Genomic DNA, 229,510 nt, shown 5'->3' with positions numbered 1-229,510 from the left:
CCTCGCTCCATTCCCTCCAGATTGGTTCCAGGTCCAGTGATCTGCTACCAAACTCAGTATGGGTATCATTCCTGGTACTAAAAGATGCTGGGATGATGGGCTCTCCATCCTCCCCATCCACTCGCTCCCCCCCCCACTCCATCCCATACTGCTCCAGCAAACAAAAGGTCGCACCCTACTAACTGCAGTCAAATTGGACGCCCCGCGCGACTGCTACGGTCGCAGGTTCGAATCCTGCCTCGGGCATGGATGTGTGTGATATCCTTAGGTTAGTTAGGTTTAAGTAGTTCTAAGTTCTAGGGGACTGATGACCACAGAAGTTAAGTCCCATAGTGCTCAAAGCCGTTTGAAATTGGACGCCCATTCATGGGTTGAGCGCCACATACTTTACTTTCACCACTCTAACTGCAAATCATTACGATTGCATATCTATGTGTCACTGTGAATGTGGACAAAATTTCAAGCTTCTTCGTAGGCAACAAAAGTTGTTCCATGATGTATTCACTTTACTTTCCCTATACATTGCTTGTGTAGTCCACATTGCATGACAGAAGTAGTCTTGGCAGTATCGGTGCTTTAAATGTTTGTATTGAAGCTGTGTGGTTTGGCCCCCTCCCTCCACTAATATTCAATGCAACCCTGCACAGTGGTCTCGACTGCAGCTGGCATGTCGAGCTCACAGTCGCATACTACATGAGATGTGTGACTCTATCCAAGGGCCAGCCATATGTGTGGGGGCTTAACATGTACAGGGGTAACTCATGACCACAACCTAACCTCTTCCATGGATTGTTGTCCTATTGGCTTAATCATCAATGTTCCTTTGCCAGCGGAGTAAACAGTCCCACTGGGCAAAGGTCCCAGTACTGCATATATGGCTCAAAAACTGTTCATAGACAACTTAAGTCTTACCTCTTCTTCTAGTCATCTCGCCTCCTTCATAAAATTCTCTTTTAATCCCTTTGTATCACAATGGCTGTCTTGACGATGTACACTCCTGGAAATGAAAAAAAGAACACAGTGACACCGGTGTGTCAGACCCACCATACTTGCTCCGGACACTGCGAGAGGGCTGTACAAGCAATGATCACACGCACGGGACAGCGGACACACCAGGAACCGCGGCGTTGGCCGTCGAATGGCGCTAGCTGCGCAGCATTTGTGCACCGCCGCCGTCAGTGTCAGCCAGTTTGCCGTGGCATACGGAGCTCCATCGCAGTCTTTAACACTGGTAGCATGCCGCGACAGCGTGGACGTGAACCGTATGTGCAGTTGACGGACTTTGAGCGAGGGCGTATAGTGGGCATGCGGGAGGCCGGGTGGACGTACCGCCGAATTGCTCAACACGTGGGGCGTGAGGTCTCCACAGTACATCGATGTTGTCGCCAGTGGTCGGCGGAAGGTGCACGTGCCCGTCGACCTGGGACCTGACCGCGGATGCACGCCAAGACCGTAGGATCCTACGCAGTGCCGTAGGGGACCGCACCACCACTTCCCAGCAAATTAGGGACACTGTTGCTCCTGGGGTATCGGCGAGGACCATTCGCAACCGTCTCCATGAAGCTGGGCTACGGTCCCGCACACCGTTAGGCCGTCTTCCGCTCACGCCCCAACATCGTGCAGCCCGCCTCCAGTGGTGTCACGACAGGCGTGAATGGAGGGACGAATGGAGACGTGTCGTCTTCAGCAATGAGAGTCGCTTCTGCCTTGGTGCCAATGATGGTCGTATGCGTGTTTGGCGCCGTGCAGGTGAGCGCCACAATCAGGACTGCATACCACCGAGGCACACAGGGCCAACACCCGGCATCATGGTGTGGGGAGCGATCTCCTACACTGGCCGTACACCACTGGTGATCGTCGAGGGGACACTGAATAGTGCACGGTACATCCAAACCGTCATCGAACCCATCGTTCTACCATTCCTAGACCGGCAAGGGAACTTGCTGTTCCAACAGGACAATGCACGTCCGCATGTATCCCGTGCCACCCAACGTGCTCTAGAAGGTGTAAGTCAACTACCCTGGCCAGCAAGATCTCCGGATCTGTCCCCCATTGAGCATGTTTGGGACTGGATGAAGCGTCGTCTCACGCGGTCTGCACGTCCAGCACGGACTCTGGTCCAACTGAGGCGCCAGGTGGAAATGGCATGGCAAGCCGTTCCACAGGACTACATCCAGCATCTCTACGATCGTCTCCATGGGAGAATAGCAGCCTGCATTGCTGCGAAAGGTGGATATACACTGTACTAGTGCCGACATTGTGCATGCTCTGTTGCCTGTGTCTATGTGCCTGTGGTTCTGTCAGTGTGATCATGTGATGTATCTGACCCCAGGAATGTGTCAATAAAGTTTCCCCTTCCTGGGACAATGAATTCACGGTGTTCTTATTTCCAGGAGTGTATTTCAATAAAGAAATGGGATGAGACGCGACAGCTGCCAGGAACTGGAATGGAGCTACACAAAAACAATAATTTTCTTTTTGATAGCTATTTCCTGGTCTTCTTCCTGCGCCGGATTAGTTTGTATACTCAAGATTTCAACGATTTATTCTACCATCATTGTCAGGAGTCAACAGTCGCTATACCAGTTGGTTAAAATTAAAGTGCAGCTATTCATGGAGGTCCGGTGTGTGCTGTAATTATCGCGTAGCATCGATATTTTGTAGATATAGTAACACGTTAATGCGGAAATGGTTCGCGCTGGAAAAAAATTAGTTCGACCTTTGGCCCCCCAGGTGCAAATCTGGCACTGTACGACATCGCATCAACGTCTCTGGTGCTCATATTGAGCAAATTATGTAAGCAGCAATTAATAATAAAGTCAATATTATGCCTTCTCCCTTTGTTTGACCTCATCTGCCCACATGCTGTTCTTAATCTATTACATATGGAAACATTACTATACGTATTTCTTGCATTCACAGCGACAGATTTGCACCTGGTGGACAAACCTGTAACGAATTTTTTTTCCAGCACATATCGGTTCCGCATTAACGCATTAGAATACCTGCCAAGTTTCACTGTCATACGATAATTACAGCTAAAATTGGACAGCTGTGAATAGCTGCACTCGAATTGATTATAACCGCCTGATAGTGGGTCCTGTCGTTATAAAGTTGTCTGAGCATACGGACTAATTTGACGGAGTAAGAGAAGAGAGAAACATTTATCCAAGAATGTCACCATATAAAACTACATTCTCAGACAGTTTTCCTGTCACACTGACTATATCTGTTTCTGATATGTGTAATAAATTTTACCATCAGAGATCCAATTGTAAATCAATGTGTCTGTACATTTAAATAGTGGGGTGTATATAAAAAATTGAGATTTTTTTACAGTGTTAAGTAACATGTTCACACAACTTTCGTAACATATTCCTCACATAACGCCCCTGAGTGCCGGTGGTGTTCTCAATGTCGATGATGGTGACTACGGCGCCATGGAAGCGTTTGTCGCAAAGGTTGTGTCACTCAACATGCAACACGCTGACTTCATCTCCCCAGTGCTGCTGAATGCTGAGAAACAATCCGACTTGTGCATATGGCGCATGTGCGTCAATGTGGTACACACGACTGCAGTGCGCTCCAGTGTAAATTCACGGAGCGAACTACACAGCACATGAGAGTTCTCGAAATGGACAAAGAACTGCAGCGTTCTCCTGCACAGGATGTCGGCTGCATCTGGCTCTCAAATGAAGCAGTTTTTGTACGAAAATCGAAGGGAATAAAATTCCTCTGTTATCTCTATTGAAACGCAAATTTTCTTTCTTGTCCATACGTTGGTCATTTCGTTCTGTCAGTAGTATACATAAATAAAAACATCGATATCCATAAACGTATTACCAGGCAAAAACAATGTTCCATGACCAGCCACTAAGGACATAATCTTACACAAGTTCCATTACAAATAGTACGACACAAATTTATAATAGTATTCCACATAGGGTAAATATTATTTCATCATTCTCACTTTTTAGTGGAAAGCTAAGGTCATTCTGACTTCATCACTATTTTTATTCAGGAACAGAATCCTTAGGCTTGAAACAAGAAAGTGAAAAATATCTTATTGTAACTTGTGCAAGACCTCTTGTAGATAAAGCCTATCGAAGAAAACTTACTCGTTCACATAACAACGAATATTACTCAGCATACTTCTGTTGAATTAATAAGGTCCCAGAAACCTTTAGAAAACATGGAGGTGAATAAAAAAATTAGAATTAGCAAGTATAATAAATCAATATAATAATATATGGAATTACAAAGAAAAAAATTATATGTGTAACTGTTATTAGGTAGTACTTTTAACGTAACAGTCCAAGGCTATGTTGAGTTGTCCATCTTGCGATGTTGCACTCACACAGTCCGCTATCCGTAAATAATGTAAAGTTCGGGTTTTTACCTTTTATTCTTCTGGTGATTTCTTATAAGGTCTATTATACCGCCACTCCTTTCAATTGTTATTCCCGTGTTAGCAGTAAAGGAGACGAATACTTTTGCTAAGTCTTATTGGTTCACAACTGACATTTATTACAGTAATTGGTGATGAGTTAATTCATAAACCTGGGCATATTCCACACTGTGTACTTTACACGTAGATTACACAAAATACAGCTTCATCTTCTTATAGAAATCAAAAGGTGTGAACCACTCACATCCTTAACGTTAAAACACGAGGAGAGATCACCTCGAAAAGGTAACAAAAAAGGAGCTTAAAGCTTCATTTTCTATTTTTCAGTCATGATTGTGTGATAATATTGTGTCATATACGTTATTTCACTAACAACCTTCCGCTACTTTCATTTTCTATTTTTCAGTCATGATTCTCTGACGACTTGTGTGATAATATTGTGTTATATACGTTATTTCCCTAACAACCTTCCGCTACTCACGCAGGTTTTGAGGACACAATATACAAATGTACTCCACCACTTTTTTCGTTGAAAATACGTTTCTTCTCTATTTAATTACTTTATTTGTTTTTTACGTTCTCTTAGATGCATGAGTAAGTTCGTTAGTAATACTTTTGAAACGAGGGAGGGAATCAAACATTTAATTTTTTAAACGCAAAATGAGTTTTTGTGACTACACCCATTTATTACTCGCAACATGCTACATTACACAAGAAGTAATTAAACTATTCAAAATAACTTTAATGAAGAAGCTCACAATACACTAAAAAGTAATCACAGTAGATATGTCTAATAAGAAATCACTTACAATTCTTACAAACAACGCTAGTTTCGAATGTTCAATACACACCCTTACGTTACATTTTGCACACACTCTTCGTTTTGATTTATTTCTTGATCTGCCACATATTTTACAACGTCCTTTGCCCTCTTCTTTTAGTTTAGCTATTTCCATTTTTTTCTTCTGAGTCCTTTCCTAACAACACCAGTCCTCGAATTTTTAGTTGTCTGGGTACCAAGGACTGTTTCATGCGTTCGTGAATCTGCGGTTTCACCATTTGACAACTAATTTCCTCAAGGAAATAAGCTCGTTTCACTTTGACATAGTTTTTGTTTGCTGAATAAATGCATAAAGCATTGATAGAGGCGATATTTAAAATATTGTAAAAAATTGCTGTTAGCTATCTTTTAGTAGTTCTTGCTGTATCATAATTTGAACAAAGTTGATCGAGTACGTCAGTTCCAATTTTTGTGCGATTGTAGAATGTAACAATCTCTGGTTTGTTTTTTGAACCGGTGGACTCGTCAATCGCTGCATAATTGTGCATACTTGAAAATAAAATTACTGCTTTATTTTTCTTTTCGCAGTAGGATACAAGTGTTGCGTCATGTCTAAAGCCGAAACCAGAAGTGTTTATTTCTCAAGATTTGCTGGGGAAAAATTTCTAAGGTATTTCTTTTTTTGTTAAGCCTGACTGTTTCAACATAAGTTATATTTTTCTGAAGCAGTTCTTGATGAAGAGGATAGCTAGTAAACCAATTATCGCCTGTGATGTTACGTCCTATGCATAAAATTGGTTTCACAATTCTCATGACGAACTCCTTTCCTGCGTTGCTTACATCAAAAGCCCCCGCCGGCTGTTTTCCACAGTAAATTTCCATATTCGCAGTGTACATTCTACAATCCACTAACACAAACAAAATGGTTCAAATGGCTCTGAGCACTATGGGACATAACATCTATGGTCATCAGTCCCCTAGAACTTAGAACTACTTAAACCTAACTAACCTAAGGACATCACACAACACCCAGTCATCACGAGGCAGAGAAAATCCCTGACCCCGCCGGGAATCGAACCCGGGAACCCGGGCGCGGGAAGCGAGAACGCTACCGCACGACCACGAGCTGCGGACTAACACAAACATCTGTGGGTCATAACGAGCAGGTTTACTAGGTACAAACTGTCTGAGTGGACATCGTCCACGAAAACCAACCAGCTGCTCATCAATTGTGACGTTCTCTCCAGGAGTATAGTACTTCTGAAAGTTTTCTAACACCAAATCCATAAGTTCTCTTATTGATGACAATTTGTCGTGCTTTTTTCTCTCATTTCTAGCGCTTGCGTTATCAGATCTGAGGCAACGAGGCAAGAAATGAAATCTATTCTTCGAAATAGTCAGATAGACTCTTTCAATACCACTGCCTTTCTCATTGTCCCATATTCTGCAAGTATTCAACTTGGAAAACTTTAGCATACCAGTGAAAAAAAGTATACCAAAAAGGGCACGCATTTCACATTGATCTGTTAATTTTGCATCTCGTTCTCTAGAAAATATGTGCCTGATTGGTTCTGTATAAATGCTGGTACTTTTCACGATCAGCTCTATTATTCTGTCATCAATGATCAAGTTAATGCAAACGAATTTCAGACTTTGATTTTTTTGTCTCTCCTTTTGGACCAGGAGCATGGAGAAAGATATTGCTGGACTTTGTTTCAACATTAGGACGAGGCGGTAATTTATTCCGTTTTATTTTAGCTTTTCCAAAATAAAAATCAGATTCTTCACTTTCCTTGTTGAATTTCTCTTCCATGTCGACATTATCTTCTTCCGGTTTTTCTTCACTTGCCTTGTTGAAGCTCTCTTCCATGTCCACATTGTCTTCTTCCGAATCTTCCACGAAAATGTTTCCAGTTTGCTCGTCTGGTCGTCACCATCCTCGCTTGTATATCCATCGTACAGATTAGAATCACAGTCGGATGGCTCATCAGTATGCAGTTCTTCCTTCAGCCTTTGCATCCAAATCCTTTCATCAGAAGTGCGATCTGCCATTATACCTAAATAATAAACATTAATTAATACAATAGCAATCCAAACATATTTCAAAATAATGGAAACTAAAACTTTTACTTACTATATAAAATATGTGCTGGCACTTCGATACTCGCGTGGAGCACACGTGTGCGCCAAACACGACAGGAAACACTCAGGACTTTCCTACGAGAAGATCCGTGCAGGACGGCGCACGCCACTTACTGTAGGTACAGGTTAGAAGAAGAATGCCACACTCTGAGAATTTTAGCCCCGCCACTCTGGCCAACAATAAGAAAATAACGTTTAGAACGACGATGGTGTACATTTGTACTCCACGCGACTAACCGAGGGATAAATACAGTGTGTTTCAAAAATTACCGGTATATTTGAAACGGCAATAAAAACTAAACGAGCAGCGATAGAAATACACCGTTTGTTGCAATATGCTTGGGACAACAGTACATTTTCAGGCGGACAAACTTTCGAAATTAGAGTAGTTACAATTTTCAACAATAGATGGCGCTAAGTGATGTGAAAGATATAGAAGACAACGCAGTCTGTGGGTGCGCCATTCTGTACGTCGTCTTTCTGCTGTAAGCGTGTGCTGTTCACAACGTGCAAGTGTGCTGTAGACAACATGGTTTATTCCTTAGAACAGAGGATTTTTCTGGTGTTGGAATTCCACCGCCTAGAACACAGTGTTGTTGCAACAAGACGAAGTTTTCAACGGAGGTTTAATGTAACCAAAGGACCGAAAAGCGATACAATAAAGGATCTGTTTGAAAAATTTCAACGGACTGGGAACGTGACGGATGAACGTGCTGGAAAGGTAGGGCGACCGCGTACAGCAACCACAGAGGGCAATGCGCAGCTAGTGCAGCAGGTGATGCAACAGCGGCCTCGGGTTTCCGTTCGCTGTGTTGCAGCTGCGGTCCAAATGACGCCAACGTCCACGTATCGTCTCATGCGCCAGAGTTTACACCTCTATCCATACAAAATTCAAACGCGGCAACCCCTCAGCGCCGCTACCATTGCTGCACGAGAGACATTCGCTAACGATATAGTGCACAGGATTGATGATGGCAATATGCATGTGGGCAGCATTTGGTTTACTGACGAAGCTTATTTTTACCTGGACGGCTTCGTCAATAAACAGAACTGGCGCATATGGGGAACCGAAAAGCCCCATGTTGCAGTCCCATCGTCCCTGCATCCTCAAAAAGTACTGGTGTGGGCCGCCATTTCTTCCAAAGGAATCATTGGCCCATTTTTCAGATCCGAAACGATTACTGCATCACGCTATCTGGACATTCTTCGTGAATTTGTGGCGGTACAAACTGCCTTAGACGACACTGCGAACACCTCGTGGTTTATGCAAGATGGTGCCCGGCCACATCGCACGGCCGACGTCTTTAATTTCCTGAATGAATATTTCGATGATCGTGTGATTGCTTTGGGCTATCCGAAACATACAGGAGGCGGCGTGGATTGGCCACCCTATTCGCCAGACATGAACCCCTGTGACTTCTTTCTGTGGGGACACTTGAAAGACCAGGTGTACCGCCAGAATCCAGAAACAATTGAACAGCTGAAGCAGTACATCTCATCTGCATGTGAAGCCATTCCGCCAGACACGTTGTCAAAGGTTTCGGGTAATTTCATTAAGAGAGTACGCCATATTATTGCTACGCATGGTGGATATGTGTAAAATATCGTACTATAGAGTTTCCCAGACCGCAGCGCCATCTGTTGTTGAAAATTGTAACTACTGTAATTTCGAAAGTTTGTCTGCCTGAAAATGTACTGTTGTCCCAAGCATATTGCAACAAACGGTGGATTTCTATCGCTGCTCGTTTAGTTTTTATTGCCGTTTCAAATATACCGGTCATTTTTGAAACACCCTGTATGTACTTTTTCTTACAAACTTTTAGAATGACCCTTTTTCCTTTAACAAAATTTTAATCACCTACTAAGTAACATCACGTCTGCCCCCACTGTCTGCTGGGAGGCCATATTTCTTGCTTATGGCAGCAGACAGTAGTAGTTACTACAGTGATTATAAAATATGCTTACATGATTTTGAAAATCACAGGTTTTTATGGGATGGGCTGAGGACGTACCTTATATTATGGTACCAGAGGATAGGAAAGAGTGTAAGGGGTGTATTATATTTTTCTTCGCATCAGAACAACGTGTTTGTTCAGTTGAAAACTGGAACTTAGTTTCTGTACAAATAAAATTATACTAATAATTACATACAGTGAAATAAACTACTTAGGACTACGTACTCGTTATTGTTTTTACACCTCTTTTAGCATATACCAAGCACTGTTTTTGTTATAAAATTTTGTTTGTCATAAATGATGAAACTGACTCGTTTTGGTTGGCTTATGTCATCTAAACACTTCAGTTACTTTTAGTGGCATTGTTCTCAACTCTCATCGTTGTTGATTCAAAGTCTAGCATGAGTGAATGTGTGCAGCAGTCTTGTCCGAACGAACACCGTATTTTGCCTCGTCTTTTCAAGTCGCATCCCCAGAATACTATGTCGGTTCATTTGCGGCGCAGTGAAAACCGAAGATGACACTAGGCAGGGTGTTTTGGACAAGACATTAGTTCGGCAAGTTTGCCACACGCATGTAATACGCTTTCAAGTAGTTCACCATATAGCGTTAGCCGTCGTCCTTTTGATGCACCGACTACACACGGTCTCACGCTTTCCATCTCATAACTCCTCAGAATATCGCCCCGTTACACAAATTAACTATCTTTAAACGTATTAATAAACATTTGTCATAATCATAGCACTTTCCCTTTCTTATGTATTCTGTTGTGCGGTAAACATGTCCATCTCGTTTTAATATAGGTAACAAGTCTGTTACGGATGCAGAAGGTTACATTGCGTTTTACACATACATACATACATTAATTAATTTTTGACATTCAAGTTACAATTAGATCTTATCGTTCATTAAACACACCTTGAGAAAAATTTTATTTTGTTTGCTGCTGAGCTAATACACTGAACCGCCAAAGGAACTTGTATTGGCGTGCATATTCAAATACAGAGACATGTAAACAGAAGACGGCGCTGCGGTCGGCAACGCCTATATAAGAAAACAAGTCTCTAGCGCAGTTGTTAGATCGGTTACTGCTGCTAAATTGGCAAGTTATCAAGCTTTAAGTGAGTTTGAACGTGGTGTCATATAGCGCACGAGCAATGGGAAACAGCATCTCCAAGGTAGCGATGAAGTGGAGATTTTCCCTAACGACCATTTCACGAGTGTAGCGTGACTATCAGGAATCCGGCAAAATATAAAATCTCCGACAGTGTTGCGACCTTAAAAAAATTCTGCAAAGACGTCATAAGAGAATCGTTCGACCTGAAGGAAGTGCAACCCTTTCGAAAATTACTGCAAATTTCAGTGTTGCACCATCGACAAGTGTCGGCGTGCGAACCATTCAACGAAATATCATCGATTTGAGCTTTCGGAACCGAATGTCCAATCAAGTAGCCTTGATGACTGAACGACATAAAGCTTTACGCCTCGCATTGGCCCATCAACATCGACATTGGACTGTTCATGACTCGTTTCAAATTGTATCGAGCGGGTGGACGTGTACAGGTATGGAGACGTCCTCATGAATCCATGGACCCTGCATGGCAGCAGGGAACTGTTCAAGCTGGTGGAGGCTCTGTAATGGTGTGGGGCTTGTGCAGGTGGACTGAGATGGGACCCCTGATACTTCTAGATACGACCCTGACTGGTGACATGTATGTAAGCATCCTGTCTGATCACCTGAATCCATCATTGTCCGCCGCTCGTGGTCTCGCGGTAGCGTTCTCGCTTCCCGAGCACGGGGTCCCGGGTTCGATTCCCGGCGGGGTCAGGGATTTTCACCTGCCTCGAGATGACTGGGTGTTTGTGTTGTCCTCATCATTTCATCATCATCCAGGAAAGTGGCGAAATTGGACTGAGCAAAGATTGGGTAATTGTACGGGCGCTGATAACCACGCAGTTGAGCGCCCCACAAACCAAACATCATCATCACCTGAATCCATCCATGTGCATTGTACATTCTGAGGGACTTAGGCAATTGCAGCAGGAGGATGCAACACCCCACACGTCCAGAATCGCTGAAGAGTAGGTACAGGAACTTTTTTCTGAGTTCAAACATTTCCGCTGGGCACCAAACTCCCCAGATATGAACATTATTGATCACATCTGGGATGCCTTGCAACGTGTTGTTCAGAAGAGATCTCCTCCCCCTTGTACCCTTACGGATTTATGGACAACCCAGGTCTTCAGGATTCATGGCGTCAGTTCCCTCCAGCACTACTTCAGACATTAGTCGAGTCCACGCCAGATGGTGTTGTGGAACTTCTGTGTGCTCGCAGGGCCCCCACACGTTATTAGGAAGTGTCTATCAACATTCCTGGGGTATCAGGAGTCGTTGTTCCAATGAACAAGTTATGAAAACAACTGCCATTACATGCTTGTCCCACTTCATATCGCTCAGCAATGTTACGCCGAAATATTTAATCGACGTGACTGTGTCAAGCGCTACACTACTAATGGAGTATTCAAACATTACAGGAGTCTTTTTCCTATTCATCTGCATTAATTTACATTTATCTACATCTAGAGTTAGCTGCCATTCGTTACACCAATCACAAATCCTGTTCAAGTCGTCTTGTATCCTCCTACAGTCACTCAACGGCGACACCTTCCCGTACACCACAGCATCATCAGCAAACAGCCGCACATTGATATCCACCCTATCCATAAGATCATTTATGTAGATAGAAAACAACAGTGGACCTACCACACTTCCCTGAGTCACTCGAGATGATACCCTCACCTCCAATGAACACAAAGATCATTTATGTAGATAGAAAACAACAGTGGACCTACCACACTTCCCTGAGTCACTCCAGATGATACCCTCACCTCCAATGAACACTCACCATCGAGGACAACGTACTGGGTTCTATTAGTTAAGAAGTCAAAAGCAGTCATCACCCGCATTAAGACATTAATACCAGTTGGAGATGAGACGATCAGTTCCTGTTTTGCAGAGCATGGTCGGCCGCTGATGGATCCACAACAGTACACACTCTTGCGTTCCCTGATCCAACTGAAACCGTTGTCTACGCATGTCTTTCTGTAGGTCACCAACCATGTGAAAATCAAATGGCGAAAGATCCAGGCTGTATAGAGGATACTGCAAGGCTTCTTTCAAGGTGGGCATTATCGCGCAACACGGTGCTTCTGTCCACGAGATTACAGCAGCCCGAAGGCAAACTGCAAAGCCAGCTGTGTAAACATCCCACAACTCCCTCGCCGAAGAAATCCAAATCTGTTTACACGAGTTCCGGTAAGGTCATTATGTCCTTCCTCATCGACTGCAGGGGCCCTCTGCTCGTCAAGTGATCGAGTATGGAACCACAATCAATCCACAGTGCTGTGAAGACACAGTGAAGAAACTGTGACGTGTCATAAAGTGAAAAAGCCCAGCAATTCTGTAGGACAGAGTCATCCTGTTGCACGCTAACGCCCGCCTCCACACTGCCAATCGGACAAAGCCATTGTTGGGAAACAATGGAACATCCTCCACACAGCCCAATTCATTCATCATGTGATTTTCAGTTCATTCGTAACTTGGAGAAGGACGTGCGTGGACATCGGTTTCAGTCATATAAGGAAGTACATGAATGAGTGCAGTTGATCCACCGATGGTAACCATGTTCTATGAAACAGAAATTGATCGTCTCATCTCGCAGTGTGATAATTGTCTTAACGCATGTGGTGATTATTTTTGAATCAAAAACTTCCATGGTCCCACTATGGCTGGTGTTCCGTTTTCATTTAACTGTCACTTGTAGATTTGATCAGTATGCGTTTAGACTACTGGTGATAAAAGTTGTAGATGCGAAACAACGTTTTCGACAGTCTGAGAGCGAACGCCAAAGTCAACTGTGGAAACATCCCACATCTCCCCCGCCAAAGAAGTCCAAACCTGGTCACACAAGTTCTGGCAAGGTCATGATGTCCTTCTTCTTCAACTGCTGGGTCCCTCTGCTTGCCATGTTCTCGAGCTTGGAGTCACAATCAATGCACAGTGCTACGAAGGCACTTTGAAGAAACTGACGTCCCTCCAAGTCAAAACCCCCAGGAATGCCGTCGGACGGTCATCCTGTCGCACGATAATATTCGCCGCCACACTGCAAACCAGACAAAGGCTACACTTCAGCGATTTGGTTGGGGAAAATTACAACATCTTCCGAACAGTCCGAATCTTTCACTGTGTGATTTTCACTTCATTAGTGACATGAAGAAGGACATGCGTGGTTATCGGTTTCAGTCAGACGAGGAAGTGCATGAGTGAGCTGCCGTCAACTGCCGACTGCGTTGTATGAAACAGGGAATGATGGTTTTGTCTCCCAGTGGGATACATATCTTAATGCGTGTGGAGATTATTTTTGAATCAAACCCTACCATGGTCTCATTTGGCTGGTGTTCGGTTTTCCTTTGACTGTCTCTTATAGATTTGATCAGTACCGTGTTTAGAATACCGTTGATAAAAGTTGTAAAGGTGAACCAACGACTGGCTGCAGGAGGCAAGATCAAATGAACACGGGGTGCGATATTTATGCAGAGAATAGAGTGGAGAGCTATATCAAAGCAATCTTTGTACTGAAGACCACAATAACAACAACATAAAGCACACTTGTACATATGAATGGCTTAAGAAGCTAGCGGTCCCCGGTATTTGGAACACTTGCGATCAAAGATTGCAGAAGGGATAATAAACAATCCTTCAGGATTTCTAAAATCATTGGCGAACGTGGCAGCCAGGCGACTATTCAAGTTGGTGTGTAAAATCTATGAGTCTAGAGACATAGCACCAGTCTTTCAGAAAAATACCATCCACACAATCCCGAAGGTGGCACGAGCAGATATATAGGAAAATTGTCGTTTCAGCTTACCGGCTCAAGTATCCAAGCTGATGATAAGAATATGAAAAACTGCAAAAGGTTTGTTCGTTGACGATCGGCTTGGCTTAAGTAGAGATGAAGGTACCAGAGAGGTAGTTCTGACGTTGTGGTTGATGATGGATGCAAGACTGAAGAAAAATCGAGACACGTTCATTGGATCTGTCGACCTGGAAAAAGCGTTCGAAGATGTGAAATGGTGCAAGATGTTCAAAATTCCGAGAAAATTTGGGGTAAGCTGTAGGGAAAGACCGGTAATATAGAAAATGTACGAGAAACAAGGGGGAACAATAAGAGTGGGAGACCAAGAAAGAAGTGCTCGAATTATAAATTGTGTAAGACAGGGATGTAGTCTTTCGCCCCGATTGTTCAGTCTCTACATCGAAGAAGCATAAAAGAAGGGTTCAAAACTGGGATTAAAATTCATGGTGAAATGATATCAGTGATAAGATTCGCTGATGATATTGCTATTCTCACTGAAAATTAAGAAGAATTATAGGAGGTGTTGAATAGAATGAACAGTCTAATGACTACAAGATATGGATTAACAGTAAATCGAAGAAAGACTGAAGTAATTGGAAGTAGCAAAAATGAGATCAGTGAGAAACTAAACATCAGGATTGGTGGTGACGAAGTGGATGAAGTTAAGGAAATCTGCTAACTTGGAAGCAACACATGATGGACGAAGCAAGGAGGACATTAAAAGCAGGTTAGCTTAGATGGAGAGGACATTCATGACCAAGAGAAGTCTTATAACGTCAAACATCAATCTTAATTTGAGGAAGAAATTTCTGAGAATGTACTTTTGGAGTGCAGCATTGTATGCTAGTGAAACATGGACTTTGTGAAAACTGGGAACGAAAAGAGTTGAAGCGTTAGAGGTGAGGTGTTACAGAAGAATGTGCAAAATTAGGTAGACATGAGGAGGTTTTCCGCGAAATCGGCGAGGAAAGGAACAAAACGGAGAGCACTGGAAAGAAGAAGGAACAGGACAATAGGAGATGTGGTAAGATGGTACTAAAGGGAACAGTAGAGGGTAAAAACAGTGGGGAAAAGCAGAGATTGCAATATATCCAAGAAATAATTGAGGGCACAAGTGCTACTCTGGGAGGTAGAGGTTGGCGCAGGAGAGGAAAAAGCCGAATACCAGTCCAAGGTTTTAACCACTGTGCCATTTATCTGTTCTTTATACAGTCTCATCATGACAACGTATAAAAATAAGTAAGAATCACATTTTTTTCGTGCTTGAGTCAACAGCTACAATAAATTTCTTGAAAGAAGACTTTCAGCTTGAAGCTGTTATTTATTTGAAAATAATACGTTATTTGTTGGGAGATTAGCTGAATTTTGAGCCCTTGAGTATTATCAAGCAAGCGAAAAGTTTTGTGTGTTATGTTGACTCCTACCCAATCTATTATGTACATGTAGAATATTGTAAGGTGTTTACGAGTGGCTTGTTGATGCACACACGTCAATGAAGAGCCCACCACAACTCTTAAAATCTTCTTTCACACTTTTGATCATTTTGCCAGCAAGCCATGATGCGCGCAGCAGTGTGGCAGGTTAGCATGTAATTTTGTCACATATTTCTGTCGACTGGTGAAATATAATACAATTATAGATGACTGGTTCTTATACTTGTAACGAAAAAAGTACAACCTATATTTGAATTTTTTCACCGTACAAGTACACGAAGTTCAGTAACATACATCAGCATGAGTCATGGATTAATAACACACAACTCGCATTACTCGGTTAGCAGCTTACAAATTAAAATAAAAATAAAATCAGCTGCTGACAAATGGAAGTATACAAGATAATTCGACAAACCCAGGCTGGGGGATATCTAATCTCTAATAAAATATAATATTTGTTTCTTGGAACCAACAGTACATTATATGAAATTACTTCTTTCAAATAATAATAATAATAATAATAATAATAATAATAATAATACAATTTTGAAAACTTCATTAATATCATATTCTACTCCCATTTTGTAATTTAATATTGTTCTATCTGTTGCCACAAAAAAAGCTCAGTTCGCATCTGTTTAACTTAAATCATTATTTTCATGGATTTTTATGTGATTCATAGTTAAAAAATCCACAGTTTCACATTTCATAAGTATGTGGTCTAGGGGTGCCAGAGGGTTAGCTGCCCTCTGTAATAAAAAAACTGAGTTAATCGATCAACAACGAACTTTAATGGATGTCTTACGACGTCCGCCCTGAGCAGATGCAACGAACGAAACCAAACAAAATGAGATTAAAAAAAAATAGGGGGAGCGTCTTTGATTCATAATTAAAACGTTTTCGGTCCCGGGTTCGATCCCCACCACTGCCTAAATTTTGATAAATAATCAGCATTGGCGGCCGAAGACTTCCGGCATAAGAAGTCAGCCTTGTCAAAGAGGGCGGAGGAGCGGATAGAGGTTCAGGGCACTCTCTTGTCCTAGGAGTGGGAAATTGCCCCTAAAGGCGGAAGAATCAGCAATGATCAACGACATGAGGATGCAGAAGGCAATGGAAACCACTGCATTAAAGACACGTAACGTGTATCCACAGGACATGTGGCCAGTAATTGAAGAAGTGTCATGATGATCTCTCCATTGGCAAAAGATTCTGGAATAGTCCCCCATTCGGATCTCCGGGAGAGGACTGCCAAGGGGGAGGTTACCATGAGAAAAAGATTGATTAATCAACGAAAGGATAACGTTCTACGAGTCGGGGCGTGGAATGTCAGAGGCTTGAACGTGGTAGGGAAACTAGAAAATCTGAAAAGGGAAATGCAAAGGCTCAATCTAGATATAGTAGGGGTCAGTGAAGTGAAGTGGAAGGAAGACAAGGATTTCTGGTCAGATGAGTATGGGGTAATATCAACAGCAGCAGAAAATGGTATAACAGGTGTAGGATTCGTTATGAATAGGAAGGTAGGGCAGAGGGTGTGTTACTGTGAACAGTTCAGTGACTGGGTTGTTCTAATCAGAATCGACAGCAGACCAACACCGGCAACGATAGTTCAGGTATACATGCCGACGTCGCAAGCTGCAGATGAACAGATAGAGAAAGTGTATGAGGATATCGAAAGGGTAATGCAGTATGTAAAGGGGAACGAAAATCTAATAGCCATGGGCGACTGGAATGCAGTTGTAGGGGAAAGAGTAGAAGAAAAGGTTACAGGAGAATATGGGCTTGGGACGAGGAGTGAAAGAGGAGAAAGACTAATTGAGTTCTGTAACAAGTTTCAGCTAGTAATAGCGAATACCCTGTTCAAGAATCACAAGAGGAGGAGGTATACTTGGAAAAGGCCGGGAGATACAGGAAGACTTCAATTAGATTACATCATGGTCAGACAGAGATTCCGAAATCAGATACTGGATTGTAAGGCGTACCCAGGAGCAGATATAGACTCAGATCACAATATAGTAGTGATGAAGAGTAGGCTGAAGTTAAAGGCATTAGTCAGGAAGAATCAACACGCAAAGAAGTGGGATACGGAAGTACTAAGGAATGACGAGATACGTTTGAAGTTCTCTAACGCTATAGATACAGCAATAAGGAATAGCGCAGTAGGCAGTACAGTTGAAGAGGAATGGACATCTCTAAAAAGGGCCATCACAGAAGTTGGGAAGAAAAACATAGGTACAAAGAAGGTAGCTGCGAAGAAACCATGGGTAACAGAAGAAATACTTCAGTTGATTGATGAAAGGAGGAAGTACAAACATGTTCTGGGAAAATCAGGAATACAGAAATACAAGTCCCTGAGGAATGAAATAATTAGGAAGTGCAGGGAAGCTAAGACGAAATGGCTGCAGGAAAAATGTGAAGACATCGAAAAAGATATGATTGTCAGAAGGACAGACTCAGCATACAGGAAAGTCAAAACAACCTTTGGTGACATTAAAAGCAACGGTGGTAACATTAAGAGTGCAACGGGAATTCCACTGTTAAATGCAGAGGAGAGAGCAGATAAGTGGAAACAATACATTGAAAGCCTCTATGAGGGTGAAGATTTGTCTGATGTGATAGAAGAAGAAACAGGAGTCGATTTAGAAGAGATAGGGGATCCAGTATTAGAATCGGAATTTAAAAGAGCTTTGGAGGACTTACGGTCAAATAAGACAGAAGGGATAGATAATATTCCATCAGAATTTCTAAAATCATTGGGGGAAGTGGCAACAAAACGACTATTCACGTTGGTGTGTAGAATATATGAGTCTGGCGACATACCATCTGACTTTCGGAAAAGCATCATCCACACAATTCCGAAGACGGCAAGAGCTGACAAGTGCAGAATTATCGCACAATCAGCTTAACAGCTCATGCATCGAAGCTGCTTACAAGAATAATATACAGAAGAATGGAAAACAATATTGAGAATGCGCTAGGTGACGATCAGTTTGGCTTTAGGAAAAGTAAAGGGACGAGAGAGGCAATTCTGACGTTACGGCTAATAATGGAAGCAAGGCTAAAGAAAAATCAAAACACCTTCATAGGATTTGTCGACCTGGAAAAAGCGTTCGACAATAGAAAATGGTGCAAGCTGTTCGAAATTCTGAAAAAAGTAGGGGTAAGCTATAGGGAGAGACGGGTCATATACAATATGTACAACAACCAAGAGGGAATAATAAGAGTGGACGATCAAGAACGAAGTGCTCGTATTAAGAAGGGAGTAAGACAAGGCTGTAGCCTTTCGCCCCTACTCTTCAATCTGTACATCGAGGAAGCAATGATGGAAATAAAAGAAAGTTTCAGGAGTGGAATTAAAATACAAGGTGAAAGGATATCAATGATGATCTGCTGAACGGAATGATCAGTCTAATGAGTACACAGTATGGTTTGAGAGTAAATCGGAGAAAGACGAAGGTAATAAGAAGTAGTAGAAATGAGAACAGCGAGAAACTTAACATCAGGATTGATGGTCACGAAGTCAAAGAAGTTAAGGAATTCTGCTACCTAGGCAGTAAAATAACCAATGACAGACGAAGCAAGGAGGACATCAAAAGCAGACTCGCTATGGCAAAAAAGGCATTTCTGGCCAAGAGAAGTCTACTAATATCAAATACCGGCCTTAATTTGAGGAAGAAATTTCTGAGGATGTACGTCTGGAGCACAGCATTGTATGGTAGTGAAACATGGACTGTAGGAAAACCGGAACAGAAGAGAATCGAAGCATTTGAGATGTGGTGCTATAGACGAATGTTGAAAATTAGGTGGACTGATAAGGTAAGGAATGAGGAGGTTCTACGCAGAATCGGAGAGGAAAGGAATATGTGGAAAACACTGATAAGGAGAAGGGACAGGATGATAGGACATCTGCTAAGACATGAGGGAATGACTTCCATGGTACTAGAGGGAGCTGTAGAGGGCAAAAACTGTAGAGGAAGACAGAGATTGGAATACGTCAAGCAAATAATTGAGGATGTAGGTTGCAAGTGCTACTCTGAGATGAAGAGGTTAGCACAGGAAAGGAATTCGTGGTGGGCCACATCAAACCAGTCAGCAGACTGATGACAAAAAAAAAAATGATTGTAGTTAATACTACTACAATCAAAATGTTGATAAATAGGTTGGAAGTGATAGCTTACTGACCTGGGACTGAACATGTCCATGACCAACTGAAACGATTTATGCATGTGAAGAAAAAAATAGTCAGTTAAAGCAAGACTCACACAATGTATTACACTGGACGTCAACGGTAGCTGCCTTCTACGTCCGTTCTTATATGGCAACTCGAAAAACATAGCAGTTATGCTACCTTCAAATGGACCTTTGCCAAAAAAAAACGTTTTTTTTTTCAAATCAGCCTGTTGGCCTATGACTGCTTTATTTTAGTATTTGTCACAAAGATCAGTGCACAAAATGGGTTTTCCAATGTTTTATTTTGATGGGTACTTGCATGAGAAACAAATTACATGGGAAACCATATGTACACATATCCTATGGTTCCAATGCTTTTGCCCTTTAAATCAGCTGTTTTCTTATTACACATGTATTACAGTAATTCTGTTCACTCCCTGAAACATGTAGTCATGCTAAGAGACATGTGAGATTTGTGAACTTGAAGAACTACGATATTTGTGACTATGAGAACGTAATGCCACAGTTGCAGTCGGAGAATGTAGTGGTCGACTCATGGTATGCGCTAATTATAGTATCTTAAACTGCAGTTGAGTGCAGAGTTTGCATATTACATAGAAGGATTGGGAGCCACAAGAATATATGAAGGTTAATATAAAGCATCTATTTTTATAAACACATTTCTATTGGACCACGGATTCTTCGTTGTCTTTGGCAGTACTGCCCTTGATGGGCCTTGGCCTTCTCAACAATGATTCGCCATAAATCTCTGTTCTCTACTTTTCTCTTCCATCCTCAGCTCCCCATCTTGGTAAGGTCAGCCAACACATTGTCTAGCCATCTAGTTCTTGGTCAGCTCTTCGTTCTGGTGGACCACAATGTGCCTTTCGTTATTCGTTTGGACATTCTCTTACCTGTTATCCACTCCATATGACCTAACCAACGTATTCTTTTAGGTTTAACAAGTTTTAATACATCTTTCCCTTGTATAAGCTCTCATATTTCATGGTTGTACCTTACTATCCAAACCTATTCCTCTCTCACTGGCCTGTAACTTTTTCGCGGGGTTGTCCCTTCAAATACACTTAGGTTTTTCACATTTTCTTCTGAAATTGTCCACATTTCTGAGCCGTATGTAACAAATGGTTGCGCGAGGGAATGGTAAAATATTAAGTTGATCAATAGTGTAATTTGAGAATTCTTGAATACCTGTAAGTTTGCATAATGAGCTCTGTTTCCTGCTTGTATCCTTTTTCTAATACAGTGTCTCATATTATTATTGCTAGTTAAGTGGATACCCTTGAAACCTTTATTAGCGGCCTTCTGACCATGTGGTGTTCTTCCTGCTATAGAAATGAACATTTATATGTATTTGGTCTTGTTTCCTTTCACCGTAGGTCCAATATTTGCTCCTTCTGGCAGGCGGACACTAATGAGCGAGAGATGCAGTGCAGTTCATCTGCTGATTGCTGGCCAAACTGTTGGCGGAATGCGCGCTGGCGTCGGCTGACCCCGTCTTCACCTTCCCATGCTCTGCCTCGTTTGCCGTCTGGTCAACAAGCGTCCCTCCAGCACTATCTAGTGGACATACTGGATAACATCGGAAGTTCCAACAGGTTTTGTTGTTTATCGAGAAGTTGCACCGTTAGAAAGTTGCGGAGAAATACTGGAAGACATGCACAGGATCGACACTTGGTGCCCAGATTGGGAACTGAAATTCATGATCAACAAAATTTAACATATCGCACACAAATTGGCAGAAATGCCTATTATTGTATGATTTTACGATATTGCAGAACAATCACAGAAGCAGTCACAACCATTAAATATCATGCATATGGACTGATATAAAGTGGAACAAGCACATAAAACTAATCAGAGGTAAGGCAGATGCCAGGCAGAGATTCATTGGACGAATCCTCAAATATGGCCTATCTGGTACAAGTACAATTGAGATAGCTTACACAACCCTCATCCTCTCAGTACTTGAATATTACTGAAGTCTGGAATCTATACCAGATAGGATTGATAGAGGAAACAGGAAAAAATCCAAAGAAAAGTAGCACCTTTTGTTACAGGTCTATTGAGCAAGCGCGAAAGCGTCACAGAAATGTGCAACCAACTCTAGTGGCAGTCACTGGAAGACAGGTGTTCTGCATCATGCTGCTGTTCACTGTTAAGGCTCTGAGATCACACATCCCTAGAAGAGTCAATCACTATATTGCTTCCTCCTACGTATGCCTCGCGAAAAGGCAAAGAAATTAAAATTAGAGTGACTACAGCTCACATGGAGTCTTACCAGCAATCGATCTTCCCTCTAACCATTCGTGACTGGAACAGAAAAAGGGTAAAGTCACATTGGTACACGAATTACCCTCCACCAGATACGAGGAGGTGACTTGCGGAGTATAGATGTGGAAGTAGATGTATCGCAGGGTACCTAAAACCATCTCCATTACAGAAGGCACACTCTCTTACCGGAATTTCCCCTCCAAAATGTCAGTGGCGAAGTTCTGAACAGAACGGACAGCTCAAGATTCGATTGTGTCTAAACTACATACCAATGAAGAAATCTTCTCCGGTGATCAGCCAAATGGTGGCGTCGTCTTATCGCAACGTTTCGGTGAGTTTCATACCCATCATTTTCAAGCTAAGGTGACGGGTGCGAAGATGATGGGTATGAAACTCATCCGAACACTGCGACAAGTCGACGACACGACTCGGTTGATCACCCGAGAATGTTTTACCATTGGAATATGCCGAGAAAGCCTACATCACATATACGAAGGGGCACCCAAACAAAACCGGGATACCATTGCCGTAGGAGGAGCTTGTGTAGTACGCATTTCTGCCTCTAGGCGTGTATAACGCAAGTCAATGCCAGTTCAGTGCCACCCGTGTTGTCGACCTGGCTTGATCTGTTTATCTGCAGTGATTGTTTCTACTAGCGCTGTTTTGATCTTGTTTCGTTTACGATGACAAATTTAAGTGAAAAACGTGCAGCTGTGAAATTTTGTTTTCTGCTCGGTAAAAATGCTGCTGAAACTGTTTTAGTGTTGAAAACAAGTTTCCAAGATGACGTTACGGCAAAAACTCAAGTGTACGGGTGATTTGCTCGATTTAAAACTGACAGCATGTCGACTGATGATAAATCTCGTCCCGAACGTCAATCAGCTGCGGGAATAGAAGAAAATATTGAAAAAATTCGAGAGCTTGTGCTCACAGACCATCGACAGACAATTGATCTATTATCAGAGATTAGTGGGTTATATTGGAGCTCGGTTGAGCGAATTTTAACGAAAGATCTGGGAATGGAAAGGATTGCTGCCAAGATGTTCCTCAGGTTCTGACTGTCAATAAAAAGGAAAGTCGAGTTGAAACATCTCATGCATTAGAGCAACAGACTGAAACTGATCCACGTTTTCAGACTAAGGTAATTACTGGTTATGAGTCAGGGTGTTATGGTTCGACAAAGAAACAAAGCAAGGATCAAGCCAATGGAAGATATGATTGTCAATCTGTAAAAAAAAAAAAAAAAAAAAAAAAAAAAAAAAACGCCAAGTCAAATAAAACGTCAAAACAACGCTGATTTTCTCTTTTTGATGCCAAAAGCATATTTCATTCAGAGTTTATTACCCCAGGTCAGACCATCAATCAGACCTTTTTATTAGGAAGTTTTAAGAAGATTGTGCAACAGTGTTAATCAGAAAAGATCCGATTTGCGGCAGACAGGAGACTGGATCTTCCATGACTATTACTCACCTGCACACAAAGCTATGCCTGTTACAAGGTTTTTGGGTAAACTTGGGATGGTTCCGCTGCCGTATGCCCCTTACTCGTCTTAACTGTCCTTTGTGAATTTTCTTATTTCCACGTATGAAAAGAGGCATAAAGCGACACCGATTTTACAACACTGAAAGAGTCAAGGAAAAAAAAGAGGGAGGAGCTGTCAGCCATTTCTAAAGATGACTACAAAAATATTCCAAAAAGCAAGATAACTGGGATCCCATGGTCACGTTTAAAAATAAACCATGCTGAAAATATCTCTGTGGTGCACCAGTATTATTCTCCAGTCACTAAACTGTCGTCAGCCAACCATGCATTTGACGATGCTTAAAAACATGTATTATAATGGCAGGTGCCATGGAGCTACAAAGATATTAATAGAGATAAAAATTTGCACATGGGCTCCAGCTTACACGTTTCCTAGACAATCACCGATGAAGGACATCATTGTCAACTGCTCTCACTTTCATCAACTACCAGAAGTGTGTTTACACCTCGCTACTAGTCCATTCGTTTATATTTGGTGAAGTGGAAAACAAAAGAAGAAGTCCAGATTTTTTTAGTACAAGGTACATATATTTCTAAAATAAATCAAGGAAATTACATCAGTTACTGAAAGTAAAAGAACTGACTGCTGGAGTATAAAAGAAGGTATCGCACACAGCCAAGAAAAGTGGCATAACTCAACATTGCAATACTTGAGTAAACTCGACTTTATTTTATTAATTCTATAGAAATTACATTAAAGTAGTACAAGCTTACTTTCAATTTCAGCTAAATGTATCTGGCAGTAAATTCAGTTATAATTTTCGTGTATGTTAGGACACTTAACATGTATTTTTCAATTAAATAAACTAAAGATGCCGTTTTTCGATTGTGCCACTTATTTGCCAGGGTGTGATATGTACAGTGTCTCGTTTCAGTCCTTGCTTTTTCAGTTTTCTTCCATTCAATTCGCATAAACAAGACATTTAAGTGTAAAATTCGTCAAATATATGCTAATTACATATCTCATTACCACTTTTATGGAAAATGCACTTCTAATTTCTAATTATGTACTGTATGTAAAAATCCAGTTTTCATAGCAAACAAAAATTCTTAATTATTGATCTTTTATAAAAATTATTAATTACGATTGTACAGTTAAGAAACTGCTAATGATTTTTTCCTATCTTTTTGTACTTTACACTTCACATAAATGTTCATAGAACATGCAGCTTTGTTTAAAAATAGGAATCTAGCTGTAATCGAACCCATGAGCAAGCACATTCCACAGAGCCACACTGCTTGTGGGGGGAAAAAAGCTTTTTTATCGTAGACTTGATCACAGAAATTTTTCTTGATAATTTTCTTGATAATTTGCGAGAGTTCCATCTAACTGCTTTCTGAGAGATAGATTTGAGTTTTGAACTTTGTGTACAATAAATATTAAAAATTACAAAAATCTGATTGTCACGTGATCCCCTTGTTACAGGAAAACATCAGACATGGAGGCTGAATTTAATTCTACTCATAGTACGTCTGATTCACAAATTAATAAACTTTCTGGGTTCATCTTATGTATAGTGCTCAGTATATGTTGCCTTGAGTCTGTCTTAGTACATCAAAGGATACTATCCTCTTAATACTGGACACTTCTAAAACTGTGGTCATCTTGCAAAAACCAGAAGTGAACCATGATCCAAAATAAATGTGGTCAACTCCCTCATTTAGCTTTGATCAATGTTGGTGCACCAGAATATTGCACTGAACAGGGTTAAAGACCGACTTTGTGGAATTAACATTTAATCAAGGCTGGTGCACTCCTGATGTTTTGGTTCATCAGTACATATAATGCAATCATTACAAATAATAAGTAATCATCCTCGTGGAGGATCCCTGCAATAGTAGTGAAATCATTGTAGTTTAATTATATTCAAACATGATACAGATGCAGTTTTATTTAAATGCTTCAACACTCTTTGTTTTTCTTAATACTTTATTTTTATATTTCTGTAGTTCATTCTAATATGTTTGCTGCTGATTACGATTACACATGTCAACAATGGAAAAACTTTTTGCCTGAAAATATCTTAGTCTTATGCTTTTTAGGGTGGGGAATCCAAATATAATACTTAAAAAACTGTATCACCTATCATTTCTTCACATTTTACAGTTAAATTTATTAAATTAAGCGGTTTTTAAAGAATTTAACAGCCTTTATATAGTTAAAACAATTTAAAAAAACGAGGTGTAATGAATGTAGATGACGTTGGTAGCACTGCTGAAAAACATTTGATGGAAAAAAGGTCGATTCCATTTTTGTATTGTTTACTGTCAATATAACCTCACTTTCCCATTTCCTGTACAGTACAATGTCTAATTGTGGTTGTAAAAACACTGCCATCAGTTTTTGTTATATTTACAGTCAATTTGTGATTATAAAACAGCAAAGGAACGTTACAGACTTTGTGAAAACTTTAGATATAAACTTGATGATCAAGGTAAATCTTGGGCGCTGCATAAGGTATGTTATGTGTGTTGAAGATCTGAGAAAATGGTCCAAAAAGGAGAAAAAAGCCCTTTTGATTTGCTGTTCCTATGATATGGAGGGAGCCAAGAAATAATTCTGATGAGTGTTACTTTTTCATTGTTGATATTACTGGGCATAATTCGAAAAACAAGAAGATAATAAACTACCCTAACCTTCCATCAGACATCTGACCAGTGTAGAAGGTGAAGATTTGCTGGTTCCTGAGCCACCAGATGACTTAAATTCTATTCCAACAGAATATTTTCTGATGTACAATGTCACTTAGATGAACCAGCTGATGACGAATTCCATTGTAATGTAGAAAGTCTAGAGCCCAAGTTGTTTACTGAGACCGAGCTTAACGATTTAGTTAGGGATCTGGGCTTAACAAAAGAAAAAAACTGAATTGCTTGGCTCCGGATTAAAACAAAGGAACTTACTGGCAGTTGGAACAAGCATATACATGTATAGAAAGAGAGAGCAGCAATTTTCCACGGTTTTTTAACAAGAAAGTGGTTTAGTGTACTGTCCAGACATTCCCAGTCTGAAGAATGAGTTTGGTATTGAATACAAAAAGGAAGACTGGAGGCTATTTATTGATTCATCCAAAACTAGTTTAAAGGTTTTCTCGTTACACAATGGTAAGATGTAAGCTTCTATACCTGTTCGACATTCTGTACATATGAAAGAAAGCTATGAAAACCTAGAAATAGTGCTAAATAAAATACGCTAGTCTGCACATGATTGGATGATATGTGGCGATCTAAAAGTAACATGCTTGCTCCTTGGTCAACAAGGTGGCTTTACCAAATTTCCATGTTTCTTTTGTGAGTGGGACAGTAGGGATAGGGATGAACACTGGCGCAGAAAGAACTGGCCTGTGAGGGAGTCTTTAAGACCTGGTACCTGGTGAGAAGAACATTCTATGCAAAAACCTTGTAGCTCCAAAAAACGTACTCCTACCACTTCTACATATAAAGTTTGGCCTGATGAAAGACTTTGTAAAGGCTTTGCCTAACGATGGACCATGTTTTAAGTATTTCTCCCAAAACTTTCCACACTTTTCAGAAACTGCACTAAAAGAAGGCGCCTTTGTCAGAGCTGTCATTCGTAAATTGATGTTTGATGTTAATTTTGAATCCGCAACGACCTTAAATGAGAAATCGCAAGTCATTACAAAGTTCTTAGGACATGAAAAAGACGCAGAATATGTTTCTATTATAGCTACAATGTTAAAGGCGCTTAAAACTTTAGGATGTTTATTGAGCTTGAAAGTTCAGTTTTGGAACAGTCACCTTGATTACTTCCTAGACAATATGGGAGATGTTAGTGAGGAACAAGGAGAGCGTTTTCAGCAGGACATTAAAGTGATGGAAAAATGCTACCAAGGCCGCTGGAACACCAACATGATGGGGGACTATTGTTGGTCACTTCACTGAGAAGTTCAGCAAGCGACTCATCATAGAAAAAGCTACACAAGAAGCTTAAAAAAATACAAAGCATTTCCAGGTGGCAAGTGAGACCTCTATTAACACGTATCATTGTTTTAAGTAGCTTACTGTAAATACAAACCATTCTTATGTTGGAACAAAGCATTTCATTAATTTCCCCATTTACTGTATAGCATATGATTTTTATACTATATAGTAAAAAGCATATTGCTCGAAAAGTATGGGTGATACAAAAGAACTAAAACTAGATTTGGATTCAGCTCATAAAAATCTATAAAGATTAGATATCAAAGTAAGCCTTGGGCCTTTTTGTGTGTTTCACTGTAACAAACACTAAACCTGATTTATACTGATGAGCCTAAACATTGTGACCACCTGCTTAACAGCTTGTTTATCCAGCTTTGGAATGAAATCCATCAGTGATTCTGCATATCACGGTTCCAACAGTTTGTTGGTAGGTTTGTGGAGGTATGTGTGATTAGAAGTCTACACACACATCATGTTAATCACGTAAATAACAGGCCCCTGATTAGCATATGTGGTGATGGCGCCTGATATTGATCCAGATGCGTTCCATAGAATTTATGTGTGATGAATTTGGTTACTGGGATATCAACATGGGTTTACTATAATGCTCCTCAAACCACAGTAGCACAGTTCTGGCTTCGAGACATGGACAGTTATACTGTTAAAAGATGACATTGCTTCTGGGGAAGACATCAAGCATGAATGGTTACAGGTGGCTCATAGCTGTCAGTGTGTCTTCGATCACTACCATAGGTCCCATGCCAGTGCAGGAGAATGTCTCCCACACTATATTACTCCTCCCACCAGCCTGCATCTGTGGCATGCTTAACGTTTCGAGCCGCCTTCACCTTAGTGACGACATTTGTGTAGATGACCATTGTCACCCGAAGAGCCGACATGTTTCCATTGATTGACAGTCGAATCCCGATTGTCATGTGTCCACTGCAGTAGTTATTGACGACGTCGTTGGCTTATAACATGGATAAGCAGAGGTCAGATTTGAATCAGACAAATAAGAAATCCTAAAAAGATTAAGTTACAAATTATTAAAATGTTTATGTAAAGTAAACTGACGTGAATAGCTAAGAGTCATAAAAATAACATACTTTCGTTAGTGAACCATTATGACGTTACATATCACAAGATGTACAAGGTGTATGTGATAATTATAACCACAGACGCATAACTTGGAGTGAATTACTCTCCCTCATATACCATAGAGGGTCAAGTAGATGCACCACCAGAAAAGGACATACGTATAAAAAATTGTAACTGTGGTATGGAAAAAGAAAGCTACACATTAGAAAAAAGGCTGAACTGTCAATATAAATTTTGTGTTAAAATATCTCAAAAAAGACAAGTAGAAAATTTTATTTATTGGAATTTGCTTGTAGTGCCATAGGTCAATGGTGTAGTGGCAGTCCATTGTATTTTCGAATATCCTAGAGATAGGACTGGCAGCTGGAAGCGAGTTTGCACTATCGCCAGTTCCTCAGTGCCAGAGAGTGATGTTCACCATCTTGGAAGAGTGTGAAGCGATAGAGTGCATGTTTTCAAGTTGTTTCTTATGGGGAAAGCATGCCTACGGCTCATGAGAATATTAATTAAAAGCTAACCCATATTTTTCTATGTAATTCAGAAAACATACCACAGAGTTCTGTATATAATATTAATATCTACATGAAATGGGCTAATTTTCATGATTTTGTAAGAGATGCTATATGATCAAAATCGTGTCTTAGTTATTGTGAACTCTATATCATAAAATTCATTATTTCTATTTTTAAGTTTCTTCAATCCTTTATACCTCAATTTCATTTGTCCTTTTTTAATTATTTCAAAATCCCAATCATCAATTAATTTAGAAACCTTAAAATCATTATTGAGCTCTAGACAAAGTTGCTCTCCATATCTAGTATTTAAATATTCACAGTTCGTAATATCACATAAAACATTTATCTCTAGCTCACCTACTTTTTAAATTTATTTAGAGACACATTGTTAAGCTTCTTGATTAAAGTTATTTCCTTATATAGAAAATTTTTTATTAGTTTTACAAAAACATATTTTTAGTTTGTATTCAACATATTTTTAATAAAATTTTCTTTTGAACTTATAGCTAAATGATTCAATGAAAAGTATTCTTTCTCTATTTCTTATAAATCTAATAAAAATTATTTCTTATCAATGGAGAATCTAAACAAAGTCCAAGCTAAAGCTAAAGATACTTATGTACTAACTGAGCTATCTGAAGAAGACATTGATTGTCCTATTTATGTAAGTAATGACAATAATAATCAATATGTCAAAACAAGCTGCAATCATATTTTTCATACATAATGTAGTAAAAAAATCGTTAAAGCAAAAAGAAAATTGACCACTTTGTAGCAGTATTATTAAAAATGAAGAACCACAAACAACTGATATTTATGCTATCTTTGATGATCAAGATGAAGCAGAAATTACGATGATAATATTTTAAATCATTTATAAGAATAATTTAAAATTAAAATTTAAAAAATTTTAAAAATTTAGAAACATTTACTTTTTCACAAATCTAATAAATTTTTTTGTTTATAAATGGAGCAAGTTCAACAAGAATCTACTGTGAAATCTAAATTTTGTAAATATTGTAATACAGAGAAATCAATTGATAATTTTACTTTATAGAAACAGAAAAAAGATCGTTATAGAACTATACGTAGAACTTGTATAAATAAATATCATGTAAAATATTACAATAAAAATCGAATTCCTTGTGTATGTGGAAAAAGTGTTGCTAACTATTATTTCAAGGAACATTTACGTCGAAATCCAAGTGAAGAACATTCAAAAACATAATTAACAATGAATAACGAAGAAACATGCACATCTACAATCAATAACAAAGAAGTTGTAACTGAAGAAACATCTAAAGCTACAAAGATATGTAAAAGTTGTCAAGAGATCAAAAATTTAAATTGTTTTTACATAAATCCTCCACATAAAGATAAACATAATAATAAATGTAAGAAGTGTACTTTAGATTATATTAAGAATAAGAATGCTTTAAGTTAATGATTTATTAAATAATAGTCCTTTATGATTAATTATATAAATTATCAAAGCTGATTGATTGTTAATTGAATAATAATCTAATTGATTGTTAAACTAAATAGTAAACTAATTGATCGTTAAACTAAATAGTAATTCTTTTATATTTTTAACTATGATTCAACAATGTTTTAAAACTAATTGTTGAACTAAATAATAAACTAATTCTCTTTTTGATTAATTAGCAATTAAATAATAATTCTCATCCATCTATTAATTAATTACCATTTGGTAAAAAATATTTTTTAAAATTTTAGTGATTTTTTTAATAAATAAAAGGGCAAAATGTAAAGATACGTCTCTACTGAAATATAGCAATTCACTGTTGCTAGACTTCATGAATTTTGTCAAATAAATAATTTACAAGGATATTCAAGTTTACGTAAAAATGATTTATTTACATTTATCATTAGAAAAAGTCCAATTATTGTTAGAAATTATACACCTGAACGGAGTTCTAAGACTGCTACACCTACAAGTCAAATCACCAAACATGAAAAAGCAAAATTTATTTTTGATTAATGTTTCCTACATAAATTAAATATTCATAGACCAAATTAATTAACTAAAAAAACCATTAAAAGTTGAAATGCCATGTGAAGGAATATATGTATATTTTCAAAATTATTGGTATACACAAAAGGTACCATTTGTAATTTGTGCTGATTTTGAAAGTTTTCTTTTAAACATGGACAATTGTCAACCAAGTACAGAAACATCATATACAATGAAATGCCAAAGACATAAACCAAGTAGATTTTGCTACTACATCAAATACATATATGGAAATTATATCGATCCTGTTGCTTATAGAGGACCAAATTCCCATAAAAAATTTATTGAATGTATAAAACAAGAAGCTGAAGAAATTGGAAGAATCTATTATGAAATTGAAGAAATGAAACCACTTACACCTGAAGAATACAGAATACATTATAATTCTAATGTTTGTACATTGTTACATGTAGTTATACAAAAAGTAATAGAAAGGTTCATCATCATGATCATCTAACTGGTAAATACATTGCTCCATTGTGCAATAATTGTAATTTAAAATTACAACAACAAGAATCTGTACTTATTTATTAACATAATTTATGTGGATACGACTCTCATCGTTAAGTAAAAGAACTTGGTTAAGATAATAAAGAAATAGAGCTAATACCACAGAATGAAAATAAATACATTAGTTTTTTAAATATACAAAAAATTTTAAAATGAAATTTTTTGATACATTTAAATTCATGGCTACTTAAGTTGACAACAACAACTTTCAACAAATTTAAAGAAAAATCAATTTAAAAATTTTCTCCAGTATTATTTAATCTAGTACTTAGAAAAGGTGTTTATCCATATGATTACATTGATTCTTGGAAAAAATTTGGAGAATCACAGTTACCCCTAAATGAAAAATTTTTTCGATAAATTAAATCATTTTATCATAAGTAATGAAGATTATGAATATGCTAAATTAGTTTGGGAAAATTTCATATGAAAAATCTTTGTGAATATCATGATTTGTATCTTAAAACTGATGTATTACTGTTAAGTGATGGTTTTGAAAATTTTAGAAAAACCAGTGTACAAGCATATGATCTAGATCCTTCTTGGTATTTTCAGCACCAGATTTATCTTGGGATGCAATGTTGAAGATGACTGAACAACAACTTGAATTATTATATGATTACACTATGCCTCTAATGGTAGAATAAGATATATAAAAGAAAATAATAAATATTTAAAAGATTTTAATAATAAACAAATACCAAATTATATAACGTATCTAAATGCAAACAGTTTATATGGTTATGATGTGAGCCAATATTTAAATAATGGTGGATTTCAGTGGTATGAACCTAATAACTTTAATTGTTCAAAAATAAGTGGGATGTCCAACAATGTGAAAATGGTTAGATATTTGAAGTAGATCTAGAATATCTATAAGAATTTCATGATGTACACAAAGATTTGCCATTAGCTCCCAAAGAAAAACTTGTTCCAGGTACAAATGAAAGTAAATTATTAACTACTTTCGATTAATTATGTGGTACATTATAGAAATCTTAATCAATACCTATCTCTTGGAATGACACTTACAAAAATACATAAAGTTTTAAAATTTAAACAAACTAATTAGTTAAAGAAGTATATGGATCTAAACACACAGTTTAGAACTAAATCTTGAAAAAGATTTCTATCAGTTAACGAATAATTCTGTATTTGGTAAAACAATGGAGAATATAAGATCCAAAAATAAAATTAGTTTCAGATAGTAAAGTATGTGATAAACTTGTAGCTAAACCAAAGTTTAAATGTAGAATTGTATTTAATGAAAATCTTGCAGCTATCCATATGTAAAAAACTGCAATTACACTTGATATACCTTTTTATGTTGGATTGAGTATACTTGATATATCTAAAGGATTAATGTATGATTTTCTCTATAGAGTTATGAAACCTAAATATGGAGACAATATTGAACTATGTTATGAAGATACATATAGTTATATTTACAATATTAAAACTGACGATTTCTATAAAGATATAAAGTAAATGATTGATTATTGTGATACAAGTGATTATCCAACAGATAATGTATATGGTGTTCCACAAGTAAACAAGAAAGTTGTTGGTAAAATGAAAGATGACTGCAATGGAAAAGTAATTGAAGAATTTTGTCGTTTAAAAGCAAATATATATGCTTATAAAGTTGGTGACAATATAGAAAAAGAATGTAAAGGAGTAAAGTAATGTGTTATTAAATACAAAATAACCTTTGAAGATTACAAAGACTATTTGTATCACAATATATACCAATACAGAAAAGTTAATTTAATGAAAAATCAGAGACATGAAATTTATACAATTGAAGTAAACAAAAAAAGCACTAAGTCCCCATCACAATAAAAGGTATGTCTTGGATAATAAAATAGATACATCCATCTCTAATGACCTCGTTGTCGACAGGACGTTAAACACTAATATCCTCCTCCTCCAAAATAGATACATTACCATTTGGTCACTATCAGTTATTAAAAATGTAATAAAATATAAAATTAATAAAATTATTTCTATATAAAATTACTAAAATCTTCAATAATAAATTTTTTCTATATAAATGGAAACTTCTTACAAAGATTAAATAAAACACAACGATTTTTGCATACAAAAGCTACAAACATTGAAGAAATTAAACAGAGAAATTATTAAAATAAAAGATTATAGAATTCAAATGAAAGATGAAAGCATTAAAGTAAAAGATGAAATGATTAAAGTAAATGATATTCAAAGTCAAAATTTGAGGGAAGTAGTTCATACCTTTTCAGAAACAATAAATAAAAAATAAAAAATTCGAAATATAAGACTTATTTAAAAACTAATTGATGGTTAATCTTAATACTAAAATAATTCTTTTAAAAACGAATTGTTTAAAAACTAATTGATTGTTAAACTAAATCGTAAACTAATTCTTGTAAAAAACTAATTCTTTAAAAATTAATTGAACATTAAACTAAATAGTAAACAAATTCTCATAAAAACTAATTGTTTAAAAACGAATTGGTAGTAAACTAAATAGTAAACTAAACCTTTCAAAAAATAATTGTTTAAATATAACTGATTGTTAAACTGAATAGTAAACCAATTATTTATAAAATATCTTTATCTTTATTTATCCTACTGTTGTGTGACCATTTAACATAAACTTCGTTACCTTTCTTTCTCAAAACTTTTTTCATTTAAGTATACATCTGGATATATAGTTTTCTGAAGTCCTAGTTCAGAAAAATTTCCTTTTATATCTTTTAATTTATATGTAATACGATTAACATGAAAAACATCTTCAATTTCAAATAATTCTATTCACCAATTAGCTGTATATCCTTTCTCAAAAAACCTTTAAGTTTACTAATTCTCACTTTATCACATTTTTTTTAATTTAGCTATTTTGATGCAGTCAAAAGCCTGCTTTAGCTGTCGCTGATTAGATGCAATGTTACTTATTTTTAATTTCTTTTCAGTTACTTCTATCGGTTTCATTCTTATTGTAGAATATCTAGTGTTTTTGTATTCATCAATTAGATCTTTAACTAAATTTAACCTCATATAATTTCCTTGTTAAGCAAATTTCTTCCACATCTTTTCTTTAAGTGTTCTCTTAAATCGATCAACAACAGATGCATTCAATTCTGAAAAAGTTGAATATTGATTGCTTTATTTCTTCGTTAATTCTTGAATATCTTTGTGATAGAATGCTTTACTAAGATCTGTTTGTAAATTATTTGGCTTTCTAACTATTAAAATTTTTTGAAAAGCATAAACTATATTTTTATATGTTTTATCGTTAATAGGAGAGCAAATGCATATTTTTAAAAAAATATAATTATTGTTAATAAAAATTTATAACCGTTATTTGTCGTTGAAATTCCTTTTAAATTACCTGGAGACATATCTAATTGATCAGCTTGCCATAAATCATCTATACCAAGTAAAAAAACATATCTTCTTTTAAAATTATATTATAATATTTTCGCCAATATTATTTAAACCTTCACCATCCACAGATTTTTTTAATGAATTTGGTTTTTTTAGATTTAAAAATTGTACAAATATCTTCAATTCTTAGTCTTCCATTTTTAGTTGTTAATCTATGTATTATTTCAGTAATCTTTTACACTTTAAACACTAAATGGGATCCTTTTTAAGAACTAAATGTGAATTATGATGGGTCTGAAGAGCTGAGTGCAAAACACGATTTATATACGTAAAAATTGATATAGATAAAAAAATTATATCGATAAAAATTTATACAGTTTTAATCATTTCACCAAATTCAATTATATTTACATCTACAGGAACAGACTCTTTCAATGTGACAGTTGTAAAATTTGAATGTGTACCATTATTTATTGAGTATTATTATCAATTTGACATAGCTTATCAGCCACACTTATTCTAATATTAAAACCATCAAAGTTGAAATGTCTATTTATAATTGTACCAACCACAATAATCCTTTTAAGCATGAACGATATTCAAAAATGTGCATTTTTGTTATAAAACAGATTCAATTATTTGTTTTATCATATACTTTTTCTTTAAGATTATTTATCTCATCAGAGTTTTGGACTATATATTTCGCGCTATCTTTAAAAAGTGTTTCTATTTGTTTTTTAGTAATTATTGAATTATGTCATAATGCTTGATAAATTTTGTTTAAAACTTTCATTATTCTACTTTATTTGTTCATCAAAGTCTTTTTTAGTAACATAATTACTTAACCCTTTGTTTTCTGAAATAAGAATAAATTTACTTTTTAACATTTTCTTTCCAGAATTTATCCTATTGTGGCCTGAAATGATAGTAGGATTTTTTGTAAAATTTTATTTTATTTTTCACAATTTTTTTCTCTCCTGGAACTCAGAAGTACCGTCAGACGCCATGGACAGAATCACAACATGCGCAGAAAAATGCTCCAATTTTTATAACTTGTACTTTATTCCACATAAATATTAAATATTTATACATTAGAAAATTAATTAAAAGAAATATGATATTTCTGAATTTTTTAAAAAAATTCGCATAAATTTATTCTAGAGCAACTTCACAATACATAGTAACTTAGCTATACATTTTTGACAGTCTATACATATCAAATATTTAGTGATACCTCATGAAATTGTAGGAAACAGTTCTTTTTCTCATTGCAGCACAAATACACTTTACATGTACTACATTGTGAATGTGGTCTCAACTGAATTTTATTTTTCACACACATTTCGCATCATTCTCTTTAACAACTTAACACTACAAAATGGTTTCCTCAGTTGCCAAGACGTACATCCTTAGGAACAGAAAAGTTATCTTTCCTTGTCTTTGGGGGAGTGATTTCATCTTTACCAGAGTTTCTCTTTTTGAGATTTGGCACATGCTGATCATTCATTAGCCCTAGTGCCACAGCACACCTGAATTCCAGCAGTGGCAGTGCCCCATGTAGATCACTGAAAATGACGTAAGCATTGATAAAAGCACTTTGTATTGCTGCCCAGAAGAGACGGTGCCACCATTTCTTTGATCGCTTGTCAAGACCACAAGTTGAACGTAATCTGTCTGCATGATCCACACCACCCATGTTTTTATTGTAATCACATACAATAACTGGACATGGTATAGTTATACTAGTTCCATCTTTGTGTTTTCTTGTCACTACGCTCTGTTCAGTGCCATGGGAGTTTGACGCAAAATACATTACTTTATTTTCCTTCCATTGAAATACTGTTAGGTCTAAAGATGACTCTCTGTGATTTGATTTAGACATTTTTCTTTAGGTAAATTCCCTGTCAAACCTTTCCTGTTTGTTCTAATTGTTCCACAGGCAAATGTATTTACCGATTTCTGTGTGAGAAAAAGTGGACAGAACAACTAGTGAGAGGTAACGCATTGTTGCTACAATAAAGTGTTCGCACATCCTGACGGTACTAATAAGTCATCCTTATATTTTCCATTTTATCTCATTCACTTGTAACGTAATGCTTCAAACTATTATGAAAAAAACAAAGAAGGTATGTACGTACAATGGAAAACTCAACGGAAGTTTGAGTAAATTGCGCACAAATTCAGGCAACACCTTGGAAACAAGCAATACAATCTTCTGTTTTCACAGCAGCGCGCGAAAAACAATTTCAAGCTCTGACTGCCAGAGAGGTCTATGTATTGCACAATAACATCTATGAAACAGTAGAGCAGAGTTAGTGTTACTTACCGACAGGCTCTAGATCACAAAACTGCACCACGAGAAAATAATGAGAGTCAAAACTTACTGGTAATTTTAAGTACCGTCAGGCAACAAAGGGTTAATTGTGTTGTGTATTCAGGTTTTCTAACATATTCCATTTCTAAGTATTGTTTAGTAACAGCATCTGTTGCATCAATTGGATCATTAACATTAGCAAGTCTTCTATTTTTAAAACCCATATAACCTTTAGTTGTTTTAAAAATAGCATTAAATTATTTTTGAAATTGTCTAATTGCATTGGTTATCTTTGGATCTATTGATGATTGAAGTTGTTTAACTATATTTTCTATTTTCTCTAGATTAAATGTAGGTGTACCAAGTACTTCAGTGACAGATGTAGCAGGCACAGTACTGCGTTCAGTAGTTTGTTTAGTTAGATGTATCTTATTTCCAAAAATGTCCATTAATTAAATTTAAAATATCATTAAAAATATAATTCTCACAAAGCAATTTTAAAACAAATAAACATAAATGACCAAAAATTAATTCATCAAAGTTTGTATTCTTTATGTATTGTAGTATAGTTCATTTTTTTTAATAGTTAATTAGTTGTTTTGGTATATTACCACCAAATGAATCACAAACAACATTTTTATATTTGTGTTTCTAGTAACAAATCCAATGAGTACCAGGATTAACAATACCACATTCAATTTTTAAGTTTTTTTTACAAATTCATCAATCATGTATACACCACAAAAGTGTTTACTCTTTTAATTGTTTAGTAAGTTCTTCTTAATCAAAATTACTTATTACAATAGGATATTTATCAATTACTTTTTGAAGTTTTTTGTTTTCTTTATTCAATTACCAGCTTTTTTCTAAATTTCCAGGTTGTGTCTTTTTTGTTCTTCTAATTCGTTATTATTTTCTTTTTGTTTAATACTGCATTTGCAATTGCTGCAGATCCTTCAGCTAGTGAACGAATTGTTGCTAAATAAGGTAATGCAGCTAATAGCAATTGAAGAAATCCTCCTTCATGTTGTGTTAGTCCTTTACCTTCTTTCTTTCTTGTTAAATATTCATTATTTTTTTGCGACAGGAATACCTAACCAAATAAGCAAATTTCCACCAACTTTCCTTTCCTTCTTTCTTTTTTAGACGTGTGTTAAAAATTGTGCAATTGCATTTAATTGATCATTATTTAACATTAATTGATTTTGGTTTATTTTTGTCACTAGGCAGCAAAAAATAGTCAATTGTAAAGATATTCATTTATATACTTAAAAATTTTATATTGATTTTCATATAGATTAAAAATTTATAATGATTTTTATACAGTTTAAAAATGTATAAACATTTTTAAATAGTTTAACAATTTATAAAGATTTTTATAATCCCCAACCATTTTCAATTTTCGTTTTCCATACATTATTTCCCTAAGCATCACTTGCATTCATTCTTTCTTTTGCAGCTAACTGAAGTTGTTTTAAAGTTATATGTCTTTCTTATAAATCTTAGTTACATCTGTAAGCAATATCATGTTGTTTATAAGTTTCATCTAATGGATTTATACCTTTATCTCCTTTAGCTAATCATTCTTCTAATTTTGTACCTGGACCAGAAAATCTATAACCTGGAAGATGCATTCCAAATGGCATTTTCTTAATTAAAGTGTTTACTTATCCTTTTCCATATTTGTCACTTTTCCAAAATGTATGCAGAAGATTATTCAAAAATCTAATTAAATATGGAATTCCTTTTGGTTTATCAATTATGAAATCACAAAATTTATTTGTTAACATTTGTTCAATTCTAACTTTTTCATTATGAAAATTTTTTATTTCCAGCTAGTTCTTAATCATGAATTACTGCTGATCTATTAATTAATTGTCTAACATCATTCATCCAAACATATTCAGTTGCTTTATCTGTATATTTTTTAATAAATCTTCACCTTTTCTTTCACTAGAACTTAGTTCTGAATCATCTACAGTTGGTCTTCTTAAATAATCATCAACAATTGATTTTATTAAACATTTTTACTTATTACCTTTCCTTGATCTTATTTTATTTGGGTTATTATCAGAATACAATGCTCCTGAATTAAATAATATATCTGCATAATTTGATAAATCTTCACCATTGATCTTTTCATTTAAATCATCTACAGTAATTTGTTTTCCAGTTAAAAGTCTCATTAATCCATCTGTACCTTCATATGTTTTTTTACCAACTGTTAAATTATGGCTATTGAATTTAACAGGTAAATTACCAACATACTGAAAGATAACAACAGGTTTTAAGCCAAATACTTTATCTTTACTATGATTTATATACTTTAACATTCTTTAACTAACATTTATCTTTTTAGTTTCATTTGATGACTACTTGATTCTCTTTCTTCTTGGTATTTGTTTAATATAGCTTGAATTTCTGTTTCACTTAATATATAATCATATTTCCCAGGAATATCATCTGAACAATCTTTAAATGATTTGATTGGTGTTATATCTCCAAAATGTTCTATATGATAACTATATGGAATCATTTGCTTTTCAATGTCCCTATTTATTCGAATTGCTTTCAGACTATTATCACCTAAACATTCAAAACCATGTTTTACTTTTTCAATAGCATCAATTACAGGTTGATCTTCCATTTTATATTTCTCATATTCTCTTCTTGGTTGCTTTTTCCAAATCTTAAATAGTTCTTTTAATTCTTCGGCTTTCTTTCTATTTTGATTAGTATGTATAACAACTTCTTCATCATAGTTTCCAAGCATTTATTAATGAAAATAAACATTAGTTATGTTTATGTTTATGTTAATATTAATATTCCTGTTTAATCTTAATAGTAATTTTAATGTAAATGTTTAATGTTTTTGTATTAATGTTTAATGTTTTTAAAACTTCCTGGCAAATTTAAACTGTGTGCTGGACTGAGACTTGAACTTGGGACCTTTGCTTCTCGGGGACAGGTGCTCTACCAACTGATGTTTTTGTTTTAATGTTTCATGTTTATGCTATTATTTAATGTTTATGTTGCTAAGAAATGGTGTATTTTATTTCTAAACTTACCTTCATTTGGTTTTCTAGACATATCCATTGTCAAAAAACCAAATTCATCATTCCAGCATTTACTACACACTTCTCTAATATTATCAAACTTTAAATCTCCATCAACAACCACAGAATAAGTATGATTTAGATTTGTATAATCTTGTCTAAAAATATTTGAAAAATTTAGATTGTCTCTAACTAACTGTTTTGCTGTTTTTGAATTAGTTTGAGCTAAGTGAAAGCAATCTATACCTTTGTGTCTACCTCTGGTAAAATAATTTTTAACAATATCTTGGTTTTCTAGAATGAAGTCATCAAATACAACAACTGAATTATCTTTACATTCATCTAATGGAATAATTTCTTCATGATTTTCAATAATAGTAATAATTTGTTTATTAATTATATGTTCAATTTTTTACATTGTTTTATAAATTCTTGATACTTTGGTTGTTCTAAACTTTTTGAATAAATATACAAATGTTTAATTTTATTCCAATTCAACAATCCTGCAGCTAAAATATAATTATCAATCATTAATGTCGTTTTACCACAACCACTTTGTCCAATTATTGCACATCTTATAGAATTTGGTTGATGTTTATCATGTTAGCTTTTAACTTATTTTCAGGAACTCTTACTTTAGATTCCCAATATGTTTCTTTCATTTATTAATAATGTTTTCATTTATTAATTATTTTTTCAGTAATAAATGACCCACCCATTTCAACTTGCTGATAAATCATCTGTACTTAGAAAACGATTAATTGTTTCAATATGTGATAGTTATAGTAATGTTTCATTAGCTGGTTTTTAATCAACATTCCTAACACCAAATGTTAAACAAAAAATAATACATTTTGTTGTCATGGAGAAACAATAGATGTACCTGCAGGTCAATATAGTTTTAAAAACTTTAAAAATACATTTGAAAAATCCCAATTTACACATTAAAGCAGATTAAATTTTAATCAGAGTAAGTATTGAAAGTGATGTAATACTGTATATGGATACAGCAGATAGTATCAGAAGTTTACTTGGTTTTAGTAATCAAGTTGTGCAAGCTAATGAAAAAACTGCACCTAAAGATGTTCTTAAAATAATTGCTTTTGAATTAATCAATATAATTTTCAATCTTGCTGGTGGAATGTGTGTAAAACATAATGATCATTTTCATAAAGAAAATAATATTATTGCTTCTTTCAAACATAATGCAGAGTTTTGTGGACCAAACAATTCATGAACCAAATTATAATGGACATATTCCTGTTTTTAATACAATTCAAGATTTAGAACTTACTATACCTGATGAAAATGATAAGTAATTACCATACAATCATAAATAAAATTAAAAGTAATCAGTTTTGTTCATTCCCTGTTTATAAAAAACTAAAAATAATTTAAATGTTACTAAAAAAGATACAGAAATTGAAATAAATATTGGTTTTGGTTGGCCTTATCCAAATCATGCACAATTGTACATGAATTTTAGTATTATTGAAAATGATGGAACAGATTATCCAACTTATGATGGAAAATCAAACAAAAAATTAATTGATGATTATCTAATGAAACTGTTTGACTTTGTAACAATAAAAAAGGAAATAATATATTTTCTAGAATTATATATCCTTGTATTTCATCAACAGTTTTACTACATCTAACTTCATCTGTAACTGAGAAAATAAGATTAGAAGGACATATTCTTAATACAGGAAAAATAAATAGTTAAAGAAATGATGTACTTTATTCATTGTCGAGGCTTAGTGGATTTTTTAAAGATTATAAAGAAATTATGTTTGAAAGAGACTTAACTATGATTTTTACACATAGTTCATCTTCTGTAGATGTAATTCTTTGTTGGTTTGATACAAATGATGCTGGTGTTGAACTAAAAGATACACTTTCTAAAGAAGGTAAAATAGTTGTAGAATCTAAGGAAATACATGTACCAGTTGTTAAATATGAAGCAAATTACGAACTTGAACAACATGAAAATATTTTAAAAAATCCTAAAATTCCTATTCGTTTTTATGAACTTCAAACAAAAGAAGTTACTGGTTTTTCTAGTAAAAAAGGTTTTGAACTAGATATAACCAATTACTCTTCAGAATTTGGTATTTTGTTTCTGTTGTATCTCAGACAAGTCGTAAAAATAATCAATTTGCTGATTCGTAATTATTTAATCTTTTTAAACTATAGAATATATATTTAAAAAATGGTAGAAATGAAGTGTTTCCTCAAGAAATGTGGAATATTAATCCACCAAATAATTTTCTTAAAGAATATGATGCATTTCTAGATTTTAAAAGAATTACTCTACTAGAATCAGGTCCTGATGTCAGTCCCTTTAGTTTCATAACTAATTATCCAATTTATGTAATCAGCATGACATGTGGAAAGAATGTTGTAACTACATAAAAAAACAACTATGAAACTTTGTGCAACTTTAAATGATAAAATTCCAAATGATACACTTCCTTATGTAATTATGTATGGCAAGAAGAATCTTACATATGATGCACAACATAGATTACTTACTGAAAATTTTTAATTACTATCATTTGCTTCTATATAAATGAATGAAAAAGTTAAAAAAGTTATAAAAGTGTTAACTTCATGCTTATATACATTTCTGAAACATTTTAAGAAAAAATAGATAAAATAAAAAATTGAAAATTTTAATATAATTTACTTTTGTTAACTTATACATTTTAATTAATTTACCTATTTTCACATTGTAAAATGTTTAAAACAATTTAACTTAGTTAACTAATTCATTTTAATTATTTACTTACGTTCACAATGTGATTTTTTAAAAAAATAATTTACTTTTGTTAGTTAATATATTTTAATTATATACTTACATTCACAATGTGATTTTTTAAAATGATTTATTTTTGTTTTTAATACATTTTATTATCTTACAATCATGTAAAATTTTTATAATTTACTTTTGTTAACTAATATATTTTTATTTATTTTTCTTATGTTCACAATGTAAAACTTTTAAAATAACTTACTTTTGATAACTAATGCATGTTATTATCTTACTATCACATTGTAAATGAAATAATGAAGTTAGAAATCAGTTGGTTATCTAGTACAATGATGTAATTAGTTGAGTTATTGAAAAAATTAGGTATTTAGTTAACATTCTAAAATCAGTTGAGTTAATTAAAATATAGTGATTTTTAAAAAATCGGTCGTGTAACTTATAAAATACAGAATTTAGTTTAACATTGCGTTAGTGCACCATTACCTAAAATTACATTCTACTGACAAAATTATGCATACAAAAGCTATTGGAAGGACATGTTACATGTGCTACAGTCAAAACCCATTTTTAGTCACAATGCGTTCTTACCAGTTAAAACTAGTTTATGCTGAGTCACTTTGTCAAAAGGCATTTTGCCTAGTTAAAACTAGTTTTAACTGACTTTCGCTTTTGACCAGCAGTTATTTGTAGTTGTAACTAGGGACTAGAACCCAAGACCCCCAGGAAAAAACTGCCTCAGATTTAAGGGGACATGCAGACCCCCCACAACATCAAAGACACGTAGTAAGCAGATAAGGGAGGAATCAAAGACACCCACCTCTCTCGATAAGAAAGTCCAGAAAAAACCGAGGCAAGAAATAGGAAGACAGATCTATAGTATTGCAGTTATCCAGGTAGGTTATCCACTGGTGGCCATCACCTTGCAGCAGGAGGAACTGGTACATATGGCCCTCTTTGAAAAGATTTGGAGGGGGGGACGCTGACCCAGGTCACAACTTCAGGAGGGTCTATCTAGATCGTGGTGCACTCATTTTTGTCTGTGAGGGGGTGCTCACAGTAGAATGGCTCAAGGACAAGGTGCCCATGATATCCCCATGGCAAGATGTAAAGCTGCTGGTCAAAATGGCAGCGAAGCTTCTTAAGAGCGCAAAGGTATCATCGGGGGTACCCAAGATCCTTAAGGAAGTCTCTCTCAAGATTCTGTTCGAGAAAATATGGGGCCCAGAACACAAAAGTCCCGACAGAAGACTGGAGAGTGATTAACCAGAAGGTTGCTCTGGAAAGATGAACCCTGGTGGTGGAGGTTGCTGAGAAGTCCCTGAAGGCGATGCGGGAGCAGGACCTGAAACTGCTTTTAGGTTTCTCGCAGGTCACCATCAGGATTCTCAAAGACCTCAAATATGGCAGTAAGACAGAGCCTCGAGGTGCTGCAGACTAATTTGCAGCATAGTAAAGGGGCCTCTGCTGCTCTGAGCCGCTGCCTGGGGAGACAGGAAGTGGACGTGGCCCTGATACAAGAACCCTATTTACACGAAGGGGGTGTATCAGGCCTCTGACGCACTGGAGGTAAGCTGATCTATGCTAGGAATCTAAGAAACTCCAGAACATGCGTCTATGTTAGAAATGGCATTTCTTTCATGTCAATGATGGATTTCTGCTCTAGGGACTTAGTGACCATCAAAATGCAGCAGTGTGAGGAAGGTATCACGAGGGAATTTATTTTGGCCTCTGCATACCTTCCTTACAAAGACAGTTCTCCCTTTCCCTTGGAGATGAGGAGACTTGCCATCAACAAGGTGACCAACTGCTGGTGGGGTGCGACACCAATGCCCACAACCTAGTGTGGGGCAGCAAGGACACCAACAGTGGAGGTGAGTACCTTTTTGAATTCCTCTTACCTAACAACTGAGAGGTCCTGAATAGGGGCAATGAACCTACATTCAGGAATAGCAGAAGAGAAGAAGTAATTGACATAACATTTGGTTCCACGACGATGGGTAGCTACGTCAAACAATGGCATGTGGTTTTGGAGCCATCCTCATTGGACCATATGTGCATTAAATTCAAGGTTGAAATGGGAATCAGACAGACCATGACTTATAGAAATCCCTGGAAAACAGACTGGGAGACATATAGGAGGGGCCTTGACTTAGACTTATCGGAAATTAAAACCATTATAAGGAAGCCAGTAGAATTTGAGGAAGTAGCAGAGGCTGTTACCTCTGTCATAGTGACCTCGTATAGGACAATTGCACAATCGCCAGGAAGTGCACAAATTGGAGTGTTCCTTGGTGGAATAACAAATTGGAAACGCAAAGAAAACAGGTACAGAGACTATTTGATATTGCGAGATGTAAAGGACAATGGGCTAAATATCATGAGACCCTTGTCAATAACAATCATTCAATAAGACAAGCAAAGGAGGCATCCTGGAAGGCATTCTGTGAGGAAGTGGAAGACACAGCTGCACGGGCCAGACTTCACAAGATTCTCACTAGAGTACTAACTAATCAAGGAGGTACATTGAGGAAGGAGGATGGGGAATATACAAAGACAGCACATGAGATGCTGGAATTGCTCCTCAAAACTCATTTTCCTCAATATGCTCTGCCGGATAACACAGGCCAGTATGTGACCCCAGAGAGACAACAGTTCTCAGGCACTCAAAGAGAGGACTGTGAATCGGCCAAGGAGTGTGTGAACTTCAACAAAATCCAGTGGGTGGTGGGACGATTCCAACCGTTCAAGTCACCTGGCCGAGATGGAATTTTTCCAGCTCTCCTGCAACATGCAGGAGGAAAGATTATAAGAGTCCTATGCAGGCTATTCTGGGTTAGCTTAGCAGTAGGAATCATTCCCAATGTTTGGAGAGCAGTGAAGGTTGTCTACATTTCAAAGCCAGGGAGAATTGATCATACCAAGGCCAAGGATATGAGACCAATCAGTCTGTCCTCCTTCATTCTAAAAACATTGGAAAATCTGGTTAATGTATATATTGGGGAGAGGAGGCAAAGTAGGGCCCCTCTACACCTGAACTAATACACATACCAACCAGGTAAATCATGTGAGACAGCTCTCCACCATCTCGTTGGGAAGGTGGAAAAAGCACTTCACTTCCAAGAAATAGCTCTCTGTATCTTCCTGGATATCATGGGGGCCTTTAGTAGCACGACCTTCGATTCCATGATAAGGGCAGCAGAGGCGCATGACCTGGGGACCAGAGCCATGCTTAGTGGAAGAAAGATAGAGGCTGCCATGATGAATAAAAAGATGGTAATTAAGACCACTAGAGGCTGCCCATAAGGCGGAGTTTTGTCTCCTCTATTGTGAAATCTAGTGGTGAACGAACTCATTGAGGAACTAAATTCCAGAAATTGCTTCTGCCAAGGATATGCAGATGACCTTGTCATAGTACTACTTGGCAAATTCACTGACACTGTCAGGAATATGGCACAAGGAGGGTTGGACATTGTCTAAAAATGGTGCATTAAACAGGATCTGAGAGTTGATCCTAAGAAGACTGTTGTGGTGCCATTTACGAAGAGCCGTATTCATCATGCAAGTTGGAATCTAAAGCTCTTCGATGAAATTCTACCTGTGAAGGGAACAGTGAAATATATAGGAGTAACCTTGGATGAGAAGCTAACTTGGACCCCTCATATTAAGAGTATTTACTCCAAGGCAAAAAGTACTTTAGTGAGTACTAGGAGGGCTTGTGGCAAAAAGTGGGGCTAAGCCCCAGGGGTATGCACTGGATATACACCACAGTGGTTAGACCTAGGATTTCCTATGGGGCCGTAGTGTGGTGGAAGAAGGTAGAACAGTGGGTTACTGCTGAAGAGCTTGCTAACGTGCAGAGATTGGCCTGCTTAGCCATAATGGGCGGAATTAGCAGCACACCAACCGCTGGAATGGAAGCCATGCTGGATATGCCTCCACTTCATCTTTGGGTTAAGATTGAGGCAGCTGCTGGGGCATACAGACTTAAAACTGGCAAAAACTGGGTCTCATTCGGATATCCAGAATCACACAATAAGATAGTGAGTGAGGTAAATATAGGTATGGCTGGGGAAATGCCTGCTGACGATATAATAACTCCCAACTGATTCGACAGGCCTTACAACATAATATTTGGAAGTAGGGAGCAGTGGGAGAAAACAGTTCGACACCGTACGGGGGACATCGTTTGGTTTACCAATGGGTCGAAAACACATCAAGGTGTTGGGGCAGGGTTGTACAGATTCAGCCAAGACTGGAGAGCAGCATCTCTCTAGGGAAACTAGCCTCTGAAATTACTGCAATCGGGGCATTTGTGGAGCAGAATATGAGGAGGTGCTACAATGACTGTAGCATCTACATCTTTTCAGACAGCAAGGCAGCCCTGAAATCATTGGCAGCTTCTGCAACAAGAGCTAAGATAGTTGCAGATTGCCACAGGGCTCTGGTGGAGCTAGGAGGGATCAATAGAGTGTACCTAGGCCAGGGCCACTCAGAGATCTGTGGGAATGAACAAACCGACAGATTGGCTAGGATGGGGGCAACAAGCCCATTTATTGGACTGGAACCTGTCTTGACAATCACCAAGGCTATGATGAAATTAGAACTACGGAACTGGCTTAGGAAACAGGACGTAGGATATCGGACCAAGGTCCAGGTAACGATGCCCAAGCCATGTTTTAAAAGAAGCTCTGTAATCCTAGGATTGAACAGGAAAGAGATTAAACTCATGACTGGACTGATGATTGCCCATTGGAACTTCAAAAAACACCTACACACAATGGGTATAATGGAAGAGGACCCTAAATATAGGATCTGTGATGAGGGTGAAGAAACTGCATCACAACTAATTTTTGAATGCATGGCATTGGAGAGTAAAAAATACCGAATCTTTGGGACAACTAGAACTGAAGAAATTGTGTCTAACAAAAAACTGGTAGAGGGTCTCCTTGCACTATTTAAGGGCACTGGTTGGCTTTACTTGGTATACAGGGAGCTACACCACACAATTAACCTAGTTTTGGTGCGGGCAGTGGCGGGTCAGACCTAAGCTGTTTTAGCTCTCCTGTTAAAATAAATCGATCGAATGAATCAAGGCTATCAGTATCAACTAGTTTAAACTAGTAATAACGTGTTCTAACTAAATGAAACAGGACCAGTTTTCAATAATTTTATTTGGGGGCAAATATTAAAATTAAGAGCAACTATGTGTTAATTGAAATAAAAAACCACCATTTTTGTGCTGTCCAATGCAATATTTATTGGAATATTGATCATACATCCAAACTCTCTCCAGATAGTGAAAACAAGAAGACGCCGACACGAAAATGGCGAGTGTTGCTGCAAACTGGATGACAACAGGAAAAATATAAGAAGAGAAATGCATATGTATTGTGAAGAGTGCGATGTTGGATTGTGTGCAATACCATGCTTTGAGCCACACCATACAAAGAGTCATTTCTAATAAATATTCTTCAAGAAACTGTGTTTCCTTTAGATCTACCACTAAAACCCTCATTATATAAAAATTTATAATAATTTTGAATTCTGAAACAGCATTACTACTGTGAAAACCTTCGAATTTCTGGGTATTCAGTTGTTAGATAATCACTTGCCCTCAACTCCCTGCCTGAGCAGCGCTGCAGCAGCCAACAATAGCCCCGCCGGCCGCGGTGGTCTAGCGGCTCTGGCGCTGCAGTCTGGAACCGCAGGACTGCTACGGTCGCAGGTTCGAATCCTGCCTCGGGCATGGGTGTGTGTGATGTCCTTAGGTTAGTTAGGTTTAAGTAGTTCTAAGTTCTAGGGGACTTATGACCTAAGATGTTGAGTCCCATAGTGCTCAGAGCCATTTGAACCATTTGAACAATAGCCCACCACTGGGCGCTTTTCGCCAAAACAAACAACGCGGTCGAGGGGATAAGCACATGCAGATCAGCTTGTACGTATTTATCATGGCAGATCTAAATCAGGAAAGGCGATGGAAAGAAGAATTTGCGAGAAGAATGTTACAGATTGAAGAACACAACAAAAGACAAAACCACTAGAATGTTATGACAAAAGAATCTTACAATAAATTAGTGAATGAAACTGAAGAAGCAGAATCAGCTGAGAAAAAGACACAGAAGCAGTACAGAAGATTAACTCGATTCAAGGTTATTAATATTTGTGGGACCAGGAAGTTAGTGACAAGAAAAGAGCCTATGAAGTACTATGTATGTGTCAAAGAAATTTTCGATATAATTAAAGCAGTTCATGAGGCCCTTGGTCATGGAGGTCGATACAGATTAAAGGTTGAAATTTCAAGAAAATATGCAAACATAACAGTGGAGATGATAAACATTTATCTGTCGATGTGTGAAACCTGTCAGCGCAAAAGGAGCATTAAGAAAAGAGGGCATGTTTCGAAACCTATACTTCATTTAGAAATGAAGAGTTGTTGCCAAGTTGATCTGTTCGACATGCATACTCAAGAAGATCGTGGATTTAAGTATATAGTGGTGAATCAGGACCATCTGACAAAATGTGTTTTGTTACATGCACTGCAAGACAAGAGAAGTGGCACAACATTTAGCAGATATATTTTTGACATTTGGTGCTCATATTTTACACTCTGACAGCAGCAGAGAATTTGTTAATTCTGTCATAAACGAGCTGGCTGTATTTTGACCTGAGCATAAACTGATTTACGCAAAACTGAGGCACAGCCAAAGTCAAGGTTTTGTTGAATGTGCCAACCAAGACATTGAAAAAATATTGGCTCCATAGATGCAAGACAACATTACCACTAACTGGTCAAACGATCTTCACTTTGTACAGTTTCTGAAAAATCGGGCATATCGTTCTGGTATCAAGCAAACACGTTACAAAGCTATGTTTAGCACAGAACCATGAGTAGGGCTTATGACTTCGAGTTTGCCTCTAGATGTTATTAAGGAGATACAAGATGAAGATGATCTTAAAGAGGCTTTAAATAAAAATAGATGCAGTAAATGAGACACCTGACGAATTGGAACTATCACACGACTCAGAGGAGATAGTGGTTATGGCTAGTAGCAATGGACAGATTACCGCTGCAGCCAGACAAGAAGATTCAGAAGCTTTGCCCAGTACAATTATACAATTACCAACAACAGCAGCAGCCAATCAAGAGGATCCAGAAGCCATAGCTAGTACGAGTGCAGAGCCTCAAATAACTCCAGCTTCTCACGAAGATCCAGAAGCTGAAGCTATTACAAAACTACAATCTCAAATACGAACAGTTAGAGAAAATGCTCATGAAAACCTGATGAAACAGGCCAAATGAATGAAGATGGCTTCAGATTCAATACACGCCACTGTTGAAATCAGTGACAATATAATTATACTGATTCCTGTTATCAACAGAGCAAAAGCAGATCTCCTCAATATTATTGGAGTTGTTCTTCAGAAAGATGAACAGGGCTTGCGCGAGATTGGAGCAAAATATGGGATACTCAACAAATTGTATTGCAGGTATGTATTTCTGAATTGATTTCAATAATTAAGGACAAATGTCAGACATATTAATTATTTCATTGATTTAATACTCTAAAAATGTTGGTAACTATTGTAGTAATTAATTAATATTTTAAGTTCTGATACTTACTTTGTAATATGTATTAAGTTCCTAATCACCTTTCAAACAAGCTAATTAAAAGTTTTCTTCCAGATCTGAATTCGATGTGTCCAAAGAGAAATTCTTGCTGCTGGAAGACGTGCCAAAGATATCATTAAGAACTGCTGCCGAGCTGGCCCCTAAACAAATTTAATGAAAACTAGTTCTGTCTCGTTTAGTTAGAACACATTCTTACTAGTTGAAACTAGTTGATACTGGTAGCCTTAGTTTCAACTAGAATTTACTGCTGATCAAAACAAGTCAGTTAAAACTAGTTTTAAATATACAAAACGCGTTTTGACAAAGTGGCTCAGTATAAACTAGTTTTAACTAGTGAGAATGCATTCTAACTAATAAGGGTTTTGTCTGTAACATACGAATTAAATTTTATATAGACTGATTCATTAAATATTTAAATTGCAGTTTTATTGGCGTAATGTTTAAAGTAATATATTACCAGGAAAAACGTGCTACTTGTATATATCAGAATAGAATACAATGGAAGTAAAACTATATATCTGTTAAACATTGTGTCAAATTATTTTGAAATTAAAAACAATGTTTGAAACAATAAAAGTACTGAAATGAAATTTCCTGGCTGATTAAAACTCTGTACAGCACTTGCCCACAAAAGGCAAAGTTCCAAGTTCGAGTCTCGGCTCAACAGACAGTGTTAATATGCCAGGAAGTTTGATATCAGTGCACTCTCCACTGCAGAGAGAAAATTTCATTCTTGGCAAGCAGTTTCTCTTTGCTATTTTAGCTTCATGAGATAAAGTTGTAATAAGTGTAAAATATATCATCACTTTCTCCCCACATGCACTTCTCAACTGAGTGCAAAAAGTTGTGTAAAACACTCTCCCTTTTTTCTGCAATACTCCTTCAGAACCTAGAAGTCTGATACTTCCCTTTCGATGGTGCCAGAAGATATGTAAAGTATTTTATTGTTATTATTATTATTATTATTATTATTATTATTATTAGCATTATATAAAATTATTCCTAAAATAAGATTTTAATGTTTTTATATTTTATCTCTGTAAGCAGGAGATGGGTATTCTCAAGACGCTGTGAAGTTCTCACCACTGATAAAATCCAAGTTCCATTATAAGTTCCTCAGTGTTGAATTAGGCAGGGATGTTTTTGTGATAATTACTGATGAGTTTTGTTAGGAAAGGACATTTCTCGAATATTTCTTCTTCGGAAATGACCCCCAGTTTCGTGTCATATCTTCACTGACCATCACAACATCAAAAGGTTTAAGTTTACATAAGCTTCAACTATGATCTGCACCAAATCTATTGGAACTTCTGCTAATTCTTACAATGTTAACCAGCCCCATATTAACATCATACTCCATAAAAGAGTGTGTGGAAGTTACTTCCATTGTCTCCAAAAGTTTCAGTTCACTTGCAGAATAATTAAGATACTTTGGGACAGTGTAATTGTTGTTCTGCTCTGAACATGAATCCAAAGTCTTAAAGATGTTTTGCGTTCTTCTGCAATAATAAAGCGATTTACATAGGAACAACTTCACTGGCCCATTTTCTTCCAATATATTCAATTTAAATGTAGAGTACTGAAGTTGCATTTGAGAGCAGAGAACACTAAAAGAGCAAACAGACAACTACCTATTGTAATAGATGTTATTAGTACTTATGTACGGTAGACACATATTTTTTTTATAGTCCATGCAGATTATTTCTGTTTCATGAGACTTTTGGCTTCATAAATGAGCGTTTCTTTTTCTGAAATAAAGTGTTTGAGCTTTGATTTTCTAGGCAAGTCGATCTTATTAAGTTCTTTCAAGACTTGTTCTCTTGTGTCATCATGTAAATTTTCAGATAACACTGCATTTAGCACTTTCATCCAAGCAGTGTACTTATTGCAGGTTTAGCATGCAACATTTCTTGGATACCTAAATGCCATATTCAGTTTGGTGTTAAATACTGTTCTATGCACTTCATATCAAATGTTAAAATTCGACTATTTTTCCTGGAACATTTCACATAATTTTTTTCATCAGTATTTCCACTGGAACATACAACCTCTTGGTTTTTTCATTGTTGTAATGATCGGATACATGCTTAAATGAATGAATGTGAGCATAAGCTGGCATTCCTACATCTTCCTTAATATTCTATGGCCTATTTCCATGCTTACCTCTTCCAGCACGAACGGACTTATCCAGCTTCAAGAATTTGCTAATTTTCATTAATCATAACCTTGTTACTACACATACTGCCATGAAGGCTTTTTCGCATGTAGAAATTTCATGTACCACGTCATCACCTTTCACTCTTACTCTGTGGTTGAAATTACACCCTTGAAGCTGTGCTCTATCTTCACTCTTCCTTAATAGCATTCTGTGAAGCAGAAGCATTGTAATGTGGCCTGCGAGATACAATGATTATTCAGTCCAGTCTACCATAATATCACTAAACTTTCGTATAATATTTTATTTTTGTTGAGCAATTACTACCGCAAAACACTTTAATTTACAGTAGCAGTCTTTTCCTAGTTCACGCAACTGAACCCTTAATTCCTCAGATGAAGTACTCATAATTAACTGTTCAAACTGAAATGAATCAGAACACCTAATGCACAATAAAGGAAAATTCTCTGTTTCCTGCTTCAATATTGTTTGCCAAACCACAAGGAATCTAAAACCTAATACACAATATTGGACAAAGCATATATCTAAATTGGGGTATAGAACATGAACTGTTCACATTGCCACACTGGTTGGTTAAAAGTATTTAACAACATATGAAACGTCCCCTTAGAAAAATTTATGAATTACTTTGCTGATAAGCCTCTTACGTTATTTGATTTTCAAACAGCTGAGCAGAACTAAACGTACTCAGACATTTCTCTCTTTACTTATTCTGATCAACACTAAACTGACACACAATATTTTTAGCGCAACGCAATCTGACTTTCAATAATCCCTACAAAAGAATGGCCCTGACTAACAATAACCTACACCTTTCATGAATCACTTACCTCATAAAAATCTTCGTTACTCAAACTACTGCAATACAGCGAGTGCCAATACTGCCAGCTAAATGAAAGATTCTGACTACTGAAGGCACTAATTACTGATAGGCATAGTTAGCAAATGAAAGATTTTGATAGAGAACAAACAATGTATTTACCTTAATAATGTTCAAAAGTCATCATACATAGATGTCAGTTCATGATATCCAGTATTACAAATTTACTCTTCTGATGGACACACGTCCAGATCGTCCACTCTCAAAATTCTGCCATCTCTCTCCGCATATCCACCACTGCTGGTGGCTCACCTCCAACTGCACAACACTATGCGCTGTTCACATCCAACTGCCCAACACTACAATAGCAAATATTCCAGCAATGCAAACCAGCCACAGACTTCACACAGCACAGTCAGTGATTTTCATATGTGGCATTACCAACATAGCAACCTAAACAGCCTACTTACATAGCCCTCATGCTCCCCACAAAAAAATTTACAAATTGTTTTTGGCAGTGGCCAATAATGATTTGATAAAATTTTTCATAATTACAATAACAAAGATATCAAATGCACACACTTATTGATGCAATGTTGGTCAAAAGCAAAAATTGTTCTCATAAAGACAGTCCTGATCATTCATCGCAATAGTAATGACAGTTTTCTTTTTCTCTCTCTCAAAATCTGAGCAGTAAAAGAAAATGCACACAGAAGTAATGGATTTCCATGCAGTCTTGAAGAAGTAGTGTTGTCCTTCCAATGGAAAGACAGTGCTGTGTCCTGACATGCAGACAGGTAATGGGCCACAACAGAGCAAACGCACAGCAGAGTCAGCCAAAGGTTTGAAGGATATTGGTAGGTGGGTCATTACAGAGCAGACCCATTGTAGTCCTGGTAGAGAGTATGGTACTGGTGGGCCATCAAATGTGCAGACCTACTGTAGTCCTTGGTATTGGTGGGCCATCAAAGTTGCAGACCCACTGTAGTGCTTGTAGAGATTGCTAGCAGCCATCCATTGCAGCTCTGCTGGTACACAATCACCATCAAAGAGTCTTGCAGATAATATAGCAAGCCCATGAACCACCGCTTGTGCACACACAAAAAAAAATTAAAATGCCCTTAGAACCAGCAATGCTGTTAACCAGTCCCTTGCTGAATTATCAACACACGTGCAAACACAAACAGTCCCAACTTCTCACCTATTGTGCATATACTATGACCAACAGAAATGTGTGCACTGAAATGAATGCTTACAAGTTACTTAATTTGATGACTGGTGTCAATTACAATTTTATAACATGAGAATACAATTACAAAGCTACAGAAAACATCATTAAAACATAATAATAGAGATAACATTTGTAGTAATACAGGCTTTACAAAAGAATGGAAATAAACATATACATCAGTGTTACAGGAATTATGACAAAATTAAATACATAAAAGATCAGAATAGCTTTTGAAAATAGTGTATAAAGATCTTTACAAAGTAAATAACATATTTTTAATGCAAATTATATTTGAGGATAACAGTATTCCTCATCATAGTTAATGTAGCTTAGTATTAGAAAAATTCTACAACATAAATCTTATTAGCTAAACACATAAAGACAGGAAAAACACAAATACACAAGGGTACACAAACACATAGCGGAATAACACAAAAAGAAAGTACAGGGTTCGTTTTCTGTGTAACATTTGGTGCTGCAGTCCCACCTAAACCTTCATTCCACAGATCTTTCCTCTGATTTCAACATTTGTTCCCACAAAAAAAAAATCCAAACTTGTTGTCCCTAAAGCCTACTGTTTTATTCGTATCCTCTTTCAAAATAATTATTTCTCATTGTACAATACTCATTTTGGCCCAAATCTTTTTCATATTACTTCTCAATGCATTATTTTCATATTCTTCATAACTCATTCTCTTATATAGCCTACCCCCTCTTAAGTTAACTTAAATCTACTGAGCTCAGATATATATACTAAGGGATGACACAATGCAGCAGCAAAAAAAAAAAAATTAACACAAACAGCAATGACAAAAAAATGCAAATTGGCAATGCAAGCAGCAGTATATCTAAACCTGCAAAGCAAATGCAATATTACAACTAATATAAGGCAATGTGCAGCAAACAAGAAAAATAAATCAGTAGTAAAACTGTCTTAACAGAGTAATACAAAGTGAAATTCAGTAGCACAAAGCCTGGCAAACAGCAGCAGCAAATGCAATAACTTATACCTAAATATGACATAGCTCAGAAAAAATAGTGCACTAAAGACAACAATGTATTTAAGAGAAATGTCTATTCACATCTTAATGTCTATGTCATTAAAATGGTGCACCACAACAATTTATTCTACAAAAAAAAATTACCAAGTACTTGAAAAGAAAATTATGTATGCAGTTACTGTTATTAGTCCCTTCTTATTGTTCTTTCCTTTCCAAGTGCTCCTTTTTTGAAAAATGTGGATCATAAAATTATTATTTAACAGATCTGTTGACAGAAAGTGTTCACATTAGCAAATGCATTTAATTTTTTTTATAAAACTGAAACGTTTCACAAATCACTTACCTCACCAAAAATCTTCGTTACTCGAACTACTGCAATACTGCAAGCGCCACTACTGCCAGCTAAATAAAAGATTCAAACTACGGAAGGCACTAACTACTGATAGGCATAGTTAGCAATTGAAACATGATAATAGAGAACAAACCATGTATTTACCTTAACAGTCATAATATATATAGTAGTTCATAATATCCAGTATTACAAATTATCAAAACTCCGCCATCTCTCTCCCCACATCCACCACTGCTGGCGGCTCACCTCCAACTGCTGTTCACATCCAGCTACCCAACACTACAATGGCTGACAACAATGCAAACTGGACACACACTGCACACAGCACAGCCAGTGATTTTCATACAGAGCGCTACGTAACGTTGCCAATAAGAAAACATAAACAGCCTACTTACATAGCCCCCATGCTCCCCACAAAAAATTTTACAAATTGTTTTGGGCACTGGCCAATAATGATTTGATAAAATTTTTCATAATTACAATAACAAAGATATCAAATGCACACACTTATTAATACAATGTTGGTCAAAAGCTAAAATTTTCTCACAGTCCATAAAGACAGTCCTGATCATTCATCATACAGTTTCTTTTTTTTCACAAAGTCTCATTAGTGAAAGAAATTGCACACAGAAGTAGTGGATTTCCATGCAGTCTTAAAGAAGTAGTTTTGTCCTTCCAACGGAAAGACAGTGCTGACTCTTGACATGCTGACAGGTAATGGGCCACAACAGAGGAAACCCACAGCAGAGTCATTCGACGTTTTGAAGAATATTGGTAGGTAGGTCATCACAGAGCAGACCCTCTGTAGGCCTGGTAGAGATTACGGTATTGGTGGGCCACCAGAGGTGCAGACCCACTGCAGTCCTTGTAGAAATAATGGTATTGGTGGGTCATCAAAGATTCAGACCCACTGTAGTCCATGTAGAGACGGCCAGCAGCCATCGGTTGTGACTGTGCAGGTGCACAATCACCATTGAAGAGTCTTGCGGATAATGTAGCAAGTCCATAAACCACCACTTGTGCACTCACAAAGTTTTTGAATTGTCCTTAGAACCAGCAATGCCGTTATCCAGTCCCTTGCTGAATTATTAACACACGTGCAAACACTAACAGTCACAACTTCTCACATTTTGTGCATTACTGTGACCAACAGAAATGTGTGCAGTGAAATGAATGCTTACAAGTTACTTAATTTGATTAACTGGTGTCAATTACAATATTATAACATGAGAATACAATAACAAAGGTACAAAATACATTATTAAAAACATAATAATACAGATAATATTTGTAGTAATATAGGCTTTACAAAACAATAGAAATAAACATATACACTCCTGGAAATGGAAAAAAGAACCCATTGACACCGATGTGTCAGACCCACCATACTTGCTCCGGACACTGCGAGAGGGCTGTACAAGCAATGATCACACGCACGGCACAGCGGACACACCAGGAACCGCGGTGTTGTCCGTCGAATGGCGCTAGCTGCGCAGCATTTGTGCACCGCCGCCGTCAGTGTCAGCCAGTTTGCTGTGGCATACGGAGCTCCATCGCAGTCTTTAACACTGGTAGCATGCCGCGACAGCGTGGACGTGAACCGTATGTGCAGTTGACGGACTTTGAGCGAGGGCGTATAGTGGGCATGCGGGAGGCCGGGTGGACATACCACCGAATTGCTCAACACGTGGGGCGTGAGGTCTCCACAGTACATCGATGTTGTCGCCAGTGGTCGGCGGAAGGTGCACGTGCCCGTCGACCTGGGACCGGACCGCAGCGATGCACGGATGCACGCCAAGACCGTAGGATCCTACGCAGTGCCGTAGGGGACCGCACCTCCACTTCCCAGCAAATTAGGGACACTGTTGCTCGTGGGGTATCGGCGAGGACATTCGCATCCGTCTCCATGAAGCTGGGCTATGGTCCCGCACACCGTTAGGCCGTCTTCCGCTCACGCCCCAACATCGTGCAGCCCGCCTCCAGTGGTGTCACGACAGGCGTGAATGGAGGGACGAATGGAGACGTGTCGTCTTCAGCAATGAGAGTCGCTTCTGCCTTGGTGCCAATGATGGACGTATGCGTGTTTGGCGCCGTGCAGGTGAGCGCCACAATCAGGACTGCATACGACCGAGGCACACAGGGCCAACACCCGGCATCATGGTGTGGGGAGCGATCTCCTACACTCGCCGTACACCACTGGTGATCGTCAAGGGGACACTGAATAGTGCACGGTACATCCAAACCGTCATCGAACCCATCGTTCTACCATTCCTAGACCGGCAAGGGAACTTGCTGTTCCAACAGGACAATGCACGTCCGCATGTATCCCGTGCCACCCAACGTGCTCTAGAAGGTGTAAGCCAACTACCCTGGCCAGCAAGATCTCCGGATCTGTCCCCCATTGAGCATGTTTGGGACTGGATGAAGCGTCGTCTCACGCGGTCTGCATGTCCAGCACGAACGCTGGTCCAACTGAGGCGCCAGGTGGAAATGGCATGGCAAGCCGTTCCACAGGACTACATCCAGCATCTCTACGATCGTCTCCATGGGAGAATAGCAGCCTGCATTGCTGCGAAAGGTGGATATACACTGTACTAGTGCCGACATTGTGCATGCTCTGTTGCCTGTGTCTATGTGCCTGTGGTTCTGTCAGTGTGATCATGTGATGTATCTGACCCCAGGAATGTGTCAATAACGTTTCCCCTTCCTGGGACAATGAATTCACGGTGTTCTTATTTCAATTTCCAGGAGTGTACATCAATGTTAACTGACATATGACATAAGTAAATACATAAAAGATCAGAATAACTTTTGAAACATCAACTTCACACATGAGAAACAAAACAGAACACATAAATAATGTCTAAACATCTTTACAAAGTAAATAACATATTATTAATGCCAATTATATTTGAGGATAACAGTATTCCTCATCATAGTGAATGTAGCTAAGTATTAGAAGAGAAAAAAAATTCTATGATACAGTACACAGAGACAGGAAGAAAACAAATACACAAGGGTACACAAACACATAGTGGAATAACACAAAAGGAAAGGACAGGGTTCGTTTTCAGTGTAACATTTGATACTGCAGTCCAACCCAAAACTTCATTCCATAGATCTTTCGTCTTATTTCGATATTTGCTCCAGCCAAAAAATTCTATCCAAGCATGCTTTCTGTAATCTGTTCACACATTTCTTACCTCATTATTTATTTACCATTATCTTACCTCAACATTTATTTCCAAGAAAATCCTACCTAAACCTGTTGTCCCTAAACCCTACTTTTTTTGTTCATATCCTCTTTCAAAATTCTTTTTTTGGCCACACCATTTTATTATAGCTTCTCAATGCATTTCTTCCAACTCATCATAGTTAGTTTCTTATATAGTCTACCCCCTCTTAAGCTAACTTAAATCTACTGAGCTCAGATGCATAAACTACAAGACGAGGCAATGCAGCAGCACAAAACAATTAATACAAACAGCAATGACAAAAAAATGGAAATTGGTGAAGCAACAATATTACAACTAAGATAAGGCACTGTGCAGCAAACAAGAAAAATAAATCAGTAGTAAAACTAGCTTAGAAGAGTAAGACAAATTAAAATTCAGTAGCACTATGCCTGGCAAACAGCAGCAGTAAATTCTATAACTTATACCTAAGCATGACAAAGCTCAAGCAGAAAAAATATTATAGTAAAAACAACAATGCAGAAAAGGGAAATGTCTATTCACATCTTAATGTCTATGTAATTAAAGTGGTGCACCACAAATTATTCTACAAAAGAAATTACCAAGTACTTGAAAAGAAAATTATGTATGCAAGTCCTGTGAAGGGAAATGTCTTTTTGTGCTCCTTCGTTTTTTTTAAGTTATTGTTTACTGGATCTGTAGGCATAAAATATCTATATTAGTACATTCATAAAATTTTATTTTAAACAATGATGCAGTGCAGCTAGAAACTAGATATTAAAGAAAATGAGCAAATAAATACATAAAGTAGGCCATATGGCATTTCTCTCAACTAGAAAGACAGTAGTCATAATCAGGTGTGTAGACATAAAAATATTTCTCGTCATTTCATTAGGCATTGCAGTAAATATCATAAATTACGAGCTACACAGTATGCTTTCAACAAGGAAATGTCAATAGCGAGGATAATGGCCTCCCTTTTTTTTCTACCTGTGCTTCCGAAAAGGCACACCCTAATGGCTTGTTCTCCAGGCATCTGACACAGCTGGGTGCCCACGATGCATTATGTGCAGGTGGTCACTTAACTTTCTTACGGAAATATTTACGACAACAGTTTCCGCTACAGTGACAGTCTCATACACAAAACTTCACGGGTCGAGAATTTGCGTTGCAAATGTGTAGAAACAAAATCTTATGAATATAACAGTGTCCAAAAAATTTTCGTCGGCATTGTAATACATTCACGCATTTACATACATTTCATAACTCTTAAAGTATGATTCTTGGTTTCCAACATCCTTATTCACAAACCAGAGTCCCTAACCACTACTCATTATTCCTTACCTTATTCGTCAACACTTCTTCAATATTTCATCATAACATACGTAGCATAGTCAAATAACTCATATAACATCAGCTTATTGATCATAAACATACCGCAACAGCATAATACACATAGTCATCGTAATAATAACATCATAACACCTCAGTCAACTCTCAAAATCGTCGTAGCTTCCTCCAATAATTTCAAAACCTAAGAAAAATTCTCTGCTCATGTCAAAAGTGTCATCTGCCTCAAACGAACTTTAAAAATCGTGATCCCATACCAAATATATCATTCAAAGCTCTCATAGTATCACAATGGTTCCGAAAAAACATGAACAGTTCACAAAGTACAGACAAAATACAATTTCGTATGTGTGAAGTAATCCAACTCTGTAATTGTGTAAACATGTGTCAATGATGAAAAAAAAGTTTATCTCTCAGTTAAATGATCAGATAGCTGTGTAATTTATGTGTTAGAGGAATATGGTACCGATGTGTAAAGTTGTATAAGCAAATACCATATTAGCTAGGGCTCATTGTGCTTGCCAAACACATGGTACACAAAGTAGGCGTGTACCCCCCTGAGGATTAATGTAATTATACCCTCAGGTGTTACAGATTACAGCAATGGAATGAAATGTGTTACGGAAAACCTTTGTATCATTGTACTTCAAATATCTTTAAAAATAAATGTTTTAAGTACAAAATTAATCACTCAAATACGTGTCCTGTAGCGCTAAATGTGCTTCTCGCTGTAAGATAATCTCTGTGGAAGTGTCGTAGTTATTGTCCTCCGAAAGCTAGGTTCTGCAGAAGTCAATGTACTTACCTCATGATAAACAAAAGTGAAATGCTTTGCGTATAGATATCTTACTTATTATGCTTATTGCCGTGATGAAGAAATTACTGTGCTGTAACGTATTGTTGTCCTACGGAAAAGGCTGTCTCATTGTAGCTGTACCACAAAAGTTACTACTAAAACATGTTTTACTTTCCGGAATAATACAGAAAAACTATGCAGATATGAAACAGAAACACCACAAAAGCAACATTGTAAATTGTCACTCATTAGTAGCGTCGTGATAAAATCGTGTAGCTGTCACATAAACTAACCACTGTGTCATCTGGTATCTCTCAGAAAGTACGAGGGCAGTTCAATAAGTAATGCAACACATTTTTTTTCTCGGCCAATTTTGGTTGAAAAAACCGGAAATTTCTTGTGGAATATTTTCAAACATTCCCGCTTCGTCTCGTATAGTTTCATTGACTTCCGACAGGTGGCAGCGCTGTACGGAGCTGTTAAAATGGCGTCTGTAACGGATGTGCGTTGCAAACAACGGGCAGTGATCGAGTTTCTTTTGGCGGAAAACCAGGGCATCTCAGATATTCATAGGCGCTTGCAGAATGTCTACGGTGATCTGGCAGTGGACAAAAGCACGGTGAGTCGTTGGTCAAAGCGTGTGTCATCATCGCCGCAAGGTCAAGCAAGACTGTCTGATCTCCCGCGTGCGGGCCGGCCGTGCACAGCTGTGACTCCTGCAATGGCGGAGCGTGCGAACACACTCGTTCGAGATGATCGACGGATCACCATCAAACAACTCAGTGCTCAAATTGACACCTCTGTTGGTAGTGCTGTCACAATTGTTCACCAGTTGGGATATTCAAAGGTTTGTTCCCGCTGGGTCCCTCGTTGTCTAACCAAACACCATAAAGAGCAAAGGAGAACCATCTGTGTGGAATTGCTTGCTCGTCATGTGGCTGAGGGTGACAGTTTCTTGTCAAAGATTGTTACAGGCGATGAAACATGGGTTCATCACTTCGAACCTGAAACAAAACGGCAATCAATGGAGTGGCGCCACACCCACTCCCCTACCAAGAAAAAGTTTAAAGTCATACCCTCAGCCGGTAAAGTCATGGTTACAGTCTTCTGGGACGCTGAAGGGGTTATTCTGTTCGATGTCCTTCCCCATGGTCAAACGATCAACTCTGAAGCGTATTGTGCTACTCTTCAGAAATTGAAGAAACGACTTCAGCGTGTTCATAGGCACAAAAATCTGAACGAACTTCTCCTTCTTCATGACAACGCAAGACCTCACACAAGTCTTCGCACCCGAGAGGAGCTCACAAAACTTCAGTGGACTGCTCTTCCTCATGCACCCTACAGCCCCGATCTCGCACCGTCGGATTTCCATATGTTTGGCCCAATGAAGGACGCAATCCGTGGGAGGCACTACGCGGATGATGAAGAAGTTATTGATGCAGTACGACGTTGGCTCCGACATCGACCAGCGGAATGGTACTGTGCAGGCATACAGGCCCTCATTTCAAGGTGGCGTAAGGCCGTAGCATTGAATGGAAATTACGTTGAAAAATAGTGTTGTGTAACTAACAGATTGGGGAACAACCTGGTGTATTTCAATGCTGAATAAAACAACCCCTGTTTCAGAAAAAAATGTGTTGCATTACTTATTGAACTGCCCTCGTACTTTAATTCAGAATGTATTTTCAAGTAAACCAAAATGTTGCATTAGAATCTCATTAGCAGTACCAGTATATGTTCTAAGTATGTGAGCCTTATAGTCGTTACATAATCGTGCAACTAACAAGCAAGAATGTACAAATAACAACACTGTGTCGTCTGTTCACTATAACAATGCTTTCGTAATTTCTGTTTAAATAAGTTCTCTTGGTTCTTGACTGGATATTTAACTGCAAACATTGTTCCATGTTAACAGTATCTAAGTCTGACAAAGCATACTAGCAATGTAAAGTGAAAAGTTATATGGCAAAGACAAAGTTAAAAAGCAGATTATCTCTCAATAAATGGTTTCACATGTGAAATGTGGTGCAGCCCTTTGCTCTTCCCAGTACGCAGAGTTTCAACTTGAACGGAATTATCATGCGGTATACGTCGGTGAGGAATGCTAAAATTTTTCTCAAGGTTATGTTATTTGTCTCTGAGCCAACCGGCGCACGCGGCTGCCTGCGGTGCGAGTCATTGTCTGTTCCTTTGTTGGCGCGCGTCGTTATTGAGATTAGGAGACCTAGCTTCTTCAAATTCACTTTGTCGAAAGTGCCCTGCTCTGTTTGAATCCCGCCAGTTCTGAAGCAATTCAGGTCTGTCGTTACGATTATCTCGTCTGTCGTCATGTCGGTAGATTTCATAATTTCTTTCTTGTCGGTCATGTGGTGGAGAATTTCTTCCTGAATTGTAACTGCGCGCTGAACTGTTGCGTCTGAAGTTATTCTGTCTCCCATGATAATAATAGTTCTGGTTGCCAAATTGTCTGTTTCTATGATTGTCTCTGTCATATTCATTACTATGGAAATGCGATCTTTCTCTGTAACTATTACTCTTCCAGTGTTGTCATACGGGTGGTGTCTGTTTTGGTCACGATTTACGTTGTAAGAATAGCCTTGTCATGTCCAGTTATTGTTTCTGACGTCACGGAATTGTGACGGATGTGACCTGTAGTGATTGTTTTCCTGTTTTCGCATCCCGCGACTGTCTGTGTCAATTTCTAATTCTTGTAAGAGTCCCTGAAAAGCTTCAATGTCGTCTTTGCAACGTCCTGCCAAAATAATATGTCGTAAATGTTCAGGCAATTTGATTAAGCAAATGCGGATGAGCTCTGAGGGGCTGTATGGGTTTGACAGGTACTGATTCTTGTGCAACATGTCTTCAAAATATTTCACAAGACTGGAAAATTCAGATTGTTCGAAATGTTTCATCATTATGATGCTATGTTTTACTCGGTCTTGTGTAGCTTGAGACCAATACGCTGAGAGGAAGGCATGATAAAAATCTCCTTCACTGTGACAATCGTGAATGACCGATCGCATTCTTACAGCTGGTTCATTCTCTAAATAGCCACACATAAATTCTAATCTGTGTTCTAATGACCAGTTGGGAGGAAAACAATGAGAGAATTGATGGAGCCACGCTTGTGGATGAATGTCGTTGGCAGAATTCTTAAACATTTTGAATTTACGTGTAGTAATGAACAGCTTATAGTCAAAATCATCATGTCGACGAGTCGCATGTCGGTCATTGTTACGTCGCTTCGGCGGTTCCATCTCAAAATTCGGTGTACCTTGCCAATTTCTTTCATAATTTCCGAAGTGCCCTGTGTTATTATTTTGTGGCTGTTCCGTATTTCTATGTCCCTCTTCCCGTATTGGAGCGCGAGTGTCCTCTGAAATACGTAATTCTTGTATTACCTGTGTCAGCTGATCTTGTACTTCCCGGATTTCTCTTTGGTGTTGCGTATTAATTTGATTCAGATTTTGTTTCAGTTTCCTAATTTGTTCGCACTCTTCTGTGTCATTAAAGACTACCGGTTTTGTGTCATTCAGATTATCATCTACCTTCGTAGATAAATTAGTGACCTGATCCGAAAGTTCGGCTACTTTCTCCGATAGTGAACACATTTCCTCAGTGTATTTTTCTGAACCAAGCTTCAGAGTGTCCATTTGTGTTGAAATCGAATCTACTGTGTCCTTTAAGTTTTCCTGAGTTTTTGCAAGTTGCGTAACCGAATCGGTAGATGCAACTGAGTCAATTTTAGCCCACAAGGTCTCATGATTTTCATGAACAATGGTTTGCAGTTCTTTTATGGCTGCTTCGTGATTGTGTAATGCATTTTCATGCCGCAAAAAAATAGGCTGAAAATGCTTACAAATTTGTGTTTTTACGTCATTATAGACTTTTTGACATTTCGATTCAATGTTATGTAACTCAGTAGTTAAATCTTCACGTGTTTGTTCAAGTGTGGTGTCTAACTTCCGAAGATTTTGTTCCATTGTGTCTAACTTTTGAAGCTTTTGCTGTGTTTGTCTCTGATTTTGTTCCATTGTGTCTAACTTTTGAAGCTTTTGCTGTGTTTGTCTCTGATTTTGTTCCATTTGTTGCATTAGTTGTAATAACAATGCATTAGTGTCTGGAATCTGTTCCTCTACGCTTTTCGGCAGTGCATTTGCACCGGCAACATTCACATTTTGACAAGCTGAAAATGTGTCTTGACTTATTTGAGAAAACGGTGAGGACGCAAAACCTGAATCGACAGTATTTGTAAAATTGTGTCCTGTCATTTTGGATTCCTGAGGCAAGCTGTTGCCGACCGATCGATCGATAATGCTTCCCTGTTCACAACCTGTTTCACTGTCTACACCATTATTTGCCGCCCGCTCCATTTCCCTATGCACAATTACCAAATTACTACTTGGAATGTCTGTTAATTCACTACACAGTGGTGCTGATAAGCTACGCTCGTCGTCACTATTATTTCTCAGTTTACTTTGAAGCCTAGTGTTACGTTTTTCACACGCCATTATTGTGACAATATTTCACACGATAACACAGAAAAGCACAATTTGAAGAGCAAAAATAAGAGAACACATTAACATAGCACTGAAAATAATATCTAGTTAATTGCAAGCGCAGCTGCGGAATACTTGGTGCAAATCTAAATGCATGCCACAACTGTGTACAACAATGAAAAACTACAACTACAAAGGAAATTCTCTCTATAATTACGCGCTAGCAATAAACAAAAGCTACACTAATTACACAAACTACAAGAAAAAATCAGAAGATTCCAGTGAGATATCCTTGGCTAAGGGTCGACATATGAAACGTCCCCTTTGAACAATTTATACACGACTGTGCTTAAACTGACACATAATATTTTTTAGCGCAACCCAATCTGACTTTCAGAAATCCCTACAAAGGAATGGCCCTGACTAACATTAACCTGTACCTTTCACAAATCACTTACCTCACCAAAAATCTTCGTTACTCGAACTACTGCAATACAGCGAGCGCCACTACTGCCAGCTAAATAAAAGATTCAAACTACAGAAGGCACTAACTACTGAGAGGCATAGTTAGCAATTGAAACATGATAATAGAGAACAAACAATGTATTTACCTTAACAGTCATAATATATATAGTAGTTCATAATATCCAGTATTACAAATTATCAAAACTCCGCCATCTCTCTCCCCACATCCACCACTGCTGGTGGCTCACCTCCAACTGCGCAGCGCTACACGCTGTTCACATCCAACTGCCCAACACTACAATGGCTGACAACAATGCAAACTGGACACACACTGCACACAGCACAGCCAGTGATTTTCATACAGAGCGCTACGTAACGTTGCCAATAAGAAAACATAAACAGCCTACTTACAAAACCAATGCTGCAACACAGCTGGAAACCAGATAACAAATGAAATAAGCAAATATGTACAAAGCAAAGCATAAAAACATCATTCAATAGCCATGTGGCATTTTATAAGTCAGTATAAATTCTCTCAAAAATGGTTCAAATGGCTCTGAGCACTATGGGACTCAACTTCTGAGGTCATTACTCCCCTAGAACTTAGAACTAGTTAAACCTAACTAACCTAAGGACATCACATACATCCATGCCTAAGGTAGGATTCGAACATGCGACCGTAGCGGTCTCGCAGTTCCAGACCGCAGCGCCTAGAACCACATAGCCACTTCGGCCGGCAAATTCTCTCAACGCTCGTAGAAAGACACTTGTCATAATCAGGTTGTAGATGTAAGAATATTTCCCATCAATTCATAAGTATTTCAGTAAGTAGCACCAAGAATGAGCTCTAAAGTGTAATCATATGTTTCCAAGTAATAGCGTGTCATATTTGTGATGCTTTCTACAAAGGAATGTCAATAGTGATGTTAATAACCTCTTTTTTTCTCCACCTAATGGCTTTTTCTCCAGGTGACTGGTGCAGCTGGGCGCCCACAACACATTATGTCAAGGTCACTTAGCTTTCTTAGCGAAATATTTACGACAGCAGTTCATGCTACAGTGACAGTCTCATATAAAAAATTTTACAGGTCGAGAATTTGCGTTACAAATGTGTAGAAACAAAATCCTATAAATATAACAGTGTCCAAAAAATTTTCGCCAGTATTGTGATACATTCACGCATGTACACACATTTCATAACTCTTAAAGTACGATTCTTGGCTTCCAGAGACCCTGACCACTACTCATTATTCCTTACTTTATTACACATATACATATTCCATCGACACTTCTTCAATATTTCATCATAAAAAATACGTAGCATAAACAAATTCCTCATATAGCATCAGCTTATTGATCATAAACATACCTCAACAGCATAATACATATCGTCATCATAATAATAACATCATAATACCTCAGTCAAATCTCAGGTGTTACAGATTACATCAGTCGAATGAAATGTATCACCGAAAACTTTCTTTGTATCTTTGTGATTCAAAAATCTTTAAAAATAAATGTTTTAAGTACAAAAATTAATTACTCAAATGCGTGCCCTTTAGCACTAAATGTGCGTCTTGCTGTAAGATAATTCTGTGGAAGTGTCGTAGTTATCATCCTCCATAAGCTAAGTTCTGCAGAAGTCAATGTACTTACCACATCATAAACAAAAGTGAAATGCTTTGCATATAGATATCGTAATTATTACGCTTATTGCCATGGTGAAGTAAGTACTGTACTGTAACGTATTTCTGTGCTACAGGAAAGGCTGTTTCAGTGTAGCTATACCATAAAGTTACTATTAAAACATGTTTTACTTTCCAGAATAATACAGAAAAACTGTGCAGATGTAAAACAGATACAGCACAAAAGCAATAATATAAATTGTGCCACTCATTAGTAGCATCGTGATATAATTGTGTAGCTGTCAAAGAAACCAAATGCTAAGTCATCTTTAGTCTCACAGAAAGTACTTCAAATAAAGAATGTCTTTTCAAGTAAACCAAAATGTTGCATTAAAATCTCATTAGCAGTATATGTTCTAAGTATGTAAGCAGTATAAGCGTTACGTAATCGTGCAACTAACCAGCAAGAATGTACAAGTAACAACAGTGTGCCATCTATTCACTATAACAATGCATTCGTAATTACTGTTTAAATAAGTTCTCTTGGTTCTTGACTGGATAGTTAACTTCAAACATTGTTGCATGTTAACAGTTTCTAAGTCTGACAAAGCATACTAGTAACGTGAAGTGAAAAATTTTATGGCAAAGACTAAGTTTAAAAGCAGATTATCTTTCAATAAACGGTTTTAAATGTGAAGTATGGTGTAAACCTTTACTCTTCCTAGTACACATAGTTTAAACTTCAATGCAATTATCATGTGGTATACGTCAGTTTCTGTAAGGTCCATTGTAAACCAGAAACAATTTGTGACTGAAGTCCTTCTTCTTATGTGAGAATGAATGAGCTTTAACAAGACCTTTCTGGCCAATATATAGTTTCTTTGGATTTGCTTTACCATGTAGTTTTCTCCTTTTGTCTGTAGCAGAAATTATATTTTTAATAGCCAGGTCAATTATGTCTTTGCGTCGAAGTTTACGTGTATTTGGAAAAGGTACAAGCTCTCTGATTCTGTTCGGTGGTTCTTCATCCTTCAGTACAAGAATAGGTGGTAAAGCAGTGGAGTCATGAGGCATTTCATTCAGCACGTTATGAAATAAGTGTAAATATCGGTCCCAATACTGATGCTTTCTGTGACAATGAAGTCTGCAAAGCTTATTGATTTCTTTCATAATCCATTCAGACAGGTTACAATGTGGTGAGTGGAAAAATGGGAATGAAGTCCCATGCTTCTTTACAGAACGTAGGGGAACGATGCGCGAGACCCGCAACGCCTTACTAGGCAAGGTCCTAATGGAGGTGGTTTGCCGTTGCCTTCCTCCGACCGTAATGGGGATGAATGATGATGATGAAGACGACACAACAACACCCAGTCATCTCGAGGCAGGAAAAATCCCTGACCCCGCCGGGACTCAAACCCAGGACCCCGTGCTCGGGAAGCGAGAACGCTACCGCAAGACCACGAGGGGCGGACCAATGTGGTGAGTACAATGAAATAAAAACAGGTTTGATTTTATGATTCCAAAGCATGCGTCACCAAACAGCAGATCTGAATTGCGGTCCATTATCTGAAATGATTTTACTAACGTGTCCAACTTTACGTAAGAAATTTTTAACAAAGGCATTGGATACAGACCGTCCAGCGGCTTTACGTAACAGTGTGAAAGAGACAGATTTTGAAGTAAGTTCAACAGCGACTATAATGTACGAAAATCCATTCGATGTTCTGACAAGGGGTCCCAAGAGATCAACAGCAGCACATTCTTTTCATTTAGAAGGAATGATAGGAAACAATGGAGCATGATGTGAGATGGTAGATAGTTTAGCTTTTTGACAAAGTTTACAAATAGACAAGACTCTTCTAAATCTCTTTTCCATATTGTTAAAGTAACAAGTCGTCCGAAGAATAAATTAACATTTTCGTGGACCACAATGTGCGTAGTTGAAATGAATGTACCAAATGAGCTTATTTACAAAATCGTCAGGAATGCAAAGTACCCATAGCCTGTCATCAACAGTGCAGCGTTTGAAGAGTATGTTGTTTCTAACCAGATAATAATGCTGAATCTGTGTGTGTGCCTTTTCATTTCATTTACTTTTGATGTCTTTCCAAATCGGATCTTTATCTTGTTCATGAGCAATGTCCTTTAAAGATGTGGTGATGAAGTTTTCAAAGGCGACTTTCTGAATGTGAAGAATACTAAAATTTTTCTTGAGGTTAACTTCTGTGTTACTTTTCTCAAGCCCAGCCGGTGCGCGTGACAGTGCGTCCACAACAATGTTCTCCTTGCCAGGAATGTAACTATTGTGAAGTGGAATTCTTGGAGAAACAATGCCCAATGTTTTAACCTGTCATGATTTAATTTTGAAGACATAAGAAATTGTAATGAACGATGATCACTGTATACTTTTACGTGCTTGCCAGAAAGATAGAAACGGAATTTGTTAAATGCCCAAACGATAGCTAAAGCTTCTAATTCAGTAACAGAATATTTTTTTTTAATTTTGTTAGCACGTGGCTAGCAAAAGCAATGGTTTTCTGAACAGTAGTGTCATTTCCTATAACTTCTTGAAATAAATTGGCACCAAGACCGACTTTAGAAGAATCCGTGGTAAGGCAGAAATCTTGTGACAGATCTGGATGAGCTAGTATTGGCACGTTACGTAGCGCTTCTTTCAAAGAATTGAATTCCAACCGTATCTGTTCGTCCCAGTTCCAAATAGTATTTTTTTCCAGTGAGAGAACAAAGTTTTGGTCTAACTAGAATTTGCATATTCAGAAAACGACGGTAACAATTTACGAGACCTAGAAAACTGCAGACTTCTTTTTTTGTGGATGGAACTGGAATGGCTCTGATTGCTTCTAACTTTCCAGGATCCGGCTGAATGCCTTCAGAAGAAATAATGTGTCCCAAAAACTTCACCTTTGTCCTACCGAATTCGGACTTTTCCAAGTTAACTGTAATTCCAGATTCTGCAAAAATACGTAACACACTGTTGAGGGTGCGATTATGTTGTTCCCATGAGGCTTCTGCTATCAGAATATCGTCCACATATAAGGTGATGTGACGTTTTAAGAGCTCAGGTAATATGGAATTTAGCCCATGAATGAACGCTGAAGAAGAAATGTTCAAACCAAAAGGAAGTTTCCGAAATTGATAACAAACGCCGAAACAAAGTAAAAGCTGTGTATTATCTACATTCTGGATTAAGTTCGATCTGATAAAAGCAGGATCTGAGATCAATAGAAGACAACACTTTTACACCATTAAAATTTTGAAGAAGTTCTTCCAACGTTTGCGGCCTGTCTGTTTCAGCAATGATGATAGTATTGATTTGTCTCGAATCTAAGACAGGGTGATCGATCCATTTTTCTTCTCAACAACATGTAATGGATTGTTGTATGAGCTTACTGCAGGCTCAATAATGCCCTCGTCAAGCATAGATTGTATTTCTGTTCTAACACGGTCCCTATAATGTGCCAGAATTACGTATGTGGTCTAACACAAAATTTAGTATACTTACGAACATGAAATTGGTATTCAAATCCCTTGATTGTTCTTGTTTTGTGAGTAAAAACTGTGGAATGTGCTTGTAAAATCTCAAAAAGGTCCTGCCTATCAGTATCATTACAATTCTCAATTGTTTGAATTTTATTCTGAATTAACTCATTAGTATCAAATACGCCATCGATATCATCCCTGGCAGTACTTGCAGAGTGATTGTTAGTGTTAAGTTCCGTCGAAAATTCCGAACTGTTGTCTAACAGAAGGTAAAGCCGATTAATTTCCTCGTCATTATTTGAGAGCCATCTTCAAATTTCAAAGCTATTGACTTACCTTCTTTCTCTAAACTTATTTCAGCATTGTGAAAGTTTAAGATTGCTTTGTATTCATTCAAAAAGTCTACTCCCAATATAATTTCCGTCGACAGTAACGGAACAACAAGAAAGTTCATAGAGAAACTGTGGCTTTGACAAAAGAATTCTAAGTTGGTTTGTTGGCGTACATCTACACTTTTTCCAGCGATTGCATCTTGTGATTTAATCTTACGTAACGAAAGTGTGGGGCAATCGTTCGATTTGTTGCATTTGCTAAAGGCTGTTTAACTCATTACTGATATGGGACTGCCAGAGTCAAGTACTCCGTAAATTTTACGTCATTTACTGTAATGTGAATTACAGGATATGCACTGTTGTTATGGTTTACGTCGTGTTCCTGGAGTAAGATGTCCCTAATGTCTTCCATTTTTACGTAATTACCAGCCACGGCAGCTACGTCGTCAGCTTCATAAGTACGTTTTGTGGCTGCCAGCGGTGTGAGTCATTGCCTACTGTCTCTTTGTTGGCACGCGTGGTTATTGGGATTTGGAGATGTAACTTCTACAAATTCATGTTGTCGAGAGGGCCCTGCCCTGTTTGAATCCTGCCAGTTCTAATGAAATTCAGGTCTGTCGTTACGATTAAATCGTCTGTCATCATGTCGGTAGATTCCATAGTTTCTTTCTTGTCAGTCACGTAGTCGAGAATTTTTCCCTAAATCGTAACTGCGCGCTGAACTGTTGCGTCTGAAGTTATTCTGTCTCCATTGATAATAATTGTTTTGGTTCCCATATTGTCTGTTTCTATGGTTATCTCTGTCATATTCATTACTACGGAAATGCGATCTTTCTCTGTAACTATTATTTTGCCAACGGTTGTCATAAGGGTGGTGTCTGTTTTGGTCACGATTTGCGTTGTAAGAATAGACTTGCCGTGTCCAGTTATTAGTTCTGTTATCGCGGAATTGTGACAGATGTGACCTGTAATTGTTGTGTTCCTGTTTTCACGTCCCGCGATTCTCAGTGTCAGTTTTCAGTTCTTGTAACAGTCCCAGAAAGCCTTCAATGTCGTCTTTGCAACGTCCTGTCAAAATAATATGTCGTACATGTTCAGGCAATTTGATTAAGCAAATGCGGATGAGTTCTGAGGGGCTGTATGGGTTTGAAAGATACTGATTCTTATGTAACATGTCTTCGAAATATTTGACAAGGCTGGAATATTCAGATTGTCCGAAATGTTTCATCATTATGATGCTATGTTTTACTCGGTCTTGTGTAGCTTGAGACCAATATGCCGAGAGGAAGGGTATGATAAAATTCTCCTTCACTGTGACATTCATGAATGACCGATCGCATTCTTACAGATGGTTCATTCTGTAAGTAGCTACACATAAATTCTAACCTGTGCTCCAGTGACCAGCTGGGAGGAAAACAATGAGAGAATTGATGGAGCCATGCTTGTGAATAAATGTCGTTGCCCGAATTCTTAAATGTTTTGAGTTTACGTGTAGTAATGAACAGCTTATAGTCAATATGATCGTGTCAGTGAGTCGCATATCGGTCATTGTTACTTCGTTTCGGCGGTTGCATCTCAACATTCGGTGTACCTTGCCAATTTCTTTCATAATTTCCGAAGTGCCCTGTGTTATTATTTTGTGGCTGTTTCGTATTTCTATGTCCCTCTTCCTGTATTGGAGCGCGAGTGTCCTCTGAAATATGTAATTCTTGTATTGCCTGTGTCAACTGTTCTTGTACTTCCCGGATTTCTCTTTTGTACTGTATATTGATTTGATTTTGATTTTGTTTGAATTTTCTAATTTGTTCATACTCTTCTGTGTCAGTGAAGGCTACGGGTCTTGTGTCATTCAGATCATCATCTACCTTTGTAGATAAGTTAGTGAACTGATCCGAACGTTCGGCTACTTTCTCCGATAGTGAACTGATTTCACCAGTGTGTTTTTCTGAACCAAGTTTCAGAGTGTCCATTTGTGTTGAAAACGTATCTGCTGTGTCCTTTAAGTTTTCCTGAGTTTTTGCTAGTTGCGTAACCGAATCGGTAGATGCAACTGGGTCAATTTTAGCTTGCAAGGTGCCGTGATTTTCATGAACAATAGTTTGCAGTTCCTTTATGGCTGCTTCGTGATTCTGTAATGCATTTTCATGACGTGAGAAAATAGGTTGGGAATGCTCACAAATTTGTGTTTTTACGTCATTACACACTTTTTGACATTTCGATTCGATTTTAAGTAACTCAGCAGTTAAACCTTCATGTGTATGTTCAAGCGTTTGTTCCATTGAGTCTAACTTTTGAAGCTGTTGCTGTGTTTGTCTCTGATTTTGTTCCACTGTGTCTAACTTTTGAAGCTGTTTCCCATTTGTTGCATTAATGACAATGCACTGGTGTCTGAAACATGTTCCTCTGTACTTTTCGGCAGTGCATTTGGACTGGCAACATTCGCATTTTGAAAAACAGAAAATGTGTCTTGACTTGATTGAGAAACGGATAATGGTGCAAAACCGGAATCTATGGTATTTGCAAAATTGTGTCCTGTCATTTCGGATCCCTGTGGAGAGCTGTTGCCGACCGACCGATCGACAATACTACCCTCTTCACTAGCTGTTTCACTGTCTACACGATTATCTATTGCCTGATCCATTCTCCTATGCACAATTACCAAATTACTATGTTGAACATTAGTTAATTCATTACACGGTGGCGCTAACACACTACTCTCGTCTTCACTGTCATTTCTCAATTTACTTTGGAGCCTAGTATTACGTTTTTCACACGCCATTATTGTCACAATATTGCACACGATAACACAGAAAAGCACAATTTGAAGGGCAAAATAAGAAAACACATTAACATACCACTGAAAATAATATCTAATTAATTGCAATCGCAGCTGCGAAATACTTGGTGCAGATCTACATACATGCCACAACTGTTTAACTGTACAACAATGAAAAACTACAACTACAAAGGAAATTCTCTCTACAATTACGCGCTAGCAATAAACAATAACTACACTAATTACAGAAACTACAAGAAGAGATCAGAAGATTCCAGTGAGCTATCCTCGGCCAAGGGTCGACATATGAAACGACCCATTAGAAAAATACTAAAATGTAGACTTTCACGGCCGGAAATATCATGTCCATTATAATTATCCGGGCTGTTATGCCGTGGTCGGTTTCGACACATTTCATCAGCAGATTGAATGGCATAGTGGTCCAGCTGGAGGACATATTGGTCAGCTTCGATGTGGTATCGCTGTTTACCATGGTTCCACTTAATGTTGTATTGGAACAGCTGGATCGAATTTTTCCTGCCGACATTTCAGAACTGTTTAAGTGTTGTTTGACGACCACATATTTCAAGTGGAATGAACAGTTTTACGAGCAAACGGATGGCGTGGCTATGGGAAGCCCCCTTATGTCCCGTAATTGCAAACTTATTTATGGAGAAATTCGAAGAACAGGCCTTAGGTACTGCCAGCAAAAACCAAATGTATGGTTCCGATACGTGGATGACATGTTTGTGTTGTGGAGACATGGTAGGGAGGAACTAAGCCGATTCCACGAATATCTGAACAGTATAAACACGAGAATTCAGTTTACAATGGAGGAGGAGGTAGACGGTAAATTACATTTCCTCGATGTGCTTGTTTTTAGAAACGAAAATGGTACTTTGGGCCACTCAGTATACCGCAAACCCACGCACACGGACCGTTATTTGCACCGGGATCCGAACCACCACCCACAACAGAAGCGGGGTGTTATCAAGACGTTAGCAGACAGAGCTAGAAACATTTGTGAACCTGAGTTGCTCGACACTGAGATGGAACATCTCCACAATGCACTAATGCAGAACGGATATTCGTCCGCCGAAATAAAACGTGCGTTGAGGCAGCCACGCAGAAATCATACTGACGTACAGGCTACTGCAAAATCCAAGGTTCTCCTGCCGTTTGTTAAAAATGTAACGGAAAGAATAGGGAGGATCTTGACGAAGCGGAATATTACCGTAATTTACAAGCCCACCAGGAAGATACAGGAATACCTTAAGCCTACCAAGGACGCTCGCAAACCGTTGGAAAAAGCTGGAGTGTATAGGATCCCATGCAGCTGTGGTGATGTTTATGTGGGTACCACTAAAAGAACGGTTTCTAAACGTTTGGAAGAGCACAAGGGAAATTGTAGAAGAGGAGAAACGGAACGATCAGCTGTTGCGGAGCATGCTTTCCAGCCAGGGAACCACAATATTCGTTTCGAGGAGACACAAGTACTAGCGGCCACAAGCGGATATTACGAAAGGCTCTACAGGGAGGCAATCGAAATCGCTAAACACCCAAATAATTTCAACCAAAAGGAGGAGGGCGTGAAATTAAACGGTATATGGATGCCGGTGTTAAAGAAGATGTGTACCACCCGCCCACTACTGGGTGATGGCAACGGCGATCGACGGCGACGGACAGCGGCCAATTGCACTGACGTTTTCAAAACACGTGACGTCACGCCGCGGCGTGGGAGCGCGCGGACACGGAATTTAGCGGCAGTCAGTAGCGAGCCAGTGGGTGTGTTGGACCTCCCATCGAGCTACGGACCCCCTTGAAGATGTCTCCCGCAGTCGGAGACGAAACGTTGGGAATCGACACAGAATTCATCAACCGACCACGGCGTAACAACCCGGATAATTATAATGGACCCTTAGAAAAATTTATGAATTACTGTGCTGATAAACCTTATAAAATAAATAAAATATTAATTTTGTTTAAATATTATTTATTCTATCTGTATGATGGTGATTGTAATTGTAATTGATATTTGCTTATCTGGAACGTGGACGTTTAATTATTCGGTATCAGACGCTTGACAATGGCTTTTTCGTAAAGGCAATGTTACTCGTAGTTGACCGTGAAATAAAACTGAAATAATCGGACTTCGTAATTAAATCGTTTCCAAAGACTGCTGCGGTAGGTGCGGACTCATAATCTAAATCTCAATATTACAATAATTTGCCAGCCATGCCAAAACGTCGTACAGAGGTGATTGTCTACTAAACATAAAAAAGTTACACAGTTAGTTAAATCAGATATATTCAATGAATAAGCCTACAGTTCATAATCCTACTTACTTTTATAAATATAAATTCTTTACAGAATCGAGTGCCTAGTCTGGTTGCAACTCGCAGTATTCTTCTATAACATGAAATATGGCGGTGTGCCAGACAATAGAATAAAATACGTGCTTCTCGCACCACTTCTACCAGAGCTCTCCCCTTTCTAATCAAACATAAGAGTAACGTAATTGTGCTTTTGTTTTATCAGCGACACAGCGCTGCAGTTGTGTGCCATAAGCTTTATTTATTTGTCACTGATTATTTATTTAATTAATATTTCGAGTTTCCAAGGAAGCTCACGCTCGGCATGCAAATGTGCCTTTATAACCTCTTACGGTATTTGATTTTCAAACAGCTGAGCAGAACTGAACGTACTCAGACATTTCTCTCTTTACTTATTCTGATCAACACTAAACTGACACACAATATTTTTAGCGCAACGCAATCTGACATTCAATAATCCTTAAAAAAGAATGGCCCTGACTAACAATAACCTATACCTTTCATCAATCACTTACCTCACAAAAATATTCGTTACTCGACTACTGCAATACTGCCAGCTAAATAAAAGGCTCTAACTACTGAAGGCACTAACTACTGATAGGCATAGTTAGCAAATGAAAGATTTTGATAGAGAACAAACAATGTATTTACCTCAATAATGTTCAAAACTCATATTATATATATATCAGTTCATGATATTACAAATTTACTCTTTCTGATGGACACACGTCCAGATTGTCCACTCTCAAAATTCTGCTGTCTCTCTCCCCATATCCACCACTGCTGACGGCTCACCTCCAACTGCACAACACTATGTGCTGTTCACATCCAACTGCCCAACACTACAATAGCAAAAACTCCAACAATGTAAACCAGCCACAGACTTCACACATCACAGTCAGTGATTTTCATATAGAGCGCTACTTGGCATTACCAACATAAAAACCTAAACAGCCTACTTACACATACAAGCCTACATCTCTTGGCATACATAACTCGTTTTTGAAAAACAGTGGACAAAGCATGTTCTATTCCTTTACTCTTCATGGATGGCCATGTTCTACTGACTTATATTTTTATAAATTTTGAAGACCATCAGAGAGGAGCTGTCAAAAGCAGTTAAGTGCAGTAAAGTAATCCCACTGTACCACTGATGTCTGAGTTTTATTTTGAAATATATAAATAGCTGTAAATAACAATCACAGGTCTAATATCTGTATACAAGGCATTTATAAGAATTTGTTGTTGAGATTAAACTTTTTCACGAAAATTTAGTCATTATACTGCCAGTTTTAGTACAAAGAGCGAAATTCGGTTTCAGTACTCTCGCAATCTGCAAAAATTAGTTCGAAGTCGGGCGGAACACTATGACCCCTGACAACATCCACATCTCGTAAGAAAAAGAAATAATAAATCGATGAAGTACTGGAATTCCAGACTGGGGTCTAGTGAAGCAGGGGATACAACCCATCGGCTTTGACCAATGACGTCAGAATTGGCCAGAGAGTATTTATGACGCAGATGAAACAACTGACAAGACTACAAGACTGTTCAGAAACAATGGAATACAAGAGATGAAAAATATAGCTGACATATATAAAGGCCAGTAGTATTTTCAAGTTAAGGATGTCACATGTTTGTATCGTATTATTTCTCTGGAAAATGTAGGGGAAAAATGGATGTAAAATATTGGTAACATAGAATAAATCACGTCACATATATATGAGCTGTATTTCGAACCTCATTCAAACTGTATTTTTGAAGTGCAGCACGGGATACAAGTTTGGTGTACGTCGATTTCTTCGTTTTCACTAGCATTAGTGTCCTGTTGTTCAGTTTAACTATATATCCCCTGCATCACTAACCTGTACATGAAACATGGGATACAAATTTTACATGGGTTATATGAATGCAGAGTCTCATGGCGATAAAATTGAATAAAATGTTCTCAGGGTTCCAACTGCATCAATTGCTTAAAACTACACCAGCTTTCGGCCAAGCACTCCTTGGCCATTGTCAAGTGGTATGACTGCCAGTGGGCTGTTGGTGTGCCCTTATATACGCTAGCTGCCGGCTGTGACGTCACAGGTGTCCTTGACATTTCCATATATGGGCATGTTTTGAGTCGGCGTTCGATGTGCCCTCTTCAACCGCACGATCGCTGGATCCCACGCAGTGCTGAGCTGCAAGCCACCGTCTCTATTCAGGGTGTTTGCGGTAATTTTTATTTCAGTAGCGTCCTTCATTAAACTGTCCCAGAAGCCGTTAGTGCGAGCCACGACAATGGCCCCCTATATTTCATGTATTCCCCGCACACTTCCCTACAAAAAGAATACCAGTCCACAACTGTACGCTTACTCACATGACATTCATGCACACACAGCCACACAGGATATCTCAAACACCAACAGTAAGTGATTTTCATAATGTCTTTCAAGTGAGCTTAGATTTTTTGAACCACATCCATCTTCTAATGAATCGCCACAACCTATCTCTCCTGCAGCGCCATACGAATAAGTCGTGAGTACGACGATGAGATACACTAGTGAGGAGCATATGCTCGATGCACTCATGACATCGAACATATTCAGCAATGAGACCACACAATTGCAAAAAACAGATCGTGGCCAACATGTCTTCGCCCATAGCCTCTCGTGAATCATCAAGATTCATCGTAACTCTTAAATCCATAGCTACAAACGAGATACTAAAAATTGTTCTAAAATAAGAAACTAATAGTCCAAATTACTTCAATATCACTATGAATGAAATTAAGTACCGAATGAATTAGAATCAACCAACTAATTTAATAAAAGCACACTAAGAATGTTTTCAGCAATATGAAGCGATCTCTTTTAAAATCACATTGTTATTTGAATGTACAATGGTACCACATACCAGGAACCATGGAGGTATATACCTCCATGCCAGGAACACAGACTGTTTTGTTATCTGTGGCTTGTAGTGAAGACATTACTATCTATGAGTATTTTATGACGTCATTGGTCAAACCGGATGGGTTGTATCCCACAGAACACCAATATAGTAGAAGTGCAAAGACCATGTTATTATACGGAAACACAGAACGACACTAGCGCTACTTGTGGCCTGGCTGTCAACTTCAATACGAAAAAATACGTCGCGAAAATCTCTTTTGTTTATTTCTAAATACGCAAATTAGATGACAATATTTTTCATTTAATCTTTGAATGTGGGCTGCATAGTGCAGTAATAAAGGTTTTTGAGATCTTGCAAAGTAATATATAAAAGAAATCTCAATCAAAAACAAACATTAACTACTCGTAGCTGCGGTTTACATTGTGAAAATTTTCGTAAATTACGTCACCTTTTAACTGTGAAATTTTTTTGTAAAGCTCAATAATGCGATTTTGGCCGTGTGGCCATTATCATGTGGAAATAAACAAGCTTTAGCACATGTCAGACTAAAAAATCATCTGACATTGCATGCATATATAAATCATTTTTACGTTTCCACATATCCTAAAGCACATTATGTCCACTCGCATGATTGAAAGTGGAATAGTAGGTTACACAAATAAATAACTACACAGCTAAAGGATAACCAAGAGGTCATTTACAAAAAAAATCTGTGCTACAAACCAAGAATGTACTGTAAAGTCTACAAAATCCGATTTATTATTTTTTCTGTTGATTGTTATGTATGGATATTCAGTCATCCGAAATTAAACATCTGCACAGTTCAAATAAATTTATGAAACACACAAAATACTACTTTACATCAACTGAAAAACAAATAGGGAGCAGAGCAGGTAGACACTCCATGAATGTAGCCAAAATGTTTTTGCCAATGAGACATACAAAGAAAATGAACTGCAACACATAACATTTTTTTTTCTTTTTTTCCCAACTTGGCTGTTATTTTGGAAACACCCATCATGTTTAAATAATGAAAGAAGACGCTGGAACAACATTTGTTTTTAACATTTTTATTTATTTACTTCCTCTTTGAAAACTTTGTTTGGTACACTACTGAAAATTAACACAAATTCCCCTTGACAGCACTTTATTCATTATACTTTTGGAGTCCAATAATCACATCTAGAAAGTGTTAAGTTATGTTCCTGCTGAATTACCAGATTTTGTCATAACAAATCAAAGGCATGATTTTGATACAAGAACATGTAATTCTCTGCTTTTAACACAACATTTGTATATGTATAGGGAGCTTACTCTCATTGTACACATAATAAACACTGAAATACAAAGTCTTTTAACATTATTTGAACTTCTTTTTAAGTTGTTGAATACACAATTTCCTCTTGTTTGTAAATTTCCTTTCTTTCACATACCTGTAGATTATAAATGGAATACTTGTCTTCAGAAGTCTCTCTTCAATGTCAAGTTTATTACAAATTGTTGTATGAGACAGAACAAATGTTTTTTTTAATTATCATGTAGTCTTGTTGTGTGACCATGACTATTTAGATACTCATACAGCTGATCATGGAGTGCCCTTAGGAAAATCATGACTCTTTCACTTGCATATTTCAAATGAGAATGCTCCTCACTATTCTCTTTAAATGAGGTAAACAAATGATTTTCAGTCACAACAGAGGAGTAGAGACTTATTACATGTTTCACAATCATCTGGTACATCTATGGCTTTTAGTGCATAGCCTGCTACATAGGCTAAGGATTGTTGATCTTCTACAGACTCGATGATACCATCTGAGTAAGAATAAATTTGCTCAGGTGTATCAGTGTCGTTCATCTCACATTCACTTAAATGTTCACTCCTACCACTAGCTGCCAAAAAGTGACACAAACTGCTCAAGGGAGTGTAATCATCATTTTCACAGTTACTTACACTCATGGCTTTGAAATGCAAAGTCATATGATTGACAACACAAGTCTTCAGAGCTTGTACAAACTGAAAACAAGTTGGGTTTGTATTAGCAATACCATGCTGTCTTATACAACAAAAGAAATTTTCTGAAGCATCTTGATTGAACGCCTTTAAATTTAAGTACTTAAAGCCAACCACTTTCAAGGTCTTCCACAAGAAAGCTAAACATATTAGTCTTGTTTCTTCCCATTTTTAAATCTATTATTTGCCAGCTGCCTATTTCCCTCAATATGCTATACCACATTTCTAAATGTGGCGAATTTTCTGATAAAGCACGCCTAAATTGTTTTCCATCCCTGGGATATTGCTCATTACTGTTGAGTGAATCAAAGAGATTATCTACCTTTTCCACAAACTCAGCTGTGTGTATAGCTTCAGATGGTAATGTGTGAGTAGAAACATATGTTTCATTTGCAGCTGCAACAGTAAGGCTTATTTGTGCAGCAGCAACTTTTACCTTAATTTTAACATGGGAATCAGAAACGTTAAAGTGTTGTGCTTTTAATTTGGGTAGAGTTTTGAACTGCTTTTTTTTTTTAATCCAAAAAGAACACTGGACTGATGTACTCAAACTTTGCTGCTTTGTGAGGTTCAAATTGAATTTTATTATCTATCAAAGCATTTCTAGTGTTTCTGAGCAGATGTGGTACATCATAAATGGTAACAATTGGTTGATTATTGACGACAAAATGAAATATACTGGGCTTCAACAAATTTGCTTCACACAGTTGCTTAAGGGCCTTTTGGTTTGTTGCATTCTGGTCACATACAGTACAAACCACTTTGAACCCAATATTCTGTAGTTCACTTATGATGTGAACAATGAGTGATTTCAAACGGGTGTAGTGGAAAGTGGTTGCGGTAAAGTAATATGCTAGAACTTGTTTCCAAGTTCTGTGAATGCCTTTCAGCATAAAAACCAAAGCTTGACTAGCAGCTACAGGTGAACGTCCTGAATGACCCAAGTCCTGATACCCATAGATTAGCTGTTTGTGTGCATCATAGTACATACCATCATCCAGAGACATTTCATCACAAAGTAGAGCACAATACTTGTCATTTTCATGCATATTACTTACTTCCCTTGCTAAAAAGTTTAATAAAGCTGGATTAAGTCCTGCATCGAATGGTATGTGGGAAAGCACTCCCTTGAGCAGCCTGACAGATGGAAGGGAGAAGTATGTGGCCAAATATCTGTACAACTGGGGACTATGCTTATAAATTGATAAAGCAAATGCCTTATCTTGTATAGACCACCGTACTGCTGTGGACTGCATATTGGCATTTCTTAACTGACTATTACTAAAAGTTTTAGTCACATCATTCAACTCTTCTTCAATTAACTGAAATTTCCTGTCATCATACAACTCTTTTAGAATTTTCAATTTATTCCTCTCATATTATGTAATTATAAATATGTGTATGACTAGTTATAAAAACTACACAAAATATGAGAAACCTGTTTAATTGTAAATGTAAATGTGTGCTCATGTGTTGTAATCTGACGACATCCATACAATATTTATTGTTCCACAGATGAATAAATAAATAAATAAATAAATTCTGTAGCTGTTTTTACAATTTACACACTCTGGAAACTGTAACTCTATGCAGTTTATACATTTTGTGTTTTCTTGGAGTTAAATCACGTTTAGAAACGCCAGATCCCATTACACCTGGACTACTTTCAACATCATAAACAGGTGAGGATAAGAAGCTGTACTCATCATCACCATTCCATGCTCTGTAAAGGGGGATTGCTTCGTTGTATTATTGTAGATTTTGCATTGTGACCTGTCTCGTGCACACTTATATTTGCACCCAATGTGGTGAAACCGCCACCACCACCACCACCACCACCAGTGTAACACAGATGGGTGGGGGGAGGGTGATACAACACCAATTCCATGTGCTTTGGTATAACACCAGGATTTAGCCTGTGTCTAGTAAAGTTCACAAAATCTGCTTCATAAAAATGATCCTCACACACATAATAATAACTACAGTTGACACCTTCATCTATATTACAGATCAATTTCCACTTCTTTAAAGTCTCACTTTTTGATGCAGCTGGAAATTTATAGAAATGTTTATTCTTGTGTTTGGAATTTGTTTTTACATAATAACTACGCCTGCATCCGGGAAACTTGCACGAGTATTTCAATTTCAATCTCAAACTGAATTCTTCCCTTCTTGTATGATCCATCCTCATGTGTCTGAAATGTTATTCAAACCTAAAATTAGGAACGAGAAAAAAGATCAGGTATGGTTTACATTGATTAATGTTAAAGAAAACTCAATGTGAAATTAATTTCCCTATCAAAAGTCATATTAGCTTATGTCTAAATGCAGCTATCCTGTAGTGAAATATTGATAACTGTTATCATGGCTTGTAATCTGATGTGGTATTGCTACAAAATAGTGAAAAAACGAAAGAAATTCTCATTTCTACTACGGATATGCACATCACTCTATATATAACTGTGTGAGCGTAGTTGCACTATATTCTATATTCAACACTACTTCATTAAACAGTGCTATCAAACACTGCTTATTGTAGAGTACCATTTCAGTATATTTCAGCATCTAGATACCATGATAGATACCAAATTCAACTGAACATTATCAGTAACAGTTACAGCAGCTGTAAATCTGTATTACATTGTGTTGAGCATTAAAGTGCGAGAAGATTTCTACTGCATTGGATATTGCCATAATAATATGTGTAAATGTCCAACTGCTTGAAGGACCTGCTTTGTGTGACTTTCAAACAAATGTCTTATTATGTGAGAACACAACCTTTGTCGATACAACAGCAACAAACACTTTTTACGTGGATAGAGTGTTATGTACTGTACAGAATATTTACTGTCGAAAACGGTAAATAGAACACACTCGAGGCATTACGAATCAATTGTAACACGTCCAATATTTGGTGTGTAGTAAACGGCACAATAAATGGTACTTATTATGTCACTAAGAGTACTTCGTGGCAAAAAGGAAGATGAATCAAGGCCAGAATTATATTCCATTACAGGATTCGGAAAGTTGAATACCAACTATGTCAAAATCTGCTAGCATGGGATTCTCTATGAAATACAAGGAAATATGAACAGAAATAAGAAATATACTCACCCTTTAAGTAAACTGAGCAATGGAAATTGTATTTCTTTGCAGGAACAAATATACAAGAGTCCACAGAACGTAATGTGATGATACAACCTCGTGTTCTATATGAAACAAAAGTAAAAAAGTAAATACTGAATCATCACACCATCAAATATTACGAATGCTTCCAAAAATTAGGCAGAATAATAGCAACATACTTACACTACAATTTAAACGAAAAATCACGATCACGTTGCTACGATACCAAAACAATTATGGAAGACTTCGTCATCCAATAGGAACACGAGACTATAAATTGCTAAACTTGCAGCGCTCCAAGTGGCCTGGGACCAAACCAACGTCGTGTTACCGGAAATCCCTATATGAGTTTCACCCCCCAGTTGTATCCCCTGCTTTACTAGACCCCCAGACTGTATAGAGGAGATAACAATTCATTTCCCAAACACAGCACTGCTTAAAATAATATTTTTCACGAAATCAACAGGAAAATGACAACTAAGTGCACTATGAAGAAATGCTATTCAAAATACGCACAACGGACGTCACAGCAACAATCATCGTTAAGTCATTGGATATCTATCGGATATCTATCGCTATGGACAAATCCGGGATATAGTACATTCTTCTTGACTACAAATAATGTACTTAATACTCTGCTTTCCTCCGGCGCGAAATGAAACAACTCGTACATGTTGATGGATATCTGCTTCAAATATGAACCGACTAGAAAAAATATAGGCAGACATTTGTGTATCGCTGGTGAACGATAGCTATTGAAGTTATAGGTGCTGTCTATATCGATATCATTATCATATATCGAAAACGTTACGATTTCGATTGTGTTACATTCAGTGTTGAGTGTTGTGTGTTTACGTCTGGGTAATTTGGGTTAACATGTTGTGACAACCGTGAAGTTTGTGGTTTATGACAAATTTGATGTATTTGTGTTCGTTATTTGTGTACTTTTGCACAGCATCTCGTTTCATTTCTTTGAAGAAAAGAAAATGGAAGAGAATTTGGACGTTACAATTTTTTCGGAAGTAACATACAACGAAGGCGTAAGTAATATTATTGCTAGCAACTGTAGAACAACTGTTAGCGGAAATGAATTTTCGAAGCCACATTTCTACTAGACTGTGATATTGAGCCACTCAGAACCCGTGGCACAGGTGACAGATTGATTTGTAGTGTAGCCCGAGGTCTGTGTTATGTTCTGAGGTGATAATTTGGTTAAGAGTTGGCGAAGCCAACAACTGTAAATGTCAAATACAGGTTATCATAATACATTGGTCTGTAGCGTAGCTGGATGTTTGTGTTCGCGCCCTATGTAACGCACTCTGCGACAGTAACACAATTTTCGCCAAAAAAAATTTAACTGCAAGGTAAATTCAGAAATAGGCTAGTATAATAGGTAATTGACAAACCACTGAGAAGCGTTTTGATGCACATAATTTTTATATATATATATATATATATATATATATATATATATATCATACATAAGCAATCGAAAAATCAAGGTTCGTCCACCACACAACTTTTACACACATTTCTGTCTGTGTAATTATTCGAGAGAAAGTGAGATATGTTTACTTTTGAAGTCAAAAATGTCGATACGTTTCTGTGATATAAATGGAAAAAGCTGTCATTCTACGCGTCCCCCCGTCCTCTCTTACCCCGTTAATAGTAAAGACCAAGCGTTATATATGAGAATATCCACAGTGTTCCATTATTTTTCATCTGTGCAATTGTTGTAGCAAAGGACTGTCTGGTAAACCAAACATAAAATCGTTGACATATACAGTATTTAGATTTATTTTTGAATAGATGTGTGTGAGCTTTACAGTAATTTACTATTCGTTCATTCATCTGATTTTGTGCTGACATCAGATTCTCATGTGTACTGAGATGTTAAACCAGGTTTGGTACTACAACAGTAATTCTGGAACGCAGAGCCGTTTGTTTTCCTATTTGAAAATAATTGTCATTATAGTGTGTCTCTTCACCTGGCAGAACATACTTATTGCTCCCTTTCTAACCATAACTGTACTGATGTACTCAGAATTATGACAAATCACCCGATAACATTCACTGATTGGTAACAGCTTTGGTACTTCACAGGCTGCAGAAACAAACATGATCAGCATGAGCTTTGAAATAGTAAATTGACTGGTAGCAGGTACTAATTTGTTAAAAAGTCAGAACATTGTCATTTCATTTTCTAAATCTCTTCTTACTGGTGGCAACGGTCATCCCTCATTGTTCTTCTGACTGCCATCCTTAGGTAGACTCCTTTTGCAGGAACAAGGGAAAGCCATATGGGTTAAAGTTATAAAGAGAGAATTCAAGAACTTTTAAACCCTATTACAGGTAAATGTCCCACGTGGCTATTATACTGAGGTATGGGAGCACTGTTGTGTTACATGAGCTGATTTCCTAAGTCTCTATGTTACTGTTACTGTTTCCGGTAATTGTCATTCTCATCCTAGTAGACTGAGATTTTCAGACAAGGTCCTTAGACACACATCCTTTCGTTTACCGTTGGATTGAAAAACCGTGGTAATCAAACCTGGTTTCAGCAGTTGTGCAGTGCTATTCACATAGCAAGAGAGCGCTGACTCCTTGACAGGAAGTGTTATGCTACTTGCTAAAAGCAAACTTTTGCTGCAGAATGACGTGAGCTGGTGATACATACAAGCCCAAGAAATCCTCTGTTTGTTGATATTACATCCATCTGCATTTCTTTTCCAAGCAACAGCAGTTTCAGTTGCTGATTGACGGGGTGACATGAGTCGGGAACAAGCGTGACATAGCGACAGTATCCCTCTGCAACTTTGTCGGCTAATTTCTAGATCAGAAATGCTGTCAGCCTTAACAGGTCAATAGAAGTGTCCAATTCCACCTGCCTGCTTTGACCCACAATGTAATGGTGTGGTGTGTGATGTCATTACGGTGCAGAGTTATTGAGTTGGTTGTGTTTGTAGATATCATGTTGTTATTTGATGGTTCCTTCTTGCCTTGGATGCGGACATGCTGAGTTTAACTTGTGGTATTGGGTTCATTTGAGTTTTGGTTGTCATCATGTAAACATGGTTTTTGTGTGTGTTTTTGGCATTTTTGTTAGGTCTGATTACTTTGATGTTTTGTGTGTGGAAAGAAGTCAAATTTTTTTTAATGCCTTTTTGTTAGTTGTGGGTGTGACAATGAAGTTCACGAGTGTATCATTACGTTCTGAGATTGGTGATGATATGATGTCTGCCATACAGTTTCTGTAGATGTTCAGTCTTATTGTTGAATATGTTACATGTCACATTTGTGGTGTGGCATTGTAGGCATCCAATTTTTGTTTTGGTTTCATTGTGTAGTAATTGCGATGTTTTGTGTGTTGTATATTTTTGGTTGGTCAGTTGTGTCTTAATTGATGTAGTGAATGTGGAGTATTTGGGTTTTGAGGTGTAGAGGTTTTGATTCCAATTTTTTGAGTTGCTGGTGTTGGTTTTTTGGTATTGATAGTATATAGCTCAACCGCAGCTATTGATACCAAAAGGGAAATGTCCGGTTCCATTTTTTGATGTCGTAGGTGTTTGTTTTTTGACATCGGAAGCCGTGGTTGAGCTAAATAGATCAGGGGAAATGTCCGATTCCTGTGATTTTGTTGGTGTTGTGGAATGCTGCAATTAAATTTTTTTAATATATTGTTTTAGGACCTTGTGGATATATATATTTTTTGTTCCCACCCAAAACCCCCAATTTTCCATGGTTGTCCCATTAGTTTTATTTTATTTGTGGGGATGACATGTTATTGTGTCATTTTTATTCTTGTTTGCATTTGTTGGCATGTGTATATTATAGTGACATCATTGTTGTCATTTTGTATATGTTGGAAGTAGCTGTTTCTGCCATATTGATGACACCATGGGTCAAAGCAGACAGATGGAATCGGACACTTCTGTAATGCCACCATAACCCATTGGTTGGCAACACATCAATTTCACATAGCCAGATGATGATTTGGTCTTCAGTGTGAAGATTGGTTCAGTGCTGCAGTCCATGCTAGTCTGTCCTATATCCCGTGCAAACCTCTTCATCACTGCGTAACTACCACAAGCTAAAACTATTTGAACCTACTCACTGCAGTCAGCCCTTTTCACCACTTTACTATTACACCTCCCCCCCCCCCCCCTCCAAAACAAACACACACACACCAGAAATTTCTTTTCTGCTCAGTTTGATTCTATTCTCCCTCATTAGCTGTCCAATCTATCTATCTGCTCATCAGTATTCTCCTGTAGTGCGACAGTTCAGGAGGTTCTGTTCTCTTCTTGTATGAACCATTTATCATACACAACAGTCTGACTTCTGTACAAGGTTATGCTCAATACAGATAACTTCGGAAAAGACTTAGGCCTACTAATATTTAAATTTATATTTGATGTTATAAAAATATATCTCTTTCAGAAATACTTTTATTGCCAGTTGCATTTTATCCCCTCTCTACTTCAGTCATCATCAGCAATTTTGCTGCACAAACAGCAAAACTCGTCTATATCTCTGGTGTCTCATTTTATAATCTGATTCCCCCAGGATCACCTGATTTAACTGATGACATTCCATTAACCTTGTTTCACTATTGTTGATATTCATCTTATAACCACTTTTCAGGACAATACCAATTCTGTTCAACTGCTCTTCAAAGTCCTTTGCCGTGACAATTAGAATGTCATTAGGAAACATAAGAGCTCTATGTATTCACCCTGCATCTTTCTCCCAACAAATTTCTCCTTAGTTTCCTACACTACTTGTCTAGTGAACATATTGAGTAATGTTGGGGGTAGGGTACAACCCTGTGTCACTTCCTCCTCAACTGCTGTTGCCATTTCATGTCCTTTGATTCTTATAGCTGCAGTCTGGTTTCTGGAGAAGTTGTAAATAGCTTTTTGCTTCCAGTATCTTATTGAAGCTGCCTTCAGAATTTCAAATAATGTATTCCATTTGGTATTATCAAAAGTTTTCTGTAAATCTGCAAGTGTTGTAAATGTAAATTTGTCCTTCCTTAACCCTTTAACTGCTCTGGACGTGTTAACACGCGTGCTTTTGTACCTGTCCCTGTGTGCTCTGAACGTGTGTATGCGACACAGGGGCAGGTACAAAGGCACGCGTGTTAACACGTCCAGAGCAGTTAAAGGGTTAACCTATCTAATAAGATTAGTCATGGGCTAGTGAAAGGATAGTTTTAGGTAACCAGTGAGAAGCGAATAAAATGGTAATGTATTTTGCTCATCAAAATTGAAATCATTCAATGTGCTTCATGGGTTATTTTTGATTTTCTTAAATTCATGTCACCACAGCTTCTATATTTATTTTACTATTTCTTAGAATTAAGGTTGTTTGGTTTGGTTGTGAGTTGGTGAAGCCAAGTAATGTGATGTTATAACGAGAAACTTGGCAACATTTAGGGAATAGAATATGTAGTTATTTAGAAGACATTCAGCGAACACCAATTAAAAATGATTTACACTTTTTGGTTTGTGATTTTGGGTACCTATCATCTACATGTACATCTATACTCTGCAAACCACTGTGAAGTGCATGGCAAAGGGTACGTTCCTTTGTACCAGGTAGGGTTTCTCCTCATTCCATTCACCATGTAGTGTAAGAAGAATGATTGTTTGAATGCCTCTGTGTATGCTGTAATTATTCCACTCTCATCCTCACGATCCCTATATGAGCGATATGTGCCATGTGACTAGAAGAGATAAATTTTTTAACATTAAATACAAATTGAAGTATTAGGAAGTCTATACTTCAGGTACTTTTCTGGAGATTGTAAGGTAATTACATCAGCGAAAGTAAAAGAAGGGCAATAGAATGTAGTCCAGGTAAATCAGGCAATGTTGTGGGAATTAAATTAGGAAGTGAGATACTGAATTTAATCCGTGAATTTTACTATTTGGTTGCAAAACAGCTGATGATGACTGATAGTAACAAGAAAAACATTTCAGAGAAAGAGAGGGTTGTTTTTTTTTTTTTTTTTTTTTTTTTTTAAATACAGAAATAAATTGAAATGCTAGGAATTTTTTTCTGAAAAGTTTTGCACAAAGTATAGCTGCCTGACAAAGTGGAACAGTGATGACAAATAGTTCTAGTAAGAAGCGATAGAAACTTCTCAAAGTGGTGCTACAAAAGAATGTCGAAGATAAGGTGGGTAGGGTGAATTACTAATGAAAAGGTACTGAATCAAATTGGGGAGAAGAAAACTAGTACAGCTTGACTAATGTAAGTGATTGGTTAATAGACTCATTCTGAAGCATCAAGGAATTGTCAGGTTGCCAGGAGGAGACCAAGTATGTGTGCTCAAATGGCTGAGGGTGTCAGCAGTTATGCAGAGAGGAATAGGCTTGTATGTTATAGAATAACATGGAGAGCTGCATGAAGCCATTCTTCAGACTGATGACTAGGTCATCATTATCATCAACAACAACAAAACACCAAAATCTAATTTAGTTGGCATAATGATTATTTTATGTTAACAATTTCTATTTCCGGAATAGTAGACTGCAGATTTTGTCAGAATTGATGCAGCTGCTTCTGCTCATTGTAGTGACCATACTGTCTGTCAAGTACTGTGTCATTGCCTACCTACAACCAGCTGCAGTACCCACACCACTTTCTCTCCTCATCTTGTATTCATTTCACCCCTTGCAGTGAGTGCTGGTAGCGACTTTGCTCCCCTAAACATATAATGTACGGCACTGCCATTGGCATAGTCTCTTATAAACTTTCTGAACTATGTGAATATTGAGTGTCAGGGATATTTTTCTCCAAAAACTGGAGACATTTATTCAGATCACAATTTCGCTATCCACTTGAAATGAAATTTGTACTACAAAACTGCTCCTCATTCATCTTACTCCTAGTGTCTCATGGCATCAGTAACTCAACGTCTGTTGTACAGTTATAAAAGGAGATCCAGTTGTGGGCTAACTTTAAACTTTGGGAGGGGTAAAAAAACCACAGCTGTCATAAATGCCCACCCCCCCCCCCCTCCCACCCCTTATTAATGTAGTATACCATCAAGTAACAATAAATAGCGTATCAAGTTCTGAGTTATTGGGTTGATGAAAACTTAAACCAGAAAAATCATGTGATAAGTGTGCTAAAATGTTTAGGTTCAGCTTTTTTGCCATAATAATAATTGGGAAATATGGAAGTGTCCGATCCCACCCGTCTGCTTTGAGCCTTGACGTCACAAATATGGCGGAAACGACCATAAACCACGATTCCAGTATGGCGCGTATATAGTCGGTATGTACACATTATGAGGACGAAAATACATCTAAAAACAAACACTTTCCACAAAAAGCCTAATGACACTAACGGGACAAGCGTGGGAAATAGGGTGTTTTGGGTGGGGGCAAACTAAATATAAACAAATTTAGACACCCACCCCCATACAAAACCACACAAAACGACGAAAAAAACTGACATCACAAAACTCCCCAAATACCAACACAATATCATCTGGAATCGGACACTTCCCTTGACCTATATAGCTCAACAGCAACTCCCGATCCCATAAATTAAGATCAAACACTTTCCTTGGCCTACATAGCTCAAAAAAAATCTCTCGATGCCAATATCAACATACACAGCCACACATTGGGATCGAACACTTCCCTTGTCCTGTGCACTGTTACTTTTATCTGTCATATCCATTCCTGAACAGAAACAACAACCGATTAATTTTACTAAAATTACCACATGATGTACAGCGAACAACACTAAATTAACCTTCACACAAAGTCGTTAACTCACTGAAACGAATTCCACTACAAACACAGCCAACACTCGAACAATTCTGGATAATGAGCAAAAGCAAACTGAGCCCATTACACCACACAAACGAAAACCCTGAACATACCACCAGAGAGCACAACAAACCACAACACGACAACATCTACAAACACACCACACTCACAAACCAAACTCCACACCATCATGACGTCACACACAACAACACCCTTACGTCACGGGTCAAAGCCAACGCATGGGATCGGACGCTTCTGTCGACCCTATAATTGTCAAAAGTTATTTTTTGTAGATAAACATTAATATGAACAATATTCAGTTTTGTTGAAGCAGTCTGTGCTCATTACCCACTATTAGGAAAAAAATGTAGTGTTACAGACATAACTCAGAAAATCAAAAATAATATACATGTATTTGAAATTCTTGTAAAACCTGTGATGTCTTCAGTACACATAGAAAGGGACAGTGTTTACAAAAATATGTCAGACATTAAATAAATATACTCTTAAGTGTTCCATAAACAGGGTTTATGGAACAATCAGTATGCCGGGAAAGCTTTAAACATCACATACTCTTAAGTGGTCTAAAATAAGACAAATGTTTTGTATTTAATATTTTAGTTTTACAGGTGCAACACATCAGATAAGAGAATAAATTTAGTTTAAAAGATTTAATTTAATTTGAACAAAAGCTAATGTTTCTTGAGACTCTGTGATCAGCTCTTGTAAAGTACACACTACTTTTCTGGCCATACATATTGATTTCCTACTCTCAGAAGGCATTTAACTAAAATGTTCTTATTTGACATTCTTCTCTGACAACTTGTACAGATGTGCTAGTTCAGATTGTGATAACAACAGCCCTCTGTCCAAAAGCCTGCGAAAAGTTTTCAGCATTGCAACAGGTTGTGAAACAATGTATGGTTTTTCTTTTTGTACACTGTACGCTGCAATAAGTTTGAGTGCACCTCAGACAGGAAACCTATTTTAACGGTATATTTCCCAATGGCATAAAAACTGCGGAACTGCTGAGTGTTTGGTAGAGGTCTGATATCTCTCCAACACTGTTGTAACTTGTCAGTATGGCTCATTACCTTCTCTGCTGGGACTGCTGTTATATTAAATTTATCAGTTATTGATTTTTCACTTGTACAAAAGGTGTGCAGTCAGTAATGAGATCTTGTCTAGCTTTTTCAGACTGCAACACGTGATACTTCAGCATTCCTCCCAACACCATCAGTAGTTCCTTTTCCTTGTGATTGCAAAAGAAATGCCAATGTAAAGCAAGTCAACAGTCGTCTTTCCTGAAAGTTATGTTGGCTAACGTATTTAAAATGTTGACAAACTCCATCAGAGAGTATTTCCATCACTTTACAACTAGAAATTTTATTATAAGGAAGGACGGGAATACCGCAGTCAGTTGCAGCCCCATCAGATTTTTATTGCTCTTGCATATCTAGATTTCAGCTATAAATATCCATCTTCAGTGAATGTGATTTAATTGTAATCCAACAAACTCCTATTGGTACATGTCACAACACAACTTTATTGATGACATAAACTGATGGGAACTTGATAGATTACAACTCAGTCAGATGCACTGAAGATAGTTATTTATAGATGAAATGTGGATATGTGAGAACAATGAAAAACTAATGGGATTGTGACTCATTGCCATACTACAGTCCTTCCTTAATATACTGTTGCTGTTCACAGTGGTTCTGTATGGTATCAGAATTGGTGTAGGAATTTTCTTTTTTAGTTTCTAAAGTATTTTCTGACTAAAAACATGAATAGCTAGCTTATCACATTGCAGATAATCAGATTCAATAGCAGATGAAATTATACTGGTAACTGTCTGTGACTTTAACTACTCTTGCTGTCTCAATCATTATTCCATTGATACTAGCTAATGAGTTCTTGTGAGGAGACAATCAGTTGAGGAATTCTGGATACTTCTTTAAGTTTTCACATTTCTGCAATGTGTCAAACATTTTTTGAGACACATTTTGGAATTCCTTGTGTCATTAGAGGATTACATCTGTAATAGAATTTCTGGCACTGTGATACATTTTAATTTTTTTTTTATATAGCTAATTAAAAGAGCAAAATAATTTTTGTTTGAAATTATGGATGTGTAGCAAAATTTGTACAGATGTAACAGTTAATAAATTCCCTATTTTATTCTTTTGTAATGTAAAAAGCATTTCAAGTTTTATTTGAATTTGTTTTGAGATGTCTAAATGATTCGTTGGAAACAACTGAATAGCAAAGAAATACAGCACTATCAAAATATAATGTATGAAAAGTCATGAATTTTTTCCCCACTTTGAGTGAATGTCCATTAGTTCCTTTCGGCAGAAATATGATCTATTCATCATTATGGTGTAAGATACTGTACAGTTTCAGAAATGGGTTTATGTTCATCAAGGCAAAAATCTTTAGCATTTCACATTTTCTATTTTGGTTTCACTTTTGATGGGATTAACCTTAAGATATTTTGCGTATTTTCATTCACAGGTGTCTTACATGATAATATTATCATAAATCTGCAGTTGCCCTCTACAACAACACTGGATAAACAGCAGTTTCCCACAACCAGTCATTAATAAAATTGATGGAGAACTTTAAATCACTGTGTAACACTAATGCTGCCTTTTCATGAATGTCAGCTTGAAAGTCACGGAGATACCCAAACATGAGGCTTGGGAAACTCTGCTAAATTCCACAAGGGCTTAGGAATGAATTTAAGAAAGACACACAAGGCTTGGGAACCTTTATTAAGCTACTCACTAACAGGCTCGTGAAACTGAAAAAAGTCCCTCGGTCCTGCCTGGACTTACCTGGCTATCAGATGTGAACCCTTGGCAATAATGATGCTAAATTGTAGTGGCAAAAACCACCATTTACCATTGCAGGTTTTAGTTATGATAACTTCAAAAAATCCTAGGTTTATATGCTGCTCCAAAGTTCTGATTTTCATGACAAATTTACTATATAACTGTAGACCTTCAAGGGGAAAAATAATTACAATTTGATATTTTATCATGAAAAAAGTGTTCTTTTAAGCAGTAGGTAAAACAAGTATGGATCAGTCATACATTTTAAGAAACTAGGACTCAAAAATAGCTTACTTTGGCAGAAAATTTGTTTTCCAGCAGCTTCATGTCTATCTCCAGAGTATTAATTCACAAGTGATAAAATTTAGTAGATTTATAATTAAACTACTGGGCAAGAAGGTCACAAAGGAACAGGTTTCTAAACCTTCTATATAAAGAGATCAAGCTAGTTCAACTTGGGAGAAAATTTGTTATGATACACTTTATTGGCAACTTTGAGTGGCATTTAGAGCAAAATAGTGAACCAAATGACTTAAAACTTTCTGAATGTGCACAGTGCATATTGTTCACTTGTGTTGTCCAGTTTTTTAGCTTAACAAAAATTGTCTGCTGAATTATGGCACTTCAGAAATGGCTAAAATTTTTGAAATGTCAGCGTATTTGTGAATGCTTCACTTAAGAGGCCCTTGTTGACAAAGTGTTAAAAACTTGGGAGCTAGAAATTTGGAAATCTTCCTTTGGTCATTTAGTAAACCTGCACACTGAATTTGAACTAAATTGTAGATGGTCAAGTGAGGACGCGTAGACTACTTAACATGGAGTCTCCCATGTCCAAGTTTAGTGTTAAACAAGTGGCTGTTTCTGTTTCTTCTACTCTCGTCACACGTTTAGCTTTTGATTTATAAGCTAATGCTAGTCTGCTAAGATGTGTTTTACACATCTTCTGTATCTATTTGTACCATGTATTGTGTTTACTTATAGCTCCTGTGTCATTAAATGACGTTAAAAATATGTTTTTGACATGGCTACTTACTAAAATTAGAGTTCCATTTTCACCTCAAAGCAACTGGAATAACAAGGGAATGTAATGGAACTTCCAAATATGAGAGCTCCATCAATACCGCCAGGTTTTTCCAGTGGCTATGATTTCAGTAGTCTTACCAAAAAATATTTTTTGCACGGCATTTTTGCTTGTTGTGGCTGTGCCCTCTGGCAATGTTTTGTGGTTCCTGGCTGGATGTGGAGAGGGTGGTGTGATAGGTGGGTGGCCAGTTTCCTCTCACTACAACACAAAATGCACACGTGGTTAAAATATGCTTTATTACAGAAACCAATTGAGTATTAACTTCAATTATGTCCAGTCCGAAGTTCTGTGGTTAACAACAATCAAGTAACATGTACTAATTCTTGAATCCTGTCTGTGTCCGTATCACAACTATATACAGTGACTAAAGTTCCCTCACAGCTAGCTGAGGTGCAAGGCGATGACTATCGCTGTGGAAGACGTATAGCACAGTGTGACATATTGAGGTGCAGTGTGAACTGAGTACTGAGCTTGAGAGATTGAGACAGCTCGGTCAGTGGCAGCGGCCTTATGCACGCTGCCCAGGGGGCATTATCTGCATGTAGCCTGGGGGTGTGTCTAGGTCTTCTCCTGTCATAGGCGCGCCTAATTCAGTGCCTACTATACAGTCAGTGTGCTGGCGAAGGTGTACGCCAGCACAATGCTAGTTTCCTTTGTCAATAATGCACAAATTCCTTGTTGTGTCGCTTATTTTAGGAAACACTTCATGATGGCTGCACACTAATATCAGCTGAGAGTACACAAATGGATAATGATATAAAGGGACATTGTTTTTAAACATCCGTAATTGGGAAAATTGTTTTAACCTTAAAATTATTTACTGTGTATGTGGACCCATGTGCAAAGAAATTAAATATTTATGAGCTTCTTTGTTGTGTAGCCACATACAGCACTCATGTAATTCTCTTGATTACCACAAGCAGGCCTATTTCAGTGTTCTGTTACCTAATGTCAAATTATCATTTAGCATATTGTAACAACATAACCACCATGAAACTCTTAAGTAATAGTGAGTGATCAGCAGTGACATTTTGCATTAACAGCATACATTATATTTAAATGTACCCATAATGAGCAGGTCTGGTCTATGACTGTAGATGTATAAAATTATTAACACAGTTACCTGAGAGGCATCTTCATCTTCTGACCTGGAGAATCTTGGTTGTGACATTTGTAGATGGAGTTTTTTTGTCTCCAGATTCCAATGTAAATGTTAGAAACCAATGTTATCGAGGCTGTATAGTTCTACTTGCTGTCATTAGCCTGCCATTCTCTTTCTCTCTACTTTCCTCACCAGCAGCTTTTAATCAGATTTGTAACTGTGAATAGGATTTATGATTTCCTGTCAGAAAGGTTGCAATTCACATAAATTGATGAGAAGTCATCTAATGAGACCGAAAGTCACCAGGAGTTCAAAATGAATTGCAAAATGATTTAGACAAGATATTTGCAAGGTGTGAAAAGTTGCAATTGACCCTAAGCAATAAAATGTGTCGGGTCCTCCCAGGAGTACTTAAGAAATTAAATTAAATTTTGGTTACATGACAAACAACACAAATTTAAAGGTTGTAAATTCTACCAAGTGCCCAGGGACCTACAAAGAAATTAAATTGGAACTATTGCACTGGGAAGGTGAAGCAAAGACTGTGTTTTATAGGCAGAAGATGCAACAAATCCACTAAAGATACTGCTCACAGTTTGCTTATCTTTCCTCTTCTTGAATACTGCTATGTGATATGGGTCCTTACCACGTAACATTGACAGAGGACAGAAAAAAAATTCCATTGCAAAACATGGGAGAGAATGTCATGGATATAAGTGAACTGGGTTGGCAGTAATTAAAACGAACACTTTTTTGCTGCAGTGAGGTATTTTCATGAAATTTCGGTCACCATCTTCCACCTTGGAATGTGAATATATTTCGTCGACTCCCACCTATTTAGGAAGAAACAGTCATCACAATAAAATATGATACATTGGACTTTGCACTAAAAGATTTAGCTGTTCATTTCTCCCATGTGCTGTTCGAGAGTGGTATATTGTCTAGAAATAGTCTGAAAATAGACAGTGGAGAAAAGAACAGAAATACTTAGTGAAGTACATTGTTTTATTAGAGCAGATCTAGAGTTCAACTATTACATAGTCATCTTCAGTGCATGTAGCAACAGGTGACATTAGCCCAAAGTGTCCATAATCTAGATCTACTGTAATAAAATGATACAATCGCTTACTGTTATTTTCTCGATTGTCTATATTCAGCAATCGCTACCCACAAGAGTATCATATGGATTCCATTCTGATGATCGCAAAGTGGTTCTTCAATGTACTTTCTGCCAAACACTTCAGAGTAATCATGTGGATGTAGACATCATCAATGCCTCTTTGTCAAATTTTCCTTCTCTGTTGATCGCAGTCATCCCCTTTGCTAACTTTGTTGCTCTCTGCTGGAGTGTTACTACTGTATCAATAGAAATTTCTGAAATATAAATCAAATTGATTTATATGCATCTCTAAACAAATTAGGCACAAAGTAAATGATAGATTACACTAGTCACAAATAAGTGATATAATATTCCAGTCACATACTATATCTTAGTTCTCTCCCTCCCCCCCCCCCCCTCCCCCCTCCCCCCTCACCTCTCCCTCTCCTTCTTCCCCTCTGCCTGTGTTCAAAAACAGCAATGTGTACTGATGACAGCAACATCCTAACCAAGGATCCGAAATCAACCATAAGCAAAGTTTTACAGGAAATCAAATAGGGTGTTACAGTAAACAAAATTGAAACATAACATTGTTATGGCCTGAGTATCAGCTGACAGGTGTGGTCAGTGATTGGTACTTAGAAATGAATTAACAGTGTAACAATAGCTTTTTACACTATGAAATAAATTATTTACAGGAAAGTAAAGGTGAAGCAGCATTATATGCTGGGGATAACCCAAATGAGACTGTGCTGTTTTAAGCAAACTGGCACCACATCACCATCTGGCTCTCCTGATTTAGGTTCACTGTGGTTTCTCTCCATTATTTCAGGCAAACCTGTGATTGTTCCTACTATAAAGCCAAGACGACTACTCCCATCCTTGTCCAACTAGGCCTGTGAGTATGTAAATGAGTGAATACAGGATGAACCCGAATATTTCATGGGTTGCCCACGTACGTTTTCTGGGTATTTTGATAAAGTGGTCCGTGGTATCCAGTGACTCATTACAGAGTAATTGCATGTCATTTGATTTCTTACCCTTATTACCAAAAATATTTACTCAACAGTGCCAAAAGACTCACAGTACTTATTGCTGGCAACAGTAAGACCCACTTAACTCTTTGCCCTCAGGTTTGTTTTTCCAGCAGTGTTAGTTGTACATCAACAGTAATACACAGCATTATGGGTAGGTATACTGAAGAAGGGTTGGGCAGTATGGACCTCAAGTATGGGTTCACTGAATAAAATGGAAGAGCAGCATAATGATGGTATTCTCAGCACTTCTGCATCTATGGCAACCACATCACAGTGCTTTTGTGTCTTCATGCAGGTGTGTACAAGAATACAGGTCATTCCATGTTTTGGATAATGCACGTTACTGGCATTTTCATGGGTGTGAAGATACTCTGAGGTGACAAAAGTGATTGGATACCTCCGAATATCTCGTGGAACCTCCTTTTGCCCAGTGTAGTGTAAGAACTTGATGTGGTATGCATCCAGCAAGTCATTGGAAGTCCCTTTCAGAAATATTGTGCCTCTACAGCCATCCATAATTGTGGAAGTGTTGCCGGTGCAGGATTTTGCCTACAAACTCACATCTTGATTGTGTCCCATAAATGTTCAATGGGATTCGTGTCAGATGATCTGCTCGAGAATGTTCTTCCAAACAGTGGCGAACAATTGTAGCCCAGTGATATGGCGCGTTGTCGTACATAAAAATTCCATCGTTGTTTGGGAAGTCCACGAATGACTGCAAATGGTCTCCAAGTAGGCAAACATAACAATTTCCAGTGTGCGATTGGTTCAACTGGACCAGAGGATGCAGTTCATTCTACGAAAACATAGCCCACACCATTATGGAGTCTCCACCGGCTCGCACAGTGCCTTGTTGACAACTTGAGCTCATGGCTTCGTGGGGTCTGCACCACACTTGAATCTTACCATCAACTCTTACCAACTGAAATTGTGACTCATCTGACCAGGCCATGGTTTTCAATTTGTTGAATGTCCGACCAATATGGTCAAAGGCCAGGAGGACCGCTGCAGGCAATGTCTTGCTGTTAGCAAAGACACTTGGTTCAGTCGTCTGCTGTCATAGCCCATGCCACATTTCGTCACACTGTCCTAATGGATACGTTTGTCATGCGTCCCACATTGATTTCTGCAGTTAGCTCACCCATTGTTGCTTGCCTGTTAGCACTGACAACTCCACATGTAAATACTGCTGCTCTCGGTCATTAAGTGAAGGGTGTCTGCCACTGTGTTGTCGACAATGAGAGGTAATACCTGAAATTCAGTATTCCCAGCACAGTCTTGACACTGTGGCTTTCAGAATATTTAATCGACATGGAAGTCGCCCAGTGAGGCATCACCTGAAATTATTTGCAACCCAGCAGCTGAACTTCCCTGGATGGTGTCTCCTGGCCAACAACACAACATGATCATTTCATTTCATTGAAATCACTAACGATTTCTGAAGTAGAATGTCCCATGTGCTTAACTCCAACTATCTTTCTGTGTTCAAAGTCTGTGGCCATAAATGTCAGTCACATTTTCATATGAATCACCTGAGAATAAATAACACCACCACGAATGCACTGCCCTTTTACACCTTTATGCAATACCACCGCCATCCATACATGTGCATATCCCTTTCCTAGGACTTTTGTCACCTCATTCTATTTTCACGGAAACAAAGCTAATTGGGGTACCAAACTGAATAACTCATAATCATATTATTACTCCCTAGTGAACTCCATCAGTCCCTTGTACCAAAACACTCAGGAAATACTACTACTACTACTACAACTACTACAAAACATTCTAAACTGAACTTCTCGATTAGTATATATATGTATTTACTCAATTTTAACTTGTTATCTAACTGAACATCAACGAACTTTAGTTGAGTGTGTCATTTTGTGGATTACTGTTAATGACTACTTCTAGTGGTAGCAGGTAACTTTTGTTTTCTTTTTTGCAATTGTGTAATATGAAACTTTGTGAGATTAATATGTGAAACTGTTTGCTATGAACCAGTGAATTGTTGGCCTGATTACTTACCATATGAATTATGTGTGGTAATGTTGAATTTGGGCTCATGTTCAAGACACTTGTAGACCCTGTGGATAGTGTGCTGTAGAGTGAGTTCTCACATTTTTGCTTCTGAAGTATCTTTACTGAGTGCAAGAACCCAATATAGTCACCTGCCGAGACTAAAGTGCCAATCTTGTGGCTGTAGATTCTCAATTAGATATGTTTTGAGTTATGAAAGCTAGTTGAACAATACACTTGAGCAACTTGCATCACCCTACATGAATAGACTAAAGGAAATGCTGGAGACAACAGCTTTTAGGTATTAACAGTTTTGTCTTGCACTGTTACAGTTGGCGACATCTCAGATAAAGGAAGAACCCAACATTCAGTCTGGTGCTTTTGGTATAAAGCACAGCTATAGAGGAGAAGAGGAAGTAATTTCATAATTCTCCCCAACTGTGTGCGAACACCTGGTTGGCTCTGAAGATTTTTTTCCTGTCTTACACTTTAAACACAAAGTGAGTTGCTGCTGTCACAGAAACTTGACATTGTCTTCCTCAGTAGAGTTTTTATTGCTAGTTTTTACTGCTTTGCTCACAGTATTGTAAAGCGTGCTCATACTGAAGAAGCAAGTTAATCAGTTTCCTCTGTTCTGTCTAGTTAAATATTAAAAAGGTTTAATGAAGTTATCTATTAGAAGACAAATTATGTTAAAATATGAAATAGTTCAGTTTTTAACAACTAGCTTAAAATATGTATATTGCAAGTAAATAAACTGTGTGTTGTATTGGTCCTTCATAAGAAGGGATCTTCTATAAAATTTTATGTCGTAATTGAAAAATAATGTAAGAGTTATGTATTTATGTATTCTGTTGGCTGGCTGTAGTTCTTTTTCCTCCAATTTTTCTTTCTAAGATGTCCTTCATAAATCATTATGCCAAATTGTGTGTCTAGTTTAGTTTTCCTCTTTTGTGTGTTGTTAAGCAATGTTCTTTTTTTGTTCATTTCTTTTAGTTATTGCTCATGGAATTTCTTTTCAGTCATTGATATTTTTATGGCTTTTCTATATGCATAGATCCTTTATTTATAATTGTCTTCCTCCCTTGTTCTCCAAGAATGTGTACATGAACTGTTCATGAAACATGAGGGATATTGTTTAAAATTTCAATAATTATCAATTCATGATATTCTGTAAATTTTCCTCCCTAACACCCCTCCCCCCCCCCCACTCTATTTTTTTCAGAATGTCATATCCTTGCCTGATCATATGCATTACTTTCTCTGACAATGGAAAATCCATGCTGGAATGTAACAGTATTATGAAAAGGATAGTTGCTACTCTTCATGTAGTGGAGCTGCTGAGTCTCGGAGAGGCACAACAAAAAGACTGTCACATAATAAACTTTCAAACAACAGGGGATTTGTCAAAAATAGACAACACACACACACACACACACACACACACACACACACACACACACACACACAAATGCAACTCTCATGTACATGACCACAGTCTCTCGGAGCTGAAGCCAGACTACAAACAGCACTGCTTGATGGGAGAGGCAACCGGGTGGGGGTAAGAAAGAGGCTGGGGCAAGGAGGAGGAGTAGGGACAGCAGGGGAAGGGTGGTAAAGTGCTGCTGTGGCACCATGCAGGGTTGAGGTGGAGAGAGGGTAGGGCAGCTAGATGCAGTCATCAATAGGTCTAGAGGGAGGGGGGGGGGGGGGTTGCAGAAAAGGAGAGAAGTAAAAAGAAGCACGGGTGCATTGGTGGAATAGGGGGATGTGTAGTGCTGGAGTGGGAATAGGGAAAGAGCTAGAAGTATTGCAGGGAGAGTCCCCACGTGTGTAATTCAGGTAAACTTTTGTTGGTGGGAAGGATCCAGATGGCACAGCTTGTGATGCAGTCATTGAAATGAAGAATGCTGTGTCGGGCTCAGTAACAGGGTGGTCTAGTTGTTTTTTGGCCACTGTTTCTCTGTGGCCATTCATGTGAACTGACAGCTTGTTGGTTGTCATGCCCATGTCATCTAGAATGCAGCACAGTGGTTGCAGCTTAGCTTGTAGGTCGCATGACTGGTTCACAGGTTCCTTTGATGGGAAGGGTGATGTCTGTGACCGGACTGGAGTAGGTGATGGTGGGAGGATGTCGGGACAGGTCTTGCATTAAAGTCTATTACAGAGATATGAGCTGTGAGGCAAGGGGTTGGGAGCGGGGTTGTGCAGGGATTGGCGAGGATATTGTGTGGGCAGGAGCAGTACCACCTTGGGTAGGACAATTTTCATTTCAGGGTACGATGAGGGGTAGTTGGACCTCTGGTGGAGAATGTAATTCCGGAAAGATAAGGCATGCAAGATCTGGTTTTGAACAAGCTTGGGGGGGAGGGGGGGGTCTAATTACGGTCTGTAAAGGCCACTGTGATACCCTCCGTGTATTTTGAGAGGGGCCATTTGTCACTGCAGATGCAATGGCCACAGGTGGCTAGGCAGTATGGAAGGGACTTCCTGGTATGGAATTGGTGGCAGCTGTTGAAGTGGATGTTTGATATGGACAGAGGTACTGATGTAGCCATCTTTGAGGTAGAGGTCAGCATCAATGAAGGTGGCTTGTTGGGTTGCATAGGTCCAGGTGAAGCAAATGTAGGAGTAGGTGTTGATGTTCTGGAGGAATGTGGATAGGGTGCCCTCACTCTTGATCCAGACCACAGAGATTCTATCAGTGAATATGAACCAGGTGAGGGATTTAGGATTCTGGGTGTTGCGAAGGATTCCTCTAGATGGCCCTTGAATAGGTTTGCATAGGATGGTGCCATGCAGATGCCCATAGCCGTACTCTGGATTTGTTTGTTGGTAATGGCTTCAAAGGAGAAGTAATTGTGGGAGAGGATATAGTTGGTCATGGCAACTAGGAAGGAGGATGTTGGTTGGGAATCTGTTGGGCATTAGGAAAGATAGTGTTTAATTGTGCTAAGGCCATGGGTATTAGAGATGCTAGTGTAAAGGGAGGTGGCATCAGTAGTGGCAAGAAGAGCGCTGTGTTATCACACAGGAACAGGAACTGTGGAGAGTCAGTGGAGAAGGCAGGTTGCAGGTACAGTGTGTAAACTTTTAGATGGCAGACCTCTCCGTAGTCCTGAATCGGTAGAAGTCGGTAAACGTCGGGAGGCTTCGGTAGGCACGCAGTTTCGACTGCTGCCAGCATTACGTAGCTTACTGTGTTGTACAAGGTAGCCATTGTCGTCTGCTTCGTTATTGTTTTGCGCCGTACTGTTCTGCGTGTTTTTATTGAGCAGTTGTGCTGAACATTATCAAAATGAGTGAAGAGGCAGTTGTTGGCCCATCTCAGGAGTCGCCAATAACCCCTACCGGTAGTCCTACGGTTAGAAGGAAACCAGTATTACGTAGCAATGCTCACAAAATTATATTGCGTGTGATTGAATGATGCGAAAGGGAAAGAGAGCAGAAAAAATTGCTTACCCCATTTACAAATGTTCGGTGAGAGCTGCTACATATACAGGACAAAGCATGCATAGCATTGGAAGATTCTAACAGTTTTCCAAGAATCGTCCTGGTGTATCACCACAAACGCCTGGCAAGAAAAGGTGAGTTTCTATTTGAGATATTTTGTCTGCGATCACTTTGAAGGAGCCCCCTATTTCGTCCGAATTACCTTATATTTCATTTTTATACTATATGACCTGTTTAAGTATATTTAAATTTTATAATTAATAGTTTAACATTGCGGGGAATGAAATAAAAATTGCAAGCACTGAGAGTCGAACCCGGGTCCGCTGCGTGTCAAGCCTTTGCCTAATCAATTGCGCTACGCATGCTACAGTGACGTAATTGTTGAAACATTGTCCATAACTCTTTTCGGGCGTTCAGAGAACAACTCACCAAAGTTTCATTGCAATTGGATAAATGGTTTGTGAGCACATAGTAGACAAACATACATACATTCATTTATATACATATTGATTTTAATGTACATGATGATTTCAGTTTCGTTTAGGAACAACATTTAAAGCGAGCTTTACTTCCAAGCCTTTCGTCTGCTTTCGTGTAAGCATGACGCGCAATTTGTAGTGCCAGCACTGCAACTGGTAGGCGTGCCTTGTCCCCCCCAACGGCTCCTCTCTGCTCGCCAGCCAATGCTTGCTCCCTCCTCTCCCCGCACTCCCCTCACAACTCTGCCTTCTTACAGTTAACAGACTGTAATAGGCTGAAGGTGTTGGTTTGTGAGAGCAGAGATTCTTTCATTGGGGGCACAGTAACTGGCAACAATGGGGCATCCTGGGTGGTTGGGTTTATGGACTTCGGGAAACATGTTGAAGGTAGGAGTGTGGGAAGTGGTAGGGGTGGGGAGAGAGATGGACTCTGAGGAGAGGTTCTGGGATGGGCCTAAAGATTTTAGAAGAGACTAAATATCCTGCTGGGTATCTAGAACAGGGTCACTGTGGCAGGGTTTGTTGGCGGATGAATCTGATAGCTAGTGGAGTCTTTCTGCCAGGTATTCGTGCACTTCAAGACAACAGTGGTGGAGCCTTTGTCAGCAGGTAGGATTATAATATTGGGATCAGTTTGTAGGTGGTGGATTGCAGTTCTTTTTGCAGATGTAAGGTTAGTTTGCATGTGGAAGGATTTGAGTATGATGGTGAGGAAACATTCAAGGTTAAGAAATTCTGGAAAGTTACAGGGGAGATTTGGGGGCAGTGGGGGTGGATCACAGTTGAATGGAGGCAGGGTTCAACAATGCCCTTTGGTTGAGTCTGATTGGTAGGTTTGGTGATGAAAAAGTGTAGGACCAGGAGAAGGAGAGAGGGTCCTTAACAAATCCTGTACAATTGAATCTGGGAGTGGGGCAAAAGGTGAGGTCTTTTGAAGGGACTGATATTTCTATGTGGAAGAAAGGTTCATGACTATGTTTTGTGTCTGGTTCTGGATTCTGTGTGGTGGTGGAAGGGAGTTTTGGAGAGTAGAGTAAATATAGTAGGTCTTTGAGGCGGGATTTTTCAGCTATGAGGGGATGTGGGGGAGGTTTGGAGGTTGTTCTAGAGGTGGTGGACAGTGGTAGTCCAAGGTGGGAGAGGGAAGTGAGCACAGTGGACAGTTTTTTGAGGTGACATTGTGCATGTTGGTCTAGTTCCTGGAGGGGAAGAGAATTTTGCAGGTGGAGAGAAGGTATTGCAAGGAGGTTTGGGCGTGATTGATATGGTTTTGCAGAACTGTGTTGGTGAGGGCTAAGGATTGGCAGAATCTGAACACTTCGAGGTCATTTTGGAAGGGAGGGTAGCAACTGGAGATGGGTAATTTGATGGTAAGGCCATTTGAGGGTATTCCATGAGACGAGCAACAACGCAGGAACGTTATGTGGGACTGGGTTCTGGCTAGGGATAAGGGTACTTTTGTGTATTGATGCAGGTGGAAGGAGCAAGGATCCATGGTGGTGGAAATAATGCAAAAAATATGTAAACAACATAGAATTATGTCTGAAAAATTCGCAGAAAACACCCAAATATGTGAGAAAAATCACAAAATGGATGCAACAGATGAAATAAGGGGAAACTAGATGAAATCTGAGGGAATGCGTCGATAGTGAAAGACGAAACCCGACTGATATTGGAGTGAAGCCACAAAGAGATCAAAGAAAAATTATAAATAAAAAGATTTTTACTGTGGGTTGCAGGTCTGTGGGTAGATAAGTGCGAAGAAGGGGGACATCAGAGGTGACTGGATTAGGTGAAATTAGTAGGTGCTAACTGAAATAGAGAGGAGAAGGAGTGGGGGGTGGGGAGCGGTTGGTAGGATGAGGTGCAAGGTCATGTGGCACAGGAAAGATGCACGAAAATACGGGAGAGTGACACAGGTAGAGTGATCAATTTGAAGGTATAGGATTAATGATATCGGCAGGAGTAATGTGGGACATAAGATGCTACATCAACAATCCGTGTGGTCTTGTAGCTGTCTTTTGTACACGGCTGAGATGGTTGATACAGTGTGGCTCGTAAGTAGAGCGCACATTGTGGTTTGTGAGGCGGCAAGAGAAACACAGGAAAGAAGAGTAAGAAGGAAGGACATTGAATATAGAAGTGCATTGAAAAATAGTAACAAAGGAAAACAGCAGTGGGTCAGAATGGAAGAAAAGCTGTCAGGCAAAATAAAACAATGGAAAATCCATGATGTAATGTAACAATATTATGACAAGGATAGTTGCTACTCACCGTGTAGCAGAGTCGAGCTTTCGGCCAACAAGGCCTTTGTTGCAAATAGACAAAACACCCACAAACACACGAGGTGGAGAGAGGTTAGGGTAGCTAGGTGCAATTGGGAGGTTAGATGGAGGGTGAGGGTGGGGTAGAGAGAAGTGGATAAGGAGAGAAGTAAAAAGACTGTGCGTGATGGTGGAAGAGAGGGCTGTGCAGTGCTGGAATGGGAACAGAGGAGCAGCTAGATGGGTAAGGACAGCGACTAACGAAGGTTGAGGTCAGGAGGGCTACTTGAACAAAAGAATTATTGCAGAGAGAGTTCCCATGCACACAATTCAGAAAAGCTGTTGGTGGGAAGGATCCAGATGGCACAGGTTGTGAAGCAGTCATTGAAATGAAGAATTTCGTGTTGGGTGGCATGCTCAGCAACAGTGTGGTCTAGTTGTTTTCTGGCCACACTTTGTGTAGATCAGATGACTGGTTTCACAAATACCCCTACCTTTGATGGGATATGTGATGTTTGTGACCGGACTAGAGTAGGTGGTGGTGGGAGGATATATTGGACAGGTCTTGCATCTAGGTCTATTACAGGGATATGAGCCATGAGGCAAAGAGCTGGGAGCAGGGGTTGTGTAGGAATGGATGAGCATATTGTGTAGGTTCGGTGGGTGGTGGAATACCACCTTGGGAGGTGATATGAAACTTCCTGGCAGATTAAAACTGTGTGCCCGACCGAGACTCGAACTCGGGACCTTTGCCTTTTGCGGGCAAGTGCTCTACCATCTGGGCTACCGAAGCACGACTCACGCCCGGTACTCACAGCTTTACTTCTGCCAGTATCTCGTCTCCTACCATCCAAACTTTACAGAAGCTCTCCTGCGAACCTTTCAGAACTAGCACTCCTGAAAGAAAGGATACTGTGGAGACATGGCTTAGCCATAGCCTGGGGGATGTTTCCAGAATGAGATTTTCACTCTGCAGCGGAGTGTGCGCTGATGTGAAACTTCCTGGCAGATTAAAACTGTGTGCCCGACCAAGACTCGAACTCGGGGCTTTGCCTTTTGCGGGCAAGTGCTCTACCATCTGAGCTACCAAAGCACGACTGCAGAGTGAAAATCTCACTCTGGAAACATCCCCCAGGCTGTGGCTAAGCATGTCTCCACAGTATCCTTTCTTTCAGGAGTGCTAGTTCTGCAAGGTTCGCAGGAGAGCTTCTGTAAAGTTTGGAAGGTAGGAGACAAGATACTGGCAGAAGTAAAGTTGTGAGTACCGGGTGTGAGTCGTGCTTTGGTAGCTCAGATGGTAGAGCACTTGCCCGCGAAAGGCGAAGGTCCCGAGTTCGAGTCTCGGTCGGGCACACAGTTTTAATCTGCCAGGAAGTTTCATATCAGCGCACACTCCGCTGCAGAGTGAAAATCTCATTCTGGAGTATTTGTTTATGTTTTAAAATTTCACATAGTATTTTGTTTCCTAAGGTCCTGCCGTATGTTCATGCTGGTGAAAACCGTTTTTGAATGTCTGTTGTTGTTCCAGAGATATTTGAGGTGGCTGGGTTAGGTGAGGTACCCTGCATATATTCTTTCATGTGCCTCATGCAAACAGAATCTATTTTCTCAATTTACCTCATAATGTGGGCCAAATTCCAAGATAGTTCCATCTTCTAGTCAGCTTTACAGACTGGCCCTCTTCAATCTTCTTCATACTTGGAGGAGTTTAAGGTCATTATGAGACCTCAATTTCCTAGTGATAAGACACAATTCTCAAAAAAAAAAATTCATCTATCAAGATATAAAAATTTCCAGTTGCTGTTAAGTATAAAACATTTGAGCTCATCCCACTCACCGGTAGCTGAGTGGGTAACATAAAAATCTGGTAATTTTAAAATTGTTGGTTGAAGTCTCATTGTTTGCAACTCTTTGTTTGTACTTTTATTTGAATTCCACATTTATTGTGAAAGAATGAAAAAATATTATATGTCAATAATACTGTTCAGTTTCTAGAATTAAAAACACATTTCAATTTCAATTTGATGTTTCACATTTTTGTACAGAATTGTAATTAAATGCATACTTGTATTTTCATCTGATAGTAACTAAAAATAAAAATGTTATTTTTATTAAAAAATTATGCTTTGATATTTGTTAATTAACTTTCCCATTTGTGAATGAATATGAAGACATATAAGGGCGGGGCAAAAATATGAAAGCACCGAAAACACTATATGTACATTGCCATGTCTGATGCAGTGTAGGAAATCTTTTTGTGTATAAAATAGTTTCCAATCATTTCAGAATGGATAAATACATATACCACTCTCCCTGCAAAATATTGGCAAGTTCAGGTAACTATACTGGAGGTGGACAGCAGTCACACACTCTTCTCTCCAAAGTAGACCAGAAAGGCTGAATAGTATTGAGATTTGGCACCTGTAAAGGCCAGGGGAGACACGACAGTTTATCCTCATGCACACAAAACCAATCCTGCATGATGCGATCTGTGTGAACAGGGGCCTTGTTATCTCAGTTCACAGCATCACCATTGGAGGACAAATATTGTTCATTGGGATGGATCTGATCAGCAAAAATGACATAATATTTGGCAGTAATGTGACCTTGCATAGTAACTATGGCACCTGTGGAATACTACATTATGGTTCCAGAATGAGATTTTCACTCTGCAGCGGAGTGTGCGCTGATATGAAACTTCCTGGCAGATTAAAACTGTGTGCCCGACCGAGACTCGAACTCGGGACCTTTGCCTTTCGCGGGCAAGTGCTCTACCAACTGAGCTACTGAAGCACGACTCACACCCGGTACTCACAACTTTACTTCTGCCAGTATCTTGTCTCCTACCTTCCAAACTTTACAGAAGCTCTCCTGCGAACCTTGCAGAACTAGCACTCCTGAAAGAAAGGATACTGTGGAGACATACTTAGCCACAGCCTGGGGGATGTTTCCAGAGTGAGATTTTCACTCTGCAGTCGTGCTTTGGTAGCTCAGATGGTAGAGCACTTGCCCGCGAAAGGCAAAGGTCCCGAGTTCGAGTCTCGGTCGGGCACACAGTTTTAATCTGCCAGGAAGTTTTACATTATGGTTGCCCACATTATCACCAAACCCCTGCCATGTTTCACTCTTAGAATGTAAACACGGACAAAATTTGGGAATGGTGTGAAAGAAGACTCGCCTTATCAAATGACTTTTTTCCATTGCTTTGTAGTCCAGGTTTTGTGGCTTCGGCACCTTGTTTTCCTGTTACGGGAATTTGTGTTACTTGTGGTTCTGGAATTCTAGCCTGCAGTTCCCTGCTTACGGAGCTCCCTTTGTGTTGTTTTGTGCTGATAGGGTTTGTGAATGTGACATTCACTTCTGTAGTGACTTTTGCAGCTTTTGTCGTGTTATTTTTTGTCAGAATCCTTTTCCGTGATAGTTTGTTGTATCACACACTTTCATTCATGTTGTGTCTTAGCATACAATATTTTTCTGCTGTTCCTGTATGCTGTATAAATCTTCGATTGGTGCTTCTTGAAACACCAAGCACTTTGGATGCTGTGGTTATGGAAGCACACACCATATGCGCACCAACAATTTTTCCACATTCGAATTCACATGGCTTCAAATAATGCACTCAGAACTACACAGAACGCTGTACTGACCTCAGCTGACATGTGCAATGTTTTGAGGACACTGCACAGGTGCTGCTCATGGTGAAATACAACAGTGTAGCCTGCACACTCGTCTAGCATCTGCATTTGCATTCAGGCATGGATTCCTCATGCTGTTTTCATATTATTGTCCGCCTCGTGTGCATTGCCACAGCTGAGATCAGAACGATGAGCTTTATGATAACTAGCCTGCTATGTTAACAGTAGGAAAAGATAGATTGTTACTTACCGTAAAGATACCATGCTAAGTTGCAGACAGGCACGATTAAGAGACACTTACACATAAGTGTTTAGCCAGAGCCTTCATCAGAAAAAGAAACACATAACATTCATTCACACAAGCAAGTACACCTCACACACGCATAACCACCAACTCAAACAGCATTGTGGTCCAAGCTGCGAGAGTTGACAGTCATGTGTGCATGAGGTATGTTGCTTGTGTGAATGAAAGATGTGTGTTTATCTTCTTCTGATGAAGGCTGTGGCAGAAAGCGTATGTGTAAATTTCTTTTAATTGTACCTGTCTGCAACTAAGCATATTATCTTTACAGTACGAAGCGATCTATCTTTTCCTACATTATTGATTTTCCTACCTTGAGATCCCATAGTTTGTTATGTTACACATTCAGCTACCATTGATTATGTTAATAAGCTAATATTTTGCACTTAACAGCAGTCAGAAATCATCTGAGCCCCAAATGAGACAAGTATGAAAAAAATTGAAGGTGAGGCAGTCCGTGAAGTCACCTTCTGACATTGTTCAGTCTTCCATGGTTTAGGACACTTTAAATGTTAAGAAAATAAAAACTATATATTATGTGCTTGGAAATCTGATGTGTGGCATGTAAAAAGAGAGAACCTCCTATATATTACATACTGCTTCAGTTAATTGTTATCGGTTTATGTTTCAGGAAATAAGGGCAAAATCTCCAGTGAAGTATAGCAGCAAGGCACATATGGAGGAAGAAGAAGTTGTCCTGGGACTGATTCCTGCAGCAGATTGGGTGTGTGGTGGAACTCCTCATTCTCGCTCATTGGCTTGTTAACACTTCTTGATGCATGCAAACTAATGTGGAGAAGGTTTTGTGCAGTCCTAATTCTGGTGCAAGCTTTAAACAGCACATCAGTGTGAGAATAATTGAGGAGCATTTTTTCAAAACTTGATAAACACAAAATTGTAAACTTCTTAGGAAACATATTTTTTAAATACATCAGCAAGATAATTTAACATTTACACAGCTGTAGTAGGCATGTTTCTAGTTGTGTGTTTTACTTTTCTAAAATTTTCATTCATTATTTCAGAACTGAGGGGAAACTGCCAGGTTAGCCAAGAGCGCTAATGCGCTGCTTCCTGGACTCGGGTAGGCGTGCCGGACCCGGATCGAATTCGACCGGTGGATTAATGACGAGGGCCGGTGTGCCGGCCAGGCTGGATGTGGTTTTTAGCTGGTTTTCCACATCCCCCTCGGTGAATACCAGGATGGTCCCCATGTCCCGCATCAGTTCCACGACTCACAAACATTTGATCCACACTCACACTGTTTCATGACTTACACTAGACGTAGACAGCTGGGGTATACTCATTCCGCCCCAGGGGGTATGAGGTGGCGGCAGGAAGGGTATCCGGCCACCCCTTAAAATTAAGCATGCCAAATCCGTACTTAACCGTGCTGACCCTGCAGCCCATGCAAGATAAGGGCAGTAAGTCAAAGAAGATGATTTCAGAACTGAGGGATAAAGTTTCCATGTTTTTTCAGAAGTCGATAAATGCAAAGTTAAAAGTTTTGTTAATGTTAAACATTCAAGTAGATTTTTCCCCCATTTATTTTCTATCTTTAACATTAATTATGAAGAAAGCTACTTTATCGTTAATTTTGCACAGAAATCCAATACTGTACTTCAATATAACACTTTAATCTCATCACAGTATTATGAAAAGGATTGTGACCTTTCCGACAGTCTTTTTGGTGTGCCTATCTGCGACTCATCATCTCCGCTATATGACGAGTAGCAACTATCCTTTTCATAATATTCTTACATTCTGTCCTGGATTTTCCATTGTTTGACTTGGCTCATACTTTTTCATAAATGTTTATAAGCAAAAGTGCAACAAAGCAAAAATCCTATTGAATTGTGATACAAAATACTGGCTACCACAATACTAAACTGGAATTGTACTTGTCCCTTTCAGCAATATTCTTATAAAAATCCACTACTCCTTCTGGTGTGTTAAAATGCCTCATAAGTTTTAAGACATACTTTTTCTTTTCCTTGCTGATGATGATCTTGTTTTGAAGGTGGCTGCTTTCCTCATTTATTCATTGCAGTTTCTGAATTTTTGTATCTCAACGTAAGTGTCCAATACTGACAAAAATACCTCCTTCTTAGACTTTTCTTAAGCCATCACCCTGTGGGCAGTTATTTTGAAATGCATATTTGATCATAGGGCTTTCAGTGCAATAAACTTGAGATCCACTGTTTCACAATCTTATCTTAGTATTTTGACTATGCCTAGTTGTTCCATCATTTTATAGCTTTAAGCCAGGTGAAGAATATCTTCCTTTCTCTGGTAGTCATTATCCATTCTACCAAACACACTGTCAGGATTATAGCTGTGATCACAAATAGAGGAATATGTACCAGTTCATTAAATTGTCTGCTTTCTTCCATGAAGACCATTAGTGTGCACATCATAACAGATTTTTTATTTTGACTGGTACAGGAGTTGGAAAAAAATGGATCATTTCCTGGCTGGGGCGCCTCTCAATTTATGAGAAAATCCAATAGAGCAGAGACTACTTTGTTGCATCCTTTTGGTCCTTCTGTTTCCAGCCAAATATAAAAAGCAATCCCCTCCTTTGTCTGTGCTCGGGAATGAATCAAAATGCACAAATTGTGTAGCCAAACCTGTCTTGAATAGATTACTTCATCTACCTGAGAGGTTTGGTATTAGCCGAGTCTGTTGTATATCGAAACATTCTTTAACCACATTTGGATTTTCTGCCTTCATTATTGTCGAAAACTTTTTTGCACACAGTTGGTGCAGCCTGTGGTTTTTTATTAATTGATTCTTTTTCACTAGATCTTGCTCATTTTGAGAATGTGTTTGTGCATATCTCTGATGTTGCTTGAAATGTTGCAGCACATACGGATACTATCTGGCGAACTTTTTTCCTTATGCTGTACTTGATCAAAACAGTACTCTCCCATTTTGCTTCTTTCTTGATGTCCCTCCTAGCTGACAAATCTGGGTTGAACTGTGCAATAACCAAGAGTTAATGTTGTTGTGTACATGCTAATTTATTTCTATTGTCAGTTCTGGCAGCAAGTGCTTGCCTACAGTTTATGTTGCATTTTTCTTTTTTTGCAGAAAACACTGTCACTTTATTATTGTCAGTCATGTTCTGTATTGTTTTTCTTGCTTCAGGTCTCTCAGAAGCAAAGCACAGTTTGTGTTAATTGAGTTTTGCTTTAACTGGCTGAGAGCAAATATCGAGTTTTGCAAAAACTTGTGGCTTACAACAGCAAATATTGGCGTTTGACGAAGCCATTTCAGCAAGTCATGCATAGTAACCGGCTTGATTTGCAACTACAAAAATCTAAATTTTGGACAGTTTTATCAACTTTTGGAATAAGGCTCCTCAATTATGATAAGATGGAGTCTGCCCAACATCTCGGGCTGTAGTGTGTGACAAATTTAGAGGTTCACATTTTCACCAAAATCCATGCCTTTAGTGGATATTAAACAATAAATGCTATATAAATCATAAATATAATGGAAGTCTTCTAATGATACCCATTGTGTCCTGGATCTACTGGAAAAATAAAATAAGAAAACAAATGTGTTTTATTTTCAGAAATTATCTTTTTCTTAAAAATTAAAATTCTGAATTGTAGCATATCTGGATTGATTTAAAAGTTTGTGAGTGGAGTCATTATACTCATTCTGTAGAATTACATCTTGACAATGTAGGAAAAGATGATTACTACTTACCATAAAGATGACCTGTTAAGTTGCAGACAGGCACAATTAAAAGGCACTTACATAAAACTTTCGACCACAGCCTTCATCAAAAGAAGAAAAAAAAAAAAAAACACACACACACACACACACACACACACACACACACACACACACACACGCACACACAAGCACACCTCAGGCACACATGACCACCATCTCCAGCAGCTTGGACCAGAATGCAATGACCACCATCTCCAGCAGCTTGGACCAGAATGCAGCTGTCACATGGAATGTAAGCAGCAGTCTGGAGGGGGCAGAGGTGGAGAAGGGATAGCAGTGTACAGGTTGAGGGAGAGAGTAGTACTGTCTGGCAGAGTGTGCAGGGACTAGACTGCCAATAGGCACAGCATTGGGATGTTGTGGGGCAGGGAGGTGGGGAAAACAGAGCGAAAAAGGAGAGGTGTGAGGAAAGATGGGCTGGTGCATTGGCAGAGGGCAGCACACAAAGAGGGTGGGAGACAAGAATGGGGAGAAGGTGAAGGACACAGAGGGTGGAAACTGTTGGGTGGAGGGTGTGGGAACAATATCTTACAGTAGGTTGAGGCTGGGATAATTATGAGAGCAGAGAATGTGTTGTGAGGATGACTCCTATCTGTGCAGTTCGGAAAAAGCTGGTGGTAGAGGGGAAGATCTAGATGGCTCGGGTAGTAAAGCAACCATTGAAATCGAGCATGTTATGTTTAGCTGCACATTTTGCCACAGAGTGCTCTACTTTTCCCCTGGCCACTGACTGGTGGTGACCATTGATACTGGTGTACAGCTGGTTTTGGTGCAATGATTACAGCAGGCTTGGTATATGACATGCCTGCTTTTACAGGTGGCACGGCCCTTGATGGGGTAGGATAAGCCTGTGATGGGACTGGAATATGAAGTGCTTTGTGGATGGATTGTGCTGGTCTTGCACCTGGTTCTTCCTCAGGGATATGGTCCTTGTGGCAAGGGTTTGGAATGGACGAGGATGTTGTGGAGGTTGGATAGGTGATTGACACCACTGCAGGAGGAGTGGGAAGGATCTGAAGTAGGATGTCCCTCATTTCAGGGTATGATGGTAGGTGAAGGATACGGTTTAGTTGTTTCAGTCTGGGGTGGTACTGGGTGACGAAGAGGGCACTCCTTTGTGGCTGGTTCCTGGGCGTGTGGAAAATGGCACAGGGTATCTGTTTGTGGGTCTGGGTGATAGTGCCTGTTTGTGAAGATCTTGGTGAGACCCTCAGCATAATGGGCAAGGGAGTCCTTGTCACTGCAGTTACGCTATCCCCAGGTGGTCAGGTTCTACGGGAGGCATTTATTGATGTGAAGGGGATGAGAGCTGTCAAACTGCAGGTAATAATATTTGTAGTTCATGGGTTTAATGTGGACAGAGGTGTGGATGGAGCCATCAAAGAGGAGGTGGTCAACGTCTAGGGTGGTCACATGCTGGTTTGATGAGTACCAGGTGAAGCGGATGGGAGAGGAGGGGGCACCTACAGGGCACCCTCCTATGCCAACCCCATTAATGGGCCATCTAGAGGAGACATTACTAGCATTCCAAAATGCCAAACCCCTAGTCTGGTTCAGATTCATTAGTGATATATTCATGATCTAGATTCAGGGCCATGACACCCTGTCTTCATTCCTTCACAACCTCAACACTTTCTCTCCCAGCCACTTCCCCTGGTCCACCAAAACTCAGCATATCACCTTCCTGGATGTTGACCTCCTCCTCTCTGATGTTTCTATCCACAACTCTGTCCACATTAAAGCCACTAACCACTAACAGTACCTGGATTTTGACAGCAGCCATCCCTTCCACACCAAAAAGTCCCTTGACACTGCAGTTTGTTGGCATTAAGTTAAGCTTAAGCTTCAGTTGACAATACATGGCTGGTATATTAAAGTCGTGTTGTACATATGTACTGTATGGTATGTATTGGAGATTCACATTTTATTACTCTCAATTGTCTTAATGTAATGACCAGCATGAGACACTCGTACTGCCTACCATATGTACAAAGGAATTTTTTTTATTTATCAGGTCATCAGATGATAAGATAATCCTGCAATGTCTTTACAAGAAACAGTAAAGAAATTCACAAAACATCTATGAATATTTTTGAGCAGCCTTACAGCATTTTTAAACTATATTTAGTAATTGCTGTGATAATCTGCCATTGCTCTTTAAGGATTTTCAATTGAATTTAGAGTTGAACAATGCCAGCAGGAAGTCAGTTGAAAGTGGAAACGTTGGATGCTCCCTTGGCCAGGGGATTGGCAAATGAGGACAATCAAGAGATATAGTTTGCGTGTTATGTGCCTACTTTCAGACTGAAAAAAACGTAGTGGTGGTCCGCTGTTCTCCATCGATAAGGTAATAGGTAGAACTGCTGCAGCTTTGAATGTAAACAAAAGCACTGGTATGAAGACTGGGAAAGAAATGTTCAAGAAATGAAAGGAAGCTGGAGAAATGTCAACATTTAAAATCCCGGAGAAAAGATGTATGGATGAATTACTAATATCTATTTATGTAAGGAGGATGTGATTTGTCATCATGTTTATGATTAAATGATGACTAACTGAAACCCTCAGCTGCCGACAGGTGTTGTTGATATACCTCGATGTGGAGAGCTGAAAATGTGTGCCCCGACCGGGACTCGAACCCGGGATCTCCTGCTTACATGGCAGATGCTCTATCCATCTGAGCCACCGCAAGGGATACGTCCCTGCAGTCACGCTATTCATCTGTGTCCTTCGGTGGCTCAGATGGATAGAGCGTCTGCCATGTAAGCAGGAGATCCCGGGTTCGAGTCCCAGTCGGGGCACACATTTTCAGCTCTCCACATCGAGGTATATCAACAACACCTGTCGGCAGCTGAGGGTTTCAGTTAGTCATCATTTAATCCAGGGAAAAAGCTGCACGGTCATCAACAGTATTCTGTTCTTTCGAGAACAGTTACTGTCTTCATATATGTTTATGATTATTAATTCAGAAAGGAACATCTGACACTAGGCAAGTTATTGGTCACACTTAATATGTCAGAACTTTTACAAGGTAGTTACACATAGTTTTTCACTATGGATATTTCCGTGGCCATGAACTGTTGATGGCGGTGTCGGATATAGCTGCGTGGCGATGCCAGATTTTAAGGTAGATCCGTAATGTGAATATTGACAAAGTTGTGGCTTGATGAAAGCTGACTCAGTTGTGGTCACTTTGTCAAGCATGCACAGACAGACGACACAATTAAAGGAACACTGGCAATGCCTTCTGGCAAATGGGATAGATTTATTCTCCTTCATGCAGGCATCTGGAAAGTCCCCTGCTTTTTAAATCAAAGAGTGCAGGAGAGTGTGTGAAGATACAAACCACCTTAAATTGATGAATTTGTTTGCAGAATCACTCATACAAAATCCAGGAAAACCGTCAATAATTGTAGATAATGTTCCTTATCATTCAGCTGTTGTTGAGAAGGCACTTACTGTGGCAAAGCAGGAGGAAAAAATGACTGTCTGACGTCAGTGTCATAACATTGATGTAAGTAATAACTTTCAAAAGATGGAGCTTATAGGAAAAAAAAAAAATCTCTCTCCATAAACCACAGTTGTCCATGTACAAAATTGATGAACTGGTAAAAACATACGGGTGTACAATCATTAGGCTACTACCTTACCACTGCCATTTCAACCCAATAGTGTTAATATGGGCCCAAAGTAAACGTTAAATTGCCAGGAATAATAATAAATTTACCCTCTGCAGTTGAAGCACTCACAAAAGAAGCTGTTAGGAACAACACCACTGAAGACTGGAAAAAAAGCTGCCAATCATCTGCAGAGCATTATGAAAAGAGCTGGCAGAATGAAGCTGTTTTGAAAACTTCAGTGGAGGAGATGATTATTTCATTAAATAACAACAGTAACAGTGATAGTGATATTTCAGGTATCCATCATAGGGACAAGGGATGTCTGGAATTTTTCCATTATCGCTAGAGGAATGGAGCACTGTTGGATTCAGCTGCATTTTTGGAGTACACAATTTACAGTAGTAATTAGCTATGTAACAAAATTATATTGTTGTAAGTTTTAAAATTGTAATTAGAAGGTTTTATTTGCAACTAATTACAAATGAAGTTCATCTTGGGAATTCACTCTTTATCACACAAAATAAATAGTACTGTTTACAGTGTGATTGCTGCAGTACTGAGGCACTGTGTTTTTATTTCTTTTTCTTTCTTTCTTCTTTTCTTTTTAATCACTTTTGTTCCTTCTCAAAATATGAGTTGACCTATGTAAGATTCTCAAATTGATAAACCCACATAATCTTATATTTTGTTGTGTCAGAAATAAGAGGCGGATGAGAGAAATTGGTAATAGGTTCATTACAAACCTAGTGATCTATTTCCCTTAATGAAACTGTATGGGCTGTTGATTAGTACTCGGTGTGCAAGCAAAGCATTATGCGTCATATTTAACTCAAATTATTTTGCATTAGAGATCTCCGATGGAGACCTTATTTGGAACACACAAAAATCTGATGTAGTCATAAGATTTTGTTTGCATAATGTCTTCTAACTTCAATAGCAAAACAGTTTCTCATATGTTGAAAATTCGCTAATGTTGTCAAAAAATTAATTTTTGTAAAAGTGTCTGGAGGTAAAACTGAAATCAAAACATAGTGTAACTCTTCCAGAACAAATTGATGATAGTTTCATATTTATACCTTGAATAATTTATGATTTTGAGTGAGTTGAATGAAATGTGTGATTATGCTTGTATTGCATTCTGGACATGTCAGTTCTGCTCTGTGCCTCCATGTGCTCCTGCGAAGTGTCAGTCCTAAAGTAATTTTGAACAGACTACAGTCGTTCCCACTGCTTCTCCACTTGTAAATTGAGTGAAGGAAAAAGACTCTCAGAATGCCTCTGTATGGGTCCAAATTTCTCATATCTTGTATTTGTGGTTCTTACACAGTATGTATTTTTACAGCAGTAGAATCGTTCTGCAGTCAGGCGGCTCTCTAAATTTTCTTGAATGGCGTTTTACCAAAAGACCATAGTCTTCCCTAAAAGGCTTTGCTTTTGAGTTATTGGATCATCTCTGTAATACTTGCGTATTGATCAACAAAACTAACAGCATACCTCTGAATTGCTTCAGTGTCATGATGAATGAAAAGTAAATGAATATTTTTATCCAATAAATGCCAGGCACTGGAGGATATTGTCGTCTTTCAGAAAATTGGTGTTCGCTGTGGACCCCATTGCAGATAAAATAGAGCAGGAAACAGTTCAAATGAAAATTGTCTGAAACTTTCTGGCAGATTAAAACCATTTGCTAGCATGGACTTGAACTCAGAACCTTATATTTTGCGGGCACTGCTATTACTGATTGAGCTTTCCAGGCACGGCTTGTGACCCATGACATGTCCTCACAGATTACCTTCCTCTCACAGTACCCAAACTTTTGGATATCTGCAAGACTAGAATGCCAGCTACAGAAAATGGCTCGGCCACAGCCTAACAGTTGTTTTTGAAATGAATATTTTACTCTGTGTGAACTAATGCCATCCTGAAAGCTTCAGAGAGATTAAAAGGTGGTGGATTTCTTGGATCCTGGAATGTAATATTTGAGTTGCACTGTCAACCATTGTCAGAGTGAAATCGTGCATTTCAGAATCGTAAACACAGAAATCTGAGGTCCAAAAAGGTGCTACCGTTTTAAGATGCTGGACTCGCTTTTGGGAGGATGGCGGTTCATTTGGCTGCACTGGTTTTACCCTGAACTTTGCTAAATCACTCAAGGCGAATGATAGGATGATTCCTTCAGACAGGTCACATCCACTTTCCTCCTCCGATCTGAGCTTAAACTCTGTGTCTGATGAACTCATCCTCTACCTCCTCCTGTACACATCAATAAATGGTTTGCTTTTGATTGGTTTGAAGGTTGTTGAACTGCTAAAGACTTTAGATTAGATCATACTGAAATTCTAGTTGTCAAATCTTAAGCGTAGAGCTTAAAAATAGTTTTCCTGTAGTACTTAACTCACTGTGTGAATTTCCCAGTTAATTTTTGTCTTTTTTTATTCTGATCTTTCGAGCCAGTTGGTCATTCTTTTCCCTGAATTCACTGTTTACAGTGAGTAGAGTCATTTACATTGAGTGGAGATACACATTGAGGTGACAAAAGTCATGCACAATATACACATATACAGACGGCACAGTATCACATACACAAGGTATAAAAGAGCAGTGCATTGGTGGAACCAGCATTTATACTCGTGTAGTTCATGTGAAAAGGTTATTGTTATCGCCGCATGACAGGAATTAACAGACTTAGAAAGCGGTGCTAGATGCACGGGACATTCTGTTTTGGGAGTCGTTAGGGTTGGAAATCATTAGGGTATTCAATATTCCAAAATACACAGTGTCAAGAGTGTGCCAAGAATACCAAATTCCAGGCATTATCTCTCACCACGGACTACCAGTGGCCGACAGCCTTCACTTAATGACCGAGAGCAGATGCATTAGCAGAGAGTTGTCGGTGCTAACAGACAAGCAACACTGCACAAAATAACTACAGAAATCAATGTGGGATGTACAACGAATGTATCCATTGGGACAGTGCTGGAAAATTAAGGCATTAAGGTCTGTGGCAGCAGACGACCAATGCAAGTGCCTTTGCTAACAGCAGGACATTGCCTGCAGCGTCTCTCCGGGGGCAGTGACCACATCAGTTGGACCTTAGATGAATGGAAAACTGTAACCTGGTCAGTTGAGCTCCGATTTCAGTTGATAAGAGCAAATGGTAAGGTTCGAGTGTGGTGCAGACTACACGAAGCCGTGGATCTGAGTTGTCAACAAGGCACTGTGCAACATGGTGGCAGCTGTGTCTACATGGAATGGACTGGGTCCTCTGGTCAAACTGAACTGATCATTGAGTGGAAATGGTTACGTTCAGCTACTGGGAGACTTGGAGGAAATTTGCAGCTATTCAAGGATGTCATGTTCCCAAACAGTGATGGAATTCCTGTGGATGACAATGCATCATGTCACCAGGCAACAGTTCATTGTGTTTTGTTTGAAGAACATTCTGGACAGTTCGAGCAAATGATGTGACCATCCAGAATGCCTGACATGAATCCCTTCGAGTACTTACGGAACATATTGGAGAGGTCAGTCTGTGCATGAAATCCTGCAGCAGCAACACTTTAGCAATTATGGTTGGCTATAGGAGCAGCACGGCTCTGTATTTGTGTAGGGGAATTGTGACGACTTGTCAAGTCCGTGCCACACCGAACTGCTGCACTAAGCCAGGAAAGAGGAGGTCCGAACCAATGGTAGGAGGTATCCCATTACTTTTCTCACTTCATTGTAACTGAGAACAAATGTCAGCATCAACATGTGTTAGTAGGAAGTTACAAAACCCACAAGCATAGCCAGTTTCTGATTTCAATTTTCATTGAGTACACTTTCTAATCACATCTAGTTTTATTTGCACAACATTTATGTTAGTGAATATGTTTTTTCTTTAACCTAGATGAAATTTACCAATGTTACTGTTAAATGTAGCCTCCACCCAACAGGTGGAGAATCGGCCTCTCGAGGAAGGAGGTGAAATTGAACTTGCAGCAGTTAAGAAGTTACAACATTGCTTGGAAGCTGATCAGGTAACCAAATTAATTACATTTTCATAGATTAAATTTAATTCACCATTGAGGTGTATGTTGTTATTCTGAAAACATTTATTCCTAACTTAGGGAATTAAATTAGAAAAATGTGAGCATCAGTCCTTACTGTGCATACTGTGCGTTGACTGGAGTTACCGTACAGAATGAACGAGAACTCCACTGACAAAATTTCAGTAGTTGTTCGGGGATATTTTCTGAGTATTTTGGTAGAAAGGACCCGTGGTCTCTCGTGGCTCGTCACAAAGTAATTGCATTTCATGCAATCTCTTACCGCAGTTATCTTCGCATCTGCATTGCAGTGAAATTACCTGCACATCAGTGCAGATGTGACAGTATGGGTTGCCGTGCCTTGTTGGGAAATAAACTTGTTTCATTCATTTACATTACTGGCTGTCGACAACGGTAATGCCCACATCATCCCCGTGCTTATCTCAGTACTGCTCTGTTCTGTCTTGGGTTTGTTTTTCCAGCAGTGTTAGTTGTACGTTAAACACAGCAGTACGGGTAAGTTTACTGGTGGAAATTTGTCCGTAATGGTCCCTGTGTGTGGAATCGCTGAATGCTGTGGAAGAGTGGCATGACAGTGTTTTACTGAGCTGTTCCCCCAGTGACAGGAACGGTGTCACAGCACATAAGGATTTGTGCGTTAGGCTGTGTTCTGTATTTTATGTCTTGGTAATTGTTTATTACAAGTTTCTTCACTGTTGTGAAGATATTTTCACAGAAACAAATGTAAATGGGGTAACAAAGTGAAAAAAAATCCTAATTATGTTATTACTCTGTAATAATTATATTATTACTCTGCATGAGTCCCTTATACCAAGATATTCAGAAAACACCACTCAACAGGCTCTGAAATGTCATCATTGGAGTTCTGGTTCGCCCTGCATATTTTTGAAGGTAGATAATGTGTTAGAAATTGAAAATCAGCTGAGTAGTGAATCAGGAAAAACAGCAATTATTTCAAAGTAGTGACTTAGTGCACAAAACCAATTGTAATGTGTGTTCTGTGTACTTATGTTCCTATAACAGTTTTATCATCGTAAAAAAGTGATTTTGTGTGTGTGTGTGTGTGTGTGTGTGTGCGTGTGACTCACTGAACAGCGGAGGCATTCAGTTGCCAAGAGGCACACACAAAAGATAATAAAAACTTTACTGTTTTTCAGAAGAGCTAGAGTGCGCTTGGGACGGGTCGGATGCCTGTCCCAGTCCATGTAGGTGATAGGAATTTATATGTTTGGGAATCATATCCTGCATTGTTTTGGTGAACACCCAGCAGCTTGGTGGCTCAGAGGGCCTCAGTTCGACCCTTGGATTATCAGTGCTGTGGCTGAACACTCTGGCAGGTGGTCTCATTAGGGTGATGGTCGAGCAGTAGTGGCCTCATGACAGAAGCTGGCACTGTGAAGATGCTGACTCAATTGTTGACCTGGTCAGGTGGCCAGTGTTTATGTACACCAAAGCGTGCTGGGTGTCTCGAACATTAACTGAGGAACAACTGTGTGCTGTGCATCTGTTGGTATGCATATTCTGACACCTACAGCACCATCTGTTGGTCAAATTTTTGTCCAGTTTTTCTTGTTGCAGCGTTTCCTCCATGTCAGTAATATGCTGTTCAAACTTAATGTCATTCTTATCTGTGGTTCTCTTTCTACAGCATTTAGTGCAAGTTTTTTATTCACAGCCGAATGGAGGTTACTTTCTGAATCACCCTCATATTATCCAGTAAAAATACAATGATTCCTACTTGTGACAGTTCGCCTTCTTTATTTCTTCGTTGATTGTCCTCGGTGTCAACATACTGGCTGAAAAAATATGGGGTGGAAGTGCAATACTGTCTACTGTAAATGATGTAACCGATAGATGCACAGTTGTGTTTCACAGTCTTTTACTTTCACTATTCAAAACCCCCCAATAATACACAGTTATGTGGCCAGTGCACTATTATTTAACTTTCGATAAGCCTAATTAATAGGTTGAAAGCGAACATCCACGTACTGCTACAATAGTTTTTTGTTGAACATGTATGAGCAGTAAAAACTTAACCACAAAGTTCACAGTTCTTGAAGAATGGAAAGCTACATATGGAGCAGACACTGTCACTGTTTTACCACACGGCCTAATTGTGTAACACTTATTTCACAGTTAAGTTGAAATATTGTTGTTGTTCTAATCAACACAGGTTTCTCATCTAAAACTCGGCTGTGGACTGACTGCTCGGGACCAAAAATTGGGCCCTTATATATCCTCACAGTAATAGGTGCTGAAACTAGACATTGTTCGAAGTTTAATTTACAGAAATTACAATTAAAACTTAACTCATTCGATTAACTGAATACATTGAAAAATTGGTTCTTATTAACAGTTTCTTCTACTTCAAGAGTTAGGCCAGATCATTTGTTCAGATCATAAAATTAACAAATATCGTTACACAAACAGTACTTTTGACAAAACTGTGAATTACTTTGGAACTAATTAAGGGCTGGCTTTGCTAACATGTTTTCGAATAGAGCCAAATAAATACTTTAAGAGTACTATTAGATGTTCCTCCAAATGTTTATAATTATTACAGAATTTATATTTGTTTACACATCAACAATAGAATATAAGTTATGAAACAATTACTGATTTCACCCTGTAACAATGATACTAACTAATAATAGTCAAAATAAATTAGAAAATCAATTACATATATAAAACTAATGACATAATTAGATCTGGTGTTATCAGGGCGTATACGACCCGGGACAACCGGGAGATCCAGGAAAAACCCGGGAATTTTTTCATCCAGGAGAAAACCGGAAAAGACTCGGGAATTTTTTAGAATTCCGGGAATTTTTCATTGTTTTTGTTTTGAGTTAAATTTTTGTAATTTTGACTGGTAAGAACTGATACTGTAACAAAGGATATTACTGTATCCCACTACTACAGATAATACTGCAGCAATAAGACATGGACGAGAGAAAAAACGAAAATAAAACATAAATTGCAAAGGAAATGCGCCATATACAGCAACAAAACACAGTGTTCATACAAGCATCTACCAACAGCAAAATGAGTCAAAGGCTTTAGGAAGACTATGCGATGCTTCGTAACAACAAATTGCCTCCGATGAGCGTGACGTCACAACTGTTTACATTAGATTCGTTTTAGCAGTTACGAGTGGAATCAAGCGCATGCGCAGTTGAGTAGTACTTTCTCCCGCTTCTGGCTACAGAAATGTGGCTTTTGGCTGTGTAAGCAGTCGCAGCAAGCAGCTAGATGCTACCGGGAAAAATTTTACTGGAGCGCCCAAGTTGCCAGATTCATGCATGCGCAGCAGGTCCAGATCTAGGAGGGGGAGGGGTGTGGGCAAATTCATATTCTTGAGGGGGGAAAAACGTTGTTTCACAAAGCGACTAGCATCCAGAGCACTTAAGTCTATCGATTATTCATATGACTTTGAAACGCATCCCTGTCGCTTTTTGAACACATTATAAGTTGATTTCTGAATGAATCGTAAGTTGATTTGTGAATGCGTGCGTAGTGTACATGATGTCTCTGTCAGGGCAATCCTTGTCGCATGTAGAAACAAACTTTCCTACAGACAAAAGCGGCTATACGAGCTGACCGGAGGAGAGCCGAATGGCTGAATGCCAACCGCTGTCTGGTTGATTGGGTTTGCGAATGATGAGCATTGTTATAATTATTAGCGAAATCCATAGATTCAGACTACAGAAGTGGAAATAAATGAGTAACAGGTAATAAAGATTACATATTCCCTTCTCGGTGTATCGAAGAAAATGAAATTTTGACGGAAAATTTTTGGCCAGATCGCTATACTAGTAAGGGCCAGTTGCACAGTGCCCAGCTAACAGCCGCTTTAAGTTCTAATCTGGAAGAAGTGCGGAAAACGCGTTGTACAAACATGTAACAACGCCTAACCAGAGAAAAAACCGATGATTCTAGCAGAGTTAGTGAAGTTAACCTGTGAATAAGCTTTGACATTGGCAGGAATAGTTACAGAATTAGTGATAACAAGCCTGTTTGTTAGAACGAGGAAGGAGAAGAAACGGGGACATTACACAAATTATGGAACAATATGACGATTCCAAGTTTGTATAAAAATTCCATACTACTACTTTTCGATCATGTTTGAGAAACTGGAGTGTATGAATAAGTGTGAAACTATCCCCTAAACTAAAGCTTTTTGCTTGTAGTAGGTCTAATAGGCATTTGATATTGGTACTTTGTGAATTATATTATGTCGTTACAAAAAAGACTGTTTGTGCCAAAACAGTCTTGTTTATTTAATGTATGTTACAATTGTTGCCGTGACAAAATAGACGTAATTAGATTGGGTAACCACACCTGTCTTGGGCCCTATTTGTATTAACAGCTTTTTCAGTGTTAGACAGCAACATTTCGATTTTTCATGTAGCAAAACGTTTGACGAACTTTCGCAAAAAGGAAAGCACGCCATATAAAGCTGTAGCAAGATTAGAGAGAAAAAAATTCCAGGGGCTAAGGATTGTACAGGGTGTCCAGAGAAGGACTCCCTGATTTCAAAATTAAATATCTCGAAAACAAAGATCGATAGAGGAATGCAGTAAACGGTATGTTTATTGTGAAAGCTGTAAGAAGTTTATACAGCAGTTTGAAATAATAGTTACAAAAGCTGTTAACAGATGGCACTGTACGCTGTACAGCTCATATCAGCATACATAAGTGAAATAATCGTATGAAAACAATCTTTGCAACACAATCACATCACAATGTTTTCAGAATGTTCACCATTGGCACTACAGAGGTGGCGCAAACGAAGAATGAAATTCGCCATCACATTTCGTAGTGTCTCAACCGAAATGGATTCACATGCCACAGAGATCGCCAATTCAAGCTTGTCCACCGTGGCGAGATGCTTCGGGTAGACCATGTCTTTCACTGTGCCCCACAAAAAAAGTCACAGGGAGTCAAATCCGGCGAATATGGAGGCCAATCCATGCCTGCACCAGTAAATTTGGGATATTCCAAAGCAATGACTCGATTCCCGAAGTATTCCTCAGGAAAGCGAAACACTTGTTCGGTCCGATGTGGTCGGGCTCCATCTTGCATAAACCATTCAGTACCTGGCCGATCCTCTAACGCTTTCTGTGTGGCGACAAATTGTTCCAAAATTGCAACGTAACGTGCACCAGTGACCGTTTCTCGAATGAAAAAAGGGCCAATAATGCCTCTGCTGCATACTGCAGCCCACACAGTAACTTTAGGAGAATACAGGGGTTTTGCTTCACACCAATATGGCTTTTCGGAACCCCAAAATCGCGAGTTCTGCTTATTCACATATCCATTCAGGTGGAAGTGTGCTTCATCTGTAAACCAGATGCAGCCAACATCAAATCCTTCACTATCAATCATTGTGAGCATCTGATTAGCAAAGGCAACCCTTTGTTGCACAGCTCGTACGGGTATGGCCTGGTGCGTTTGAATTTTGAATGGAAACATGTGTAGGCTCTTTCTCAGTATTTTCTGCGTGCCGGAGCGCTTCAAACCAGTCTCAGATGCAATTCTATGACGGATGACATTGGAGTTCGCTGAATAATTCCAGAAACTGTGGCGATATTTTCAGGCGTAACTGCGGTTTGCTTGGGGCCAACATGCCCCTCTAGATCATCAGTTACGCTGCCTGTTCGTTGAAATTTTGCGAAGAGCGGATGAATGGTTTTCGCATCGAGTCCTTTTGGAACATTAAATCGTGCTTGAAAACTTCGCCTTGTTGCCATAGGACTCTCTTCTAACCTGTGGTACTCTAGCACCAGAAAAACACGTTGTTCAATGGAGTACATGGTTTTAATCTCTTCCTTTGGTACGCTAACCTCCTTTCACGTTTCAATAGTGGAACTGATCGCTCTGGGCTTCGGATCACTATTTATACTAGGCATTACGTATGGCGATTACAGTGCCATCTGTTAGCAGCTTTTATACCTATAATTCCAAACTGCTGTATAAACTTCTTACAGCTTTCACAATAAACATACCATTTACTGCATTCCTCTATCGATCTTTGTTTTCGAGATATTTAATTTTGAAATCAGGGAGTCCTTTTCTGGACACCCTGCATATTGTCTTGCTTGTCTCATGTGTTTACTGGGTCTATGTGTCCTATATTCAATTTTATGTCACACAGAGCAGCAAGTTGTTAGCTGAAGAGTTTTTTTTTTTTTTTTAACAAAAAAGGACAGGATTTTAAACCGGCTGACTGTAAGCAGGAGAGGCACCAAAGGTCATTTTAATTTCCATTGTCCTGAATATGGTGTGATGGCATCCATTACAAAATACAAAATATACATGTTTCAATTCCACAGAGTGAAGTACAGTGACATGCGATAGAAGAATGCTGCCACCTGTTGAAAACCTTACCTTTGGACTAATAATCACCATCATCCTCGACGTAGTTCCCATCCGCACGTACACACCGGTCCCAGCGCTCTGCCACTGGTCAAATGTTTTCTGGAAGTCCTGTTCTTTGAGGGTGTTTACCACCGCCAGCGATGCTTCTCGAATCCTCTCTGGAGTGTCGAACCGACAGCCTTTCAGCTTGAGTTTCAGTTTTGGGAACAGCGCGAAGTCGCAAGGTGCCATATCTGGCGAGTACTGTGGGTGGGGTATAACCACCGTGTTGTTTTTTTTTTGCCAAAATGGTCCTGGTGAGCAAGGACGTGACAGGGTGCGGTGTCGTGATGCAGCAGGCAGTTCCCTTGATGCCAAAGTCGGGGACGTCGTTGCAGCACATTTTCATGGAGGCGTCGCAAAATGTCACAGTAGTACGCGGAATTTACTGTTTGGCTGGGGGGGACGAATTCTTTGTGCACAAATTCCTTGGTATCAAAGAAAATGATAATCATGCTCTTCACTTTGCTCTTCACCTTTCTCGCTTTTTTGGGTCTTGGAGAGCCCGGGCTCTTCCACTGGGACAATTGTTGCTTTGTCTCTGGGTCATAACCGTAAACCCAGCTCTCGTCGCCAATTATAACCCGTGACAAGAAGGTTGGATCATCAGATGCGGTCTGATGAAGGTTCGTACACACTTCAACATGCTCTGCCTTCTGATCAGCAGTCAAGATCCTTGGCCAAAATTTTGCGGTGACACGATGCGTGCCTAATTCATCAGTCAACATTCATTGACATGTCCCATAACCAGTACCCACTTCATTCTCAAGGTCTCGAATGGTTCGATGTCGATCAGCACAAACCAGTTGTTGAAGTTTGGCAACAATGTCTGGCGTTGTGCGGCTAACGGGCCTTCCATTGTGAGCATCATCTTCTACATCTGTACGGCCGGTCCTGAACCGAGCGTGGCACACAAACACACGTGTATGGCTCGTGCCCCGTCCCCCAGACACTCGTTGAATCATTGCAAGGGGGTCTCCACAGCACTTTTCCCGAGATACGCACAGAATTTGATTTACAAGCACTGTTCTGTTTGCGTATCCATCGTAAAATCGCCACACACCAAACACTGAGAATTACGGAAATCACTGTGGACACGCTAAACGTCCTCCCAGCTGAATGCCACTCTGCACACTGACTCATCAGATATGTAGTTCTCACCACCTAGCGGTGCAAAGATCTACTACTCCCACTTTCCAGATGGTAGCACCAGTCCTGAAAATTTTGGATTCCACCTCTTATCTGATAAGTGTAGGCAATTGTAATGAGTGTGTGTAGTATGGTGTCACATTGGTGTTGGATGATTGTGGAAGAAGGAGGAGGGTGAAACCCTGTGCTGGCACGTAGACTACTCCCCTCCAATAGCAACTCGGAGGCTGCCGAGTGTAACGTCCCCCTCCGACAGACAAATCGTCACCGACAGTGTCGTGTCCTCGGTTTGTGATACTCTGCAGTGAGGTTTGGAATTTAATCCAGGACACTGGTGCAAAGACTGGTCATTAGGAACTTTACACCACCATTCCTCATCTGCTTTGCCATAAAATAAAGGGAGTGCAGCCAATGGTCACACCCAACATATCTTAAATTTAGTGATATGATGGGAACTGGTGTATTCAATGAAGAAAGGCTGTTGGCATCTTGTAGAGCTCCTATCAATTTTTATACACATTTTATATGTGACTACTTGTAATAAACAACAATTATGTTTGAGAATGAAGTCTTTTGCAATGACAAGGATGTATAAAATGTTCTCAGACTTCTTGCCATGTTAGTTCAGGTTAAAACCTTAATTGCCGTTGTCATGAGCAACTGACTGTCGAAACTGCTGCTATGGTGACCTTATACAGCCCATAGTCAACCATGGGCTGTATAATGTCACCACAGCAGCAGTTTTGACAGTCAGTTGCTCCTGAGGAAGTCAGTGGAGGTAATTGTTGAAAGCTTGAGGTTTAACTTGAATTTATGCAGGAAAAGTCTGAGAACGTTTTATACAATAATTGTGATTGTTCACCATAGACCGATGCTTGGACAACACGGTGGTTTGTCCCCATGTCCATCAACTACCACTTAGAAATGGCACAAGAGCCAAAATTAGCCAACAGTGGAAGATAAATAATAATTATGTTCGAAGACAAATATTTTATAATTTCAGGAATTTTGTAAGGCTGTGCCATGTGCCTAAAGGAGAGTAATCTTTTAAGACCTCTTTGTCACATATCGTACACTTATTTCTATTTAACTTCACTTTTATTGCAGGTGATTTTTAATGCCAACTTTACCTGACACTGTCTCTGCAAAGTTGTCTGGCCCCTATTCTGACAACTTGCAGATAAATGAAATGAGGAACCTTTGAAATTTGAAGCGGTCCAATGACCCATCTAAATATATTGTAGAATTCACAGTGTTAGCCATATTTTATTTTATTTGCTCAGATAATCTATTTCAGCTTTGCAGCGATCATCAGATCACAATGACTATGCCTCCTCTTCATCACTGTCTTATAATGTTAAAGACAAAAATATTTTTCTGTGCCAATTAAATCGAATGCGATCAAGGCTGTGAGTTTCCCAATAAATGTTGTTTTTCGGCTTCTGCCACTGTTGTAATGTAAATATTAAGCAAGCATCAGTAGAAAGACAGAGAATTTGGTACAGTTTTGAATGCAATGGCCTTTACAAAAGTTTCTGTGTTAATTGTGTTGATTTATAACTCTGTTTTGTCCAGAAATAATGTATTGCTTTCTGCTCTGCAATTGTTTTCATTTTAAATTCACAAACTTCTGGTTTTAATTTAATTTACAGTCTACAATTTGGTTAGGAAAATTACTAAAAAAAAAGTTAAAAGAAAAAGAAACTCACAAGTATGTTTGGATTACAGTTCATTTATACAATACACACTTTATGCTTCTCAGGTATGAATGACTTTGACTAACTGATAAACTGTGTATTTATCTTGTCCAAATGTAATTATATATTTTGTTATCAATATAATAGAGGGAAACATGCCACGCGGGAAAAATATATTTAAAAACAAAGATGATGTGACTTACCATACGAAAGCGCTGGCAGGTCGATAGAAACACAGACACATACATACACACAAAATTCAAGCTTTCGCAACAGACTGTTAGCTCATCAGGAAAGAGGGAAGGAGAGGGAAAGACGAAAGGAAGTGGGTTTTAAGGGAGAGGGTAAGGAGTCATTCCAATCCCGGGAGCGGAAAGACTTACCTTAGGGGGAAATAAGGATGGGTATACACTCGCACACACACACATATCCATCCACACATATACAGACACAAGCAGACACTGAAATATCTCTCCTTCCCTCTTTCCTGATGAGGCAACAGCCTGTTGCGAAAGCTTGAATTTTGTGTGTATGTATGTGTCTGTTTGTGTTTCTGTCGACCTGCCAGCGCTTTCGTATGGTATATATTTTGTTATTATTTTATGTTTCTACTAGAATATAAGTATAGATAATTAAATACATACTAGTATAAAATTAATTGTGTATGGGAAATCATGTGAAAAATTTTTTCACTCATGTGTAAACCAGAGTAAAAATTTAAATTATTGACTGGAATACTTGGAAAACAGTAATTGAAATATCATTAAAAGACTATGAGCACATTACCACTGCATGAGAAATTGCTTGAAATAATATGTGTGCTTCAGAAGACATATGCACTGTATTTTTCACAGTAGATTTTGGTTCTGCTATTACATGAAGTTAATCTAAACATTGGTGGGTAAGTTAGATTATCAATGACTGGGAAGCAATCATAAGCATCTTATGTCTTGTCATAAAGGACAGGGGCAGGAGGATTGCGATATTCAGATCCTTTTTGTGCCTCAACTTCAGTTTCATCCCCAGGTAATTTCTTCATGTGAATTGCCATTTTCAGTAAAAATTTCAAGTCCTTAATAGCTTTTTGAAAAGGAAACAAAGGAAAAGTTCGGAGTAGGCATTAAAATCCATGGAGAAGAAATAAAAACTTTGAGGTTCGCCGATGACATTGTAATTCTGTCAGAGACAGCAAAGGACTTCGAAGAGCAGTTGAACGGAATGGACAGTGCATTGCAAGGAGGGTATAAGATGAACATCAACAAAAGCAAAACGAGTATAATGGAATGTAGTCGAATTAAATCGGGTGATGCTGAGGGAATTAGATTAGGAAATGAGACACTTAAAGTAGTAAAGGAGTTTTGGTATTTGGTGAGCAAAATAACTGATGATGGTCGAAGTAGAGAGGATATAAAATGTAGACTGGCAATGGCAAGGAAAGCGTTTCTGAAGAAGAGATATTTGTTAACATCAAGTATTGATTTAAGTGTCTGGAAGTCGTTTTTGAAAGTATTTGTATGGAGTGTGGCCATGTATGGAAGTGAAACATGGACTATAAATAGTTTAGACAAGAAGAGAATAGAAGCTTTCGAAATGTGGTGCTACAGAAGAATGCTGAAGATTAGATGGGTAGATCACATAACTAATGAGGAGGTATTGAATAGGATTGGGGAGAAGAGAAGTTTGTGGCACAACTTGACTAGAAGAAGGGGTCGGTTGGTAGGACATGTTCTGAGGCATCAAGGGATCACCAATTGAGTAATGGAGGGCAGCGTGGAGGGTAAAAATCGTAGAGGGAGACCAAGAGATGAATACGCTAAGCAGATTGAGAAGGATGTAGGTTGCAGTAGGTACTGGGAGATGAAGAAGCTTGCACAGGATAGAGTAGCATGGAGAGCTGCATCACACCAGTCTCAGGACTGAAGACCACAACAACACAGCAATAGCTTTTTGTGGAGTTTTATTTCATTTTGTGGTTATCCTGTATTCAGTTCACCTGTTCACTGTAGCTAAGCCAAGGAAATGGAGAATGACCTTCAAAATCCATTTCTTTGTCCTAATCAAAATCTGATAACACTCCATGGCTGTCCAGATGTGCACAATGTTTTTAGCACTCTACCTTGTGTTCTGGGTGAATCCCAGAGCATATAGACAGCATTACAAGCCAGTTGCTATCTTCCCATTGTACTAAAACTATCTTGTCATAAGTTCGAACACTTTGTACCGATTCTTGGATCATACCAATTATGTAACTGAAACCAAAGAAATGCTTAAGCCCAATGTGATTTAAGTGATCTCCTTTATTGAGAAGCCAAAGGGTTCACTTTGAGTAACTCACTTGGTACTATTCATTGTTGTGAACATGCACCAAGATATTGGTTCACTGATGATGATTTTGGCACAGCAAGAAAAGTTTCTGATTCATTATTGCTTAACAGTGGTTGACAAATCACTGATAGAATTAAGTCAAAACAAGGCCCCAAGATTAGACAATATTCCATTAGATCTGTTGATAGCCTTGGGAGAGCCAGCCATGACAAAACTCTTCCATCTGGTGAGCAAGTAGTATGAAACAGGCAAAATACCTCAGACTTCAAGAAGAATATAATAATTCCAATTCCAAAGAAATCAGGTACTGAAAGGTGCAAAAATTACTGTTCATCAGTTTAATAAGTCACGGCTACAAAATACCAACACAAATTCTTTACAGAAGAAAAACTGTTAGAAGCCGACCTCGGGGAAGATCTGTTTGGATTCCAGAGAAATGTAGGAACACGTGAGGCAATACTGACCCTACAAATATTCATAGAAGATAGGTTAAGGAAAGGCAAACATATGTTTATAGCATTTGGAGGCTTAGAGAAAGCTTTTGACAGTGTTGACTGGAATACTCTCTTTCAAATTATAAAGTTGGCAGGGGTAAAATACAGGGAGTGAAAGGCTATTTACAATTTGTACAGAAGCCAGATGGCAGTTATAAGAGCAAGGGGCTCAAAAGGGAAGCAGTGGTTGAGAAAAGAATGAGACGGGGTTTTAGCCTACACCCGATGTTATTCAACCTGTATATTAAGCAAGCAGTAAAGAAAACAAAAGAAAAATTTGAAGTGGGAATTAAAGTCCAGGGAGAAGAAATAAAAACTTTGAGGTTTGCGAATGACATTGTAATTATGTCAGAGACAGCAAAGGACTTGGAAGAGCAGTTGAACGGAATGGACAGTGTCTTGAAAGGAGGATATAAGATGAACATCAACAAAAGCAAAACGAGGATAATGGAATGTAGTCGAATTGAATCGGGTGATGCTGCGGGAATTGGGTTAGGAAATGAGACGCTTAAAGTAGTAAAGGAGTTTTGCTATTTGGGAAACAAAATAACTGATGATGGTTGAAGTAGGGAGGATATAAAATGTAGACTGGCAATGACAAGAAAAGCATTTCTGAAAAAGAGAAATTTGTTTACGTTGAGTATAGATTTAAGTGTCAGGAAGTCCTTTCTGAAAGTACTTTTATGGAGAGTACCCATGTATGGAAGTGAAACATGGACTCTAAACAGTTTAGACAAGAATAAAATGTGGTGCTACAGAAGAATGTTGAAGATTAGATGGATAGATCATGTAACTAATGAGGATCTACTGAATAGAACTAGGGAGAAGAGAAATTTGTTGTACAACCTGACTAGAAGAAGTGATTGTTTGGTAGGACACATTCTGAGGCATCAAGCAATCACCAATTTATTACTGGAGAGAAGTGTGTGTGTGTGGAGGGAGGGGGGGGGGGGGTCAGTAAAAATCATAGAGGGAGACCAAGAGATGATTACATTAAGCAGATTCAGAAGGATGTAGGTTGGAGTAGTTACTTGGAGATGAAGAGGCTTGCACAGGATAGAGTAGCATGGAGAGCTGCAACAGGCCAATCTTTGGATTGAAGACCAAAACAGCAACAACAACAACAACAACATACTGCTGTTGAGACAGTTTTCTGTGTCACTGCTTTCCTCTGAAGATGTTTCTTTTATATCACTCACCAGCAGTTGTAATGCATGGTCAGTGTTAGTGTTGTCATCTTCAGACAGATCACTATAGCTTGATATTTGGCTTAAAATACTAAGTATTTCACTCTGGCAAAATATGTTTATAAATTGGCATTCGAGAAGCAAAAGCAATCATTGGTTTTGAAGTGAAAGTGTATTTTATTTGACATTTCTTATCTCAGAATTAATATGCACACAATTCTGCAGTTGAACATGATAAAAAACAAAAACAAAAGACAAAAGCGATAGTTGGTATTTGTTGCACAATAAACACATACTTCAAAGAAATACAAAGAATGATGTACAGTTGTAGTTACTGCTTCTCTTCTGATAAGAAAACATTAATGTCATCATTCATTTAAACAACACAATGAAAAATAACAAAATATCTTGCCTTGTCATGACAAGTCTTGCCAACCTACTGAACTTTGTTTTTAGAGCAGTTTGCTGCCAACAATTGGAACCCGAAATGCAACCATTCTGACAAGGAGAGACTCATGTGACTGATGTGAATAGGTATGAACCACAGAAGTGAAAACAAAGAAAATAATTTTACAAACCGACCCACACGGATGTGACGGTAAGGGTTGAAAGGAACATACGAGGCTTGTGGCAGCTAATTGTTAGGGCAGGTACATAAATAATCTCCAGCAGGATTTTTTAAAGTTATCTGTTACTTCAAATCCCCTAAGATTCTCCTTTCTGGTGGATTTGTGCAACACAGTGAAGCAATGTACAGTTTTAGGTCTTACAATATGTGTAACATTTGCCTGAATCTCATTGTTATTATGCCTAAACAGATGTTTTCTGCTTTCTGGCTTAAGTGATTACTGATCTTTTTCAGTGGATTGCTACAGCAATACGAATTCACTGTCATTCTAAAAATTATATCTTTCGCATTCCACTGAGGTGACAAAAGTCATTGGACAATGATACGCACATATACAAATCACGAAGCTACCGCATACACAAAATATAGAAGGGCAGTGCATTGACGGAGCTGTCATTTGTACTCAGGTAATTCACATGAAAAAGTTTCAGATGCGATCACGGGAATTAAGAGATTCACCATATCGAGGGTGTTTCAACGATACCAAATTTCAAGCATTACCTCTCACCACGAGCGCAGTGGCCGATGGCCTTCGTGTGACATCTGAGGGCAGTGGCATTTGCATAGAGTTATCAGTGCTCACAGGTAAGCAACACTGCATAAAGTAACCACATAAACCAATGTGGAAATTTGGTGTTAATGGGTTACGGCAAGTGCCTTTGCTAACGGCACGAAATCACCTGCAGTGCCTCTCCAGGGCTTGTGACTGTACCGATTGGACTCTAGACGCCTGGTCAGCTGAGTCTTCATGTCAGTTGGTAAGAGCTGATGGTAGGGTTCGAGTGTGGTGCAGACCTCATGAAGCCACGGACCCAAGTTGTCAACAAGACACTGCACAAGCCGATGGTGGCTCCGGTTGCTGTGTAACATGGAATGGACTGGATCCTCTTTTCACAATGAACGAATCATTGACTGGAAATGCTTATGTTCTCCTACTTGGAGACCATTTGCAGCCATTTGTGGACTTCATTTTTAGGGATGACAATGCACCATGTCACTAGACCACAATTGTACGTGATTGGTCTGAAGAACATTCCGCACAGTTTGAGCGAATGAGTTGCCCACCCAGGTCACCTGAATGAGTTCCAGCAAGAATTTATGGGACATAATCGAGAGGTCAGTTTGTGCACAAGATCCCGCACTGGCAACACTTTTGCAGCATGACTCTGTATTTCTGCAGGGGTCTTCCAATGATTTGTCGAGTTGCTGTACTACATCAGGCAGAAGGAGATCCAACAAGATATTAGGAGGTACAGTGATTTTTGTCACCTTAGTGTAATGTACCATCTTTGGTCCTACTTTTATCAGTGCCGCATAATTGCTAAAGGATAATTAAAATGTTACCTTTACTACTTGTATATATTAGTTATGGTCATTGTGTTGCAGCTTATGGAAATAAAACCGAAGAAAGAAAAAGAGGATATTGAAGAAATTACCCTTGATTCAGAAGAGGAAGAGGTAAGGTTTATTGCAGGATTAAAACTTTCACCTGTTGACTAACCCTGAGAAAATTGTGAAGTAGGTTAGTTTTTGAGGATATGAATATAATAGAGGGAAACATTCCATGCAGGAAAAATATATCTAAAAACAAAGATGATGTGACTTACCATACGAAAGCCCTGGCAGGTCGATAGACACACAAACCAACACAATCATACACACAAAATTCTAGCTTTCGCAACCAACGGTTGCTCCATCAGGAAAGAGGGAAGGAGAGGGAAAGACGAAAGGATGTGGGTTTTAAGGGAGAGGGTAAGGAGTCATTCCAATCCCGGGAGCGGAAAGACTTACCTTAGGTGGAAAAAAGGACAGGTATACACTCGCGCACACACACCCATATCCAACCACACATACATTTATATATGTCTGCTTGTGTCTGTGTATGTGTGGTTGGATATGGGTGTGTGTGCGAGTGTATACCTGTCCTTTTTTCCACCTAAGGTAAGTCTTTTCGCTCGGGATTGGAATGACTCCTAACCCTCTCCCTTAAAACCCACATCCTTTCGTCTTTCCCTCTCCTTCCGTCTTTCCTGATGAGGCAACAGTTTGTTGCGAAAGCTTGAATTTTGTGTGTATGTTTGTGTTTGTTTGTGTGTCTTTCGACCTGCCAGCGCTTTCGTTTGGTAAGTCACATCATCCTTGTTTTTTGATAAATTTTTCCCACATGGATTGTTTCCCTCTCTCTATCTCTCTCTCTCTCTCTCTCTCTCTCTCTCTCTCTCTCTCTCTATATATATATATATATATATATATATATATATATATATATACATACACACAAAATCCAAGCTTTCGCAACCAACGGTTGCCTCGTCAGGAAAGAGGGAAGGAGAAGGAAAGACAAAAGGATATGGGTTTTAAGGGAGAGGGTAAGGAGTCATTCCAATCCCGGGAGCGGAAAGACTTACCTTAGGGGGGAAAAAAGGACAGGTATACACTCGCACACACACACATATCCATCCACACATACACAGACACAAGCAGACATTTTTCGTGCGAGTGTATACCTGTCCTTTTTTCCCCCCTAAGGTAAGTCTTTCCGCTCCCGGGATTGGAATGACTCCTTACCCTCTCCCTTAAAACCCATATCCTTTTGTCTTTCCTTCTCCTTCCCTCTTTCCTGACGAGGCAACCGTTGGTTGCGAAAGCTTGGATTTTGTGTGTATGTTTGTGTTTGTTTGTGTGTCTATCGACCTGCCAGCACTTTCATTTGGTAAGTCACATCATCTTTGTTTTTAAATATATTTTTCCTTCGTGGAATGTTTCCTTCTATTATAACCATATATATATATATATATATATATATATATATATATATATATATATATATATATATATATATATATATATATATAAAGAAAGATGATGAGACTTAAAAAACAAAAGCGCTGGCAGGTCGATAGACACACAAACAAACACAAACATACACACAAAATTCAAGCTTTCGCAACCAACAGTTGCCTCATCAGGAAAGAGGGAAGGAGAGGGAAAGACGAAAGGATTTGGGTTTTAAGGGAGAGGGTAAGGAGTCATTCCAATCCCGGGAGCGGAAAGACTGACCTTAGGGGGAAAAAAGGACAGGTATACACTCGCACACACACACACATATCCATCCGCATATACACAGACACAAGCAGACAGTTGTAAAGGCAAAGAGTTTGGGCAGAGATGTCAGTCGAGGCGGAAGTACAGAGGCAAAGATGATGTTGAAAGACAGGTGAGGTATGAGCAGCGGCAAATAGAAATTAGCGGAGATTGAGGCCTGGCGGATAGCGAGAAGAGAGGATATGCTGAAGGGCAAGTTCCCATCTCCGGAGTTCTGACAGGTTGGTGTTAGTGGGAAGCATACTTCCACTGGAGGCGGGCTGCACGATGTTGGGGCGTGAGCGGAAGACGGCCTAACGGTGTGCGGGACCGTAGCCCAGCTTCATGGAGACGGTTGCGAATGGTCCTCGCCGATACCCCAGGCGCAAGTGTCCCTAATTTGCTGGGAAGTGGCGGTGCGGTCCCCTACGGCACTGCGTAGGATCCTACGGTCTTGGCGTGCATCCGTGCGTCGCTGCGGTCCGGTCCCAGGTCGATGGGCACGTGCACCTTCCGCCGACCACTGGCGACAACATCGATGTACTGTGGAGACCTCACGCCCCACGTGTGGAGCAATTCGGCGGTACGTCCACCCGGCCTCCCGCATGCCCACTATACGCCCTCGCTCAAAGTCCGTCAACTGCCCATACGGTTCACGTCCACGCTGTCGCGGCATACTACCAGTGTTAAAGACTGCGATGGAGCTCCGTATGCCACGGCAAACTGGCTGACACTGACGGCGGCGGTGCACAAATGCTGCGCAGCTAGCGCCATTCGACGGCCAACACCGCGGTTCCTGGTGTGTCCGCTGTGCCGTGCGAGTGATCCTTGCTTGTACAGCCCTCTCGCAGTGTCCGGAGCAAGCATGGTGGGTCTGACACACCGGTGTCAATGTGTTCTTTTTTCCATTTCCAGGAGTGTATATACTTGAAACTCTTTGCCTTTACAAATGTCTGCTTGTGTCTGTGTATATGCGGATGGATATGTGTGTGTGTGTGTGTGTGTGTGCACGAGTGTATACCCGCCCTTTTTTCCCCATAAGGTAAGTCTTTCCGCTCCCGGGACTGGAATGACTCCTTACCCTCTCCCTTAAAACCCACATCCTTTCGTCTTTCCCTCTCCTTCCCTCTTTCCTGATGAGGCAACAGTTTGTTGCGAAAGCTTGAATTTTGTGTGTATGTTTGTGTTTGTTTGTGTGTCTGTCTACCTGCCAGCACTTTCATTTGGTAAGTCACATCATCTTTGTTTTTAGGTATATTTTTCCTTCGTGGAATGTTTCCTTCTATTATAACCATATCATATATATATATATATATATATATACACACACACACACACACACACACACACACACACACACACACTCCTGGAAATGGAAAAAAGAACACATTGACACCGGTGTGTCAGACCCACCATACTTTTGTGTGTATGTTTGTGTTTGTTTGTGTGTCTATCGACCTGCCAGTACTTTTGTTTGGTAAGTCTCATCATCTTTATATATATATATATATATATATATATATATATATATATATATGAGAGAAATTCATAGGATTCATTGTGAAACGCAATAATGTCATTGGAACAAGGAGCTATAGCTATTAAGAGAAAGAATCACAGAGGGCTACCAAGGATGATGAAGACAATGGAAGTGATGGTTGAAAGCATGAGATTTTACCCTGAACTGATGTGGCAAGAAGTCCAAGAATGTTTTATGCAACAGTTATGTTCGCCCGCCATACACTAGTGTCCATCTCTCCCACTAATTCCCAAAATGCGTCTCTATGCATGAAAAATCCATATCCCACTGCCAAGTCAAAACCACATGCATTGTGAGCTTTCCCTCCAAACACATAGGAGTTTTCATTTATAAAAATTTGTTTAGTTCTATACAATCGCTCCATCACATTTTTGCTCTTCTGTTTATTTCTTTTACTGTACATCCCTTCATTGTTTTCAAATGATCTTTCAAAAACTCATCAATAAGGCCTGTGATTTCACTTTCAGATTTTCTACGTCTATGTTTACATCTTTCTGTAAACCACTGTGAAGTGAAGGGGTGCCCCCTTGTACCATTTATTAGAGTTTCTTCCCATTCCATTCACTTTTTGAGCATGGGAAGAATGATTGTTTAAATGCCTGTTTGTGTGCTATAATTAATCTAATGTTGTTCTCAGGATCACTGTGTTAGTGATAATTACAGGATTGTAGTGTATTCCTAAAAACAGACAGGCCAGTCTGTTCACCGTTCGCTGAATGTCCTCTCATTTCCAGAGTTTCTCCACCTCTGCTTTTCAATGCGGCCATGCGTTGTCATCCATAAAAATGAATTCAAGCCAAATGCACCCCTGAAAAAGGGCATGTGGGGAACGAGTACAGTGTCACAATAATGTTGACCACTGCGTTGACCACATTCAAAGATTTGGATGTCATTACACGTGTAAGATGTTATTCCTCTCCACATCGTGAAGCCTAAACAACCAAAACAATCGTGTTTGACACTGCTGGATGCACCCGCATTTGCTGAGAGGTGGGGACACATAATGCACCTGTGAGCATTGTCAGACATGATCGTTTTGATATTCGGGTGCTATGGTGTGGGTAGGCATAGTGTTGCTTGGGTGTACTGATGTCCAAATTTTTGAACACAGTACACATAGTGGCCAACGTTATTGTGACATTGTCCTTCATGTGCATGTTTTCAAAGGTGCATTCGGCCCTCACTTCATTTTTATGGATGACAGTGTTTGACTGCATCAAAATGTCTTGGTGGAGGAGCTCTTGGAATGAGAGAATATTTGCCAAATGCACTGGCCTGCATATCCCCCCTGACTTAATTTCCATCGCACACATTTGAGGTATGTCGAAGAGATGTACTGCGGCACGTCCACGTGCACCGACTACTGTCAAGCAGTTGCCAACTGCACTGGTGGAAAAATGGAATGTCCTTCCACGAGGACTTCTTACCGACCTTGTGGCTAGCACTGAAATACGTTGCAGCGCATGCATTGCCATTCGTAGTGATCACACATCCTATTAAGAACCGTGATTGTCTTTTGTAATGTCCAGGGGACTATGAAAATTGTAGCAACTTCAGTGTACTTATTGTCTTTGCGTCTCATTGCATGTTTCTTTCAGTTACGTTCTGTGCTATACTGTAGCAGTTCTTTCTATGTGTGGTCCAAGTTTCATTGAGCTATGTTACTTGGCAGTTGAGTGTTTGCACACCAGTGTTTAAAGGCCTTTACACAACTAGTTCCCCATGCCACTATGGCACTAATTGTCATGTTTACAAAATGTTTGCAAATACGTTGCGATTCTGCAAACTGAATTATCAAACCAGATTGACAAATAAAAGAAATGAAATTATGTTGTGCCTTTATTTCTTGAATGTATGTGTGTGTTTGTGTGTGTGTCTTAACTGTATGTTAATGTTGTCTTGAATTTACTGTGTCATTGCAGCCTGCAGAGCAGACAGGAAATGGTCTGAGGAAGTTCTTTGCTAGATTCAAAGAGGTAAGGGAAAAGACAAGTGAATACTGTGAAAGTGTTGAGTAGCCCTTGACCCCACAATGGATGTCAAATGGCTGATTATTATTATTATTGGCGAATTCTCCCCAGAAATGGAAGACGTTAAGCAAATAACTCGATCAAATTTTCTTTGAGTTCTTCTTATTCTTCCAATAGACTTACATTCTTTATGAACAGGCTTGTTTGTGCTCATCTGACCACTTTGGTCTGTACTGTTTTTCTTTTGGTTGCTCTGATACAACTTACCATTCGTCTACTTTGTGTCTGAGGTGTGTCTTTCTAGAATGTCGGCTGGTCTTATGTTTGCATTATTTAAGTTCTCTCGAATTTCATCCAGCCAAGGTGTGGAATTCTTAAGTGAGGTTAGATAATCTATTATTCTCTTTGTCAACCGATTTTATGATAGTTGGCTGAGATGGCCAAAGATTTCATTCACCTTTTCCTAATATCAATTTTGATGTTTGAAAATTTTGTTGTTTTAATTGATTGTAGCCTATATGACCGTCTTGGGTGTATCTTCCTCCTAGAATTTTTACGATGATCTTTTTCTCTCTCTTCTTTTTTGATGTCTTCAAGTTGTTGTTTTCTGTAAAGAGTTAGTGTTTCACTTGTATAGAGGATTACTGGGTTTATGACAGTATTGTAGTGTTGAATTTTTGTACCTCTTGACACTGATTTTTTGTTGTCATGGTTTTGTGGTAACCTTGACCCTTTTTCAGTTTTTTGGAGGCGATGTTGCTTTGAAATTTTTTCAATACCTATTGGTTCGATGAATTCTCCAAGGTATGTAAAGTATGTGACCCTGTTTATTTTACCATATTTTGTTTTCAAGTTCTCAGTTTCTGTTTTTGAACAAAATAATTCAGTTTCCTCAAATGAAATTTGTAAACCTACTTTTTCTGGATGTTCTGTGAGTATTTCCAGTTGTTTGACTGCAGTCTGCTCATCCTCTTTTAGTATCGTTAGGTCATCCACAAATGCAAGCTATGGTATGTAGAGGTTGTTTTTGGCAACGCCCAGTCGGCTTGGCTTCCAAACTCCACATTTGTTGAGTTCTTTCTCTCATTCTTCCATAACTTTGTCTTGAACTATGTTGAACAGTATAGGAGAGAGTCTGTCACTTTGTCTCACACCTGTTTGTATGTCAAAGGGTTCTGAGATCTCTCCCATAAATTTTGCTTTAGATTTCATGCCAGTTAGTGTTTGTTTTATGATTTCTCCTGTTTTGGGATCTAATATCCCCTCTTCTAAAATTTTGAATAGTGAGGGCCTGTCTGTTGAATCGTATGCTTCTTTGTGATCTACATATGAGCATACTACAGATTTTGTTATTATTATTGTGAAATAGCCTCACAATTAAAAATTGCACATTAATCAATGGCTATATTCAGTCTGATTGTATTTCATGTTTATTTATAGAGTATAATTCAGTCAGAATGAAAAACTTGTTGAAAACTAAGAAATTGTGAGACAAAATTGCTGACTAGTACTTACCTTCACTAGAAGAATCAGAACTGCCAATAGAGTAATATAAAAGTACGTACTCTATAATAGCTTTGTGAACTAATAGTTCCATCTTCCAGAAGGACAGAGGAATTATTATTATTATTATTATTATTATTATTATTATTTCACTGGGTCCATCTAGTTCCACATTAAGTATCATTATATTTGGCATTGAACTTTGCTTTCTTTGAAGTCCAGATTTCTTTTATTATTTGTGCATATGCTCCTATGTCCATGGGACACTACATCTTCTTTTTGGTTGCTCAGCTTAGTGTAGCCCATTTGCCACTATCTTCTTATGGAAGAGATCTGTATTGCAGACATCTTTGAGTTTGATTTTATGAGTTGGAGGTCTCATTTGGTATTTCTTAACTAAGACATTGTGGTTTTGGGATTTGAGTCAAAAAAGTGAAATGTGTTCTTGCTCAGCCTGTTCCCATCCATTGGTTTGTAACAGCTGTAATATTGTGTAAGTCTTTTACCTATTGCATCTGTAATTTCTCTATTGTAGTGGGTCGGGTGTGCAGTGACTGCTGTGTGTGGCCCATCCTTATAGTGGTCAGGATGGCAGTGGCCCCTTATCCGGGCATTACGGGCATGATGGGTCGACAGTGGCTGTGGGAGTCCTTTGTGAGGGGAAGATCAGTACAGGGAGACAGTTGGCATGCATGTAAACTTTTTATTACACCAACAAGTTAGAGATGTGTGCCCTCGCCCTGTGGCATGGCCAGGGGTCAATCTCTGGGCCGACGGTGAACAGATTCTGCATCTTCTGTGTAGTGGCATAGTGGCTTGGTGGTGCTGATGCAACAAATGTTGAGTCTTCAGCTGGTGGTCACGGTTCGCGCAGTGGCAACTGGCAGTGGTTGGTGAAGCCTCCAGTTTGGTAGCATTGTCTATAAGTGATGGGCTGATGATGATGGCTGTCCTACAAACACTGGAACGGTCTGGCAGCATGGCGGCCACTGGTTATGGCCACCAGCTCAATTTTCTGCCTGGTGGTGCAAACACTGTGAATAGATAATTCCACAGTGACTTGGGTGCCTGACAGCAAATGACTGCACCTCTGGTTAGCGAATTGCTGCATCACTGGCTCATTATGAGAGCCTGGCTCATTATGAAAGCCTTGCCGTATGTTTACGTATCACGTGTTGTGTTCCGTTTGTTGGCGGTGTCATTAACTGCGTACGTTGTACCACAGCACTATTGTGCCATAGACAACCCTTTTTTTGGGGTAGATGCTAGTGTCATATTTGGAGTCCTTATTTGCCCTAATGAATCTGCACTCTCTTTACTCCAATTTTTTGAGGAGGACTTTGATTGCATTCAGGGATAGGATTTTGGCTGCATACATAACTACTGACTTCGGAACCGTATCGTAAAGATGTATCTTAGTGTGTTGTGAAAGGCATTTTGTGTCGCAGATTATGTGTGATATTTGGTAGGCTATTTCACTTTATGTATTTGTTCCTTAAATGCTTCCTTGTCTGATTCACTTTTCTTAATGATATCACACAGTTACTTAAATTTTCCTAATCTGTTGATGTCTCTACATTTCGTCTGGAGTTTTGGAGGGGCATCTTTGATTTTAGTCATTATTTATGTTTTTCTTCAAATGGTATATGCAGGCCAATTTGTTCAGCGGTTTCCTGGAAAAGTTTTATTTGAATAGTAGCAGTTACTACTTCATTTTAAAGAATGGGAATACCATCAGCAAAAGCTAGACAGTCTACCATGATTCTCATGGATTTAGTTCCAATTCTCGTCGGGCTGTAGACAGGTACTATCAATCTTGTTCGCCAGATACAGATGATTTTTTTTAAGGACACATTCAAAAACATCGTAGATTGTCCATTGCCTTCTCCTTAACTCTTATTTTGATCTCAAAGGAATTTGAGAGGCACCACAGGAACTTTGTCGTAGAGTTTGTATCCATTAAGGTGGCTCTAATTAATGCTAATTATTTAAGGTCATTGCAGAATTCATTAAAGATGTTTAACAGAACTTCATGACCTATTGAGTCTTAGGCTTTCTTGAAATCTGCAAGAACTGATGTACTCTTTAGACTTGATGATACTTTTGAGGTTATGGATCTGTTGTCTTTATTGGGTGTTATTATCTTTTTCTTTAATTGTTATTTTTATTTTTACAGTCATATTGACCGACTAGGTTCACGTTAACAACTTCAGTTCCTCTTCTTCCCTTGTTGTTGTTTTCTGTTTTTCCATTATTCCTCGATTTTCTCCCCATGAAGTCTTTTCCTTTTTTCTGTCCTAATTTTTTATTTCTTCTGCTTTGAAAGCCTTCCAAATTTAGTGTTTTCTTTTTAAAATGGATTCTTTATGATATTTTCGATTCTTTGATGTTGTTTTTTTCTAGATCTTTCCATACTTCTGTAATCCATGCTATTGTCGATTTCTTCTTTCAGAAATATAGGAGTATTTGTTTTGTTTGTCTATTTCCATCCATTCAGTAGAAGTGTGCGAAAAAGGTTAATCTTTGTTTGGCCATCAGGATCATCACTGATGTCATTCAAGAGCTCCTGAGTGATGCTCACGTGATGGCTCTTCTGATCAGAATTGAGAAGTTTTGGAACAAACTTCGCTGACCCACGTCTCATGCCCAAAACATCCAAAAAAATTGCATGACATGAGCCGACTGGTATGCCAACATCCTCAGCAATTTCTCTTGTGGTAATTCGAATATTTTCGAAAGCTATTTTCTTCACAGCTTCGACGTTATCATCAGTTGTTGATGTGCCGGGGTGCCCAGAGGGGCGAGGTTTGTCATTGGCGTCTTCTCGGCCATCTTAGAAGAGCTTGCACCACTTGTAACATTTTTTATACTTAGAGTAGACTCACCGTATATGCAACTGTCAACATTTCAAGTGATTTAGAGCACTTGATTTCATTTTTCACATAAAATTTGATACAAATTCTTTGCTCCATTATTTATAATAATCAAAAATCGCCGAGCACACTAAAACACATCTAATCTTTCCACCTGTCAAAAACAGTTGCAGTATGCTGCATGCTTAAAACTGTGAACATCTGTTCGGGACATGTGTACCAACAGAACAAACAAAAAAGATCTATCATAAAATGTACTTTTCCCACGCAATTTGAAAAGTCACCTTTCTATTTGAACAGCCCTTGTATACATGTGTTGTGATGTTGTCAGGGCACAATTTGTACGTAATCCTGCATTTAATTTCCTCATACTGGCCGTTTATGCAGTATGTCACTTATGAGTATAGATGTTGTATGAGTATATAGTATTTATTTCAACTATGTATGCCACATTATGCAGATATGGCTGCATAACTTACTAAGCCACTGATTGATATACTAGTTGATAATAAGCAAATGAGTAGTTTAATACCCATTATTAATGTATGTATTTTTATGCTTAGAGTACATGTCCTTATATGCTAGTCACACTCCATAGATGTTCACTTGTTAGGATAATGTAACATAGGGTTTGTCTGATCTTTGTATATTTCTTGGAACTTTACCTTTGTTCGCTTCTGATTACTGTTACAGAAGCACTTTTGTTTTACTGATAGTGCATAATGCATATAAATCGGTTGTATTACTAAAGGAAAAACATTAATGTAATGTTTTCTTAAACAAGACCAGAGTCTCACTTCATTATGTAATGATGCAGTATGTAAAAAATGACATAGGAAGTTGTTACTTATAATGTTTATCTCTTTTGTAATTGCATATTATCATTTTCTATTTTGGTAATAAGATCTTGTTATTGGATACCACTATGATCAGGCTAGGAATTATTTGGACACCGTTACACAATGATGTTTTGGATGCTGTTTTTGTTGTTACCTATAACTGCTCCCAACCTCTGACATTATAATAGAGTAATTGCTATGTGATGATAGATGTTCCTTTGCATTTGATACTCTTTGATTATACTGTATTTGGTGTTATACTGACAATTTATATGTTTCTTATCTGCTATTAATGACAATATCTGTATGAATTCCATTGAAGTCTGTGTTATTGTTTGTATGCTCTCCATCGTGACATTTATTTATATTGAACATAAGATAACACACCATATGATATTAACTACATTGCGAGTTTTCTCTGGATAGCTTTGCAAGAACTGTAGGTGATTCTCTCTTCATACAGACAATATTTATACTTTCCATTTGACTGCGTATACTACAAAAATTTATGTTTTTACTTCTAGTCCTCCAGTAATAACACTTGTAACAAGTGAAATGGGTTGAGAAATAAAGTTGCATGTGTACAGCTGAAGCCTTAAGATGCTTTACATAACAACTAAATTGGGTGTAGTGGTTTTTGTAACTGCTTTATTGAACAAAGTGTTGGGTTGGGCTAAAACTTCAGTATATGGAAGAAAAGTTGGCAGTGATAAATGAGCTGTTGTGGTGCCCCTTGTGCATAACACTGAACACGTTGACAGGACAATACAGCATAAAGAATAGATGTAGCAGTAATTTGTGATCACTTAAATAATGCTGTTTCTTTGGCGGCTCACCAGAGTGCACCAGGGAGCTGGCCTAGGTGCCCTCTGTAAGTGGACCTGAGAACTGTATGTATGTGCACTCTATGAAATTGCATACACCATGATTGAAGGTACATCATTGTAATTTCTCATAGAGGCAGGCAAAGGCCAACGATTTTGTCGCATAATTTTGTAGTTTCTTGAGAGAGTTTTCCCTTTGATACAGTTGAGAAATTTATTGATACATCTAATTGCTCCCACATGTCATCTCCACGATTCTCCAGCTGATTCCTGCTCACTTCATTGACAGTCAGGAAGTGGAAACTGTATAGTAGTACACCAGTGCAACCTCTGTTTACGACTTCACTTCTGCTGTAGTTAGTCAGTCATTTGCATGTGCCATGGATCATAATTGCAACCTCTTACTGTGATGTGGAATGAGTCAATTTTACAATTCATTTCAGAGTTTAAACTGGATTTGCTCCGCTGTGAGTCAGCATTTAACATTTCCATTTCATTGCATATTCAAATTGGCTGCATTCTAAATGGGTGTTGGTACATGGGGCAACAACACCCAATTTTGGAGATAAACAAAGTTACAAAAAATTATTAAAAAAAACAGGTGAAATATTTTTAAACATTTTTCTTGTGATCTTTGACCAATCCTGCGTATGAAAATCATTATTAATGGTCAACATATTAAAAACAAAGATTCCTTGACTTACCAAATGGGAAAGCGCTGGTAGACAGGCACAATAAAAAAAAAAATTAAAAAAAAATACACACACACAAAATTTCAAGCTTTCGCAACCAACGGTTGCTTCATCAGGAAAGAGGGAAGGAGAGGGAAAGATGAAAGGATGTGGGTTTTAAGGGAGAGGGTAAGGAGTCATTCCAATCCCGGGAGCGGAAAGACTTACCTTAGGGGGAAAAAAGGACAGGTATACACTCGCGCGCACACACACACACATATCCTGTCTGTATACGTGTGGATGGATATGTGTGTGTGTACGAGTGTATACCTGTCCTTTTTTCCCCGAAATTTTGTCTGTGTGGTTTTGGTAAGTCATGGAATCTTTGTTTTTAATATATTTTTCCCATGTGGAATGTTTCTTTCTATTTTATTTATATCATTATTAATGGTCAATTATTTTAAGGAGTTAAGTCTCTCTCTCTCTCTCTCTCTCTCTCTCTCTCCCCCCCCCCTCCCCTCTTCCCTCATTCTTTTTAACAGTGATTTACCTTTTGTAAGCAGCTCACACCAGTATTAATTGCATTATATATGCATGATTAGTAATGTTCCCACTGTGCACTGTACAGGTAGGAGATGCGAATGCTTGAGTGTGATGTAAGTTGTCTACTTGCAGTTTTATGGCATGTTGATTCTTTCTCTGGGGCAGTAGCAATGCTATAAATGAGACAGTTCAGCACCAAAGGAATTGGTGCTATTTTACTATTCAAAATAACGAAGTTCTGGTAGAATTTGATTCCTATTCTCAAATACTACTTCACATGGCCACACTGTTCACATACCAATATTATATACACATTAGGATCTCTCTCACAGTCATATCCCATAAGTCTAGCTACTGATTTCTCATGAGCATAAATGATAGTTTATCTGTAGCAATAACCAATCAACTCAGCTACAGATACCATGATGATCAGCTCATGATCAGACACATTGCACAACACTATAATTCCATGTAGCACAGTCTGGCACACGTGATAAGTCAATGCAGTGTGGTATGCGTGAATATAAATAACTTCGTGCCTAAATGTTTCAAAACAGATGTGGAAGTGCATCACACTTTCCTGTTGCATCCATACATGCTTTGACAATTAATTACTCATTACTGCCATAATAGAGCTTTCCTCATAACACTCTGCTCCATGCTCCATTGAGGATGCCATCTCCTACAAGACTATCTTAAGTATTAGGTTGATGCTTAAGATCATAGTGTTTTTGTTTTGTGTGTTGGTGTTCTGGTTGCTATGGGTTTATTTATTGATTGTCATTTTTTATTCGTTGTTCACTCACTATTTGAGATTACAGATTGTCATTTTATCATTAGCAGATAGTGAGTGGAGCTGTGGGTGCTAGAACATGGAGTGCCAAGTAGAGAAATCAGAACATTTCTGACGTATTCTTCTGTTTGAGTTCAGCAGAGGGGTGACAGCAGCAGAGGCAGTCAGGAACATTTACACCATGTATGGGGATAATGGCATTGGACAGAGCACAACAAGAAAATGGTTTTCTCGTTTAAAAGAGGAAAGTTTTGATATTAGTGGCTCTCCACATTCACGAGGACTTTCAGGGTTTGATGAAGACTGTTTAAACATATTAATCCACAATGATCCACGTCAGTGAACTTGAAACTGGCAAATAACTGATAAACTGCGACCATTCCACCACCGTGCGGAATTTACATGCAGTGGGAAAGGTTCAAAGATCAGGTGTAGCCAAAATAAATAAAATAAAAGAAAAACAGTGTGCATTTCTGGTAGCTCATCATCAATTGGGTCGTGAACAACACTGGCAATTCCTATCCTGTCTCATTACTGGTGGCAAGAAATGGTTTTTTTAAGCCGACATAAGGAAGGATGGTTGAGACTGAACAAAGCAGCAACTTCCTGGTGTCTGATAACGTATTCGGCAAAAATTCTGCTAAGATTAATGAACAGAGGATTTATATCTAAAGTTGAGTATTGGGTAAAGAACAGTTTTTCCTGAGAAAATATGCAATTTGTCTGTTACGAATTATTGATAAAAGATACCTAGAAGAAGGTAGGGAAGTTTATGTCTTTTTTGTTGACTTGGAAAAAGCTGCTGATAGAACTGGTGGAATAATCATAGGTATCCTGAAGCACATTGGTATTAATTGGAAAGAAAGGAAAATAATAAGCAATCTATATATGACACAAGCAAGAGTGAGTGTAGACGATGAGTGTCTGAAGGAATTAAAAATGGGAGAGGGGTTGGATGAGGCTCTTGTCTTTCACCTGTTTAATGTCTATTTACATGATCTGGCTTACAGCAGCTTCCAAGCAGTCAGGTGACAGGAGGAAAGGTGTAAGGCTTGCTGATGACGTGGAATTACATATAAAAATGAGAAGGTAATTAAAACTGTCCTTAAAGGAACTGCACATTAGCTGTGAATTATATGGAATGAAGATAAACGTGAAGTCTACTAAGACAGTGGTTTTCACAAGGCAATTAAGGAAATGAAATGTGATAATTTATGATGATTTATTGAAACAAGTTGATAACTTTGGGTACCTAGGATGCAAAATACCCAATAACATAATGTATAATCAAGAAATTAAAATGAGGATAGCCATTGCAAAAGAAATTATTTCTAAAAGGAATAATATTTTCTGTGGCTCAGTAAAAGAAGGATTAAGAAAAGGGTTAGTGAAATGTTGTGTATTGAGTGTTGTCCTGTGTGGTGCCTAAATATGGACACCATAGTGAAGAGGAGAGAAATGCTTGTAGACTGTTGATAAGTGGATCTGGGGAAGATTGGAAAGGATGAAGTTGAGGGAGAAAATAAAGAATGAGGTTGTATTACACAGGTTGGAAGAGAAGGGTTAAAGATGGGAAACAATGAAGAGGAGGAAAATAAGTAGGTTGAAAAACCAGGGAAGTAGAGACTGCAGAATAAAGGATGCTTGACAGGAACTGGTGAATGGAAATGAGGACAAAAGAGCAAGAAGAAGGTACCAGCTAAGTGACAAGATCGAGATAAGTAAATTATATACGGCTGCAGAAAGAATGGAAAACCAGAAAGACTGCAGAATATTGAAGTTACTCTCAGATTTTCATGATGTGATTCATTAATAGTGTGCTTCCCGGTATTCAGCTAAATAGGCAAAAAACGTCATCACATCACATCATTCCATCCTAGATTTTCCATTGTTTGATCATCACAATACTAAAACATATCAAAAATGTTTTCTTTGTTGTGGTATAACAACTGGACTCTCATGACATTGATGTTGAAAGACAAAGTTGATTACTTTTTGAACTGACCTTCTGAACTCACACTGCCTCTTACCCAGAAATGATCAGCTGTTCAGTAGTAATTTAAGAATTGCATTTTGACCTCTGTTATTTTCAATATTAATTATTTTTATTTTGCAGATTGAAGAGGCAAAAATGAAGCCAGGAGAAGTGTTTAACGTGGAAGCTGATACTCCATTTCAACAAAGAAATGAGGTAACTAAATGTGCTTGATGCAACATCCTATGTTGTATAATACCGGAAGTCTTTATTAACCAAAACTAATTTTGGAATGCATACATATTTTCTGTGATTTTGTTCACCATATTTGATGTAGATGGTGCTGATGGTTTATTAGAATTCATTAGGTGTGAAATATATAGTTCTGTTAGTCACATTGAGGTGCCCCTTGTTGTAGTCCATCCAGTTGTACTTCACAGTTATTAAGGAATTTCATAAGACACCTCAAATTCAGTTAAATCCTTCTGAGCAGTTATACATAACGTTAGCTTTCTGCTGCCGTAGAGTCTCATCTCCTGGTGGAGAACTGTTCGGTATGTTGTAGTATCCTAGAACATATTTTTAATTCAAACATTATGACATTCCTAGACCAAAACAAGCTTCAAAAAGTATCTGCATGGATTCAAGAAATACCACTTGTGTGAAATGCAATGTGCTTTATACAAGGTTTCCAAATGGCATTTGGCACTGAGCCACATCATAGACTGCCACTCTAAATACTCTCATGTAGAGTATCTTCACAGATATGTGATTGACTTGAGGATATTTGACCATTTTCTTCAGGGTTTTTGTTTTCTTTCGTATGTTTAGTTCTGTAGGAGCAAATCTCATGGTTATGGAGTGAGTCAATATGTGGAATTAACATCAGCAAAGTTAATAATGAGTAAAATAAAATTTACATTAATCGTATGCATACAAGAAGCTGCTTGAGTATATATTAGGAAAATCAACAATACAACACAGGAATTAACTTAATTTTTTTCCCAGGAGCACCTCTGACAGGATAGGAAGAGTGAGCCATGCCAAAAATCTTCAATTTAGGCTTGAAATAACAAGGATTACTCCTTTTTTTTTTTTAATTTTTGTGGTAGCTTATTGAAAACTGATCCAGCAGAACTGTAAACCTTTCTGAAAAAGTCAGGGAGACTTGATCCAAATGCAGGTTGTATTTCTGGCTAGTTTTAACTGAGTTAAAGCTGCTCGTTCTTGAGAGTAAGCTCATATTATTAACAACAAATGAGATTAAAGAAAATTCCTGGACTCTTGAGGTTCACAATCTTACATCGCATATTTCTCAAATTGCCCGTTTCCAAATCAAAAATGGGAAGACTTACCCCAGAATATGCTGTCATGTGTCATAAGTGAATGAGACTAATTTTCATGTTTTACCAACACTTATTATAGACACTATTCTAATGGTAAATATAACAGAGTACAGTTTTTGAACAAGATACTGAACACGGACTTTCCATGACAGCATACCATCTGTCTAAAGACCTAGGAATTTGGATTGTTCAGACTCACCAATCATATGCCCATTCTGTGTAATCAAAATATCAAAGTGACATTTTAAGTAATAGAACCCAGTATGTTGTACTGGACAGTGAAAGTAACACTGGATGTGGCCCAAGGAAGTGTAACGGGACCTCTATTTTTTTTTTTTTCCAGTAGGCATTGATGATTTATCAGATGGGATCAGCAGCACAACCTGTTCACTGCTGGTGAAGATGGCTGCAGGAAAATATTTTCGTTGAACGCTCATAGGAAAATGCAGAGAACGGACAAAATTTTCTCTTGATGTAATGAATGGCAGCTCATTTTTAATTGCAATAAATGCAAGATAATGCATGCATCAAAGAGAAATAAAGCAATAGTTCCCAATTACAAGATTACTGATGAACATCTTGAACACATGTATTGTACAAGTACTTAAAGCTAAAAAGTGATATGATATGACACAGTCGTGTAAAATCAGTGTTAAGGAAAGTGAATGGAAGACTTAGATATGTTGGTAGGGCTCAAGTCAAGGCTGTGACCAATGCTAGGCTATTGTGTATGCAGCACTTGTCTAGTAGTCATGATGGTAGACATTGATTGTATTCAAAGATGTGCTGCTAGATGACAATGTGTGATGGCATCAAACAGTGATGGCATCGAAGAGCACTGGTGGAGGAGGTTTTTGAATTAGAGGCCATTCAGTGAATGGACTGGCCTGCCCATTCCCCTGAATTAGAACCTGTCGAGCATGTGTGGCATGAATTGGGAAGATGTATTACACAGCAGCCCACCTGCACCAATGACCATCCAGCAGTTGTCAACCACATTGGTGGAAGAATGAAATGCCCTGCCACAAGAACTCCTTACCAGCCATGTAGGAGCATGGAAGCACGTTGCAGAGCATACATTGCCATCCGTCATGATCACACACCCTACTAAGAAACATGCCCCAGATTTTGTAAAGTTAAGGGAACCATCATGAATTTCAATGTTTTGATAAAGGTGTCATTTATGTTTGTGTCATTACACATTTCTTTCTGTACGATATTGTTGCAGTTCTTTTTATGTATGATCCAAATTTAGTTGAGCTATGTTACTTGGCAGTGGCACATCATATGGAAGTTACTTTTGTCCTTAAGTTTTGCACACCATTGTAAATCGAGTGTCAGATTCCGAGCACACTGATCTCTATCTCAACACTTTTGATTCTTTACCATCCATTGCAAAGGAACTCCGTGCAGAAGACTGTGTGCCATAGAACTTGAACAATGTTGGACAAGGAGAGCCTCACTGAAGAATTACATCCTCTAACAATAGGATACCAAAAGAACTGTATCCAGACAGTCAAACTGAATGGGCATTACAGTCAAAGAGATTCAGACTGAGAAAGGAGGGGGGAGGCAGCTAATCGCTTACTTATCTTAGGTTGGCTCAATCTGTGCAAAGATTCAGAATCTCCATCAGAAATGTAATGTCCATCGTAATGGTGTAATGAATGTCAACTTGAAACTTCCTGGCAGATTAAAACTGTGTGCCGGACCGAGACTCAAACTCGGGACCTTTGCCTTTCGCGGGCAAGAGAACACTCCGCTGCAGAGTGAAAATCTCATTGTGGAAACATCCCCCAGGCTGTGGCTAAGCCATGTCTCCGCAATATCCTTTCTTTCAGGAGTGCTAGTTCTGCGTGGTTCGCAGGAGAGCTTCTGGTAAGTTTGGAAGGTAGGAGACGAGGTACTGGCAGAAGTAAAGCTTTGAGGACGGGGCGTGAGTCGTGCTTGGGTAGCTCAGGTGGTAGAGCACTTGCCCGCCAAGGCAAAGGTCCCGAGTTCGAGTCTTAGTCCGGCACACAATTTTAATCTGCCAGGAAGTTTCATGTCAGCGCACACTCCGCCGCAGAGTGAAAATCTCATTCTGGAATGTCAACTTGCTTTAAATGTGGAAAAAATGTAAGTTAATGCAGATTAATCTTTTCTTCTTTACACGATCAGGCCCAAAGGACCACGTTGTACTTTGAGAGATTGCCTCCACTTCAGCCTGTTTTCAGCTCCTTTCTGCCATTCTTACAGCAATCCCACTCTCTGAAGGTCTTTGGATACGCAGTCACTCCATCGAGTTGTAGGTCTTCCTATGGCCTTCTGCCAGTTGGGGTGGTGTTGAGTACAGTTTTCGGCCATCGGTTGTCCTGCATTTGATCAACATGCCCTGCCCATTGGAGTCGTCATGTCTTCATTACAGCCACAATGTTTGGCTCTTTGTAAATATCATACAACTCTGTATTGTGATGAATCCTCCATTTTCCAATCTCATTATTGTAAACTGGTTCAAAAACCTTCCTAAGGACTTTCCTTTCAAATATCATCAGTCTGTTCAGATCTTGCTTGGTTGTTCTGCAGGTGGCACATCCATATAGTACTACTTGCTGTAGGAGTGTTTTGTAGATTTTTATTTTGAAATGTCTTGACAAACTTCTGGTTTTGAGGAGAGCATTAAGGCCATGGTAACAGTGATTACCTGCCTGTAGTCTTGCCTGTATATCCATTTTACTCGATGGTTCGTCTCTGAATTCTGTGCTCAGATATTTGAACTCCCTGACTTGATGATAATAACTTTCCGTTCTCTGTAAGGATGGAAGTGGTTCTTGAGTTTCATTATGTCTACAGTGTAGAACCATGTATTCTGTCTTGTCACGATTGATTTGAAGCCCAATTTTGCTCGCTGTTGTTGCAGATTAATAGGAAAAACAATCCTGTCCTATAATATTCAAATACAGTATTAGTGGTGTGCTGCTTGACACAGCCACCTCAGTTAAATAGTTTGGTTTAATGTTGCACAGTGACATGAAATTGTATAAACTCGAATACTGCTTGACCGTTTGGGATCTATGCAAGTTTAGATTAAAGAAAGACATCAAAGCAATTAAGAGAGTGCTGCTATATTTGTTGCCAGTAGGTCTCATCAACACACATGTATTATGGAAATGCTCTGTGAAATCAAATGGGAATCCCTGGAGGGAAGGGGATCTTTTTCTGGGCATCACTATTGAGAATTTTCTTCGTGGCCAGGCCTGCAGCGTAGAATGTGTCAGAATATGTCATAAATGTCATAATATGAATGGACTATATGGAAATTATCTTATTTCTTGTACTGTGGTTGTTAATTGCTAAATTCACTTGTGTTATTACATATACACCTACATACATACTCTGCAAGCCACCGTATTGTCCACAGCAGTGTGTTCCTTGCCGCTAATCATTCCTGTACCAATTACAAATGGAGCGAGGGAAAAATGACTGTATGATTCCATATGAACCCTGATTTCTCTTATTTTGTCATTGTGGTCCTTATGCAAGATGTATTGTCCTGGTAGTAGGATTGTCTGGCAGTCTGTTGCGAAAGCCAGTTCCCTAAACTTTCTTAATTGTGTTATAAATTTATTTTTGGATGCAAGTTGTTGAGTACTAGATGAATTGTTAGAATGTCTTCCTTGTTTCCATCTGTTAGTACCAAAGTGCCATATACACTAGACTCTCACTAATCAGGCCCTCAGTAGTCCGGCCTCTCAGTAATCCGGCGCACATCCAAAAACACACGCGTAGTGAATTATCGTGTGCATCAATAAACAATGCTTTATATACTGTATTTGAAATTAAGTTAAATCGAGGTTCTTTGCAGAAAGCCATTGTTGCTGAGTTCAGTGTTGGACGAGCAACTATTTATGACATCGAAAAGAAAGACGATGTTATTTTGCAGTACCCAACACAAATGCATAGTGAGTTGGGAAAACGGAAGGTTATGCGAAAGAGTAAGAATGATGAACTGGACGTAGCTGTTTATAGATGGTTCATACAACAATGCAGTAAAGGAATTCCAGTCAGTGACCCGATTATAAAAGAAAAAGCAGCTGCATTTAACAAACAACTTGGCGATAGTAACTCGTTTGCAGTGTGCGAAGGTTGGCTATCAAGCTGGAAAATACGACATGGCATTCGGTAGCTGACAGTCACCGGGGAAAGTCGCTCAGCTAACGATAAGGGTGCTGATGAGTTTGTAAGCAAGATACGGAAGATAATAGAGGAAGAAGATTTAATTGCTGATGCCTTGTATAAAGTTGATGAAACAGGACTCTTTTTACTAGATGCTTCTTTCAAAAACATTAGCTGCGAAGAATGAGAAGGAATCTCATGGCTACAAGCAACAGAAAGAGCGCATAACATTAATGGCGTATTGTAATGCAAATGGGGGTCATAAACTACTGCTTATGGTGATTGGAAAATCCCAACATCCACATTGTTTTCAACACACTGACATAAATACTCTACCAGTGCAGTATTGCAATCAGAAGAAAGCGTGGAGGGACAGACAAATATTCTCTCAGTAGTTCCATGAAATGTTTGTACCAGCAGTGAGAAAAGAGCTAAAGAAGAAAAAGCTTCTGCTGAAAGCTATCCTTATATGCAAGCACTCTTTCTCCCATACAATGTGACAGCCCTAATTCAGCTCATGGGCCAGGGAATTTGGGAATCAATTAAACGCCATTATCGACATTCACTTCTCGTCTCCTTGCTGAACGAAAGTAATAACAACTCTATCGAGACTATGCTGAAGGAGTGGAAAGAAATTAACATACGTGATGTTGTTTTCCAAGCAGCCGAAGTATGGGGTAAAGTGGAGAGGGCTACCATAATGAAGAGCTGGAGGAAATTGTGGCCATTCATTGATGCCGAGTTGGATCCAGTAGTGAGTGACAGCAATGAGCCAGTCAATTCGGAATTATCAATTACTTTTTACAGTGACATGTTCTACAACCTTCCAGGATGAGAAGAAACTGATGATGAAGATGTTACCAAGTGGCTGAATGAGGAAAACTCTGATACAGACCAAACTTTAACAGATGAAGAAATAATCAAAAGTGTGAAAGAAAGTAATGATGAAAGTGATGAAGAAGAGGACACAGGAGGAGAGAGCATGAAGATTTCTCACACTGTTGTTGCTGAAGCTGCCAAGGTGTTCCTGGAGTACATTATGCAATAACCAGACACATGCAGTATGGATGTAATGCTTGTAAAGCGGTTGTGTGATAAAGCATGCCACCATTGCGTATCATCATTGCGACAGTTAAGAATTAGGGACATATTTCGTTGTGAGTGATATGACTGAATAATGATGTACAGTATACAAGGAATAAGTTTTCTTGGATTTAATAAAGTATATCCTCTATGTTTTAAAATGGTATCCTTCGCTTTAATAAAGTATAGTACACTATATCCCCTATGTTTTCGTAATAAATAAAAAACAAAATAAATGAATAAAATAAATTTCAGACACTCAGTAATCCGGCACCCATATGTGCCAGAATGGCTGAATTAGCAAGAGTCTAGTGTACATATCTGTTGTACTACATAATTTTGTTGAGTGGTGGTCTTTTGGAACTAAAAATTATTTCTTCTATTGTGTTGATAAGTATGTCTCCAATTGTGCTCACAGTACAATAGCTAGCATCCAAAAATAAAATTTAAAATGGAAACAGAAACCAGCAAACAAATCCGTAAACCTCCTTGACCGTAACATCAAGAACAATAACAATCATCACATGTTTGAAATCAACAGAAAACCAACTACCACAGACAGCAGAATCAGTGGAAGTTCTTCTCACCTAAATTCACAATAAATATGATAATTTCAACTCGGTGATCAATAGAGTAATCAGTTTACCACTGGAAAGCAAGCAGTAAAAATGAGCTAACAGTACACCATTATACAGCCCATCAAAATAAATTCAACCCGAGTATATTCACAAACTTTATGAAAAGCACACTAAACCTAAAAACCAAACCTTATGCGAAGATATAAAATTAACAAAAGGAACCAGAACTAAACAAAGATCAACAAAATAACACAAATATACTTTGGACAAATATCACATCAGATAAAACAAATTTTAAGTAAAACAATGGTAAAACTAACTTTCTGAAAAAACAGCAATATAAAAATGAAAATTCAATCTGGAAAAACCAAAATCCTGGGTTTTGTCAACTCAGGCACACTCAAAATTCATTGTAATGACTGTATTAAATTCTATATTGGCTAAATAGGATGAAGTTTTAGCATTGGATTCAAAGAACACTCAAGAAATTGCGACAGCAATCAATCAAGCTTTTACCTGTATCTCAAATGACAAAACCACAAAGCATAACACATCAAAAATGCATTGCAAGTTGTACACAGAATACCAAAGGGACGTGCCATAACATGTTGGAAGAATTAGAAATATATATGCACACACACACACAAAAATCATCCAAATGCTATTCTTAACAGACAGAATGAACATAAAAATTATCTAGAAAATTTTAGTGACATTTTGAAACATGAGCACAGATATTTTTGTTTTAAAGTAAATAAGAAACAAAAAATATCTGTAGATACACATAATAACAAAATTCTAATACATAAATCCTTTAACATTAAAGGATAAGCAGAAGCATCAAGTCACCATTAGACATACACAAAAGAAGGAAAACTGAGAGCGAGAGGGAGATATGAGGTTAGGAGAGGAATATAGGGTGGGTGGCTACTGTATCAGAGGGAGGCCAGTTTATAGGCTAGGAATGCAGGAGGAGACATGGCAAGTATAGTTGTCGTGGCCGTTGGGAAGCGGTATATGGTGAAAGCTATGTGAGGACATGAATTGGGAGGTGGTGACAGGACGGAGGAAGGGGAATCTTGGGTGTGGGGACAGTGGGTTACATGAAATTGAGGCCAGGTCAGTTATGGGAATGGAGGCATGTTGTAAGGATAAATTAAATCTGAGTAGTTCAGAAATGCTGGCGGTGGAGGGAAGGATCCGTATAGCTCGTGTTGTGAAGCAGCCATTGAAATCGAGCATGTAATGTTCAGCTTCTTGTTGTGCCACAGGGTGGTCTACTTTGTTCTTGGCCACAGTTTGGTGATGGCCGTTCCTGTCGGATAGCTGGTTATACGCAGTGGCTGCAGCAGAGCTGGTATACAGTATGGCGGCTTTCACAGGTGGCCCCACCCCTGATGTGATAGGATAAGCCTGTGACAGGGTTGGAGTAGGAGGTGTTGGGTGGGTGGATTGTGCTGCAAAACCTCTTAACTGAACAGAAAGAAAATCAAAGAAACATTCTTGATAGTATTGCGAATGTACTCGAATGATTCAGTTGTGTGACCACAGGTGATGAACCTCGGATTTGTCAGTACGATCCTGAGCCAAAGCGGCAAACTCCTTGACTAAAAAAGCTCAGATGAGTAAATCAAACATCAAAGAAATGCTGATTTGGTTTTTTGACAGTAGTGGTATAATGCATGGAATATGTTCCTCCAGGACAAACTGTCACCCAAGTGTTTTACAAAGATGTCCTCGAAAGGCTCAGAAAAATAGTTAATCGAGTAAGACTGGAAATTGCAGCTAAGTGGATTCTGCGTCATGACAACACCCCATTTCAGCTACTTTCGTCATGAAATTCTTGACCTAAAAAGGCAGTCCTGTTGTTCCACAGCCCCCTCCCTCCCAGTTCACCTGATATGAGTCTTTGTGGCTGTTTTCTTTTTCTGAAATTGAAAAAGTCTTAAAAGGACATCGTTTTGGGACTCTGGAGAACATCCAAAAGAATGTGAGTGGCATGTTAAAGGCCGTACCAGTTGAAGCCTTCCAGTACTGTTACCAAGACTGGGAACAACGACTCCGCCGTTGTACAGCTGCCGAAGGGAACTACTTTGAAGGGGCAATATTGTTGATTGAAACAAATAAAACCTTTGGTAGCAAAAAAAAAAATATCTGTCTCACTGCTTTTCTCATATCTCGTATACAGGAGCATTAAACTGATAAAAGGCAAGTGAACATAATGTCACAAATGTAACACAGGCATTAAACCATATATTAATATCTAATTGTTCAGTTCACTCTATCACAGCTGAGGATAATGAGCAGGTCCACCATGTCCCCTTGACAGGCTCATTTTTGGCACTCCTGAGCAATATGGACAATTATCTGGCACTGTGCTCTGCAGTCACATAGGGATGTAGGCAGTGTACCCTATTTAAAGAGTAAATCCACACTTCTGCCAAAGACTGTACATATTCTGTTGACAGTTTACAAAACTTTACGTGGGAAACCAAAGCTGCTAAGTTTATTAACAATGTTGATGTGGTTATTAATAGTTGCTGGCACTGTGTTGCTCCAAACATTTGCCCATTCACACTGGGCATTAAAATTGCTGGAGTGTAGATCATTAGCTAACCTGATTGTATGACGGTCAGACTTCAGTCCTATTGAGCATGCACTAGCAGTGTCCTTGTGGATGGGCAGAAGCAACTCACTAGTGACCTCCTCATATTCACATACCGAGGGCTTTTGCTGGTGCAGCAGCACAGGAGAAATGTTGCAGGGTATTGGCAGCCAATCGATGCAAGTAGATTTAATGCAGCCAGTGATGATTCTCGTGGATGTGTGAGTGTCTAGTTTACTAACATGATGGCTGTTGAGCCATGCTTGTGCGCCATATTCTGCTGTGCTACACACGATTATATCCATGGCTGAGCATTGCAGATTTGTCACTGATACACCCCGTGTCGAACCACAGAGCTTCTGCCCAATTCTAGTTTGGAAAGATTGTAAGTAAATATTCAGATTACTGTATGTGGCTTCAATTGATACTGTTACATCAAAAATGACCCCCTCTCCACCAGTTTTTTACTGTCCTTCAAATTAATGACTTGAGTTAGTTATAGATTGTCTTTATGTTGCAGGTTGACGAGATAGAAACAACAGAAGAGAAGCATCATATTGAGGCAACTATTTCATTTTCTGCAGGAGAGGAGGTAATTGTGAATTTATTCTGGAGGCAAAATACTGTGGAGCGTAATATCGAAATTTGTGCGTTTGCCATAAACTGTAAGGGTGATTCAAATAAAAACCTTAAAAGTGCAGTAAAAGTCCTATAACTCATACTATCGATTTGTCATTTGGCACTAGTTATCCTTATGTTTTGACAAATGACCAAAAGTTGGCAGCCTCTTGCTACTGCACAGGAAAGGAAGCTTACAGGGCAAAGGAGGCTGCCCCGTTGTCATTTTACACTGCGTTGGAGCAGCAGTTTGTGACACATTTTTTTAGTAGTGAAATTGTGGAAATGCCTTGCAGGATGAAAGCTCAGTACACTGATTTGATGTGTGTCCCTGCAGCAAGCGTATGAATTTTGCAAGAAGTTTAAAAGGGCATAAACTCTGTGAAAGATGGTGTGCACCAGGTTCAGATGCACCGTGTAGTGCCAAATGAAAACATTGTGCAGTGGGAGAGCTTTTGAAGGAAACAGGCATATTACTGTAAATGAAATAGCCACTATTTTTGATATTACTGTTAGTTCAGCACAGAATATTGTCCACAATTTGCTCCAATTCAATAAAATGTTCACAAGATGGGTTGAATTGAGAGATTTTTGTGTCAATGCCTGTGAAGAACTTTTGTGTATTTTCTCATCAATGGTAATTGGTTTATGGACAGAATTGTTACAGAAGATGAGACCTGGGTGCATTATCACCAACTTATCAAAAAGATCGAGCAACAGATGGTGCCATAGCTCTTCACTAAAACTAAAAACAAATTTGCACTCAGCTATTGTCAGGAAAATTCATTCTAACTCTTTTTTGGGGTGCAAAAGGGGTAATTTTAGAGCATTGCATGGAAAGAGGATTAACAATGACCAGTAATTCATACTCAAATCTTGTTCGAAATTGTGAAGGAAAATCGGAGTGCATGATTGACTACATTGACAACCGGAAGAATTCTTCTCATGAGGTGTTCATGCATTTCTGAAGCATTGGAATGCCTGGATTACGTGTCTTGAGGACTACATAAAAAAATGACATATCTGTAATTTTTCTATATTGCCTCATATACGTAATAATAAGTAAGTGAGGTTTTTATTTGAATCACACTTCTATAATATTGGTAAATGCTTGATAGTAGCAGAATAAATACTTATGCTGGCTGTAGTGGAAAGTGGCATCCTTTAATAAACAGTTCAACAGAGGGTGGACCCATATCAGAAGTTAAAATTTATGAATGTTTCTGTTGTGTTTTTAATTGTAATCAGTTGTTAACTATAGAATCCACAAGGTAATTCATGTAACATCACGTTTACATTTCCAGGATTAAATTTTCCTCATGCTTTACACCACTTTTTGTTGGTCCCATAAAATGTCCTATGCTTATGATGTTATTTTGCAACTACTTTTATGTTAACATAATTATAAGTTTTTCAGCACTCACACATAATGACAACTAAAAGATACTTGACGGTAGTAGACAGGTTATGGTGTTGCCTCTTCCAGATAATATGTGAACTGATTTCAAAGTGTTACATATCTGGTACCCCTAGTGGAAAAGACATGAACCTCGTGGGATTTATTGGAAAATTATGTTTTAAAAAGTGCAATAACTGCAATTTGCAGGAAGACGTTACCAAATTGTGTGTGGTGTTTAGGCAATGTCATGATGATATTTATCAAAGGGAGCTTTATGGGTGGGTCCACTATCAAATGTAAGCAATCAACTGTTCTCCCATCTTATGTAAACAGCCAGCTGCTATCCCACATTTCCAGCATACGGTGAAGCAGTTTTGTGATTTGAAGTAATAGTCTACAGTTCAGTGTCATATGTGTGTATCAAACTATTGTCATGTCCTGTAATTGCTCTTGTATTCTTGGTAAAGTTTTATCAAATGCAGCAGGGAATTTAATAAAGAAATAAGTTTCTGATGAAGATATAGACGTAAAAACTTTTGAACACACACACACACACACACACACACACACACAGAGAGAGAGAGAGAGAGAGAGAGAGAGAGAGAGGGGGGGGGGGGGGGAAGAGAGATAGTGTTTTCTTAGTCAAAAGTTTTCTGATTGGCTTGATGTGGCCTTCCACGAATTTCTCTCCTATGCTAAATTTTTCATCTCGGAGTAGTATTTGCACCCGATGTCCTCACCTACAGTTTGACAGCTCCCTCTGCTCATGATTATTTCCTGATGTCATAACATATGTCCTATCATTCTGTCTCTTTTTATTCCCGTCAGTGTTTTCTGTATGTTCCTTTCTCTACCAATTCTGTGAAGAACCTCCTCATACTTTATCTTATCAGTCCACATAATTTTCAACATTATTCTGTATTATCACAACTCAAATGCTTTGGTTAACATCTGTTTTGGATCTATTTATGGACTAGAAAACAAGTCAGTGTAAATTCACCAGAAGAAATTGAAACAAACTAGGATTCTGAATTTTTTGGTAGGAAAGTAGAAACTACCAACATGTTGATAAAATATCAAACTTACATAAACCTTCTTCTTCTTCTTCTTCTTCTTCTTCTTCTTGTAAAGTTTCCAGCTCTTGGTTGCATCTGCTCAGAACACCTTTTGCTGATATCTCACTGTGTTTCTCTCCCCACTCTGCCCCAGTCTTCTCCTCTCTCTTCTTCACACTTTCCTTCTATTAGATGATCCATCTGTCTCTCTGTCTTCCTCTGTGTGTTATGTCTCCTATTCTCATTTGATGAATGTGTCTTGATATCCTGCCAACAAGTTCATACAATCTTAATCTTGTCTTTTCTATGGTCTCTTGCATGTGTTTCTCTTTCACTGTTTCTCTCTCCATCTGATTCTTTACTCTATCTAGTTAGTCCTGTATTGCTTCTTTGAAATTTCATCTCACAAACCTGTATCCTGCTCACTTGCTTTTTCTTCATTACCCTTGTTCATGATGCATATGTGTGTATTAGAGCATAATATGCAGACCATACATGCATACTATAGTGACTACTGCACAGTGAAGCCCCAAAAATACTGTAAGACCTATTTATTGGCACCAAAAGTACATGTTGCAAACAATTGATCCAATTATAACAATCCAAACAACGTCCAGTTGTAGGTCCAAGGCAGTTGTAGCACAGAGTACTAGAATATGGCCATTATGGTGCAGCTAGTGAAGCGAAGCATGAAGCTTGGGCTGTGGCCTAAGTAAGCCACTGTAGTTCAAATGAGCACCAGTTGACCCACAGTGAGGATCGGTGTGCACACCTGTGTTAGAGACTCACTACAGGGAAACAGGTGCCATTCATGGTGGCAGATTCTGGAATGTATGCCACAGGCTAGTGGGTGAGTCTTAATGACGAAACATGGTGAGGCAGAAGGAGGAAATTGTGTGATATTGTTGACACGGCTACATGTAAACTGTGCGTGCTTCGAGTTGTTGACTGACGGGTGGCGGTAGCAACTGCTGAAGGATCGCTGCCTGATATGGCGATGCCTAGCAACGCGCAGGCATTCCCACACACACTAGAGCATAATATACTAGGCAAAACATTTGTTTGTTTTTTCATGGTACATCCTTGCTTTATACCAGATTTCTTACACTCTGCAGAAATCTATGTGCCTGCCTTACGCTTTCGCTCCTCCTGCCGTCCACCATTACATTCCTCAGATATTTCAAAACTTCTAGTTTCTTTTCCCTCTAAAATTGGTATTCGTTGCTACTCCCATCTTATTCCTCAGTTTGCCATCACTTCATACTTCTTTCCATTAAATTTCAATCCATACTGCCCCACCACTTCCTCCCATAAATTTAGCCTTTCTTGTACTACTTCTTCTCCATTTACCCTCACTATTAAATCATGTGGAAACATCCTTATGCAGAACCAAAGGTTTCAAAGTAAAGGTCAGTACAATTAGTAAAATGGGTTATTGATATTTTATAAAGTAGATTCTGAAGAAGTAATTCCCCACCATTTACATTTTCCCAGAATTTACACCACTTCTTTAAAGTCTTGTTCTTGCCCCATATTTCCAGGGGTCCACATGTTAGTCTGGATTTGGCAATGTTACTGGTAGTGGGTGGTGGGATGCCTTTCGTGTCACCACCCCCTTCCCCCTTGAGCAGAATTTGTAAACTCCATCTGTCTGCATCTAGTGTTAACCCATGTGAAATTTTAACATCATTTTTTAAATGTTAGCGAATTGTGTAACTATCGGGATGTGGATACTAGCCAGTATTCATCTAGTCGGGTGTGGGAAGCCGCCTGAAAACCACATCTGGGTTGGTTAGCCCACCGAGCCTTGTCATTAATCTGCTGAGCAAATTCAAGGTGTGCACACTCCAGGTCAACTGGGAAAAACCTGAAAAGTTTTTCATCCAGGAAAAAGTTGGAAAAAACTAATGATTTTTCTTCTTCTTCTTCTTTTTTTTATTTTTTTTATTTTTTTAGAATCTGGGATTTTTCGTTGTTATAGTTTTCAGTTAAATTTTTGTAATTTTGGCTGGTAAGAACTTAGGTAGATACTACGGAATAATACTACAACAGTAAAACATAAAGGAGAAAATAACACCAAAATAAAACTATATTTGCAAAGAAAATGCACCTTTCACCGCAACAAAACACAGTGCACTCACAAGCATCTTCTGACAGCAAAATGTGTCAAAGATTTTAGGACAAAGACTGCGCAATGCTTTGTAATGACCATCTGCTTTTGATGATTGTGACTTCGCAGCTGTTTGCAGGTCTAATAGGTTGTGGGAAAATATTGTGAATTGTGGTTTGAGAAGCATTACTTTCAAAGTAAATTTCCTTTTACGCAAGATGAATTATGTTATGTTTGAGAATGTGTGTTGAATTGCTGAAAGTATGGAGAGTTCAAAACTTAAAACTTTGAGGACCAGCCACTGATAAAAATTTCAGGCCAAAAGACCATCCATTTATACCATTATTTAAAATTTTGAAGGCACGTTTGTATTGGGTGTATCTTAAAGGGTAGTGTACATTAAAAAAGAACAATCTTCAAGGTTAGTTTTTCATACTTATTTTAATTCTTTCATTGATTAAAAATTGTGCAGTAACAATGGCAAAAAGTATAATGAAATGGCTTTTCTGTCGGAAAGTTGAAGTGCTTGATGGAACATTTATACAGCCAGGTAATCCATGAAATTTTTAGTGCAGAGGAGTGAAATTTATAATCGTGCTTGTCATAAATATTCAGTTACTGCCAATTAAGCTTTGCTCTTAGGATCCTGCCTAACCCCACCTTTGGAAAAAAGGCAAAAATATTTTGATGACCAATGTTATATGTATAAGATTAGCTTTTCTTGTGGATATACTGTATGTATATTAATTTAAACTTTTAACTTTTCCTAATTGAGTGTTCACACTAAATAACAGTGATGTTGCTGTTGGCTGACTACCTAACATGTTCTATACTCTGAATATCTGCTGTCATTGGCTGACGAGATCATGAAACATGGGCTATGATTGACTGACAAAAGCACATTACAGTCTCAGTTTCAGTTCTTTGGAAGCTATTGTGCTGTATTTGATGGAGCTCATATTTATACTTCCATAATATGAAAATATGCTAATCAAATATTTTTACAAAATGCATTGATTTTTGCTGGATTTCATTTCTTAAGTGCAAGTTTCACAGCTCCCCTAACACAGAAAAAAATTCAGTGACATTTTTCTGGGTTTGTTGACCCCATTGTCAATATATATAAAACTACCGACACTTCGGTGAAGAAGGTCGCTTGCAACAGGGACCAAAACGTCGGTAGTTTTTTTTATATATATTGACGATGCCGTCACAAACCCAGAATATTTTATTGAATGTGACAATGGCTTCAGAAGCCTATGTTTATTCAGAAAAAAAGGTTCTTTTACCCAGGGTGTAGCATATTTTCAACCAAAAAATATGTATTTTCACCTGGGAAAAAGTGTATTCTTAACTGGGAAAAATCTAGGAACTTTCTTCCTTGTCTGTGTACACACCCTGAGATTCGATGCGGGGTTCTCTCACCTCTGCAAATCTATGAAGTGGGGTGCCAATGTGCATGGCTGCCAGCCATGTGATTTCTTTAAAGTCCCTTGAAAAGTCTGTTGTTTGCTTTGCAGACCTTGGTGCTAATTACTACTTTGTCATGTAGCCATTCAGTTTGAATCGTGAGACCAAGTGCACCCCTTTCCAGCCTCTCACCAAGGAAAAATATGTAGCAGTACTAAGAATTGAATGTGCACGTGATAAACACACTGACCACTTGACTACGGGTGCAGACTTTGCCGATATAAACAACAAAAAATGTGGAATCTTGTGACTTATTTATTCGTTTTCCCACATTCATTATTTCCAGCTGTGTGGTCAGATTTTGTGCAGCATAGAATTGCACGTATTGTATTTTTATATTTTTTATTAAGTTTGATATACACTGCTAAAGTATGGGGAGTGTTAGAAAACTGGTGATTGTTGAAGAAGCATGAACTTGTGAGAGATTAGATTATACTTATAATTGAGAAATGCAGTGGACCAGTTTTGTTCTTCTGCACTTCAGATATTAGCCTTTGCCCATTACAGTGCTCATCTCTGCATTGGCCTTTCATGCAACCTTGGCGTGCTGGATTATAACTTCTGACTTCGTAAGGAAGTCTGCTGCAGTTTAATTTGTTGGGATGTTCTCTCCATTTCCTTTTGTTGCCTTCAGGTTTGATTTTTATGATAAATATGTTTAGTTCCTTCCTAATGTTGTTTCTGAATCTGTGTGCTCTGGTATAGCCTTCTACAACCCTAAGAAATCTCATTTCAGCTGCCTGGATCTTACTTTCTTGTTGTTCAGAGATAACCCACATCTCACTTCTGTCTTGTAGTGGGGGTATGCCTATTACTTTACAAAACTTTGTTCATGTTATTTTTGGTGTCTTGTTTATTGTTCTTCATATTTCTGCAAATTTTGCTACTTTTTTCCTATATCTTTGTCATACCTGTGTGTGATGTCACTAATTAAAATGACTGACCTGTTATACTGCAGTATTGTTCACCACTGTTTTTCTTCTTATGGGGCCCTCCACTGTACCTGCCATTGCATTAGTTTCTTTGTAGATGTAGTCATAATTTAGTCCTTGGATGATCTGCTTAGAAGGTAAATTCTTTTTTGCAGGTCATCCTCTTTTTTGTTAAAATTGTGTATCATCTGCTTAAAACACATAATTCAGAGTACAGTAGTTTCTTAGTTTCTCTGTCTATTCTGAGACCTGCTTGAACCTCAACTTTCCATTCAAACAGTAAATTGTGTATGTGTGTGTGTGTGTGTGTGTGTGTGAGAGAGAGAGAGAGAGAGAGAGAGAGAGAGAGAGAGAGAGAGAGTGTGTGTGTGAGTGAGTGCATACGCCCTTGCAACCTCGTGCATGTGACTCCATCTCTCTCTCCCTCCCCCCCTTCCCTCCCTCCATATCTCTCTCTCTCTCTCTCTCTCTCTCTCTCTCTCTCTCTCTCACACACACACACACACACACACACACACCTGACCCCCTTTGAGTGATGAAAGGTGCTGCCAGCTCCTCATTTATACCTAACATGATTATTACATCATCATGAAAGTTTTTTAGGTGTTTGTTAAATGAAGTGAGTATCCTTTTTTTCTTTGTTATATTGCTCCACAGTTTTCCTGTGTTAATTGCATGAGAGGTTTTTTTCCAAATGTTCAAATACTAAGTAGGTTCTCAAATTCTGTGTGTTTTCAATGATCTGTTTCATCAGATAACTGCAGGTGTTGTCGATCTCCCTCTAGGGACATCCAATTGTATTTCGATTCTTTCAGAATAATAGGAGGGATTAGATTACTGGACACAGCATACAATGCTTATGGTTGGATCCTGAACAGCAGATTTCAAGTAATGAACCAATTTTGCAATATTAATATGATTTTTTTGTGGTGTAAATATGTACACTTTTCAAATTCTATTTGTATTTTGCAGAAATATGTAAGTTCCGCTTAAGACCATTTGTGGTCCTCCTTTCAAAGTTAACAGAGCATATTTTCATGTAGTTTCTGTTGGCTCTTTGGCTGAGTAGCTTCACATTTAAAAATGAAAAACACACTAAAAATGTTATACAGGACATAACTTAATAACGCAGGTTTCACATGAGGTATTTAGCTTTACTATAAGGCTATAAAATAATTTTGTCACTAGCTGTATAGCTTTTAAATGGTGATTTAAGTTACCTTCGAGAATGTGTAATATGTAATATTGGATTTGTCTTGCAGGATGGAGAGATGAAAGTGAAGCAAGAAGAGGAGCTCCAAATTGAAGCATCAACTGATTTTCCTGAAGCACAGGAGGTAGTATTTACTGTTTGCGCATCTCATAGTTTCTGTGGTGGCTGACTGTGAGAGCAGATGCTCTCTTGACCAGTCTCCAGCAGACTCTTGAATAGAAGTTGATAATGAATCTGCTGCTGATTCAGCTAAATACACAGAGATTACAATTACAAACAACTTAGTGGTGGAAATATTTATTGCATCACAATGAATTACTTCGTCTTTTTGTCTTTTGCAGCAGTTTGCTTCAGGTTATACCAGTCACATTGTTGCTAAGCTTTGTTGACATATTCTTGCCTTAATAATCTGACTTCTTCACACATGTTTTCCAACAATACACAACTGTTTGTTGTTGTCGTTTGGTTTTACAATGAAACCAGTATTTATACTGCCATTTTGAGTTGAGACTTTGCAGTGAGAAGATGGGCAGGTCAGTTGAATAAACGCCAGGAAAGAAAGCTGCTATACTTGCTTATTCATCTGTTGGTCTCATCACCAGAGAGTTAGCCTCTAAGATAGGATTTAACCAGTCTACGATTTAAAGGTTACTAAAGAAATACAGGGAAAAAGGAAATGTTGATCGTGAGAAAGGAAGAGGTCGGAAAAGGGCGCCTACTGCCAAACAGGAGAGGGTATTGAAAAGGCTTTTGCTCAACGATCATTGCCTGTCATCAACTGAACTAAAGCGAGACTGGGAAGAAATGTGTGACATCTCAGTAACCAGCAGAAATGTCAGAAATAGACTACTGGAGGCTGGACACTCAGCCCGTCGTCCTAGAAGGGAGCCTTTATTGACCAAGATAATGCGACAACAGGGACTACAATGGGCAAAGGCACATGCGACATGGACACCAGAGATGTGGAACAAAGTAATCTTTTAAGATGAGTCCAAAGTTAATCTGCATGACTCAGATGGAAAACTGTCTGTGCGTCGAAGAAAAGGCGAAGAATTTTTGCCATCATGCATAACACTTACAGTCAAACACCCACAAGGACAGATGGTCTGGGGGTGCATTTCCAGTCACGGAGTAGGTCATCTGGACTTCGTCAGTGGCACTGTCAGCGCAGATACCTACATAAGCATCCTTGAAAGGAATCTTATGCCAACCATTAGCGACCAGTTTGGAGATGTTTCCAAGTGCATTTTTCAGGATGACTCCACTCCTTGCTTTGAATGTGAGTCCTGTGAGTAATATTTGTACCAAATGTGAAGCAGATTACTTTCTTGGTTAATTATCATATTTCAGGTAAAATCTTTCCTTCGACAGAATGTGGTTCGAGTATTAGAGTGGCCTGGAAAAGGCCCTGATCTCAATCCTATTGAGAACTGTTTGAAGGTTATGGGAAATGCTGTCGCCAAAAAGAAGCCATGGAATAAATGGGAGCTGTTGGAGACCCTTGTGTGTGTGTGTGTGTGTGTGTGTGTGTGTGTGTGTGTGTGTGTGTGTGTGTGTGTGTGTGTGTGGTTTCATGAACTGAGTGAGGATTACATTAAAAAGTTAATTCTTTCAGTGCCTTCACAATGCCAAGCAGTGATTAAGATGCGTGGTAGAGCAACAAAGTATTAAATGCAACAGTGTGTTCATATGAGGCAATACAAACACTAAAATTCATCTGTGTTATGTTAAAACATTAATATGCAGTGTTTCTTTCAAAATTAGTATTCATATTTCAGAATAGCTGACATAACCACTTACACTCATTATTCAAGAAAGTGTTAAATTATAAAAAACAAACATTTTTATAGAAACAAAAATTAAGAATAAAAACAAATTGACAAAAAGTATTGTGTATATTCATTTCCGATAGAAATCAAGAGAAATCAGGCAAATTTTGCTCTGTTATTCAAGGATTGTAACAAAAATTGTTAATTGTGATGCAATAAATATTTCCACCACTGTATGTTGGAACCCTAAGATAGGAAATGTTGTGAGGTGGACCAAAGACTGTGATTTGTTGGCAGAACACTTGGAAGTTCCAACAGTTCTACTAAAGAGACTTCCTGCACAACGTTTGTCTACTCTGTACTGGTGAATTGCTGCATGTTATGGAGTCTTTACCAGATATGATTGATGGAGGACAATGAAAAAGTTCAAAGAAGGGTAGCTCATTTTGTATTACCCCAAAATGGGGGGGGGGGGGGGGGGAAGAGTGTCTTGGTTTTGATAAGTGAGTTGGGATGGCTTTCATTAAAAAAGAGTTGTGTTTCAGTGTAAAAAGCATCCAAAATAGAAGTTTTAATGCCCAGGGTGCAGTTAATACATATTCTGATTGCTAGTTTGAGCAAAGTTATATTGCCATCCTCAAATCATCAGCTACATGAATTATAAAGCCCCTACATGTGGCACATTGCCTTGTGGTCATTGAAAATGTGGTGGTAAATTCACAGTAAAGGCACTCCCATGCAACACTAAGTTCACTAAAATGAAAGTCATAACTGTGTCAGCAAATCACAGAAGTATCAAATACATTAACAGAGCATGTCCACTAAGGTCAAATGTGTGTATCTGTTTTGGAAGCTTTTTATATTGATATGAAGATTGCTCTCCTTGTGACTGTGTCATGTTTCATCACATCAAGGTCTTTTCATGTAATTACAATCATTCCAATGCTGCTGTCACTGCTGGGGCCATTGCCGGAAAGCTTCTTTTGGTATGGTGCACAGCTGCTGAATCAAATTCTGGATGATGTCTTCTCTGTTCTGAAATACAGACCCTATCAGAGTCTTTTTTCAGTTTAGGGAAAAGTCAGAAGTCACTCGGTGCTGGGTCAGGGAAATAGGGAGTCTGACAAACTGAAGCTCTGTTGTGTTTGGCCAAAACACTCTGAATTAATTGAGAGTGATGAGTGGATGCATTGTGGTGCTGAAGGTGGCAACTCCCCACTGCCCAAAGTTCAGTCACTTGCATCTAACTGCTTCACAAAGGTGATACATGACCTATTGGTTGCACCGCCTACTGACATTAGTACCTGCTGGGGTGTACTCATGAATGATCATGCCATTGGAGTTATAAAAGTTGGGCAGCGTGACATTCACATTGCTGTGGAGCTGCTCCTTTGTTTTGGGCCTCAGGGATAGTAGATGCTTCTGTTGCTCTGACTGGAACTTTGTTTCTGGGTGGTACCCATAAACCCAGGACTCTTCATCAGTGATGACTGTGTCAGGAAAGTTGAGATTACTGTCCACTGTATCCAGCATGTCCTGTGCGATCTAGAAACAAAATTGTTTCTGCTCATTTGTTAGCAAATTTGGCACAAATTTTACTGAGTCCTCCTGAGGTCCAAATATTCTGTTAAAATTTAATGAATGGATCCAATGCTAATTTTAATCTCATCTGTAGGTTCTCTGATCAAGATTTATCTGTCCTGAAACACCAGGGTCCGTAGGTGATCAATAACAGCCTCATTTGTGGGTATTGAGGGCCTGTCTGAACGTGTGTTGCTTTTCACTAATGAGTTGCAGTCTTTGAAGTGGCTGTACCAGTCCTTTATCTGTACAGTACCCATTGCTTCATCCCCAGGCATTTGTCAAATCTTGTGGATCGTTTCAGTTTAAGAATCGCCAAGCTTAAAACAAGAGTGGTTGCAATAACAGTGTCCAGCCTTTTTTGCCTTTTTGCCCTCAGCACAAAAACCGATGACTGCCACTTACACACCTGTCAATGTCTAGACAGTGACTGGTTTTTGTACAGTCATGAAAAAATTCTGACACTATGTATGCTTAAAGACAGAGAGCATGCCTGCCCAGTACTGTTGTTGGTTTTAGTAATAAAAAATAAGGTTGCATAGTTTTTGAACAGCCCTCATATGTAGATTTAGATGTACTTTTGGGACCAGAGATTACTTTACATGGTGAAAGATGAACAAGGTGTATGGAAATGGGACTTTTCAGAAATTTAAGAAGTATGCCCAGAGCCCTAAGTGGGAGGGAAGAACAAGTTAGAAGTTTCTGACTGTAAAACCTAGAACATTTTATATGTGCATCCTTGCTTTTACTGATAAAAAAAAAAATCTTGAAACACTCCATTTTTGTATATGATTTTTTATAAATTATCTGCCTGTTGCAGGATGAGGAAGTAAACATGCGTGAGGAGGAAGGGCCTCATATTGAAGCAGTTACTGTGTTCTCTGATAGTGATGAGGTAGGTTCCCGTGTGAGGATCTTTACGTGAATATCTTACATTGTACTAGGTTAATGTGGTTGATGGTTTTTTTTTTCTTTTTTTTGGGGGGGGGGGGGGGGGACCAGGTAAACATGCAGTGGAGATGTAAAAAATAAATTTTTATATTGCTATATGATTTGTATGTAGTTCAGTTGAAGGTACCCGAGTTATATCTGGATTCACCAAGTATGAAATGATAGCTACGCAGGTGCTTAATATTACAAAGTAGGAATATAGCTGTCATCTATACCTTATCTCTCTTCTGTGTCTAATTTTATTGACATGAGGCCAAGAATGCTTTTAGGGACTGATAAATAGCAAGCATTCACATTTCAGTGTAATATATATGAGTTGCATTGTCACACAGTTGTCCAAATGACCAAGCTCCTCACTATGATGAGACTGTCAAGGAACAGTTATGGTTGATGGAGAAATAGATGCATAATTATGTTTACGTGTGAAAATCATTTATGGCTCATGTGGTCCCACAGAGTTCAAGGAATAAAAGAAAAGGTTTTTATCTATTTGCTTGAACTTGTAAGTCCTACAGAGAATATACAGAACTCTGCCCGTAAGTAAAGGTACAACTTGTTGGATGCTATAAGATGAATGTCGACAAAATGTAGAACAAAAGTGACGGAGTGTAGTTGAATAAAATCAGGCAACACTGAGGGAATTGGACAGGAAATGAGACACAATTTAGTATACACTGATGTGACAAAGGTCATGTGGTACCTCCTAATATTGTGTCGGACCTCCTTTTGCCCATCATAGAGCAGCAACACAACATGGCATGGACTCAACAAGTTGTTGAAAGCCCCCAACAGATATATTTAGCCATGGTGCTTCTATAGTCATCCATAATTGCAAAAGTATTGCCGGTGCATAATTTTGTGCACGAATTGACATCTCGCTTATTTCCTGTAAATGTTCGATGGAATTCATGTCGAGCGATCTTGGTGGCGAAACCATTCAGTCAAATTGTCCAAAATGTTCTTCAGACCAATCATGAACAATTTTGGCTCGTGACAGGGAGTGGTGTCATCCATAAATATTCCATCGCCAATGGTCTCCAAGTAGCCAAACATAACGATTTACAATCAAATGATCAGTTTGTTTGGAACAGAGAACCCAGTCCATTCCGTGTAAACACAGCCCACACCATTATGGAGCCACCACCATCTTGCACAGTGCCTTGTTGACATCTTGGGTCCATGCCTTCATGGGGTCTGTGCACAACTTGTACCCTATGATCAGCACTTACCAACTAAAATCGGGACTCATCTGACCAGGACACTGTTTTCTAGTCAGCTACATTCCAACCGAAACGGTCACAAGCCCAGGGGAGGAACTGGTGCTGTTAGCAAAGGCATTTGCATCCGTCATATACTGCCATAGATCATTAATGCCAAGTTTCGCCACACCATCCTGAGGATACGTTCATCATATGTCCCACATTGATATCTGTGGTTATTTCACGCAGTGTTGCTTGTGTGGTACTACCGAGATCTGTATGTGTGCATATAGCTATCCCATGACTTTTGTCACCTCATTGTATGAGTTTTACTATTTTGGCAGCAAAATAACCAATGACAACAAAAACAAACTGTACAGGTACGTGAAATGCACACTGACAATATTGAGGAAAGCTTTTCTGAAAAAGATAAATATGGAAGCATCAAGTATAAATTTAAATGTTATTTTCTTGTCATGTAGGCTTATACAACTATAAACAACTTTGACAAGCAGAGAAAAGAAGTTTTCGAAATGTGGTGATGATACAGGAGATTGCTGAAGGTTTAATGGATAAATCGAATAAACCAATGAGGAGTACTGAATTGAACTGAGGAGAAAAGATCATTAAAGCACAACTTGATGAAGCAATAGGTTTATGGGAACATTCTGAGGCATTAAGGTAGAGGAAAGTGTGAGGATTAAAAATTGTAGAGGCATACCAAGACTTGATTACAGTATGCAGGTTCAAGGGATGTAGGTTGTACTACCTATGATGCTGAGATGAAGAAACTTGTACAGAACAGATTAGCGTGGAGAGCTGCATCGAACCAGACTGAAGACCACAACAACATGTTGGAAGATTATATTGCCAAGGATAGAGAGAGAGAGACACACAGATACAGTCTGAGGTACAATATTGCCTGCACCCAAGTGGAGTACGTATGTTCATCCGTAAATAATGTGATACACAGTTCTGTCGTTTTCATTTTGATGTTGTAACTCTACATCCTATTAGCTCAATTACAGGTAAACTATACACATTAGAATTTGTTTCGACTGACTTAATTCTTTCTTGAAAATTTTATGGTGCCATTTTCTAAAATGTAATTATTTTGTCTGCAGGTAAACCACTTTCAGGGAATATGAGAGAGAAATGTGTGCCACAGTATAAAGATTTTCATGTCATATGTGAGGGCCACATGAATTGTGATTTTAATTGTCTTTGGAGTTGTTTGTAGAATGTAAGGGTTGTGTTGAGCTATATTTTGCTGGGTATTTTTCAAGTGTATTAAACCAAAGTATTTTGTTTAATTCATCATATGTACAGGGTCAGGGTGTATACGGCCCGGGACATACGGGAGATCCGGGAAAAACCCGGGAATTTTTTCATCCGGGACAAATCTGGGAAAAACCCGGGAATTTTTTAGAATTCCGGGATTTTTCATTGTTTTAGATTTCAGTTAGTTTTGTAGGTTTGACGTGTAAGATCAGATACGCTGACAAAGAACTTTAGTCCACTACTGCTGAATAATACTGCAACAATGAAACATAAATCAGAGAATAACACCAAAATAAAAGTTTGGTTGGATAGAAAATGGGTAATTTACACAATGCACAGACCAGTTTGCCGACACCGAAAAGTGTCAAAGGCTTTATGTCGAAGATTATGCAGTACGTCCGTAACAACTAACGTGCATTCGATGTGCGTGACGTCACAACTGTTTAAATTTCTAAGAAATCACCAGAAAATATTACGAATAGTGGCTTGAGATGCGTTACTTTCAAAGTAAATTTCCATGCAAGATGATTTATGTTACGTGTGAGAATGTGCAGTGAATTTCTTAAATCACAGGGCTTTATAACTCACATTCAAAACATAACACTTTGAGGATCAGCTATTTGAAAAATGTCGGGCCCAGAAGATAAGTCATTTATTCCACTATTTAAAATTTTACCGGCACATTTGTATTTGATATGACTTAACATGTAACACACGCTAAAAAAAGACCGAGCTTCAGGTTGGTTTTCATATTTAATGTTGTTCTTTCATAGATAAAAAATTATGCAATCGATGCCAAAAAGTGTAATTGACCTTCAAAAAAAATGTGCATAATGTGTTACTGAGCAATGTCACAAGTCTCTTCATGCCAGAGCACTTCGACTTTTCTACGCAACTGATAATCATTTTGGCACGATTTTAATTGCCAAATTAGAGCCTGTTAGTAGGCCTACGGACTTCCTATCATTGTAGGACTAATAACAGTGGATGCCAATACACGATGCAATTCTCGTTCGTACATACACATCTGCTTACGAGTTAACCGGTGTAGAAACGCACTTAGCTGAGTTGAGCGAGCTCGGCGTAACTTCGTAACGTACGCGCCGCGGCCTGTCTTTCTCGTACGCGCCGCGGCCTGTCTTTCTCGTAGGCGCCGCGGCCTGTCTTTCTCGTAGGCCTCGTGCTCTGAATAACTGCCGTCATTCGCTAGCGAGGTCACATAACGTAAGCTATGACTGGCTGACAAAAGTGCATCGCTCAACGCAATCTCTATTTTAGAGTTTCGGAAGCTACCGTGCTGTAATTTGTGGAATTTGTGTAAATACTTTCGCAATACGAAAATAATTGTCTCGCATCAAACAACTTTCCAAACGCATAGTTTTTCCAGGATTTCGTTTCCTAAAGTGGTGGGACGTCCTCCGCCGGTATAAGACCTTTACGATTCAAAGGACTGATACGTTTTATAGCTCCGAGGGAAAGTATACTGTTACTTAACCCGGATGTGTTTTCACCCGCTTTATACGCAATTTCATCCGGGAGAAATTGTGTTTTTAACCGGGAAATCCGGGAAAAATCCGGGAATTTTTTTTTCTTGTCCACGTAGACACCCTGAGGGTGAAAAGAATGTTAAATCTGTGCCTTTCGTAAACTACTGCCCAAATTGTAACTGGTAGTTGGGGATTCATTCATATTTTTTAAAAATGGAAATAGATGAATTGTTGTGTGAGGAGGTTGTATGTGAAACAAGTCAGTAGGAAGTGATGTAATGTAGCATTCTTGCCCTTGTGTTTTAATCTGATAAAAAAAATTTGGTGCGGTTGTGCAGTAACCTATAAATTAAAAGAAAACTTGGGATCCATGTAACGTCTCCTCCTTCCACAAGTCGATTGTGAGATGGCACAGTGGCCAGCACACTGAACTCGCATTCAGGATGACCGTGGTTCAAATCGGCATCTGGCTGTCATGATTTAGGTTTTTCCTAATTTACTTAAAGTGCTCCAGGCAAACCCAGGATGTTCTTTTGAAAAGGGCATGGCCAGTTACTTTCCCCATCCTTGAAACAATCCAAAATTGTGCTCCATCTCTGATGACTCAATGCCAATGGGACATTAAACATTTCCGTATTCCATCCCCCCCTCTCCCAACCCACAAAAAAAAACAATCTGCCTTTTTTCATAAAATAGATAAAGAATGTGCCATTTCACATTGTGTTGTGTGATTTACAAAATAGTGCTTATGTTACAGGGCGAAAATATACACGTGAAGGAAGAAGAAGAGCTCCAGATAGAGGCAGTTACTGTATATTCAGATACCGAAGGGGTAAGACATCTTTGGCACAGAAATAGCTTACACTGTAGAATTAGCGGTCTCAGATGAAACCAATATACTGTTGTTTAATACACGCTTGTTAGTGTGGGAACACGTGCTCACCCACAAACAGACATTGAAAAGTTTGCTTTCCTTGCCACTTTTACTGAGAAACCTCCAATGTGATCTTTGTGCATGTGCTTTTGTGTGTGTGTGTGTGTGTGTGTGTGTGTGTGTGTGTGTGTGTTTGAAGACACCATCATAACTTTCGAGTATGTCTGTTCTCCCAAAAACCGAGTAGGAGTGTGACATCTTTAGCACTTGTAGAGCATGTATTCTTTATTCAGCTGAGAAACTTTGCTTTCTCATCTCTTCTGTTGATGAACTGAAGCACTCACCAGTGACCGGTGTACAAGAGACTTTTGTCAGCTGAGCCCCATTCTCATCTCAGTCTGACAGACAGAGTACAACTGCTTTCAACTGACATATGTGAAAAAGGTGTGGTGAACACCATGTTGTTTCTGCTCGAATGTGTATCCGCAGGCAGGGTATGCAAACAGCCGACATGTGAGAGGTCAGGAGGTAGGGCTGTAGCCTGTGCTGTAGTACTGGCCTGGCCAAGTGCCTGCATGCAGGAGTGGCCATGTGCCTCATCAAGGTGCATATGGCCCAGGACAACAGGAGATCAGGAAAATATGTGCGACTTTTTTCATCCAGGTAAAATCCAGGAAATTTTTTAGAATTTGGAATTTTTCATTGCTTTAGTTTTCAGTTAAATTTTTGTAATTTTGCTTCGTAAGAACTGATATGCTAACAAAGGATTTTACTTAGCTCACAACTGTAGAGTAATGCTGCAGCAGTAAAATGTAAACAAGAAATGCTGGGAAGTTTTATGCTGATGTAAAAAACCTGTACCTATCAAAGGATTGATAAGTTTTACAGCTGTGAGGGAAAATGTAGTGTCTCTTTAACATGAAAAAGTGTACTTCCACCCAAGGTGTAGAGTATTTTCATTCAGAAGAAGTGTACTTTTAACCAGGAGATCTGGGAAAAATCTGGAATTTTTTTTCTTGTGTGCGTATACACCTGCTCATGTATACCGTATTTACTCGAATCTAAGCCGCACTTTTTTCCGGTTTTTGTAATCCAAAAAACTGCCTGCGGCCTAGAATCGAGTGCAAAGTAAGTGGAAGTTCTGAAAAATGTTGGTAGGTGCCGCCACAACTAACTTCTGCCGTCGAATATATATAGCGCTACACAGGCACGCTTTGCAGGCACAAAGATAAATACTGGTGCCAAAACCTCTCCATCAGTAAATAAATTAAAAAAAAAAAAGGTAGAAGACGAGCTGTTTTCCTCCACCTCGAGTTTCGACCACTGCATTTTCATACATTATCCATCGAAATAAATACAAATTCCGTATTGTTCATCTTCCAATGGTGCAGCGTTTCAATGTACTACGAAAATCCGACTGGCGAGACTGCTAGGGATGTTTGTCAATACGGCCAACTCTATGTTCTGAATTTCTTCCTAATAAGAATAATACGAATATAAACATTTTGCCATGTATTCTGTCGTGTTTGTTGCTATCTCATTTAAATTCTGTCTGCCTAATAAACTACAAAACTAGAGTGAGACAACAGCAAACGCGGAAGAATATACATATCAAGTCATGTTTATATTCGTATTATTCTTATGCCTAATAGTGATACAGTCAGAAATGAGGCACAACAATTGATTAGATTTTTGAACCTAAGATTATACATATCATGTCATGTTTATATTCGTATTAATAGTGATACAGTCAGAAATGAGGCACAACAATTGATTAGATTTTTGAACCTAAGATTATACATATCATGTCATGTTTATATTCGTATTATTCTTATGCCTAATAGTGATACAGTCAGAAATGAGGCACAGCAATTGATTAGATTTTTGAACCTAAGGTGACTCTAATTTCTGTGCAGAATGTAATGTACTAAAGAGGCGTCTACAGAGATTTTCAAACAGAGAAAAATTTTCACTAAACTCTCGTTCAGAACATCTTCAATCATACGCAGTCTATTATTTGGTTCTTGTTGATCATTATCAAAGAAAGCAGCAGTGTAAGTAACAACAAATAGCAGTCTCTTGCCATTGTTTCGCTAATGAGAGGATTCCCCTCTCTTTTATTTTTTAATTGTAAGCGGCGGTAGCGCGCACAAAAGCAAGCCATGCCGCGAGCGGCGACAGGCCGTAAACACTCATCATCAGAATGCGACAAACAATGCATGACACAGTACAGTAATGCATCTTCAGCTTAGAGTCACGTAAACACCTATAACAAAGAGAATGGCACTTATCAGGTAAAAAAAAAAAATTAAGCAATCAATTCAAACCAGACGAAGCACGTGGAAAAGGAAGGGTACCGGTACCCGTACAAATACGGGCGGAGCGCCTGACACATAGCAATGGCTACCTGGTAAAGCTTAACTGCTAAGCTTACGACTCGAACCAAACTACTGTAGCTGTATCGTCATTCATTCGACCTAAATTGTGTCTCATATTACAATGGACTAACTTTGTTTTGATTTGGAGGTGCGGCCTAAAACTTTTCTCTCCCCTTGAATTTCGAGTCTCAAATTTCAGGTGCGGCTTAGATTCGGGAAATTTTTTTTCCTTGATTTCTAGTCTCATTTTTCAAGTGCAGCTTAGAATCGAGTGCGGCTTAGATTCGAGTAAATATGGTAAGCAGAATGTGAGCAGTAGAGCCACCAGGCTGGTAGTAGTTGTGCCTGCCTAACGGTAAGCTGATGATTGCTTATGGACAACCATGCCCCTTGTAACAGGCTGTTATAATGTAAAATATAAATTAGGAGTGAAACCCTATGGACACACCCTCCACATCTTGCTGTCAGATGATGGGCGGCACCTCTCACTACTGGGCTTCAGTAGTTCGAGTTACCAGTGGGAATGTTTCTCCCAGGTGCGCCACCTCACTCAGCAACACAGTGGTAAGGCACTGGATTTGAATTTGTGAGGTTGCCAGTTGGGAACCCTGTCTGTATATTTGCTTTTCTGTGGTTTCACTAACTTGTATAAGGTGAATGCTGTGATAGTTCTCTTGAAAATGACACACACAGTTTCCTTCTTCATCCTTCTCCAACCCAAAATTGTATACCATCTCGCCCCCAGGGGCTCAGCATTCATTTGCTGGGTACGGGCTTGGCGACCCCGGGGTTCCTGAGCTGGGGACTGGTAAGCGCTACCAGTCCCCCATCACCGTAAGCTCTGAGTACACTTCAGCGACCACCGTGCGGCGCGGCGGTGGAATGTTGTGTGTCTCAGGGAATGGGGATCTTGGCTTGACCGCCCAGATCGCGAGGATGGAACAAACCTCTATAAAAAACCCCTCAATCTCCCGGTGTGCTCCGCGCCTATGAGATGCATGGCTGTTGAGGTGGAACAGTCGCAAGCGGGCAACCTCTGGGGCACCTGGCACACCCCAGTTGTATGAGGCTTACTCAGGCACGCGGGGCTCTGTCTGAGCGGACCTTTAGTTCCTTAGCTGCTCGTGGGATCGAGATGGAACCCTCGAACTTTTCTTCTTTTCCTCCCAGCGGAAAGGGTGAGCCGCTGGTAGGTTCTAACACCCAATCTAACAAGAGGGCTCGTGTAGCCAGTCCTCCTGATTCAGGTACTAGTAACAGAACGCATTCTGCTTCTCAGAATGTGTTTCTCATAATTAAAAGAAAAGATGGGAGTTTTGAAAAAGTTTCGCCATTTTATATACAGAAGGGCTTAGAGGGTATTGCTGGCACATTAAAGTCTGTAAAGCGCTTGCGCAATGGCACCTTGCTGGTTGAAACATCTAGCTTCCAGCAAGTCCAGAACCTTCAGAAGGCACAATTTCTTGGGGAGTTTGTGATAGAGACTGAATTTCACAACACCTTGAACTACAGCAAGGGTGTTGTGACTTGCAGAGATCTCGTTGACATTCCCCAAGACGAACTGAAGTCTGAATGGTCCCGGGAAGGAATTGTCGATGTGCCACACGTTATGAAACGGGTGGATGGTGCTCTCATAAAAACTGACTCATTTATTCTTACGTTTAACAGCACCAAATTGCCAGAGCATGTGAAGGCAGGTTTCCTACGTCTCAGTGTACGGCCTTATTACCCCAACCCCATGCGGTGTTTTAAATGCCAACACTTTGGCCACACTACTCTCGGCTGTAAAGGGGAAGCCACTTGCGGGAAATGTGGTAAAGCCGCTCATGAGGGAGTTGATTGCTCCTCTCCTCCCAAGTGTGTCAACTGCTCTGGGGATCACCCTGTGTGGAGTAGGGAATGCAGAGTTTTCCTTGAAGAACGGAAGATCCAGGAACTTAAAACCACTAAACGCATCCCGTATGGTGAGGCAAAGAAAATCTACAGGTCCATGCAGCCGCCCACGTTCGCTGCCTCCTTTTCTTCCGTTCTGAAACAGCCTGTCTTGAAAACCGATGCCGCTACCCAAACGGAGGTTGCTACTGTCAGCACTAGCACCTGCGTTTGTCAGTGTACATGTGCTGCTGCCATTCCTGTGAAGCCTGCTGCCCCCCCCCCCCCCCCCCCCCCCCCCCCGCCCCCCCGGCCTTCTGACCAGGCTGTGGTAGCTGACATCATGGAACTTCCTGCCCCTTCCCGGGTCCAGTCTTGTGTACTGCCCAGTGCTGCTACACCCCCTACTGCTTCTGAAGTTTCGGCTCCAATGCCACCTCAGGCCAGAAAATCGAAGCCAAAGACAAAGGTGAAGACTCGCCCACTAAAGGAGACTGAAGTTCTACAGTCTGCTGATGTGGATGTCATTCTCTCTGACGTCTCTCTCGATTCCTCTTCTGAGGCGATGGAGGTAGATGTCAGACTGGGGCAATCATCTCGCCCCAAAACTGAGCCTCCACCTGTTGTGGGGTCTCCTCCCCGACAGAAAGTGCGACTGAAGGTACTCCCGCCCTAATAGATGGCTCTCATTATTCAGTGGAACATGAATGGATTCCGGGCACATGTGGAGGAACTGCACCTCCTAGCACGGCAACGCCCCCTGTGCTTGTGTTTACAGGAAACACATCTAAAACAATCTGATGCTCCTGTACTCAGGGGCTATAGGTTGTATCGCAAAGATGACCTGACTGGAGACAGGGCCAAAGGCGGAGTCGCCGTGTTTGTCGATAATGACCACCACTCCTCTGCTCTCCCCCTGGATACTGACCTGCAAGCAGTTGCAGTTGCAATTTATTCCGGTCGGAGGCTTACTGTTTGCTCCCTTTTTTTCCCCGCTCTGGATGCAGTGAACTTAGAGGCTCTCACAAACCTTATCGACCAACTCCCCCGGCCGTTTCTCCTCCTGGGAGACTTCAATGCCCATCATGTCCTGTGGGGCTCCACTTCTATTTGCGCTCGAGGTCGAATTTTGGAGAGCCTCCTAACATCTCAAGTGTTGTGCATCCTCAACACAGGTACTCCGACTCATTTCTCTAGTGCTACAGGGTCATTCTCCGCCATTGACCTATCTTTCTGCTCTCCAACCCTCACTGACTCCGTTCACTGTGAGGTCATTGACGACCTACATTCCAGCAATCACTTCCCTATCCGCATTCATCTCCTGGATGGTGTATTGCTGGAGCAGCGGCCACCATCGTGGATGATTGGCAGGACTAACTGGCCACTGTTCACTCGGTTGGCTGTCTTTGACCGCCACAACAGCGTACAGGAATGGGTGGATCACATCACGCTTGTGATCCACCATGCTGCTGACCTGTCCATACCACAGTCTTCTGGCACTCTTAAGCGGCGCCTTGTGCCTTAGTGGACAGAAGAGTGCCGTTCAGCCATCCATGACGGATGTGCGGCTCTTCGCCGATTTAAATGCCGCCCAACAGCGGTCAATCTTACCGCCTTTCGTATCGCGAGAGCCAGGGCACGCCTTGTCATTAAAGAGAGCAAGAAAAGGTCATGGCAGGAGTTTCTGGACTCCATCAACCGTTCCACTTGTTCCACAAAGGTATGGGAAGCCATCCGGAGGATTTCCGGTAAACGCAGCCGTTTACCAATAGCTGCAGTCCTGAACCAGGGATGCCTCCAAACGACACCCAGCGCCATAGCTCAGTCGCTGGCAGAGCATTTTGCACAAAGTACTGCCACTGCAACCCAGGATCCAGCGTTTCGTCGCTACCGTGCGACTGTCGAAAGAGCGAATTTGAACTTTCGGTCGAACGGTTCTGAGGCCTACAACTCCCCTTTCTCCATGTGGGAACTTGAGTCGGCTCTTACTGAGACTTCTGACACTGCACCAGGTTACGATAGCATCCGGTACTCCATGCTTAGACATCTGCCAGTGGCGTCAAAGGAAATCCTCCTTGAATGTTTTAATCTCATATGGCACACAGGAGTGTTCCCAACCTCGTGGAGGGAGGCAATCCTCATCCCTCTCCTCAAACCAGGAAAGGACTGCACATGTCCCAGTAGTTATCGTAGTATCGCCTTGACAAGCTGTGTCGGAAAGACCCTGGAACGGATGGTTAACCGTCGTCTGGTCTGGCTGCTAGAGACCAGACAGCTCCTTAGCCGCTTTCAGTGTGGATTCCGAAAATTTCGATGCACAGTCGACAACCTGACCCTCCTCGAGGCGGCTATTCAGCAGGCTTTCCTCCGTCAGCATCACTGTATCGGTATCTTCTTTGATATCCGTAAGGCATTTGATACTACTTGGAGACACTGTATTCTTGCACAACTGCATCAATGGGGCTTTCGTGGCCGCCTCCCTATTTTCATTCGGTCTTTCCTGTCTCAGCGGTTTTTTCGGACCCGCGTTGGTAACACACTGTCTGATCGCTTTGAGCAAGAGAACGGTGTCCCCCAGGGTAGTGTTTTAAGCGTTACCCTCTTTGCCATAGCAATCAACAGTATAACGTCTACAGTGAGGAGTCCAGTACAGTGCTCCTTGTTTGTGGACGACTTTGCTGTTTTCTGTTCCTCCTCTAGTGTTGCATCCGCAAGCCGTCAATTGCAACTAACGGTGCGGCGGTTAGAGGAGTGGGCTGCAAAGACGGGTTTTAGGTTTTCTGCCAATAAGTGTGTTTGTGTTCATTTTAATCGTTCTCGTCGTCTTTTTACATTGCCTGCCTTGCATATGGGGGATACTGTCCTACAGTTTGGAGACACAGTGCGGTTTCTGGGCCTAATTTTTGACTCCAGGTTGTCATGGTTGCCACACCTACGTGACTTGAAAGCCAGAACGCTGAAGGCACTGAACATCCTCAAGTGCCTCAGCCACAGGTCTTGGGGAGCGGACAGGGCGCGTCTCCTTCAGTTTTATCGAGCTTTCGTGCGCTCACGGCTGGACTATGGCTGCACAGTATATGGATCAGCGAGGCTGTCTTATTTGCGGATCCTTGATGCTGTTCACCATGCTGGGATTCGACTGGCTACGGGTGCTTATCGGACCAGTCCCGTACCCAGCCTCTGTGCTGAGGCTGGCGAACCGCCACTTACCATCCGGCGGCAGCTCCTGCTGGTGCACCAAGCTTGTAAGTTTCTTGCAGCTCCCAGCTCGCCTGCTCACCATCTTGTTGCCCATCCACCTCTGGATCGCCTTTTTTCCCGCCGTCCCCGGGCTACATTGCCGTTTGGGATCAGAGTGCACCGTGTGCTTGAGTCCCTCGGTGTGGAGTCTGTACAACCCCAAATCCTGGGTTTTAACCGCCTGCCACCCTGGTTACTGAAGAGGCCACGTGTGATTTTAGATTTATTGCAGTACAAGAGAGATTGCACTCCTGCCACCGTTTTTAATGCAGCATTTTCTGCTATTTTATCTGAGCACCACGACTATGTAGCTGTTTTTACGGATGGGTCGAAACAAGGGGTTTCCGTGGGTTGCTCAGTTGTTTCTCCGGATCGTGTCCTCAAGGTCCGCCTGCCTCAGACTTTTACTGTCTTTGATGCAGAATTGTCTGCGATCTTGCGGGCACTGGAGCCGATGAGACTTTCTTCCTCTCTTAAATTTCTTGTCTGTTCCGATTCACTCAGTGCCCTTCAATCATTGCAACATTTGCATCCAGCAGATAAAATAGTCCAGACCATCCAACTACAGCGATTGGGCAAAGTGGTGGCTTTCTGCTGGGTTCCGGGCATGTCGGCATTGCTGGGAATGAAAGGGCCGATCTCGTAGCCAAGGCGTGTCACGATCCACAAGTATCTCAGTGTGCTATACCTCAGCACGCACTCACCTCGCTGTTGAGCTCACGAGTCATACGTCGGTGGGAGGATGAGTGGCTAGAAGTGACTGACAATAAGCTCCGTATAGTCAAGCCCACAACGCGTGTGTGGTGTACTTCCTTTCAGCCCCATCGACGGGACGAGGTTCTCCTCACTCGGCTTCGAATAGGCCACAGCCCTATGACGCATGGCTTCCTGCTCCGGCGTGAAGACCCTCCATTGTGTGGTGCTTGCGGCATCCAGGTCACTGTGAGCCACATTTTACTGGATTGTGTTTTATTTTCTGACCAGCGGGCCTCGGCTGATTTGCCAGCGGACCTGCCAACTCTTTTAGGCAACACTCGGACGAATGTGGTAAAAGTTTTAAAGTTCTGTGCCTTGTCAAATGTTTTTACACAGATTTTGGGGAGAGGATTTTAATTTGCTCACTGTGTGACAAGCTCGCCCATCTTTTATGTAAGTGGCCAGCCAATGACACTTTCCTGTGTCATTCTTGTTGCTATGTTTTCCCTTCCCTTAGGTTTTACTTTCTTATGTAGTATTTTCCCTCTTTTCCTGCTTTCTTTGAATGTGTTTTTCAGTTTTATTAGGTCTCTCCACATTCGCTCCTTTTAATGTGTTTCAGGGCGCTGATGACCTCGATGTTGAGCGCCCATAAACCCCAACACACACACTGTATACCATCTCTAATGACCTTGTTGTTGACAGGATGTCAAACCCTGATCTTCGATTTTCACATAAATAGGATTGCTAAGCTTTCACTGAATGCCCTTCAGAAAACCACACACACACAGACACACACACACACACACACACACACACACACACACACACACTTGATCACAATGTCCTGACCTTGTTCTCAGGGAGTATGGGAAACTGAGGGAGTAAGCTCTGCCTAGCAAAGTCCAACTCACAGATACATGCAGGGAGAATGAGAATGCTGAAGGAACAAGCTGCTCTTTCACTAATCAGTGCTGGTGCCGCACATGTGTGTACTGATATGGCATTGCATGGCATGGCACAATAATCACTTCGTAATAGGTATGGCTCACATAGGTACTGCATTGTTAGATCACAAGCAGCGACACTCAACACTTGTGGCCTGAAGTCGACCAGTGTCTACTTCCTTCAGCCAATCCGAGAATAGGCAACCCTCATTCTGGATGTTGTGAACAAATTGTATAGATCTGAATTGAAGGTTTGTATGGGGTGAATTGGGCAAGGGGTGAAAGGAAGTGAGGAGGGAGAGAGAGGGTTGGAGGGAAGGGAGGCTTACCTTTGGTGGGAGGGAGAGGTAGCAGGTGCACAAGATAGGAATGTGAAACCATTCCACTTGTTCTGGCTGCCAGGGGTGGGGTGGGGGAGGGGGGGGGGGGATTTGGGCATCGTGCAAACATATAGAGGAGTGGATTGGGAAGGGCAGACAGATTGGAGGAAGAGGGAGGCTTTGGAGAGGAGAGTGTGAGTGCAGAATGAGTGATGTCAGGGTCACAGTGTAGGGCTGAAGGTGGGTGTGGGCAAGGGCTGGTGGAGATTGGGGACAGGAGGATTCTGGGATCAAAGAAGATGTATGGACAGTTTCCGTCTGCATAACTTAGAGATGCTCAGACGTTTAGAAATCTTGAAAAAGCCTAGGTAGAGTACAATGATGGCTCATACTGCAGACATTCTTCTATGTCAGTAACAGTGAGAATGTCCTTTTTCAGATTATGGTGTGTATACAGGGTGAACCAGAATGCCATTGACAAACTTTCAGATGTTGTTTGTGGTACCTTCTGAGTATTTTGGCACAAGGGATCCACAATCTCTGGCAGCTCATTACAGAGCTATTACATTTTTGCTTTGTTTCTTGCCCCTATTAGCTTTGTTTCTGTATTGCACTGAAAATAGTGCACAACAGTGCAAATGTTAATGGTATGTACTGTGTTCCTTGTTTCCACTAGCTCACTGTATCTGCCATTGACAACAGTAATGCCCTCTGTAACTTGTTGGACTCGAAGTTTGCATTTAGTACTGCTTGTTTCTGTGTAGGGTTTGCTCTCCAGCAATATTGTTTGTGTGTTAACAGCGATACACAGCAGTACTATGGATAGGGCTACTGATGAAATGGTGGCCGGTATCACCTCGTGTATCGGTTTGCTGAATTCCATGGAACGGCCGCACAGTGATGCAAAGTTGAGCTGTTCTCGCAGCACCTCCAACTGTGTCAGCTGTCCGTAGTCACCTACAAGAAACCATATCCTGTGGTTTGTGTTGTATATTTTGGCAGTTACATATTACAGGCTTTTCCACTGTCTTGAATGTATTTTCTTAGAAAGACAGGTAATTGTGCCAAAAAATTGAATAAATCATGATTACATTATTAGTCTGTAGTGAGCCACCAGAGATCCTTATATAAAAATACTCAGATGATATCCCTGAACAATCTGTAAAAGTTGGTCAGTGGAATTCTGTATATTACTTCTGCATTCTGTAGCTTTGGATGTAGATAAATGTGTCACATTTACTAAATGCATGATTCTCTCATTTCCCCACTTCTTTATCCCTGTAGGCAACAAACAAATCGAATGCTCCTTCACACGTACACTATCTTTCATTCTGAAGATATTGTTTCGCTGCTAAGATTATGTGACTTGGTATTGTCGCCACGGACGAGTACCAAGTACAAAGGTGGATATGGCTTGGCCACACAAAATTTCTCCATCTTCGGTGAAAAGTGCAGGCAACACCTCAGCAACTACCAGCAGGTTCTAATACCTCAGCACTGTTGCCTGACCACGGTGCAATATTCACATTTCTGCAACCACATTGCAGTGAAGTTGACGGCAAGACTATTGCAGCCACACAATGCCCTAAAATGTGTCCCTTGTAAGTGCCCCTTTGAAAGACTGTGCCGTGGAGATTACTAGTCAAGCAGAAGTTACTTCCTTCTCTTATACAGTTTTTGTATAGAATAGTGCCAAATGATTTTTTACACAGAATTCATATCTGTCAGTGGTTTTTGTTGTAATGGAAACATTTAGACTGAAGTTTGCTAGTTTAAACGTTTAGTGAGAGCTTAATAAGTTGGTGTAATGAAAAATTAGTTTACGGTGATTAAGAAATATTTCAAGACACAAAGGAATGAAAGACAATAGCTGCCAGTGGGCATGTATGTATATCAGTTAGGCAAGTTGAAAATTTTTGACAAACCAGTATTCAAACTCTGGTCATTCAAACTCGGGTCTCCTGCTCGCTAGGCGGATGTGCTGACCACTATGCCATCCAGACACAGTGGTCATCCTCATAGACTACCCTAGTATGCTTCCCATCAAATCCAGATTCTCAACTTACAGCACATACTATTTAAATAGTGCACTGGTCATTAGCCTCATTACCCATGGCATTTTGCATGTTCCTGTAACAGTGTCAGCTTGGTGTCCATCTGCACTGAAGAGTTCATTGTCTGTCATTGCTCCTTTATTATATATATATATATATATATGGTGTCTGTTCCTTCAAACCACACCAACCTTGAACTCTTACAGGAATCAGTGAGATGCCACAAGTAATGGGCCTAATGAGCAGGGTCACTACCTGAGTAGAGTGTGGTATAAGTTGAGAATTTTGGTCTGACAGGCGGCATGCTAGTGTAGTGCGTGGGGTTGTGGTGACCGATGTGTCCAGATGGTGGTGTGGCCAGTACATCTCCCTAGTAAGCAGGAGACCTGGGTTCAGACATTTCTGAAAGAACTGAAGCTATACAAAAGAAATTTTTATGTTGTTTTACAGACATTGATTCTGTATATCAGAGTACTCAGTTTAGATATTTAGAACACCCTGCTGATGCGTGATTATGCTGAATGTCTGTTATGCTTTGTTTCATAATTTATATTCACCTCCCCTGATGAGTCAAAAGATTATGACTATATGCTTAATAAAGTGTTGGTCCAACTTTGATGCACAGTATAGCAACGAAGTATGGCTTGAGTTCAAAAAGACCATGGTAGGTTCCCAGAGTTATGTTGTACCAGAAATCTACACAAAATTTGTGCAATTCCTGTAAATTACTGGCTGTTCGTGTGTGGGTGCAGAGCTGGTGCCTTGTAGCTTCATAGATTTACTTTATTGAGCTCAGATTAGGCAAATTTTTGTGGACAAGACATCAACGTGAGTTTACTGTTGTGCTCCTGAAATCACTGTAGCCCTTGTGGCATGGTCAGCTATCATGTGGGTAGATACTGTCACATTGGTGAAGATATCAACTGTGAATGCAGCTGATCCGCAATAATGTTCACGTAGTTCACAGCTGCCACTGTGCATTTGATTATTGCCGTAGCTACCACAGAAGCCCAAACAAATGTCTCCCAAAGCATTAAAGTGCAACCTGTGTCTGTGATGTGCTGCACATTTTGAGCAGCCGTTCACTTGGGTGATGGTGTGCGTGGACACAACTGTCAATCATGTGTAATGAGAAATATGCTTAATCCAACTGTGGGACACCTCATATATTGATCCACAGTTAATAATGATGGTCAACTTGGGAAAAAGTAGAAATCATCTGCTGAAGAGCCCCACATTCAACATTTATGCTGAACGGTGTACTCCAAAACACTTTTGCCCATACAAGAATTATATTTTGTCATCAGATCTGCCACAGCTTGCTGACTATCCTACTTTGCAGAGCGGGCAAGCATCCAACCTTTGTATTCTGTGATGAGTAGTGGACATCCATCACTTTGTCATCTACTTGAGCTTTCACCATCCACGAACCACTTTCCAAGGATGCTCAGGGAAGTAGCATGCATATAGCTGACCAGCTTTGCTGTTTCTGAGATTCTTGTTCCCATATGTCGGGCCATAAGAATCTGTGCTTATGTCGGTGGATTTCCCCATTTGTGACCCATATTGTCACTGGAATTATTTTCCTTTTGTCTCTGCTCCACTTATACTAGGAGGTCAGAAGCAGTCTGTGCTGTAAAATAATTGTTAAGAAAAAAATTTGATACATTACACTGTTTCTGAGTTTAATTAGCATTGAAGTTTGGGAGTCAGGCCATTGCATACTCAGATTTAATGACTCACCAGAGATGGTGTCATCAAACATACCTTCATTTGGTTTCCTAAAACTGAACAAGACAGTGATACAAAAATTGGACACAGTACAGTAGTAAGGATCGAACCTGAGCCAAAGGCTGAGCAGTCTTGTGTGCTATCGTCTGTTCTGTGAGGACAACTGACACTAACTATGTATGGTGGGCCGCACAACGGGCTGATTGGCTAACTTCAATGCTATTTAACTCCGAAATGGTGCAACATATCGAATTTTTTTCCTAACAAATATTTTTCAGCACAACCCACTGCATAACATCCTTACAAGCTTTTCAGACTGTTTGTGATATGCTGTATACTCTCCTACCATGTCAAGTGCTTGCAATGCCACCAGTTGGTGTTGAGTCTCTCAGTGGGCAGTGACCATAATGTTTCGACTCATCAGTGTATTTTCTGGAATGATCCTTTTCGGTGTTATTTATTTATGAGAAGTTTTGAAGTTGTTGTTATAACTTGATCAGTTGCTGCCATTATATCTGTTAGAGTGTTAATGTTTTCTTTTCCACGTTTTCTTACAGAGTGAAGAGGACTGTGTATCGGGCAAGAAGGATCAAAGGTTTGCATTTCCCTTCATTATTCTAGTCACAGTATTCTTAATAGTGGCTTTAACTAGTAATACATTTAGACTGATAGTGATATTTACTAGTAATGCCTCACAAACAAATTGTTGTCAACATGGAGATAAAATAATTTGAAGTGTTGATTAGGAAGCACATTGAAGTGTTCCTTTTAATTATTGTTTTTCTGTCTGTACCATCTGTTTTTCACCCTCGTTGCATCTCTTTCTGCAGTGGAGTGAAGTTGTTTCCATGTCATATATTTCATCTGTAACTAAGTGGTATTTGAAACTGTTTTATTTCACGCTATGAGGCACGTTCAGAAAGCAAGTATACTCTGACCATAAGGGGCTGCTGTTTTTTGGTTTTTGGGGGTTGGTAACATTGAGTGATAGAGGGGGATCCCCTGACCAGAGTGATCATTGCAGTAACAGGTAGTTTGTACATTCACTTTGTACTGTCAAGTTGCATGAAAGATGTTGGTAAGAAATCCCAACGAGAGTGAGCCACATGCTGTTATTCACTTCCTATTCGCGAAGGAATAACACATACTGTAATGTTTTTGTGAATAAAAACAGTTTATGGCAAAGGTGTTATGAATAGAACAAGCATATTTAAGCCGTGTAAGGAGTTCAATGGAAGCAGAAAAAATGTTCATGACAAACAGAGGAGTGGAGGACCACCAATTTTGACTAATCAGTTGGTGCAAAAAATCGAGGAAACTGTTCGTGAAGACTGTCGATTGATGGTGGATGAAATTCCTGCAATGTTCCCACAGCTCTCCAGAACTCTCTTATATGAGGCACTCACAGAAGTGATGGGATACTGGAAACTGTGTGCAATATGGGTCCAAAAACAGGTGACAGTGTGTAGCGTTGTTCTTGGGGGACGAAAATGAAAAGAACTGTTACTTTTTTTTTAATGTCGAAAAAGTGAATATTTTGGTGGGCCACTTGGCAACAGAATCAGGGATTGATTACACTATTATAATAACATACGTTGAGCATTAAATACCTGAATAAGAGCAGCATATATATATATATATATATATATATATATGAGATCGTTCGGAAGAAACATTATCATTTCTATGCATTTTTATAGTCGCGATGTAGTCATACCCGGATCAACACTAAGGGACCAGAAGATTTATAGACTTTAAAAGAAATGCAACACTACACAATTAAAAAAAAAAGGAGTTGGTTCAGAAATAATAGGAAAACGATAATGTTCCTTCTGCCTCATGCTGCATTCGGCCCATCAGCGTGATCGTATTTCTGGTGATGAAGTAACACAAAAATAATTAACATACAGGTAAATAAGGAGATGGAATCATCAAGGTTAATTTATGAAAATAAGCACACTTATCTTTAACACACGTTTTTTAATGCTACGTACCTTTTCATATTAAATTACAATAGATGACCATTGTGGTTAGATACTTTATACATAACAGTCAAAATGTCCTCTTGACTCTGTCTGTTCGATATCAGTTACAAGAAACTACATGTTTTCTGATTGGAAAAAATAACAATTAGCATATTCACTCAATACTTTCACTTAGAATATAAAATACAGTTGCGGAACGCAACAAGTCCGCGTCCGCCTCTCATGGAATACAAACAGTAAAAGGTGAGGCGCCAAAAGCCTCATTTGTCTTGAAACAACAGAATTCTTTTTTTTTTACACCATTAATCGATACATGTACATAGAGATTTACTGGCACCGCGCAAGAACGGCAAAGATAAAGAATAATAGATTCTGTCACTGCTATGCGATGGTTCATTTCTTTTACTTTACAATTGTTCGATATCTTTAGGCCATCAGGCGTTTACTATTGAGTGTATATTAATGTTTGTGAGGCGAAAATTACTAATATTACAAGTGCTATACGAGAAAAATCGGGCCAGTAGTGCCCGTGAGTTTCTTGAGTGACTTGAGCTGGAAGGTGAGGATTTCCTGAGCTCTGTTTTCACCAGAGGTGAAATATGGGTGCCTTATTACACACCTGAGACAAAAAGGCAGTCATCAAAGTGGCATTGCACCAATACCCCTATCTACCAAAAACTTTAAAACCACAATTTTATACAAAAAATAATCATGGCATAAATGTTTTGGGCCTGAAAAGACATCACTTTAGTCGAATTTCTGCCTCAGGGGAAGACCATCAATGCACAATGATATGAGAGACCCTAGAAAATCTGAAAAGGAGCATTCAAAACAAAAGGAGGGGAATACTGGTGAGAAGAGTGTGCTTGCTACACGACAACACCCGTCCTCACACAGCCTTATCCATCAAGGTGCTCTTGGACTTATTTGGTTGTGGTGTTTACAACTGTGTGCATGTACCCCTGACTTTGAGTTTTCTGATTATCAACTTTTCACCTTCCTGAAGCCACACAATGAGTGGAAATAAATTTTCAACTGACAAGCAGAAACAGGTTCTGCAGTGGGGGAAGGAACTGGTGGGAAAGTTCTTCAAGGAAGGCATAAAGAAGCTTGTGCCACATCTCAGCACATGCGTTTAATGGGATCGTGATTATGGGGAAAAATAATCAACAAGTGTATGAACAGTATCCTGTAATTGTTTCCAAATACACTTTTTCTAAAAGAATGTAAAAATCTAGGACACTTAGTTTTTGAACATGCCCATTAGCTGATAATGCTCACTTCCTTATTTATTCCAATCTTTTACAGTCATATATACTTGCATTAAGAATGCAAGAATGTAAAAATCTAGGACACTTAGTTTTTGAACATGCCCATTAGCTGATAATGCTCACTTCCTTATTTATTCCAATCTTTTACAGTCATATATACTTGCATTCTTGGTGATTTTTTAGGGCTCTGTACCTCAGTTGGTCAAATGGAACCCATATAGGATCACTTTGTTGTCTGCCTTCCTGTTTGTCCATCAGTATATTGAGGACACTTTTTCTCAGGAACGGGCCGAGGTATCAAGGTGAAATTTATGTCAGAAAGTTTATGGTCTCTTGTCAACATAGAAAATTTAAGCTTCTAAGTCAATGCAAAAAGATACAGCCATTTATGTCACTCTGTATTTTGATACTTGCAGACTCCCTCATCAGAATGTATGGATGAACATTCAACATAACTAATTAAATTTATACAGCATTCTTGAGTGAGAGATCTACTTGCATTTGTCCAGTTTATGTTTTAGGGCTTTAGGTTGTAGCCCAAGTCATAGTTCTCTTTCTAAAGGGCCCCTCACTATCTCAATATTTATTGCTCCGTTCTGATATTGACTGTCTTTGAGTGTTATTGATGGTTTTTCCAATATATTGAAGGCGACTGCAAAGTTTTAAAATTATTGACATTCACACAAAATATTGTGCAATAAGGGTGGTGTTGTACAATACACAGCAATTCCTGCTGAGAGTTCGTGATTGATTGGCGCCATAAGAATCATCTGTTGATGTTCATTCAGGAGAGTAGTTTGATTACATATTTAATACCCGTTCAGGAATTAACAGTAGAAACATTTGACAAAAGTGTTTAAGTGCAGGGAAATAACACCGCAACTGCTTATTTCTTCATTTTAGAAGCTTGAATTATTTATTAGGGAAACACATAATGGCACTTCCTTCCGATCATTTACAGTAATTTATGTTAGTTTTTCAGGTTTCCAGATCTGTTTCAACATTGCGGGAAGTGAAATCCAATGTATATTTGAACAGTATCTTTTCTGTGTACAGAAGGTGTAATGAAGTTCACCAATTCATCGAAAGATTTCTTGTTCACCCTTCAAAAATTCTGAAAGTTATGCAGCTCCGCTGCAAGTTTTCTAAGCATGTTAGTACGGCTGTGTGTTGAACACCTTTGAAGCCATTTTTTTGCTCACACCACTTTGTCTTGCTTTTATTTTTGAAGCACATATTGATCGCAGTCGCAATCTGTTTCAGTGCTGACATGCTCGCTACTAAGCCAGAGTTCTAACTGATGTGTTCCGGCCGTATATATTACACAATAATATTGTGCCATTCTTGGCCTCACATTTTTGCACAGTATTATTATGCAGTATATATTGAGCATGTGAAGCCAACGTAATGTTTTGTCTTCCAGTGCTGGAGACTATCATCAGAGGGTATGACAACACAGAAATCAGTTACAATCTCAAATAAGTTCAGCATGCCACACTCTTTACACATATCCATACAATCGTTGGTTTGTGGCATCATGAGACTGCTGCCTCAAATTGCGGAGTCTTGTCAATGTGTGTTATGGAGCTTGTAATGGGAAATAGTCGGTGCTGTTTCTTTTGTTTAGCACTAAGGTTAATTTGTCTATTTTCAATCCTTGGTCTTTTCTGTTGAAGTTGTTTTTGTGCTTTAGAATTTCTCTGCTCCTTCTGTCCATCCTAGCACAGTAATGGCTGGATATTGATAAAACCATAGTATTAGAGAAACAAATTTGGTGGTTCCCTAGTCCCAGTGCACAAACTGCTATGGTAGATGTATCCATGTTGCTCACAGGACAAAAATAGCTCTAGTGTTCCATCTTTCTGTAGTTCCTGTGTATACTTGACGGCATGTGCAGTGGATTTTGTATACTGCTGCTGTGGGAAGTGGCACGCATATGTACTTTGCCCTGTTTGAATATTTGCTCATGGATGAACTAGCAGTTGCAGATTGTGTTCTGGAACCAGGGAACCACGAAGTTTGTTTCTCCAATACTACAGTTTTAACAGGATCCAGTCATTACTGTGTTAGGTTGTAAAGAGAGGGCATAGAAACATAACTTTAACAGAAAAGAACAAGGATTGCAATTAGTCATGTTGTGGCCTTTAGCAATAAATAAACATACAGAACCAACTCTTCCCTTTTACTAACTTGGTAACACACTTTGGTGCTACTCCATGATTTTAAGCAGTTGTATGATGACATCACAAACCGACTTTTGTGCAGATATGTACATACTGTTTGACCTTCTGGGCTTGTTTGAGATTGCAGCTGCTTTCTGAGTTGTTATGGCTTGTGATGATGTTACCAGCATAGGAGAATGAAACTTTAGGCACATAAATGTGCTCATAAAACAAAAATCATTGGGGACTATTTTGATCTCGCTGAGTGGGTCTAAGTCACGGTATGCAAAACATCCGAGAACCACCTCTGGAGTGAATAACACTCTCCACAGACCATGAACTAAACATCTCATTGGGCTATCAGCGCACTGGACACCTTGTGTCATTTTACAAGAGGGAAAATGCTTTTTAAAAAAAAAAAAAAAAAAAAAAAAAAAGCCAACTCCAGATGTCTATTGCACTGAGTTCCCTTTGTAACTTTCACTTGGAAACTGGTTGAAATGGACATGTAACCACTGACTGGATATGAAATACTTGTATGCTGGGTGCTGCTCCACTTGCACGTATTTTGTAAAGGACTTCCCGTTTTGCACCCTGAGCTGCACTTCAAAAGTATTTATTTGCCAGACTGGTATTCAGGCATACAGCCCATCATCAGTGGCGTATACTGTGCATGTGCACGTCAAACTATGTGGGACAATAATCCAATGCTACTTCATCGTGATATTCAGTGGTGACGTATAATTGTTTGAGCACTGTAAATTTGTATTATTTATTTCTTGACCTCTCAACTGGACTTTGTTTCTGACAGTTCTGCAGTTATTACTGGAAGTTAGAGAGTACAATCCAATATCAAAATTTTTGAAATAAGTATAATGCTTCTCATAAATGAGGTATGTTGTATTACATTGACCAAACATAACAAAGTTGGCTTGTTATAGAGAACATCACAAATACATTAATACAGACTATGTCTTAATTAACAGATACCAATTGACTATACAGATAACAGGTTTCCTCTTTTCCCTGTGATGTCATTGGCAATGTCAGAGCCACTCTTCTCCCATGGTTCACATTGTATCTCCAAGGCTCAACCCAATGACGAGGAATAAACTGCCCAACCAGGAGATACCACGAACATTATAAGATTGCTATCGTTGTTCTAGCTCGCAGATAAGCTGTGTTCATCCACTCCAGAATGCATGCACATAAATAAAACTCCGATCTGGACGGTGGGCTATAGTAGTTCATTAACTAAATAAACTTTCAATTGTGACAATGATCATTTGTTGGGTTGGGTGTGCAACATATTGCTTGACCAAAGTGATTTGTTACTTTATGATTATTAAAAATGTCAGTCTCTGTGGGTCAGAGATTGTTGCGGGTACACTATACAAAATTGTGAAACACTAACCAGAATGAGAGTGGTTGCATCTTTAAACACAATTGCCAGACAAGTTCTTGTATCAGTTGTGTGTGAAGTGCTATGTCACTTGTCTCAGCCACACTTCTGGGTTGTATCAGACGTTGTTGCACTTTATATGGCCCAGATGATGGAGTTACACCCAAATAATAACCTATTAAGTGCAGCAGATGTTGTGTAAGAAGTTGTACCTTATCCGAGTAGATCTTTTTACACCCATTGCTCTACACTGTGTCGTATGGCTGCGAGTGATACAGCATTCCTTGTAGGCATGTTGGACAGTCTGTGTCAAGACACCAATAAATTGACCAAATTCATTCACAGTGCTTTCTTGAGCACATTCAAAAACACAATAGCTCCTTCTGCCATTGCACATCATCACCAGTCTCCAAAGATGAGATGAATGATTTTTTGTTTGGTGAACTTATTAATTTAATCAAAAGCAGTGTACCAACATAATCTTGCCCCCACAGTACATTTTCCTAGGTAATAAAACATTCACCGCAGATATTGCAGAAATGGCAAGTGCTATTGATGTGTGGTTTTCACAGGTTGGGTTAGTAGTCAGGTGCTCATAATGTTCACCAATAAACAGGTTGTAAATATACTTAGAAAGTGTTTTCTGTGCAAACATATACTTTTTAAAATGAAACAGTGCCTATTGACAAACTAAAAGTGGGTAAATTAGAATATCAGGGTTGTTTGCTGCAGGGTTCTAGCATGAGTCGTTTACCAGATATCGTATTTTGAAAAGTTCCCATGCGGACACTTACTTCTGCCATTCAACATGCATAGTTGCTACGGATGATGATTTTATGTCTACTTACAGTGTGCTTGTGTGTTTCTTTAGTGCACTGCAACTTGCTTGATAGTGTGTGACAATCTAAGGAATAGGCTGTGAGTAGATGTTGGGATTTACCAACACAGAAAAAATTGATATACTCATGGTGTATGGAGAGTGTAGGAAGATTGCTGTTCATTCTTGTATGGTGTATGCTGCAAGGTATCCCTATAGATGTCAAGCATCCCAGCAGTTTATTTATCAACCTCTTCAAACAGTTATGTGAAAGTGATAGTGTAACACTTAGACAATGTAACTGAAGGAAAATGAGATGACGGAAGAGGGGGAAATTAATGTTCTTGCTACTGTTGCAGCTGATCCGCATGCTAGCCTCTTTGAAATTGTACATGACATGGGTCAGGGAAGTGTTCTGTGCATTCTCCATTGACATAGGTCCCATCCCTATCTCATTCTCTCCATGAAGAGTTGCATCGAAACGATTATGAGAATTGCATTAACTTCTGTATGTGGGCATTAATACAGGATACTCCAGATGTATCATGTATCTTGTTTAGTGATGAAGACACATTTACCAGTCACGACCAGGTAAACCACTGAAACCTGCACTTTTGATTTTTTGTTGACAATACCTGTTGGCTTCATCAGGTGGAATGTCAGCGTCCATAGAGTGTAAACATGTGGTGTGGGATAGTGAACCATCAGCTCATATGCCTGCTTTTCATAGACAGAACACTGAACATGAACAAGTATCTCAGCCTGCTAACAGACCACCTTCCACAGTTGCTAGAAGACGTTCCTGTCCAGCCCATAATGCATGAAGTACTACAGCATGTCTTCACAAACTATTTGATTAGTTGTAAGGACCAGTACCTCGGCCAGCCTATTCCCTGGATTTGATGCCTGTAGACTACTTTGTATGTGGGGAAAGCTGAAAGATGTGGTCTACAAGGACATACCTACTACACCTGATGATATTCGAGGAAGTGTTGCTGCAGGCTGCTTGTACAATGCTATCATGTGGGCAACTGTCGTTCAATATCTGACTGGAAGCAATTATAGTCACTGCTGGCGGTCATTTTGAACACAACCTGTGGCGATCAGTTGTCTCATTACTGGTCAGAATCCACATAACTAGTGTATGCACTCCTGTTGTTCTTTAAAGTGTGCTACCACAGATATTTTGCAAGAGTCATCGTGGGAACTTTTAAAAATACGATATCTTGTAGATGACTCACACTAGAATCGTGTATCAAACACCACATACATTCTGATTTACCCAACTTTTAGTTTGTTAATGTCAATAGCATTGTTCCACTTAAAAAATGTATGTTTGCACAAAAAATATGCTTTCTAAGTGTTATTACAATCTGTAGACTGGCTAACAAGATGAGCCTCTGGCTACCAATACATTCTGTGAAAACTGCACATCCCAGGCACTTTCCATTTCCGCAACATTTGCAGTACAAGTTTTAATTGATTCACCCTGTATGTATAAAGCTGGGCATATTTGTGTACGTGTAAGGACTACTTCCAGGCCCCTGGACCAAAGTTGGCTAAATCGGACACAAACTCCTTGTTCAGCTGGGACCTACATAGGGGAGTGTATAGAGCTCTAGCTCTAATATTTACAGAGATCCATGTTTTGAAAATCCCTTCTGCATATAGACTTCCCTGCATGAAAGGTGTTTCACACAGTAGTAGTATTGACTTGCCTTATCGACCTACTTTGCAGTCCAGCCTATACGTCAGGGGCAAGAAATGGTTTCCCAGCCCCGGACATGTAGGCTACCTTGCACAACAGGTATGTTGCATATTGCGTTGGAGTAGTATCAGCTTGCTTAGCATGGCAGCCTATACGTCATGGGAAGAATTGTTTCCAAGCCCTTGGCATATAGGCTGTGCTGCACAAGAGGCGTGTTGTTGGAGCAGTACCAGCCTGCTTTATCGACCTCCTTCATAGGGGCTACCTGTGCAAATGGGCATGCACAGGGGGAGGTTGAGAAGGATGGAGGAGGAGTTGCAGAGGGGGAGGTAGGAGTTGCAAAGGATATAGACAAGGAAAAGAGGGTATGGGTAGTGGACGAGGGGGTGGGAGAAGGTGAGAGGTAGGAGAGGAGGAGATGAACAGAAAGAGGGAAGGGTATGGACAGAGAGTGGTGTGGGGATTAGACGGACAGATGGGGAGGTGAGAAGTTAGTGGACATAGAGAGAGAGAGAGAGAGAGAGAGAGAGAGAGAGAGAAGAGATGGACTAAGAGGTGTGCACATTATATGTGATATAGATGTATGCAGATGAAGCTGTGGGGAAAAGGCTAGATTGTAGTAAATTTGGTTGAAATTGTTCAGTGTATTCTAGAGATACATGTACCAAGTTTAGCAGAAATTTCTCCAGGCATTCCAGAGCTGTGGATTAGTTAGGACTTAAATTGTCATCAAGACTGGCCCGTATCGGCTTAGTGTGCCTGAAACCGTGGACTTGACACTAATATTGTTTGAAACTTCCTGCCACATTAAAACTTTATGCCAGACAAAAGCGATGTCTAACCATTGTTGTTTTCCCACTGAGGTAAACACTGTAGATGCTATTCACACTGTTAGAATTCTAATCGGAAAATACAAAGGTCTCAAAAAAGACCTACAGCTTTCAACTGAGTCCCAAGAAGGCATGTATGGGCAGACTCTTCACATGCAATGTGTCCCAGGTTTTTACTTCTGTATTCTCAAGGACTCAGATGAGAACATCAAGACAAAGGCTGTAAGTCCTGCAGATACTGGCAAAGAATGTGAGAGAAAAGTTGGGGGCCACCAAGGATTTGCTTCAAACTCAAGCCGGTCATGAAATGACACAGAACACCTACAGAAACCAGCTTTATGCAAACTTATATATGCTGGTGACATAGTTCTAGTAGCAGGATCTCCAGGAGAAATTAAAGACGATCTTAACACTTGGTGCACTGTGCTAGAACATCGAGGGCTTAGAGTAAGTAGGAATAAAACACTGTCAAGTCAATTTGTATATACCTGATTTGTGATATATTGGGCTGGTTGTTTTATTGTTGTGAATTATTTTGTTTTGTATTTTGTTGTTTGTGTGGTGTGTGATTTAAATAGTTTTGCAAGTTGATATGATACATTACCAAGGAAAGGCATACAGACATATTTACTTTCTTCTGGTGCTGAGGAAAGGTTTGTTGATGGTTTTTACTTAGTTTTCATTTTTGCATCTAGTTTGTCAACTATGGTTGGGTCGTAAACATTATTTTGGGTTATTGTTTTTAGAATGTTTAGTTCCTTGGTTTTTACAGCAGGTTCTGCATGAATTTTGTTTACATGGTTGAGTGCTAATCTGAAAAATGCTATTTTATACTGATTTGGGTGGTATAACAACATCTGTTGTGGTGGGTTTTCTGTAAATTTTGAATTTGTGTTTGGTGTTGTTACATGTTATGTTTAAGTCAAGAAATTTGAAAAACTAATAAATACTGTACTCATCCACTTCCATAACCATTCCCTGCCTCACTCATACCACACCTAAACACCATCCTCTCTACCTCTTTTTACACACACACACACACACACACACACACACACACACACACACACACTATCTCTCTTTCCCCCCCCCCCCCCTTTCCCCTCCTCCCCTCCCATCCCTCCATCCCGCCTTCCTCCCTTCCCATATGTATACTATCCTGTTTATTGAGCAGTGAGAAACATGCCAAACATAACTTCACTACCACAAGTATTGTCCTGAACACTTTGTTGTAGGTTTTGTAAATAGCATAAGGAGCTTTTGCAGGGTAAAAACATAATAATTTTTATAAAGAAAGTAATGTAATAAATAAATATTTTATTATGAATGCCACACAAAACGAAAAAATGAGCAAAGAAAATTCTCTGCCTCCACAAAACTCTTTGGAGACAACGGCCACACTCTTTGGTTTGTTTATATTTTGTAAAATATCTGTGTGTCACCATCAGTGGAAAAGTGCCTGTTTCACTTGATATTTAACTATAGTGTTAAGCACAAATTGTGTTTTCCACAGCAGTACCTCCCACAAGAATAAAAAACAGTGACTAATTCCATCAAATTAATCTTACAATCGTAATATTCTTTCCACATACAGTGCTCACTTTTTTGTCTCTGTATTCGGCACAGATGCACGACCCCCACAATACTCCAAACTAAATTTTATCATCTGATGATGAATCCCCAGGCGATTCAAAACCGGTCATGAAAAAATAAAAAATTGAAGAAGAAATGGCGATTGGTTGCAGTAATTCCTGAAACCTCTAACAGAACAGTCACAGTGTTCCAAATCCAGAATGGATAATAGTTGTATTTTGCTACCTATCCTGGTAAAAGGAACAATGAACACATACAGAAAATGTAAACTGAAGTTATTGAAAACTATTCTTGCTATTCAATTCAATAAGCAGTGCATATTACAAAACATTACTCCTAATTTTGTCAAAGTTGTAATCAATGACCAGAGTAAATCAGCTCAGGCAGCTAAAAGCAGATGTGAAGGCACATAGATCAAAAATGTAATTAGGTCTCATTATAAACTAAAAGACTTACTCAACAAAGACATCTACAGGCTGCACTTAGAGTTAAGCAATCACCTTGTGCTGTCCCAAATGGTAACATTCATAGAGTTAGTTCAACAATCTGTTGATAAAGAAATGTTGAAAAGTTCATCTAAACAAAATGAAAAGCTCTCAAAGCTCATTGCCAAAAAATCCACCAACACTTACTCCAACTTACCTGATGGAAAACATAATTTTTCTGAGAGAGTGGTAAACACATCAAACTTTCATTTCAACAACAAACAACTAAATTTGCTAAATAAAGGACTAAAACACGATATTTCCACCACACTTGATGAAAACACTGTCAAAGACCTAATAACTGACACTAAGGTAGCCTGCCTATCAGCAAAACTAAATGAAAATGACCAAAATAATAAAGAAAATCATGAAGACAAAAAGAACTCCACAATATTACTCGTAATGAGGTTACAACATTAAAACAAATTAATAAAAAACTAGTTGATAATAATGCTTTTGTGGTTGTATGTATGTATGTAATGGTCTTCAGTCCTGAGACTGGTTTGATGCAGCTCTCCATGCTACTCTATCCTGTGCAAGCTTCTTCATCTCCCAGTATCTACTGCAACCTACATCCTTCTGAATCTGCTTAGTGTATTCATCTCTTGGTCTCCCTCTACGATTTTTACCCTCCACACTGCCCTCCAATGCTAAATTTGTGATCCCTTGATGCCTCAAAACATGTCCTACCAACCGATCCCTTCTTCTAGTCAAGTTGTGCCACAAACTTCTCTTCTCCCCAGTCCTATTCAATACCTCCTCATTAGTTACGTGATCTACTCACCTTATCTTCAGCATTCTTCTGTAGCACCACATTTCGAAACCTTCTATTCTCTTCTTGTCCAAACTAGTTATCGTCCATGTTTCACTTCCATACATGGCTACACTCCATACAAATACTTTCAGAAACGACTTCCTGACACTTAAATCTATACTGGATGTTAACAAATTCCTCTTCTTGAGAAACGCTTTCCTTGCCATTGCCAGTCTACATTTTATATCCTCTCTACTTCGACCATCATCGGTTATTTTACTCCCTAAATAGCAAAACTCCTTTACTACTTTAAGTGTCTCATTTCCTAATCTAATTCCCTCAGCATCACCCGACTTAATTTGACTACATTCCATTATCCTCGTTTTGCTTTTGTTGATGTTCATCTTATATCCTCCTTTCAAGACACTGTCCATTCCGTTCAACTGCTCTTCCAAGTCCTTTGCTGTCTCTGACAGAATTACAATGTCATCGGCGAACCTCAAAGTTTTTATTTCTTCTCCATGAATTTTAATACCTACTCCGAATTTTTCTTTTGTTTCCTTTACTGCTTGCTCAATATACAGATTGAATAACATCGGTGAGAGGCTACAACCCTGTCTTACTCCTTTCCCAACTACTGCTTCCCTTTCATGCCCCTCGACTCTTATAACTGCCATCTGGTTTCTGTACAAACTGTAAATAGCCTTTCGCTCCCTGTATTTTACCCCTGCCACCTTCAGAATTTGAAAGAGAGTATTCCAGTTAACATTGTCAAAAGCTTTCTCTAAGTCTACAAATGCTAGAAACGTAGGTTTGCCTTTTCTTAATCTTTCTTCTAAGATAAGTCGTAAGGTCAGTATTGCCTCACGTATTCCAACATTTCTACGGAATCCAAACTGATCTTCCCCGAGGTCGGCTTCTACCAGTTTTTCCATTCGTCTGTAAAGAATTCGCGTTAGTATTTTGCAGCTGTGACTTATTAAACTGATAGTTCGGTAATTTTCACATCTGTCAACACCTGCTTTCTTTGGGATTGGAATTATTATATTCTTCTTGAAGTCTGAGGGTATTTCGCCTGTCTCATACATCGTGCTCACCAGATGGTAGAGTTTTGTCATGACTGGCTCTCCCGAGGCCATCAGTAGTTCAAATGGAATGTTGTCTACTCCCGGGGCCTTGTTTCGACTCAGGTCTTTCAGTGCTCTGTCAAACTCTTCACGCAGTATCTTATCTCCCATTTCGTCTTCATCTACATCCTCTTCCATTTCCATAATATTATCCTCAAGTACATCGCCCTTGTATAAACCCTCTATATACTCCTTCCACCTTTCTGCCTTCCCTTCTTTGCTTAGAAGTGGGTTGCCATCTGAGCTCTTGATATTCATACAAGTGGTTCTCTTCTCTCCAAAGGTCTCTTTAATTTTCCTGTAGGCTGTATCTATCTTACCCCTAGTGAGACAAGCCTCTACATCCTTACATTTGTCCTCTAGCCATCCCTGCTTAGCCATTTTGCACTTCCTGTCGATATCATTTTTGAGACGTTTGTATTCCTTTTTGCCTGCTTCATTTACTGCATTTTTATATTTTCTCCTTTCATCAATTAAATTCAATATTTCTTCTGTTACCCAAGGATTTCTATTAGCCCTCATCTTTTTACCTACTTGATCCTCTGCTGCCTTCACTATTTCATCCCTCAGAGCTACCCATTCTTCTTCTACTGTATTTCTTTCCCCCATTCCTGTCAATTGTTCCCTTATGCTCTCCCTGAAACTCTCTACAACCTCTGCTTCTTTCAGTTTATCCAGGTCCCATCTCCTTAAATTCCCACCTTTTTGCAGTTTCTTCAGTTTCAATCTGCAATTCATAACCAATAGATTGTGGTCAGAATCCACATCTGCCCCAGGAAATGTCTTACAATTTAAAACCTGGTTCCTAAATCTCTGTCTTACCATTATATAATCTATCTGATACCTTTTAGTATCTCCAGGATTCTTCCAGGTATACAACCTTCTTTTATGATTCTTGAACCAGGTGTTGGCTATGATTAAGTTATGCTCTGTGCAAAATTCTACAAGGCGGCTTCCTCTTTCATTCCTTCCCCCCAATCCATATTCACCTACTATGTTTCCTTCTCTCCCTTTTCCTACTAACGAATTCCAGTCACCCATGACTATTAAATTTTCGTCTCTCTTCACTACGTGAATAATTTCTTTGATCTCTTCATACATTTCATCTATTTCTTCATCATCTGCAGAGGTAGTTGGCATATAAACTTGTACTACTGTAGTAGGCATGGGCTTTGTGTCTATCTTGGCCACAATAATGCGTTCACTATGCTGTTTGTAGTAGCTAACCCGCACTCCTATTTTTTTATTCATTATTAAACCTACTCCTGCATTACCCCTATTTGATTTTGTATTTATAACCCTGTAATCACCTGACCAAAAGTCTTGTTCCTCCTGCCACCGAACTTCACTAATTCCCACTATATCTAACTTTAACCTATCCATTTCCCTTTTTAAATTTTCTAACCTACCTGCCCGATTAAGGGATCTGACATTCCACGCTCCGATCCATAGAACGCCAGTTTTCTTTCTCCTGATAACGACGTCCTCTTGAGTAGTCCCCGCCCGGAGATCCGAATGGAGGATGCGACCGAACCGCTGAATCTTTCCATCAGTAAATGGGGTATGTTCTCCACTGACTCGGTTGTTTTAACCCCCTCCACTGACGGAATGACCCACTTCCCAATTCCGTATGTATAAAACCAATACGGACTTGTAGCTGTCACGCCTTTGCGCTTACTGCTACGTATTTTAACTGTAAATAGCTCAGTCCCAATGGTAAGGGGCAGTAGTGAATTCACGTAGTTAATATTTGAATCCAGCACAGCTGCCACAAGCTCAGCTCACTTTTACTCCACTCCTACCCTCGCCATTGCACCACATTAACTAGGTGCTAGGTGGACCTTGCTAAATTCCCTTGCATATACATTTTTTGACCGTTACTCGCCAATATTTACCTAATGATTAGTACACTCCTAACCGGACTATTTCCCTAAGAGCTGTGATGATTGAACGGGTTCGATCCACGGCCTACAGTGCCCTACAGTTCACACGGTAACACTGCCTACCTGACCCACTTAACTTGGTAGTGAGCTTATGTATCCGATCACCACTGCTAGCAGTAGTGGATAATCCTATCAGCACGACGAGAGCAGCAGACTTACCGTCGAATCCTCCTGAAAATACTTATAACTACGGTCGCCAGCTCTGAAGGAGCAAAAGAATAAATCAATTTTTGGGCTCGTTTCAAAGTGAAATGGCTTGAGTTGAATTTAAACTTAATTCTGAATATTACTATTTCTGATCATTCTAGATGATTCTACAAAGCAAATACTCTCTCAATTTCTGTGAGTTGGCTTGGTAATTACTACCAAGACAGGTTATGCAACTTCGGTTAACAAAATTCTATCCTTCAACTTATTTAATGATTTTGGATATTACTCTTTGGACCATTGATACAGAATTAGTTAAGTGACTTTACTTGAAAGGTTGCTCAGAAAAATTTAAGTAACTGTAAATAGGCGACTCATTCTGGTGTGACCATTGCTCTTTTCAACATTCTTATAAAGTATTCTACAACCAAAAGAATTGTAAATGAAAGAGGCGATGGTGGCCTCAGTCTGATTTCACTATACTATGTTTGAGGTTACTACACTTTACAATGAACAACATGCGTCGTAATTTTTACTCATTACTATATTCTGTCCTCTGCACTTGCATAAAAGAAAACTGGTATTCTCCTTTTACATGTATACAAAGTTCGACTTAACAATTGCAAGCAGTCTTGCCTTGGGTAGACGTGTCGGTGCTGGTGGTGAGATGCACGTGGCTAACGCAGCTCTTCACGCCTCATGCCCTTAATGGCGGCTGGAACTATGAGCTGTAGCACTCGTATAAGCTACTGCACGTCTGCCATAAAATCTGGGCACAGGAACTCTTACAATCAGCCCCAGTGGCATAAAGGCGGCTTCAACAACCTTTCGTCGCGTTTTACTCCAAAAACGGCGACGATATTCGCCTCTTCGCTGTTGCACAATCACTTTTGCGTGAGCACAGTTACGCTCGTCCGATCACGTCAACACTCCCCAGGCCATTCCATTGTTCAGTCCCTGTGTCTCCAGCTACCCCTAGCTACGCTCGTATCACCAAGAGTGGGGGCGTTCCCCTACCACCTTTTTACCGAAATCATTTAGTATTTAAGAATATTTATATTTACTACCCTGGAGTCCACACCAGTCATAATAATTTACTACTAGCGCTTTACAACATTAAATTATACAGTAATAACTTATAATTACCAAGAAAAAGAATACATTTGACTCCGAGAGCTTAGTGCATTGTCTGACAGGCAGCGCTAATTCCCAGTTTCGCCAATAGATGGCATCAGGGTGCACTCCCTGGCAGTCTCACACAAACGCGCCCGTTTCCGACGCGCGGGCTCCAAATTACTGTCAGCCCACCATCATTTCAGTTCCGTTACAGGGACTATTTTACCTCCGGAATATTTTACCCAAGAGGACGCCATCATCATTTAATCATACAGTAGAGCTGCATGTCCTCGGGAAAAATTACGGCTGTAGTTTCCCCTTGCTTTCAGCCGTTCGCAGTACCAGCACAGCAAGGCCGTTTTGGTTAATGTTACAAGGACAGATCAGTCAATCATCCAGACTGTTGCCCCTGCAACTACTGAAAAGGCTGCTGCCCCTCTTCAGGAACCACGTGTTTGTCTGGCCTCTCAACAGATACCCCTCCGTTGTGGTTACACCTACGGTACGGCCATCTGTATCGCTGCGGCACGCAAGCCTCCCCACCAACGGCAAGGTCCATGGTTCATGGGGGGCTTTTGTGGTTAAGGCTGAAAAAAGCAATACAGCTGTATTAATGTATGAATCAGAGTACATTAACAAAACATTAGAATTTTTTAAAAATAACAACGTAACTGAACTAGAATCTGATCCTACCCCAAAATACCAAAATAAAATAAAAAACTTATTAAAGATCTGCAACCTCCTCCTAACAACTACTGAAGCCAAACACTGCGTAATAATGAACCCAACAGCTCAAAAGCCCAGATCACAATCCAAGGTTCATAAACAAGCCCACCCACTACACACAATAATCAACTCTATAACAGTTTTGGATACAAAATAAACAAAAAACTTCATGAAATTCTCAGTAAATCCTACACATTACAAACAACTACTTCATATTGAACAGCTATGAACTAAGTGACTGCATAAAAGATATCACTATTCCCACAACAGCAAAATTTACATCACTCGACATAATAAACCTGTACACCAACATACCTGCAACCATAGCGAGTAGACTTCTACTTGCTATGCTGTAACAGAAACACTCCAAACAATCAAAGACAACTTATTTCATTATAATAAGCTAAGTAATGTAGAAATCTATGAACTGATGGATTTACTTGAATTAGTGTTATCTCACAATTACTTTTCCTTTAATAACAAAATCTATATTCAGAAAGACGGTTTAGCAATGGGCAATAGTTTAGCTGGCCTACTAACTGACATCTATATTAAGGACCTGGCAAACAAATTCTTTAAAGATAATCCAATGGAAAAAGACAGAGTCATTTATTACAAATGCTATGTTGATGACACATTGATAATATACAGTGGAACAACTGAAATAGAAAACTTAGCCACTAAACTAAATAATATACATCCCAAAATACAGTTTACTGCTGAACACCAAACACAACAGGGAATTAATTTTCTTGACTTAAACATAACATGTCACAACACCAAATACAAATTCAAAATTTACAGGAAACCCACCACAACAGGTGTTGTTATAAATAAAACACCATGCCACCCAAATCAGCATAGACTAGCATTTTTCAGATCAGCACTCAACCGTACAAACAAAATTCATGCTGAACCTGCTGTAAAAACCAAGGAACTAAACATTTTAAAAACAATAGCCCACAATAATACTTATGGCCTAACCATAGTTGACAGACTAGATGCAAAAATGAAAACTAAGCAACAACGATCAACAAACGTTTCCTCAGTACCAGAAGAAACTAAATATGTCTGTATGCCTTTCCTTGGTAATGAATCATATCAATTTGCAAAACTATTTAACCACACAAAGTCAAAATCAGTTTCCACACAAACAACAAAATACAAAACAAAATAATTCACAACATTAAAACAACCAGCCCACTATATCACAAATCAGGTATATGCAAATTAACTTGTAATAGCTATTCTTGCTGCTACAGACGGTTCTTCGATCATGTTGGCTGCAGATTCCTCGACTTGTGCCATAGGGTGGTGGGGTTTCAGGTTCGGCTAAATAGGTCAGGTGTCCACTACACACAGGAGGCAGCTACATGGGTAGCAGGGACAGTGTGGCATGGACTCGGGAAAAATCAAAAAGGGCTCCAGTCTCAAAGGGTACTGGGCAAAGAAACGATGAGAATCGACCAAGCAATAGTCGGTATTGTAGTTGTAAATTATCGTAGCTGTGTTGGAAAAGTACCAGAGCTTCAAGTGATGATAGAAAGCACTGAAGCTGAAATCGTTATAGGAACAGAAAGCTGGCTAAAGCCGGAGATAAATTCTGCCGAAATTTTTACAGAGGCATAAACTGTGTTCGGAAAGGATAGATTAAATAAAGTAGGTGGTGGTGTGTTTGTGTCTGTTGGTAGTAGTTTATCTTGTAGTGAAGTTGAAATAGATAGTTCCTGCACATTACTATGGGTAGAGGCTATACTCAACAGCTGTACCAAAATAATAATTAGCTCCTTCTACTGATCCCCCTGACTCAGATGATACAATAGCTGAACGGTTCAAAGAAAACTTGAATCCCATTACAAATAAGTACCCCATTCATAAAGTTATAATTGGTGGAGACTTCAATCTACTCTTGATTTGTAGGCGAAAATACATGTTGTTCAAAGCCAGTGGAACACAGAAAACATCTTCCGAAATTGTACTAAATGCTTTCTCTGAGAATTACTTCGAACAATTAGTTCATGAGCCCACACGAATTGTAAATGGTTGCAAAAACACACTTGACCTCTTAGCCACAAATAATCCAGATCTAATAGAGAGCATCATGACGGATACTGGGATTAGTGAACACAAGGCAACTAGACAGGAGAGAGAAGAAGGGAGCTTTCTTGCACTTTTCTGAAAAGCAAGAGTTATTGGGTAAAATTTTACAGCTTGCTATATTGGTGGACCATTGTCATCTGGCAGAAAAAGAGAGGAGAAACGTTTACCAACATATTATTGTTGCCTTGGAGGTGTTAGTATTCCTTGCTTCTTGGACAGTGGGAAAGCATGAGGCTGGAAGCCTATAGTCATCATCTCTGTGGATCATTTCTTTCTTTTTTTCCAAGTATCAACTGCTTCTCACACACTATCTGTAGAGGTTACCTGCTTTGGCTACCATTCGTATGTTGTTGAAATACATATTGTAGCTGCAGACCTCGTGCTGCACTACTGCAGTTTTCAGTCTCAGTTTTAAATGTGTGAGGAATACAAATAACTACCAGAAGCCAGCTTGTGCGGCACAATGGTAATATTTTGGTAAACGCTCCACTTCCCTTTCTCTGCCTTTCATCGCTAAAATGTGGGACACTTTAATGTGTCATTCAGCCGTGAGCATAGACAAATGGAAATTTAGACCACCTGAGAGGAAGGAGAGGTGCAGGGGAAGAAATCCTGCCTTCCTCAACCCCATTCTGCAAAAGCATGACTTATGCACAGTCATAGGGATTGCCAATCACTTCTGCTGTCGTGGGAATCATATTAAAACCCTGTGATGAACCAGGATTAATCTCGACACTCGTTTCAAAATTAGAAAAGGAAACAGTGAGTACCACATAGCACAAAGTAAAGCTGAGTACACAAATCATTTAGTAATGACTGTGGTACAAATACTTGCTAAGGTTGGCAGTGTTGTAAACATGGTAGTGCAGGCCTGACTTCTACCGGTATATTACTCAACTGTAGTCTGAAACACGTCCCAGCATAATACTGCCACATCGTAGTGTTCGTGCTATACTTGTCTGATGATGATGGCCTGCCAATAGCAGCCTAAAAATTGCCCTCAATAACTCCACTTCTTGTAGCGAGGCTTAAAACCATATCAACCAAAACCACTAAAAATAAATGCAAAATATATCTATTTAAAACAGCAGATAAAAATTCATTTGATGCCTTCCTAAGAGAGAATCTCCACTCCTTCCAAGCTGATTGTGTAAGTGTAGACCGTATATGGCTCAAATTCAGAGATACAGTATCAACAGTAATAGATAGTTTCATACCACATAAGTTAATAAGAAATGGGACTGATCCACCATGGTACACAAAACACATCAGAACACTGTTGCAGAAGCAATGAAAAAAGCTTACCAAATTCAGAATAATGCAAAATCCCCAAGATTGGCTAAGTTTCACAGAAGTTCAAAATTTAGTGCAGACATCAATGAGAGATGCTTTTAATAGTTTCCACAATGAAACATTGTCTCAAAATATTGTACAAAACCCAAAGAGATTCTGGTCATATGTAAAGTACACAAGTGGCAAAAAAACAGTCAATACCATTACTGCACGATAGCGATGGAAATGTTACCGATGATGGTGCCACTAAAGCGGAGTCACTAAATACAGTTTCCCGTAATTCCTTCATGAAGGAAGAAGTAAATATTCCAGAATTCAAAACCAGAACAGCTGTTAGCATGAGTGACAAAAGTAGATATCTTAATGTTGCTTAACAACTCAAATCACTTAAGAAAGGCAAGTCTTCCATTCCAGATGGCATACCAATGAGGTTCCTTTCAGAATATGCAGACACAATAGCGTCTTTCTTAGCAATCATATACAACCACTCACTTGACGAAAGGTCTGTTCCTAAAGACTGGAAAGTAGCACAGGTTACACCAATATTTAAGAAAGCAAATAGGAGTAACTCATTGAATTACAGACCCAAATCACTGACCTCAATTTGCAGCAGGATTTTGGAGCATATACTGTACTCAAACATTATGAGTCACCTTGAAGAAAATGACTTATTGATATATAACCAACACGGATTCAGAAAATATCCTTCTTGTGCAACACAGCTAGCTCTATATTCCCATGAAGTAATGAGTGCTGTCGATAAGGGACCTCAGATCGATTCCATATTCCTAGATTTCCAGAAGGTTTTTGATAGCGTTTCTCACAAGCGACTATTAATCAAAGTGCGTGAATATGGAGTATCGTCTCAGTTGTCTGACTGGATTTGTGATTTCCTCTGAGAGAGGTCACAGTTCGTAGTGATAGACGGTAAATCATGAGCAGAACAGAAGTGACATCTGGCGTTCCAAAGGCCCTCTGCTGTTCCTGATTTACATAATTGGTCTAGGTGATAATCTGAGCAGCCCCCTTAGATTGTTTGCAGATGACGCTTTAATTTACCGTCTAGTAAAATCATCAGATGATCAATTCCCATAACAAAATGATCTAGAGAGAATTTCTGTATGGTGTGAAAAGTGGCAATTGGCACTAAACAAAGAAAAGTGTGAGGTCATCCACATGGGTACTAAAAGAAATCTGATAAATTTTGGGTAAATGATAAATCGCACAAATCTAAGGGCTGTCAATTTGGCTAAATACCTAGGAATTACAGTTATGAGCAACTTAAATTGGAAAGACCACATAGATAATATTGTGGGGAAGGTGAAACAAAGACTGCGCTTTGTTGGCAAAACACTTAGAAGATGCGACAAACCCACTAAATAGACAGCCTACATTACACTTGTCCGTCTTCTGCTGGAATATTTCTGCATGGTATGGGATCCTTACCAGGTATATTGACAGAGGACATCAAAAAAGTGCAAAGAAGGGCAGCTCATTTCGTGTTATCACGCAATAGGGGTGAGAGTGTCACTGATACGATACACAAGTTGGGGTGGCAGTCACTGAAACAAAGGTGGTTACCTTCACAGCGAGACCTATTTGCAAGGTTTCAATCACTAACTTTCTCTTCAGAGTGCGAAAATATTTTGTTGACACCCATTTACATAGAGAGAAATGATCATTATAATAAAATAAGAGAAATCAGAGTTTGAATGGAAAGATTTAGGTGTTCCTTTTTCCCATGCACCATTCAAGAGTGTAATGGTAAAGAAGTAGTATGAAAATGGTTTGATGAACCCTCTGCCAGGCACTTAAGTGTGAATTGCAGAGTAACCATGTAGATGTAGATGTAGATAGGGCAGACAGGAAGAAATTTTGAATCCGATACAAAGAGCATACTGACGCACTCCGTTTAAAAAATTTAAATAGATCCACTTTTGCAGCCCATCTAGCCCAAAATAGTCATTCAATCACAGATGTAAAAACCAACCTCCACATTCTACACACTGTAGACAAAGGAATAAAAATGGATCTCATGGAAGAATTAGAAATTTTCATACACAACAGTAAAACACCCCACACCATCTTAAATGAGCACATTGATTTAGCAAACAACCCATTCTTCCAAAATTTTAAAGAGTACTTGAATTTGAAAAACTAATAAATACTGTACTCATCCACTGCCATACCCATTCCCCACCTCTCACATACCGCAGCTAAACACCATCCTCTCCCATCCTCTTTTTTTACACACACACAACCCCCCCCCCCCCCCCCAATCTCCTCTCTCTCTCTCTCTCTCTCTCTCTCCCTCTCTCCCTCTCCCTTCCTCCCTACCATTCCACCTGCCCTCTTCCTCCCGGCCCCCCCTTCCCTCCCCATATGTATACAATCTTGTTTATTGAGCAATGAGAAACATGCCAAACATAACTTCACTACCAGAAATATTGTCCTAAACACTTTGTTGTAGATTTTGTAAATACCATAAGAAAATTTTGCAGTGTAAAAACATAGTAATAATATTTTTTATAAAGAAGGTAATGTAGTAAATATATATTTTATTATGAATGCCACACAAAACGAAAAATGAGCAAAGAAAATTCTCTGTCTCCACAAAACTCTTTGGAGACAACAACGGCCACACTCGTCGGTTCGTTTATATTTTGTAAAGTATGTGGGAGTCGCCATCAGTGGAAAAGTGCCTGTTTCACTGGATATTTAACGATAGTGGTAAGCACACATTATGTTTTCCAGAGCAGTGCCTGCCGCAAGAATAAAAACAGTAATACCGTCAAATTAATCTTACAATCATAATATTCTTTGCACATGCAGTGCTCACTTTTTCATCTCTGTATTTGCCACAGATGCACGACTCCCACAATACTCCAAACTAAATTGTATCATCTGACGACGAATCGCTAGGCAGTTCGAAGATGGTCACGAATAGATAGAGAATTGAAGAAAAAATGGCGATTGGCTGCAGTAATTCCTGAAACCTTTAACAAGACAGTCACAGTGTTCCAAATCCAGAATGGATAAAAGTTTTAATAAAATGTGTTTTTGGTTGAAAGCACGGTATTGGCAGTTCCACAGCTTCACGGTTACTGAATCCCAGCGGCTTTTACAGGGTATCTTGCAATTCTGTAACTGCTCGTTACCGATGTTCTTACATGCCACTGTATGCATCACAGTTCATCCACTGCTTTTAATTTGTTGCCCAAAGTCACCTCTTAGTGCCTAATGAGGTTAAACACATTTTTTTCTGATTAATTGTAGCAGCATTAAAGATTACTCCTGCATAATGCAGCACATTATCTGATCAAAAGTATCTGGACACTATTATGTAATGCAAAATTGACCACTAGGTGTCATGAGAGTGGGGCTTGCCAAGTGGGGCTTGCCAATATAAAAATTGTGTTGGCAGTAGAGAAACTGTACAGAACGGATGAATCAGGAGAGCTCAGTGATTTTTAATGTGGACTAGTCCTCGAATGTCACCCGAGTAACAAATCTATGAGGGGCATTTCAATCCTCGTGAACCTCCCCAAATCGTGTGTCGACGGTGTGATCGCAGAGTGGGAAACGAAAGAACAACCGCAGCTCAACCAAAACTGGGCAGACTTCATATACTTGCGGACGAGGACTGTCGAGCATTGTCGAGGGTGATTGTAAAATACTGCATGAAATCAGCAGAAGGTATCACCTGTGCTGCCAGTAGTCCAGTTAGCACGACTGTACATGGGGAGTTACAAAGAATGGATACAATGTTTGAGAAGCTTCTCATAAGCCACAAATTTTTGTAGTCAGTGCTAAGTGACATTTGAGGTTATCTAAAGAGCAACACCACTGGACAGCGAATGACTGGAAATAAATGACTCGGAGTTATGAATCACACTGTACTTATGGCAAATGAGTAAAAGTGTCCGGGGTTGGTGAATGCTTGGAGAACGTTACCTGCTGTCGTGCGTAATGCCGACAGTAAAGTATGGAGGAGGTGATGTAATGGTTATTTTTCATATTTAGGCTGCTGTCCCTTATCACAGTTAAGAAGATGCTAAATGAAGAAGGATATTAACGTATTTTACAGCATTGTTTACTGCGTGCAGTCGAGGAGCAGTTTGGGAACAATGACTGACTGTATTAGCATAACAATGATCGCACCATAAAGCAGTATCTGTGAGGTGGACAGTAACATTCCTGTGATGGACTGTCCGGCACAGAGTCGCGACCTGAATCCGTGGAGCACAGTCAGTACGAGTAAGAATATCGACTTCGCTCAGGAGCCTGGCATCTGACCTCACTATCTTCTCTCGCTTTGGCTCTTGAGGAAGAATGGACTTACATTGCTCCGGAGACATTCAGACACCTCACTGAAAGTGCCTCCAGCAGCATTCGAGCCCTCATAAAGGCAAATCGTGGACACACTCCAGGTTAAAGTGTCGTGATACTCTTGATCAGGTAATGTATACCACTTTAGTCCTTTAATGTATTGATTACTAGATAAATTGGGAACTTCCCTGCATTCTGAAATTTTTATGCAATTAATGTATAATATTTATCTAGATACAAATCATCATCGTTTGACACGTGCCCTGTAAATAAGTATAGGTTACGTGACAAATGTTTTATGGATATATGCTGATTGATTTTTGTTTGTAATAATTGCCTAGTTATGGTCTTTTTAATTGCATGTATGTGCCTGAGAATGGTCTGTTGGTTGACTGAAATCGGTAGTTTTATTAATAAAGTGACATGCAGATATTGTGCCAAATCGTCATTTTCCAAAGATATTTAAAAACTATTGAATGTTATGTCATATTTCAGCATTTTCAGGCTACTTCCATGCCCAAACATGACATCGAATCTTATGCTTGACAATGGCGCATAAGCTGATGTTAAAATAGTGCACTAAAAGCCAGAAGTGGAAAATTGTATTGAATAATTCATAGAGGCTATCCACCCATAATGAAGAAATAAATCCATAAAATAATGTAGAATAGAGTTTATTGATATGAAAAGACTGAACCTGACTGAATGACAACTCCGTCTGCATTTGGCAATTTGTTATCATTTATGTTATGACAGTCTTTGAGCATGAAGGTAAAATCTTCTAGTTTGCTAGGCCATGTCAATTCCTCTTCAGATTTCTTCTTCATAAGTTGTTTCAACCCCTCTCCTGAGATGTCGTTCAGGACTACTCTGGTGTCACCTGTAAGCTGAACATAATATAGGAACAATTTCACGTTCACTTAGAAAAGGGAGCTTTCTTGCACTTTTCTGAAAAGCAAGAGTTATTGGGTAAAATTTTACAGCTTGCTATATTGGTGGACCATTGTCATCTGGCAGAAAAAGAGAGGAGAAACGTTTACCAACATATTATTGTTGCCTTGGAGGTGTTAGTATTCCTTGCTTCTTGGACAGTGGGAAAGCATGAAGCTGGAAGCCTATAGTCATCATCTCTGTGGATCATTTCTTTCTTTTTTCTTTCTTTTTTTCCAAGTATCAACTGCTTCTCACACACTATCTGTAGAGGTTACCTGCTTTGGCTACCATTCGTATGTTGTTGAAATACACATTGTAGCTGCAGTCCTCTTGCTGCGCTACTGCAGTTTTCAGTCTCAGTTTTAAATGTGTGAGGAATACAAATAACTACCAGAAGCCAGCTTGTGTGGCACAATGGTAATATTTTGGTAAACGCTCCACTTCCCTTTCTCTGCCTTTCATCGCTAAAATGTGGGACACTTTAATGTGTCATTCAGCCGTGGGCATAGACAAATGGAAACTTAGACCACCTGAGAGGAAGGAGAGGTGCAGGGGAAGAAATCCTGCCTTCCTCAACCCCATTCTGCAAAAGCATGACTTATGCACAGTCATAGGGATTGCCAATCACTTCTGCTGTCGTGGGAATCATATTAAAACCCTGTGATGAACCAGGATTAACCTCGACACTCGTTTCAAAATTAGAAAAGGAAACAGTGAGTACCACATAGCACAAAGTAAAGCTGAGTACACAAATCATTTGGTAATGACTGTGGCACAAATACTTGCTAAGGTTGGCAGTGTTGTAAACATGGTAGTGCAGGCCTGACTTCTACCAGTATATTACCCAACCGTAGTCTGAAACACGTCCCAGCATAATACTGCCACATTGTAGTGTTCGTGCTATACTTGTCTGATGATGATGGCCTGCCAATAGCAGCCTAAAAATTGCCCTCAATAACTCCACTTCTTCAGAACAAGTGCAGGAAAATTCCCTTTTGTAAATGAGTGTGACACTGGCCTTGCACAACGTTCAGCTGACGGTGGACCACAAGGTCTCTGAGTGAGATCCTAGCAGAGGGGATGAAGTGTCAATTGTGATGAAGAACTTTGAAGAGGAGTGTTGGAGCCTAAAAAATCTAGAAAGTTATACTTTCAATGACATCAGCTTTGCCGGCCGAGGTGGCCGAGCAGTTCTAGGCGCTGCAGATGGAACTATGCGACCGCTACGGTCGCAGGTTCGAATCCTACGTTGGGCATGTATGTGTGTGCTGTCCTTATGTTAGTTAGGTTTAATTAGTTCTAAGTTCTAGGGGACTGATGACCTTAGAAGTTAAGTCCCATAGTGCTCAGAGCCATTTGAACCATTTTGACATGAGCTTTGATAGCCTGCAGACTTACTCTTTGAAATGTTTTTATTTTTCACAATGGGTCCTCTCTTTTCAGGTATAATGCACAGGACGATGGTGGCAATCCACTCATTGTTTCTGTAGCTCCTCCCCAGCCGACTGTTATCGAGAGTGTGGTGCAGGATGTGTACGGCTGCAGCAGTTGCTCCATGTCCTTCTCCTGCACTGCAGAAGTGAGCAAACACGTGAGGTCTCACCCGCCGAGGAGAAAGCCGTTCATCTGCAGGGTGTGCTTGAAGACGGACACCTTGGCTTCCAATCTCAAGAGGCATATGCGCACCCACTCTGGAGAAAAGCCATACAGCTGTGTTCTGTGCTTCAAGATGTTTACCTCCGCTTATTCTCTGAAGATACACAAGAGGATTCATTCGGGGTACAAACCGTATACCTGTAAACAATGCCCCAGGTCTTTCTATCAGAAGACAGACTTGAACAAACACTCCGTTGCTCATTACAGGTCAATGCAATTACTGCAAAGCGCAAAGGATCTTCTAGAAAACACAGAGTCAAATTTGTTGAAGCGAAATGTGAAAGTACGCAATCCATCTACGGCAAAGGTATTTTCTCGAGGTGCAGCATCGCGAGTGCCACACATTCTGTGTCGTACGAGCCCTTACGTATTGTCTCCCCCATCATCGATGGCACGTGCGAATGGAAACTCGATAACTGATGATTCGCAGACTGAATCTTCAACAAATGCACTTCACGATTCGCCTCCACCATTTGCACCTGTCATCACTGAAGTTGTCGGGTCGTTCCACGAAGAAGACAGTGAAGTACAACCTTGCCCGTCACCGTTGAATAATGGAGAACGACAGAAGCAAGAAGCATTTAATGCGGGAAACTTGTCTAGCAACCAGATTAGAATGGAGAAAGCTGTATACACACAACCAGTGATGAATTCAGTGAACCCACAGTGCACTAACAACACTGTTGCATTGCAAGATACTGCCATATCTGCGTCCAGTTCTGCAGGTAAACAGCTGACAGTGAAGAAAAATATTTACAAGCAGCCAGAGATGTTCTCAGTGAGTTCTCAGAATGATGCAAACTTGGGCACAACTCTTCTCTCTCCTGTCCAATTGCCTACTAATGTGGTGCAAAATAATGTAAACTCAGCAGCAACTGCCCCCAACACAGGGTTTGCGAACAATTTTATGCCCAAGCAAACTGGAGGTGAAATGTTCTGCATTCCTCTTATCATAAATGGACAAATGTGCTACGCAATACCGGCTCCGACACCTTCCCAGTTGTCAGTTGTAAGTAACCCCTCACCAGTCCAGACGGCAGTCCAACCCGTGAGTTCCCATAATATTCCCAGTCAAGAGACATTTCTACTTCCTGTATTTGTACCACCGATTTCAAATGATGTCCCAAATTCTAATTCATCGCAGCCTATGGTCACACCAGCAGTAACTCCACAGACTCTAGTTCTCGGGAATGCCACACCCAGTCAATCGCAACATCAGATTGGGTTTCAGTCTGCACCTGTTAGTACTGTTACTGATGAGCGGCTGGAAAATTCCTCTGGATCCCAAATAGCAACTGGGAAGACTGAAAATTTCACAGGATCCCAGATGACAACTGTGAAGACTGTTTCATGTGTTCAACCGGGAAATTTCTCGGGATCACAGATGACAACTGTGGAGACTGCCCCACGTGATCAGCTGGAAAGTTCTTTCCGATCCCAGGCAACATCTGTGAAGACCCTCCGCTGTGTTTGGCCGGAAAATCCCTCGGGATCCCAAATGACAACTGTGAAGACTGTCTCACGTATTCGGCAAAATAATCAGTTTATGCTTCCGCCCCCACCTGCGACAGACGTTAAGCGGGTGGATCATTATGATCATCATCATAACCATGATCTTACAGTTACAAAGAAGGGTTCCAATGGCATTGTGCAACATGAACGTGTTTATTGCAATACTTGTAACGCATCTGTAAGTGTTTTTACTAAGCGAGGTAAACACAAGAAAGTGTCTTAGTATTCCACAAGGACGTAGATGTGACATTCTCAGGTGGGGTTTGCAAATCCAGGGCCAGCAAAGAGGAGAGACCTACAGGTACAGATGATAATGCCAGAATGAGCTGTATTAGCACTGATGTGCACTGTGGGATTCTAGCCCGATGTGATCTATCTGTCCTTGAGGGGGGAGTGATATGCCTTTCTGCTGGTTTTCTGGTACTGCACAGTTTTCACGGCACAGACTCACTTGTGAGAAAAATCTGACTGACACAGGTTGTATGAATATGTTAGCTTATGCTGAGCTGATGTGATCAACTTGTAAGTATTTCTTCACTAACTTAAACAGTATCAGATAGTTTTCATTTAAATTTTTTGTTATTATCTCTTTTGCTCTTGATAAGGAGCGGAAATAGGGAAGGTCAAAAGAAATGTAGGGAGAGGACAAAAGGGGGAGGTGGACAGCATATCTGGAGCCATTATGTCTGTAGTGCTCCCCACAACTATTCAGCAGTTTTTATCAGAAACTTCTCACAGTAAAATTTATGTTTCCATAAATATTCAGTGAGTTTAAAGGTCTAGAAAATTTGGGTAGTTATTTTTTAGTAATACGATTGTGTTCTGGCACCCATTAGCATGCACAACAAAATGCATTGTGTAATTCAAGAGGCTAAATAAAAAAGCTGCTGATATCTTCTCTTCTATCCTGCAGATTCCCACTGTCTGTAACTCACTTTCATTCAGTATTGTGCTCCAGATATACAGGGGATGGATGAAAATTATTGGAAAAACCAAAAATACAACACATTTCAATGCTTAATGTGGTGTAGGAAATCCGCTGGCTTTCAAAATGGCTACCACTTATCTCGGAATGAATAAATAAGTTATTTCAGAATAAATAAATACAGCTCGTGCGTGGGTTTTTAAAGTAATCTTATGCCATTCTTTCTGCAAATTAGTTGCAACTTCAGGTAACGACGATCTAGGTGGATGGTGATCGTGCACCCTTCTCTCCAAAGCAGACCACAAAGGCTCAGTAATACTGGTGACTGCGGTGTGGAGGTGAGATGTGATAATTAATTTTCATGCTCACAAAACAGTCTTGGACAATGGAAGCTGTGGGAGCAGGGACCCTGACATCTTGTAACACAGCACACCACTGAGATACAAACATTATACCATGTGATGCACATGATCAGACAAAATGGTTATATAGTCGTTGGCAGTAATGTGACCTTGCACAGCAGCCATGGAGCAGATGAAAAATCAGAACAAGACTGCCCATATCATCTCCAAACCCTTGCCACATTTTACTCTTGGGATGTAAGCTTGGCCAGAAGTTGGAAACAGTATAAAACAGTCTACTGACCAAATTACTTTATTCTGTTGCTCTGTAACCCTGGTTTTACGGCTTTGGTGCCATGTTTTCCTGTTAGGGGCATTTGCATCAGTGGTGAGTGGTTTTGAAATTCCATCTCACTCTGCAATTCCCTCTTTGAAGCTCCCTGTACGTTATTTTTGTGCTGACAGGATTCGCGAGTACAACATTCAGTTTTACAGTGACTTTTGCAACCACTTCCTCTTTTTCCATTTTCCCTGTGTGCGGTACAAATCTCCGGTACAGTGCTTCTCAGAACACCGAATGCTTTGGTTACCTTGGTTACAGAAATACACCCATTTGATCACCAAAAATTTGCATGTGTTCAAATTTGTGTAGCTCTGACATAATACACACACAACTATACAAAATAGTGTTCTGGCCATGACTGACACTTCCTACATATTGAGGATATTGCACAGGTGCCATTGTATTCAAATACAACAGGGCAGCCTGTAGACTAGGCTAGCATCTGCATTTATCTTCAAGTACGCATTTCTCAAGCTGTTCCATATTTTTGTCCAACGCACTTACATTCTCGTCAATTTCTTTCTTAAATGGGGGCTTGGGGTTTTTGTAAGAAATTTTGTCTCTGCATGTGGTCTCCTGATTCTTATGCCCTCCTTGCTTCATCTACCATGCTTTATTCTGTTTACAATATAGCAGTTTGTCTGCTATGTTGTCCCAATAGCCTCATTATTTCTGCTCCTCAGTACTTTCTAGATGCATAAACCACTTCGTTGGCAAAACTTGTTCTTCCATCACTCTTGTCCCTGATCCTTCTTGTCCCCAATTGTTTTCATTCCATGCCCGTGCCCATATTTTAGCTTTTTAACTCACAGATTGTTTGTTGTTCAGAATAAGTATTCTGAAGCTAATGTGTGTACTGTTTCACGCCACTGGTACATGTACCTGGGATCCCTATATCATCCATTAGTATTTTCTTAAACTTTTTCATTTCATATTTACCTTTTTTTCACTAAGGTTTGGTGTTTGCATTTAACTTGGATCCTTTCATAGCTGGCTAGGTAAGTTAGTTGAAAGATTAGAGGAAGGCAAGGTTACACCACTGCCAATGGTACCAACTCTATTAAAGCACTGTTTTGTTCAAACTAACCATTAAGTTGATTACAGATTTATCTTTCTTCACGTATAGCATAACATCCAGTTTGCAAACCCTGAAATTCACCGTGTCCTCCTGCTAGAGCCTCCATAATCTCAGCACCAATAGTTGCTCTTTCAGCAGTTGCCTATTGAGTCCTCCTTTCCAGTCCTTGATCCTCTTTGTCAAGTGGCGAGTGTTAGGACAGAGGAAGTGCTAGTTAATCAGCAACAAGTGAAAATTAAAGGGTCAAAATGTGTATCAGAAAGCAGAGAGGCATTATTACTGAAGATAGGCAACGTCATCTGTAGTCACACCTGTCTATTTTTTATCAGCTTGTGTTTACTTCTTTTGATATCTCCATGATCTGTTTGAACTCTACTGTTTCATGTGACTCACAGATTGCTTTGTCATAGATTTACTGGTGGATGTTTTTCAGAAAACTCTGCACGCCTCTTTGGTGGTATTAAGTATTACACTTTGCTGAAAAATTGCCATTAACTTTTAAGTATTAATTTATTTGTATGAGGTTTAAAAGCATTGTTAACTGTGAAATCTCCTTCAGTGCTTGGTATTGTACACTTGTGAATTGCACAAAGGAGAAAACTGTTGAGTGTGACAAAAGCTGTAATGCACAGTACAGCACAGTAGCAACGAAATGTGTAAATGTAACTCCATGTGTGCTAAATGTTGTAATGAAGTTCAAAATTTATTTGTGTTTGTTTATTAGTAATTGTTATAAATAATTTTATAAGAAAATCTATTTTTATATTGTGCATTACCCTGCCCAGATTAGGTCCCTAAGACCCTCACTTATTTGGGACCAGGAACAAAATATATCAAAAAAACAGTACAAAACATTCTCAAAATTCTATTCATACTTCTTGTTCAGTCATATACCTCTGAGAAATTATTATGAGAACAGTTAAAATTACCAACACAAATAACAAAAATGAATAATAATAATAGTAATAATAAATGGCATTAAGAATAACAATAATATTATTGTAGCAAATTTGAAGGTGTGTTTAGTGTTATCAGAAAAAAAGTGATAATGAAGGAGAAGAGTGAAATGATGGTGACAAGAACTCTTTAAAAAGAACAGACTTTCAGTAGATGACTGTAGAGGTTAAGGATACGGAAAATTGTTCTCAGGGATAATTGTGTTATGCAGTGGTATATAGTGGATTTTATTTCGTCGAGAATGAGTGTTCCTGCTGTGCTGTTCAGATATTAGATAAATAAGGGGGAGTGCAATTACTGACAAGGCGATAGAGCAAACTCAGGGTTCAGTATCCTCTACCATTTTTGGCACTAAACCATTTTACTTGTTTGTAGCAGGGCTGATATGGTCACAATAGCAGTGATACCAGACAGAAAGTCAAATCTTTCTTGACTCAAGGTGAGATTGATTCTTCTAACTATAAGAAAAGAGTGGTGTGACAAACTTCATTGGTCCAGTGCTTACCAATGCTATCAGACATTTATAAGTAGAGTATGACAGCCAAAAACAGTTGCAGGATAAAAATTTTTATCCTGCAACTGTTTTTGGCTGTCATCCTTTATCGTGAAGAATTTTAACAGTTGCTGTTGCAGCCATGTTT

General features: G+C 39.1%; 1 protein-coding gene across 3 annotated transcripts; it reads left to right on the top strand.

Moving 5' to 3' along the window:
* The first annotated feature begins 86,212 nt into the window (after positions 1–86,212).
* Positions 86,213–228,665, top strand: LOC126106472 (zinc finger protein 628-like). 3 transcript variants are annotated; one of them, XM_049912759.1, is made up of 12 exons: positions 86,213–86,404; positions 102,668–102,835; positions 113,099–113,191; positions 123,764–123,847; positions 139,164–139,235; positions 154,534–154,608; positions 164,680–164,751; positions 173,006–173,080; positions 177,127–177,201; positions 181,982–182,056; positions 195,894–195,931; positions 223,501–228,665. In XM_049912759.1, exons 3-12 carry the CDS (start codon positions 113,144–113,146, stop codon positions 225,446–225,448), a joined length of 2,562 nt encoding a protein of 853 aa, XP_049768716.1. In that variant the 5' UTR covers positions 86,213–86,404; positions 102,668–102,835; positions 113,099–113,143; the 3' UTR covers positions 225,449–228,665. The 3 variants fall into 3 exon arrangements, with proteins under 3 accessions (XP_049768716.1, XP_049768717.1, XP_049768718.1); XM_049912760.1 differs by lacking the exons at positions 86,213–86,404; positions 102,668–102,835 and having other exon boundaries at positions 123,750–123,847; XM_049912761.1 differs by lacking the exons at positions 86,213–86,404; positions 102,668–102,835; positions 113,099–113,191 and adding an exon at positions 137,606–137,683.
* Positions 228,666–229,510: the final 845 nt, after the last annotated feature.

The sequence above is a fragment of the Schistocerca cancellata genome, chromosome 10 (assembly GCF_023864275.1).
Source record: "Schistocerca cancellata isolate TAMUIC-IGC-003103 chromosome 10, iqSchCanc2.1, whole genome shotgun sequence".
In the NCBI taxonomy this organism is placed as follows: domain Eukaryota; kingdom Metazoa; phylum Arthropoda; class Insecta; order Orthoptera; family Acrididae; genus Schistocerca; species Schistocerca cancellata.
This window is presented reverse-complemented; position numbering and strand designations above follow the sequence as displayed.

Coding starts and splice junctions, on each gene's coding strand:
- LOC126106472 (XM_049912759.1), top strand. CDS start 113,144: ATGGAGGAAGAAGAAGTTGTCCTGGGACTGATTCCTGCAGCAGATTGG. Junction 154,609..164,679: donor CATTTCAACAAAGAAATGAG/GTAACTAAATGT, acceptor TTTATGTTGCAG/GTTGACGAGATAGAAACAAC. Junction 195,932..223,500: donor TCGGGCAAGAAGGATCAAAG/GTTTGCATTTCC, acceptor CTCTCTTTTCAG/GTATAATGCACAGGACGATG.